Source organism: Tenrec ecaudatus, chromosome 14 (assembly GCF_050624435.1).
Source record: "Tenrec ecaudatus isolate mTenEca1 chromosome 14, mTenEca1.hap1, whole genome shotgun sequence".
NCBI classification, from domain to species: Eukaryota; Metazoa; Chordata; class Mammalia; order Afrosoricida; family Tenrecidae; genus Tenrec; species Tenrec ecaudatus.
The window spans coordinates 89,215,243-89,503,600 of NC_134543.1; the positions used below are offsets into that span (position 1 = coordinate 89,215,243).

The 288,358-nt window shown below is 42.4% G+C and overlaps 8 protein-coding genes, 2 non-coding genes and 2 pseudogenes across 13 annotated transcripts; 9 read left to right on the forward strand and 3 right to left on the reverse strand.

Annotated features, from left to right (window-relative positions):
• Positions 1–19,498: 19,498 nt before the first annotated feature.
• On the forward strand, positions 19,499–27,300 carry LPCAT4 (lysophosphatidylcholine acyltransferase 4). 2 transcript variants are annotated; one of them, XM_075531156.1, is made up of 14 exons: positions 19,502–19,692; positions 21,102–21,244; positions 21,552–21,772; positions 21,958–22,070; positions 22,186–22,246; positions 22,712–22,770; positions 22,956–22,990; positions 23,523–23,577; positions 23,668–23,750; positions 24,024–24,149; positions 24,503–24,635; positions 25,858–25,956; positions 26,486–26,642; positions 26,904–27,300. In XM_075531156.1, exons 1-14 carry the CDS (start codon positions 19,588–19,590, stop codon positions 27,077–27,079), a joined length of 1,566 nt encoding a protein of 521 aa, XP_075387271.1. In that variant the 5' UTR covers positions 19,502–19,587; the 3' UTR covers positions 27,080–27,300. The 2 variants fall into 2 exon arrangements, with proteins under 2 accessions (XP_075387272.1, XP_075387271.1); XM_075531157.1 differs by lacking the exon at positions 26,486–26,642 and having other exon boundaries at positions 19,499–19,692.
• A 2,030-nt stretch (positions 27,301–29,330) lies between these two features.
• NUTM1 (NUT midline carcinoma family member 1) lies at positions 29,331–40,017 on the reverse strand. Its single transcript, XM_075532280.1, has 7 exons — positions 40,002–40,017; positions 36,808–37,516; positions 34,770–34,898; positions 32,663–32,823; positions 31,902–32,185; positions 31,488–31,604; positions 29,331–31,187 (listed from the first exon to the last, which is right to left on the reverse strand). The coding sequence occupies exons 1-7, from the start codon at positions 40,015–40,017 to the stop codon at positions 29,331–29,333; spliced, it is 3,273 nt and encodes a 1,090-aa protein (XP_075388395.1).
• A 1,727-nt stretch (positions 40,018–41,744) lies between these two features.
• NOP10 (NOP10 ribonucleoprotein) lies at positions 41,745–42,483 on the forward strand. The gene is made up of 2 exons (XM_075530819.1): positions 41,745–41,885; positions 42,136–42,483. The coding sequence occupies exons 1-2, from the start codon at positions 41,832–41,834 to the stop codon at positions 42,274–42,276; spliced, it is 195 nt and encodes a 64-aa protein (XP_075386934.1). The 5' UTR covers positions 41,745–41,831; the 3' UTR covers positions 42,277–42,483.
• Positions 42,484–46,640: 4,157 nt separating this feature from the next.
• SLC12A6 (solute carrier family 12 member 6) lies at positions 46,641–137,038 on the forward strand. Of its 3 annotated transcripts, none has more exons than XM_075531648.1 (25): positions 46,641–48,244; positions 94,525–94,569; positions 102,880–102,974; positions 104,718–104,849; positions 105,827–105,973; positions 107,458–107,512; positions 107,969–108,099; positions 108,795–109,036; positions 112,386–112,600; positions 115,959–116,117; positions 116,294–116,392; positions 116,673–116,730; positions 119,611–119,785; positions 120,019–120,137; positions 121,865–121,963; positions 123,186–123,305; positions 124,343–124,447; positions 124,819–124,987; positions 126,343–126,538; positions 127,868–128,037; positions 129,988–130,119; positions 130,677–130,784; positions 130,996–131,180; positions 135,179–135,312; positions 136,092–137,038. In XM_075531648.1, the coding sequence occupies exons 1-25, from the start codon at positions 47,974–47,976 to the stop codon at positions 136,181–136,183; spliced, it is 3,453 nt and encodes a 1,150-aa protein (XP_075387763.1). In that variant the 5' UTR covers positions 46,641–47,973; the 3' UTR covers positions 136,184–137,038. The 3 variants fall into 3 exon arrangements, with proteins under 3 accessions (XP_075387763.1, XP_075387764.1, XP_075387765.1); XM_075531650.1 differs by lacking the exon at positions 46,641–48,244 and adding an exon at positions 66,965–67,202; XM_075531649.1 differs by lacking the exon at positions 94,525–94,569.
• Positions 52,908–53,080, forward strand: LOC142427042 (small nucleolar RNA SNORA73 family; annotated as a pseudogene).
• Positions 76,390–76,496, reverse strand: LOC142426979 (U6 spliceosomal RNA). The gene has a single exon (XR_012779828.1). It is a non-coding gene; the product is annotated as a U6 spliceosomal RNA (small nuclear RNA).
• Positions 137,039–139,007: 1,969 nt separating the features above from the next.
• On the reverse strand, positions 139,008–146,919 carry EMC4 (ER membrane protein complex subunit 4). The gene is made up of 5 exons (XM_075531651.1): positions 146,723–146,919; positions 146,298–146,412; positions 140,165–140,318; positions 139,540–139,700; positions 139,008–139,331 (listed from the first exon to the last, which is right to left on the reverse strand). Exons 1-5 carry the CDS (start codon positions 146,806–146,808, stop codon positions 139,296–139,298), a joined length of 552 nt encoding a protein of 183 aa, XP_075387766.1. The 5' UTR covers positions 146,809–146,919; the 3' UTR covers positions 139,008–139,295.
• A 4,797-nt stretch (positions 146,920–151,716) lies between these two features.
• Positions 151,717–152,844, forward strand: LOC142425424 (large ribosomal subunit protein uL30-like). The gene is made up of 3 exons (XM_075530657.1): positions 151,717–152,106; positions 152,282–152,328; positions 152,456–152,844. Exons 1-3 carry the CDS (start codon positions 151,726–151,728, stop codon positions 152,772–152,774), a joined length of 747 nt encoding a protein of 248 aa, XP_075386772.1. The 5' UTR covers positions 151,717–151,725; the 3' UTR covers positions 152,775–152,844.
• Positions 152,845–169,300: 16,456 nt separating this feature from the next.
• KATNBL1 (katanin regulatory subunit B1 like 1) lies at positions 169,301–225,229 on the forward strand. Its single transcript, XM_075531235.1, has 10 exons — positions 169,301–169,434; positions 204,915–205,045; positions 205,536–205,576; positions 210,047–210,326; positions 214,195–214,313; positions 216,978–217,028; positions 217,119–217,208; positions 217,536–217,625; positions 218,372–218,465; positions 223,811–225,229. The coding sequence occupies exons 2-10, from the start codon at positions 204,929–204,931 to the stop codon at positions 223,841–223,843; spliced, it is 915 nt and encodes a 304-aa protein (XP_075387350.1). The 5' UTR covers positions 169,301–169,434; positions 204,915–204,928; the 3' UTR covers positions 223,844–225,229.
• Positions 182,849–184,189, forward strand: LOC142425943 (26S proteasome non-ATPase regulatory subunit 14 pseudogene; annotated as a pseudogene).
• A 4,845-nt stretch (positions 225,230–230,074) lies between the features above and the next one.
• On the forward strand, positions 230,075–230,239 carry LOC142426888 (U1 spliceosomal RNA). The gene has a single exon (XR_012779773.1). It is a non-coding gene; the product is annotated as a U1 spliceosomal RNA (small nuclear RNA).
• Positions 230,240–266,012: 35,773 nt separating this feature from the next.
• Positions 266,013–282,945, forward strand: EMC7 (ER membrane protein complex subunit 7). Its single transcript, XM_075531386.1, has 5 exons — positions 266,013–266,297; positions 271,124–271,243; positions 273,044–273,182; positions 276,125–276,205; positions 282,513–282,945. Exons 1-5 carry the CDS (start codon positions 266,065–266,067, stop codon positions 282,663–282,665), a joined length of 726 nt encoding a protein of 241 aa, XP_075387501.1. The 5' UTR covers positions 266,013–266,064; the 3' UTR covers positions 282,666–282,945.
• Positions 282,946–288,358: the final 5,413 nt, after the last annotated feature.

Below are 288,358 nucleotides of genomic sequence, written 5' to 3' on the forward strand. Positions count from 1 at the left end.
GTTCATCACAGCACTGTTCACAATCGCAAGAAGCTGGAAAGCGCCCAAAACCCATCAGTAAAGAGTGGACGAAGAAACTGTGGTACATACACACAATGGAATACTATGCCTCACTAAAAAGCAATGATGAAACCACGAAGCTCCTCATGACATGGTCAGACCTACGGTATGAGAGCACTGCTCTAAGGATTAAAACTCAAGGCAAAGACTTGCCTATCAAAAGGAACAGACTCCGGGGAGGCCAAGGGAGAGGAGATGAAACAGTGAACTAGAGGGTTGGCTGCTGTTGACTTTGGTGAAAGGGTTGATGTAGGTCTAGGGGAGAGAAAAGAGCTATGCGGGAAGGGTGGAATGCAGAGTAGGCTGATGAGTGTTTTCAACTGTTGAATACAAAGGTGACATCGGAAATGCAGCCCCCACCCCTAATTCACAATTTTAAAATGGTTACAAATTGGGCTGTTAGCAGCCAGGTCAGCAGTTCAAACTCACCATCTGCTCCTCTTGGAGGAAAGAGGAAGCTGTCTGCGCCCTTAAAGATTTACAGAGCTTGGGACCCATGTGAATCAGAATCAACTGGATGGCAGAGAGTTTGCGGGGTTATTGAAAGTTGCTATCCTACTCCTAGTGCATGCTGCCAATCTAGTGGGAGTAGACACAACTGCATAAATCTGAAGAAAGCTCCATTCTTCCAGCCCAGGACCAGAGACCCCTTCACAGCATACATGTCCCACTAATTGTGTCAAAATAAATATTACCTAAAAAAATCAAAAGCAGTGAATTATACATGTAGAAGTTGTTGATTTGAAGACTTTTGTTGTGTATATTTTTCCCAGAATTTTAAAAATCATTTTATTAGGGGCTCATACAACTCATCACAATCGATGCATATATCAATTGTGTAAAGCACATTTGCACATTCATTGCCCTTATCATTCTCAAACCATTTACTCTCCATTTAAGCCCTTGGCATCAGGTCCTCATTTTTCCCCTCCCTCCCTGCTCCCCCGTCCCTCATGAGCCCTTGATAATTTATAAATTATTATTTTGTCATATTTTGCCTTGTCTGACGTCTCCCTACACCCACTTTTCTGTTGTCCATCCTCCAGGGAGGAGGTCACATGTAGATCCTTGTCATCGGTTCCCCCTTTCCATCCCACACACCCTCCACCCTCCCAGTATCCCCACTCACACCACTGGTCCTGAAGGGATCATTCGCCCTGGATTCCCTGTGTTTCCAGTTCCTTTCCATACCAGTGTACATCCTCTGGTCTAGCCAGATTTCTAAGGTATAATTGGGATCATGATAGTGGGGGAGGAGGAAGTATTTAGGAACTAGATGAAAGTTATATTTTTCATCGTTGCTACATCACACTATGTGACTGGCTCGTCTCCTCCCAAAAACCCCTCTTCCAGGGGGATCTCCAGCGGCCTACAAATGGGTTTTGGGTATCCACTCCGCACTCCCCCCCTCATTCACTATGGTAAGACTTTTTTGTTCTGATGATGTCTTATACCTGATCCCTTCGACACCTCGTGATTGCACAGGCTGGTGTGTTTCTTCCACGTGGGCTTTTTTGCTTCTGAGCTAGATGGCCGCTTGTTTACCTTCAAGCCTTTAAGACCCCAGACGCTATATTTTTTTATAGCTGGGCACCATCAGCTTTCTTCACCACATTTGCTTATTCACCCGCTTTGTCTTCAGCGGTTGTGGCCACAATTTTTTTAATTACACTAATAACAATGAGTACAAGGGATATAAAAATGTTCTAAAATTGATTGTGGTAATGATTGTACAACTCTGCTTGATATGATTGAACTCTTGAATTGTATGCTGTGTGGATCAAGTGCCGATAACACTTTTTTTTAATCAAAAGGAAATAATGTTCCTTTGATTCAAAGCACTTTCCATTACGAAAAACATATGGTTTTTGTTTTTTTTAAGTGTCCTATGTGGCAGAGTAGAACATAAGGTTTTCAATGGCTGAGGGTGGGGGTAGTTGGAAGTAGAACACCAGGCCTTTCTTCTGGCGCACATGTGGGTTAAAGACTGATCTTATTAACCATTTGTGCCACCCAGGGACTCCAAAGATAATGAGAGGGAACACTTTATCTCAGATCTCTAAGGATCACATTAAACCTGAAACCTGCCAGAGATTATCTGGCCCCTGTATCTGATAATAAAGACATACACTGACTAGAGAGAGGCAAAGTCCTAATGAGATTGTTTAAACCATTAAAACAAAACCGAACAAAAAAAGAGATGTTCTAAACCTTTGAACTCAGCTGTACCTGAAATCAACTCCATCTCTTGACTTCCGTTACTGGAACCAATACGGTTCCATTCTCACTCAAGTGGTATTTCTGACCTTTCATCTAAAAAAGTCCTAGCTGCCAAATTAGTAATACTATCCAGTGAAATTTCATTATGTCCCAGGGAGATGATTGATAATAGTCTCTAAAAATGACAATGATGAATCTAATGTGAACCAGAGACATATACAAGCCATAGATATATGAATTGATTTGGGACTCCCACTTAAGTCCAGCCCTAATCTAAGAACAATTGGTTCTTATGACATGACCCTGCACAATACTTGTCCTCATGAAGAGATCACTGAAGATGGGTGCTACAGCAAAGGGTGGTGAAGAATATAGATGGTGCCCTGTTATCAAAAAGAATAGCTCTGGGGCCTTAAAAGGCGTGCCTTCAAACAAGCAGCCAAACAAGTGAGGAGTCAACTAAGTCCGCGTGGAAGAGGCACACCAGCCTCAATGATCTAAGGATCATAAATAAATGTAACCCAGATCCAAAGGAGGGAATGGTATCAAAGCTTACATTGTGAACACTGGTTTGTAGAAGGCTACAGATGACGGTGGAAGCCCCAAATCCATTTGCAGGGCCCACAGAGAATAAGCCTCCAGTGAATACCCTTTGACCCCAGTTGAGGGGTATGGCTAGCCTTGTTATCAGACAGAGAGCATTGTACAGTTGATATGGCAGATGTAGTTACCTTAAAATGTAATATCTTATCACTTGATCTCCCTTTTGACCCATCTAAAAGTTATCTCAGTTTAAAAGGAAAGGGGAAATACACATGATTTAAGCCTCTAGTAAATCCGTTCTGATCATAGATCAGGGGTGTGAATAGTCTTGCTATCAAGCAGAGTGCATTGGAAAGTGGATTATTGAAGATGAAATTAGGTTAAAATTTAACACCTTATCATTTGACCTCCCTTTTGACCTATGTAAAATTTATTCTGGTTTTTAATATTTTACATTTTCTTTATAACTGAGGTTTTTTTCTCTTTTACTTTGTTATTTTTGTTAGGTTTTGTTGTTGTTTGAGCTTGGGGAGGAGGGGTTGTATAGTTTTCTGTATATGAAATCCAGGATAGAGACAATAACTGGATTGATGGTTTCTTGGGAGCATGGCAGGGAGTGTTGGAGGAAAATGGGTAGCTAATAAGAGTAAGTACAAAAAAGAAGAAAATGTTCTAAAATTGATGTGGTAATGATTGTGCAACTCTTTTGATATGAATGAACTTCTGAATAGAATGATGTGTGGATTATGTGCCAATAAAATTGGTTTAAAATTTTTTTTAATTTTAAAAATAATTTTTTAAACATTTTATTAGGGACTCATACAACGTTTATCACACTCCATACATACATCAATTGTGTAAAGCACTTCTGTACATTCTTTGCCCTCATCATTTTCATTAAAAATAAATTTAAAGTCCTAACTAAAATTCTTACTTAAAAAAATTTTAATAAAAACTAAAATAAATAAAATTCTTACTTAGATTTCTGTAACAATAATCCACATACTTTCTAGAATAGAACAAGAAACCTATGTTAATAAAGCCTGTTTTTTGTTTGTTCATAGTGGGGTTTATCTCAGATGTGTTATGTCAGTGGGGTCGCCCTCTTGAAGTTGTGTTATATGTTTTTGTTTTCCAGCCCTGTAGGGACAGTCAGTTTTATAAGGGTTTCTGGGAGGGTGCAGTGTGTGTGTGTGTGTGTGTGTGTGTGTGTGTGTGTGTGTGTGGAGTTGGGGAAGGGCGGGGTAAAAGGGAACCAATGTCAAGGAGTCCAGGAAGGTAAAGAATGTTGGGAAACTGATTGTGGTAGCAATTGAACAATACTTGAGGTGATTGAACTGTGGAATGATATGATATAGATATTCACCACACCTCATCTCAATCAAAAGTCAGACCTGAAACTGAGGTGGGGCTCAGACAGAAAGTTTTTGAGAGCTCTCCAGTGATTCTAAAGCACTGGCAAATTTAGGTGATCATCGCCCCACAATGGCCTTCAAGGCCTTATATGATCTGGCCCTTATTCACTTTCATAGCTCTCTACTCTCCCTGTGATGAGTGAAATTGCTGAATCTGGCTCTGCGTTAGGCTGGCTTGTCTAGAGAACAAAACTAGGAATAGTCGTCTATGTACAAGAATGACCTTTATTGTAGACCACTGAACATCCCCTTACAGAAGGGTCTCGGGGAGGAGATGAGTCAGTCAGCGTGCGATGTAGCAATGATGAAAAATACAACTTTCCTCTAGTTCCTAAATGCCCCCCCTCCCCCCGACTATCATAATCCCAATTCTACCTTGCAAGTCTGGCTAGACCAGAGGATGTATACACTGGTACAGATAGGAACTGGAAACACAGGGAATCCAGGACAGATGATCCCTTCAGGACCAGTGGTATGAGTGGCGATACTGGGAAGGCAGAGGGAGGGTGGGTTGGAAAGGGGGAACTGATTACAAGAATCTACATGTGACCTCAAGGGTTATGGTGACTGGTTTTCTGTTGTTTTTTTAACCCCTTTGGGGCAATCTTGATAGATTTTAAGGACGAGATAATTGAGGGTGTGGGGATTTATTAGGAAAAGAATGGAAGCAGACAGAACATTCCATTTGTGAGAAAAAAATCTAGAAAAGTTGTGATGAGGAATTTTTTCCCCCATCATAACAAGCATTTTTTTCATTCTTTGAGGGTACCAAAGTCTGTCCTATAGGAATTTTGCTGGGGATCCTTATTCTCTTTCGCTCCATAGTTCTGATCTGGCCCCATTAGTCTACTCTGTGCTCCAGCCCCCACCCCAAACTTAAAGAACACTTACAAGGATTAAAATGATTTGAATCCCGTGAGTACAGCCAAACTGCCCTTTGGAGATGGCATACACTGAGGAGCACATAATTCTTCAAGGAAGGGCTGGAAGGATGAAAACACCACCTTCAGAAGGATATGGTCCTTGATGGAGGCTATAAGGAGAAATAATAGCCTCACAGCTTGATGCTTTAGTTGGAAGTTCCTAAGATTTTGTCACGATACTTTTCAACTCACCCTTATATATGCGCTTCTTTATTAATGTATTAAATGGTCAAAGGTGGTGGTGATCCTAAAAACTACTTGTGGTAAGTACCAAGGATATTTGAAGACTTCAACAACAACTGGCACGTACCTGAAAATGATCTGTACTTTCGATTATTGATGAAATTATCACTAACTCACTGCCATCCAGTCCAGCCGGACTCATAGAGAACAGAGTAGAACTGTCCTCTGAGTCTCCGAGGTTGTAACTCTTTTCTGGAGCAAAAGCCTCATCTTTCTTCTGCAAAGCGCCTGGTAGGTTCAAACTACCAACCTTGTGGTTAGTAGCCCAACGTGTAAACCATTCCAACACCAGGGATCCTTTGACAAAATCATGGATACTGCTTATACTGTTGTAGTTTGTTGCCTATGTCCATAAAATGTTAAATTGTGCTTAATCATTAGTAAAAATAAGTATGGAATTTTAACATCTCATTTGATGAAGTCCTGACGTAAGTCCTGAACCCACTGATATTAAGAACGTCTTCCCTAAAAGAGTAGTTATTTAGGATTTCTATTTGGGATTGAGATTCTATAGATGTCTACCTGATACCTACTTTCTTCTTCTAGCAATAGGTATTTTTGTTTGTTTGTTTTTCAGTAATAGCTGCTCACCTAAACACAGTATCCAGCTGCTGTCCCCAAGTAGCACATTGTGGCGTGGCTTGTATGAAGTTACACTGTACAACATCTGGTTTGTGGAAAGGAGTCCTGGCAGTGCAGTGGCTAAGTGTGTGGCTGCCGACCTGTGGTTTGAACTGGGGGTGCCGGCCCCTAACCACTAATCACAGGTTCTATTAGGTAGCTTAGCCTAGGGAATTGGGAAGTCCATTTACGCATATCCAGGAGAGCCAGCATTGGACAAAGCTGTCGGATGGGCGTTACACCTGGAGCAGCCCACCTGGGCCAGGTGACTGCAATTCAGCCAATGGGATCAACCTGGGGTCGTTCACCACGCCTCCCCTGGGAACCCTTGAAAAGGCAGGGACCTGAAGGGAGAGGGGCTTGTCTTGCTTGTGCGGTCTGGTAGTCTTTGTGGGAGGCGGGAGAGAGAGATCCTTGCATGTCCCGGAGCAGTCTCTGCCAGGCCGCACGGTCAGAGGAATCCTATGGGTGCCGCGTAAAACCTGATGCTTCTTTGAACTTTCCTTAAATTCACTTGGGTCACGAGCCCGGCTTCGGCGTGAAATCTTTCTCGTGCGGAGCCAAGGACTGAGGTTGGAATCTAGCCCGGAGAGAGAGACCTTACAGTTCAGTAAGCACAATTGTATGGTTGAGGTTATATATTATATTATATTATATTTAGTCATCGAGAGCGTGAGAGGTAGAAGAGAGATTGCAATAATGGAGTCACACATTTTATGGTAGCATGCTCACCTCAGCCCTGCTTGGTGGTCCACGTGGAGAGAGGGGAGAGGGAAGCAGGACAAGGGGAGAGGGAACCAGGAAGGGGAGAGGAGCCTAGCGAACGCGAGAGGTCTCTATTGCTAACCCAGGCCTATAGCCCTTTTGGGGCGTGCAAGCCCACTGATTACAGGCAAAGACATACATCACAGGAAGGGGTTGCACTGTAGCAATGAGAGCGGGTGATCTAGGGACAAACACTCAAAAGGAAGAGGAGGGATTGGGGGTATATATGTGACAAGATGGGCGGATCCTAGATTTAGGATGGCAGCTTAACTTTGACCTGTTCTCTGGATCTCCATAGGAACCATTATCAGTAGGGTGTGAACTCCACCCACAGGAACCAAATAGATGCCTGCAGGCCTGTCCATTGTCCTTAACAGCAGGGCGTGGGGCCCACTGCAGTCTGGCAACTGACCGCCCTCAGGGAGGAGGCCTGTTAGCATCTGACCTCCCCCCACACCAACCGAGAGGCTGGTGGTGTGTTTGGAAATACATGACAACTCTCAGAGAAGCTTTGGTGGAGTAGTGGGCTATGCATTGGCCTTTTACCAAAAGGTCAGCCATTCAAACCCACTCTGGGGCTCCACAGGAGTAAGAGGAGGCTCTGTTTGGGCTAAAGCCTAAAAGGTGGAGAGACCAAAAAGTGAATGCAGCCAAGTGTCTTAGTTTTTTCACATTTCAGAGCTCACTGACTGGAAAATCAGCACCATGTCAGTGGCTGCAGAGGGCATACCTGTGGGGGCCTCTTTTTACACCACTGTTTATTTTGAGCCAGGTGGGTTACTAAAACTGTTTGCACTGACGTCAGGCGCCTGAAACTCATTGTTAGGTTACTGCCATTGTATGCACCAGGCCATGCCTTTGTGATAAATGGGAAGGAGGAAACTTCTGAGAGACTTTTGTCTGTGGCTCTGTCTGGCCACATGTGGGGGAGGTGTCCAGGGAGTTTCCTTTGGTGAGTTTTGAGTCAGCTCAGGGAGGGGCAGGCTTGCACCAGGCAGGTGCTTAATGGAAGTTGGATGTCAGGGCTTCATGGTTGTGAATCCCACCCATAACCACCGAGCAGCCAGATGGTCCGAGGAACCTAGAGCTGATCTTGTAAGGCTTTCTAGTTTTCAGTGGAGTGCATGATGTCCCATGCCCCCACTCTCCTTTCCCTAGACCCTCTGGCAAAAGTACTGAATTGATCTGCTGTGAGGCGATTTCCTTTGTTTTCTATAATCTATAATTAGCCACCTGACTGAGAATCCTTTGGATGCCATTATGGCCTCATACTGACATTCTCCTGCATCCAGGTGGTCTGACCTCCCCTTTTTAAGACTTAATGAAGGGTTCTCTATAAAAGGAGTTTCAATTTGGGGTCTTCCCAGCCCCGCTCAAACAGGTTATGGGATAGGTTTTGGATGAGGGCTATTGCTAATCCCAATAATGCAGGAGTCTTTGTGTGAGTTAGTGCACCTTTGTAGGAGCGCGTGCACCTGTCTCTGGGCAGCTGCAGCTCTGTGCCCGTGTAAATCATTTAGCAGCAGTAAACGAGCTAGTTCCCAACCCTTCCTCTTGCCTTCTGCCAGCTGTCTTCGCAGGCACGGTTGGTACCATTGTGGTGAGTAGCTCTCTTCTGGTGGATGGCTTTCACTCTTGAAAGGAAAAGCATGCTCTTACCGCTCTTACTTCTGGCTGAAAAGAGGCTCGGGTGGTGAGCCATCCTGGAGGGCAGAGCATCAAGATGGAAGGAATCCGTATCCCCGAGCCACTGTGCAAGCCTTAAACGGCCCCTCAGACTGTTAGCATGGACAAACAAGCTCCATTTTTGTGGGTGAAGCTCAAGGACTGCAGCTTTCAGCATGGATTACAACCCAGGGTAAAGAAAATCCAAAGCCCCATAACTGGACTAATAGACAACATCGTGATAAATGGAGGAGAGACGGAAGGTGTCAAGGAGCTCCCTTCCCTTGGATCCATACTCAGTGTGCATGGAAGCGGCAGTCAAGAGTACGCTGGGCACATGTGCCGCACAAGACCCCCTTTAACGTGCTGAAGGGCAATGTATTAGGCTGGGATGTTTGGAGAAACAAACCAGTGACTCATCTATTTCCAAGAAAGAACTTTATATGAAGAACTATCAAGAAGACACCCCAGCTCGGTCCAGCTCAAGTCCATAGGTCCAATATTAGCCAGGGCCTTTCTCAGACTCACATAGTGACAGGCAATGACAGCAAATGGTACATTGGGTACAGGGAGATCACAGGTCTGTGAGAGCCGTCATGTGGACCCAGGATCGGTGGAAGCATGGCAGGGCAGACAGCTCTCAGCACTGGGTGGTCCACATGGTGCCATACCTGGCAGCAGACCGAGTCCTAGGGAAGTGCCAGCCAGGAGGAAGGGAAAGGGGCAGAGAGAGAGGTAAGTTCCCAGTTACTCTTTTGGGAGAAGAATAAAGGAAAATGCTGTTGGGGACACTAAGGGGGAGTGTCCCTGGTGGAATGAACTGAATGGGCCACATTGACCTGGGCTTCTGGGTGGGTGCCTTGGAATGCTGAGACACTGAATCCTGGATCATCAAGGTGCACAGCGTGCTCCATAGGCTGCATAGGTGCGATCCATGGCAGAAACTCTACTGGGTGAACTGGACACTACCTCAGACACACTTGTAACCGGAGGACTTAAGACAGAAAATGCATGGTGTCTGAGGAAGGGCAAGACAGCTGTACCAACACACTGTCGAACTGTTAGTAGGCGTAAAATCATGGTTTTGCTACATCAATGCCCAATATGCTGTGTTTATTTAGGTATTATTCTGGCAAACCCGTGATTGACAGTCTTAGTGATTATTTATTTATTTGAGTTTTTTTCTTTTAAAAAAGGATCCTTTTATTGGGGGCTCTTGCAGGTCTTATTATTGTAAATTTTCCCTAACAAGTAACCGTAACCCCCATTTTTTGTGTAAATAGCATCCAGCCATGAAAGGATTGATTTTGTATAAGTGATTGATTCAGGTACTGTGATATGGAGTTAGCCTACATTGACCCCATCAATATACCTCCCTCAACAGGGCTTTAAAACATTATTATTATCAGGGACTAGTCAAAGACAACATCAACTAAAGATCATTATGCCCCGGGGGATATCGATGACTCTCGACCATAAATTAACAAGGAGGTTTTGATAGGGAGTCAAAGGCAGAATAAACAAACAAAACAAACAAACAAAAACCATAGATCCAGGAATGGGTTTTGGGCTCCCACTAAATCCAAGCTCCAATTTAAGAACAATTGGTTCTTACATCATGGCCCTGCTCCATACTCACCCTTAGGAAGAAAACACAGAAGATATAGATGCTATAGCAAAATGTGGTAAAGAAATTAGATGGTGCACGGCTATCAGATAAAATTGCATCTGGGGTCTTAAAGGCTTGTCTCCAAACAAGCAGCCAGCTAAGTGAGATGTCAACCAAGTCCACATGGAAGAAGCCCACATCGTCAGTCATTGAAGGATTGGAAACCATATGATCCGAAGTTAAAGGAGGGAGCCATACCAGACCCTGAATTGTGAGAACTTGGTGTACAGAGGCTTTGGTTGACAGTGGGAACTCATGATACATTTGTGGGATCTACATAGGACATAAGCCTCCAGTGATTTCCCTCTAGCCATGATAGAGGGATTAGAGGAACGGGGTTACTAGACAGAGTGCACTAGAGAGAGGACTATGGATGATGAAAATGATAAAACTGACTTGAGTGGTTAAAACCTTGTCAGTTGATCCTCTCCTATGATGCACGCTGCACTTCCCGCATTTTTTTGTTTGTTCAAATTGAAGTTTATCTCAGATGTGTTATGTCAGTGGGGGCTCACCCTCTTGAAGTTGTGTAATATGTTTTTCTGTTTTTCATTATATGAAGCCCTGGATTGATGAACCTGTAGGGACAGTCAGTAGAATAAGGGTTTCTGGGAGGGCACTGTGTGTGTGTGTGTGTGTGTGTGTGTGTGTGTATGTGTGTGTGTGTTTGGGGGGAGGGGTAAAAGGGAGCCAATGTCAAGGAGTCCAAGAAGGAAAAGAATGTTTGGAAACTGATTGTGGTAGCAATTGTACAATACTGCTTGATGCAATTGAACTATGGAATTTATATATATATATATATATATATATATACATAATTTCCAATTAAAATAAGAAGGCCATATACCCAAGGATGTATTATCAAGCTACCACTTAATTGAAAAGTTGAACTCTGCCCCTAACTACGAGTGTCTAATTGACACAATATCTTAACTACCACCATCAAGGATGTCATTTTGAGGATCAAAATGCCCTTGATTCAAGCCAGGACATTTTCAATTGCCTTAGGTGCATGTGAAAGTTGGACAATAAATAAGGAAGACAGCAGACTATTTGGTGCATTTCATTTATGTTCTTAGAGAAGAATATTAGAATTATTGTGGACTTCCAGAAGAACAAACAAATTTGTCTTGGAGGAAGTACATCCAGAATTCTCCGTAGAAGTGAGGATGGCAAAATGTTGCCTGGGGTACTTTGAACATTGTGTTAGTGAGGATAAACTAGGGAAACAAATCCACAGAAACTCATATGTATAAGATAGAGTTTTATATAAAGGGTAAGTGTGTTAGACAGGGTTCTCTAGAGAAACAAAACCAGAATGCTAATAATTTTATAAATATTTACATAGATAGATGTATAACATAAGAAATAAATAGTTAAGTAAATTATAAAGCAATACAAATGGTTCAGTGCACCTCACTCCCGTGAGAGAGGTGTGAGACACTGGCAGTCCTTCAAGTCTTGAGGGCCGCCGGGTAGTCCTCTGTAGAGCAATTCAGGCTACCTGGGCACAGGCAGCAAACAGCAGGGCAGGTCTCCAACAATCAGCCAGATGACAGGGTCTGACAGTCCCCAGCTCAAGAGATGTAAATTCCAATGGTGTGGTGAAGTAGGTCTTGAAGGAACCTCAAATTGCAGCAACACAGTCCACAGGTTAGGTGTCCCACAGGTAGTGTAGCTTGCAAATTGAGGCAAAGAACACGCAAGGCAGCCACGCCCTGGTCTGATGATCAAAGAGCAAAAGACAAAAAAGATGAGACTTGCCGAGCCAGTTATCGCTCTGCCCTTCACTTAATCCCACATGTGTTTATCGGTCAGGTTGGCACAGTAAACAAACTACCTCAGTAAGTGTACATTCAGAAAGCATACCAACCCAGTGCTGCCAAAGCCCATAAGTACAACATTAGTCTAACACCAATCTACAAAGTCCTTCTCCATTTCACAGAACAGACGCCATAATGCCGACTGCAGGAGGAAAGCAGAATTAGTGAACATGTAAGCATCTCAGCGCTGGCAGGGGTCTCCATATGGCTGCTCCAGCACCCAGGGCTGCAATGAGGTAGGTCCATGTGGCTTCTCCGCAGGGATGTCTTGCAGGAAGTGAGCCTTGCCAGCTGAAGCAGGAAACTGGCTAAGGCAGCTACACCCTCATCTGACCATCAGAAAGTAAGAGACCCAAGAACTACAAAGGTGAGGCTCACCGAGCCATTTATTTGCCAGCTTTTCTTTTTTTTTTATTTTTATTTGCCAGCTTTTCAATTAATCCCACGTGTGTTTAGCCCTCAGGTTGGCAAAATAAACCTTAACTATCTCAAACATGTTATCAGGAGAGACCAGTATCTGGAAAAGGACATCATTTCTGATACAGTGGAAAGTGAGTAAGAAAGAGGAAAATCCTTGATGAGATGGACTAATACAGCGGCTACAGCAACAGGCTCTGACATACCAACTGTGACACTGGGGCGGACACAGCAGTGTTTCCTTCTGTTGTACATTGCGATGCTATGAGTTGGAAGGGACTCGACATCTAGCAATGACATCTTTTTGAAAAACACTGCATTTTGGTACTTGTGGTGATTAGAATTTATCCCCACTTGAGTAAACACACCCACCAGATTCCCGTGGAAGCCACTGCTGTGTTTGAAATCCAAGGCAGGTGTGTCACTGAGAGAAACTGTCTTCAGCAATTTCACCCAAGTGTCCCAGTTATCCTGGTCAAAAGGGTCTTCGATATACACCACCTTGCTGAGGACTTGTACTACTCTGACAGCTGGTCCGGTGAGATGTACCTGCTGGAGTCAACAGGTAGACTTCTTGTCCAGCTCTCGACTTCAGGAGACTTGAAGTTCATGTGGTCCTTCCCAGACTAGAACGTTTGGATAGTCACATCCACGTTGATCACTAACTCGTCTGTGTAACCAGCTTTCCCAGTCACATCTTTAGGGAGCTCCACACTTCTGCATTCTCCAGGATGTTCAGGGTCAGGGCAAGGCTACCTTCATCCCACCCCCACCCCCGACCACCACCGTCATTGCTGGCATCCTCTCTGTACTTGTGGAAAACCTTGGCTCCGATGCACATAGCTTCCTTGAAGTTGGCTGCATCACTGGGGAGGATCTTGAACTCCTGGCTGGCCACGTTTTGCTGGCATGAGAGCCACTGTTGATCCTACACTTGATCTTAGCCAAAAGGCCGACAAGCGATAGAGCCACTGTTGATCATTTTGAAAGCTTGACCTGTCAGGAGGACTTCAAAATTGCCAGCCAAACCATCAAACCGCTAAAACACAGGGATTCCCTTCTCAACAGCTCCAGCCTTGCCCATGCCGAGGGACATGCCCGGAAGGGTAGCTACACCAAATGCCTAATTATTCTCAATTTCATCCATCTCGATGATCAGTTTGGTCCATATTATCCTGTTTGACAACATTCCGTTTCTTGCTAAGTAGGGCAGGTACTAGTGTTTTACTGATGTGCTCAACAATCTTTGAGGCAAAACAAAACAAAAACAATCTTTGAGGCATTTTTCCACGGGAATGGTGGAATGTAGTCGATTACGTAATACCGGGCGGTCATCCATTTTGTGATGTGTTGTAGCGTCTAGCCTCCGTGCATGTGGTTGGGATCCCATTTTGGAGGGACTTCTCTGTTACAGGATTGGGGTGGGATGTGTCTTTAGATTCGACTTCCCTGCTGGGTGTGACTCGGTCGCCATCTTTTGTATTCCCTGGCGGAAAGATAGAAATCACACTCATCAAAGCCTTCCTTCTGGTGACCTCGGTGTCCTGACTGACCTTGGGGAGATGTCAGATCTGCTTTGGGTTTCTAACATCTGAAGCCTGCATTTGGCTTGCTTCTGCCTGACCTTCAGATTTGGGACTTAACAGTGTCCACAACCATGTGAGACAGTTCCTTAAAGTTTGGTGAGTTTATTAAGTCTTAAACAGAAGAAAGACAAGACAATTTTTCAGTACAAGGTCAAAATGGTATCCTAGGTTTTCTGGGAGTCAGCAGATTAAATAGAACACAAGAGGGCAAAGACAACTGTCACAAATATGTAGGTGGTAGATCAATACCTCACAGTTACAGATGTGACTACAGAAGCAGGAATGAGACCACGAGTGGGACATGCATATTACGCTGCTAGACCAAAAGTCTTACAAGATGGGCTCAGGACCCTCCAACCAAGGCAGTCATGCCTTGGAACCCTAGTACAAAGGCCCATCAAGAGCACACCCAAGTGAGACCCTAGAGCAACAGTTCTCAACCTGTGGGTCTCGACCTCTTTGGGAGTCAAATGACCCTTTCACAGGGGTCACCTAAGACCACCGGAAAACTCATATTTTTGATGGTCTTAGGAGCCAAAACACTGCTCCTCTATCCGTCTCCAGGTGGGTCTGCCTACATGCCAATATGCTCACATATGAGTGCCCGGTGTGAAGACTGTTACCCATACTACACCATGCTTCAAGGCAAAATTTCATTCATTTGTAATTAGAAATAAATATGTCACAATATATAATTACATATTGTTTTGTGATTAATCACTATGCTTTAATTATGTTCAATTTGTAACAATGAAAATACACTTTGCATATCAGGTATTTACATTATGATTCATAACTGTAGCACAATTACCGTTATGAAGTAGCAACAAAAATCATGTTATGGTTGGGGGTCACCACCACATGAGGAACTGTATTAAAGGGCCGCAGCCTTAGGAAGGTTGAGAACCACTTCCCCAGAGGCTCAGCCTCTTCTCCCTGGAATGTGGACAGGAGTGGCAATAATTCTCTTTCAAACACACACTACCTGGGACCAAGACTATTAAACTTGCCAGTGAAAAGGTAAGAAAGAAATTCAATGGAGGCTGAATCCACCTGGAGGACCAATCAAAATGGATTTGTGGCTTTCACTGTAAACTGTAACCTTCAGCAAAACTTACTGCTCAGAACTGGAATAAAAACCTGAGCTGTATCTGGTGATGTTTAGTTTAATAGCAATTTGTGTATATAATTATCATTACTACTCTATGAGTTATATATAGTCTTAAATTCAATAACTATAACCTAATATGGTCAGAGATCATTTAAGTTAAAATATTACAAAGGCATAGAAAATGTGTGTAACACAGGGAATCTAGGACGGATGAACACTCAGGACCAGCGGTGGGAGTGGCAACACCGGGAGGAAAGGGGGTGTAGAAAGGGAGAACCGATCTTGAGGATCTATGTGTAACCTCCTCTCTGGGAGGAGATGGGCAATGGGAAGGTGGGCGAGGGAAGACGCTGGGCAGTGTAAGATAAAATAATTATTTATAAATAATTAAGGGTGCAGGGGAAGGGGGGCGCAGGGAGGGAGGGGGAGGGAAAAAAGAGGAAAAGGAGCTGATTCCAGGAACCCAAGTGGAAGGCGAATTTTGAGAATGATGAGGGCAACGAATGTATAAGGGTGCTTTACTCAATTGATGTATGTATGGATTGTGATATGAATTGTATGAGCCCCAATAAAAAGATTTATTAAATTAAAAAAAAGAAAACGTGTGTAACAATTTAATGAATTGCTTTCATTTTTTAAAATGAATGAAATTACAAAATATTATTGGAACTACCTTGGGAAACCCTGGATACGTAGATACCTGCACGCCCTTAAAGGAGCCCTGACGATGCATTTTCGTAGTGATTACCCATTGGGCTGCAGTCTGAAAGGTCAGCAGTTTGAAATCACCAGTCACTTCCCAGAAGAAAGAGGAGACTGTCTACTCCCATAAAGAATTACGGTCTTGGAAACTCACAGGGAGAGTTCTGCCCTTTTCTATAGAGCCAACATCCAATGGAAGTGCATTTGGTTGTTGTTTTTTTTATGATGATGATGATTCTGTTTGCTTTGGTAATGCCGTGGTTAAATGCTTGTCTGTTCGCTGAAAGGTTAGTGGTTCAAATCCACCAGCTTCCCTGGGAAGAAAAGACCTGGTGATCTGTTCCCATAAGGGACACAGCAAGCCCTACTTCAGCTAGTGAAGTAAAAGGGAGCGGAGAGAGCCTTCATAGTACCAAAACGACTCTGCTAGGTCCACCTTCCAGTAGGACGAATAGTATACAAAGATCCAGCAGCACACTAACTTGCCATTGTCCCCATTACCCCCAGGAAAGGGTGGTTGGCAGGAAGGCAAATAGTGAAGCAGGAATCTGCATCGATTAGCAAAGATTTTTGAGAAGTGAACCATTTCTCAATTTTTTTTAACTTGTCCCTTCTCAGATTGCCACCATGATACTTTAATGTGGGGATAAAGACAAAAAAAGAAACCTGGCCTTTTGTTAGAAATAGACTTTCTACTTCATGCTGGGTGGATGACACTAGGAAGTTCTTAATTATCACAGCATTGGCCCTAAAAGTTAGGGGAGAGATGTCTTTCTATTCCTATAAAGAGTGACAGTCTGAGAAACCCACAGGATCAGTTCTAGTCTGTCCTATAGGGTCATGATGAGTTGGAATAGACCTAATGGTGGTGAGTTGAGTTGGCCCTAAAATGGGTATTTACGGTGTGTATTGAATATTCGCCTATCTCCCTGTCTCCCACTCTGAAGGTATTATCTTTTTCCTTAAGATTTTTTATGCCCCAAATGTTCTAGGGGAATAAAGACCGCCAATTCAATTATGTTTTATCAAGGCTCTTAACTAGGGCTGTTGGATATTTTACAGTATACAGAGGTAATAATGGCTATAAAAGTTCAATAAACTAAGGAAGCAGGCAACCCAGGTGGCAGAAACAATACCTTGAGGGCAGCATGAGGGACACTAACAAGGGCAGGCAAGACAATGTGACCCCTTAAAGTGATTTGTGAAACCTGTAAGATCTATGCCTTAGCTGTCTTTCGAATCACAAGCTTCCTCCTCCTAAAAGACAGGGGTCAACCGGTTTCAGGAGCATGCACACCAGAGGATGCACACTGGTTCAGGTAGGAACTGGAAACACAGGGAATCCAGGACAGATGAACCCTTCAGGACCAGTGCTGAGAGTGGTGATACTGGGAGGGTGAAGGGAAAGTGAGGGAGAAAGGGGAAACCAATTACAAGGATCTACATATAACCCCCTCCCTGGGGGACAAACAGTGGAGACGTGAGTGAAGGGAGATGTCAGACGGTGTAAGATATAACAAAATAATAATCATTCATAAATTATCAAGGGTTCATGGAGGAGGGAGAAGCAGGGAGGGAGGAGTTGATACCAAGGGCTCAAGTAGAAAGCAAGTGTTTTGAGAATGATGAGGAAAACAAATGTACAAAAGTGCTTGACACCCCCAATAAAATAATAAATAAAGTTTAAAAGGTTAAAAATAATAATAAATGTGAACAATCTTTGCAGACCAAAAAAAGTGCTTGACACAATGAATGTATGTGTGGATTGTGATAAGAGTTGTACAAGCCCCCAATAAAATGATTTCATTATTATTTAAAAAAATAAAGAGGCATGCACAGCAAAGACACTTGAGACCACTAAGTAACCTAAAATGACGGATCCAGCATTAACCAGGGATTTGAACGACGAATAAAGGAAGTGTGTGTGTGCGTGTGTGTGTGTGTGTGCCTATGTGTGTCCAACTGGTTATATTAAGTATCCCACATGCCCTTGCTACTGATTCTGTTTTGAGTATTCAGACTCCAGCTTGACCCAACCTTGGCAATGCACCACACTGAAAAAAATGGAGTTGGGAAGGAGCTCATAAAACGCTGACTGTCTAAACTGCCCAAACCAGAAACCTTGCTCCGCCTCCCCGCAAACACATACTGATTATTGAATAAGCTAATAGCCCTATAAAAGCCTTTTACTTTGTAAGCTCAGAGAGACTGGGCCGCCTATGAAGTCTCCCCTTTAGACCTCATTGTCGGCAGGTTTCTAATACTAAATGCCTTAACGCAATTAAACCTTCTTGGTCTTTTTCTCCACACCTGTCTCTGAGAACAGTACATTGAAGGGATTGCAATGGAGGCGTTGAAGCCACCTGTGTATGAATTGAATATGAAAATGATGAAACGCATTATGAACATTCACCTGATTCACAAAGAAAAAGTTTTACTGTGTGTAGATTTAAATGTTGGCACTTCCCTGATACATAGGCAAATAACTCGCTGCTGCTCCGTACTGGGTGATCCACACTCCTCTCAGGCAGGTTTCCATTTCCTCAAGATTCATTTTGAGATTGAAGCCAATGGAGTTGGAAATTCATACATAGGTAAATGGGTCCAACTGAAATACCCGTAAATTCTGCACTATACTCCAAGGAGAAAGCTCTTTCACTTGGGGAAGAGAGAAAAACAAACTAGATGAACTGACGGAACTTTCCTTCCACAAGGAGTGAGGCTTTTATTCCCTGGCATTTTGTCATACGTGTTATCATGTCTGTTTGTGGAACTGGGTGTGGATCTCAGAGTCCAATCAATTTCCGGCTCCTTGATCCCATCATCACCTGACAAGCAAGAAGCCGACTGACATAAGTGGGTTTCTATTTTGTTTTGAAGAATCCTTTGGAGCTTTGGGGAGGGGGGGGATGACTTTGTTGTTTCACTCGGTGTGCCCCACTCTCCCGAAAAAGAGACTGCGAAAGAAGTGAGGTTAGCAAGGGCAGAGGGGTCCTACCACCCTACGTCTTCCCCAGGTCCCCACTGCCTCTCCCAGGTATGGTTTGCAGGTGTCAGGAAAAGCGCAGGACTGTGGGTGAAACCTGCGCCGCGCGGGTTCAAGGAGTCCTCCGACTGCAAAGGTGAGAAGCAAAGACCTGTGCGGAGCCCCGTGGGCACCAGAGGGCGCGAGCGCCTCCGGGCATCGCCTCCCCGGTGGCGCAGCCCGACTGGGAAGGCCAGGTGTCTGCGGGGAGGTGCGCCGCTGCGAACGGGCGCCCGCGGGCAGAGAAGGGCCCCCGGCGAAGCGGCTCCCCGGACATCTGGCCCCCGGCCCTCCGATCCCACCAGGGGTAGGGCCGCACCCCAACCTGGGCTCAGGGGGTGATTTGGGAGCCCAGGCGGGTGGGAGGGAAGTGTCAGCTCCGCGCCCGCTTGGCGACTCCACAGCCGCCCAAGGCCTGCGGGGAGGCGGCGGCCAGACCTTCCGGGCGGAGCGCGAGGGCGGCCAAGCCTGAGAGCAGCCTGCCCGCCGCGGGCGAGCCGCGCTCCGGCCTCGGGCCGCGGCCCAACAATGGCCCGCGGGGCAGCGGGCACCGGGAAGTCGGGGCGCGCGGGAAGCCCCGCCCCTCGGCCGGCGCCCTGACAACGCGGGCCGGCGGCGCCGCGCGCTCCCCGCCCCTCGGCGCCCCGCACCGGGCGGGGCCGCGGCCAGAGCGCCGCCGCTACCGCAGCCGCCGCCGCCGCCGCAGCAGCAGCAGCACCCGCTGCTCTGCCGAGCGGGGCCCGGGGCCGGGGCCGGGGCCGGGGCCGGGGCGCCCTGCCTCCCGCCTCCTTCCGCCGCTATGAGCCAGAGAAGTCCGGGGGACTGGGCTCCCCTCGACCCCGCCGTCGGACCCCCCAACCCCTTCGTGCATGACTTACATCTCTCCCGCTTCCAGAGGGTTAAGGTAAAGCGGGGGCCAGGGGGTGCGGGAGAACTCGGGGGGATGAGGGGCCATGGGGGAAATGGGGCCACGTAGGGCCCTGGCAGGGATGGGCGGAGGGCAGAGGAAGTGGGTGGAAGGCTTGCGGAGCTGGAGTCCCCCGGGTGCGCACGTGGGGGCAGGTAGGAGGTGGGGGGATGTCCTGGAGAGGATGCTTGGACCATAGCCAAGCTGAGAGGTGTGGAAGCATTGAGGCAGGCAGGGAGGGATGCAGAGGACCCAGGGGTAGGAGAGATGGAGGACGCGGGCGAATGCGGCTTACATCCTGCGGAGGCTGGTGAGCGAGGATGGAGTTGGAGGCTACGGGAAGCCGCGGGTGGGGGCGGGGGCCTGGGGAGTGCTGGCTGGGGTTCCGATCTAAAAAGAAAAGGTGCCTGGGCCCAGGAGCCTGTGTCCCCGTGCCCTTCCATCAGCCCCTGCCTCGTTCCCTTCCCCCGCCCTGCACTGCAGCACCTCCCGGGTGGGGGGAGGGGGGCTGGGAAGGGGGCTGACCACAGGAAGTGGAGGGCCGCACCGGTGTAGGGGAACTAGGAGCTGCTCCTAGGGAAGGGAATGTCCAAGGTTCCCGTTGTCATCACCTCCCCGAAGACTGGCTCCCGGGCCTCGGCTTGTTTACCTGCACGCTCCCCAGGGCAGTCGATGGAGTCACCCCGGCCCTGGCAACCCCTACCCTGCGGAGTCGGTTTGAGCCGCGCTCTAGGAGGATTTCCGGCTACCCTATTGGACTTGAGCGAACTGCCCCCCATAGCGTTTCCTAGGCTGTGGACGGCCATAGCTGCACCCCCAAAGGCTGATTGGTTTAAACGGCTTACCTTTTGGGTTGGCAGCTAAGCTCTTTTAGCCCGGTCCCTTCTCCTGCCCCCATTACCTGAAATTGCTGTTGGACATCACTAGAGACTAGACCTTCCGTGGACTGGGGGCCAGCTTTGTGCCTCCCAAGCTCCCAGTGGAGAGAACTATGCACCTGGTTTCTGTTGGACGCTTGAGCTATTTATGGCATGGGGTGTGGGGGAGGAGGAACTATCTAGTCTACATGACATCCATCGCTGAGCTGGTTTCACATGTGTTGTCTCATTAAATCCTCTTCCAAGTGCTAGATGGGTTTTGTGACATTCGGTTGGTGTTTTTTTTTTCTTCAGGGTTTTCTTGGTTTTTTGAGGTGGGGTGGGGACCAATGAGAGCCAAAAAAATGAGGTTCCTGGTTCCTGTTTCAGTTTTATCTCCATGTCCTTATTAGTGTCTGCCCCACATTGAATCCCCATTGGGTGACCAGATCCACACGGGGTGCTAGCAGCTCTCGGTTCCTGGGAGTGGAAGGAGCTGCGGAGGAGCATCTCAGCCCTGAAAAATGGCATGTTTTCTCCACTCCGCAGTTCTGCCTCCTGGGGGCACTGCTGGCCCCCATCCGAGTGCTCCTGGCCTTTATCATTCTCTTTCTCCTCTGGCCCTTTGCCTGGCTGCAAGTAGTGGGTCTAACGGAGGAGCAGCTTCAGGAGCCAATTACAGGATGGAGGAAGTAAGTGGGAGATCAGCCCCCTGGAGATGCTACACCTCACTTCTTTTCCCTGCTATCTATTTGCTTCCTATGAGAAGAAGTAGGGGGTGGGAGTGGGGTGTTTCCTGACATAGTCCAGCCTGGGTCAGTGAGCTGTTAGTCAAATTGAGGCCTGGCACAGAGGAACTGACCTGTGTCCCAAAGTAACTTTAACCCGTTGGCTAGAGTGCTTGAGGGCAGGACACTCGCCTTCCCCAGTTGCCTGAACCTAGTGGGTGGTGAGGGTCGGCATTGCTGCCACCACTGATACCCAGCCTTGCACCGGCAGGACGGTGTGCCACAATGGGGTGCTGGGCCTGAGCCGTCTACTCTTCTTCCTACTGGGCTTCCTCCGGATTCGAGTTCGAGGTCAGCGGGCCTCTCGCCTTCAAGCTCCAGTTCTTGTTGCTGCGCCCCACTCCACTTTCTTTGACCCCATTGTCCTGCTGCCCTGTGACCTGCCCAAGGTTGTATCCCGAGCCGAGAACCTTTCTGTGCCTGTCATTGGAGGTGAGAGAGCTCCACTGTGGTGAGGGGGGCTAGGGGATCACTGGGCAGAAAGCTGAAAGGTACTGCGTACAGGAATGGTGGCCCAGGGCAGAGAGATGACTGAGAAGTGTCTCTGACGGGTGGAGGAAGTGTAGTGCAGGGTGCTATCCCAAGGGATTCTTCCATGTATTGTCTCCCAATCCCAGCCCTTCTTCGCTTCAACCAAGCCATCCTAGTATCCCGGCATGACCCAGCTTCTCGCCGTAAAGTAGTAGAGGAGGTTCGCAGACGGGCAACCTCAGGAGGCAAGTGGCCCCAGGTGGGTAAGAGTCTTCAGACCCTCCCCATGACTTTTATGGGCTCCTACTTCGCTCCTCATTTCCCTCTTCCCCGTCAGCCTAGCCACCCCAGCCTGGTATCTTTCTCCTTCTCAGGTGCTGTTCTTTCCTGAGGGTACTTGTTCCAATAAGAAGGCCCTGCTTAAGTTCAAACCAGGTGAATAAATTGATGGTGGGTGAGATGGCTGTGTAGGAAAGAGCGTCAGATTTCAGGAGGGACCCTGGAATAGCCCACGCACGGGGGAGGGAGACAGGGAGCTTGGCCACTACTACAAGACACTCAAAACCAAGCTCACTGTCATCCAGCCAGTTCTGACTCATCGTGGCCCCCATGAGACCGGGTAGAGCTGCCCCTGTGGGTTTCCGAGACTGTAACTCTTGACAGGAATAGAAAGCCTACCTTTCTCGCTCGGAGCAGCTCATGGCTTTTGAACTGCTGGCCAACACGTAACTATCGTTGCCACCAGGGCGCCATACTAAAAAGTCAAGGGGTCAGAAAATTAGAAATGACATGGAGCAAGACCAGAGTAGGATGTTCACAGGGTATTGCCCCAGACTCCTTCTAACTATTACTGTGCACTAACCTCTGCCTGGGGGTGGGTGGGGTGGAAATGGGGTTTAGGAGCCTTCATCGCTGGGGTGCCTGTACAGCCTGTCCTCATCCGCTACCCCAACAGCCTGGTGAGTCCTAGTCCAACAAAGGGTAGAAGCAGAAACTGGAATCTGCCCTAAATGAGAACCGATGTGCATGTCGGGGTGGGATCAGGAGAGGGTCCGGGGCTCAAAGGAGATTGGCCAGATCCAAGGAGGAAAGGTAATATTTCTCTCTCTCTTTCTCTCACTCTCTCTCTCTCTCTCTCTCTCAGGACACCACCAGCTGGGCATGGAGGGGCCCTGGAGTGTGAGTTGTGGTGTCCCTGGGTTGAGGGTGGGGAGCAGGGTTCATGAGAGAATTCCTGCCCCGCCTTCTAATCTCCAGACAAGGTTGAATGGCCCTTCTTCCTTCTAGAAAGTGAGAGAACTCTGGAGAAGGGGCGCCTCTTTCCATCTGTTTTGTTCTGGTCTGGAAGTGCTTTCCTCTGCCCCACCTCGATTAGTTCTCCACAGTTGACGTTTATTTCGGCTGGCTTCCCAAGTCATTTTCTCACGGAGGGGTTGTCCTCTCGTCATTGACCTACCCACCACCAGGCACGCCTCTTGCTGTTCCCTCCATGGCCCAAACCTCTTGCCTGCAGCTCTTCTCTCGTTCCCCACTGCCTTTATGGTTCCTCCCTCTTGTCACCCACCTGCACATTGACCCCACTGACTGTAGGGCTAGGAGTCCACTTTTATATCGATGGACAGAACATTCCCACTTTCCTCCCGCCAAGTCGGGGAGCCCATCGTGGGGCAGTCTGGGATTGGTGGGCATCCCAGGTCTCTCTTCTCTTTAGACTCAAAGTCCTCTGGCTCACCGCCTCTCAGCCCTGCAGCATCGTGGATGTGGAGGTATGGTAGAGCGCCCGAAAAGGGGGTGGCGGGGGTAGGGGGGTGTCAGCCTCGCCTGGAATTACTCAGAATTGTGTGTGTCCGTTTCAGTTCCTCCCTGTGTATCACCCCAGCCCCGAGGAGAGCAGAGACCCTACACTCTATGCCAACAATGTCCAGCGAGTCATGGCCCAGTGAGTGTCCCATGCACAGGGTCTTTTCCGGAGCCAAGGGACACAGGTCAAAGGGACCGACCGTCAGGAGTGGGTGGAGGGCCAAGGCAAAACAGATGGCAGGTGGGCGGCCGAGTGGGTAGGTATGGCCTTGGGGCAGCTAAAACACAGGCGAGGAAAGTTAAAGGAGGCCTCAACATGGAGATGTCCCAACCAGAGTGGCCAGAGTCGGTGAGCCTTCAGAAGAGTCTTCTGCCTCCTGCCCCATCCATTCCATCCCCCTTCATCCTCCAGGGCCCTGGGCATTCCAGCCACCGAATGTGAGTTTGTGGGAAACATGCCTGTGATAGTGATGGGCCGGCTGAAAGTGGCGTTGGAGCCGCAGCTCTGGGAACTGGGAAAAGTGCTGCAGAAGGCGGGGTAAGTGGTCTTGAAGATGAAGTCGTGTCATTGAAGAAGAAGAAGACAGGAGTCGATGGAGGAAAAGCAAGGGGAGGAGTAGAAAGGAAGGAGGAGTATGAATATAAAGGAAGATGAAGGATTTTTTTATGGGATCATGTAAAGATGATGGACTAAAAGGGAGAGGGGAGTGGGTAATAATTCAAGTGAGGGAAATGGGGAGGGATCTCCACTGAACTTGAGTCAGAGTGCATCTTAGTACATCAAGAGCTGAACCCGCACTGGGGAGACTTTCGGGGCTGGAGTCACGATTGCTGGATGCTGTGCCCAGAAAGCATCGGACTCTGCCCTGCCTCCAACAATCCCCTTTACAGGCTGTCCCCCAGCTGCGTGGACGCTGGGGCAGAGCCAGGACGGAGTCGAATGATCAACCAGGACGAGTTTGCCAGGCAGCTACAGCTCTCCGATCCTCAGACAATGGCTGGTGCCTTTAGCTACTTCCATCAGGTGAGGGGGCGGGAACAGAGAGGGGCGAACCCAAGGTCCTGCCCTCTGGGCTGACAGACTCGGGATTTTCGAGGGACAACACCCGAGTGGCTATTATCAGCCACCTTGAATGGCCAATTTGGAATCTGCTATGGGTGTTGTAATAGCCACTGGCAGGGGGCCATCTTCTGAGTTCCACTGGGAGAAATTCATATCTCCTAAAGTCAGTATATGGAAGAGCCGCGTCTTAATCACTGCCAGAAAGGGCCAGGAGAGCAGAATTACTCTGGAGGTACATTTATTTCAGAACCTTTTTAGACCAATGGTTCTCAACCTTCCTAAAGCCACAACCCTTTCATACAGTTCCTTGTGTTGTGGTGACCCCCCAACCATAAAATTATTTCCATTGCTACTTCATAACTAATTTCGCTACTGTTATGATTCAGGAGACCCCTGTGAAAGGGTTGTTTGACCCCCCCCCAAGGGGTCACGACCCACAGGTTGAGAACCGCTGTTTTAGGTAAGCGATGATATGCCCTGGTAGGGTACCAGGTGAGGGTCTTTGAAGTTTAAGGTTAGATAAGACGGTGGCATGGGGAGGGAATGATCTGGGTCTATTGTATGGCTCTGAGTTTCAGGCCTGGAAGGATCCGCACTAATTGGGCAGTTATTACATGTCCCGTTGGCTTCCCTGAGATTCTTTGCCATTTCTCTTAAATCTTGGCATGCCGCTTCTGTCCAGGAATTGTAAGTGTCCACGTGAAATTTCAGTAATCCAGGAGGAACTGTGTGTTCAGAGCTCATCTTGCTCTCAGATGCAGGCCGGGCTCTCTGGCCAGTGCGGCAGTCGGTCCTCCATGGCACAGACGGTGGCATCCTTCACGTTTCCTAAGACATGATGCCAGGAGCCCACTCTGTGTGGGGGACCAAGTCTCCCACACAAGCTGAGCCTGAACAAGAAGAGAACCAGTCTGTCTAACGTAGGGGCCAGAGATGCCCTCTGAGGGCAGGTCAGACCCTTGGTACCACATCCCTTTAGGAGAAAGCTTTGTCAGCCGATGGCATGTAGCTTGAGCAAGCATTCGACCTGAAAGGAAGCATCAGAGGACAACAGCCATCACAGGGGACACACCCCACCCCACCCCCCGGCCTGTAGAGACAAGGAAAGAGCCAAAATGCACAGAGGAGGAGGGAAGATGCAAGGCTGGTCTCCCAGTACCCTGGTTTCTCTCACACCCTCCAGGACGCCAGGGGTTTGGTGGACTTCCGCGATGTGGCCCTCGCACTGGCTGCTCTGGATGGGGCCAGGAGTCTGGAGGAGCTGACACGCCTGGCCTTTGAGGTACCAGGGTTGGAGGGATGGAGGGCGGTGAAAACGCATAGTGGGTGTGCTCACGCTAGGGAACTCAGAGGCTGTACACATGACCACTGTGGTTACACATTGGACCACGGTTTGACCACAAGGTCTGCGGTTCAAAGCCATCAGCTGCTGCTCGGGAGAAAGACGAGGTGCTCTTGTAAATAGTTAGTGTCTTAGAAACCCACCAAGGCAGTTCTAACCTGTCCTATAGGGTCAGGTCGCTGTGAGCCGGAACTGACTGGATGGCAGTGAATTTGGTCTTCGGTGTGGTGCTGCCCAACCTGGAGGGCTGTGTGACATGCTGTTTCCGGTGACCTACTGTCTAAGACTGCAGAGTCCCCAGGTCTGCAGGTTGAGCCCTGCCTGGGAAATGGGCCGAGTGTTCTCCATCACATGTAAAACCCTCCTACACAAAGGACAGGGAAGGGCAGTCTTGGAAGAGGGGCGGTTGGGACCTGTCCGGCAGATCACACAAGGAAAGGGTGTGACTTGCAGACTTCTCCCTCCTCAGCTCTTTGCTGAAGAGCAAGCTGAGGGGCCCGGCCGCCTGCTGTACCAGGATGGCTTCAGCACCATCCTGCACCTGCTGCTGGGGTCGCCCCGCCCTGCCGCCGCCACTCTGCATGCTGAGCTGTGCCAGGCGAGCCCCAGCCAAGGTCTCTCCCTCTGTGAGTCACTGCCCTCCAGGGCGCCAGGGCGGAATTGGCACTCAAAGAAGGAAGCGCTGGCTGGGAGGGAGCCAGGGTTAGTGGCTGTGCTGGGGGTTGGTGAGAGATAGGGCCAGCAAGGCAGGGAGGGCCATCGTCTAGGTTGGAGAAGTAAAGGCAGAATGACCGGGAGGAAGACATTTCTGAGAGCAGCAGGGGGCTCCCTCCCTTCGTGTTCGTGAATCTTTGGTATTCTCCCCTGCCTCACTCTCCTTTTCCCAGGTCAGTTCCAGAACTTCTCCCTCCACGACCCCTTCTACGGGAAGCTCTTCAGCACCTACCTGCGTCCCCCACATACCCCAAGAGGCACCTCACAGATAGCAGATGCCTTGTCCCCAGGTGGTCCCACTGCTCTGGCTAACGGGACTGTGCAGACACCCAAACAGAAGGGCGACTGAGTACCTGGGCCCTCCTCGCCTCATCCTCCCCGGCTCCCCACCGCGCCCCGCCCCGCCGACTCAGGGCAGTGCCAGGGGCCTACCCTGTGCCTCAACCCCACTTCTGCCCCTGTTGGATTTGTTTTTGTTTAAGTTGGTTTTAATTTTTTTTTGTAAGAAAGTATTTTATATAAATATAAATCTATATCTATTAAAAAAAAAAAAGATGCAGCTCAGTCACACTACTGGTCTCATGCGTCCGGGAAAGAAAGGAGTGACGTGGCGCAGGCTGCCCACAGGAAGAGCTCAAAGGCCTGTGGGGTCAGTCTCGCAGCTCTGGCTGGAGGAAAGCTCCAGGCTTCCAGCTGGGCAGGGCTCTTTCCTGCACCGCAACCATGCGAGATTTCCTCGCCTCCCCTCCCACCCGCCGACGTGATCTCATGTACCCACATTCTAACAGACTTCCTCATGGACCGCCTTTCAGCCCATTCCCTCTTGTTCTGTCCTCATTAGAGATTAAACAATAACTTGCTACCATTCCGTACTTAACAAGGCTCCTGAGACTTGATACCGTCTCCCGTAGTGGGAACAGAGCGAGCCATGTCAACAAGAAGCAACGCTGCTTCCCTCTCAGGTCAGCCCAGCAGCACAGGAAGGCTTCTTTGCCGCTGGCCTCGCCGAGGACTATGTATGTCCCTCTGTCCTCTTTTCAAGGAACCCTGGTGGCGCCGACAGGTAAGTATTAGCACTGCTAACCGCAAGGTTGGGGGTTCAAACTGACCAGCTGATCCTTGGGAAGAAACGTGAGGCTGGCAGCATCTGTAAAGATTTCCACAAAGTCTTGGAGACACCGGGCTTGCTATGAGTTGGAATCTACTCATCGCCAGTGGGTTTGGGGACCACCTTTCAAGGAAGAAGAAAACAAGCCCCACCCCCACCTCCATCTAGTTATCATTAGGGAAAATAAGTTCCTTGTAGATCATTTGTGTAAAAATAAGTGCGGCCTGGCAGGCATATAGGACCTCAGGCTGTGCCCTCTCTACCCCCTCCATTTTCACATATTCTGACACAAACAGTTCTTCCCACCACATTCTACTTCTCTGGGTCCCATAATCCTTTAGAGTGGTCACACACAACTCACAGACAGTTTACTTGATTCAGGGAGCTTGTTGGGGAAGGTCACAGGTTACCACAAGTCAGGATTCATGCACAGGAGACGGGCACGAGTCCGCAGCATCCCCTTTCCTCAGCCCACAGCCAGGTCTCCTCAGTCCTCATCCATGTGGTTACTGGCTCCCCGGGCCAGGAAACCGGCCCGTTGTTCTGCCTCAGTCCTGAGAGACTGCTGCTCTCTCTTCTGTCTCACGGCCATTTTGCCTCTGCTCTTGGCCTGGCTCCCATGGTCCCTGCAAGCTCCATTGCCTCTGCTCTCGGCCTCTGCCACTTCAGACAGATCTGATGACCCTGGGCCTATATGTTCCTACTTCTGAGAGGACACCTTCTTATATGGAGGTGTAGCTTTTGTCTTTCAACAGACCAAGGATACAAAAGGTGGCATGAGTCGTCCTTGCTACTCAGGTGGAGGCTCAGAATACATCCTCTCTTAATCCCGGGAGGGAGAAGGCCCTCCAAAATGGGATCTTAACTGCATACGACAGGCCTGGAGGCCAGGATGGGTCATGTCACAAAAGGGATGGTGGCTAGAAAGGCCTGATTAAATAATTGACATTTCAGGTTGGTACCCCAGAAAGATGACAGGCAGAAAAGCATCTCTAGACTTTGAGAATGATGGACTGTCCGGGGAAGGTCTCAAATTCGAGTCTGGGTGTGGGAATAAATGAACCATGTCCCCAGGGACTCAGCATGCAGCTCATCAAAGCCTGGAAGCTCCTTTGTTCCCAAGGGGAGACTGCAGGGAATGGAGACGATGCTGGGCATCCAGGTGAGTTACCTGGGGTCCACAAACTGGCCCCACAACCTTCCTTTGTAACATCTTCCTGCCAAGCAACAAAAACGAGTACAGAAGATCATTTTTTCCAACATCTTTATTCATTCTTTTCCTCCTCATACAAACCCTTCCAGAATTCCCATGCAATTCCTCACCGAGAAGACCCACCTCCGCCCTCGGGAATCTGACCTCCACACTCTCACTCCCGTGGAACAACTGTTTGTCTGAAAATGAAGCGGTTACCGGACAGCAAGGGCGAATCCTATTCGGGAGGGGCCCCCATGGGCTGGGCAGGTGGGAGAGGCCGGCCGTCCCTGCTGCTCCTTATTGGCTACGGCGTCTCTTTTTTCTTTTCCCAGCGACAAAGCTCTCCTGTCGCCTTTTACGAGGCTGTGACAGGCTATCAACTCCTGGAGCCAAAGGTTTCTCCTCAGGGCCAGGTCCCTGGTGGGGCTTCTTTCTAGTGGGTGCTGGGCCTCCGACTAGAGCTCTCTTGCCAGATTTTGCAACAGGGCAAGGACTGAGGGGAATCCCGGTGGGTGACAGGCTAAGTTTGGAAGCCAAGAGGTAGGCAAAATTAGAGAGCTCCTCATCTTCCTGTTCCTTTTTGCTGGCCCTGTCTGCCGAGTGGCATGTTGCCATTGCAGACATTTGCCTCAGCACAGAGGCATCCCTAGTCTCACGTACGGGGGGAGCCCTTCCCCGGCCCTGGTGAGATTTCGATTTGGAAGGCCCCGGTAAGGGAGCAAGGTCTTTGGGCTTGTAGAGATTAGTGTCCTCTTTGCCCTGTCCTTGAGAAACATAAGAATTTAGATTCGATGGGCAAGGGCGTTCACTGACCTCTGTTAGTCTGAGGCCACGGTCGCCTCCACCGTCTACTCTGCTGGGGGTTTCCAGCAGAGGAGAGAGGGAATTGCCTCTGCTCCCCGACTCTCTGCTGACCTTGGGGAAGGAGGAGGCATCCGGGGCCCTCAAGAAAGGGTTATTGCCCTCACATGCTGCCAAGAGGGTTTCTTTGGAAGACCCCAGTGTGGGAGCATCAATCCCACTTTCCAGCAATGGAGAGAAACCTTCAGCCCACAGGTCACTGGGGTCTCGGGTGATCTCAGAGCTATTTTCTTTAGGTAACTCAGGGCTGCTGGCTCTCGGAGGCCCCCGCAAGCTGCGACACCTTCTCTTTTCTGAGGTTGCTGTGGTCTCGGTGCCTCCATAGGGAAGGGCACAGATCCCCGTGTCCCCAAGTGATAAGCTTTCCCCGAGGCACAGAGAGATGTTACTCCCAGAGCGAAGTGCCTCGCAGCCTCCCTGGGGCTCGGCTCCACTGTCGCCATCTTCTAAGTTCTCTATGACTTCCTCAATCTGAAAGGGCAACTCCAAGCCTACTACATTCATCTCACTGCCCAGCCAGAGTCCTGGACTGAGAGGGGCCCCATCCCCGTCTCCAGCTGCCCCTGGCGAAGGGTCCTGATCATAACTCTGCAGCATCAGCATCGGAGGGCCGCCGTCATCTCCCCATATGGCTCCCGCAGAGTCTCCTCCTCTTGCCAGACACTCCTTCTCTTGTGAAAGTACTCCACGGGTCCCCATCTGTTCTGTCTGTAGCCCCAGTGCCTGCTGTTCTAAGCCCGGACTCTGCAGTGGCCCAGGCTCTGTGAGTCCAATATCCAAACAGGGCACTCCAGTTCCCTCCAGCTGTGGGTCTTCCTGCCAGCCAATGGGTAAACCCTCTGAAAGCCTATCAACCACTGAGGAGTGCCCACAGGGTCCTGCCCCTTCCAGGTAGCCATCCTGAGGTGGGGCTGTCTGGTTTGCAACATTGCCACAGCCTCTGTACTCTGTGCCTGAGGGGGCCCCAAAACCTTGTGGAGCTGTGACTTCTTGCTTCAGGTCCCCGCTGCCAGTAGGTGTCAGAATGCTCCCATCCCTGCGTATCCCCCTTGAACTCTTAAGGGCTTGCTTCTGTCCACCATGCCCTAATCTTGCTCGCTTTCCTAAAGAAGCAGCCTTTCTGGGGCAAACAGAGCCCTCAAGCACCCGAGGCCCCGGTGAGGGCCGAAGGCGCCCACTCCCCGCTTCATCCTCATCAGAAGCACTGGAGTCCGACTGAGCTCCAGCGCAGCTTGTGGGTGCCGGTGCCTCTGCCTCCTCCTCTTCTAAGGCCACGAGCCGCTTCTGGACCAGCTGGAAGGAAACGCACACAGGTCCATTCTACACACCATGGTGAGAAGAGGTGGAGGGGCAGGGCAGGAAAGACCAGCCAGCAGCCCAGAGTTACATTATCACAGATGGGCACTGACCTTTTCTTTCCTGCCCTTCCTCATGGGATTTACCCCGCGCTTCGAGGCCTTGCACCCCCGTTCCCTGCCTTTCCATGGTCCCCTATCCTCCTCGATCAACACCTGAACCCCACTGCTGAGGCAGCGTATGGTTAGAGAAAATCACGTAGGCTGCTGGCTCGATATCCCCGCCTCCCAAGTTTACCTGAACCAGAGTGAGCTCCTCTTCTTGCTGCAGTTCCTCCGTTAAGGCCAAGGGGTCCCTCTGCAGGTCTGGGGACAGCAGATCTGCTAGAAACTGAGGGTGAATGATGGCCTCCACCTGGGGGATCAGAGGAAAGTGAGTCTTTGCTAGGAGGTAACCTGTAAGCCCAGAGGCTCCAGAAGAGAAGCCATAGGTGCCCCCCAACTCCTTACCCTACCCCACCCACGTCGAGGCTTTTATAAACCGCCACCAGCTACAGCTACACACATTCATGTGTGTCCATGCGCGCGCACACACACACACGCACAGAACACTGCCTCATCCCTAACTGCTTGGGGAAAGACTGCGGGTCTTTGGTTCCCAAGAAAGCCCACCCGTGATCTGCGAGGCACCAGACTTCCAGGGACAGCCCACCTTGGTCATAAAGACTTCCTCACAACATAGTTCTTCGATGTAGCTCACGAGTCCTGGATCCGGGTACATGCCTTCCTCCTGCTGCTGTTCCTCCTCTTCCCGCTTCCCATCCAACTCTCTAAGAGCCGGGTGGCTTCCCAAGAGCCCTTCCATGATGCTGGTGTACTCTTTCACGGCTTCTGCTGGGATCTCCTTGGGTGCCTCAGGAACCTGTGCCTTCTGGGATTTGCGCTGCCGCCGGCGGGGGGCCCGGGTCTTGGCTGCTGCCTTCTTTGGGATGTACACTTAGGGGAAAGGTGAAAAGGAGAAAGGACCAAGTGGCACAGAAGCTACAGCTTCTGTCTCCCAACCCTTTTTGGAAAGGCCATATGGGGCCCAGCCAGGTCAAGCCAGCCTGCAGACCAGCCCTGGGAGAGGTCTAGGGACTGGAGAGTCTCGGAGGCAAGCATCAGGCAGCTGGGATCTCTCCAAAGGCCAAGAAACCCCCTCACCCGGACCCCATGGCTTAGATCAGGTGCTTTGGGCCCCAGGTGACGATCAAGTGGAAGAGCAGCTAGCGTTCTTGGCCAATATCAGTTGGGGAAGAAAGGAACCTAAGAACCCGAGCTCCTACGGAATGTCCCGTTTGAAATATGGAATACCACTCCCCAGGGGAAACATGGCAGAAGAGAAGGCAATGTCTTGGCGGAATCCGACTGGTGTCGGCAAGCCTCCCTCTGAGCCCCTGGCCTACAGCTGCTCCTGGAACCCGGTAGCCATACCTGACTGCTGGCCAACATCTGGAGCTGGAGGAGCCGGAGGAACTAGAGGCACTGGAGGGTCAGGGTGCAGAGGGGCGGCTGCGGGAGGCAGGCATTGGGACCCATTTAACAGCTGTGCATTTTGAATCTGCATCTCTTCCTCGGCCTCAAACTCCATGAATCTGCAGAGGGCGAGGACGGCATGCTCAGTGCTGAAACGGTGGCCTGTCCCATCAGGAACCCCGGCAACAGGCTGCCACCACACACAGCCACCAAAGGAAGTGTCCTTCTCAGGACAAAGTCCCACCAAGTTCAGTCACTCAGCAGGGGAGCTGCTCACAGCCTTTCACCAGCCATCATCACTTGGGATGCTTGTTCAGACTATGAGATCTCTCTCCAGCGCACAGTGTAGCTTTCGTGTTGGTTTTTCTGGGCCCTATCCTGTTTGACCAAAGGAACAGAGGGCAACATGGCAAGACCCCTCTTAAGGTATCATCTCCCTTAGTCAGCAAGCACAGACAAGAAATCAGGAAGCAGGGTCCAAGGCTGCAATTCCAGACAGGAGGTGGGGAGAGCTAAAGCAAGCGTCAAGAGGCTGGGACTAGAGCTGTGGAGGGTAAAACTGGGAGGTTCATTAGTCATTGAAGAATCCTGGAGAGAAAGTGGAAGCTATGCTTGGAGGAAAGGGTTCATTTTCCTCCTGTGTTTTATTTTTAACCAAGTAGATAATAGGGAAGAAGAGCCAGGACACTATGTAGGGCTTCAAAGGGCCCTAGTTTCCCTTAGACCAGCCCCTCCCTGGGTGGATAGGGTACTGTTTCAGTAGATATATGAATGGATTGGGGGCTCACACTTAATTCTAGCCCCAATCTAAGAATAACGAGTTCCTATAACATAGCCCTGCACAGTACGCACCTCATGAAGAGGTCACAGAAGATATGGGTGCTATAGCAATCCATGCAGAGCCCAGATAGCGCCAGGGTCTGAAAAGCATCGTATCTGGGGTCTTAAAGGCTTGTCTTCAAACCAGCAGTCATCAAAGGGCGGCATAAACTAAGATGCACACCAGCCTGTATGACCCAAGGACTGTAATAATAAAATCCAAATCTAAAGGAGGAAATGGTATCAGAGCTTAACTTGTGAGCACCCAGTTTGCAGAAGGCTATGGACAACAGTAGAAGCCCCAAATCCATCCGCACGGTCCCCACATGGATGAAGGGCCCAGTGACTATCCTCTGACACTATTCTCGGGGTGTGACTAGTCTTGCTATCAGAGAGCACGGCAGAGTTGACTATGGCAGATGTCGTCAGGTTAAAACGTAATACCTTATCATTTGATTTCCCTCTTGACTCATTTTACAGTCATTTCAGTTTGTGTTATTTTCTGCTTTGCTTTCGATTGAGGTTTTTCTCTGTTTTGTCTAGTCATTATTGTTGGGTTTTGGTTTATTTGCTTCCTGTTTGTGTCTTGTATGATTTTCTGGAGATGAGATCCCGGTTAGGTAACTCTACAGAGACAGTAACTGGATGAATACTTAGCCAGGGGCATGGCAGGGGAGTTTGGGGGGAAATGGGAGCTAACAACAAGGAGAAGAATATGTTCTAAAATTGACTGTGGTGATGATCATACAATTCTTCTTAATATATGACTGGATAAATTATATGATATGTGAAGTATATGCCAATAGAACTACTGGTATTTAAAAAAAAGGAGGAGGAGGAGTCTACCTGGACAGACAGGAAGGAGTCTACCTGGACAGACAGACAGGTAGGAAGGAAGCTGCGAGGTAAAACTCATGCCATTGCTTTGCTAGTTCTCTCCTACAGCATGGGATTTTCACATCTATGAGGCTCCCCCACCCTTGTTAAAAGGGCTTTAGTATCATGTAGACCCAGAAAAACCAAGCTTCCACGTGAGGACAAGATATAAAACCCTAGAGCTGAAGGGGACGGGAGCAGCAGTGTGGAGAGAGGGTCAAATCTTCCACAATCCAGGCAACTCTATTCTCTAAGCAACCCTCCCTTCCTTTAACATCTCTTTAAATGGTCACCCGCATACCTAGACACAAGCGTCTCATAACTGCCTCCATCCCTCTCGCCCCCCCCCCCCGCCCTTAGGAGAACTCACTTTTCTGCCATCTCATAGAAGATCATCCGGTCAAAGTTGCTGGTTCGCTCCCACTCCTGCACAGCCCTCGGCAGTCCCTCCTCCAGAGTCATGGTGGGCTTCAGCCGGGCCAGGGAACGAAGAACGGGGCTGAAACCCCCATTAAGTCAGTCACAGCCTCCACCAAGCTCGACGTGCATCCTCAGCCTCCCATCAGATCTACCCTGCCCCCTGTTCCTGTCACGCCCCCCTCCCGACAAGACCGTCAGACATCCCAACTTCATTTCACCAGACTCCCCGTCTTCCAGCTGCAACTAGCTCACCCAAAATCAAACAGGTGATTCTCCACCCACCTTCAGGATTCACTTAGCGCCACTCCTCTGCCCCACAGCCTCACAGCGCCACCCTCAACCACTGACAAGAAGCCCACTCTACCCAAAGAAGGAGACTCAATACAAAGGAAGCTTAATCTTGCCCCAAAGGGCTTGCTTTTTTGTTTTGTTTTTTTAAATAAAGGAACTTCCTAACTTTAAATGAATCTCTGATAAAAGGTTGCTGGGTGTTTTCAGTTAATGGGTTTATAAGTGTCTCGGCCTCCAGGCTACCCCTCACCAAGTGTCCAATACTGATACTAGACCTCCTGCTTTTGGAAGTCGGGCGGAGCCCTTTCTGACCCAGAAAGACTCAGAAGGCCAGCCCATAGCACAGGCTTCATTTCTGCTCAATGTCCTATGCAGAACTCAAACATGACAGTGCAGCAGAACCACGTGGAGAAGTGTATCACAAAAATGGATCTTAGAAGCCCACTCCCACGATCCCCAAACTGAGCCTCCCAGATGCCTCTTTTGGGGGATCTGGACTGCACTTCTTTGGTGGAACCCCTGCCCAGGGACCCCGTGGGTGGGGAGCAAAGAGGTCAGCACCAAAACTGACAGGGTCCCTTGCAAATCGTGAAGGCCTGTGCTGCCTCAGCCCCGCACCCCCACCCCCCAACACACACACCCCATCAGTGGATGTGTGCATGCTGCTGCGGTGCTAAACGGATTTCAGTGGAGCCACAAGAGAGACCAGGAAGAAAAGCCTGGCAATCTCCTGAAAAAATTAACCCATGACGATCTTATGGATCACCACGGCCTAGTGCTACTGTGTGCACAGCGTCACCATGAGTCAGAGACAAGACAGTGGCTAACAAAAGCAACCTAGCCTAACATGTGGTCCTTGAGGCGATTCAAAATCAGAGAGATCCCTGGTGCTAAGAGGAGAACCCCCCAAAAATTTTATTAGAAAAGAGTAGAAGCTCATCCTAGGGCTCTCTTGGTTATTAAATGAAAACAACAACAGTGCCACGAAGCGGATTCTGACCCAGTTAAAGATGGTCGGTGTCCTGCTCGTGATGACGAATGTAGTGAGTGCTGGAGCCCCCGACCACTAAGCATGCTCTCTAAAAGCAAAATATCCTGCTTCCGTCATTTCAATGCAACCCCACATGTGCCTTGAGTGACACTGTGCCCCATGGGAGTTTCTAGGCAGATGGCCAGGCCTTTCTTCCGAGGCACCTCTGCAGCGAGCCCCGCTGCTAGCCACTGCCCCACCCAGACACACAAGTGTTCTTCGCCTGGTCCTGCATTGTGCTTTCCTCCCACAGGAATCAGTCAGGGCCCGGCAGTCCCTGTCCTGGCTGGCTCAGATCCCACACTAGCCAGGTAGGGAAACAGGGCAGGATGGTGGTGATTATGGTCAGAGACCTAAATTCAAACAATAGTTGTTTGCTTAATGGCTCTAAACCTCTGGGAGCGTATGTGAGGATGACCAGAAGAGTGGCCGCCTGCACTCACAGGACAGAAGGCCCCTTGCCAGAAGACACCTGAGATCACATGACAAACTGGGAATCGGGCAAAGAGGCTCATCATCGTGACTGCTGATTATTGCACTTTTATCTCATAGAACCTCCAGCACCACGCTCAGCATCTACTTTTACGTATTCTTAAACAGCCTAAGGTCACAAATCCTCCTTATGTGCAATCCCTAGGGATAATTAATCCAGGGTCTCTCCACTTACATCAGAAAGCAGGAAAGCGCTTCTGCATCGGGGCTTTGGGCTACGTGTCTCCTGGCCAAGGCTTTGTACCGCTGCCAACGTCGGAAGTTCTCATAAACGCCCTTGGAGGTGTGGGCGAGGTCACCAAGGGAGGACTTGGGCCGAGCAGCCAGCGGGCCTCCTTCCCCGGGAGTCCCATGTGTTGCTGGCCAAGCCTTTTCTGGGGGAGTGAGGGGGGTCAGTTGGGCAACTGATGGAAGAGCTTGAGGAGGAAGGCCTGGGGACCTTTCCTGGCTCACCCCAACAGCCTTAGCAGGCAGAATGTTGGTCACATTAGAGGCTGCCACCAGTTGAGGAGGACCACTCTCGGGGTCCCCTCGGGAAGCACTGGAGGCCATCCAGTTGAGGGCAGTCTGAGAAAGGATATAGTTCTGAGTTGGAGGGGGCTCAGCTGGCCCTGCTTCCGTCTTGAGTTTGAAAATGACCTTGGCAGCCCCAGCCCCACTGGCGCCCCCATCCCCTGTCATTAACAGTGAGCTAGGAAAAGCAGACAGCACCAGAGAGCTGCCTGAAGGGAAGGTTGAAGGCACAGGCACAGAGGGCTGTGGGGGTGGCTCCCAGGGAAGTGGGTCTGGTGGGCCTGGCGTAGGAGGGGGAAAGGAAAGAGCCGTGAAAGAAGACATGGTGGAGCCCGTCTTCGTGGTCCTATCCGGTCCTGACAATGACGATGCTGTTGAGACAAAAAAAAAAGGGGGGGGGGCGAGGAAGGATGGAGTTCACAGAAAAGGAGACCTGCCTGAGACCACCCGGGTCTCCTAGAATCACTAAAAAATCAGAGCACAGATTCTCAACAGGAAGGGTGGGAGGGGAATGGATGGGGGAAGGCAGTGGCTGTCAAAGGGTGGTGTATTGGGTTTGAGCTGGGCTGCTACCCATAAGGTTAGCATTTCGAACCCATCAGCTGCTCCTCTAGGCTTTCTAGTCCCATATGGAATTAGTCTCAGAAGCCCACAGACAGGGACAGACCAATGGAATTGACGCCGTGGCCGCGAGGGTTGGTTTATACCCAGCGAAGATGACTGCCCTGGAGAAATCGTTCCCTTCTTGGCAAGACATGGACCCCTCTGCCTGCCAAGAAGAGACTAGACAGACAACCCAAGCCATCACTGTCTCAGCCCCCTTGGCAGCCCTCGAGGCCGTTTGCCAAGACACCGATCAGGATTGACCTGCTCTGCACGGGTCAGGGACGCAGCCGAACATAGGCTGACAAGCAGGGAAGGATAGTCCAGGAGTTCTGGCTTTTCCATCAGCAGCCACGGGCCCTTAAGAAAGAGGTGGGTTCCGAAAGATTATTCACACCATCTCCTCAGTCTTCCTTTAACTTGTCTCTTTCTCTTTTCTCTTTCTTTTACCATGAGGGAAACACTCAAAAAAAAAAAAAAAACCCAAAACATCTGGGAGTGGATTCTGACTGATAGTGACCCTCTACGACAGAGTAGAACTATCCTGTTAGGTTCCGGAGCCTTTAAATGTTTACAGGAGCAGACAGCCTCACCTGTCTCCCACGGAGAGCCACTGGCCTTGCAGTTCAGAGCTCAATGTGCAGCCCACCACACCACCAGGGACCCCAGGAGCCACGAAGCTCACCCCCATAGCACATCCCACTCAGCATACACGTCCATATGCTATTCCCGCCTGAACCCTGCTTCCAACTGTTCTGTGGTCCCTGCCGCCACACAGAGAAGTGTTGTTCCCAGGAGAGTAGGTGGGGATCAGATATTTGGTTCCCAGAAATGTGACCTTACAATCAGGAGTGATGAGAGAGCAGATGGGAGAGGGGTGAGTGCATCGGAAGAAGTGTGAAGTAACTTGGGGTTGGGGCACTGTCTCTGCTCAATCTGCTTTGAGCCCCTAATCTCTGAAATCGGGGTCCATTAAGAACGGGACTCTGGGCTGGGTGCTCAGGGAAGGACAAGGCAGTCTAGAAGAAAGATTCTGCTCACGGAAGCTCCTGTGGGGTCTAGTGAGCCCTGGTGTATTTAATGACTCAGGATGTGAGTCTCCGAGGACTTTTAATCATAACAATAGCAGATAATCTGCCTAATGTCATGCATCTGTCCTCCCCCCTGGTGTCCTATCAAAGAACATTCCATGGCAACGGTTGGCAAATCAACAATGCTCAGAATCTGCTTAGTGACCAAGGAGCAAAGGCGTGTCTAGGGAGATTAGCACCTATAGCAATCAGTGTTCCATAGCCCAAGGGTCTCTTCCCGCTGGCCACGGAAACGGAAACAGAGGTGATGAACACAAAGGAGTCACTGACTCCCAGGGCTGATGTCATCCCTGCCAGACTCCAGCTCTGCCTCTGCAAAGAGACTTGGAAGATGAGACACCCCGCCATCTCAACAGTAGAGCAGGTGGCCAGGGCTATGCTGCCACGTGCTGGACAGTGGGTCTGAAGGCCTGCATTCCTGAGGTTGCGAAACGCGGAACACCTCCAGGAAGGGAAGCTCCTTGGTGCTTCCCAAGCTCTCATCCAGGTTGGCGTTAGCTCACTCCAGCTGTGAGGACATTAAGGAAAAGGGTTCCCTGAATTCCAGGAGAGACCCTCTCTGGGTCTGGAAGGAGCCCTTAGGGTATTGAACAGGGGCAGGTAGAGCACCTTCTGCCCATTGGGGGGGGGGGCGGGGAGAGGGGACATTTCTCTGTCAAGCTGGCAACAGGCAACCCCACTGCCCAGTTTTCAGACAAAGGCCACCTATCCCTGCCCACTCCCCTTCCCCAGCCACCTCATAAAATCAAGGGTGTTCAAGGTTAATTCTCTCAGGGCAAAATCCTAGGTAGGCTCTAGTTACCTAAAGGAAAAGGCACAGAAGCTTAGGCCTTCCCCTAAACCCTCTTGGTGGCATCCCCATTAGACGTACAAACCTCTGTCCTCGAGACTGGTTGCTGACTGCCATCCTTTCTCTATATCCAGCATACTTCCTCTGAGACCCTTGACTGACCTTCAAGAACTTCCTTTCCTTCCCCAACCCCGTCTCAAGCATCCAATCTCCTTCCCCAGCCAAGTATGGTGCCTTTGGTGGGATCAGGTATTCTCTCCTTCCTCTACCTGGGCCCACGGAATTTGTGCCAAAGTGTCAAGTTTGAATTCCCAAAGATCTCAGCTGGGAGCAGCCCTTCCCCCACTTCCCTCCTACCTCCTGTAGACTTACCACCATCCGAAGCCATCCTTTCTGGTTGGAGCACTTAACCGTGGCTGTCTGGAAGCTTCCAGTAAGAGACAGTCAAATCTAGGACCCAGAGAGTAACCTGGCTCTGGTAAATGCACAAGGATCCAAGGAGGGAAATGTAAAGATCAGATCACACAGACTAGAATCCAGGACTCAAAGCATTCTGCAGTGGGGGAGGGGAAAAGAGACTACGAGGTACGGGGGGGGGGGGGGGGGGGGGGGGGAGGTAATAGCCCATAAAGCTGCAGTTTGACAGCATCATTGTTAGCTACCTCTTTAAGGCAATTGTGATTTTTTTTTTCCTCAAACTCCCAACACTGACTGCATATTTCCAGCTCTGTTCCCTTTTCAGTTCTTCAACATTTCTATTTGTGTGTCCTTGAGCCCCACCCAATTCTGTAGCTGACTTCTTAGCACATTGGTTAGCCCTGACTTAATTTAATAAAGGCTATATTTTCTAAGCCAGTTTCGGAGCACACCGCTTTTGTATTTATAGATCAAGGGGACAGAATGTTTGACATTAGAATCATCTCGAGGATCCTATGCATAGCATTTCCTTGGAAAATTCCTGAGCAGCACAAACCACCCACTTCGGGAAGACCTAACAGTCCTCAGCAGGCCCAGCTTTAAGGACGCTGCCCTGTGCTGAGGAGCACCACTACATCACAAACTTGCCATGCAACCTATAGATTCAAGACCTCCAGAAAGTCTTCGTTTTTATTTGTTGAATTATTTTGTGGTTAAATATTTAATTTTTCTTTTAAAATATAACTTAGATTTAATTTTAAAATCGATAATACAATAAATAGCTTTTAAAAGTCAAAACGTGCAAAATAAGTCTTCCTCCCACCGGATTCCCTTGCAATAGTTCTCCATCCCCGAGGAAGCCAGCATTATTTGTTTCTTGTTAATCCTTGCAGAGATAGTTCATGGAACTACAGATGCAAGCTGGATTTTGCAGAAGGAAAAAAGGCCGGCAGGGTTTTGTTAGCTATAAACTAAATATCTGTCCCAATGTCTTTGCCGTTATAAGTAATGCCGCCATGCTCGCCATTGTAATATCTTGGTTGTAGTTGCGTTGCTTTACGCTCGTCTTACAACTATTTCTCCGCTCTTTTAAAATTTGAAATGCTCCTATGGCGTGCATCCCATTGTGTTTCTTGTTAGTTACTCACCATTTAACAAGGAACGCTGAATCTGCGGCACCGAGACCTGAGTTAGAATCTTGTCTCGATCGCACACTTCACCAGTTTCATAAAATAGCTGTATGCTCTCTTTGCTGTACAGAATATGGAATACCCATCATGCACTCTTTACCGCCAATATTTTGAAAAGGGACGGGGGGAACCGGATGTAAAAGAGGGGAGGGAATTAAACCATCTTTTTTCTTCCCTAAGGTAAAGGGGCGCTGAATCCTAGAATACTTGTTTTCCCACATTTTCGAAACCCACTGCCTCTGAAATAGGTCTGGGTCGACCACTAAAACAGGATATATTCACAAAAGCACGGCTCACATCTATGCTACCCCCCTAAATATTGCCTCACAGTGGTTGGCACGCAAGTGGGCACACTCCACGTGTTTCAGAATCCTTGCAAGGTCCCAACTATAGCCCCGGCCAAGTCCACGCTAGGGCGCCCCCTCTTGGTTAGCTCGAGAGGCGGCCAAGCACGGACTACATTTCCCAGGATGCCTCGAGACGAGCTTCCGGCTCGGCGGAGAGGAAATTGACAGACACGTGGGACGGTCGCGTCTCACGGAGCTGCGGCTCGAACTGCATAGGCATTTGGGATATTGCCTGGAAAAGTGTGGTCATGTTTCTCCAGTATTACCTTACCGAGGAGGGAGACCGAGTGTACACGCTGAAGGTAAGGAGGGAAAGCAGGGTGTGAGCAGGAAGGCACTGGTGAGACTCGCCGCCGACTTCCGTAGGAGAGGGGACCCCGAAAGCCCAGCCCGTGGCGTGGTGGGCGCGCATCTTGTTGGTCCGCGCCCCGCGTGTCCCGATCCCGTTTTGTCTTTTTCGCGCTTCCAGTGGTGGAGGTTTTTGGGGGCGGCGGGGGGAGAGTTTTTACAGCACTGGTGTGCTGAGGTGGTTCGCCCTTTTCTTCCCAACAGAAGCTTGACCCCTTGGGGCAGCAGACCTGTTCAGCCCATCCTGCTCGGTTCTCCCCAGACGACAAATACTCGCGGCACCGAATCACCATCAAGAAACGCTTCAGGGTGCTCATGACCCAGCAGCCTCGCCCTGTCCTCTGATTGCCCGCCTCGTGGGTCTGTCTGCGCCCTCCTGCCGACCGTCGGAGACGTCGGAAGCCTCGTTGACCACATATGCCCTTTGGAACTCTGCCTTCAATCATGATTTTGTGTGGGAAATCGTGGTAGCGTCGCTTGTAAAGGGAAGGAATGCATTTGAAGCTTCAGATTATGAATTAAGGTCCCGTGATTAAAGAGGAAATGTTTTTATTTTCAAGAGCTTTTATTTCGGGCGGGGGTGGGGGTGGGAAGAATGGGGTAGAAACAAAAGCATTGGCCGGTAAAGAGTGCATGATGGTATTCCATATCCCAGAGGGCTTGAGGGCTTCAACCAGGTCACTGGCCAGTAAAGCTTTAGATGTTGCAATAGCTTCACTAGTGATGGGCTGTTACTGGGGGGAGGGTATTGGGAAGGGGAAGAAGGGCTGAGAAAGACTTTACAACTGTCAATATTCACCAAGAAATGTCACTTAATACTTGAAGTGATGGCATCTGACTCAAAATGGATAATCAACGAACAACCGCTTTCTGGGATTCCGACTCAGCTACCCTCAAAATGGAAGAATGGCTTGAAAAAGTGCTAGTAACTGTAGAGAAGACCACCGAATTTCAAGTTAGAAGTTCGTTCCCAACTTAATGATTCTTAATTTAGCCCCGGTTTTTCTACAACTTCTTAAAAATGTACGTGCTTTCTTATATACTTGTGCCTCTGGAAATATCCCCAGACTTTTAGTTTTATCTCTATCAAGGAATTGGCTTTCATGTGCACCCAACATATGTTCTCTCTCGGAGCTATTCTGTGGAATTCTCCATGGGTTTTAGTTTAGAAGGTGAGATACAAGTAGGGATTTTTATTCTTTTTTCCATTTTTGCTGAGAGTTAGTTTAGAAATTCAAAACTGGGAGAAATGTTATAGGACTTGATCTTCTGTCATGAGCACCCACAAGTGGGTTTCAGTGCAGCTACTTACAAAATACTGCATCCAGCCCCTCAAGGAATGTTATCTTCTTCCCCTTTGACAAGTTAGTCAACTTATTTCCCAATTTCACTCAGCTTTTGATACTGAATTGGATGGAATGTTTGTTCACTGATTTAAAGCTTGCTTTGTGGAAAATGTAGTATTCTAATTCTGCAATCGGTTTCTGTACTTCATCAGAATTCCATGCTCCCAAAGTAGAGGTAACTTGTGTTGGTGCAAACGTGGCTTATGAAGACCGGTTCTAAAAAGGAATAGGAAGATTTCTTTTAAACTACATCCACAGAAAAGTTCAGTACTGCTGAGAACAGGAACAGCGCTCTCCCCACCCACCCCTTAATAATAGACTTTGGTCATAGGAAACAGAAGATAAATGGTAAAATTTAGACATTCCTTTTCTACAGGCAATTGTGATTTCTTAGCCTATTCACTTGCTGAGTTCTTAGCACTGAGGGAATCCTAGGGATTTTAAAGAGTTACTTTATCCTAAGAAATGTAGGAAATCTGCATATCACTAGAAATCTATTGGTCTAGATCAGTAAGCAAATCCTGCAAACATTTCCATTTCTTTATAAACGTTCATTGATTTCTTGTTTTGTTTTACCATATCAAAGGCCAGGGGAGTTGATTTCTTTCTATCTGCTTTTGTTAGACTCTAGAGGCAGCCCCATAGCAACCCTGTGTACAACTGAACAAAGCACTACCCGGCCCTGTACCATCCTCACAATTATTTATTTGAAACTATTGCAGCTACTATGTGGATCCATCCAGGAGCACCTTCCTCTTGCTGCTCCTCTACATTACCAAGCATAATGTCCTCCAGGGACTGGTGTCTCCTGCTAACATGTCCAAAGCACATGAAGGGAAGTCTGTCATCTTTACCTTTAAAGAGTATTCTGGCTCTAGTTTTTCCAAGACAAGACCTATTTGTTCATTTGGCAATCCGCGGTACATCCATTATTCTAAACCAGCACTATGATTCAAATGTATCAATTCAGTGTCCAACTTCACATGCCTATGAGGAATTGAAAATACCCTGACTTGAGTCAGACACACCCTAGTCCTTTGTACAGCAGATGTCTCTATTGCAATGTGTTTGATCTCTTGGCTGCTGCTTCCATAAGCATTGGTTGTGGATCCAAAGCCAGATGAAAACCTTCATAACTGCAATTCTTTTTTGTTTAGCATGTTATTGGTGCAGTTGTGAAGATAATTGTTTTCTTGACATTGACTTGTAATCCATATGATGGCTGCAATCCTGGATCTTTGCCAAGTGCTTCAAGTCCTCACTTTCAGCAAGCAAAGTGTGTCATCTGCATACTACAGGTTAAGAGTTCTTCCAATCATACTACCACGTTCTAAGTATAATCCAGCCTCTTTGATTATTTGTTCATGCTAATCTGCTATAAAAACTGAAATGGAACTTTGGCCTAGAAATATTCCTAAACTAAAGGAGAAAAGGGAAACCGATGCATAGACTGAGGACTTTTTACTAAGAAGATCCCATAGTTATTAACATCTGGAAAGTAGCATGGACAATAGAGCTTGATTAGCACTCAATGACAGGGAAAGAAATATGTCGGTTATGTAGTATATATAGTTAAATGCAAATATACTGGCAATTTTTAAAACTAGGTGCTTAAAAAACTCAGCCTTTTATTTATTTTTTCTCCCCATTTTCTCAGGTGCAACATTTAAAAATAAAGTTTTAAATAGCAAGCCTGCCTGGGGAAACAACTGAAATCTCAGGGATGGATATCTTGTCTCTACATTGAAGCTGAGGACTTGGAAAGGAAAAGAGAATCTCACTTTATAAAGGATCAAGCTTGAGATGATTCACATTTAAAAGGAAATATATTTCTGATTTTATTAACTATCTTTTAAAGTAGACCTTGGGTTTTGTGTGCTACTTGTTAAAAGGAATTTATTGTCAGATAAGTGTTGGATTGTTAAACAAGATCAGTTTTTTAAACCCATGAGGCTATCTGCCTTTTTACTGATTTATAGCCTTGGACACCTAGAGGGTTATGATGAGTCAGAATTGATTCGATGGCAGTGGTGGTATGTGATCCAATGCTAATAATGCTGCCTAAAAATTACACTGTGGCTGGTGTGGACTCAAATTGTGTAATTTCTTGATCAAAACTATAGCAAATAACCTTCAGAAAAAATATTGATGAATCAACACATCCTGAATACCTTGTGCATTAATAAGCACGAGGGAAAATGTAATAAATGTATAGGGGAAAACAATAGTAATGAAGGCAACAAAGATTCTCAATGTATTAAGTCTATTTTTTTTCCTTTTTAAATCATTTTATTGGAGGCTCGTACAACTCTGATCACAATCCATACACACATCCATTGTGTCAAGCACATTTGTACATTTGTTTCCATCATCATTCTCAAAACATCTTTCTACTTGAGCCTTTATTTTCCCCTCCCTCCCGAACCTCCTCCCTCATGAACCCTTGATAAATTATAAATTATTGTTTTGTCATGTCTTGCACTGTCCGATGTTTCCCTTCATAAAGTGGCCCGGCCACCTTTCTGTTGTCCATCCCCCAGGGAGGGGGTTATATATAGATCCTTATGATGGGTTCCCCCTTTTCCTTCCCCTTCCCCTCCTGGTATCGCTACTCTCATGATTGGTCCTGAAGTCTACTGTTCTTTAATGGAAGTACAGTCCCACTAGAATAAATGGACATGGTGTTCAAAAACTAACAAAGAATATATGTTAGCATAAATCTCAGGATACTATGATGTGCTAGGCCAGACTGACCGCAAGGTGACATTCCATGAGGGTCATACCTAGGTTTATGGGATGGGTGGGAGGCGCTCTGGCGGTGTAGTGGGTTACTCACTGGGCTGCTGACTGCGAGGTGCACAGTTCAAAATCACCAGCTGCTCTGCCGAGAGAGGCTCTCAATTCCTGCAAAAAAGTTAGTATTGGAATCGGGGCAGTTCTATCCCGGCAATAGGATTGCTGGGAGTCAGAATTAACTCCATGGCAGTAGTGAGTTGCAATTTTTAAAGAAATCATGAGCTTTAGATACACTTTTAATGAGAGTTAGATCTTGAGGTTCTGAGCCTCAAGGGTATCATCATGGGGTAATTTCGGAGTGCCTTACTGGAAAACCGCCAAACAAAAAACCAAAAAATTGTGCGGGTTTTTGTTTTTTTTTTGCTTCCCCTCCCGTTTCCCCGCGGCTGTGGACTACAATTCCCGCCATGCCCCGGGGCCCGCACGCTTGGCCCCGCGCTCCGCGCCCTCTGCCCGCCGGGCCGTTGCGGCCCCAGGCTAACGCATGCGCCTAGCCCTTCGTTCCCTCAAGGGCTGCAGGGGCGGGGCAGGGCGGGGCTCCCCGAATCGCGAGGGAAGCTGCCGCCCTCTGGCCACTCTGCTAGTGTCCTCGGACGGTTAACCTCGAATGAGGAACGAGTGGGGAGGGGCTGCGGAGGCGCGGGGCCTGCCCGCTCGGCCCCGGGCCGTGGGTGGCGAAGTCACGTAACGGCTCCTCGGGCGTCTAGTCGGCGAGGGGGCGCCCTTCCCGGCCGCCCGCGTCTTCCCTGGCTGCGCGCGCCGCCGCTCCGAAACAGTTACCGGCTAGTAAACAACAGCTGCGCGCGCAGCCGCATCAGCTGGCGCCGGGATCTCGCACCTGCGACCTCCTCCTCCCGGTCTCCCCGCCGCCGCCGCCTCTCCATCCCCGAGCAGCCTACGTGGCCCGCTCCTCTTCGGCTAGGACTCGGCGGAAGGACAGCGAGGGGCTGCCCTGCACCGGGGCGCTGGTAGGGAAGGAAGCGTCTTGTGGCAAAAAGGGGGTGCCCCTTCCCATGTCACGCAGGAGCAGCTCAGTGAGCAGACTGGGGTTCGATGGACTAGCGACGACTTGCCACGACCCGGAGCTGCAGTTCGAGGTGTCTTGAGCGGCTAGCGGTTTCCTCCCAGAGCTCAGGGACCGGGAGCGCGGGCCAGCCACCCCGAGACCTCTGAGCGCCGGCATCCCTCCGCCCCTGCCTCGTCCTTGGCTCCCCTTCCACCCCTCGTTCTCCTCCAGCCGGTAGTGTGGAATCTTTTTCCCGTTATGCATGCGCACCTTTCCCACCAGACCCAAGTGGATCGTCGGCCTCAGAAACATCGAGTGGCTCTGCACACACCTCCTCCCAGCCAGACCCGCGAGGTGTTCACCTGATACAACAGGTGGCCGGCGTACACCTTTTTGCGATCTCATCTATGCTATGTTCGCCCGATAAGGGCGGGCCTGCATGCACTTTGCTCGGCTGGAACCCTGCAACATTTCGCCAGATCAGAACTACCTACCTCTGCCTGAACCTGCGGGCCGCGGGGAGACTTCTTCACCTGCTGCGCTGAGACCATGGCCCTGAGTCCTGAGCCCTGGACCAGGGCAGATAACTAGGTCGCTTGTTCATTGGGAACGACATTGCCGAGAGTGACATCCTTTTGTCCTCGTTTCACCCTCTCTCCCTTCCTCAAAACATCCCCCCTTCTCCTCGCACCTCCTTATTGGTGGTGAACTTTCTAGGATGGTTTGCTTGAATTCTGACTAGGAGTCTTTGGAGTTTTTGTCTTATAAATCAAGGTAATTGAGGGTTTTTTTTGTTTTCAACTTCCGCAATCAAAATTGATATAGGAGAAAAGATTTGGAGGGAGTGTCCTGGTTGGTTTTTTTTTTGGTCCTCAAAAAGGAATTTTTAAAAAAATGCATCCTCCCGAAACCACCACCAAGATGTCTTCAGTTCGGTTCATGGTGACCCCCACCAAGATCGATGACATTCCAGGTCTGTCAGACACCAGCCCGGACCTCAGCTCGAGATCTAGTTCCCGAGTGAGATTCAGCTCCCGGGAAAGTGTGCCTGAAACCAGCCGCAGCGAGCCCATGAGTGACATGTCAGGGGTCACCACTTCGCTCGCCACGGTTGCCCTGGATCCAGCCAGCGACCGGACTTCCAACCCCCAGGATGTTACTGAGGGTAAGTGGAGATACAGGACAGGACACTGCCCTAACTGGCCCAGTTAACCTCCACCATCACCTATTTAAGGCATCATTTTCCCATTGCACAATCATTGGCTCTCCCTTTCAAAGCACCTTTTCTTGAGATGCTTACGAACCCCGTGGAATGGAATATTGGTAGCTCAGTTCATCTCCACAGTAGTCATTGAAGGAAGGAGTGTGGCAAGCAGAAAAGTAGATTTATAGGGTTCCATACTCATTTTTGCCTGTCTGGAATTGAAAACGGATAAGGATTTTGGTTAAAAGAGTGTGAATTGTTCTCAGCACATGAATTAAATTGTAACATTTAGAGGCCTGGAGGTCGTGCTGTCATAACAAGTTTTGGGGTTTTCCACGATTAAGTTCTGTTTTAAAGGGGAGTTAAGAATAGTTTTGATCAAAAAAAAAAGAATAGTTTTGATCATATCTTAGTGACATTCCTCCAAGGACTTCTGCCATTGAATCCTCACAAAAAAAATTGTTTTTTCTTTAATGTTTTATAGAGAACTTCTAGTAGCTAAACCTACCCAAGGTGTGCTACCATTTGAATGGGTTTATAAAGAGATTTGGGGACCTGATGCTCACATAATTTCCGTTCTTTGCACTGTAAATGAAATATACTTACTGAGTAACAAAAAAAATAAAATATACTTACTGAGTCTTAGTGAAGGAGCCCGAATGACTTACTGAATGGGTTACCTGTTGAGCTGCTTAGGGCAAGGTCACAGTTCTACACCACCACGCTGCTCAGAGAGAGAACGATGAGACTTTCTCCTATCCTATCCCAGGGTCGCTGTGAGTCAGAATTGAGTCTCAGTACGTAGTCACAGCCACACACAAGCCACTTCTGATTCGATATTGACCACTGGAGCCCCTTAGCTGCCTAAACCAATTGGTTGCAGCTGGCTTGGCACTTTTCATTCGATGTAGTGGGAATGAACTTGGTGGCAGCTCAGCGTGGTTTAGTAAAGGGAAAGGTTTCAGAAAAGGATGACAAAATGTGGACCATTTGGGGACCTAAAATGGAAAAGTGAAAACTGGTATATTGTTCCACACAGTTTAATGTATTCCAGCTAACTTACCGGTAGATCTTTCGGAGAGACTCTTAAAAAGGGTATTCGACCCCAACTTTGAAAACCATTCTATCAGCCAAGTTGTGAAAGCAAGACTCACCCATTTCCGGTGTCAGGAAATACTGGTCCTCCTAACAAAGAGTGCAGAAAACAAGAATGATTTTAGTTCCTTAATTCTGTTTGTGCTTTTTAAGGTCTGGCCACCACCTGGAACTGATAAAATTTAGTTATAGAATGCACTCGTTCCTGACCATTTCACCTCTGAGGGGAATATTACAGGTTCGCCTCTGATAATATGGTCAGTTCCTGGATTTGGCCAATTTTAAGTTCTTGACGGATTTCCAAGGTGGTCCTTGAAACCGCCGTGGGGAAATAGAATGACACGATGATGAAGTTTTCCATGAACCTTTTGAAACCTCGTACGTATCACTGTGCCAGAATTACCCGATGAAGTTAAAAAATATTTTCTCCTTTCCTCATCTCCCAAATTCTAGATTGTAGTTTTTATTTTAATCTATCACAGTCTTTTTAGGTGGTTTACCAAAAAGACAAAACAACAGGTAAAAACTGAGTGTTCATTTCTTTATGTTGTCATCCCTAGGTGATTTATACTTGATTGTTGTTGGACTTTGACTCGGATGGTATTAAATGGGTCTTTACAAAGTGGACTTATTCTAGTACTGTGTTGCCGTGACAGAACAGGATCCTTGTCCAGGCCGCTGTTCCTATATTTAAGCATTCCTTGCAGTCCTAGACTGGTGTAGTCTTACAATACAGGCTAAAAATAGAGGCATACTTAGGTGAAGACTGTTGTGTAGCTGGGTTTGGAAGGTAAAGCTTGACTCTAAGAGAGTCCTAACAATGTGTACATCCCCTCTGGCACCAGAATGAATGGGAAGCACTTTCCCCATTTTTAAAAACTTTGCTTCTTCACTTTACCCATGGAACTGTATGTTTTTTCTTTTATTATTATTGTTTTTTAATCATTGGGAGCTCATACCACTCATCACAATCCATACATACATCAATTATGTAAAGCACATTTCTACATTCATTGCCCTCATCATTCTCAAAACATTTGCTCTCCACTTAAGCTCCTGGCATCAGCTCCTCACTTTTACCCCTCCCTCTCCGCTCCCCCCTCCCTGAAGGACCCTTGATAATTTATAAATTATTATTTTGTCATATCTTACACTGTCCGATGTCTCCCTTCACCCACTTTTTTGTGGTCCGTCTGGCGGGGGGTGGGGGGTGTTGTATGTAGATCCTTGTAATCAGTTCCCCCTTTCCACTCCACCCTCCCAGTATTGCCACTCTCACCACTGGTCCTGAAGGGATCATCCGTCCTGGATTCCCTGTGTTTCCAGTTCCTATCTCTACCAGTGTACATTCTCTGGTCTAGAAATATTTGTAAGGTAGAATTGGCATCATGATAGTGGGGGGAGGGGGAGGACTCATATAGGACTAGAGGAAAGTTGTATGTTTCATCGTTGCTACACTCACCCTGACTGGCTTGTCTCCTCCCCTAGACCCTTCTGTAAGGATCCAGTTGCCTACAGATGGGCTTTGAGTCTCCACTCCATTCTCCCCCTCATTCACAATGATATGATTTTTTATTCTTTGATGCCTGATACCTGATCCTATTGGCACCACGTGTTCACACAGGCTGGTGTGCTTGTTCCGTGTGGGCTTTGTTGCTTCTGAGCTAGATGGCTGCTTGTTTACCTTCAAGTCTTTAAGACCCCAAATGCTATACCTTTTGATAGCCGGGCTCCCTCAGCTTTCTTCACCACATTTGCTTATGGACCCACTTTGTCTTCAGTGGTTGTGTCCGAAAGGTGAGAATCATGGAATGCCAGTTTAATAGAACAAAGTATTCTTGCATTGAGGGAGTACTTGAGTGGAGGCCCAATGTCCATCTACCTTAATACTAAATCTATAAATATATGCACATAAATCTATTTCCCTAGCCACATATAAACATATTTACATGCCTTTATTTAGACCCTTATAAATGCCCTTTGCCTCCTAGCTCTTTCCTCTATTTCCTTTTACTTTCCTAGACCTTTATAAATGCCCTTTGCCTCCCAGCTCTTTCCTTTATTTCCTTTTATTTTCCTCTTGTCCCACTATCATGCTCAGCCTTCATTTGGGTTTCAGTAATTCTTCTTGGTTACATTACCCTTGACCACGCCCTACCAGGCCTCCTCACCACTGATTTGGATCACTTGTTGTTCCCTTGTTAATACCACTTCTTCCCCCCCCCCCCCATCTCCCCCAATCCCATGTCTACCCGGAACTGTTGGTCCCATTTTTTTCTCCTCCAGATTGTTCATCTTATTTAGACAGACCTGCGGAGATAATAACATGCACACAAACAAGACAGAGCAAAACCAAGCAACAAAAGAAAACAAAACAACAAAAAGCCAATGACAAAAAATCCAAGAAACAACACAACAACAACAACAAAGAAAAGCTCGTAGTTAAAGAACTGTGTTGACCTTTAGGAGTGTTTTCCGGTTTAATCTGATGGGGTGTCAAGCCCTGGCCCCAAAGTCTATTTTTGGTATTCCCTGGGGACTTCGTTGCTCTGTTCCCCTTGCTGTTCTGTTGTACACCCCTAGTGTTTTGCCTCAGTGTGGTGGGATCAGATCAGGTGGAATTCCCACATTTTGTCTCCAGTGTTGTCCCCTGTAGGGCTATGGGTCATTGAGGGATGTCGTGTCTCATAAGGGGGCCAGCCATATGGTCTTCTCTGGGGATTGGCTGCTCTGAGACTTGAAATCGTGCTCAGGGCTTGGTGAGCCAGGATGTGCTCCAATCTCTCTTCCTTCCCCTTCATTTGCTCTCCTGTGCTTTGACCAGCTATGTCCCTCTCCCAGAGCTGCAGCTTCAGTGCTGTCCTGTGAAATAAATTCTTCTGGGGGGAGCGGCAGCTTTCCATGTAGTTGGGATTGGGACCCGCCCCTCAGACCTCTCCACTGGTTCCCTACTCCATGCCCGTGTGTTGCATTCACATCTTAGAGCACTGGGTGGAAGTCTGGTACCTCTTTCCCTCCGGAGAGATAAACAATACCCGTCCCTTGGGTTGGTTAGTGTATATTTTTTCTTAAGATGACATTTACCCTCTGATATATTTTCCCTGCTGTTAGAACCGTTTAGAAATATAATTATGACAGATTTTGTCTCATGTTAGGGCTTAGATGTAGGTCTTGAAAGGGGCCTGTTAAGAAAATCAAGGACATAATGTCAGTCTTTACCTTTTAGGAGAAAGGACTAGATTTAGTGCAGGAAAACAGTCACTGCTCTGCATTAGACTCCTTAAGCTCATGTTATTTCAGAATTATTTTTGTTATTTTAATGTTTACAAGTCTGATTTTTTTTCCTTGGCTCTTTTCATATGCTTATTTGGTGGTACCATCAGTGTGATTCCCTGTTTCCCCACCCCTGTGCCCTCTGCATTTCTTCCTGTACAGAGACTTCCTACCTGAAGCGTGTTTTGTCATGCAGCTTTAATACCATACGTTTTTAACTGATAGCAGCTCAGCAAATACGTACTCCCCGCCATACCCCGCGTGGATATCCCCAGAGATCACCCTCCTCGGCCTCTGTCCAGGTGGCGTGGAGTCCTTGTCCTCGACTTGGGAAATCAAGCCGGGCCTCCGTCTGCGCCTGCATTTTCCTACAGCTTCTCGGAGCCCTGTGGACAGTGACTGAGAAGACAAAGCACTCAGGAAACAGCCCTCTAAAACCCCCTCCTGGATCTAGGTTCTTTGCTGTTAATTAAGTTAGACTTATTTTCTACTTTGTTGCAGAATGCTCAGAATTTCAAATATTATTAAGAGCAATTTCAACTCTACATCTATAACCACAGTGAGGAAAAGAAAGGGCCTCTCTTCCAGTTTGGCCTTTGTTTTTTAATCCTTCCGTTTTTGGTCTGGTGAGTTGAATGCTTAAAAGACATTACAAATACGTACTTCTTGAGGGATCCTGGTAGAAACTGATAATAGGCTCTCTGTGTTTTGGAGCTCATGGTATAGTGGTGAAAATGACATGTATGCTGCCCAGTCCTTCCCCCAACATTAACTGGGCATTTCCTATGCATCAGGCCCTATCCTGAATGTTACAGATGTAGAACGAAGAAAAGGATCCAGTATCTGTACTCGGGAATTTTATGATAATATAGAGAAAGCAAACAAACGTTCATGTAAATTATCACGTGGTAAGTGTAGCAATAGAAATATGTAAGAATACAGGCAAGGCATAGGATGAACTGTGGTAAAATGGAGAACTTGTGGTTAGGCTGTTGCATGCTGGAGTTAATAGTCTCAGGTGGGACAGCTCCCGTGTTACCGTGGTTCAGGGTGTTTCTGTGAGAGAGGGTTTCTGAAGTGAAAAGCCCGCTGACTCAAGGAGATCTAATACCGCTTTTGAGAATGGCGATAGGGTTTGAACCAATCTTTGGCTTAGCAGTTCAATGCTTAACCCACAGTGACACTAGGGCTCCTTTAATTATCAGTAGGTCGTAGAAAACATGTGTTTGCACTTGGAGCCACATAGAAATTTTGCCTACACAAATCAGCTAATCTTATACCGCCTTCAGGGTAGGTAGCTCTCATCCTCCCATGCTAGGATTAAATCAAAGTAATACTTGACACGAAAACTTGGAAAGCTATGTTTTGCTCTTTTTTGGAATGCATTTCTAAATACCAAACACGTATTTTTCAAAGAAACTTAATATGTTTTGCCTAAAATATGTGAATTATATTAGAAGGCCCTGGATAGGGCTGAGGGAATTGTAGAACAAAACTCAATTCATAAAAATAAAACAAATCCGGCTTACTGGTCAGATCAAGACTGGTAGAGCCCCTGAGGCTATGGTCCCTTTCACCCTTTAGGTCTGGAAATAAATTCACCCCCATGATGCAGTTTTCACAGTAGATGGTCCTATCGGGGGAACAGTAACAGTGGGAAAGTATACATACTTTACAATAATTAACCACATGAGATCAACTAAGTTCAGAAGCATTAGAAAAGAAGAATGTCAACGTGGGGAAGGAGTGGGACAAGTGATGCTCCATTGTGGTCATTGCAATCAATGACATGAAACCAAATATGTATTAATTTGTGCAGTGGTAAACTCATCTGTGTTTAAGCCTTCTTTCAATTCACAATTTAAAATTTTGAAAGAGAAAAAAAAGACTTAACATGTGAACTACATTTTACTGCATGTCTCAGGTGACTATGATCCTTCTTTTTAATGTAAACCCAGTTCTTTTCATCGTTCTGGCTCATGGTGGCCCTGTGTGTTGTGGAGTAGAACTGCACTCCACAAGATTCTTAACTACTGATTGTTCCTAAGTGGGTAAACAGACCTTTCTCCCACAGGACCTCTGCGTGGATTCAAACCTTCAACTTCGTAGTTGACAACCAACCATGTTAACTATTTGTACCACTAGGTTAAATATACTTTCTGAATTACACGGTTATTGAATGCTATCTATGTTTCACTCTTGACACTAATCATAAGCAAGCTATAATGTTGTAAAAGGCAGAGAGTCGTTTTATACAAATACATTGATTTAGGATCTTCCTAGGTTGCCTAATAGCCTTCTCTGATTATATGTTTATAAACGCTTTCTCAATATCACTTGTCCAAAACATTGTGGTTATAGACCACACTGTTTTTCTCTCATCCTTTCTATACAGCTAATGATTAAAGTTTAATAATATACTACTTTTCACCACAAGACAGTCAGACAAATGCAGACTGTGGGAGTTGTATCGATGGTGCCCAACAACAGCAGTAGAATAACTTTATTCTTGTTGCAAATAAAGGATACGTGGTGGTAGAAGTGGTAGCGGGAAGCAAAAGGAGCCAAATGAAATATGTGACTGTGAATGACGACCTGATTAAAACTACTGGACAAAGACACTTTTGAGATAATTGAGGAAATTTTAGCATATACTTGGTATTAAATGATATTAAGGAATTATTTTCTTAGCTATATTTGTGTCACTGATGTAATCACTGTTATCTGTAGAGATACATACTTCAGTTTTTGTAGGTGAATCGAATATTTTCAGGGTTTATTTCAAAATTCTTCTGCCAATCCCCCAAATAGAGTTGGAGAGAGACAAACTTCATTGGCAAATTTGACAGTTTGCTGCTGCAGAGTTAAAGTTATGGGAGAGCTCATTTTACTGTTCTCTCCATTTTGCAACTTAGAGTAGTGTTTTGATGGAAAGTATTTCCTAAATATAGAGGCCCTTGAATAGCTTTGGGGCTATTTAGTCATGAGGAATTTTAGATTTTGAGCAAGAGAGACAGACACGTGTGTTTTGGAATATTAATGTGCTATTGAATGTGTATGTTTGGAAGTGTTTCAAAAGACTGTTTTAAATGTTAAAAAGCAATTAAGAATGGTGCTTTAATAGAAAGCTTTCTTTTTCATCCTGTCCTACCTATTTGAGTAAATATCAGTGACTGCTACTCTGGTTGTGCCCAACTTAGTTTTTTTTTTTTTTGTCTTTGGTTGGTTTTTGGGTTTTTTTTCCCCATCTCCTCACTAATTCTTTCCACCTTGAGCCCACTTGTTGTTTTTTTTCTTTTCAGTGCCTCTTTCTTCATCTAAGAGCCTCATAAACTTTCCTTTTGCTGTCCCCTTTACTGGCATGGAAGGAAGCAAATGAAGGAGGTCAACAGTTTGGGGGACTTGGAGCTGCAACAGTTCTGTTTTCTTGCTTTAAGACAGAATAAGGGGAATTGTTTCGAATGCTAATATTCAAGGCAACACGCAGTAACCTATCTGTGCTGACTGAGTTCATGTTCCACAATTTATCCCCAGGTTCTGATGTCCATTGCAATGGCTACACGGAACTCATAGACACATTTCTTGATTAAAAGGTTTATTAAGGGAGTTAACAAGTGGCAATGCCAGTGAGAAAGGCTCAGGGTTGAGTTGTATCAGGACATGTGACAAAGTTCTGTCACTTCTGCTAACCAATGCCCCAAAAGACGTGCCACTTTGCTATAAACAACCCTGCAAGCATTTTGCAGGAAATTCTGTGGGTCTGTAAGGTCAAGTTCCTGAAGGACGTGCCCAGAGGCACCCTACTCCAGGAGCCAGCCTCTTGCCCAGAAGCACTCCGCCTCCTTGCTCCTAGAGTTGAGAAGTCGGTCCCTCTGTGCCATGCTCTGACTCCTGCTTCTGCTGCTGCTCCTCTGAAGTTGTGCTTTTCTTCTGGATCCAGGAGGTTCCCTACACAGAAATCGCAGGTTCAGAGGACGAGCCCCGCTCCTGGCTCTTGTGGTAATCAGCCGATAGCCCTCCTGGGAGTAGTGTGTGCAGTTACTCACAGGTGAATCTTATGAGTATCTTCCCCCGCCTTTTAAGCAGACCCTTAAAGGGAACAGTTGTTTAGTGGGAGTTCCAGACTTTGCCTAGAAAAACCACATTAAATAATTCACTGCCCCTGCACTCTCAGGATGCTTTTGGATCGTGATTACCTCTCCTTTTGCTTTCTCTGCATAATAAATGCGTTTGGACCAACATGACCTTTGTGCACTGTAAAGGAAAATAGTATCCTTTCCTCTATACCTAGAGCCATTATGGTTCTGAATGGATGATTTGCCAAGGGAAGTACAGGCTGGGGTTGAGGGCCTTTCCCTGCCTCTCTAGCCTGGTGCCCTATGTACATTCAGTGCATACATACCTGCTGGGACTGGTACCACGGAATAATGTGTGTTTGAGTTCATGATGTGTGCTTCTTAGCAGTAGGCACCAAAGTTTGGAGAGTTAACATTGTGGAAACTCTGAAAGTATTTTATTATGTGACTGTTCAGAGCAAATATTATGTTAATGAAGCTTTAGAAATCTTAGCATTAAAAAGGAAAAGTCCAACAAGAGATTACATATTAACATCCTGTATTTCAGTGCACTTTTTATAATTGTAGTAATTATTTTTGAAGGTACAAGCTCACGTTTGCAGAATATACATTATGCACACATACTTCGACACACATTTAGAGCACCTTGTCCAAAATTCACAAGTTCAATAATTGATTAATAGGAAATGGTGTTACCATAGATGCAAAATTCCAAAAGATTGTGCCTCATTTTAACATCTGATAATGAAGTGTCTTTTAAAATATACTTTATTGGGATTTTGGTGAAACTTATACTAAGTTAGGTTCGTACTTGACAATTTCTAATCAATAACATTAATGTTGCATATTTCAACATTCTTTTTCATTCCATTTTCTTTGTTCGTTTATGATACTTTAACTTCCCCACCAACTTATTTTCTCACCTTGCTGCCCTATGGTCTCATACAAATTTTGTTGCTGTGCTGCTGTGTTACTTCACACAAAAACGTGTTTTCAGGTATTCAAGGTTCTGGTCCTTTTTTATCCCCCTCCATCCTACCAGCCTGCCTCACACTTTTGAAGAATTTCTAAGCTACTGTTAGATAACCTGTGGAACTTACAGTTACGATTTCACAAATCAAGGCAATAAAATAAATCACCCTGAAAGACTATATCAATCTGAAGGTACTTTTGGATAACTGGGGAAAATGCAAGGGCTGAAGCTGTATCAAGAAAATGTTTTAAAAATCATTTTATGGGGAGCTCTTCCAAATATTGTAACAATGCATAATTGATTTAGATCAACTGTAATTGTACAATTACTGTCACTATCATTTTCAAAAAATTTTCTTTCTTCTTGAACTCTTCGATAACTGCTCCCCGCAAATTTTTTTTTTAAACTGACGTGTAGTTGTAAAATGCAGGAGTAGGAAACAGAAACAGGGACTTGCAGGTATGTTGGATCTTAATCATAACTTCAGTTTTCTGTTTTTGTTGTTTCTTTTTGTAATTTCCAGGGTTGTGAGCCACCCCCTACTTTCCTCATTAATCAGAGGCAGCTTCTGATTTGCATTTTATTACCTATTGTTAATATTCAGTTGACAACATAATGTTTGTAGTCAGAATCATTTGGCAGATAACTTTTTAAAAAGTAAAATGACACTTGAAGTTCCCACATTTTACCAGAGAAGTTTCCTTTTAAATTTGGAATAAGGATATTCATCTTTGTTGTGTACGTTTTTTGTTTGGGGGAAGCTGTGAGAAATAGAACTCAACTGAAGTTTGCCGCCTGTCTATTATGCAGGGATACAGAAGAGGCTTTCCACTGCTGTGGTGATGTGCAGTCTGGAGACCCACAGGGCCAGTTACATGCTGCCTCAGGTCGCTATGAGTCAGAATTGACTCAGTGGCTGTGAGTTTTGGTTTATTGTGAGAGCATTTGCCTTTGTGACATGTAAACATTCTCTACAGCCAGAAAGAATACGTGTTTTCACAAATGACTAGATTTACATCCTAAGCTGTGTGTAAAAGCATATGGTATGTTGATTTCCCCCCTCCTAGTTAGCAATATGTAATATTCCAAACAAAATTTAAGAACTCATAGGAAGTAGAAAGCATTCTTCCCCAATCCACAGAAAATAGAACTCGCTGGCCATTGAATCTAATTCATGAGGGTAAATCTTTCCTAGAAAATTCATCAATTTTGATTTAAAAAAAAAAAATTTTTGAAAGTATGCTTTTCATACTTTCGTTGTTTTTTCCATTGTCACCAAATTACTTTCCACTCCCAGTGACCCTGCAAGACAGAAATCTTCCCGGAAGCAGACAGGCGCATCTTTCTCCTGGGAGCAGCTGGGTGGACTCCTAACTGCTGACGCTGACCTTTCCTCCAGAAGCCCAGCGATTGCTGTGGGACACCAGGGCTCTTTCCTGTCATGAACCTGGGATTTTTCTCATCTAGGAGAATTGGGTCAGCAGCCCAAAAGGCTGAAGCAGCTATCAAATTACTCTCCCATCAGCTGTCCTACTTCCTGTCCCCCAACCCCCACTAGTGAAGACTTTTGAAAGTTTAGGTTCCTGGAGTAGTAGGAAAATGTGGTGGTTTTCTCAGGGTTCTTTCTGAGCTTAACTGCATTGTACTTACTGTCTTTGTTTATACTCTTGGTGGCATAGCAGGTTATGGGTTAGTTTGCTAATTATAGGGTCAGCAGTTTGAAACTACTAGCCACTACGAGGGAGAAAGATGAAGCTTTCTTTTCTGAAGAGTTAGTGTCAGAAATCCACCAGGGCAGTTCTGCTCTGCCCTGGAGTTGCTGTGCATCAGAACTGACTTGATGGCAGTGAAAGCTTATTTATTATATCATTAATTTGAGTAATAGTTCTATTAATTGATCTTGCTTGAAGGTATGTATATAGGTATTATCTGATGGCACACACCATTGTACTTTACGATAAATATTGAGTACTTTTAAAATAACGTATTTTTAAAACAACATATTTTAATGGTTTTTATAACATGGTTTTATTTCCAGTTTCATTGTGAACATTTTCCTTTGTCTTATATTACATAGTACTGCATAATATGGAGGAAACGTAAATTAACCAGCCTAGTTGGGAAAATTTAAATACAATTTTTTCCCAAGGAGACTTCATTCTTATACCTTGAGATAAAATGAGCAGATGGATCTTGACTCAAAGCAGAGAACACCAAAAAGATGTTTACTGAATGTACTTTTAACTATGCCAAGGCATTCAACTATGGATTACAACAAACTGGACCACCTTGAGAAGAAAGGGAATTCCTGTAAGCCTAATTGTACTCATTCAGAGCATGTACAGAGATCAAGAGGTTGTTGTGTGACAAAACAAGGCAATTCTGCCTCGTTTAAAATCAGAAAAGCTATGTCAGGGTTGTATCACTATACTTAAACAACCTATATGCTGAGCAAATAATCAGAGAAGCTGGGTTATATGAAGAAGAATGTGGCGTCAGAACTGGAAGAAGTTTTATTAACAACCTGCGAAACACAAAGGACACAGTTTGCTATGCTGAAAATGAGGAGGACTTAAAGCATTTGCTGATGAAGATCAAAGATTGCAGCCTTTGATATGTATTATAACTCAATGTGCAGAAGACCAACATCCTTACAACTGGACCAAGAGGTAACATAGTGATAGATGGTGAGAAGGTTGAAGTTGTCAATGATTTTGTGTTGTTTGGATCCAAAATCAGTACTATTGGAATCAGCATTCTAGAAATCAAGAGATGTATTGCATTTGGTAAATCTGCTGACTTTAGAGAATTGAAAGCAAGGATGTTGTTACTTTGAGGATTATAAAGTTTGCCTAACACAAACCATGGTATTTTCACTTGCCTTGTATGCATGTGAAAGTTGGGCATTGAATAAGAAAGACCAAAGATGAATCAATGCATTTGAATTGTGCTGGAGAAGAACTTTGAAAGTACTATGGACTGCTAAAAAGACCAACCTATCTGTCTTGGAAGAAGTCCAGCTAGAATGTTCCTTAGAAGCAAAGATGGCGAGGCTTCATCTCAAACACTTTGGACATGTTGTAGGGGAGAGCAGTCTCTGGAGAAGGACATCATGTGTGGCAAAGTACAGAGGCAACAAAAAAGAGAAAGGCTCTTAAGGAAAGGAGTGCACCAAGGGGTCAAGCATAGGAACAATAGTGAAGATGGCACAGACCTGGGCTGCTTTTTGTTCCGTTTTGCGTGGGGTCACTCGGAGTCAAAACCACTCCTCAAGTGAAAGGGCGAGGCTTTCTACTCCCACAAAGAGTTAGAGCCTCAGCTACTTAGAGGGGCACTTTTACTCAGTTCTGTAGAGTCGCTATTGGTTGGCACTGACTCAGTGGCAGTGACTTTGGTTTTGGTGTGGCTATGGTCTGCTGAACGATAAGAGCCATACCCCAAAGCCATTCTTTTCTGAATAAGCGTCATCTCTGGAGCAGAACAAGCCCAGAACCATTGGCAGTAGAGCACTTTCGAGATTTCTGTCTGAAATGGTGATAGCTGAAAACAGAAGCATCCGTGGCTGCAGCATGGAGACCATGGGACAAACCAACGGAGCCAAACTAAGACCAGAGACGATGGTAAGATGTGGGATACAAAAAGGTTTCCCCCAGGTTCCCCAAATATATGCCAAACCTAAGAAGCTGCTTGTATCACATGGCAAACGACTGTACACTACGAGGTCAACACAAACTGCTTAGAGGCTATGTCCCTCAGGGCATCAGCCATCTAGAGCAATCAGATTCTAGTCTGTCCCACCCTAAGTAGGACCCACTCCCTGCTGATAAGGACAGTGGATTGTCTCCCTGAAGGAGAGCCCAGAGACAAGATCAAGCCAACTGGAGGATCTGGGTTAGGCTGCCATCTTGAATCTAGGATCCACCCATCTTATCACATGTGTACCCCTAGTTCATCCCCTTCCTATTGCACATATGCCTATTGGCCAGCCCCTTCCTATTACATATGTGGTTACCTGTAACCACATGAGGGACTTACACGCCCCCATGTATATATAAGCCTTGGTTAGAAATAGACTCTCCTCTCCCTGCTTGGACCTGGCTGCTGAGATCACAGCCACCCTGGAGGTGAGCATGATACCATAAAGTGTGTCTGACCTCCTTTATTCTCCTTTCCTATCGCTCCTATCTTCTATGACTTTATTAAAGTCTTTATATATTATCGTCGTACAATTGCGCCCGTGGACCCTGCAGTTGTTAGAGTCTGGTTTACTCTGACAGAAAGAGACCATGAGAGAACAGGAGCAACACTGAGTGAGACTATGGAGCTGTGAGACAGAGCCGTGTGGGCAGAAACCAAGGGAACAGTTGACTGAGAGGCCGAGACTAGCGAGAGGTTTTTCTGTAGACCAATGACTATATGTTTACTATTTACTGACCCTGACTTGTAATAACATTTCAACTGCCTTAATAACCCCCCTTAATCATGAGTGCGTTCCGTGTGACCATTGCAGTGAATTACTGAACCAAGCATAGAAGTAAGTAGAGTGTCATGAGAGGAACGGTTGGTGGCAGAATAGGGTACAGAAAGATGCATAGTGAAGATGTATCTGACCTTTACCTCTGGCAATTAGAAGCCAGAGAAGGTCAGCTATGGGCCTGGCCACTTTCTCACCAAACAATTTTATTAGTAGCACGTTTTAAAAAATTATTTTTAATAGTTTTATTAGGGGCTCATACAACCCTTATCAAAAGCCATACATATATCAGTTGTGTAAAGCACATTTGTACATTCATTGCCCTCATCATTCTCAAAACATTTGCTTTCCACTTTAGCCCCTGGCATCAACTCCTCATTTTTCCCTCCCCTCTCCCTCCTTCCTCATGAACCCTTGATAATTTATAAATTATTATTTTGCCATATCTTATTCTGTCCGACGTCTCCCTTTACCCACTTTTTTGTTGTCCGTCCCCCAGAGGGGATGTCACATGTAGATCCTTGTAATCGGTTCCCCCTTTCCAGCCCACCCTCCCTCTACACTCCCAGCATCGCCACTCACACCACTGGTCTTGAAGGGAACATCCATCCGCCTTGGATTCCCTGTGTTTCCAGTTCCTATCTGTACCAGTGTACGTCCTCTGTTCTAGCCAGACTTGCAAGGGAGAATTGGGATCATGATAGTGGGGGGAAAGGGGGGAGGAAGCATTTAGGAACTAGAGGAAAGTTGTATTTTTCATTGTTGCTACATCGCACCTTGACTGGCTCGTCTCCTCCCTGAGACCCCTCTCCCAGGGGATCTCCAGTGGCCTACAAATGGGCTTTGGGTCTTCACTCCGCACTCCCTCCCTCATTCACTATGGTATAATTTTTTTGTTCTGATGATGCCTGATACCTGATCCCTTTGACACCTCGTGATCGCCCAGGATGGTGTGCTTCTTCCATGTGGGCTTTGTTGCTTCTGAGTTAGATGGCCACTTGTTTACCTTCAAGCCCTTAAGACCCCAGATGCTATAGCCGGGCACCATCAGCTTTCTTCACCACATTTGCTTATGTACCCATTTGTCTTCAGCGATTGTATCATGGAGGTGAGCACACAATGATATGATTTTTCTTTCTTTGATGCCTGATAACTGATCCCTTTGGCACCTCGTGATCACTCAGGCTGCTGTGCTTCTTCCATGTGGGCTTTGTTGCTTCTGAGCTAGATGGCTGTAGTACCACTTTTATGTGAATTTATTCCAGTTTTCAATCATTCACCTGTGGGTGGTAGTGCTTTATTTGAATGTATTGGTTTATCTATTCTCCTGTATCTGTATACCTGTGATATTTTCAGTTTGGGGATATTATCAATAAACTTACGTGAACATTTTGGTACAAGACCCATTGTGGGTATGTTTGCCTTTTGGCGGGTAAATCCCTAAGTGTGTAATTGCTGAATTGTAGGGGAAACTACCAGGCTTCTTTCTAAAGTGGTTGTACCAATTTACACTTTGTGACAATAAAGGAGAGTTCCTGTTTCACATCTTCATCAAATTTGGTGCTGCCAGTCTTTATTTTAGCCATCTTGGTGGTTATGTAGAGCTATCACATTGTGATTGTTCATTGTACTTAAGCTATTTCTTACATCGCACTATCAACCACTCCGCCACCCCACCCCCCAACCCACAAACACACTTCAACTTTACTAGCCTTCCTTGACTTTTTCTATAATACTTCAACTTTGCTTTCAGTTGTTCCTGCCCCTTTACTTTTATCTATGGTTCCTGCTGAGAGAAAACTTATAAAATTGATACGAGTTTGTAGTAACAGAGTATCACATTGGTAATTATAAGAAGGCTTCAAAAAATTCATGGAAACTTTTTGTTTCATTTCATTTGAAGTCTCTTTATAAGTTAGATAACTTAGAGGCAGGCAGACCTGGTTGTAAAGTCTGCCTTTACCTTTTTGGTTTTCTATATAGGGAAATTGATTGGGAGGGAATGGCAACATTAATACTTAGACTTGTGCACCAGTTTGACACAGGTCAATGCGATTGGCCATTGATTATAGAAGGTCAGCTACAGTTCAACTTCTTATATAAGTATAAAAGGCAAGATCCAACGAAAAACATCCAGCGGTACTAAAATCGAATGAATGTGGAACCCAGACTATACCACTGAAATAGCTTATAGTTTGTTTTAAGTTCCTTTCAGTAAACTTGTAGAGTAGCTACCTGAGGTATTAATGTATGGTCCTGACTTAGTTTCTTTCAAAGATAAAAATCATTAACAATTCTCACATGATGAACCACGCTTTCTTATTTAAAAAGTAAACCACACTGTCATTGAGTCAATACTAACTCATAGCGACCTTGTAGGACAGGATAGAACTGTCTCTGAGTTCCTGAGGTTTTAACTGCTTATGAGAATAGGAAGTCCTGCCTTTCTGCTGTGGAGCTGCTTGCTGGTGGCTTTAAACTGCCAACCTTGCAGTTCACAGCCCAACTCAAAAGCACTACTACAAGAATACTGTAGAGTGAGTGATACCATGGTTGTGGAACAGCAAAGTTCGAGAAAAAAAAATAGGCAAGGTGGTTGCAACTTTGCTTAATAGTCCAACCAAAACTCTAACTTGGCTGGGCCTAGAATGAGTCACGAGTGGATTGTGCCGCGGACACAAAGGGATGATGCTTCAGTCTAAGCTTGGCTCACATTCAAATAACATGCAGTGCTTGTGTTAGTGCGTTAAAACATTTGTCATTGTGATTTTCTTTTTGCACTTTATTAAGTGTAAAATTTCGTAACCGTGGCTCCAAAGAAAGTTAATGATACCAGCAATAAAGCTTAGAGGAAAACTGAGAGCCACGATTGAGTTAAAGAAAGAAATCGTTAGATTTGAACCGGGTCACTACTTGTCTGATTTTGGGGTGAGTCGTGGCTAAGTTGGCATTATCAACATTTTTGATGGGGAAAAAATGTGATTAAAGTGCCAGTGTAGCAAAAGGTGTGAAATCATTAATCATAAAACAAATGGAAGCCAAACCATCGAAAGAGGTTCAAAAGTTATTGTTCATTTGGCTAAATCAGAAGCACCTCGATGGCAGAAGCCTATCCAAGACAGTGATATTTGATATTTTTATTTATTTGTTTTAATTTGTTAAGTGGGTTAATTTTATTTTCATAGTGTGTTTATAAGTAATATTTGGGTCTCAGAACCAATTACTTGATTTTCCATTATTATGGGGAAAATATGTTTAGTTTTTTACCTTTCCTGTGTTTGAACACAAATTTGGAAGGAATTTAATTCAATGGCCAAGGTATAACTAGTTTGTAGTAATTCTCAATGTTAACTGCACATTGTAGCTATCTAGGCAGCTTTTTCTAGTTATGTTGCCCGGCCTCTACTAGAGAGCAGTGAAATCAGAATATTTGGGTTGGGCCCCAGGCTTGAGTTGTCTTTAAAGTTCCACAGGTGGCTCCGGTGTGCACCCAAAGTTGCAAACCAGTGCTATCTAGAAACCCCTGAAGTGAAACCTAGTCATTGTGTGTGAGTTTTCTTTCCATAAAGCTGCATCATTTGTGCTGTCTACCTTACGGGCTTTAGAGGCAGACCTGGTTTTACAGTTTGGCTTTACCATTTACAAGCTCTGTGACGAAGCAGTTGTTAGCCTGATGCTTTTGTTTCTGTGGAGATTAAAATAAGAGCATGATGTGAAGTTTCTAGCGCATTGCAGAGCACAAAGTAGGTTATTAACAATTACTGGTTTCCTTCTCTTTTACTCCAATCTGCATAGAAGTTATACACATTTGATTGATTTAAGGTGTTCCCCAAAAAACAAACATTGCCATCACATCTATTCTGACTCATAGCAACAGCCTAGTTATCAGGTGAAATCCATTCCTAATAAGAAAACCAGTCTCTTACATCACCAACAGGTAAATTAACAGAGGGCTCAATTTACTGAGCTCCCTTGTCTGAGCATCGAGATAAAGTGCTATACTTCCAGGGGAAAGTAATCAGCTGAGAACTTGCTATAGTTGCCTGATAGCTGATAAAGTATACCAGCTACTATGAGTTAGTTATTTGTGAGTGTGTGCTGAAGGAGCTATTCACCTCTTGGGATTTTTTGTGACTGGTTTTCGTTAAACCTTGATTCTTATGCTCTGTGAATAATTTTTAAAAATCAGGGTTTTAAAAAAAATCCTATTCTTTGTTAAGCAAACATGTTCTTTTGGATGTCTTAGTCTAACAGCGTCTAGATCTATGCCTCACATCCAATATATGTGTTTATTAAGTATTTGCTCAATGAGTTTTTCTACCTGAAGGATTAAAAACAACTTTTATTATTGATATGACACCCCATCCCATGCTTTAAAATGAAATAACGAAAGCTTGAAAATTGTCTGCTTCATTTTCTAAGTCGATGGGGTGACCTAGGGCAGTTTGTAAAATGAACCGCTCCCCAGTCCTCTTGCTCCTGTGAAACAGGAGGGCAGAGGTTGAGATCTTGAAGTGCCCACAGGGATGGCAGTGTTTAGGTAAAGGAAACGCGTGTGAACGTTCAGTGAATGACAGTCCATGAATTAATTGTGCATAGTCTCCAGCATTCAGAAGCCCTGGGGGGCCAGCCCAAACAGTCCTTGGAATTCTTAAGCTTAATAACAATAAGCAGAGGGTGGAGTGCCTCATCTTCCGAGTGAATGATAAACATTGCGGAAGGCGGGTCCTCAAGCATTCCACTCCCTTTGGGCTGTAGGTCACGTGAGCTAAAAGTACTTCCCGATTCCCAGCAACTGTCTCCTGGAAGCTGTGATCAGAGTCTGAAGGGAGGACTGCAAGCAAGAGGCAGGCAGGAGGAGGGCTGGGAAGAAGTTTGGATGCAGAAAGAACAAAGTAATTGTAATAATGCCACACTTTACCGTGACTAAAGTAGAGGACAGAGAGGAGGGAAGCCTAACTTCAGTTCTTGAGGAGGATCCCACCTCAGCAGAAGTAAAAGCCCGGATTCAGGACTCAGACCAGCCAGGTGAGCACTCAAGTTGGGAGCTTTTGGAAAAATAGAGATTTTCGGAAGAAATGTAGTAACTCAACTATCAAAGCTTCATAGTGATTCCTTAAAGAAAAAAGTATACTTAGTGTGTTTTCAGTCAACTGTTTCATTCCTTTATATTCTCTGATAACTTTTTTTCTTTTTTCACACTCTTGTTTGCTTTCCCCCTACAATGAGTTCTGTGTTTCATTATCTGCAGGTGAAATTGAATCAGTGGCTTGTGTGAAAGGGTTTGCAAACAAAAAGAAAAGCACAACAAAAGCTACTTGATGCAGATTTTAAAATTCCCTTTGAGCTCATAGTTCAAATTACGTCTAGAAAAGACGCTAAAGCCCACTAATGGGCAACACTGAAATGTAGTTTTTTGCAAAACATTACGTAAAGAAGGAGCACAGCCCAGTAGTTTTGTACAGTGGACTTTGACTGTACTTGTGACTTCTCAAGTTATTCAGTATTTTGCCTCAGTTTACCAGCTAAACAGTAATCTTTTAGTGACTCTCTAAAAGTTGTTTAACGAAAGTTACTGTCATCATGGTGACTAGCAATAACGTTACCTTTAATAAAGGTGTTTGACGTTGTTTGATGGATGTGATTATCTTTTATTTTCTCTAAATGGTAACAATTAACACTTGCTAGAGGAATTGTGGTTTTGAATTTTTAAACATGCAATTAAAATCTTAGTTGATGTTAGGATATTTAAGTACAGTAGTTTGAAACACCTTATTTTTGAAGTTTGTAAATTTCACAAATTATCACTGACCTCTTTAGTGAGTGACTGCAGGTTATGGGATAACATTTCTCAAAGTTCCTTTGAATTCTATGAGTTTTTCTGATAGCGGTAACATATAGTAGCAGTTCCTTGCTGGAAATTCAGTTAATTCACTCCATTTCTTAACAGGCGTTCATGAATTTTTAATATTTAGAAAATAATTTTGAATAATCTCTAACTTAAAGATAGGAGCTTTTTTCTCCATAGTCTCATTTTTTTAAAAAAATTTGTCTAGTGACAATTTGTTAGGGAAAGATAAAGAAAAATCATTTTATGTAAACTATTGGTCAGCTAGGCTATTTTAATTTTGCTGAATTTTAATTCAGACCATTTCTTAAGCGTTCATGAATTTTTAATATTTTAAAAATAATTTTTAATCTCTAACTTAAAGATAGGAGCTTTTTTCCCCATAATCTCATTTTTTATAAAAATTTTTGTCTAGTGAGAATTTGTTAGGGAAAGATAAAGAAAAAATCTTTTATGTAAACTCTTGGTCGGCTAGGTTATTTTAATTTTGCTGAGCTGTCAGGGTGATAAGGACGTGAAAGTAAATGTAGCCGAAACTTGGAACTTGAACCTAATGGTCAGAGATGTTAGCTCTAAGTAAGTAAGTAGCTTTGTTCTCTCCCCAGCTTGTGTTTGTTTGCTTCATTACTTGTGCTTACGTAATAATCTTGTTGGGCTATTGTCTTTGCTATTGTCTTCATTAATTCACAAATTTCAAACAAATGAAGTTTACCTCTACTTCATTTCACTTCATTGTTTTGTTCAGTTTTGTAATTTATTTTCTGTGGTGTAGAGAATACACCGTACAAAGCAGAACATACCCCATTTCCACAATTTCAGTTCAGTAATTGATTACATTTGTCAATTACCCAATGCTTTTTACCCTCTTTTCTGAGTCATACCTCCCTCCTAGATAAAATCATTGCCCTTTAATTTTTGGGGTTATTGTTGATTTGATCCCATAAAGATAATTCTTAAAAGATGAGAGTGCTCAGGGCAGTTACTAAATTGAGCTGGTTTTTAGTTTGTTTGTTTTTTTTTTGTTTTTAGTTTTAAGGAGATATCAGGAAATGTTTTTGGTTTAAGGCTTAAGATTAATCTTAGACAGCTTTCTTGGCTTCAGAAAGCCATGGAACTTTAAAATTATGTTTTACATCCCATCTCCTCTTTTGATCAGGATTTTTCTATAGAATCTTTGGTTAGAATGCTTAATCGTTGTCCAGCGCCATCCCATTACTTTAGTCTCGTAAACTTCATAGAGGCAGTTAGCCACACATTCGATTTCCCAACTCTCCTTTCTCTCTTGCTCCAAGGGCAATAACAAAAAAAAAACAACAATTTTACTACTATTGAGCGCATGCTGACTCATAGCAACCATATAGGACAGGGTAGAACTGCCTGCTGTGGGTTTCCAAGACTGTAGCTCTTTATAAGAGTAGAAAACCCCATCTTTCTCCCTTGGGGCCACTGGTGGTTTCAAACTGCTGACCTTGCAGATCTCACCCACCCAGTAACCACTGAAGGTAAAAGGGCTTCTCCAAAGTGAATAGAAGCCAATTGGGTACCTTGGGTAGTTGCTTGTAAGGTTTTAAGGCCCCAGGCACTAAGCAACAAACTAGGAGGCAAAACAAAGTACTAATGTTACTTATAACTGGGTTGTCCCATGAAACCATGACACTAAACCTCAAACCAAAGAAGCAAATTCCATGAGGTGTTTGGTTGTATATCAGCTGCCTCAGAGTGTGTGTGTGTGTGTAAATATACAGCTATTAACAAGTCTGCAATTTTTAGAGGTATACAACTTACAGCAATTAGAATAATTGGTTGTGTAACTGTATCCTTAATTGGTGTGATTTTTTTTTTCCACCCATCATTCAGAAATTGAAACTCCCTGTTGCAGTTGAGTAGAACTGTTCCATAGGGCTTCCAAGACTGAGTCTTCATGGAAGCAGAAGGCCACATCTTCTGCCACAAACTGAAACTTTGCACTTCATAAGTAGTTACTCTCTCTCACCCCGTAACCACCTAGAAGCTTTGGTCTGTAGACATTTCCCTATTCTTGTCTTTCTATAAAAGTGAAGTCATATAATATTTTTCCTTTTGTGGCATTTACTTGATAGAAGTGGGTTTGGTAGAAAAATCTATAGAAGTTATGTCTGTTTCACTCAGCGTGTCTTCAATTGCCATCCATATTGCAGCATGTGTCAAGACTTGAGCATTTTCTTTTTGGCCGAATCTCATTGTTTTTTATTTTCTTTCTCCACTATTTCGTTTTTACCAGTTCTTTCTGTATTTGGGAAAATCTGCTTTCTTCAGATTAGAATAGTAGTTAAAAATCATATGATCTATTAGCAGCCACCTAGAAACGATTTTAGGAGCCCTGGTGGCTGACACAGTGAACAGAGCATTGGGGTGCTAAACACAAGGTCAATGGTTCAAACCTACCAGTTGCACTGAGGAAGAAAAATGAGGCTATTTGCTTAAATCAATATTTAAAGTCTTAGAAAGCCCATGGAGTGGTTCTGCTCTGCCCTATAAGGTTGTTATGAGTCAGAATTAACTTGATGGCAGTGAGTTTGGTAGGAAAGTTGTAAAATTACTGCTAATGACTGTACTACAAGCTGCCATCAAGTCAATCGCCATTCCTGGTCGCCCCATGTGTGTCAGAGTAAACGTACGTGCACAGCGTAAGGTCTGGCTGATTGGGGAAGTAGATTGCTAGGGCTTTCTCCCAGAATGCATCTGCATTTATTTGAATCACCAGCCTGTCACTTAACAGTCAAGCAGAGTAACTATTTTTTACTACTCTGGGACTTTAGTAATAGTACTAGACTTGGTTTATTTTCCTGTAAATTCTTTGAATATTGCTTGAATTAATAAGGCTTTACAAAAATTTTTTGGCATTTCCCATGCCAGCCCAGAAAGTATCTCCTTGAATGAACTACTGTTCGAAGAACAAAAGTAATAAGAATATATATCTAAATTGTATTTATCTTATATGTGAAATCAAAGTGTAAAAAAGACCGAGAAAAAGAGGAAAATGTATATGAGAAAGTCTAAAAGGTTATTTTTGTTTTGCTTGTTTGTTTTGTTTACTTTTTAACCTAGGAGTAAAATGTTCTTTATGGAGAAGTTGCTTGAAATTCAGTAAGTTTTAGCTCCATGTTCTCTTGAATTTTAAAAAAAAGCAACCTGCATTGGTTGCAAAGACTTCTAACACTGACCATTTATACAGTGTAGTCATTTTTCTCCTGCATGGGTTTCTTTCTAAATCTGTGAGAAGAGGAAGATACATATTATCATTTAAATTGAACATATGTAGAAACAAGATTGTTCTTTAAAAAAATATGGTTTAAAGGGGGGTTTAAATAGAAGAGTAATTCAAGATCAAATAAAATTGTGTGTATAGACATAGTCCTAAGTCATCTAAAGGAGACCGAGCGTGGTGAGTTGGAGGGACAGCGACAGAATGGCTGCAACAGTCGTCTCGGACAGTCGAGGTTGTGAAGATGGCCCAGGACTAGGCAGCATTTTACTCTGTTGTGCCTAAGGCCAGCATGAATGAGAACCTCCTCAGCTGTTCTGACATCAGGAACAACAAACTAATATAAGAATGAAGCACACTAATTCTTGCTGGAATGCCAGTGTAGTAGAACCCCCCACTTCAGTGTGGTTTTGAAAGGAAAAGCAGAAACTCAAGACTTTCCTGACATCTTGCTGCTCCCAGTTCTATTTCGGTGCAACCTGTTTCTCAGCAACTTGTCCATACTCTGCCCACAAAATAGCACTTACAACACTGTGCAATAAATTGTTTACTTAACTCTCTAATCTGATGGAATGACTCGAGGCTTTTTGAGAGCAGACACCTGGGATCATTTTTGTATTCCCCCAAGCAAATGAGCACAATGCTTGACATTCCTGAACAAAGAAGGGGTGTTCTCTGTTAGCCTCCTTTATTCACCATGCACACCGTCAGTGCAAATATCATGCAGGGGTTGAACTTTTCCTTAGATCTTATACTTCAGGGACTTAACAAAATGTAAGTTCCCTAGCAAAGTCAGCAGAACAGCCTTGGAACCAGGAAGCTGTGTTTGAATCTCAGTCCACCTAGTTTTGACTAATTAGTATTGTTGGCAATTACTTAAAATTATTACTTAAGCGACATTTGGAAAGTCACTTCTCTCAGTCTTAATGTGCTCACTTACTGGGTAGTTGAGGATTTAATCGGGTTCTATATACTTAATCTGTATGACATAGCACTCAAGTAACAGCTGCCTTTTATTTACTTCATCATTATTAGTGCATTAATGAAGATGAAAGATCGTTTTAGAAAGCAGATGATAAAGAGAACATAGCATTTGCTAGAGGAAAGCCTGGACAGACAGATGTGTTAGAGGAGGAGAGGGGACAAAACTGATTTCTTACGAGGGCATATCAAACAGGAAGAGCAATCTGAAGATTTGAGAAGGGGTGCCCTGTGTGGGAAGGAGCTCTGGTGGAACAGTAGATCAAGCAATTGACTGCTACACAGATAGTTGGCAGTTAGAACCCACCAGCTGTCGCTTGGAAGAACGATGTGACCGTCTACTTCCAGAAATAGTTACAGCTTTGGAAGCTCTAGAAGGGCAGATCTACCCTGACCTATGGGGTCTCTGAGTCAGAACCACCCCCAAAGTAGTGGGTTGGGTTGGGATTGGCTTGGGTAGCATGTGTGGCAAACAGTGAGGGTGGTTGGTGGAGAGATAGAGAGATGGTCAAGCAAAGAGGTAGATAGAGCCTCTTGAAGAAGTGTTATCACTTCATCCTCCATTGTGTGAAGTAAAGCAAACCCTCTGTGATGTACTTGATTTGGACAAAGTGCAACTGCGCCAGAGGGTTTCCGAGACTAAAGAAATTCTGTTATGGGGAAGGGTACCGTGGCCCCCTGGAACTGTAGGCCCCTTGTTTTCTCCTCTAGATTGTTTATCCCAACTATCTTATCTGGATAGACATGCAGAGACAACAGTAAGCACAAAAACAAGACAGAGCAAAACAAAAGAAAAACAAAAAACAACAACAAAAACTAATGACAAAAAAAGAAAAGTCTGTAAATAGTTCCAGGTTGCATGTTGACCCAGAACATAAGTTTTCATGGGTAACAAGCAAAACTAAAGTTGTTAACGAACCCACCCACTGCCATCAAGTCCATCCTGACTCATTGAAACTGTGTTTCATACGGTTTCTGAGACTACATCTTTAGGGAACTGGCTGATGGGCTTGAACTGCCGACCTTTTGGTTATCACTTTAGTTAACACTTAACTCACAGCACCACCATGGCTCCTCGCTAACTAGCAGTGGGTTCTTTAATAAAATTTAGAACTCCATGATAACATCATAGTATGTTCCGATCACTTATGAGTAATTGCTAAGAAATACTGTTCATTGCCAGTGCAGGTTCCCGCTGTTTTGGCCACCGATCCCTTTCTGTATATTTTCTTAAATCTTTATTTCAATGAGAGGGGAAGTCTTTCGGTTAGCTACCTGTATTAATTAAAAGCTAGACCAGCAGTCCAAATATGCCTAATCCATTGATGTTATAAGGAGATTTGAAAAGTTGTGTGTGTGTGGGGGGGGGGGAGAAGGTGATTTGCAACAACTGTCAGTAAAGTGCTCTGCTAATCACTTACCGTATATACTCAAGTATAAGCCAACCCAAATATCCACCAAGGCACCTAATTTTACCACAAAAACTGCATTAAAAGTGTGCTGAAAAACTCGACTTAACCTCGAGTATATACAGTACTTCTAATCTCAGTTTATGTCTGAAAGGGCAATAAGACCCACTATTCCACAGAGTGATGCATCAGTGCCTAGTGTACAATGTGTTAGCATTAGGCTGTTATCTGTAAGGTCAGTGGTGCACGCCCACTAACTACCCTGGGAGAGAAAGACGAAACTGCAAATGATTTGCAGATTTTGCAAATGATATATTTTTATATTGTTAGAAGGTTCAAACCTATGTAAAAGTTATTAGAACTTTCTATTTCTCTTATATATTGGTACTTTCTATTTAACTTTTCTATTGGTGGGGATAGATTCAAGATTTCTTTTTTAAATCATTTTATTAGGGGCTCATACAACTCTTATCACAATCCATACATACATCAGCTTTGTAAAGCACATCTGTACATTCATTGCCTTCATCATTCTCATAACATTTGCTCTCCACGTAAGCCCCTGACATCAACTCCTCATTTTCTCCCTCCCTCCCTGCTCCCACATGAACCCTTGATAATTTATAAATTATTATTTTGCCGTATCTTACACTGTCCAACGTCTCCCTTCACCCACTTTTCTGTTATCCATCCCCAAGGGAGGAGGTCACGTATAGCTCCATGTCATCGGTTCCCCCTTTCCACCCCACCCTCCCTCTACCCTCCCAGTATTGCCACTCTCGGCACTGGTCCTGAAGGGATCATCTGTCCTGGATTCCCTGTGTTTCTGGTTCCTAGCTGTATCAGAGTACATCCTCTGGTCTAGTCAGATTTGTAAGGTAGAATTGGGATCATGATGGGGCGGGGGAGGAAGTATTTAGGAACTAGAGGAAAGTTGTGTGTTTCATTGTTGCTACACTGCACTCTGACTGGCTCATCTCCTCCCCGCGACCATTCTGTAAGGGGATGTCCAATTGCCTACAGATGGTTTTGGGTCTCCACTCCGCATCCCTGTTATTCATAATGATATGATCTTTTGTTCTTTGATGCCTGATACCTGATCCCTTCGACACCTCCTGATCACACAGCTGGTGTGCTTCCATGTGGACTTTGTTGCTTCTGAGCTAGATGGCTGCTTGTTTACCTTCAAGCTTTTAAGACCCCAGATGCTATATCTTTAGATAGCTGGGCACCATCGGCTTTCTTCACCACATTTGCATATGTACCCGCTTTGTCTTAAGCGATTTTTTCAGGGAGGTGAGCATCATGAGATGTCAGTTTAATAGAACAAAGTATTCTTGCATTGAGGGAGTGCTTGAGTGGAGGCCCAATATCCATCTGCTACCTTAATACTAAACCTATAAATATATGCACATAGATCTATTTCCCCATCCTCATATATAAACATATTTACATATGTACATGCCTTTATTTAGACCTTTATAAATGCCCTTTGCCTCCTAACTCTTTCCTTTATACCCTTTTACTTTCCAAGATTTATTTTCTTTATATATTGGGGCTGCCAACTTTCTGTTTGTGCTGTTAGCTACAGATGTTTATTCCAGGGGTAGTTTTATTAAGGTATAATTGACATGATAAAAGTACACATGTATTTAAAGTATACAATTTGAGTGCTGACTTACATGTGCACCTGTGGAACCATTATTTATAATCAAGACAATGGGTATTCCTGTCACCCCCCAAATCCTTCATTGTGCGTTTACGTAACCCGTCCCCTAATGAAGGCCTCCTTGAGTTGCAGCGGACTTGATCACAACTGACATCTACTGCTAACCCTGGCCCGTGGCCCTCGCGAAACCCCTGGAACGCTCTGTTACTGTATGAGTGCATTTGGTAGTATTTTCTAAAAGTGGACTCAAATGATAGATGCTCTACTTGGTTACTTTGCACATCACAAATTTAATCGGTTTTATTGACATAATTCACGTATCCTATAATGCAATAGTTCAATCATATTTTTAAAACAATTTTAATATCATTTAGATTAATTTCTTTTTCTTGTGCTCATTGTTATTCGCTCCCCATTTCCCCCAAGCTTCTCTGCCATATCTTCAAGAAACCTTTAATCCAGTTACTGTCTCTGAAGATTTACCTATCCTGGATTTCACATACCAATAGCAACAATAACAAAATGAGAAAACTCTCAATAAAAAATATTTAAAAACTAGAACAACTTTAAAATGGATCAAAAGGGAGCTCAATTGATAAAGGTATTACATTTCAGCATGTCGATATCTGCTATGATCAACTTATCTCCTTTATAATGCAGTGTCTGATAACAAGGCAATTTGCATCTGTGGCTTAGAGGGGATTTGCTGAGGCCTAATCTAAAATTGACTTTGAACTTCCGTTGCCATCCAGTCAGTTTCTTCTGCAAACCAGGTGTTCACAATTTAAGCTCTGATAACAACCCTTTCTTCTGATTTAGATTTTATTTTTTGAAAAAGATTTTATTTTTTATAGTCCTTAGACCACACAGACTGGTGTGTTTCTTCCATGTGAACTTTGTTTATGACTTCCATGGCTGCCTGTTGTTGTTTTTGAGTTCTTCATTTTATTGGGAGCGCTTACAGATATAACAGTCCATAATTCAAGTAGATCAAGCATAATTGCTGCCACCATTAGTTTCAAAACATTTTCTTCTTGAACTCTTTGGTATCAGCTCCCCTTTATAAAAATATGGAAGGCTTCGCGAATTTGCGTGTCATCCTTGCACAGGGGCCATGCTAATCTTCTCTGTATCGTTCCAATTTTAGTATATGTGCTGCCGAAGTGAGCACATCATAATTATTTTTAAATTAACTCTCTTAGTCATTATCTTTTCATTCTGATAGCAATTAAAATTTTCCTTATTTCTGAATTTAGTTGCTAATTTTTCTAGCGCTGCACTTGAATACAACTTATAGATGTTTGGATTTCTGAGAAGTCCAAATTTTTACTTATTAGCCAAGATTTGAAGGTTTTTAGGATTTATTTATAAAGAGGACGTTTACTTTCCACAGAGGATTCTCCAAAGATGACTGCTTAGATCTCCCTCCCTGCATTCCTAATTCTAGCCTGTGTCTGCCTCTCTTGAGTCAAGTGACCCACAGGAGCAGTGAAGAGCTGAGTGCAAGAGTGTAAGTGAGGTCTTGGGCTCTGTGGGCGCTCAGTCAGGAGAACCAGCCCGCTGAGTTCCTCAGACGCTGTGCATGAGCTTGTAGAGAGAGCCTCGAGGTAAAGGTCTCAAAGGCAGATCCAGGAAAGAGCTCTCGCTGGTAGAGATCCATGAACCCCTGGGGCAGGGGCTAGATAGGAGAGAGGCAAAGAGTTTGGGGACTAAGATCTCCCCATACCTGAGAGCTGGGAGGCTTCCTCCTGGGTCTTAACAAGGTCTGGCGACCTGCCTGCTGCCGTGCTGCCAGCCCACAGCAGTGGAGCCGGTTTGTCTTTCTGTTCTCTTAAGACTACCACCACATGTGGTCCTCCACCAGCTAAACCTGTATCCCAGTGAGATGACAAAGAAAAACAACTTGTTTGGCCGAGCCAGGCAACCAGAAAGAGAAAAAGCTCATAGAGTAAATAATATACTTGGCCAGCTAAATTGAAATGCTAACGGAGGTAGGTGGTTTTTGAACATGAAAAAAATAATAATCGCTTTTAAGGTATTTCAAATCAGTAAAAGAAAAAGATTCACCAGATTCAGAAACTTGATTTTCTAGCTAATTCTTTGGGTTTTTTTCTATGCAGTGAAACAATCTGATAAAAACAGTTTTAGGATTATTAATCTGAAGTAAAATTGGTAACAGAGAATAGACTTGAACTCTCATTAATGGTCTAAACTATGAAGAAAGTGTCTAAAAGGTGAGGTTTATTAGTTGCTGTTGATTACATCTCGGTAATCACATGTACAGAGTAGAACTATTCTATAGGGTTTTCAAAGTTTTCACCTTTCAGAGGCAGATCATCACAGTTTACTTCTGAGGTGCCCTTGGTTGGGTTTGAACTGCCAACTTTCTGGTAAGTAGTCTAGTATGCAGTAGAAACAAATTGGTATGGAAGCAGAGTGAAACCACGTTGTCTGAATTTGATGATTAGATGTGGAGAATGAGAAAAGGAAAGAAGGCTGTTTCTCAACTTACCCATTTATGTTGTCAGTGGTCACAGTTTTTTTTTATTAATCAAGTATATTAAATCTTGTGATTTTTTACCCTAGAAATATCTGTCAGCTATGTAGCAGTTGTCATTTTTCTGTGATGACCGTCTCCCCTTCTGCATTTCTATCACCCCTTCTTGTACGTTATTTTAAAATTGTGTTAGCTTTCATTTTAAGCCTAATTTACTCCTAAACCTAGTTTTTTGCTTCTTCGTTTTTTTTCTGGGATATATTTTTCGTCAGTGCAACCACTTCCTTTAACCAGAAGAAGAAACAACTTGTTTCTTTTTAGTAAGGATCGTTTCAACATGGCAGGGGGATCTGACCACGAGCTGGCAACTCATCTTGGGGGGTGCTTTGGTCAATTGGAATCCACAAATAATCCCTTAAATTCCGCATTACTCCCTGCACTCTTTGTGGACCACTGACCCTGGATATAACCCCACAAGCTTAGTAGTTTTGGCCTTGGCACACCTAGTAGCTCTACCGTTCTAATGTCAGAATGGCACACAGTGCTTTTGCATGCGATGTCCTTCAAAGACTTGTTGGCTTTCTAAATATACATCACCTTGATGGCCTGGGCAGTTTTCCACGCGTTCTTAAAATGGGCCTGAAGATTTGACCCTTTTGGTTTGCAGGGTTTTGGGGTCTAGTGAGTAATAAACTATTTTGGCAGATCACCTCAGGCCACTTTGGGAAGAGGGAAGAGCAATGGGGTCGCCCGATTCATAACAGTTGCAAAATTGCAGTTATGAAGTAGCAACGAAAATAATTTTGTGGTTGGTGTCATTACATGAGGAACTGTATGAAAGGGCTGCAGCATTGGGAAGGTTGAGAACCACTGCTCTAGATGAACTATTATTCATCCTTCAAAATTTACTCAGGAACCCCCTTGACTCCTCTGCTGACTCTTCCTTTATTGTGTTTTCTTCTAAAGTCTCACAGTATTCATGCTTACTTTATAATAGTTATCTTGCTGTTTCATAATGGTTTGCCTATTTTTTCCCTTCCAAACTTACTGAAAGCAAACATTCTTTTACTGGTATCCATAATGTCTTGCAAAGAACCAGTTATATATAGTAGGTGCTCACAATATTAGTTGAGTTAATAACTTTCTATTCCAAAATAAACAAGAACTTGTTGATACTTGGGAAAATTAGTTTTCTGATAATGAGTGTGCCTTTCTGTATCTAATAGATCTGGCATTCAATTAACTTTTCATGTTACACTCTTGCTTCCTTTTCTAAAATACTGTATTTACCTGTTAAACTTAGACATAGAGATTTCAGTGTTTTTATCTCCTTTGCAATTTTCTGTTTGACTTTCAAGAAATTCCTGATAGCCAAATTTTCCACTGTCACAAAGATATGTCATGTTTTATTATTTCTTACTGTTTGAAATTAATTTAAAACTGTTAACATGATAAAAGACACATTTGAAAAACTAAACTGCTAACATCAGGCCTGTGATGAAAGACTTAAAGCGTTTCCCCTAAGATGTAGAACAAGATAAAGATATGGTTTTTACCTCTGCTATTCATTATTATGTTAGAAGTTTTACCAGAGCAATTAGGCCAGAAAATAAATAAAAGGAATTCAAGTATGAAAGGAAGAACTAAAACTTTATTCATAGATGGCATGATAATATACCAGACTCACTCTACAAGCAAGCTACTAGAGGTAACTCATGAATTCAACAAAGTAATAAGAGTACAAGATCAGCACAAAATCAGCTGTGCGATTATACATCAGCCAATAACAATCTTAGAAATAAACGAAGACAACAGCCCAATTTACAGTAATATTTTAAAAAGTGAAATACCTAGGAATAAATTTAACCAGAGAAGGGAAAAACATACTGAAAATATAAAACATGGCTGAAAGAAACTAAAGAAAACCTAAATAAATGAAAGATATACCATGTTCATGGATGTGCAAGATAATGTTGTGTAAGACATCCATTCAACCCAAAAGGATCTGCATATTCAACCCAACTCTTGGCAAAATTCCAACAGCTTTCCTCCCTTACCTCACCCCTGAAATTAAAAAAATGCCCCTCAAAATACATCTAGAATTAAAAGGGTTCCTAAGTAGCTAAAATAATCTTTAAAAAGAAGATCAAAGTGAGAGGACTCATGCTTCCCAATTGCGTAACATACTTCAAACTAGCTCCAATAGTAGTACTCATAAAAGTTAAACATAAAAAACAGTAGAATAGAAGAGAACCTAGAAAGAAGTTCATATGTATGTCTGTAAGCAGTTGTTTTCAGCAGCAGTGCTAAGTCATTCAGTGTGGGGGGTGGGGTGGGAATTCTCGTTAAGAAAAAAAAGGTGCTGGGACAGCTAGATTTCTACTTGCAAAAAATTAAGTTGGAACCATCTCATATGTGAAAACTAACACAAAAAATGGATTAAAGAACTAAATGTTGCTGTACATGAAACTCTTAGAAGAAAAAAAGTACATGAAACTCTTAGCATAAAGCTTCAATCTTATTCTTGACCATGGACTCTTAGTAGATGATATGACGTCAAAAGCTCTAGCAACAAAAAGAAAAAATAAACTTTATCAAAATTAAAAAATTTTGGATATCAATGGACTTTAGTAAAAAAGGGAACTTAAGAGAGGTAGAAAATAATTGGTAACCATATTTTTATAAAGGTTTAATATTCTATTCAGAGTATGTAAAGAATTCCTACAAGTCAAATACAAAAAACCCGCAGACCAAGTTTTAAAAAGTTAAAGCAATTAAAAAGACATGTAAAAAGGGAGCTGAGTTTTCTAGTGCTACTATAACAGTGAATGACTTTACAGAGAGACATTTACTTTCTCAGTTGGTGCTAAAAGTCCACTATCGGGCACAGCTCTAGGGCAGGGTTTGTTCCTCTGTTGGCTTTGAGCGAAAGTCTTTGTCTCTGCTCACCTTCTCTACCTGGTAGATCATGGGGCTGTTCTTGTGGTAGGACATCTATTTCCCCCATCCTTGCTTGCCTTGCTCAATCTGTTCTTTTTATATCTCTAAAGATTGATTTAAGACACAACCTACACTAACACTGCTTCATTAAGATAACAAACTCATTCTCAAATGTAACCACAAGTATAGGGGTCAAGTTTAACAGCACATATTTTGGGGGCGGATAGAGTTCAATCCATAGCAGCAACTTTGTCACTAACAACACTGTCAGGATCACTCTCCATAAATAGAATATACACTAAAAATAAATACATTACAAACACGATTAATCTTCCTAGATCTTGTTGCCAAGCAGAGATTCTGAGCCTGTTAAAAAGGGAGCTTAGCTAATTTTGAAGAGATGTTAAAAATATCTAGGACACAGGCAACAACAAAAAAAGTTTTTTGGTAAAGTGCTTTAACTCTCAATTAACTCTGAGTAAAATACCACTTATTAGGAGTCCTGAATCAGTTAATTTGTTCTGCAAGTATTTATTGAAGGTCTATTTATTATGTGCCAGGCTCTGTGCCCTTTAGTTTGGCTGCGTTAAAAATAAAACAAAAGCCAAACAATATTTAGCTTACTGACCATTTTTCCCCAAAAAATCATTTTATTGGGGGTTCTTACAACTCTTATAACATTCCATACATCAGTTGTATCAAGAATATTTGTATATATGTTGCCATTATCATTTTCTAAACATTTACTTTCTATTTGAGCCCTTGGTATCAGCTGCTCTTTTTGCCCTGCCCCTTCCTCCCACCCCCATGACCCCTTCATAAATTAGAAATTATTATTGTGTTCATATCTTACACCGGCTGCTGTCTCCCTTCACCCACATTTCTGTGTTCATCCACCTGGAGAGGGGATTATGTGTTGGACATTGCAATCAGTTCTCCCTTCCTCCCCTCCTCCCAACCATGTTCCGCCTACCCTCCTGGTCTCACTCCTGTTTCTGTTCTTGAGGGGGTTATCTGACCTGGTTTCCATGTGTCCTGAGCTCTTATCTGTACCAGTGTACATGCTCCAGGATAGCCAGAACTGAAAGGCGAGACTGGCTTCGATAGTTGGGGGTGAGGAAACCTCAATGAACCAGAGGACTATTGTGTGTTTCATTGGTGCTATAACTGCACCCTGGTTGACTCATTCCTTCTTTGTGACTCCTCTGTGCAGGGATGTCCTATTGTCTACAAATGGGTTTGGGGTCTCTGCTTCGACACCACCACCCCCTTCTCAACAATATGGGTTTTTTGTTGTTTTGTTTTGGACCTTCTGTTGCCTGTTACCTGATTCTGTTGACACCTCATGATCTCACAAGCTGGTGTGCTTCTTCACTTGGACTTGTGGCTTCTCTGCTTGATGGCTAATTGTTTAAATTCAAGCCTTTAAGACCCCAGATGCTATCTCTTTTGATTACCGGGCACTATCCGCTCTCTTCACCACATTTGCTTATGCACCCATTTTGTCTTCAGCGATCGTGCTGGGAGGGTGAGCATCACAGAATGCTAGGTTATTAGGATAAAATGTTCTTGTGTTGAGGGAAGGCTTGAGCAGAGGTCCAAAGTCCATCCACTTCCTCAATGTATTGCCATATAAATATACATACATAAGCCAGTATTGACCTTGTTAAAGAACTATCAATTTGACAAGAGCAACTTGAAAGATTAGATAGGAACCTCAGGGATAGTAAATTTATGACAACGAGGGAGGCATGACTCAGAAGAGGTGAGAATGGTTGCACAATGTGATGAATGTAATCATTGTCACTTGAACTATACATCTAGATGCTTGATGTATGTTCTTGGTATACTTCCTCAACATCAACCAAAAATAAATTTAAAAGATTATTTTGAAAGCTAAATACAATCTTGGGGGCAGGGGCAGCCCCTCTTAATTAACTAAGTTGATGGCACACGTAGAATTAAATGCTGATAACCTAAAATTGCAGTAAAAATATATGAAGACATACAGTATATCATTAATATTTATGAATATTTGTAGTCTTAAACCCACTGCCATTGAGTAGATTCTGACTCATAGCCACTGTATGTCTAGTGGCCAAGATTATAAATCTTTATTGGAACGGTCAGCCTCATCTTTCTCCCTTGAAGTGGCTGGTGGGTTTGCACTGCTAAACCCATGGTTAGCAGCACAATGTTTAACCCCAGTGCCACTGGTGTACCTTTGTATTCTTAAAGAAGTCATTTTAAAAAGTATAAAATTAATTCAAGTAAAATAGTTTGGTTACTACATTTTTTGTGGAAAATATTAAAACAGGACCCTTTGGCTGCATAGTATTTACCATCTCTAATCGATTTGAGTCTGACTCATCAGCAACCCAATGCAGAGTTTTGAGCTCTCTTTACGGAAGCAGACAGTTTCATCTTTCTCCCCACGAGTTGGTTGGTGGCTTTAAACTGCTGACCTTGAGGTTAGCAGTCCAATGCTTAACTGACAGTGCCATTCAAATATGACACAGAGAGGTGAACTGAGCACATAGCATCAATGGGTTTATCTAATCCAAACTTAATTTGTTTTAAAGACACAAAATAGACTAAAACCTTCCCCCCACACACAATATCTGTAAAGCATGATAAAGTGAGATATGCCTGAATTTTCATATTTTTCTTTAGTTCTGTTGGACGATAAAATGTTAAAGATTAGAACTCAAAGAAGTACTTAACTAGCTAGATTTGGTTCTCAAGAACATTGTTGGTGGTGTCATTTTTACTATTCCCCTTGACCATTCAATGGTTCAACTCAATTTCCTTAATAGTTAGCATTTACTGAGTGTCTACCATCTCTAATTATATTATTTTTCTGTAATATAGTCTTGTACTGTCAGTAAATCAAAGTTTAAAAATTATAAATAAAATTTAGATTAGCATATGGCAGAGCTTAGATCTCAGCTGAACTTAATCTGCATCCATATCCTGTGTTCTTTTTTCTTTTTAATCATTTTATTGGGGCCCCTTACAGCTCTTATAACATTCCATACATCAGTTGTATCAAACATATTTGTACATATGTTGCCATCATTTCCAAAGCATTTTCTACTTCAACCTTTGGTGTAAGCTCCTCTTTTGTGCCGCACCCCCACCCCCCCGAATCCTTCATCAATTATATTTTGTTACTGCATCCTAAATTGTCCACTGTCTCCTTTCACTTACAGTTCTGTTATTCATTCTCTTGGGGGGAGAGGGGTTGGTTATATATCCAATTTATCCCCCTTCCCTCTCCCTGACCATGCTCCTACCCTCATGATATTGGTCCTCCCACTACTGTTCCTGGGGGGTTTATCTTTCCTGAATTCCATATATCGACAGCTCTTACCTGTACCAATGTGTGTTCTCTTGTCTAGCCAGATTTGTAAGGTAGTTTAGAGTCATGGTACTTGGCAAAGGTAGTATTCAGGAACTAGAGGAATGATGTGTCCTTCGTTGGTGCTATATCCCTTACTTTTGAACCTTCCGTGGGGAGATATCCAAATGTCTACAGATGGGCTTTGGATTTCCACTCTAACCCCCCTCGTTCACTTCAATATCGTTTGTTTGGAATCTTTTGATACCTGATAACGGAACCCATTGACACCTCATGATCCCACAGGCTGGTGTGCTTCTTCCATGTGTGCTTATTTGCTTCCCTGCTAGATGGCCGCTTGTTCACCTTCAAGCCTTTAAGACCCAGATACTATATAGCAGGGCACCATCGTTCTCTTCACCACGTTTGCCTAGCACCGATTGTGTCTTCAGAGGTCATGTCAGGAAGGTGAGTATGACAGAGAGTGCCAGGTTATCAGAGCAGTGTTCGCTGCACGGCTTTCACGGTGAGTTAGCTTAGTTCTCTCTTCGCCATCATCTTGGAGATTTCATTTGCTTCTCTGTCGATTGGTGATACTGTGTCATGGGACTGCTGTAAATGATACATGTCAAGCACATAAGTGCCTACCACAGAATAAAGTGTTAACTTTTGCTTACTCTTGCTGTTATGTATTTCAAGAGATTTTTTAAATAACAGAAAATTGAACTCTCACTTAAGACCCATGAATGCGGCAAATGAAGAGTACAATATATTTGTCCTCCCCATCCCCCCAATAATAAAGACGATGATGATGAACCAAGTGGATTCTTACTTAGTGCTGGCTGATAAATAGCTGGGACTCGCAACGTATTCCCTGCTATTGTTTCCCTTTGCACAGAATTCCTAGGTGTCACGGAGAGTCTCACTGTAAACATTGCACCTTTGAGTTAGATTACCTGTTCTTTCCGTAGTATTCCCCAATCAGTAGAGCATCTCTGCTCTTCTGATTCCTCTGGTTTAAAGTTTGGAAGTATCTTAGAGTCCTGTCTTTCTCTTTCACTGTATGTCTAGTTCTTGGGTATATCTTGTGATTCCATTGTATGAAAACAATACCCAGCCAATGTACCCGGCTTCGGGCCACTTCTGAGCACCTCCACTGATCTGCTTGATACAAACTACAATGATCATTTTTTAGACTCGTGTAGTAGCTCTTGCCTGTCTCATGAAAGCTATTATGCAGTTAATAACTAGAGTGATAATGGTTAAAACACAATTCAGAACCCTTCAAAGGCTTCCTGTCTCATTTATAGTAAAATCAAAAAGCCCATATGGTGTACCCTAGAAGGCTCCACATGATCTGTACACCACTGCCACCACCACCTACATAGATCTCTTACTTAAACCATATTCTGTCACTGTCGCCCTAATTAATTCTGCCTGGTGATCTGGCCTCTTTGCTCTTCATCAAGCATGTTAACCCTTACTTGCTTCAGGATCTTTGCATTGACTATTCCTGTTCCTGGACTAAGGTGTGTGTGCCTGACTAAGCTGTCACTCATTGCCATCCAGTCTGTGCCGACTCATAGTGACCCTAAAGGACTGGGTAGAACTTCGGTAAGCTTCGGAGTCTGTAACTCTTTGCAGCAGTAAGAAGCCCAGTCTTTTCCCCTCAGAACCACTGGTGATTAGATTTATTTATTTATTTATTTAAATCATTTTATTGGGGGCTCAGACAGCTCTTATCACAATCCATCCATCCTTCCATTGTGTCAAGCACATTTGTACATTTGTTGTCATTATTTTCAAAATATTTTCTTTCTACTTGAGCCCTGGATAGCAGCTCCTCATTTTTTCCTCCCTTCCCACCCTTACCCCCTCATAAACCCTTGATAAATTATAAATTATTATTTTCATATCTTACACTATCCATTATCTCCCTTCACCTATTTTTCTGTTGTTTGTCCCCCTGGAAGGGGATTTTATGTCAATCATTGTGATTGGTTCTCCCTTTCTTCTCCAACCTTCCCTTTACCCTCCTGGTAACGCAACTCTCATTATTTGTCCTGAGGGTGTTCTCTGTCCTGGGGTCCCTATGTTTCCAGCTCTTATGTGTACCCATGCACATGCTCTGGTCTAGCTGGATTTGTAAGGTAGAATTTGGATCATGATAGTGGTGGGGAAGAAGCGTTAAATAACTAGAGGAAAGTTGTATGTTTCATCGGCACCATACTGCCTCCTGACTGGCTCATCTCTTCCTTGTGACAACTGGTGGCTTTAAAAAAAAAAAAACAAACTCTGATCTTAGTGGTTAAGAGTTGGGCTTCGATTCCTATTGCCACCAGGACTTCTTGACCCAAGTCAGGGTTTCTTCAGTCGCCTCACCTGCCTGTGAAAATTGGGCATTGACTAAGGAAGATGAAGTAGAACGGATGCACTTGAATTATGGTGCTGGTGAAGATTATTGACAGTTCCACGGGACTAAAAAGAACACACAAATATGTCTTAGAAGAAGTGCAGCCAGAATGCTCCCTCTAGATAAGGATGGCAAGATATCATTTCACACTCTTTGGACATTGTATCAGGAGAGATCAATCCCAATCATGCTTGGTAAAGCGGAGGGGCAGCAAAAAGAGAAAGGGCTTTAAGGAGCTGCGTCGACACGGTGGCTACAACAATGGGCTCAAGTCAAACCTAGCATCAACTGTGAAGATAACACAGGACCAGGTGGTGTTTCATTCTGTTATACATAGGGTGCACATGAAGTGGAACCAACTCAAAGGGACCGAACAACAACAAGAACAACAACATTCCTGGAATGTTCTTCCTGTGTGACTGATGTCTCAGTCTTCCAGTTTCTGCCCAAATGTCATCCTATCTGCAACAGCCTTCTCAACTCCATCATCTGAATTACCATACCCAACACTCCTCCACCGAGTCTCTTACTCTGCCTTATTTTTGTCTTATACCGCCTGCCCTTTTAGTCATACATGTTGTTTAAGGAGCTCTGATGGTGCTGTGGGTTAAGTGTTGGGACTGCTAACCTCTGAGTTGGACATTCAAACCCATTAGCTGATCCTCCGGAGAAAGATGAGACATGCAGGTTGTTTGCTTATTGTTAGTGGGTTAAGTCCACCAGCAGCTCTGTGGGAGAAAGATGAGGCTATCTGCTCCCGTAATGCTTTACAACCTCGGGAACCTTATGGAGCAAATCTACTTTGTTCTGTAGGGTTGCTATGAGTTGTAATGGACTTAGGGGCCTTGGGTGCTTCCTCACTAAAATCCTAGTTCCTTAAGGGGAGGAGTTTTGTTAGTATGTGTGTTAGGCCAGATTTACTGGAGAATCAAATCCAAGCACATTTAACATGTGTATAGGAGAGAGCTTTATATCAAAGAGCAATTGTTTTTTTTTCTTTTAAAAGTATTATTTTAAAAATAATTTTTAGTCATTTTCTTGGTAACTTTTACAGATATCATAGCAATTCATAGTTAATCACATCAAGCAGTATTGTACCATTACTACCACAATCAGTTTCAATACATCATCTTTCCTTTACCATTTTATCGGGGCTCATACAACTCTTATCACAATCCACACGTACATCAGTTGTGTAAAGCACACTTATACATTCGTTGCCCTCATCAGTGTCAAAATTCTCGCTTTCCGCTTGGGCTCCTAGAATCAGCTCCTCATTTTCCTCCCCCCACCCCTCCCAAGAGTAATTATGTATTGGAAAGCATCCCAGGTCAGGCTAGATCAAGTTCATAAGTCTGATATTAGCCCATATTTCCAAATATTAGCCTATATTTCCTCTGAGACTCACCCAGCACATTACAATGATGCTGAATGCAGGAAGATCACAGGCTAGTGGGTGAAAAGCCTTACGGATCCAATGACAGTAGAAGCATCTCAGTGCAGGCTCCAGCTTCTGGTCTCCATGTGGCTCTTCAACAGGAAGGCGAAGCTCTTCCAGGTCTCAGTAAGTCTCAGCCTGACTGGTTAACAGGACGACAAGGCAGAGAGAGAGGGGAGGAAGTTCCCAGAATCCTTATGAGAAGCTCATGCCCACATGGAGGCAGCATCACTCTGTGACCTGATTGACAGGCTAGACCCCACCCCTATACTTATTGATCAAGTTGACATGAAATTACGTAACTACCTCAGAATGTGAGAATAAAGTATCTGTGTATCTACACATATACAAAACCCTTATAAACAAAAATATTAAAATGTGAAGCTATTGTTTCTTTACAGCCCCTCCATTTAAAGGTGATGGTTCCATCTCTCTAACCGTTCTTTGAAGACTTCTGCCCTCTGATTTACACCACATCAAAATGACACTTTAAATATCCTCAAGGGACTCAGGTTGTGTTTTTATTTCAATATTCTCTGAGTTTTAAGGACAAAAAAGTCTGAAGGGGCAAGATCAGACTGTAGGCTGGATAGGGTAAGATTGTCTAACAAAATTCTCATAGGATATCTCCTGCTACCTTCAAAGAATGAGCAAGTACATTGTTGTGATGGGAAAAAAATTGCTCAGTGCAACCGTCATTTTTTGTCTTTGAATAAGTCTCTGTGATAATCATGCATCTTCCAAGTTCCCCAAAGTAATTACTATAACCTTTTGAGTTGACCTCTCTGTCTTGAATTTAACTGGTCCAACAGATCCCCCTGTTTGTGTTTGGTTTTGTTTGGCGGGTGGGTGTGGGTGGAGGCAACACTCATTACCATGCAAGAGGCTGAGGAAGAAGCCAGTGAACAACATCTTGACCACTAGATAAACCCTCTGGAAGTCCTGGTTTTGATTGGACACGTTTTTGAGGGTACCCGACTGAAAATAAGACAAGTGTATTACTGAGAGAACTTGTCTGCAGCCATCCAATGATTGCAGAGGCTTGTCTAAATGCATTTTGTTTAGAACCAATTCATACATGTATGAACTAGAACGCTAGCAATACTTTTTTTTACTTATCCTCAAATTTCTAGCAATTAGGAAAGTTCCTCACATATAGTAAATGCTCAAAAATATGTATTGAAAAGCTAGTGAATGTCGTTCTGAGATTTTTGTAGAAGCTATGATTGCTTTCCCTGCCTACAGCCTGTACCTCTTCAAAGGTCAATCAGCACCTCATATTAGCTTAAAAGCTTCCAATTATTTCGCATTGTATTTAAAGGTCTTACTGTTATCTGCATGACAATAAGATACTGCTGTTGCATAATTTCCTGATGTCACTTCTCATCATGCTCAGCCACACTGAACTCATTCCCATTTAGAGCCATTGCACACATTGCACTCATCCCCCTGGATGAGTCTTTAAGATTCTCATTTGATAGGCTCATTTCTGGCAGGTCTCAGAAAAGACTCTTCTGCCCTCTCCTTGGGAAATAGCCTTTCCAGTAGCTCACTTTATTTTCTTCATTACACTTAACATAAGCGGAAATTGTGAGCGTGAATTTTGTCTTATCTTTGTATATAAGTATTTTATCCGTTTCAGAACAGGAACTTGGTCTTTCTTATTTACTGTTCTATCCACATAGAATATTCCTTGGAACTTTAAAGTTACTCAGATCTTTAAGTAGATGGAGGTTTAAAGAAATGTATGAATCAGTGAAGTTTTATAATAATCACTTGAGACATTAATTAAGACGACCCCACCCCTAATGCTGACCATGAGACTGATTAATTCAGGCTAAACTTAAGAGTTTTGAATACATGTTCAGGTGATTCTTTGACTTAGCAGATTTGGAAAATACCAGTTTAATGGGAATAATGTTGTTATTGTATGGGAGTTGCAGGGTGTGCCATAAAATATTAATCGTGTAAGCTACTTCTCTATTCGATTACATTTAGGATATGCAGCATTTTTTGTTCTCCTTTGAAGATTAATGAGGCAGCCCATTAACATATTGAATAGTTTGAGGAACTAGTATAGAAATATACTAAGCATGTAAATAAGTTTGCTGTATTTATTTATCATCCCTACCCCAAACCCTTTATCACCAAATCTCTCCTAATGTGCATTTTGGGGGATACTGTGTTGACTGACCAGATGAACACTTTCATTCTTACCTTGGAAGGAATGAGGTGCTAGCTACAAAGGTCGCAAGGTCTGATTTGGTAGCGGTGGCTAAAAGATCTCAATGTGTCCTGCAAGATAAAAGAAATGTCACGAGCTCCTGCTAGGCAGCTAGGGCAGCGATATAATGGAGCTTACAACTCCAGAAGGGACTAGGATTTTGTAAAGATTGTACCCCCAAAAGCATATGGGTTCCCAGGTTGGAGAAGAAGGTTAATGATTTGCTTTTTCTTTCATTTCCATCTGTTACAGCTCTTCATAGGCCATTTTCCTGGGGACATGCAGACCTAATGTGTAAGGGGACTGTGCAGTTTGTGAAAACATAGCATGCATTTGTGTGTAAAAATACGGCAGATACTTCCATTTCTAACCTGCTCTTACCAGACTTAGCACACTGGCGCTTAGTATTCATCCGTGCAGATGCAGTCAGTGGTTCAGTGCTGTTAACATCAGTCACTCTATCTATGATCAGCTGCCTACACTGATCACTCACCAGGCAGATAGTATCAACGCCAGCAGAAATGATCTTTTTATGCCTGAAGTAGACTAAATGTTTTTTAACTGTATTTTTGTTGTATTTATCAAAAATTCAAATAACAATGGTTTGACTCTTGTTTATAGGATAGCCTAGAAAACATTAAAGAACTAACGATATATTCAAGTTTATGTTAATAGTGCTGGGATGATTTGGCGACGACAAGAAATGAGTATGCAATTACAGTAATATAATAAATATCACTGAATTGTGCAGAGATTATTGAGATGGGTTTGTGTTTTGTTATGTATATATTAACCACAATAAACAATAATTAATGATTTACTTATTTTCTGTATGCGTTAGGTTACCTTTTTTCCCATCATTTTCATGGTTTATTTGGCTTAAAAATGACAGCTGGTTTTCACTTATTTTAACAGTATTAGTGATTTGTATATTTCTTCCAGGTTCAGAATTTCAACAAATAACTTAATCTGTTCCGATTTCATGCTGTTTCAAATTTTTTGTCTATTCAGGTTTCCCACCAAGGTGAGAACCTAATCTGCCTTTGTTAGTCCGGGTAGACAAGAGGAACAAATTCATAAACACGCATATGTGTATAAGAAAGAGCTTTATATAAAGAGTAATTGTGTATTAAGAAAACATCCCAGTGCAGTCCAGATTAAGTCCAGAAGTTCGATATTAGCCCATATGTTTGATACCAATCTATAAAGTCCTCTTCAGACTCATGAAACCTATGCCATGATGCTGAATGCAGAAAGATCACAGGCCAGTGGGCACAAAGTCTTGTGGATCCGGCGACGGTAGAAGCGTCTCAGCGCTAGCAGGGGTCTCCACGTGGCTCTTCCAGTTCCCAGGGCACGGAGTCTGTCAGAGTAGTACCATGTGCCTTGTCAGTAGAACACGTGCCTCAGGAAGTGAGAAGAGACAGAGTGTCTCCCACTTCCAGGGATGAAAAACAGGAGTCACGAGAATTCTCAGGAGAAGGCCCTGCCCCCACACAGGCCTCATTGGCTGTGACCCAATTGACAGACTATAGACTCCAGCCCTTCACCCTTAATCCTCTCAAGTCCCAGATTGACACCAGATTAAGTAACTACCACACTGCCCATATAAAGAGACAGCATATAATAAATGCATGTGAATGTTAAGGTTCTTCCTTTAATCACCTTGCCTAATTGTGAGTCAGAATAATTTCTTAGGATGGTACTGCTGCTTTGGGTTTGTTTGTTTGTTTGTTTTAAGTCAGCATCTAGAAAATTAGAAATTTACTAGGTTAAGACTACAGCTATTTGGTAACTTTTGAAGTATGTTTAGATAATATAGCCGCTAGCATAATAGGCCAAGTATCTTGTTATATATAATTATTTTATAGTGTACTTGGTCATGCATACTTCTAGATTTTAAAAATTAGGCAACAGATCCTGTTATTGTGCTATTTAATAAAATTGTTCATTCTAACTATAATCAAAAGTTAAAACATTGTGCACTGAGTTGCCAGAAAAAGATTAGGCTTTGTATGAAATAATAATAATAATAAATAGTTGATCAAGGATTCACGAGGGTGGGAGGTGAGAAAGGAGGAGCTGATATCAAGGGCTGAAGTAGAAAGAAATTGTTTTGGAAATGTTGATGACAACATTTGTACAAGTGTGCTTAATACTATTGAATGATGAGTGTTTATAAGATTTGTAAGAGTCCCCCCAATAAAATTAATTTTTGAAAAAAATTGCTCTTTATGTGCTCTAAATTCTTTACCCAGATGCGATTTCCAAAGAAATACAGGACAGGACTGTTGTAGTAGGCAGATGAAGGCAAAGAAGCTCTTCAGAAGAAGAAACCATTTTTAGAGATAGTTTTATAAATGGGCACCGCCCACAGTCGTTTCATCTCTCTCCGTTCTCCTAAGCACAGGGTTAGAGGCTAAATAAAATCCTGTTTTTTTTCGCCTTTCACCCAGGGTGAATGAAATAAATTGAGCAAATGCCTATATGCAAAACTTCTACAACATGCTTACCGCTTCAAGGAAATATTTTCAGCTTGCTGATCCCCAGCTGCATGTTGTGAAAAGGCATCCATTTTGTTTCTGTTTTTTATTCGAACCATTGCACTAGTAACATGTCTCAGGTTTTTGAATGTAGCCCTGTTATTTCATAAGCCAGGAGTAGTTTGGTAAAAGGCCATCCAAGCTCTCACTGGCAAGTGGGTCCTATGCCAGGGAGAAGTTTGGTTGAAATAAATGTCACTTTGAATAAGGTGTGGCCACCTTTCAGTCCTAGGCAAACCTGGGCGTGCCGTCAACAGTGACACAGACAGGAAAAATGTTGAGAGAGTTCAGATAAAGGACAATAGAAAGGTGTCCAGGCTAATCTCAGAGCATGACTATTATATTGATTACACAAATTGGCATACATGCCTAGAAACACCCTTTAAATAAAGATCGTCCTGCATTCCTTTAATAAAATCAAATGGAAACAACCCCCCCCCCAAAAAAAAAAATTCTACACGAGCTTGTAGAGAACTCCACAGAAGACTGATTTCTCCTTATCTCAGAAATAGGAAGGCACCCACAGGAAGAGCCCTGACTTGACCAGGGGAACGCACAGAAACCATAAAAAACTCACGTCCGGGCGGTGTTCTGTGCAGTGGAATCAACTTGATAGCAGTTTTATTTCTCTGGACATCTCAGAAGGCAAGGAGTTAATGGATTTTAAAGGAAAAATAATATTTTCTCCTTAAAACCATACCTATTATTCTGTTATCTGAGATGTTTTCTACTTATAGAAAATATAGAAATTATTTATAGAAACTATGTAACGAGTTCCCTCACAATTGGAGATGGCATGTAAGTGTGGATCGAAATCTTGAGGAATATTGGAGGAGGCTTCAAAAAGTTCATTGAAAAATGGAATTAAGAACAAGAAAAGAAGAGTGGAATTAAGAGATCAGAGAAAAATTTCCACAAACTTTTTCAAGCCCCCTCATACAATATATTATAAAAATACGTGATTTTTGTTGTTGATAAAAATCACATGTACTTTCACATGGTTTGTTACCTGCATCTTATGTAAAGATAATGCTGCACTTCATTGAACTGCCCCATCAGGTTTTTTAGGCGGTGCTCTTCATGGAACTTGACTGCCAAATCTTTCTCCCAAGAGCGAGTGACTGGTGGGTTCAAACCACCGACCTTTTGTGCTGTACCACTGTGCCACCTGCACTCCTATGCTTCAATTAGAGGTTACCAAAAATAAGGATATGAAATTTCTCCTCTTCTGAAGAGCCCAGTGTCATCCTCGCTGTCGCAGAGATTTAATCTCTGAGGAAAGTGGAGCTCAGGGCCTTTTCAATGTGTACCCTTAATGTTTTTCAAGCCTATGAAGCAAGCAAGTGGTTGTTTGTTAAATGGTGATTGTCAATATCTCTCATATTAAGAACTTTGCTTATTGCTACACATTTATTATATATTACTAAAGAACTACCTATCCACAAAGGCCAATTTAGTCATGTTGTCTTACAGCCAAATCAGAACACACATAATAGTTGCAAGGAATGCTTTTGTCTTGCTGCTTCCCTGGTGAGGCCTTGCATTCTTTGTTATTAAGAGAAAATGTAACTTATTTCTAAGCACTGAATCATCCTTTTACTTTATGGAATTAGCATTGCATTGATTATTTTTTTAATTGGGTTATTCTATGTTTTATTATCTTTTCATTGATGTCTGCAGGAATTTATTTCAATTTTTTAACTTATGTCCCTGGTTGATGTTTGTTGCTGACTTTAAATATATAATCTATATTTATTTTGGTCATTCATTTTTGTTCTTTTCTTTTCGGTTGTTTGTTTTTCAGACCCGAGTCAGAACTCCATCACAGGCGAGCACAGGCACCTGTTAGGTATGGCATCACGGGGGCTCGGCGCTCTCTGGGTCTGCCTTGTCCTGCTCATGCTGCAGACGTTCGCCCTCTCTAACTGGACTCTGCCTCTCCCCTTTTTGTCTACCTCTCCACTCAACTTTTTTCCTCCTCTTTCTATTCCTAACTTGGTACAAATTTGGGGGAACAACCTCTGTAATTGATTGCTAAAATTTTTGACCAAATGTTGAATAGTCTTAAGAGTTAAAAAAACAGCTTTGTAAATTAGGGTTCCCCCCCCCCCCATGTAATTTTGGAAAGAAGATAGGATAATACTCAAGATCTTGGACTTTGCAACTTGCCCTATGACCACCTCCATTTTAATTACTATGTGAACTTCATATGCAGCATGACCGTAAGCAAGCTGTAGAAATTGAGGTACTTACCAGTGAAACAAGTTAAGCACATAAATTAAGTTCCCTTAGGTTATCACCTTTTAAAATTGCAGTAAGCTTGTAAATTGATAATATTTTGCAACTCATGGACTATAAAAATAAAACATTCTTGGGTGAGAATTTTAGATAATAACACAGCGTATATTAGAAAATAAAAGTCCTCTAAAGAGAATACCTTCACCTCCCACCACCCAGCCTGCACTCCCCCAAGTACGAAACATCATTTCCAGCTTCTTGGGAATTCATCTAGCTCATCCTCTGACCAGGAATAAGTGTCTGGCGGTTATGGACGGGAGCAGTTGGTATAGTCCTCGCATTACAGAGCTGGACTTGATTCCGCATTACTTACCAGGTATCGTTCGTCAAAAGCAGTAGTCTACGACTGTTACAGGAGACTGCTCTTTTCTTAATAGCCAGAAAACCCCTAATACTCTTTGCAGTGATGTTGCTCCAGACATTAATCTGATATGGCAGCCTACAATTACATAAAACTTTTAACAAAATATAATTCATCCAGTGTCTTCTTGCCAGATTCTCATGTAAGTTCATCCTGTTATCCTAAATTATTCTCCTAGATTCATTGGGTCAGATTGTATTTTCCTCTTGGCGAACTCTCTGAAGTTCCCATCCTAAAATCATTGTTTTAGTTATAGACTCAAATCCTTTAAATGACTGGTTTATAAAACGTTCTCTGAGGGTATAGAAAAGTAAAAGGTGATTTTGACCTATTTTCTAACTTTCATTAAAAACAAAACCCAAGCCACTGTCGTTGAGTCCATTCTGACACGTAGCAAACATTTAGGAGAGAGTAGAACTGTCCCATAAGGTTTCAGAGACTGCACATCTGTATGGGCGCAGAGAGCCTGGTCTTTTTCCTGTAGAGCAGCTGATGGGTTTGACCTGTCAATCTTGCAGGTAGCTGTGGAACACTTAGCCCACCGCACCACCAGGCCCTCGATAACTTGGATTAAAATCTTGCCAGCTCCCTTTAAAAAAAGCCTTTAGGACAATTTGACCAGGTAGGTAAAAAATTGGTACATATAGTCACATGGTTCAAATCCAAACCGATGCTAAGAGAAATTTCCTATGTTTACTGTATTCCCTTTAGTGCAGACCAGCAGAGTTCATTGACAGAATCAGGAGGTAGAGGAGTAATCTGATGTTGTACTTAGGTCCAAACTAGAGTAAGTAGTAATTAACAAAACCGACACTTTAGAACCACAACAGTAAACTTTTCATAAGGTATAAGAGATTTCATATAACTTTGTTTTGATTATGAAATGTACAAACCACAAAACCAGGAATTTGAATTATTTAATAGAACAACTGGCACTTCTCTGTTTATTGTTTGAATTGTGCAATGGGACACGAGTAAATTTCCCAGTAATATTAGCAGTATTTGGATAGTAAAAGGAGAAAAAGGAAACATAACAGTGATCTGCTGGGCTGTTTAATTCAGAGCATTTCTGAGGCCAGTCTCAGTAGGTATACCGCAAAGGAATCTTCTTAGGATTCTGGATAAGCTTTAAAAAGTCTTAGGATGTGAATTTGGATACGAGTTCCTACAGAGTAAAGATTATTTTTGCTAGTCACAAACTAGAAGTGCCTGTCCGTTTGGGATTTCCTGAGGTCACAGTAGACCCCAGGAGGCCTTCTGAAGGCTGTACTGTCTAAGGCAGCGTGGGGCTCATTCCCCCTGCCCCAGAGCTTCAGATGGAGAATAACCCTAGCCTTGTAATCCAGTTGCTTCATCTTTCCTGGGAAACCTTGACCCAAGATTGTATTCGTGTGAATGCAAAGAACTTGACGAAATATCATCGAGCCAAACATTAAGATGAGTTGCATTTGACTTTAGTTGCTAGAGATTCTTACCTGGCATTTGAAGATTGAGGTTCAAAAGTCACAGGAATCTTTGGGAAAGAGAATTGGCCCATGTGGGGCCTGCAAATGTAGCACTTGATAAGTAGTAGAATGAATTACTAAGCATTTGCAAGTACACGCTTCTCAAAATCCATTTCTAAATCCTACAATTTTATATATTTGAGAACCTTTTAAAGAGAGGGCTTGGCATTGAGTAGGAGCTTTGGGGCCGATTTTCTTTGGACTTGGTGAGCATGGTACATGGGTGGAACTTAGGACCACCGTATATAATTATGGAACTCAAAAGTTTGATGTTAAAGGTTAACATTGAATAAGTGAGTACAGTTAGCTTCTTACAGATAATTTTTGCTTTCATTTTGAACATGACAATTTTAGTAGTTTAAGAAATAAAGGTAAATATAAGAAAGAAAACTGTCATTTTGGTTGCTAATTGTCGTTTGGTTGCAAATCAGCCCCTGATTAATGGCAATAGCAGGCACGATTGAGATTGGACCATTGTGATAGAGTATTCATTGGCTGATTTTTGGAAATAGATTTCCAAGCCTTTCTTCCTAGTTTGTCTTACTCCAGAAGCTCTGCTGAAACCTGTTCAGCATCCTGGCAACATACAAGCCTCTACTGACAGATGCATTGCCTCTGCTTAAGGTACATTGACTGGAAATGGAACCCAAGTGTTTGCCCATATTCTTTCTTAGAAGGTGATAATTGTCCTGTAGAAGCACCACTGACCCCAAAGAAAAGATGTTATTTATAGTCCTGCCTTTGTGATACTTGTTCTTTGTAATTTGTTGAGTTGTTAAGATGTAGTACATGATACATTTTAATAAATTTTCCATGTAAAATGTGTAGTCTCTAATCTTGGGTACGGACTTTCCATTAGATCACATTTTTTTACTTGTGCGGTTGAGATCTCTTTACCCTTGCTTATTTTATTTTGTTTGCTTCAGTAATTGAGAGAACTATGCTAAAAATCTCCCTCTGTAATGTGAGATTGGCACATTTGCCCCATAGTTCCATCCATTTCTCCTCAAATGTTTAGAGACTTGGCAGGATGGTGTAGGCAGACTCTGTCATTGGATTCCAGAGATATTTTTTTCATACTATTCATGCCTTTATTTAATGCCTACCCATTGAGTGTGAACTGAACTTTATGACTCCTGCTGTTGAATAGGATAAGTCACGCTTGATGGGCTGTTACTTCCGGATGAGATTAGAAAAATTCTGTGGTATCTGTCTTTGCCTTTCTGTCTCTCTCGATGATTCACTTTGAGGAAGGCCAGCAGCCATATTCTAAGTTGCTTTATGGAGAGGCCCACATAACAAGGATCATCGCTTGCAGGAAACTGACTCCTACGTACAGCCATAAAATTAGCCTGGAAGTGGACTCTGCAGTCCTGACAGCTTGATTATTGTCTGATGAGACTCCACGTAGCAGTCGATCCAGCAAAGCCATTCCCATTTTCCAAGATAATAAATGTGTGTGTTGTTTAAGCCACAAAGTTAGGGTAATTTGTTAAGCCGTCTTGATGAATTAAGTGTTTGTGTGTTTAAGCACACACACATACGCACACTGTATTTTTCGCCGACTCAAGCACAACAAAACAAGTTCCTGTCCAACAACATCTATGCTACATGTTTATTTCAATCCTAATTGCTCCATTCCCATTAATTTAGTCTTACTGCTCCCCACCTTCTCATCCATGCTTAAACGTAATTTTTGAAGAAGAAAGGAAATGTTTGAAACGGATTGTGGTAGCAATTGTACACGACTGCTTGATGTGATTGAACTATGGAATATTATATCTGTAAGAGCTCCCAATAAAATATTAAGAAAAGGAAAACAAAGATCTTCACAACTGGACCAATAAACAATAACAGGATAAACAAAAAAGGTTGAAGTTGCCAAGGACGTCATTTTACTTGGACCTCAAGCAATATTTATGGAAGCAGCAATCAAGAAATCTGCCATGGAAGACCTTTTTAAAGTATGAAAAAGCAAAGTTGCCCTCTTTAAGACCAAGTATACCATTAAGACATGGTATTTTCAATCTCCTCTTAGATGTGTGAAAGCTAGGCAACGAGGAAGAACCACAGAAGAATTTATATATATCTCTGAATTATGGTATTGGTGACGAATATTGAATGTATCAAAGATTGCCAAAAAACGTACAAATCATCTTGGGATAAATACATTCAGAATGCTTTTTGTTTTATTTTTTTAAATTTCATTTTATTTTAATAAATCCTTTTTGAGAGGGGGAGGCTCTTACAGCCCTTGTAACAATCCATGCATCAGTTGTGTCAAGCACATTTGTATATGTTGCCATCATCATTTCCAAAACATTTTCGTTTTACTTGAGCCCTTGGTATCAGCTCCTCTTTTTTTCTCCACCCTTCCACTCTTGTGAACCCCGGATAATTTATAAATTATTTTTATTTTCACATCATACACCATCCTCTGCCTCTCTTCCTTTGCCCACGTTTCTGTTGTCCACCCCACCCCCCCGGGGGGGGGGCAGGGGGTAGGGAGTGTTGTACGTCAATCATTGCGATCGGTTCCAATTTTTCCCCTTCACCCCCCACCTTCCCCTTCCTTCATGGTATTGCTGCTTCCATGACTGTTCCTGAGAGGGGGTTTTCTGTCCTGGATTCCATGTCTCGAGAGGTCTTACATGTACTAGTGTACATGCTCTGGTTTAGCCAGATTTGTAAGGTAGAATTGGGGTCATGATAGTGGGGGTGGGGTGGGGGGTACATTAAGGAACTAGAGGAATGTTGTATGTTTGTTGGTGTTATACTGCACCCTGGCTGGCTCATCCCTTCCTGTGACCCTTCTGTGAGGGGATCAGAACGCTTCTTCAAAGCAAGAATGGCAAGACTTTATCTCTCATACTTTAGACATGTTATCGGGAGGGTGCAGTCCCTAAAGAAGAACATCATACTTGATGAGTGAAACAAAGGGAGACGCTTAAAGGAATAGATTGACAGAGTAGCTGCAACAATGGGCTTAAAAGTAAAAATTGTGAGAATATCTCAGGATGGGACCTTGTTTTGCTTTGTTGCACTGTGTTAAATGGACTTAACGGCCTCTAACAACAATCTCATGTCATCTTACTACCTTTCTAAGCGCTCTCTCCTTTGCTCTGCATTGCAGTCAGGTTAGGTTAGCTCTTTTGTGAGCTCACCAAGTTCCTTTCCCTGTTTCATGATCTTATAAAATTGCTATTCCTTGTGCCTTAAAGTCAGGTCTCTCCTGAGTATTCTATGCCAGGGGTGTTGTGGAGCCAGCTCACAAAGAGCCACTGTGGGCATTGCTTCCCACTGCTGGGACCAGTGGCTTCACACTAGTTTGAAATGGGCCACAGTTTGAGTGTTCACACCACAGAACCGGCAAGTACTGTAATCCAGGCCTTTTTTCTTTCATCTCCGAGAACCAATGTACTAACACGTCAGTGTTTCTACCTGAAACGGGTCCTCCTTTTACTGGTCACAGTCTGCATATCTATTTCATAGTCTTCATTTAACTTACTACTTCTTGAAATGTTATATTTAAAATTTTATGTATAAGGATTTGTCTCCTGTGACCTTATTATAATTGCAGTTTTAAAAGCAGGGATGTTAAGCCCTTTACTGCCTGATCCACTGCTATGTTGCCAGGAACTAGCCTATAGTAGGAACTTAATATTTATTTAAGTAATTGAATTATGCATTATTTAGAAGTGATAGCAATTTTTAAAATTGTGTCATTTTCTTAAGAATTTTCTGTGGAACCACTAGGGAATCAGGAAAGATTTTTGTGTTTAACTTTTGGTGGAACATTTAAAGGGTATAGTAAAGTACATAGATAGCATAATAAACCCACCAGCAAATTTGCAGCTCTTTTTTCAAATTCCCTGCTTTTACTTTTTTGAAGTATCTTAAAGGAAATTTCAGATATCATATGATTTTACTTACTTTAAAAGAAAACCAAAAAGAAAAAAAAACAAGCAAGAAACTAGTCCATATCTAGAGTTCTTTGATGGCTAAAACTATATATATTTTTTAATTACTCTAATGAGATTAACATCTTGCAATTGATTAATTCACCTTATTTCTTTTAGACTATAAGTTTTGGACTCTTAGTTTATGCCATCTTTCTGGTTGTTACGTAGACTTTTCCACAGTCTGGATTGGATAATTATATCCTTGTGATGATGTTTAACATGTTCCTCCTATATATTTTGGGTTGTGTGTGTGTGTGTGTGTGTGTTGGATATTAAGTTTAGAGGTTTGATTAAGTTCAACTTCAGTACTTTTGGAAAGAATACCTCGTAGTCGGCACAATGTACTTTTCATTCTATAGGAGATCTGCTAGTGATATTAAGAACTGTTGTTTCTGAATCAGATAGAATGCATCCTTTATCAAGTGTTGCCTCAGCCTTTTACCTAGTGATGTCATCAGTCACTGATGACCATTGCCCAGATGCGTTCTTTTATCATGTGTGCTGTGGAGTTGCTGCTGCCTCCTAGAGACCCCGTAGGGCAGAGTAGAACTGAAACTGCCTCGTAGAAGAAGCTGTGGGTGAGCAGCCGTCCTTTCGGTGAGCAGATGTTAATCTCATTAACCATTGCACCACTTGTTATTGGAAATTGCAAAATGGTTTATTTTATTTCTGAAGTCTATTTCATGTCTGTAATAAGGAACTTTACCACTTGTTCAGCTACCCTGAATTATAGCTTATATAAGAGAGGCAATAACTGCTTTGTTCTTTTTCATTTATTATATTTCAGAGTTAAGCAGTTACCTTAGTGCTTCCAAAGGTGGCTAATTTTTTCAATGTCATTAGAGATATTTTGTGAATTTGCCTTTCAAGCCATTGCATATCTTTCAAATGCTCATTACATGATTGTTATCCGTTGAGAACCTTTGCAGTTGGCGCTTGTGTCTTTGACAGTACTTTGATAATTTGTTCGCTTGCTGGTGCAACAACACTTCCTAAGCTCATCTTTTGCATTCAAGGTTATAGAATTTTTACCTTAACTTTATGATTTTTTAAAATATTGGCATTCATTTCCTGAATATGAAATTAGTTCTTAGTGACATTTATGTATTTTTTCCTTCACTCTTTGTACTACATTTTTCTTTATTGTGATTTGCAAATGTTTTTTCCATGATTTATTTTTCAATTCGAAGGCAAGTCTACCAGCACCATTCTTGCACCAGCAGGTATTCGCTTGCTTTGTGTCTCTGTCACCGTTTGGTAATTGCCATAAGAGTTTGTACTCTTTCAGGATGCCGTTGCACACTGACAGGCTGCAGTGTAGCGTGCACTTACCTTTTATCTGGACTGAGAAACCGAAAGAATTGTGACTCATGCTTGATGGCAACATTCTGTGTTACAGTGCTGCTCTGGAATTGTACCCAGTGTATCTTTGAGGTATCCGTGTACGTGAGAAAGAACCAAGATTGAGGTGCTGAAATAACACAACTAGCTGTTGTCTTGGGCACCTAATCCTTCTATTATTCTTTCTTCTTGGCTGGTTCACCATATTCATATAGTGTGCCTCTTTTAAAAAATGGTGACAAGAGTTTTTCCAAAATTAATACTCAGTTCATTGGCTTGATGTTATTTAAGAAGGCTCAGAGGCATTTATTTCTGAAGGGTCAAAGTTAGGGAACTCTGGAGGCAGAGGTCATACTGCTGTTGTCAACCAGCACAGAGTGGACTATTGACCAGAGTGTCTTGAGTCATCGATGGCTTCCATCGTAGGCTCCTGCCGGACCAGCGTCCTAGGAGAGCAGAGACCCCACAGGGCTGTGAATTGTTAAGAAAGGAGGGACCTGTGTGTGGTTGTTAGACGTTTGTTTTTACATCTGCAAGAGAGGAAGTCACTTCTCCATGAAATGCTGACTGAGCTTTTGCACGCTTCATACGAAACTTGGAGATAGAGCCGTGCATCCTGTTCTACAGACAGCATCGTTATTTGGTCTTGATGCCTATAAGACACTAACTTGGCTTCATTTTTCCCCCACCAGATGATGGACATAAGAAAGCTCGAAATGCTTACCTCAATAATGCCAATTATGAAGAAGGAGATGAATATTTTGACAAAAATTTGGCACTATTTGAGGTAATGTTTGGGACAAGGATTTCAGGAATAGAGATCACGATCTCTATTGCCTACATCTTTCATTTAAAAACCCTATAAGCTGGAAACTTAGTAACTAATATTAAAATGAAATGTCATTTTTTATAACGTGTCGTTGTGGTTCATTTTATCTGGACAAGCCAACTGTAATGAGTCAGTCAGTATATATCAAACTGGTCCGGAATGAAAAAGAATGCTCACCTCTCAGGTGCACGGACCACTTTGCAGCCTAATTCAGTGAGGAACTAAATGCTTACGATGAAATGATCTTCTAAGCTTAAAGCAATGTATATCTTAACGCTGTGGTTGAGAAGACTATTACTTAAATTAAAATTACAAAACAAATCACTGTAGGAAGCAGGCTATTAGATCAAGAGGATCTATAGTTTATCTGATTCAAACAGCAAGGACTCTGATGGGGGTCTGTGGCCAGAATATTGGAAGGAGCCTGGTTTAGTGCAGTGCTACTTTGGCTGGCTTTAGAAAATGATCCAGATATCTTTCTTCCAGTGTGCCTTTTCTCTGAGCTTCTTCCAAGTAAAGTTCTGAGGTATGAGTTCCCTCACAGTTTTTCCTAGACTTGCCCTTACTTGGTGATATAAATGTCTATAAGTATTAGTGGAATATGAGTGGCCTGAAAAATAAAAAGGAGTATTATGGTTAAGGGAGTTAGTTACATTACCAGTGTTCCTTGCTAGGTTACAACCTTTTGTAACAATACAAAATTATTGTGTGTGGCAATAATTTCTTTTGTAAGAATTAATACCAGACTAGTTCCAAGGTGCTGGAGATTGAAGATGTCCCAAATGTCCAACTCTTCCGAGATGCTGTTCTCCGTTTTTCCCCTTCTCTTTTTGAGTGTATGCCCTCCTGCAAATCCCACAGAAACTCACAAAATTGAGGAATGTCTTCTGGTGGAGGGTGCTGTTTAGTCCAAAATCCGAGGGCCAGTCAGGGGCAAGACAAATGCAGGGTCCAGAGCCAGAAGCCAGGAAAAGCCCCTCCAAACCACATCTTACCGTTTTTCTTCAACCAGAGCTCAGTCAGGAAATAGAGATTTGGCTTTCTAGATAGGCGATGTGTGTTAGACCTAGGAATCAGTCTCACAAAAGATGGTATCTTAAGTCACACACACCCTCCTCCAAAGTAAAGTCAAGGATGCCCCCAAGAAAACCAAGGGTGTGCCGTGGTTCACCCCTCTACCAAAATTGGGTCTATTCTTAAGGAAACAGCCCACAACTTCCACCAAGGTCAGGTTTCAATCCCACCCCACTTTTGTCCGTCAGCATAGTAGAAACTAGAAAGTGCAGGAGCACAATATATCGTAGCAGGAACCACGGCTAGAAAGGCCATAGTAACGGACAGTAGGAATTCAGTGTGAAAGCAACAGTTGTTCTGAGGCAGAAACACGGGATTTTTGACGCTGTGGGGCGAGTTTCTCTGCCCCATGGAGTCACTGTGAGTCAGATTCAACCCAGCTGTTAAGGAAGTTGCATACCTATTAGAAAGAATAATGAAACGTGTCATCTAAGAATTTTATAAGGACTCACTGCCCTCATTGTGACAGTTTTGCAGGGTGAATAAAGTCCCACTGATAAATTTTCTTAATATTTAGCTGAGATGCATATTCTCTTTTACGTTGCAGTTTTTGGATAATGAGATTATTTTGACGATTACCTTCACAGTTCTTCCTCACTCATTTCTTCCATATTGTCGGCTTCACAGGAAGAAATGGACACCAGACCAAAGGTGTCTTCTCTTCTCAACCGCATGGCCAATTACACAAATCTGACCCAAGGAGCAAAGGAACATGAAGAGGCAGAGAACATTGCCGAAGGGAAAAAGAAGCCTACTAAGGTGATGCCGCAGGATAACAAGGATAAATAAAAAGAACCTCTGTCTAAGAGAGAGAGAGATATCCAGAGTATCATCGTTTTGTGCTCAGTAGTTATTTGTCAATGCTTAGCACACGGCAGGTGCTGTTCTAGGCATTAGAATCGTAGCCTAAACAGAACATAAGAAATCTCGGCTGTCATACAGTATACATTCTGGTGTGGGGAGATAGTCGTTAAGCAAACTACAGAGCGTGTTGCAGGTGGTGCCTGCAAGCAGGGTGCAAGACTGAGACTGGGCAGCAAGGGATGGAGGGGGTAGGGGGGAGCGGTGGAAGGAATTCTCATTCAAGATAGGCTCCCGAGGGAAGGTCCTCCTGATAAGGTGGTATTTGAGGGGTGAGCTGTGTAACAACTGGGAGACGAGCATCCCAGGGAAAGGGGACAGCACTTCAAGAGTCCCCGTCCGTCTACCTCACGAGCAGATGCCGTCTGTCTGTCAACCAAAGTGTTGGCATTTTTAAAAGATCACCTGCCAGTGTTGCTCAAAATGAAAATACGGAACAAGATACAGTGTAGCCTTCTGGTTGTTCAACTCTGAGAAGGGATGAAGCAACCTATCTTCATTTTACCAGTTACTGTTAAGAATTTATGCCAAATTCTGAATGATTCCATTAAATTACTAGCCCATTTTAAAATTAATTACGTGTCTGAAGGGAAAGCTAACAGTTTGAAAGGCAAATTTGGTTGAAGGCCCACTGTGACTAAATGTGTTTAGATAAAGATGCAAAGATAACTTTATTAAAGTAAAAATGTGTGGCTCTGGGAATAAGTAAAGATACAGTGATAGTAATTTATAAGGTCGGGATTGTAACTGTGCTTCTTTTCAGAGGACACTGCTTAAACTGTCTGTGATTTGAGATTAATATGTAGTTAGGGAGAGAAAACCATCTCTTCTAGATAACTGTATAACTTTTCTCCTGTCGACATCTCTCTCTACAGAGCCCCCAGATGGGTACCTTCATGGGTGTCTACCTCCCATGTCTACAGAATATTTTTGGAGTGATCCTATTTCTGCGCCTTACGTGGGTGGTGGGCACAGCTGGCATTCTTCAGGCCTTTGCAATTGTTCTCATCTGCTGCTGTTGTGTAAGTCCAGCTTTGGCTCCTGGAGATCATCTAGAATGTTGGGAACTCTGAAGAATACATGCAGAACCCACCACTGGACCTGGACCTCGCTGGGAATTAAAAGTAGAATACTGAGGGACACACTTAAGATCTCAATCAGAGAGATTAATATCAAAATCTAAAGGGTTTTCCAGTGTGGATTTTTGTTTCTTTGTTAGTTGGTATCTGTTGTTCACTGCTTGTTGTTTATGATAGGATGGTCTAGAAACTGCAAAGGAAGACATAACACAGAAAGTATAAAATAATGTCTTTCTTCAAAGAATTTAGAATCTAGACCATTTGAACTTTGGTAAGTTCAAAGTTGTGACAGGAAATGAAGTAAAAGTTTAGTTGTATTCAGTGTAAAATTGAGAAGCAAAACTCTCTGAAGTTGTTTTCTAGGGTTGAGGAGTATTTTGTTTTGAAGTTCTTTTTGTTAAGCCTTTTCTAGAAATGTAGGTAGAAATCCAGATCTTCCCCCCACTATACTGAGACTATATTGACCTTTCTTTAACTTAAACCTCTCTACACATCCTGGCCACATCTATCCAGATGATTCCACATTTCATTGTCCCCTGACCTCTTATTATTGTCACCACTGTGCCCTCACTGTGCTCATCATGGATAACTTCAGTGGTGCCCCCATGGAACCCCGTTTCTCAAGCTTGAGACCTTTCACATCTAATCAGCCACAGGGCCAATCCGGTCTTCCTCTGAAACCCCCTAAACTTCTCACTACCACCACTGTCGTTCTCACTCACACGAAACTACTACAGTAGTCTGCTAACCAGCCATTTTGCCTCCAGCTGCTTCCTGTCTGTAGTCCATCCTGTACTCTGCTACCTGGTAATGTTTTAAAAATGTATACATTTTTTGTGGTTACCTTTCTTATGAAGTATTGCTTTAGGTTTTGTAGCCAGTATTTTTTTTAATAATTGTATTGGGGACTTGTACAACTCTTAACACCATACACCCATCTATCATGTCAAGCACATTGTACATTTGTTGCCATCATCATTTTCAAAACATTTTCTTTCTACTTGAAAGCTTCTCTTTTTTCCCTCCCTGCCCCACCGTCCTTCCCTTGTAACCAGTCTTTAGTCAGGCTTCGATCTACTTTATAAGGTGGTTTTGCTTGTCTTTTGCCTCGTTCTTCCCTTTAAGCATGTTATGTTTTATTTCCTGTTCAAGTAGGAGATCTAGGGTTAGACCTGTGGTTCTTAAAGCACCTAAGCCACTAATTTAGATGTAGGGGCTTTTGGACATACTACATAGTAGTGGTGTCTAGTGCGGTGAGTTAGATCATGTCATATCATTCCCAAGCTGTTAGGTTGACAGACAGCTCCCCTATAAGAGGTAGTAGGTTTAGCTGTGTGCTGTGTGCTCTGAGGTGCACAGAGGAGAAAGTAGGGTAGCAGTGCCATATTTGCGTGGTAACCCTCGTGTTCCTTTCCATTTCTCTGCAGACAGTATTGACTGCCATCTCCATGAGTGCCATTGCTACTAATGGAGTGGTGCCAGGTCAGTAGGCTACTGCTGAACGGTAGGGGTCATCAGTGATTACTGCGCATGCATGCTCTAAAGTCAGATATGTCACTATAGAATAATTAACTGAAGGCAGTAGACATCAATACTTTTTGACTTTAGAATACCTTTTTTTAAATCTCTTACTAGAATGGTTTAATTTCAAGTCATATAACATTTTATTGGCACATGTTTTGTTGGATTCTCATGTATAATAAATTAATAGTTTTCTAAGTAGTACTAGAACAGTGTGGATACTATCTATGCAGTATATCCCACTGAAAAGACTTTTTGTTTATTTCCCACCAACAAATTTATCCCCTTTAAAAGAAAATCATGTTGACTATTTTCAAAACACTGAAATGTATTTATCCATCATGCATATTTTTACTCTTACTTAATACTTGTTCACACTCTTTTTTATCCCATTCACCTGTCTCTTTTGTCTTTCAGCTGGGGGCTCATACTTTATGATATCCCGGGCACTGGGCCCAGAGTTTGGCGGGGCTGTTGGCCTCTGCTTTTATCTTGGTACCACATTTGCAGCAGCCATGTATATTCTTGGTGCCATTGAAATTTTTCTTGTAAGTAATGACTTGATTATGGTCTGTCTATTCAATGAGAAGGAAGAGATTTGAGTTTAATATGTTATTTGATAGTAAAGCTTCTGAGATCAGCTCTAGGAATAAATTGAGTAATTGACTATTACTGATCTCCTGTGTGTCAATTTTGTAAAAAAGCATAAATCTTGAGCGCGTACTTTGCTTCCTGCCTATTCCCCTGCACCCAATCACCACCTCTCGACCACTGTAACCAAGAAGTTAAAGACTGAGAGGCAAGATTTGCCTTGGTGGCAAACAAGTACAATAAATTAGTATTTGTTTTCTTGTATATTTTTCCCCACGGAAGTGAATTTTTTATATATTTACTCACTGTATTTTTTTCTTTTACTCTTTCAAGTAATGATGACAGAACAACAGAGTTGCTCGGGACAACCGTCAGCATTGTTTTGTGTAGTCTTTGGAATAGAAATTATTTGTGCATTCATTTCTTTTGTTTCTTTTGTATGTTGTATTTGGAAATGTTGATGTTCGTAACAGCATGGAGACAAACAGAACATAAATTCTTTATTAAGCGTCTGACGGCATTCCAGATCTTCCCAAATATGAATTGGGTTAAGAAAGTCTCCACTTAACTTTCCTTTGTGAAAGAACATGAAAATGACAATACCCTGTGACTTGATTACTTTGAAATGACCTCTTTCCTTCTACCCTAACAGGTGTACATTGTCCCCCGGGCTGCCATCTTCCGCAGTGATGATGCCCTCAAGGAATCAGCTGCCATGCTAAATAACATGCGTGTCTATGGCACAGCCTTCTTGGTCCTCATGGTACTGGTGGTGTTCATCGGCGTGCGCTATGTGAACAAGTTTGCCTCACTCTTCCTGGCCTGTGTCATCGTGTCCATCCTGGCCATCTATGCTGGAGCCATCAAGTCTTCTTTCGCCCCTCCGCAATTCCCGTACGTCTGATAGCTGGCGATACTAGGTGGTCATTAGCAATAGCTGCGGAGCTCATCATGTCAAGTCAAGATTTTAGTCACTCTGAGATGTCCCTCTTGGCTAAGCTCATTCAGTGTCTACACAGGAAGCCTGTTAGGCAAATTACAGCATATCAATCCTTTTCCTTATATCCCAAGCCTAGAACTAGCAGCTTTAACCACCTTTTGTATATTTACTTTCTCTCCCCACTTATCAACTGTTTCATTCACTGGCCTTTCTCATTTCCAGCAGTAGTATTCTTAGCCTTAACGAATCACCGGTGTGCTTATATGTGAGAGCTAGGCTATGATGGTTAAGGTTTTATACGTATCTGCTTGGCTGGGCCATGAGTCTCAGTGTTTCAACAGTTATATAATGATGTAATTTAGCAGTTATGTAATGGTGTAGTCATCCTTTATTTTTTAATCTAATGTGGCTATCCTCCATAAGTGGAGGTTTTCACATAAGTGGGTGTTTAGAACCTCGCTATCTCAACACGTTAGCATGTGGGTATAGGTATTAGTTCGTTTTTGTTTTCTAGTATTTCCCCATGTGATAACCAGCCTTGGTATTTGAACTATTTACAAAGTGCTTTTCAAACAGCATAATTGTTGCCAATGGTGTTTTTAAGATTGATACATGTTGGACTCCTTTTAAAAGATAGGATTTATTTTATTTTTGTTGTTGCTGGGGGTAGACCCAGCAGAACAGAGCCCAGTTCTGCGGTTTCTGTGTATCCATAGACGTTTCTAATTCAGTGACAGCAGCCGTCTTCCTCGAGTCCTGCAGCCACCCTCACCCTCCTCTTCCACCTTCCTCCCCTGTCAGCGTAATCATGGCTCCCTGAGTTCCTGTCTGATCCTTGAAGTTGCTGTTTGCAATCTGATTGCATGTACATGGATTGTAAAAGATTTAAGTATAGTGTTCAAGGTGGGCCGTCTTTACTAGTTAAGCTAAATTATTGTTTTCATTTATGAAGACAGTGGGGCATATTTTTGGTTCAAAATTTCAAGATGATCTCAGGGGATTTCCCCGTTTTTAGCCCAGCACCATTTAGTTCTGGTCTCAAGGCAAAGGAGGCAATTCAGACATAAACACTTTATCTTCCTGTTCCAGACTCTCCTCTAGCTTTGTTGCTACAGGTGAATAAAGAATCCTTATTGTGCCTTAGATGGCCATGTGTAAGCTTTTAAGACCCCAGGCACTACTAAATGAAAAAGGAAATAGACAGAAGCACTAAACAAGTTATTTGTCCTGTTAACTGGGATGTCTCATGGAACAGTGACCCTAATCTTCTAAACCAAGTAACTAGATCCCATACAGCTTGGTTGTGTTTCAGTCGCTTCAGCGGCTAGTTTTTTAATGTTGAACTCCTTTTATTAATGAAAATTCCAATGAAATTATAGTGGTGATTGCAAAAATTTAATATGATCAAACAATTAAATTATATGATGTAAAAAAACAAGACTCAAAGGAGTCCTAAACTACTACCTCCCACTGCTATTGAGTCAATTCTGATGCACAGTGATCCTGTCTAGGGTTTCCAAGGCTTCGTGACTCTTTTGTGAGCAGAAAACCTCATCTTTCTCCTCAGCTTGACTGGGGTGTTTGAACCCTCAGTTGGCCTTAGCGGTCCGACACTTAGCCGACAGCACTACGACTCTATTTATTCTGTGATTAGAGCATCAGGTTCACATTTAAGAGTACTTACACATTTTGTGTCAACCCGTTGATTGCAATCCCTTCAATGTAGCATCACTTAAACCACTTCCTCCCTGTGTTTTCTGTTTCCTTTCCTCCCGCCCTAACCCGCTGATGGTTGTCCTACTGCTCTTTGACAGTGGTTTGTTCTCCTATAGAGGTGGGTTCAATTCCAGGCAGGAGGGTAAGAGCCATAGTCTCAGGAGTCCCAGCAATCTCTGTCTTTTTTTAAAAAAATGTATTTTTATTCATTGTTTTAGAGATGAAACAGTAGGTCCTCCTTTTAAAATGATTTGCCGCAAATTTTATTAATGGCAGAGTAAGAACATGAATCGTGTGATTCCCTAGTTCCTCCAGTGTTTCTCTGTGCCCTGCTGTGTGATCCCATCATAAATGTTTAGTGTGCTTGCCTACTTGGAAGCCATTAACTGGCTAAAGATCATTTTTAAAGTCAGTGAAAGTATGACTTTAAAGGGCACATTCTGGCCCTAGCTCAACTTGGGGAGTTTCATCCTGCCTCAGATTCTCCATTGAGGCTTCCCCTCCTGTTGCTATCAGTGTGTGAGTGTATAACGGATATGATGCACGGTATTTTCTTTAAAATACTCCAGCAAAATAAGACAGGAAAATCTAGGGAATGCCTGAGACAAGACTAGAGAATGTTGAGGATAGTTGAAGCTGATTATGAAACCACTGTTCTTTAGTCAGTATATGTTTGAAAGTTTCCACAATTGCTGCTATCAATTTGCAGGATTCAAAATGTTGCTTTGTTGGCCCTACAAGGGATTTAACTGTGTGTATATTACCCACTTGTATGTATATATATATATATATATATATATATCTGTGTTAAGGAAAAAAATCAAATAGCTGTATTATCCTTAAACACCTTCACTCCTACTGTTCAAAAACCATTTAAGTTTAAACCCAGATTTCTCTAGGTCCATAGAGGGATGTGCTTTTTCATCTTAGCTAAGCTATCATTCTTGAAATGGCATCCAGAAAGGTTTTCATCTTAATCTCTTTTAAGGCTTATAAATATAAAAGAGCCTCTGAGTGGCTCATTTAGTTAAGCTTTCAGCTACCACCTGAAAGACTGCTGGCTTGAACCCACCCAGAGGCACTTGAGAAAAAGACCTGCTTCCAGAAGGCCACAGCCCTGGAAACGCTCTGCAGCACGGAGGTTGCATGCATCAGAATGCCTCAATGACTACTAGCGCGTATAAATATACACTTTTTCTAGGCCAATAAAAAGGAGTATATTTTTCTTTCTTTCTTTTTTTTTTTCCAACTGTAAGAAGAGGAGAAACCAACATTTGGTTAGGAGTCTAGACATTTGGGGAAATAAGTCAGCATAGTGTTTTCATAGTCTTTGTATTTGAAGTCTGTTATTGCCCCACCTGTGTGGTATTGGAGAAATTACTTTATCATCCCAAGACTATTTCCCCATCTACAAATTTTAACATTAATAAAATGTAAATTATTATTCACCATTATGGGCAATCAGTGTTAGCTCCTTCTTACCCATGACACAGCTCTTAGAGTAATTTTTGTTTTCCTTTATTAATCTCCTTCTTTAATATCTTTTAAAATCGTCCTTTTCCTGTTTGCTATTGCTCCCTGTTTTAGGGTCTGTATGCTGGGTAACCGCACCCTTTCATCAAGACACCTGGACGTTTGCGCTAAGACTAAGGAAATGAACAACATGACAGTTCCGTCAAAGTTGTGGGGCTTCTTCTGTAATTCAAGCCAGTTTTTCAATGCCACCTGTGATGAATATTTTGTTCACAATAATGTCACTTCAATTCAGGGCATTCCTGGATTGGCTAGTGGTATCATTACAGGTAAGTTACGGGCTGATTTGTGAGGTTTTCCATATTCTCTGTGAACTCTTCTATTGTCCGTATCGATTCTTCTGTTACCCAGGGAGACTCCCTGCCATCGCATGTCACTTCCCTGTGTAAGCTCAGCATGCGGCTCTGATGTCAACGTAGTTTTACTTTCATCTGCGTTACACTCTGTAAAGGCAGGGTAGAACTGCTGACTCTCCTGATCGCAGCCCAGTGCCTTTAACCACCACCCCACCAGGGTCCCCAGGAGTCAGAATTGAATGGATGGCAGTGAGTTTCTTTTAGTTTTGTTTTTCATAAAGTGCAGACGTGAGCAAATTGCTTTTTAACCTAAGATAAAATGATGAAATAGTCTGTGTATGAGGAGGTACCCCCGCCAACGGATTTTTTTTTCAAAGCCACGTATTAAAATTTTTTTGCAAGACAACCTTATCACCTTCAAAGTACTCGCCATCACACAATGCATTTGTGAAATATGCAACTCCATTCTTGGAAACGTGTTTCAAAATCATCCGTTTGGATGGCTGACAGCGCCTCCCTCATTTATTTCTTCACCTCTTCTACATCATCACATCGCTGTCCTTCCATGTCCCTCTTCATTGGTGGACTAAAAGAAGTCGCGGGGAAGAGTCCTGTTGTGTGTTTGTATTTTGGGTTTGTTTGCCAAAAACGGGTGCACCAAGATGGCTGGGTGAGCAGTACATTTTTGTGGTGGCAAAACCAGTCCCCCCATCTGCCACAAATCGTGCCTTGTTTGTCACACACTGTTATATAATCTTTTCACAACTTCTAAATATAAAACTTGATGAACAGTCTGACTTGGTGAAACAAATTTCAAATGCACTACCCACCTCTCGACAACAACAAAAAACAAATGAGCATCGTCTTGATCTCTGATTTCACTTGACGAGCTTCTTTTGGGCAAGGTGACCATGGAGTCCTCCACTGACTTGATTGATGTTTGCTGTCGAGGTTGTAAGAATAAATAGCACCATGTCTCGTCAGCAGTAATGACCTTGGGGGGAAAGTCTGGGTAGCTTCACAACTGTTCTTTCAAAGCACGACGTGTTTCCACTCGATGCTCCTCTTGCCGGTCAGTCAGAACACGAGGCACAAATTGCTCAGCGACCCTTCTCATTCCCAAAAATTCTGTTAAAATTCTCTGAGCTGGGGACCAAGAGAGTCCAGATAACTTCCCCATCTCTTCAATGGTCTGTCGTCATCGGGCTTCGAGCACAAGTGCACAAATTTTGTTGACATTTTTGTTCGTTTAGGAAGTTGACAGACGGCCAGAACGAGGTTTGTCATCAGTTGACATTTCACCTTTTTTGAAAGGAGAAAAATACTCGTATACCTGATTCTTTCCCATAGCGCTGTCCTTGTAAGCTGTGTTCAACATCACAGTAGTTTCTGTGGCATTTTTCCTGACCAGGAAACAAAATTTCACAGCTGCATGCTGTTCTCTTAAGTCAGCCATCACAAAAGATGAGGTTTGCGTGAAACTGAATTTTTAAGAAAAAATGCACTGTCAATAGAGATGCCACAGGGAGCACTAACTCAGTGAGTTGCTTGATGCTTGCCTAGCAGGAAAAATGTGTGCTGCCAAAGCCCTGCCGAGGGGAGCTTTAAATCCATTGATTTTGGGTACCCCCTCTCATTCTTACAGTACAGTGTTTCTGCAGTGACGTGTGGAATGGAACTATCTTATTGACATCTTTTTTTCACTGTTGGTGAATACACTGTAGCGCATACAGCAGTTGGACAGTTTCTGCATGTACAATTCAGTGACATTGATTATATTCTTCATGGTGTATAACCATCCACCTCTGCTTTTCCAAGTTGCCTCCTCACAATTTCTTTTAGCAGTTTTATTGGTGTTTAATCCACAGACCATATAAGTGAGCACTTTAAGTATTTTACCAAGACTTGTGTAATCACCACAGTTAATTTTAGAGCATTTTGTTGGTTACCATGGCCCTAAAGAACTATTAATCTAGTTATTCCCTCTCTGGATTACCATGCCAAAAAAAAACCCAACAATGACAACAAAATAAAACACAGAAAAACCTCAATCCAAAAGTAAGCAAAAGATAGTAGAAACTAGAAAAAACTTAAAATGGGTCAAATGGGGAAACCAGACTTTTACCAAATTTTGCCTGCAGCAGTCCCCTTTCCAGTCTAGTCCTGTCTGAGGGTGCAAGTCTGTTCACACCTTGTCAGTGGTCTCAGGGAGTTCAGGGAGCCTTCATCCGAGTGGGGACTCTGCAGTTGGATGTTGGGTTCTCACGGTCATCCATAAATAGCTTTTAGTAAACCTGAGTGCTCAGAATTTAAACTCTAATACAAGTCCCCCTTCTGATCTTGGATTTTATTACTGTATGGAACAGTTTTAATGTCAATACATCCCCACTTGTGTTTTCTGGACTCAGCTAAATTTCGCAACCTTTTTTTCTCCCCCTAATCATTTTATTGGGGCCTCGTACAACTCTTATCACAATCCATCCATACGTCCTTGTGTCGAGCACATTTGTACACTTGTTGCCATCATCATTCCCAAGACATTTGCTTTCTACTTGAGCCCTTTGTAGCAGCTCCTCATTTTTTCCCTCCCTCCCCGCTCCCCCTTCTGCAACTCTTTTCTTATGAGACTTCTGTCTGAAATGTTTGGTTCACAAATGCCTTTGTCCATATACAAGTGTATACAGTTGTTGCTGGGTCCTGTTCATTGTCCTTGTTTCATAGGTGTTTTCTACGTATAGGGAAGCCAGGGTTTATGAAGACTGTAACTGAAATAATAATTGCCTGGGGGTATGGGAGGAGGGGGCGGGGGGTGGGGGTGGGGAATGAGAAGTCAACACCAGTAGGTACAAGGAGGAAGAAAAACTCCCAAGTTGATTGTGGTGGTGATTGCACAACCCTTTTTAATAAGATTGAGCTATTCAGTGGTATGATATGTTCATTACAGCTCAATAAAATGAAATGAAAATAGCAATAATTATTATTATAGACTTTCCTGAGGATTTGGCTTTAGTCTGCATAACTTATTACTAATTTATTTGGCAGCTTAATTTGGTTGCTTCTGTATTTACCAGATCCTATTATCAAATTCTAGCTAGGACCAGATAAAAGAGAGCATTAGATTTTTATTTGTGCTTTCTTGTGAGGTAACTTTGTACCTGTAGAAGCAAACATCATTTTTACAACTCTGTTGATGAGAACTCTGAAGTTACCTAATTGTTTTATTTCCACTGCTATTGCTAACAACCTCAGCCAGCCCCATACCCTCTGTCCTTGAGTGTCAGCTTTCTGTCTCATCTTGAGGATGAATGCCCTGCTCTCTTTTTTACTGCAGAGAATCTTTGGAGTAGTTACCTACTAAAAGGAGAGGTCATTGAAAAACCCTCAGCCAAGTCTTCTGACGTCTTAGGCAGCTTGAATCATGAATATGTTCTTGTTGACATCACCACCTCCTTCACGCTTTTGGTGGGGATCTTCTTTCCCTCGGTCACAGGTAAGCATCTGAGCTGCGGTTATTTCAGGAGCTATCAAACTCTGGCAGCAGTTTCTCTCAGGAGACAGGTTATTTTCTAGGGCTCCTAGATGCACTCTTAGTGTTTGGTATCAGTAGGCATATAAACGTGTCCATGAACTTAGAAAGTTAACTTGTTTTTTTTTCCTTCTCTAAAGGTATCATGGCTGGATCGAACCGGTCTGGAGATCTGAAAGATGCTCAGAAGTCTATTCCCATTGGCACTATCCTTGCCATCTTGACCACCTCCTTTGTCTGTATCCTTTTACCAATGCCATTTGAGGCTTAGTCATGGGAACCTCTGGTAGAACTAGGGTAACCAGTATTTTTGTCCTGATAATTGGTATAACTGCAATAGTCCACCTCCCCTTCACCAAATAATCTACCCTCCTCCTCCCCAAATAGAGAATTCAAGAACTAATTTATTAGATAAATCCATTTAGGAACTCACATGTTCATGATAGAAAGGCTATCTTGAGTGTAAATTTTCTGTCTCATCTTAAGGATGAATGCCAATTTCCTTGACTTTTGGTGTAGATTTAAGCAATGTTGTCCTTTTTGGAGCATGTATTGAAGGAGTTGTTCTTAGAGACAAGTAAGTAGTTTTCCATGTAAAAATCATGTAAATGTCTTCATGATGTCTGATTATCCCAGTCCCAAGACAGTTAATTCAAAAACCCAACGGGAGATCTATCATGAGTTGCAAGCTCGGGGAGAAAGCAACGGTCCCAGAGAGACTTAGGGAAGGAGGAGGTGGGGGAAGGGAGCAGTGAGCAAAGGACCCTGTAAGCAGGGGAACAACTAGGGAATTAAAATCATCAAGGAGGATGTAGAGCTCCTGGAGGTGTTGGAGCAACAGTAATCTAGCTGACAGGAATTATTAAGAGGCAAAAGTAGAGCGAGCTTGATGTGGGGCAGGAAGAAGGTAAAAGGAAACAGGAAAGCTCTAGGAAGCAAAGCTATGGATAGAGGTATAAGCATAGGTGTGTACCTATGTAAATATATTAGTTCATAAAAATAGAAGTATTGGCCTATCTGCATATATTTATATGGCAGCACACTGAGCTAGTGGACCGATGCCGGGCCTCTGCTCTTGGCCTGCCTTGATGCAAGAACACTTAGTTCTAACAAACTGGCATTCTTTGATGCTCACCCTCCTGGCACATCACCGAAGACAAAATGGGTGTATCAACATATGTGATGAAAGTGCATGGTGCCCGGCTATCAAAAGTTAGAGGGTCTGGAGTCTTAAAGTCTTGAAGTTAAACAAGCAGCCATCTAGCAGAGAAGCAAGCCCACATGGATGAAGCACACCAGCCTGTGTGATCATGAGGTGTAGTTGGGGCTGGGTAACAGGCATCTGAAGACCCATAAACAAACAAACAAATCATATGGTTGAGAACGAGGGGGTTCGGAGCAGAGACCCAAAGCCCATCTTTCGACAATGGGACATCCTCTCACAAAGGGGTAACGGTAGGGATGAGTCATTCAGTGTGCAGTAAAGCACTAATGAAACACATACCATTCCTCTGGTTCATTGAGGCTTCTTTAACCCCCCACTGTCATGACCCCAGTCCTGCCTTTCCCTGTGAGTTAGACTGGAGCAAGTGCACAGATACAGATAAGAGATAAGCACTTATAATGCACAGCATCCAGGAAAAGGAATGGGAGGAGCGGTATCAAATGGTAGGGGCAAAGTGGGGAGAGGAGGGGAAGAAGGAGGAACAAATCATCATTATCGACATATAACCACACACACCCTTTAAGGGGGACGAATGAAAGAAACCACGGGGGCAGAGTGACAGAGGTAGGTGTAAGATATGAAAATAATAATTAGTAGTTTATCAAGGGGTCACAAGGGTGGGGTGGGGTAGGGAAAGAGGAACTGATAGCAAGCGCTCAATAGAAAGTTAATGTCTAGAAAAGAATGATGGCAATATATGTACTAATATGTTTGATACAACTGATGTATGTAAGAGCCCCCCAGTAAAATGTTTTAAAAACTTTTTGATTGATAGATAAATACTGATTGCTATTGGTAGGTACCTCATCTCGGTTCCAGCTTATAACAGCCCTGTGTGCAACAGAATGCACTGCCCAGGGTCCCGCACCGCCCTCACAACTGTTGTTTGAGCCCATTGTTGTTGCTTTGCTGGTTTGTTTTGAACCAATTGTTGCAGGCACTGTGTCAGTGCGTCTTGTGGAGGAGGGTCTTCCTGTTTGTCGCTGACCCACCTCTACCAGGCACGAAGTCCATGTCTATGCTCTCTCCTGATGCCGTGCCCAAAGTACCATCCTGAATATAATCAAAACGGTAATGGATAATAAGAACCAGTCATTTGCTATAAATATGATGGAGCTTCAGAAAGTTCATGGAATAATGGAATTTTTCCACAAACTGAGAGGCTCCTCTCATATGTGAGAGGCAATAAATAGGGGTAATGGGGTCTTTAATAAAGCAGTGAATTTTCCTGAATATTTAGAACTTCACTCTACATTAAGAGTTATTTGTAAAAATATGAAGTGCCCCCCTTTCCGCCCCCACCTTCCCCTTCCCCTCCTGGTATTGCTACTCTAAATATGGGTCCTGAGGGGTTTATCGGTCCTGGATTCCATCTGTGTTTCCATCTCTGAACTGTACTCTTAGACATGCTCTGATCTAGCTGGTTTTTTCCCTCCCAGGGGGACTGACAACAGAAAAGTGGGTGAAGGGAGACATTGGTCAGTATAAGACATGAAATACTAATAATTTATAAATTATCAAGGCTTCATGAATGAGGGAGGGAAAATGAGCTGATAGCAAGGGCTCAAGTAGATAGCAAATGCTTTGAGGAATGATGATGGCAACAAATGTACAGATGTGCTTGACACCCTGGATGGATTTCTGGGTTGTGATAAGGGTTATACGAGCCCCCAGTAAATGATTTAAATATATATATGAAGTTCCTAGATGAACATGTGTATTTGCAAGAAACTATTACATTCAACATTTTGTGTAATAGAAAACCAAGATTATAATAATGGATGCTATAAATCAAGATGCAATATTCAGGCCACTCGAGTTTTTATGTTATAACAGGAAATATTTTAATATGTAAAACAATATGGAATTATATATTATCTCAACTATATTTTTAACATATAGTAAACAAATGAAAAAGAAAACATGCAGAATCTTAATAGCTGTGTTAAATTTATAGATTCTGCTTTTTTGGTATTATTCTGGACTTTTCCACTTTTGTCAAAGAGAAAATCTGAGGAAAAAGCTGTGAATGAAGCCACTTACCTTAGGAAGACATCTGGCTTGACAGACTGTTTTCTTATAAGGATAATTGTGGGCTTGTTTGTTTTTTATCATATCTAAATTTTTATCATCTGCACATTGTAAATGGTTGAAATTAAGTGAACGTATAACTAGTCTTTAAATTCAGAGTTATTTGTAGATCCAATTGCTTCACTCTTATTTTTCTCGTAGATTTGGGGATGCCGTGAAAGGTAATCTGGTGGTGGGCACCTTGTCTTGGCCCTCGCCATGGGTGATTGTCATTGGCTCCTTCTTTTCAACATGCGGAGCTGGACTTCAGAGCCTCACCGGGGCGCCGAGGCTGCTACAGGCGATCGCCAAGGATAACATCATCCCTTTTCTTAGGGTAAGTGACTCTTTGTAGGCCCTCTTCCCGCCTCCCTAGCCTTTGGGAAATACTGGGTTACATAATGTGGAGCCCATGGGCTTTAGGCCAGAGTTCTTTAAATCCTGGTCTGAGGTCACGTAAGAGTGCGGTAAAGACATCAGAGAGAAAACACTATTATCTGTAGAGTAGAGGATTGGGGATACTGATGGGGTATTTCTCACACTTCTGTGCTTGATATTTCCCCTCTGTAGGTTTTTGGTCACAGCAAAGCCAATGGGGAGCCTACCTGGGCTTTACTTCTGACTGCTGTCATTGCAGAGCTGGGGATCCTTATTGCCTCCCTGGATCTTGTGGCTCCCATCCTCTCCATGTAAGCGCCAACCTTTTTCCCCCAGCTATTCTAGCAAAATGACGTATTACATATATGTGTGTGTTTCAGCAGGCATGTAGTAGTAGTGATGACGAGTGGGTCATAAATAAAGTGTCCTTTAAGTAGTAAATACCGGAGACACTTCACATACACCTAACTCTCACAAATTATCACAGTTTCTTCCTGCCTGCAAAACCTTAGATGACTTTTGTCTTCGTTTCTACTTTAGTGTCACTTGGTTATAGCTTTCACTGCTACTGTTTGCGTTGAACCATTCAGTTGTTCTTGCTGGATGACTTACCTACTTCCCTGGCACTGCAATAGGCTGTGAATACAAAGTTGAATAAGAAACAATCTGGGGAACTGATAGTAATAAGGAAACCAGTGACCCCCACGTAGTGTGGGGAGTCTGTGATGAAGGTGAACAGTGGGTGCTACATGGAAACTAACGTCAGGCAACTAAACCGACTTGCAATCAAGAAAGGTTTTACGGAGGAAGTTACCCTGTGTCTTCAAGGATGACTGCTGATTTGCTAAGTGAAGAAGGTGTGAAGGGTGTTCCATACAGAGGGCACACGATCAGGAACTGATGAGTAGAATAATGTAGCACAGTCAGAGAAAGGAAAGTTGTTTGCCTTGGCGAGAGTGGAGGCACAGCTTGGTGAGTAGCAGGCTAGGTATGTTAGAGCCAGATCACATAGGACCTGGAACTTCACCCTAGAAATGGTGGGTAGTCCTTTATGGGAGAGAGCAAGATGATCAAATAGGTGTGTTAGAATGATCAGTTTGGGTTACAACATGGGTTAGAGAGATGCAAAAATTGAGCTGGGAGTGCCCCTTGAAAGCTTATTTGACTAATCCAAGAAAGAAGAAATGAGAGCTTGATGGCAGGAGACACCACAGTAGAAATTGAAAGGAAAAAAAACATTGAGAGATTTTAATTAAGTCAGTGAAATTTGCAGAAGGGTGAGTAAGAAACAGCAAACTAGGATTAGCCAAGGACTGGTGGAGAGAGTGCAAGGGGAGCTCATCTGGAAAGACTTCTACTCCCTGCTGTCAGGTGCCGTGAGGTCAGCTCTGATCCATAACGACCTGGTGTACAAGGAGCTAATTGTGCCTGTGTCTGAGCCCATGGTGGTAGCCACTGTGTCCATCTCTTCCGCTGCCCCTCCGCTTTCCCATGCACGGTGTCCTCTTCAGGCACTGTTTTCTCCTGATAGTATGGCCAAAGTATGTAGGCGGAAGACTTGCCGTCCTTGCCTCTAAGGAGCACTTTGTCCTTTTAGTATCGATGGCAATTTCAGTGTTCTTCTCCAGCACCACCGTTCAAATGCATCGATTCATCCAGGGTCTTCTTTATTCAATGTCCAACTCTCACATGCATAGGAGGCAATGGACAATACCGTGTTTCGACTTCCTAGACTGCATCGAGTGGTGTTTTTAGTTGCTGTTAATTCCAACTCGTGGTGACCCAGTTTTTGCAGAGTAGAACTCTTCCTTAGAATTTTTGAGGCTGTGACCTCTTGGACACAGATCACCAGACGTTTTTCCCAAGCCTTCTCGGGGTTGGAGCAAACTACCCTGTCGGCTAGTAATTGCGTGCCAGCCAGTCAAAGATTAGTGGTCTAGAAACAAAGACTTAGAGCAAAGAGATCTAGTTATTTTAAATAACTCTAGAAGGTGCATTGTACAGTAAAAATTGTGTCTCTGGCTCTCGGTTCTTCTAGGTTTTTTCTCATGTGCTACCTCTTTGTGAACCTGGCATGTGCCTTGCAGACATTGCTTCGAACACCCAACTGGAGACCCCGATTCCGGTACTACCACTGGTGAGTTTGCCGTTTCCTTCTCAACGTTTAGAGAGAGTGCATCAATGTTCTAGAAAACTAGGAGGTCTGGGTTCTCAGTAATTTGTTTTTGATCAGCCATTCTATGATGATGCTTTATAATGACTTTTAACAGGTCATTAGAATAAAGATAACTATAGCATAAATCTTGCCAGCTTGGTGCCTTCTTCAGCTTAAAACCACCCATCTTGCAGTTAGAAGCTGAGTCGAAATCGACTTGATGGCAGTGAGATTGGGTTTTTTAATGTGTACCTGTAGGCACGTGCCTCTTAGCTAACTTCCTTCTCAACTCAACTTCAGTTTCACTTGTTGATAGTGGGCAGTGACTGAAAATGAAAGTCTCCAGCTGATTTTTAGCTCTCTGATCCTCTTTCTAGCCTGTTGAGTTCAAAGTCATGAGCATTTTATAGTTGCTATCTTATTTTGTGTTCTGTCTTTTCGTGTGTGTGTGTGTGTTTTCTGTCTTTTCATTTGACCCTACTTGTCTCTAGATTATCGATTTTCCTGCTCATCCTTTGGAAATCATAGAAGTAGGGAGTCCATTCTTTACACAGGAGAACTTTAGTAAATGTTGTCTACCTGGCTTTTCTTTTGTCACAAAACAAGCACTTAATTATCACCTGTCAAGTTTCCTTTATGTAAAATATGAATTCGACTGACAAGTTTTTCTTACTGATTTCTGCAGTTATGTTAATAGAGGTTCACAACAATTTGAGGAATATGGAACCGTTTTTTTGAGACTGGGGAATGGTCAGCATTTCTGACTCCATTCCTGCCCTCTCTCTATTTTGCCAAGCAAGTGTGAATCGTCCTCTTAACCACAGGTGCCTTTGTCGCCTCCCCATGCACGTGTGCATTTCCAGGCAGTGAGGAAGGAACATGGGCAGCAAAGCTGGGTCTGTGAGTTAGTGTAGTTCTGCTTATTGTTTGCTGCCAGACCACGATAGAACAAGCACAGAAATTGAGAATGAATAATTAGAAACTTCTTTCACAATTTTACCTCATAACAGTATCCAAGCACGTGGTTAATTTACTTATAAATCGTTGTATTGAATTTTACAAAAGCATCTCTTTGTAATATCTTGGGGGGGGTGATTGAATGGTCTCTAACTACAGATAGTTTGAGAAGCACTCCTCTAGCATGCTTTGTTCCAAGTGCTTAAAAAGACCTTTGTTGATTGTTTGCTTGTCTTTACTTTTCTAGGACTCTCTCTTTTATGGGAATGAGCATCTGTCTGGCCCTGATGTTCATTTCTTCCTGGTATTATGCCATTGTAGCCATGGTGATAGCTGGCATGATCTATAAGTACATCGAGTACCAAGGGTGAGTCTAGAGTACAGAAGAACTGTGGCTTTGTCATTAGTCACTCTACATTTATCTAGCTTGGTCAGAGCCAAAAACAAAAATGCAAGCCCACTGCGGTCGAATCCGTTCTAACTCATAGAACCAGTCTAATGAAAATTGTATGATAGGCTCATGTAATTTCATCCTTCCCTAACTAAATGTTAGCAACTCAGTGGGGATGTGCTTAGCAGCTAACCAAAAGGTTGGTAGTTTGAATCCACCGGCCACTCTGTCAGAAAAAAGAGCTGGTGATCTGGCCCCATGAAGACGATAGGCAGGAAACCCTCTGGAGCAATTCTACTCGGTCTTCTATGGTTGCTGTGGACAGGAAGCAACTCGTGAGCAGAGTACCAGCAAATCCTCTTCATAGTACACATGCAAGCTTTTCATTACACGGGGAACTATCCCATTCAGAAAGTATGAAATAACTATCCCAATTACAATGAATCCATACTTCCAAAATGTAACACAAACATAATTATTTTTATCCTTTCAGTCTTCCTGTTTAGTTCTAAAATGAAACTAAATTAGTCCTGAAAAGCTTTGTAACAGCTCAGACTTTACTAACGATATCCAAAAATGAGAGAGAACATTGTTGTGAAGATTGCATGAGTTTTGCTTTCTCCCAGGATTTTTAAATTAATTTAATCCTGGGTCTCTGTTAATTTCTTAATCTAAATTACGGTTTTACATTTTTTATAATTTTTGCTTTTAAAAGGACCAGATGAATGATCCTTTCTGCCTTTTTCCTGACCTACTTGTTCAGTGTAGGCTGTTGGTAAAAGGTCATGTTAATCTACTTCTAGTTGATGCCTTATCTTACTGAAGACCTCTAAATACATCATTAATATGAGTTATAATCCAGTGGGTGCCTTCTATTACTGAGAATTGTTACACACTTCATTAATACACTTGGGCATGTGTTACTTTTACAGTTGGGGAAATGAGCATGACTTTTTTTGAAGTTGTACTTGCTGTAGTGTAAGTCTCTGCTCTTTTTCTCCTTTTCCTGCCAGAGCTGAGAAAGAATGGGGTGATGGCATCCGAGGGCTGTCCCTTAGCGCAGCCCGATTTGCTTTGCTTCGGCTGGAGGAAGGACCACCACACACTAAAAACTGGAGGTAGAGAACTCAGCAGAGCTCAGTGGTGTGTGGCCCAAGTTAACACATAAAACTGTGCCCATCCTTGCTTTATAGGATAGAGATTGTATGCTCAAGGAATTGTGTAATGGACCATTTTAAGCCATCCCAAATCTTTGATGCCTTGATTCTCTATTCTTCATATCATTTATGATCTATGTGTCTCCCATTTTTTATTCTTACTTGACCATGGATCAATATGAGATAATACTGGGAGTGTTTACAATAAGTCTCAGTTCTCATCTTCTTAAATCCTATAACATCTTAGAGTTGTCCTGAATTAAAGGGAAGAATTGTCACTCCACCACAGTGTATTCTCGCTCACCTCTCCTCTCCCACCAACCTCTTTACAGGCCTCAGCTGCTTGTGTTGCTGAAACTGGACGAAGACTTACATGTCAAGCATCCTCGCCTCCTCACGTTTGCCTCTCAGCTCAAGGCAGGCAAGGGTCTCACAATTGTGGGCTCTGTCCTTGTGGGGAACTTCCTAGAGAGCTATGGCGAGGCTTTGGCTGCTGAGCAGGTGAGAGACCAGGCTCATTGTTGTAGTGGGGAAAGTCAAGTCAGCTTACAGGTTTCTCACTTCTTCCCGAGTGATAGGAGGTTTCTCTTTGTAGGTCGTGCAGACTTTTGAGTGGCCATAACCTCCCAAATAAAGAACATGGGTCACAGGATAGTAACTTACTTTTTCTTCCCATTTAACACATTGCCATGTTGTTAAAATGTGTCAACAATAAGCCTCAAAGCCAACTAGACTTAAGATGTTGACTCTGAACACTGAGAAAGTGCTAGAAAAAAAGTTGTGAGGAGAGAGGGCTCGTCTTAATCTTATGAAGGATAGTGAGCACCATCTTTCTTCTTGTTAACAACATACGTGGTATTATAAATTAGCTCCTTTGCTGCTCGCAGCTTGTGGTGACTATTAGGAGCCGGGTGGTTGTAAGTGTTGCGCAAGCACAGCCACCCCACGAGGGGCCGTCCAGGAGAACACTGAGAGTCGGGAGCAACTGGATGCAGTGGCTCTACTGAGTCTTAAAGTTCTGCTGGCGTAAGAAGTTGTCTCACTCTCATACTCACTAGAAATGACAGCGTTAGCCCTTTGGTTTGAAGAAAATTTCAAACTATTTTTTAAAATTCCAAACATTTTTATGGATATTATTTTAGAATGTTTTGAAACTGGAGTACTGAATAAAGATTCATCCGGAATGATGGCGGAAATTAAGAAACAAATCTTACCCTGGATGCACTGTGGACTTACTCTTTGCCCTTGGGAAAATCGTCCCTCCCCTTTGACGAGGAGGGCGGAGTCGGGTAAATGAGAATGCATCTGCAAGTGGGTTAAACTTGATGCCGTAAAAGCATTTACAGGCATCATCATTAATCACCATTCAAATGTCAGACAGGAGATGGATAAGGAGGAAAGTAAAAAGAAAACATACCTGGGAAAATGGATCATCAGATTCCATTTTTTATCACATCTGCATAAGGGCATAACTGGGACAGAGGAAGGAAGAGGCAGTCATGTTCACATTAGTGAACTTAAATTAACTTGGCCAGCACACACTGACTGTTGACTCTTCACTTTGATGAGATCTGTGTCCTCGAGCTTGAGGTGTGTTCCAAGGAAGGAAAACAATGCACCCCCAAAAAGGAAGAGAAACAAAATGTAGACAACCCTTTTATGGCTCTCCAGTATTTGATGGCTATCCAGTATTTGAAAAATGAAAAGAACAAAAGAAAGCGGATTACATTGGAATAACTAGCTTTTTGAATTGTCGCATAGATGTGATCTTCTAAAAGAAGGAAATGTGTGTAGAAAAGGAATTAGTTAAAGACTGGGAAGCAATTCTGTGTTGAGATTCTGTATCTATTTTTCAGACCATCAAGCACCTCATGGAAGCAGAGAAAGTGAAAGGATTCTGCCAGCTGGTTGTGGCAGCCAAGTTGAAAGAGGGCATTTCCCACCTCATCCAATCATGTGGCCTTGGGGGCATGAAGCACAACACAGTGGTGATGGGTTGGCCTAATGGCTGGCGCCAGAGTGAAGACGCTCGAGCTTGGAAGACTTTTATTGGTACAGAGCATTTCTCACTTCTATTCTCAGGACCTAAATAAAGGAAACCGTTAAAGCACCATCACCTTGACCCTGCTCCCAGCCTCCTAAAGCAGAGACCGTGCTATTGCTGTTGGGTTATTGTTAGATGCTTTGAGCCTGTCCCAGCTCATAGCGACCCTGTGCACAACAGAATGAAACACTTCTTGGGCCTGCACCTCCTCACAACTGTTATGTTTGAGCTACTTTGTCACTCCAGCTCAGTGCGGGTCTTCCTCTTTTTTTCACTGGCCACCTACTTTCCCGAGGACTGACCCCTCCAGATAACCATGTCCAAAGTATGTGAGACCAAGTCTCACCATCCTTGCTTCTAAAGAACACTCATTCCTCTGGAGGTCCACGGTATGGTCAGTACTCGCCAACACCATCATTTAAATGCAACAGTTTGATGCTGGATCTTCCTGGCTCATTGTCCAGCTTTCACTGGTATATAAAGTAATCGGCCCCTGGGCTGCTCGCATGGTTAACATGCTTGAGTGCTAACTGGAAGGCTGGCAGGTTGAGCCCACACAGAGGCAAGCATTGTGATCCTCCTGAAAAATCAGCCACTGAAAAGGCTACAGAGCACAGCTCTGGTCCAACAAGCATGGAGTCACCCTAGGTTGGAATCATGTCAGTGACACTGGTGGGGTTTGGGATATTTTCATATAACTATGAGCAGTACTAACCTGGTCCTACCCACTCCCACCAGCTTTACGTTATGATCGTGAATTACGTCTCTCTGCCAAGTCTTGCGCTAAGACTTCTCCCCTAAGATTGCCATGTTTTGGTTTATTATTTCCCATATTGATATGCTCACATTGACAAGTTTGCCTTCAGAACTCTCCTAAACTCACATATCCTCCATAAGATTCCTTAGAAATTAACATAAACCATGACTGTCAAAGTCTCTTAGCTATTTAGGATTTTCTCAAAATCATACATTCATGTGGAATAACCCACTATGTAGGATTTCTTATGCTGGAAGAAATATGAAAAGGGTTATCTTTTTTGCCTGACATGGTGGGAGGTTATCAGGAGCAACCAGAATAGAAGGGTCCTGGTGGCACAGCGGGTTAAGCATCTGTCTGCTCACTGGAAAGTCGGTAGTTTGAACTCAGCAGCCACTGCACAGGAGGAAGATGAGGCAGACTGTCTCCCTGAGGAAGCACAGCCTGGGAACCTTATGGAATAGCTGTATGCTGCCCTGGGCTGGAATAGCCTGGATAGTAGTGGGCTCCGTTATCAGAAGCAAGCCAAGCGTGGGAATTTCCCCCCACTTATCCTGCTTCTCCCCTTTCCCTCTCCCAGGCACAGTTCGAGTGACGACAGCTGCCCATCTTGCCCTGCTAGTGGCCAAGAACATCTCCTTCTTTCCCAGCAACGTGGAGCAATTTTCTGAGGGCAACATTGATGTGTGGTGGATTGTGCATGATGGGGGCATGCTCATGCTGTTGCCATTCCTACTCAAACAGCACAAGGTATTTTTAAGCAACTTTTAAAAAAACGTGTTTCTTCCTTACCCCCTTTCCTGGTTCACCAAACAAACTGGAAGAGTTGAGACTTATTCTTGGCTTTCTGTGGTCCCAGTTTCAAACTTAACAGTTTTCTTTGTATTTGATGCCTACCTATCTCCAAAAGAAAGCAAACTTACACAGTTGCCCAATGAGCCATTGGGAAAAACAATAAACAGTGTACACATCCTTGAAAAAAGTTCAAAAGACGGTAAGAGTCCCAAATACTGGAAGTTTAAGAATGTGTGTTTGAATGACACACACCCACAGTGTGTACTTTTATCACACATACACATATGCTCATCCTTTAGTAAGACTGATTAAACTGAGGTGCTAAATGTTGTAATGCATGGTGTCTGGATAAAAATCCAAAGCCATCAGGTTCTAGCCCAACTCCCAGTGACCCCACAGGACACAGTAGAACTGCTCTGACCTTAGGGTTTCTAAGATGGCAAATCTTTACAGGAACAAGTAGCCTCACCTGTCTCCTGCAGAGCATTGGGTGGATTTGAACCACCAACTAGCAGCCTGGTGCCTAATCCCCAGTACCACCAGGACTCCTCATCTGGATAAGCTGCACACTTGGAGAAAGATGCGGCAGGCTGCTGCTGCTGCTGCTGTAACGATCTATATTCTTTGAAACTATGGGGCAGTTCTACTTTGCCCTATAGGGCAGCTATGAGTCAAAATTAACTCATTAGGCGTAAAGCAGTGGCTCTCAACCTTCCTAAGCCGCAACCCTTTAATACAGTTCCTCATGTTGTGGTGACTCCAACCATAAAATTATTTTCATTGCAACTTCATAACTGTCATTTTGCTCTTGTTAGGAATTGGGCGACCCCTGTGAAAGGGTCGTTTGATACCCCCCACCAAAGGGGTCTCAATCCATAAGTTGAGAACCACTGGCTTAAAGTATCCCATACCGTATTTTCTTTTGACCAGTTGTTGTGAAATTAAGGAACTCCTTAAAACCCTACTTCAGTGGTTCTCAACCTTCCTACTGCTGCAGCCCTTTCGTACAGTTCCTCATGTGTGGTGAACCCCCACCAACCATAAAACTATTTTTATTGCTACTTCATCACTGTAATTTTGCTACTGTTATTAATTATAATGTAAATATCTGATATGAAGGATGTATTTTTATTGTTACAAGTTGAACATAATTAAAGCATAGTGATTATCACAAAACAATATGTAATTGTGAAATATTTATGTGTTTTCCAATGGTCTTAGGCGACCCCTGTGAAAGGGTCATTCAACCCCAAAAGGGTCGTGACACATAGATTGAGATCCGCGGCTCAACTTAATGTGTTGCATATTCAGGCGTGTATTGTCTTCACCCCGCTGTGTATAATAAGTACAAAGCAGGAGTAAGTAGCATGGTACTATAGCAAGGGTGCTCTCAGCATGCTTCACACCGGTTTGAACTGATCCAGTCATGATGACGCTCTGAAATCAGAACAAACCCTCCTGATGAAATACGGATGTAGAAGGATGGTAACTGAAACAGGAGCATTAGAACGGGGGCTTTGCAGAGGTAGGATGAGCATTTACAAGAGCCTGGCTGCAGATTTGTATCCTTGCCAGGATAATGGAAAATGACACACAGGGGGCCCCATCTCTGAGCCAGGCACCATGGTTTCCAGCCCTGCCGATGGAGAGGTTTGGTTCCTGTGCAACATACATGTTGCCGTTGCGTCCTGAGAGAGAGATGACGTTTCTAGCAGGCATCCACCTAGCCCTTTCCCAGTCTGGTTCTCATCCCAGGTCTGTTCTAGTGTCTCCTCCCAGTCTGTAACGGAACTGGGAGGCACCCACCCAAAGCCCAGGTTCTAAGCTAGAATGCCTCATGCTTTAGAAAATCGTTCTTTTGCCTTCTTGTACTTAACCTTCCATGTCTGTGTGGCACTCCCTCAGGTCTGGCGGAAGTGTAATATACGAATATTCACAGTCGCCCAATTGGAAGACAACAGTATCCAGATGAAGAAGGACCTGGCCACCTTCCTCTACCACTTGCGTATTGAGGCTGAAGTGGAAGTGGTGGAGATGGTGAGAAACCCGGTTTGCAATCAGAGATCACGGCTGCCCTTTTGCCTGACTTCATATGCCTGGCATCTTTTGGGTTTGAGGAATATAGATTAGTCTCCTAGTGCCAACAAAGCCATAGTATGCTGACCTAGATGAGTAGAATGTGTATCTGATGTGATGTATTTTTGTTTTGCTTTTTAAAAAATAGTCTTTATATTTCTTTTAAAGATTTTAAACAGTTTTGTTAATTTATCCGTCCATGTGTAAAATCACCCCCTGAACTCTTTTTTTTATAACCTGGTAGTATCAAAAACAAAATACAAGCAGACCAGAGTTTCCAAGGAAACATATACTATGGAATGCAAAGATAAAGACTGAAGACTTTTGTAGCCTCTAGACGTTAGCTACAGTTCACACCAATGTATTGACGTGGGTCAATACTTGAATAAAATTAGGGGCGAAACTTACTCAGTATTGTGTTCCTGTCTCTGGTTTAACTTAGTAGTGAGTTGACATGAAATGAATGGTGCATCTTTCTTCTTTGTGCTTGTTGCCTGCTCTGTGCGGTGTCTCGGCAGCATGACAGTGACATATCAGCGTACACTTACGAGCGCACTCTGATGATGGAGCAGAGGTCTCAGATGCTGCGGCACATGCGGCTCTCCAAAACAGAGCGGGACAGAGAGGTGAGGCTTGGCTGCATTCCTCTATTCCTGGCCCTGTGACCTCTGAATGTTGTGATAGGTCTTTTTTAGCAAATGTTTTCCTTCTCATTTCATCAGCTATTTTATGATGACCACCACCCATCTCCCCTTCCCCCTGCATGATTTCAAACGTGAAGCTGAAGCCTGAGAGAAAATGTGATACAGGGTGTTAATTGTATTGGACCTTCCCCAGGCACAACTGGTGAAAGACCGGAACTCGATGCTGCGATTGACCAGCATTGGCTCTGATGAGGATGAAGAGACAGAGACCTATCAGGAGAAGGTGCACATGACGTGGACAAAAGACAAGTACATGGCATCCCGGGGCCAAAAGGCCAAGTCAATGGAAGGATTCCAAGACCTGCTTAACATGCGCCCGTGAGTTTTTCACATGATAAAACATCCTACTTGGTGTCAGAGTGTGACTTTACAGGATATGCAGGGTAGAATGTGTTCTTCCTTTTACTCTCATGCAGACACATCTCTTTCATTTATCTAATATGCCTATTAGCACCCAGGCTAGTCACGGGTCTTCCTCACCATAGAGTTCCCCCGCATAGTCCCGGATAAGAAATAGGAAATAGAGGTAGAATGAGAAAACATAGGATATTGATAATCATAAGGAAATACAGTTACAAATGAAGTATCTGGACAAGCAAGTCAAAAGAGTAATATATACAAAAGGTAGACAAGCAGAAGTTAGAAGTAAAACATTTCTAAGTAATTTATAAGCTAGATACTTGGGGAATTAACAAAATTTTATTTTGCCTAAAGATATTTTTGATTCCTGCTACATATCAGAAGGGATCTAGCAGCTTTGGAGAAAAAGGCACACTCCTAAAGTGTCTCATGGCTGCACACAATTAGAATGCAAGGGGTGGGTGCTGTGATGCTGCAGGAAGGCTGCAAGCGTTGTCTGCCTAAAGGGACGCAAAACTCTGCTTCTGAAAATGGAAACGTTGCAGAAGATGATGCGTTAGCCACTGTGATAGGATAGAAGGGGAATTTTCAGCGAACGATTTGGGTGATAGTTTTATGGGCATAAGTGACATCTACATATAAATAGTAGCAGTTTCTAACATTTATTAGTGCTTAATTTGAACCAAGCTCCATGTTAAGTATAGGACACATTTCATGTGATACCAAAAATTGTATGAGGTATTGACTCTATCATTGTTATTTTGCAATTAAAAACTGAGAAGTTGTATCATTTTCCCAGTGATGCACAAGGCAGGAATCCTGCGGCAGGACCAGCGTTTTATTTGGGTGTACCTGAAGGCCAGGTGTCCCCCTTCAAGCTAGTGCACTTATGAAAAGGCATGGGATGTGAGGAGAACCCGGTGTTGTTTCGCCCAACAACTTACATTGTTTCACAGCTGAAATAAAAGGAGACCAAAGATTAGGCTAGAAGAGAGATAGGGACAGAATGAGAGTTTAGATTTGTTTTATTCTTTAAGTAATATGTTCTTTAATGCGTTTTACTCAAAGGGTCAGATTTTCCTAGCATGAACTAAAATGTAAACGAAAACACAGTTTCCTTCATGGAGGAAGGCCAATTATATTTAAAACAATGACTAAACCTAGTCATCTGAGTTAAACTGCATTAGTTCTTATCTCTGGGAAAACACTAATAAGCAGTTCACCGACAGGCTGACAGTTTGCAGGCTAGACTTTAAGTAGCATCGGGTAAGGTAGCATTGAGAGAAGGGATTCCTTCCTTACAGTTCTGGGCAACTAAGCAGTGGGTAGTACAGAAGCAGGAGTGGATCCGTGAGGGGCCGAGGACATGTCCTATTTCACTGCACACCACATCCCACTACCATAATTTCAACAAACTTCTTAACAGTCACTTACATTAGTCAGCTGATTGCTCATATGCAAAGTCAAAATTGCTTAGTTTTGGAGAGTAGAGTTTTAGGTGTTTGTGGAGGTGTTCATAATGTAGTTAGATATATATGTCCGAAGTTGAAGAGGAAAGTTAACCCTAGACTTGGAGGTCATCACTGGATGCATGATAATTGATCATATGGTAGCAAGTGAGATTACTCAAATAGAACTAAAGTTCAAGAACAAAACTCAGGAAAACACCAGCATTTAAGGGGGATAGGAAAAGGAAGTTGCTGAGGAAGTGGCGGAAATCTAGATCGAATAGTTCAATTAAACATTCTTTTAGATTGATTAGCATTCAGTTGAGCAAGTCACACCGACTACCTGAAAGAGCAAATGCATCTAAACGAAAGGGAATGGTGCTGCAGAAGGGCTTTGTTAGAGGTGCGTGTGTAGGTGACATGGAAACCAGAAGCTAAGGGAGTGATGGTTTCTTTTTGGAAACAAAGAACCAAGGAAACCTCTTGTTGTTTGTTTGTTTGTTTTAGGTATCGGTGAGTTTTGTGGGGTTTTTTATCATTTTACTGGGGGCTCTTACAACTCTCAATATCACAATCCATATACACAACCATTGTGTCAGGCACATTTGTACATTTATTGCCTCATTATTCTCAAAACATTTGCTTTCTACTTGAGCCCTTGGTATCAGCTCCTCATTTTTCCCCAAGGAAATCTCTTGTACAGAAATTAGGGTTGAGGATCAAATGCAGTATCATAGAACTGCTCATCTCCTGTGGCACTCAGAAGAACGGTGAAAATGCACAGTAGTGAACGAGAATGAGGGAACTGACCAGAAATAAACACAAGATTGTAAAGCTGTTTGAAAGGGCTAGCCAAAATCAGCTATCCACATAATCCTACTCAGCACCACATTGTAGATATTTCCCCCCAGGACACTCTCAGAAAATTGTAAGTGGGAGTAAAAAGTGTTGATGTTTCGGTTGCAGCAGAGCAAGACAAGGAAACAGAGGAATAGCTGGAGTGATGCATCATGGTCTCGACTGGACAGAACAGTATGAACTTAGAAGGGAAGAGTCCCAGGGCTGGATGACGATGTTCGGTGTCATTGAGTCGGTTCTGAGCGCTAACAACCCTGTGTGTAGAACTGCTGTTTGGGTTTAAAGCACCAACCTTGTGGTTAGCAGTCAGTCACAAGCCACTTGTGCCAACCAGGCATGCTTCCTACTGCCACTCCATGTATGCAGTGTATTTAAATTACAGTACTGCCCATTGCTATCTTTTTTAATCTTCACAACTGCCCTGTGGTCATGAGATTGTCTTATGCCTGTTTGGGAATGTAACTGTTGTGAATCTTAGATTTTTTTACTACTTAATCTCTTAAATGAATTCTTGTTTAATATGTTTTCTGTGAAAATGAAATCACATTAAGCATTTGAGACAGTAACTGGTGCACAGAAAATCCGTGGAGTTGCTTGTTGGAATGATGATGAAACTGTAAGTGACATCCCTTGAGGGCTACTCAGCCAGCAAGCGACAGAGCTCAAGTGTACATCCAACTCTCTAGGCACCACAGCTAGGTTTCTTTCCATTCTAGTCAATAACTTCATTTTCCCTTCCACTTCCTCCTCCGAGAAAGAAAGCACTCTTGAGCTTGGAGTCGAGTGCATGGTTTTGCTGATATAAAAGAGGGACCCTTTAGTATTGGCCCATCCCTTGTCCATTCTTGCTTACCACTTAGAGGAAGAAAAAAGGGGGGAAACGGGCCATTAAATAGCAGTCACTATAACTCCAGGTATCCTCTAGAAATGTCAGAGGCTTGGAAGCCTAGTTTTTGTGGTTTGGCCCCATCTCTTCATGGTGATGCATTGCATTTGGTTAAATCTGCTGGACAAGACCCCTTTAAAGTGTTGGAAAGCAAGACTGTTACATGGAGAACTAAGGTGTGTCTAAGCCAACCTATGGTATGTTTAATCATGTTGCACTGCATGTAAAAGTTGAACATTAAATAAGGAAGACCGAAGACGAATCGGTGCATTTGAATTACGGCACTGTGAAGAATAATGAATACCGTGGACTACCAGATGTTCCTTAGAGGCCAGGATGGCGAGACTTCATCTTGCATGCATTGGATAGGTTTTCAGGAGCGACCAGTTTCTAGAGAATCTTTGATAAAGTAGAAGGGCATGGCGCAGGACCAGGCGGCCTTTCTTTCCATCGTGCACAGGCCACTGACTCAGAACTGAGTTGACAGCGCCTCGCAACATTCATGCTGAAAAGCCTACGTACGTTTAATGTTGAAATCCATAATTCAATACCTCAGACTCGCTTTTCCTGATTTCAGTGGGGTCAAATAATGTAAATAAGGACAATTCTAGTTTATCTTCAAAATGTTCTTTTAAGAAAGGAGTTTGAAAAAAAAATCATTCTGTATGTACATTAGTTAATCAAAGAAGTAACAGGTTTTTTTTGGTGGAATGTATGACTGGTCTATCTCTGGTTTAATACCACTTTTGTTTCTTTCCCACCAGGGACCAGTCCAATGTGAGGCGGATGCATACAGCAGTCAAGCTTAATGAGGTTATAGTGAACAAGTCACACGACGCCAAACTGGTTTTGTTGAATATGCCTGGACCACCCAGAAACCCTGAGGGTGATGAAAACTGTATCCTTTCTAAGAATGGAGTTGCCAGCAGGGAAGTTCCCTCAGCTTGTTTTGCCTGTTTTGAGGATGAGACACCCAGGCGACCATAAAAGCTGTTGATTTCAAGTCCCTTGGTTTGAGGAGGGCAAACTGTTTGAAGTCTCAGGCAAGAATTCTTAGAAGGTAGTGAAATTTATCTATTCTTGGGGAGTTTAGGGTAAATATATTTTCTGCCAACCCTGAAGAGACTTTGTAGGTGATTTATTTGCAAGGCAACATCGAGTAGTCAATGGACAGACCCTTTTCTGACAGTCCTAGAGAGAGATGCCCACTTCTTCTCTCCAGACCCGGCTCCACCCTCTTAGCAAAGCTTCTTTTGTACAGGACAAGGGACAGTGCCATGCTACCCTGTAGGCTCACTAGGAATTGGAAGTGACTCAGTGCCAGTGAGGAATCCTGTAAGCTGGCTTATTGAGGCTTTATATGTATACACACATAATCGTGTCTTGCCCTGTTATGTAAAATAACACACTACTTGGGTATCCCCATTTTAAAAATAACATTTCGGCTAACAAATGGAAAACGGTGTCTTGTATGATAAATGTAGAGGGTCTGGATACCTGGATTATTCTCCAGGGCTAGATTGAATTCAAAGGTAAGGCTGTTTTACTTCTGAATATAGAAAAATCAAGACAGGTATGTCAGTTTTGCAGCTCAGATCAGATCAATTCAGGTTTTCACAATAACAGATTATAAAAAAGACTCTTACTCTGCCTTTGTCTCCTTGACAAGTTGTGAAGACATGGAGTTCCTAGAAGTGCTCACCGAGGGACTTGAACGAGTCCTGCTGGTCCGGGGTGGTGGCAGTGAAGTGATCACCATTTACTCATAATGTGCTTCGGAATGATTCTGCTTGGCCTCCACCGTACACCAAGACTTCACTCCGCCCTGGGAGCACCAGCCCTTTATTACCACTCCCGTTCAACTAGAGGCGTATGCTCCATATACATCACACCGAACCATGAATGAGCTGGGCCTTTTACTTGTTCAGAATGGTACAAATAGATCAGCTCTTTGTTCTTGGATCATATAATACTGTCTTTATAGAAAACAATGTCCCGTCAACATCAGAGCAGATGGTTAAATCTTAGAAGCCTTGCTGTGTACCAGTGACCATAAAGCTGAAATTAGCAAGCTAAGCCAGTAAACCGAATTGGCCAAAGTCATGCTAGATATTCACCTGCAGACAGAAAGGAAACATTTATCCAACATTAAAATGCGTCTCAGAAGTCCTGGTTGAACAATAACCCCCTTGGGCTAGCAGTCAGACACAGGCTCATCTTACTTAAGCATGCACGGCCAAGTAGATGGGAGCCATATGCCCTTGTGGGGCACAACCTTTGGCAAGTCAAATGGAAATCTTTATTGGCTCATGTGCTTTTCATGTATCCACTGCTCTCTAGGAATCCAGTTTCGCTTAGGGTCCTAATGTATAAAAACTGAAGCATGGCTACAGCCTCTGCTTCCTCCAGCACGAGTCCTCCGTCATGCCAGATTCCAGGATACATACTGCGTTAACGTGCATTTCAGTTCTCTGTTTCTCCAACTCAGAACACCTATTTCTATAGTTGTAACATGGGGACTATTTTACTGCAAATTTGCTTTTGAAAAAAGTAAATAGTTTTCCAGAGCCTTCAGATGGTTGAGGTAAAGGAACCCCAAAGTAGCTATTTAACATTTATTAAAATACAGCCTGTGGGTATGGATGTGACAGGGATAAAACAAAGGCTGTTCTCTAAGAAATACAACTCCCGATGAACATTGACCAGTAGGTTCCCCTCTCATCTCTCATGTCCTCTAGGTCAGTAATGAGCATAGGTCAGAAAAATCAGAGGGACACACACACACACCAGGAAGACTGGCCCAGATCTTTCCCTAAAAGGTCTGGACTGTCTTGTCGAGGGGAGTCCAGCAGCAGAAGTTCAGTTCTGGAGCCGTACTCATGTACCTGCAGTGCCAAAGTCCCCACGCCGCTGCTCTCTCTAGTTCTGTTGCTAAAGAGGACTACGAATTGGCATTGGCCTAGCTGAAGACTCTTTTCACTAAAAGCCTGGGTGTCGTCTCCAAAGCTAGTGAAAAGTGGAGGGGTTCAGCGATGTGCCTAGGGCATGAGCATTTTCCCTCTTTCATTCTGACTGCAGCAACTTGGCTCGGAGCTAAGGTTATCCAAACCTGCTATTTCCATTGTGTTCCAGAAAGCTCTAAATGTGCCAAGGAATTACTTATGCAAGCTTATCTGCCCCTCAGCCACCCCTAGCTAATAAAACAGTCATTAAAAGTCCTGGCTCCCAAGCACAGGGCACTTTTACCTGTCTGGCTGAGCAATAATTTCAGATGTGTACTGAAATCTTTATTTCAAATGATAGGTATTTAAGGAAAATGTATTCTCGCCACACTTGTGGCTGTGTTTTAGGTTCGCTTTGTTGTTGTTACCGCCACTCGTGATTAGCCAGCAGGCTATGGAGCAAGTTACCTAGGTGCCAGCAGATCGTTCACTTGACCTTTAGGAACAGGAAAATCCTTCAACAAACCTGAAGAAATTGGGTCGTTCTCATTTGTTCCCTTTGTTCTCCCAACACCCAAGCTCACTTCAGAACTTTTTTTCTTTTTTCATCCTGCAGAGGGTAGTAGTACTGTTTAGAAGTCCACTGCAACACTCCGTTGTTGCGTACAACCAAATCCAGCAGTGGACACTAGGTCTTGAAGGTCGGTCTGCCAGGAATTTCCCTATATTCATATACACACCTGGCCAAAGTGCTATGCTTATTCGCCCCCCCAAACACACACACAAAAATGGCAATAGGTGACTTTTAGAGGAACTCATGATGAAAGCTCTGTAAGAATCTTTTAAAAAGGGATAAGCAATAAGGCATTGGGTTATGGATGTCCAACTTAGATTTGCCCGTTGATATTATGTAAATGGGCCTAGTTTGGAGATGATTAAAAGGCCCTGTTCACCACCAGTCATCACAGTTACCTTCACCTGCAGCTTTTCAAATCATTGACAAGGCCAAACACCTCTGCCTGTTTCCACTTGCCTACAAATTTGACTTAGACACAGGTAGGAACTTACCATGTTTGTAACCAGGGAACTGCCTGTACTCTACTTCAGTCCCTAAAAGCAATCATTGTTACATGAAAGAATGGTTATCAGGCCAGGCTTCTATTCATATCTTGTCTACAGCATTTCATGGCTTTGTGTTGCTTGTTTGTCTGCAAAGTGTCTGTCTGAATCACTGCAAATAAAGCAATACTGGAAACTTGGTAAGAAAATGCACCTTAGGGGAAAGGGGCTTTGTATTTCAAGAGGGACGAGAAAGACCTGCCTATCAAAGAAGACCAGACAGCTTTTCCAGCTGTGATCTCACCAGGCCAGACCTCTAAATGCCCGAGATTCCTGTGGCCCCACGAACCCCACCAATCCTCATTACCCCAAACATAATTAAAAACTCACTGTATTGTGGGTACTAAATGTAGTAACTGCATGGAGTTTGTGTTCCTTTGTCCAGTTTTTCCTTTCATCATGTATATATAGTCTGAATCCAGCATCAGTTTCTCACATCTTCCACTTGTGTCTCCAGCAGAAATGTTATGTCCCATCTTGTGTTAAATTTAAGTGATATATTAAGGAAAATAGATTTAAGGGAAACATGTGCAACTTTTTTTGTTCAGATAATTTATTGAGAGGAAATGCTGCTGTGATTCTTGATGTAGCAGCACCTGCTCTTTTCTTTACAGAGTTATAGTTTTATTTGTTGTTTTGCTCCGTACTGGAAACATAAATAAAGTTTTCTACATTATTTTCAGTCAGGAGTTATGGTGTAGTTTCTGTGCGTTTGTATAGATATTGTCCTTTTACTTTTCAGCATGTAATTTTTAAGGTAAGAGAAGCAACAAAAATGAAATCCCAGTCCTTAAGGTGTGCCAAGTGCTGCTTTCTCGGTTCACAAGAGCAGTCCTCCACCACTGAACTCCATTCTCTGAAACAAGAAAAGGAGGGGTCAGTAGTGCAAGAGTATTGAAATACATAACTCCCAGAATCCATCATGTAATATTACTCCTAAAATAAGACAACTTCCAAATTCCTAACAGCTTGTACTTCTTATGACCCGATCTCTAATACCAACTCTAAATATCCCCCACCATCAAATAGGCAGCTGACCCAAAGTGAACTTTCTTTTGCCTTACCTCAGGGGGCTCAATGAAGGCTAGCCAATCTGACGCATGCGTAGGCAACAGTCCCATGGACTGGCACTTGTAAACAGCCAACGCCAAGCCCATGAGGTTCCCAATAAGATAAACCAAACCCTGAAGAAACTTCTGGCTTGAACTTTCCAGCATCTTGAAAGCTGTTGAGATAAGAGGTGTCAAAACTTTTGGTCCCAATAGGAATCAAGCTCACCATTAGGAGTCCTGGTGGCAAAGTGGTTACGTGCACTTGGCTAGCAACTGGAGGGTCCGAAATTCAAACCCACAGCCACTCAGGGAGAGAAAGCTGGAGCGATCGGTTTCTGGAGAGATTTACACCCTTGGAAACCTGCTCTGTCCTACAGGTTCACTGTGAGAGTGACTGAATGGTGGGGTCTTTTAGGTAACCATCTATAACAAACTAAAGAGCAAATGGGGCAGTAGAAGCAAATAAAGCCATGTTGAGCGCGTTTCCCTCTCCTTGACACCACTCTTTCCACAGCCGTACACTCTCTCTCCTGCAAACTAGCCGAGAGCTATGTCAGGTAGCTCTAAATGGATTTGCCTGAGAATCTGCCTTTCATTCTTGAAACTTGGGAAGGATTCTTATTTCAAGAATACTTACTCGCTGAAATGGCCATAAGTGCCTGAATAGGTCGCCAGGCCATCATACACACCATCATAGTAGGAAAGATTGAGATCGTATTGCCAGCCATGTACATGATGAAAAGGTTCATGGGAATCTGTTTGAGGGGACCCAGGGCAATATCCCAGCAGCGCTGAAATAAAAAAAACCCCAAAATTTTTTATTTTATTGGGAGTTCTGACATCCACAATTCAATTAGATCAACCATAATTGTATAATTGCTACCACAATTGGTTTCCAAAACACTTTCTTCTTGAACTCTATATCAGCTCCCTCTTATCCCTTTATTATTTTAGGTCGTACCTTTCCCCACCAATATATCCATTCACCTACAGTTCTGTTATTCACTCCCCTCGAGGGGGGTTATACAGTCGTCCTTGCCATCAGCTCCCCTCCTCCAGCCCTTTCCCATATCCTCAGGGAATCCTTATTCCTGTTACTGTTTCTGAACGGTAAGCTATCTTGGATTTCATACATCAAACAATCTTAGTTACACAAATAAACATATGCAGGTATAAGAAGAAGAATAAAGTAAAACAAAGACCTTAATAGCAAGGGGAGGAAATACAGTTATACTGCACAATGGATGTATCATCCCTCGCATGTGGCCCTTCTGTGAGAGCCTGTCCAATTATCTTACAGGTGGATCCTGGGTCTCCGCTTTGTTCACGATCTTTCCCATCGATTTGATTCCTTGTTTTTGAGTTTCTGATAGCTATTCATCCTGTCGACACCTCATGATCACATAGGTTGGTGTACTTCTTCCATGTGGGCTTTGTTGCTTCCCTGCTATATAGCTGCCGCTTATTTAACTCCAAGCCATTAAGACCCCAGATGCTGTATCTGGCTCCTCCAGCTTTCTTCACATTTGCTTATGCACCCATTTTGTCTTCGGCAGATCGGGAAGGTGAGTTTCATAGAGTGCCACATTAGTAGAACACACTGTTTTTGTACTGAGGTCAGATTTAGGTAGAGGCCCAGAGTCATCTGCTTCCCTGTTGTATTTACATAGATAGATGATAGATGGATAGAATGATAGGTAGATATACCTAGTTATATATTTACATATATACATATTTTATAGTTTTTACTTTTACTTTCCTCCTGCCTCACCAGCATGTTTATGCATTGTTCACCTCTCAGTAATTCCTCTTAGATACATTTTGACTGATCAAGCACCACCAGGAACACTACACCCTCCTCACTGTCAATTTTAAAACTCTTGCTCTCCCCCTCCCTGCTCCTCTCCCATGCCCACCCCATCTGTCTTGCTTGTCACTGTCTCCTTAGGATTGCTTATACTGCCTATCTTAACTAGACATCAAAATTTTTTAAAAAACAAAGACCATACAAATAGTTCCAAGTCTAACTAATATCCTGACAGAGTAAATGAATCTCTCTCTGTTAAGTAGCAAGCAGGATCTGTTATAATCCATAGGCCCAATCCCCTTTTCTTTCAGTTTTTTTTTGGGGGGGAACAAAACTTTTCATATCTGGTCACCACCCTCAGGTCCATACTCATTATACCAATAATGATAACACTTAAAACAATCCAAATTCCCTCCACCTCTTTCTTCCATGTCGCTGCAAGAAACTCTCCTACCAATCATGTGACACCTTCTGTTGGGGTGAAGGGTTCCAGATGCTGTTCCCTCACGCCATGATTCTCACTAAAGGAACTATTGCCTGCTACTTTTGTATCTACAACGAAAAAGTAATCCACAATCGTAGCAGGAGTTAAGAAACCACAATCAATAGAACAAGTAAACAAATGACACATCTGGAACACTGCACCCAACAACTCCGAATTCTTATTCACATAAACATGCCCAGAAACGTAACCATTTGCTGAACCATGCAAAAGGGGTTAATAGAACTAAGATTACACGAATTCAAATTATACAAAGCAGGTGCTTTGCTTAATACAGTTAAGCTAGACGTTTTATATTTGAAAAAATTATACATTAAAACTTATGAGACACGGAGTTACGCTGAGAAATTTAAAACCTTAAGTTTGTAGTAAAAATCCAAACCCACGGGCATCAAATTAATTCTGACTCAGCAACCCTCACTTGGTTTCCATGTTCAAATATGTTTGGGAGATGCTAAATATTTGTGATTCTTATTGAATACTCTGAGAACTTCTGTTGTAAAGAAATCGTATGGCAATCCATCATTCAACTGTATTAAGCACACTTGCATATATGTTGCCATCAACATTTCCAAAACATTTTCTTTCCACTTGAGCCCTTGGTATCAGCTCCTCTTTTTTTCCCCTCCATTTGCATCAATTGTTAACACTGCATCCACTCCTGTGCTCCATAAACTGTTAAACCCAATGGAAACAATGGAGAACAAAACCGAAATGAAGGGGTAAGGACAAAACAATAGCAATATAAAGATAAAAGTACAATGAGCAGGAAAGAAAAGACCTCCATCAATATCCAAATATCAAGCAAGAGATCCTTACACCTAGAACAAATTCAGGTTGGGTCTAGAGGGAGGTCAACTGGTCAAGTATCCAGCCTAATCAGGCTTACAGGGATCTAAGTCTCACAGTTAGGCTGTTCTGGACCTTTGCATATGGATCTGCCAGCAGCTCATCCTGACTAGATAGATACTCTGCAGATGTATTTTGGGTTCCCACTTGTCTCTGGGAGTTTAAATTTCAAACCAACTGAACAATTCTTCAAAAAGATATTTTACGATGATCATGTAATTTCAATAATTTCCCACCATACACTACAGCTTAATATACCAAGATGAAAAATCACAGGATAACACTATGAAAATGACCTTCACTTGCATGTAAAAAATCCCATGGATTCTATGAAAGGAAGCTTTACTAACAGCAATAAAAAGAGCAAGATGGAAAGAAGGTAGCAGGCACTTTTCCAGGCACTTGGGATACACCAGTGAACAAAAAAGACCAAAGACCGGCCCTTGTGGAGCTTACAAGAGTGAGAAGGCAGGCAAAGTATGTCGTAAAGACTGCATGCTGTGGAGACATCAGGTGAGCCCAGTCCCTAAAGGAAGGCACAATGTTTGGTAAAGTGGAGGAGGCAGCAAAGAGGACTGCCCTAGATGAGCTGGATGACACAAGGGCCCCAACAGTGGGCTCAAACATAAGAACAATTGTGAGGAAGACACAGGACAGGGCAGGGCGGTATTCCGTCCGTTCCGTTGTCTATAGGGTTGCTGAGTTGGAACCGACTGGGCGGCACCTAACAACAATGTGGAGGCATGTAAGTAGAGGATCAGGATAGGGGGTGCCATGAGGAACGGCACAACAAGAAGGTAACATAGGAGAATCCTAGAGGAACGAAGGGAGCAAGTCATACAAGGTACCTGTTCTTTCAAAAACCAGGGAGGACAAGTACAAAACCCCGAGATGGAAGGTGGTTTGGCATCTGAAGGAGCAGCAAGGGGGCTGTTGTTTAGAAAGGCTAAAAGAAAGTGAAAAATAGTAGGAGATGAAATACAAGAAAATACAAGGAGCTTAATCATGCACTTGTGTGGAATACTGTAGATGCTCAGTGAAATGTCTTACAAGGATCACTCTAGCTTTTGCGCTGGGAAAATGAAGGAGAAGGAATGAGATCACCTAAATCTACACACCATCGCACGAATAGAATTGATGGATTGAACACCAGTAACTGAAGATTAGACAAATTCTGGGATGATATCAAGGTCATCAGAAAGAAGAAAAGCAAAATCACTTAAAGGAAAGAAGGGACCACTACAGCTATCAGAAGAGACTCTGAAAGTTGCTCTCGAGTACAGAATAACAACAGAAGAAATGCTAAGTAAAGAACTGAAAGGAAGATTTTACAGGGTGGCCCAAGAAGACAAAGTATAATAATGAAATGTGTACAGATCTAGAATTAGAAAGCCAAAAGGAAGAAAGCACTCATTTCTGTAACTGAAAGAACTGAACAATTTCAAGTCTTGAGCTGTAACATCGAAGGATATGACCCCTGGTAGCACAGTGGATTAAGTACGGGGCTGCTAACTGCAAGGTCAGTGGTTCAAACCCACAGGATGCTCCATAGGAGAAAGATGGAGGCTTTCTGTTTCCATAAAGGTTTAGTCTCAGAAACCCAGTGGGTAGCTTTGAGTCAGATTCAACTGCAGCAGTGGGTTTGGGTTATGGGCAAAATGTTGAACAAAGAAGGTAGAATTATGCGAAGATAGAAGGGACACAAATAAGAACTGGACCCATCTAAGGGAGGAATCAATTAAGCCCACATGGAAGAAGCACACCAGCTTCTGTGATCCAAAGACAATAACAAAATTCAATTATGACAAAGGGAAAACTATCAGAGCGTAAATTACAGACATCCAATTTATAGAAGGCTATGGAGGGCAGTAGGAGCCCTAAACCCAAATTCAGAGTATCTAGTCAGATTAAGCTGCTGGCAGATCCCCTCGAGCCACTGGCAAGGGACTTGAACAGCTTTCCTGTCAAAAAGAAATCATAATAATCATGATTATACTGTATCGAACTTGATACTTGGTCAGTTGACCTCCCTCTTGACCCAACCTGAAAGTCTTCTAGGTGCAAGTATTTCATGGTTCTTCCATGACAAAAATTTCTTCCCTGGCCTTTTAAATATCAACGGTGATCTTTCTTTTTTATCTTTTCTTTCTTAATCACTATTTTTAATGTTATGTTTGTATTATTATTATTTTATCCTTACAACTTTTCCCCCCGTTTTTTATTGTTTCTGTTTGGTTTTGCAGTTTGTGAAGTACAGGGGTGGATACAGAGATAAGAACTGATGCAAGGGTTTATAAGGGAGGTAAGAGAGGTGGGTGGGATATAGGGAGGGTGAGAGCTTTGGGGGAGCAAACAATTTATAAGGGAGAGGGAGGGAACACTAGAACTCATGGTGATTACATTGGTAAATCACTTTAAAAGTGATTTAACCAGGGAGGGAAATAAAAGAAAGTGTTATAAAATTGATTGTGGTACTGATTGAACAACTAACTCTTCATAATATGATTGAACTACTGAATTGTGTGCTATGTGGATTAAGTGCCATTAAAATTTTTTTAAACAGGCAAAAAAGGAAATTTAGCTGTGTTTTATTGCCTATACAAAAGCATTCCATTGTGTGACTCACACCATTTACATATAACATTGCAAAAAATGTAAATTCCCGAACACTTAATGCACTCATCTGGGACCTGTATATAAACCACGAGGCAGCCATGCAAGCAAAACAAGTGACACTGCATGGTTTAAAACTAGGAAAGGTGTGCACCGGGGTTGTATCCTTTCACTATACTCCTTCAATCTGAATCTGCAAAACAGTACTAGATGATGAATAACACAACCTCACCAACGGCAGAAATCTCATTAATAACCTGTGATATGGAAATGATGCAACTGTCATTGCTGAAAGAGGACGTGAAACACTACGGATGAAGGTTTCAGTATAAATTACAACTCAATGTAAAGAAAACAATGTCTCCCATGACTGGCCTAATAAGCAGCATCATGATAAATGGAGAAAACTTTGAAAGTGGCAAGGATTTCATTTTACTTGGATCCACAATCAATTCATGCAAACAGCAGTCAAGAAAACAAACAGCATATTGCATTGGGCAAAACTGCATAAGACCTCTTTACAGTTTTAAAAAGCAAAGACACCACTTTGAGGACAGAGCATACCTGACCCACGCCGGAATATTTTCAATGACCTCATATGCTGGGCAATGAATAACGGAGAGTGAAGAATCGATGTCTTTAGATTACAGTGCTGGTGAAGCAATAATGACTATACCGTGGACTGCCTGCCATAAGAGCAAATAAATCTGTCTTGGGAAGAAGTACTGCCAGCCTTATCCTTAAAAAAGAGGCTGGCAAGACATCTCCTCACATACTTTGGACAAGTTTTCAGCAGGGACTGGCCTCTGGAGAAGGTATCAAGTGGAGGGCCAGTGAAAAGGCGGGCGATGAACTGACACTGGCTACAATGGACTCGGCCATAGACATGACTGAGTTGGAACTAACCTGAGACCATCTAACAACTCAGTAAGGCGTCCCTGTGCTGCGTGGAAGAGGGTGGGTTTCTAGGTCGGGGCTGGCTCATCTAGACGTCTGTACCTTCTCTACCAGGATCCGGTCTGTCTCTTGCACGCTGGTATCGGGTACTTGCTTGTCCAAGTAACCAACTGGGTACAGGGAGTCTCCCTGGCCACTGCCACGGTCACTGCGGCCCCTACGAAACCAAACCAAGAAACAAGGCTGAAGCCTTCCACGGTTCATTTCCCACATTTCTTGCTCTACCAATAAGGTACAGGGAGCCTCAGATGCACCCACTCAAATTAGACCAAGCACTGCAGTGAGTTCAACAGTCCATCGCCTATTGAGAGAGCGCGAACCAGCGTCTCTGGGGCATAGAAACAAGCACAGCTGCTACCTCCCGGGGGATGGACGCGTCCCACCCATCCTTTCACAGCGCTGGGCGTGAGGACCCATTGCTAAGGAGTGAGGACGCTGATGTCAGCAGCGCTGACCGGGCCCCTCACCTGCTGCTTCCTCCAGGCCCGCTTAGCTCGATGGCCCACTTGAAGCGCCGGCCTCTGTTGGCCACCAGCCCACCCTGGGCCGTCATGACAACCCCTCCTCCCAAAGCCGCCGAGCCGCTTCAAAGGCACGCGCGGACCGCAAAGCTCACTCCAGCCCGCAACTTCTCCGCCTCACTTTAGCAGCGCACTTCCGGCGCACGATTACACGCGTCACTTCCGGTCCGGAAATTGCGTGAGTCCGATCCGACACGCGGGTGTTTTTTTTTTTTTTAATGATTTGTAGTTTTAGAAACAGGAAGGTGATACTGACAGTCTGTAGAGATTCCGCAAGTGACTCCTGCGCGCTACCTCTACCTTATGCGTCGTCTTAGCGACTCTTGAGGCGCTGATTTACTGACCGGAAGTCCCCGTCGCCGGAGTTGGAACGGAAATTGAGAAAAGCTTCCGGATCGCTCACCTGTTCCCGGGAACTCAAAATTCGAATCCTGTGTTTCCATCCAGGCTTCGCCACTGATTGTGTAACTTTGAGCGAATGTGTTTTATCGTCCGAGGATCGAATGTCTACCGTGTTCTTGGAGATTTACGTTTCATTCCTTTAATTCTGACCGTAGCCCGTGAAGTACGGACTACGGTGCCCATCCCGCGTAAATGCCAAAGCGGTTTAGTGCGGTAGAAAGGCGCGCAGGCTTTCTTTTGAATCTTGGCTTCACTGTGGAATTATGTGACCTGGGTCATGGTTAGGACTTTATGCTTCCATATCCTCATGGAAAAGGATAATCTGCTTATCTCCAAAGGCTCGTGAGGAGTGCCGGGCACAGTATCCATGAGCTCTCGTAATGTCATTAAATCTACACCATTATTTGTAATGGTTACGTTTGAATTCAATTGTATACTTATTGACATAACTTATCGAACATCTAATTATCTCCTGGTGTTTGACACACATACATTTAACTTATTTTAAGAATCCCTTTGTTGTTGTCAATTCCAACCTTTGGTGAACCATACAAATTGAAATGTTCTAAAGGTTTTCATGACTGGTTTTCAGAACACTCACCAGGTCTTTTTTTCTCAGGTGGTGTTGAGTAGATTCAAACCACCAAACTTGTGGTTCGTCTCAGAGCACTTAATCATTGAACCATCAGGTCACTTAAAATTAAATTTGCAAAATGAAATCGGTGTCTCAAGGAATATGAATTTTTTAAAAACAAGCCCCCAATACAATGATTTAAAAAACACATATTTATTGACATATATTTCATAAACCATACAGTTCAATAATTAAGAGTTGTAGAATCATCTCCACAATTTTAAAACATTTGCTTCTTATATTCACTGTATGACCATTTTTAAACGTTTTATTAGGAGCTCATACAACTCTTATCACCATACATATATCAATTGTGTAAAGCACATCTATACATTCATTGCCTTCATTTTCAAAGCATTTGCTCTCCACTTAAGCCCTTTGCATCAGGTCCTCTTTTTTTCCCCCTCCCTCCCACTCCCCCTCCCTTATGAGCCCTTGATAATTTATAAATTATTATTTTGTCATACCTTTCCCTATCTGGTGTCTCCCTTCACCCCCTTTTCTGTTGTCCATCCCCCAGGGAGGAAGTCACATGTAGATCCTTCTAATCGGTTCCCTCTTTCCAACCCACTCTCCCTCTACCCTCCCAGTATTGCCACTCAAACCCCTGGTCCTGAAGGTATCTTCCACCCTGGATTCCCTGTGCCTCCAGCTCCTATCTGCACCAGTGTACAACTTCTGTTCTATCCAGACTTGCAAGTTAGAATCCGGATCGAGATAGGAGGGAGAGGGGGAGGAAGCATTTAGGAACTAGAAGAAAGCTGTATTCTTCATCATTGCTGCATCGCACCCTGACTGACTCATCTCCTCCCCTAGACCCCTCTGCAAGGGGATATCCAGTGGCCGACAAATGGGCTTTGGGTCGCCACTCTGCACTTCCCCCTTCATTCAATATGGTAAGATTTTTTTTTTGTTCTGATGATGCCTTATACCTGATCCCTTCCCTTGTGATCGCACAGGATGGTGTGCTTCTTCCATGTGGGCTTTATTGCTTCTGAGCTAGATGGCTGCTTGTTTACCTTCAAGCCTTTAAGACCCCAGACGCTATCTCTTTTGATAGCCGGGCACCATCAGCTTCGCCACATTTGCTTATGCACCCGTTTGTCCTCAACAATTGTATCATGGAGGTGTGCACCCAGTGATATGCTTTTTTTGTTCTTTGATGCCTGATAACTGATCCCTTCGGAACCACGTGATCACATAGGCTGGTGTGTTCTTCCATGTGGGCTTTGTTGCTTCTCAGCTAGATGGCCGCTTGTTTATCTTCAAGCCTTTAAGACCCCAAGACACTATCTCTTTTGATAGCCGGGCACCATCAGCTTTCTTCACCATATTTGCTTATTTACCCGCTTTGTCTTCAGCAGTTGTGTCGGGAGGATGAGCATCATAGAATGCCAATTTAATAGAAGAAAGTATTCTTGCATTGAGGAAGTACTTGAGTAGAGGTTCAATGTCCTTCCGCCACCTTAATACTAAACCTGTAAATATAGGCACATAGATCTATTTCCCCATTCTCATATATATATTTGCATATGTGCATGTCTTTGTCTAGACCTCTATAAATGCCCTTTGCCTCCCAGCTCTTTCCTCCTGTCTCACTATCATACTCCGTCCCCACCTGGGTTTCAACAATACCTCTTGGTTACATTACCCTTGATCATGCCCTACCAGGCCTGCCATACCCACCTCACCACCAATTTGGATCACTTGTTGTTCCCTTGTCCCTGGGTTTGTTAACACCACTTCCTTACCCCCCACCTCCCCCTCTCCCGTTACCCCCCGCCCCCCCCCGCAACTGTTGGTCCCGTTGTTTTTCCTCCAGCTTGTTCATCTAGCCTATCTTATTTAGACAGACCCGTGGAGATAATAACATACACAAAAACAAACAACAATATACAACAAAACAACAACAACAACAAACCCCTGCAAAGAAAAAACAAAACACAAGAAAGAAAAGCTTGTAGTTAGTTCAAGGATCATTTGTTGGCCTTTAGGAGTGTTTTCCAGTCCAGTCTGTTGGGGCACCATCCCCTGGCCCCAAAGTCCACCTTCAGCATTCCCTGGGGACCTTGCTGCTCTATTCCTTTGCTATTCCACTGCACTCCCCCAGTGCTTTGCCTCGGTGTGTGGTGGGATGAGGTCGGGCGCAATTCCCACACTGTGTCTCTGGTGCTGTCCCCGCAGGGCCAAGGGTCAGTGAGGAATGTCATGTCTCATAGTGGGGCTGGCCATGTGGTCCTCTCTGTGGACTGGCTGCTCTAATTTGGGTCATCATCCTCAGGGCTTGGTGGGCCAGGATAAGCTCCACTCTCACCTTCATCTGTTCCTGTGTAGATGCCTGCCCCTCCCCCCAGAAGAATTTATTTCAAAGGAAGGGATTGAATCTGCAGCTCCAGGAGAGGGACATATCTGTATGACCATGTTTAAGGACTCTTCATTAAACATTCATGCTCTATGCAAAACTCTTTTAAATAATGGGTAAATAATTGAATATTTGTTAAGAATGATATAGCAATAAAATTATTAATTTTTTTAAATAAAATTTTAAAGTACAAATGAATAAATTAATGTATTGAAAAATGCATGTTAGAAATTGGCAACATTTGTATTCCACCAGTTTGTGATTTTAAAAATTGCCAGTGTGAAGACTTTGTTATTTTTTAATTTGCATTTCTTTGCCTCGAAGTTGTTTTGAAGTGACTATAGTTGGGGCAAGGTGTCCGGGAAGAGTGTCCTTGAGAGGTAAGGTTGGAAAAGACCTTGTAAGCCAAACCAAACCTTGGGACTCTTGAAGTTAGTGATAATCTGAATACACTAAATATTTCCACCTCTATTTTGTTTTCTAATTTAAAGAATAATGTATGTTCATACAGAGTGTTTGAGCAAAGCAGAAATGGAAGTTTCTACTAATCTATTCTAAAATGTATCTAACTGATCATACAAAGACCCAACTTGTAGATTGTTTTCTTGCTTTTTACTTTTCTGTCTTTTCCGAGTTGTCTGACTAACCTTTGAAATTTACCCGGAGCTTCCCAAGGCACTAGGCCTTATTTCACGGTCTTCTTTGGTCTCAATATATTTGGCATGATAGCGTGTAACACGCTGTATTTGTGTGTTGACTTCTTCCATGAGCATTTTCCTCCCATTCCCCCAACCCCAGCCCAACTCCTTCCTAAATTTCTAGAGGACAAAGAAAGCTATATGTTAATCAGCTTTGATTCCATAATGCTCAAGCTATTATTGAATAATGAGCAACTGTTTAGTAAACAAAATTGAAATGAAATATAATACAAAGGTCTGACTAATTAAAATTATGTAAAATAAAGCAAAATAAGATAATGTTATATTCAGGTAATGGTTTTTATGCAGTTTTGTCTGATTTTCACATTAAATGAACACTTGAAAGCATTATATTGGTCATTGAAATCATGTTCCTTCTCTTTCAAAGTTCTCTCCTTAGAATTAAGATGTTCTAACTCTAATCAAATCAAAGTACCTTTGACCTCAGTGATGAACTCCAGACCCTTTATTCCTTTATCATAGCAAGCCGCCTGGTGCTATATGCTAGCCATCACTTAATGGCTTATGTGGTGGAATGCTAACCGCAAGATCAGCAGTTGGAAACCACAATCTGCTCCATGGGTGAACGAAGAGGCTTTTTGCTCCCATAAAGATTGCCAGTCTCGGAAAGCCACTGGGCAGTTCTACCCTGTCCTCTAGGCTCTCTGTTAACAGAATCAACTCCACAGCAGTGAGTGTAGGCACTTTGGCTAGTAAAGCCGTAGTAAGTAATTCACGGTACCACGCTCACTCCACAAAGATAAAATGAATCCCTTTGTGTCAGGGACTTCTGGCCTTAACTTCTTCATCTATTAAATAAGAGCATTAGCTTTTTTTTTAACCGGCAGGAACCATGGAGGCTGTCGCGGAGAAGAAGAAGAAGGCGCCTGCTGTTCCAGAGACCCTTAAGAAAAAGCGAAAGAATTTCGCAGAACTAAAGATCAAACGCCTAAGAAAGAAGTTTGCCCAAAAGATGCTTCAAAAGGCAAGGAGGAAGCTGATCTACGAGAAAGTTAAGCACTATCACAAGGAGTACAGGCAGATGTACAGAACCGAAATCCGAATGGCTCGCATGGCAAGGAAAGCTGGCAACTTCTGTGTGCCTGGAGAGCCCAAGCTGGCGTTTGTTATCAGGATCAGAGGTATCAATGGTGTGAGCCCGAAGGTTCGAAAAGTGTTGCTGCTTCTTCGCCTTCGCCAGATTTTCAATGGCACCTTCGTTAAGCTTAACAAGGCTTCAGAGAAAAAAATGATTAGGGCAAAGACTGTACAGATGTGCTTTATACAATTGATGTATGTATATGTATGAACTGTGAAAAGAATTGTATCAGCCCCAATAAATTGTTAAAATAAAAAAATTTAATTAAAAAAAAAAAGAAAGAAAGAGCAAAAAAAAAACAAAAACCAAGGCTTCAATTAACATGCTGAGGATTGTGGAACCATACATTGCATGGGGGTGAGTCTTATCCTTTGCTTTGATAATGTACCAAACTCAGTTGACTAAAAGATGATGGATTGTAGCCGTTTAAGCAGTGCTCATCTAACTTCATGATCATTTGTGTCTGCTGATTTATCTACTTCAGGTACCCAAACCTGAAGTCAGTGAATGAACTCATCTACAAGTGTGGCTATGGCAAAATCAATAAGAAGCGTATTGCCCTGACAGATAACACGCTGATTGCACGGTGTCTTGGTAAATATGTCATCATCTGCATGGAGGATCTGATTCATGAGATCTATACTGTTGGGAAACGTTTCAAAGAAGCAAATAACTTCCTGTGGCCCTTCAAACTATCTTCTCCACGAGGTGGGATGAAGAAAAAGACCACCCATTTCGTAGAAGGTGGAGATGCAGGCAACAGGGAAGACCAGATCAACAGGCTTATTAGAAGGATGAACTAAGGTATCTGCCTGCCATGATTATTTTTGTAATCTGGTCTCTTAATAAAACAGTGACTGCTTTCAAATGGAAAAAAAAGAACATTATTAGTAGATGATTTTAAAAGACAACTTAAAGCTCTGAAATCTGTCATACTCTTTCTTATTGTGAATATATACTATTTGGCCTATTTTCATGCACATAAATACATAAAAAAGATACAAATGATATAAAATATAGCAAAAGAATTCTAGATTATCCTTTTAAATTGTGTCTTATACTTTTCCTAGTTTTCTGCATTGTGTAGGTACTACATTTGAAGTTAGAAAAAGTAGAAATGTTACTAAATAAAACATGACCTGATTGTAAACCTAGAAGAGTGGTGATCACATGTGCTGGGTGCACATGAGAATCTTCTAAGAAGTTCTTTAAAAATATTGATGTCTGGGGCACACCTCCCAAGAGTCTGATAAACTTATTTGGAGTGAGGCTGGGCCACCAGTATTGTTTAGGACTCGGTAGGTGATTCTAGGAGCCTTGATGGTATAGTGGTTACATGTTGGGCTGTGATCCACATGGTGAGCACTTCAAAACTACCAGCAGCTCCTTGTGAAAGACTGGGCTTTCTACTCCCATCGCAGTCTCAGAAACCCATGGAAGAGTCACTGTGAGTCAGCACTGACTCAACGGCAGTGAGTTTGTTTTTTGACAGGCTATTCTACTATGCAGATTGAATTGAAAATCAAAATCATCAGCCTATAGAGTATCCTATTGCTCTGGAGCAGGGATGGGGAAGCTATTTTTCCACCAAGGACCATTTGGATATTTATAGCATTGTTTTTGGACCATACAAAGTTATCCATTTAAAAAGTAGCCTGCTATATTTGGTCAAACATTTAATTAAGTTGACGCTAATGTGATAGCTGGAACTGCTTCTCTTTGATGAGGAGTATGACATTAGCTGGCATTGATCTTTCGAGGGCCTTTTATGGACCCACCCCCTGCTCTGAAGTAACAAGATTCTAATCTGCAAAAGGCACTTTCAACAAGCAATCACTGTACCTACTCCTCACTATCTTGTTATTTGACATTTATGAGTGTCATAAAAGATTGATCTGATGTTTGTGCATTATGTACAGCTCTCTAGTAGTAATGAATGGATGGTAGGCTAGTATTTCTGGCTGGAAGTTAACTATTCTATGTTACCCTATCCCAAATTGATTGCGTCATGAAACTCAGTGGTGTGGCAGTAACATAACGATGTAATTTGGCAGTGCAGTATATGTCCTTTTAATTGCTACCCAATGATTGGATAGAACTGTGCAATGTGAGGTGTTTGTGGCCCATTAAGAGGGTTGGCTAGCTTGCTAATAATGTTACTGAGACACATGCACCCTTGTGGAATAGGATGATGCATCTGATGTGTGTCTATAATGTGTTTGGAGCCCTAACAAGAGGATTGGTCAGCCTTGCCATCCTGCTAGATTTTAAATAAGCCATCCAGAGACAGAAAAGAGGGATCTTATTGACCGGTCTTAGCACAACAGACTCCATTTTGAGTCCTGCACCTCCATCTTAGCTCTCAAGACTGACCCCTAACCGACCTCCCCTCCCCTGCTCAACCCCAAAATCTGGGAACCAGCTCGTCCCAAAGCCAGAACGTTTTCTGAAGATATGGTCACTCTACCCGTCCCTGACATATAGATAAGATTAACAACTTTCTCCCTTCTGAAGCACCTGTGTGTGCAGATCCTCCCCAGCTTTGATCCTCCCCAGCTGTGCCTGCCAGCAGTGGGCATAAAAACGCTGCCAGGATTTTTTCCCGGGCACGGCTTCAATAGCTCAATACCCTGAGTTGCTGAACCCGCCCACAAGCTTCTCAATAAAGCCTGCTTCTAAAACTCCGTTAATTGGGTCTTTGATTCTGTTTTCACGTCCAAATAAACCTTATACTTATTACCATCAATAAAAAAGATCCAGGAGTGGAATGTGACTTCTTAATTCTGGGACAGAGAACAGGAGACCAGGAGGAGATGGCCAAGTGGGCTTCCCTCCCATAGAGCGCCTGTGGGCAGTAGGCTTGCTGGTAGAATTCAGAAGAGTGCAGTTTGCTGACCCAGCAACTAAAGCTGATGCCTTTAGGTCATGGCTTTCTGACTAAGTAGATACTTAATTGCTGAGCTAAAAGAGCTTTGTACTGGTTGATCCAGCAGGTTTTCGGCCAGGGCAGCCTGGAGCAAAACTGAGAAGAGACAGTTCTGAATGGAGAACTCCATCCCAGGCATTTCTTATCCTGAATTCTAACATGTTTAAAGTCCCAAATAAACGCCATAATAGTGAGTATCATCTGTGATCCCATGTGACCATTCCAATGAATTCTCAAACCCAGGACAGAGTGCTCTGGGAGGGAAAGTTGCTGTCCGATTTGGTAAAAAGACATACCTGACCTTTACGTCAGGAATTACCTGTGGGTTGTTGGTTTATTTGTTTGGTTTTTAAATCATTTTATTAGGAGCTCATACAAGTCTTATCACAATCCATACATGCATCAATTGTGTTAAGCACATTTGAACATTCATTGCCCTCATCGTTCGCAAAACATTTGCTCTCCACTTACGCCCCTGGCATCAGCTCCTCATTTTTCCCCTCCCTTCCGCTCTCCTCTCCTTCATGAACCCTTGCTAATTTATAAATTATTATTTTGTCATATCTTGCCATGTCCGACGTCTCCCCTCACCCACTTTTCTGTTGTCCGTCCCCCAGGGAGGAGGTCACATGTAATCGGTTCCCCCTTTCCAACCCACCCTCAAGGGGCTGTTGGTTTTTAGTCTTTCTCCTGTTCATAAAGTTAGAGGAGGCCAGACACTGCTTCACACCATCTTTATAGGAAATTGTGGAACGATGTAATTTGACAGTTACAGAATGATGTAGTCTAGTCATGCTCCATTTGGTGATCTGATGTGGTCATCATCTATTTTTACAAGACTGCTTTTCACATAACAGCCTGGCCTTTGGATTCTAACCAAGTGGGTAAGTGAGCAGTTTGGAAACTTCCGTGTATATCTCCCCCTGGACTAAACTCAAATAGGAAAATAATGGAAATTTTATTGTGCCTTTGAACAAATATGAAAGGGTTCCATGAAAAAATGGAACTAAAAGTAATAGAAATTTTATACTAAATTTTGATGCCCCATTCTATAGTTTTTTTAATTTTTTCCTTCTTTAGTTTTTAAAAAAAACTTCTTATAGTTCTTAGTAAAGAAACTATAAGAAGCCATAAGGTATATTTCAAACCAAACACACTGCCACTGAGTTAGATCCAACTCACAGCAACCCAATAGCAGAGTAGAACTGCCTCCCGTGGGTTTCTGAGACTGTAATTCTTTACAGGAATAGAAAGTCTCACCTTTCTCCCAAGAAGCAGCTGGAAGTTTCAAACTGCTGACCCTGCAGTTAGCACCCCAACACATAACAACTATACCACCAGGGCTCCTAGAAATCACACGAGTTGGCTTCTTTGTCTTTTAGGTCTCTTGCTGGCACAAATAGTTTGAACTTGACCACTAAACTAAGGGTTAGAAGTTTAAATCCCATCCCATACCCCAGCAGCACTATGGAAGAAAGGCCTAAAAATTTGCTTGTATCGATAAAGACTGTATCCAAAAAGTTCCTGTAGAGCAGTTCCACTCTCTTAACACACAGGGTCACCGTAGTTCGGAATCGACTCAAGAGCAACGGGTTTGTTTTTTATGCTTTATATAACTATCACAGTTTCTCTTTTTTTCTAATTTTAGTTAATCGTTTTATTGGGGCTCTTACAGTTCTTATACCAATCCATACACCAATTGTATCAAGTACATTTGTAAATATGTTGCCATCATCATTTCTGAAAAACATTTTCTTTCTATTTCAGCTTCACTTTTTCCCCCTCCCTCCCTCATGAACCCTTGATAATTTATAAATTATTTTTATTTTCCTATTTTATACCATCTACTGTCTCCCTTCACCCACGTTTCTGTTGTTCATCCCCTTAGGGTGGTGTAGACGGGCGGTTGTACATTAATCATTGTGATCCCCCACCATCTCCCTACTCTCATGGTATCCCTATTCTCATTGTTCTGAGGGGTTTATCTGTCTTGGATTCTGTGTGTTGAGACCGCTTATCTGTAGCAGTGTACATGTTCTGTTCTATTCAGATTTGTAAGATAGAACTGGGGTCATGATAGTGGGGGGGGGGGGAAAGCATCAAAGAACTAGAGAAATGCTGTGTGTTTTGTCAGTGTTATACTATACTACACCCTAGCTGGCTTGTCCCTTCCTTGTGACCCATCTTGAGAGGATGTCCAATTGTCTACAGATGGGTTTGGGTCTCCATTCAGACGCCCCTTCGTTCGCATCAAAATGGTTGTTTGCTTTGGGTCTTCTGATACCTGATTCCATGGACACATCGTGATCACATGGGTTGGGGTGCTTCTACCATGTGGGCTTTGTTGCTTCCCTATTAGATGGCTACTTGTTTAACTTCAAGCCTTTAAGACCCCAGACACTATATCTTGTAATAGCCGAACACCATCAGTTTTCTTCACATTTGCTTCTGCACCCATTTTGTCTTCAGCTATCGTGTGGAAAAGGTGAGCATCACAGAATGCCAGGTTATTAGAATAATGTGTTCTTGTGTTGAGGGAGTACTTGAGTGGAGGCCCAATGTCAGTCTCCTGCCTTAATACTTAAATATATGTACATAAACCTATATCCCTATGGTTATATATTAATATATTTACATCTGTACATGACTATGTTTATACTTCTATAAATGCCTTTCCTCGCTTTCCTTTTACTTTCCTCCTGTCCCACTAATGTTCGACCTTCATTCTTGTTCCCGTCTCTCTGGGTCTGTTGGCTCCCCACTCCTTTCCCCCACCTCCTCCACTCCCCTGTCCCCAGGAACTGTTAGTCGAGTTTTCTCCTCTGGAATTATTAATCCTACCTATCTTATATAGATAGATATTGGGGGGGGAAAGCGGGGTGGGGGGAAGCCTATGAATAATTCCAGGTCTGTCTGCTGACCCTAATGGCTAATGAATGTTTTCTAATCGGGTCTGATACAGTGCCAAGACCGAACACCCACCCCACACCCACAACCACATACTACCAGTTCGAAGTCTATATTCAGAATTCCTCCCTGGGACTTTGTTGCTTTGCTCCTCTCTTGCACTCCCTTCATGTTATGCCCTGGTGGGGAGGTGGGGGGTGGACGGGGCACAATTCTCAAACTGTGTCTCCAGTGCTGCCCCAACTCTCACCCTGTTGCACTGTAGGTCAGTAAGGGGACATCATGTCTTGTGGTGGGGCCAACAGCACAGTTTTTCATCTGTTTTTGTATCTTACAACACTCCCTCCATCCCGTCTAAGGAACCTAAGAAACTATTTATAGTACTTCATATCTTTCTCCTCTGAGCAGTTCAATTTGGATTGGACCTTGAGCAAGAAATGTTTTATTTAACCAGATTTGTAAAATTGGACCCTTAGAAAGAAAACAAAATTGAAGTTTGGGGTCTGTGCTATTTAACAATTTCTCTGCAATAAGTCTACCCGGCTAGGTCTCTGGTCCAACCAGTTTCTCCAGGGTGCTCTAAAAGCTCTGAGCCTTTTCCCGCGTCAGTAAATAGAGTGTCATTGCAACCCCACCTACTCAAGCTGCTTTCCCTCCACTACCATGACTGCCTTCTAAATGGAACCCCTTTATGCTCTTTTATTAACATCACAACTTAGACTGTTTGGTACTAAGTCTTATAAGGAAGAAACTTTTTCTCCTTTTCATCTGTGTTTGCATTTCCAAATCCCCTATGTGGAAAAAATGTTTTGGTAAGCTCTTACCATGAGTTATTATTGAATTACTCCATAATTCTCCCTAAATTTACCCCCGCCCCCAGCCTACCTCCAATCTGGCCCATGATGATGCAGTGCGAGGTAATGGGAAGAAGATGTTAGTAATGGCATTCTTCCGTAGCAATTACATTTTTTTCATCTCAGAAGGGCTGTTGGGTAACTCACCGTTTCCCAAGTTCCTATTATAGCGCTTCCCGCCAGCACTTGCTCAGGAAGCTGGGAGGATTGCCATTCCCACAGATCTCATTAGAGGATAAGAGTGGCCATCAAAGCATGAATCATAATGATATGTTACCGAAGGCTGCACAGGTCTCTCCGAGCTTAGTTACTCGGCGTTCATTTTGGTGATTAATGGTACTCCTCTTGGAGTGGGCTGAACGGCCTCGACATCAGTGATCCAAATGACCAAACCGGATCCTCTGGGCCATTCTTTCAACCCTTCAAATTGTGAATCGGGTGATGGTTTATGAGCACACCAGTTTTCCATTCAACAATTGGTACACATTTATTTCATCTCATTGACTGCAGTCCCTACAATGTAACATCACTTTTCCCACTTTCTCCTTGTGTTTCCCATTTTGACTCCTTCTTTCCTAATCCTTCTAAACTTGATCTTTGGATAAGTACTGTCCTTCTGATCTCAAAAGGATGGTTGCTCTAATGAGTGTGTATTTTCCTAGTGTTTTGTTCCCCAATGTATATGTGCCTGCTTTTCAGCTAAAAACAGAGCTGTGGAGCAAGTTCAATTCCAGACCAGAGGATGACTAAGGACCATTGTCTCAAGGGTTCCAGCAGTCTCCATCAGACCAGTAAGCCTGAACTTTTGTAAGATTTTGAGTTTCGTTGTACATTTTTCTTTTGTCACTCTATTTTAGGCCTTTTACTGTGATCCATTTCCAGGTAGTTGCCTGGTACTAAAACTGTAGTCTTCCTGGTCTCCAGGTCACGTCTCGGAGGCTGAGGTTTACATGACCCATGAGCACTAAGTGTTTCCATGTCTGCTATTATCTTCATCCTTTTATTCTCTGCAGGAAAAGAGGCCAGAAGTTGCACATTAGATGGCCACTCAGGAGTTATTTTTGTTGTTGTTTTCACTCATGAGCTTTTTAAGACCTCATTTGCTATTCACCAAAGTAGCATATAGATATTATCTTTGTGGTATATGTTTTGTTCAGTGGCTTTAGTGTCCCCGAGACGGTGGTCCTGAGCCCCCAGGCTCAGTGCCTAATTTTCTCAGGGTGTTTGGTTATGTTTATCAGTTTCATAACTTTAAAGCCTTATCTCCTTAGATTTAAAGCACTATTTCATAACTGGAAGTTTATTGGAAGGAGGATTAAGTTGGACAAGGACACCTGGCCCCACCCCCACCCACCATCCTAGTTATCTAGTGGCGTGGCAGCAGAAATACCACCATGGGTTTCTTGAACAAACAGGAACTGGCTTTCCTCACCGTTTCAAAGACTAAAACTCATTCAGGGTGCCGGCTCTCGGGAAGTTTTTCTATGTGGACTTTGGAGGAAGATCCTTGTTTCTTCAGCTGCTTCCTGGCATCAATATTCCCCCAATCTTTTGTTATTTTTCTTTGTTTTTCATATTTTTCTTGTTTAGTTTTTCTCCTGTCTCAAATGATAACAAATACAACCTGTTTCCAAGTGGGGTTACATCCCCCAGCATAGCAGTTACTATTTCTGGGGACACAATTCAATTCCCAACACCCCCTATTTGCTTTTCTTCTCTATGTTTTTAATGTAGCAACATCTTGAAGAACTCATTTGGGAAAATAATTGCAGCCAATTAAGGTTCAGACTCAATTTTGTTACTGTAAGAGTGATTCTGGCTTTGTGTTCAGTTATGAGAAGTGGACTTGAATAATCTGTTGGTTTTTTCCCCCTTTTTAATCAGTTTTATCAGCATACAATTCCCATATTCTTCCAGTTTCTGGAGGCTGGGCACCTGTTTTGCCCTTTCCAGTCCCTATCCCAAAGACAGTATCTTGCTTCTGATTTTCCTCGCCCTGCTCCCTGCTACCCGCTTCACTTCCTGCTTATCTGCCTGGGACTCCACTGCATAATGCCTATTTGTTATGACGCCCCATGTGTAATGAATCCCTACTCAACTGAATGACCGGATTTATGTTGAGTATTATAATACTTTAACCCTGCTGTGATTGCCGGTACATTAACAGCACATGAATCTGTCTTTCTCTCTTTCCTCTTTCATTACGCAGTATTGCTCCTTCTCAGGGAGCTGATCTAATTCCAGGATTCTGACTTAGAAGGCAGCACTCAACACATTGTGTTCTCTATCTTTAAGAGAGAGGAAAAATAGAACTGACCAGGTAAAGTTAAAAGTGGGTGACATTTTTCAGAGAGAGAGATACAGTACGCTGTATGCTGCTCTATTGTAGGTGTTCCATGTTGCTATCTCACTTTACAACATTGCCTGAGAATTGAATGGCAGAATTTCCATTGTATAGATAATGTAAAAAAAAGTGTTGGGAAAATGATGCCTCTATGAGCAACTTGCCTCCTTTTTTTTTTTAATTTTAACAATTTATTGGGGCTCATACAATTCTTTTCACAGTTCATATATATACATACATCAATTGTATAAAGCACATCTGTACAGTCTTTGCCCTAATCATTTTTCTCTCTTTTCTTCTTTTACATTTTATTAGGGACTCATACAACTCGTACCACAATCCATACATATACATACATCAATTGTATAAAGCACATCCATACATTCCCTGCCCCAATCATTCTCAAGGCATTTGCTCTCCACTTAAGCCCCTTGCATCAGGTCCTCTTTTTTTTCCCCTCCTCCCTTCCCATTCCCCCCTCCCTCATATGCCCTTGGTAATTTATACATCGTTGTTTTGTCATATCTTGCCCTATCCGGAGTCTCCCTTCCCCCCTTCTCTGCTGTCCCTCTCCCAGGGAAGAGGTCACATGTGGATCCTTGTAATCAGTTCCCCCTTTCCAACCCACTCACCCTCCACTCTCCCAGCATCATCCCTCACACCCTTGGTCCTGAAGGTATCATCCACCCTGGATTCCCTGTACCTCCAACCCTCATATGCACCAGTGTACAGCCTCTGTCCTATCCAGCCCTGCAAGGTAGAATTCGGATCATGGTAGCTGGGGGGAGGAAGCATCCAGGATCCGGGGGAAAGCTGTGTTCTTCATCGATACTACCTCACACCCTAATTAACCCATCTCCTCTCCTAAACCCCTCTATGAGGGGATCTCCATTGGTCGACACTTGGGCCTTGGGTCTCCACTCTGCACTTCCCCCTTCATTTAATATGATATATATACATATATATACATACATATATACATATACACATATATACACATACATACACACACTTATATCTTTTTTTTTTTTGCATGATGCCTTATACCTGGTCCCTTGGGCACCTCGTGATCGCACTGGCCGGTGTGCTTCTTCCATGTGGGCTTATTTGCTTCTGAGCTAGATGGCCGCTTGTTCACCTTCAAGCCTTTAAGACCCCAGACACTATCTCTTTTGATAGCCAGGCACCATCAGCTTTCTTCACCACATTTGCTTATGCACCCATTTGTCTTCAGCGATCCTATCATGGAGGTGTGCAGTCAATGATATGATTTTTTGTTCTTTGATGCCTGGTAACTGATCCCTTTGGGACCACTCGCTCACTCAGGCTGGTGTGTTCTTCCATGTGGACTTTGTTGCTTCTGAGCTAGATGGCTGCTTGTTTATCTTCAAGCCTTTAAGACCCCAGTCACTATCTCTTTTGATAGCCGGGCACCATCAGCTTTCTTCACCACATTTACTTGTTCACACACTTTGGCTCCAGCTGTTGTGTCGGGAGAGTGAGCATCATAGAGTTCCAATTTAATAAAAGAAGGTATTCATGCATTGAGGGAGTGTTTGAGTAGAGGCCCAAGGTCCAACTTGCCTCCTTTCTCCTAAGACTAGAAGACCTGAATAGTGGCCGGCTACCATGACTGGACATTTTGAAAAGAGGGCCTGTAGAAGAATCCTGATCAAAAGAAGGGGGATGCAGGAAGAATTTCAAATTTTCATAGACTATAGAATTTCTGGAATCATGGAAGGGAGACAAGCCCCTAAAATTATTCCTTGAAGTAACCTTTAAACCTTACACTAAAATAATCCTCTGAAGTCATTTTTCCACCATAAATTGTATTTCTTTATTTTTGGTGTTGTTGAGAAACAGGTTGATGATATTGGGCGTGTCGTAGGCAATTCAGCCAGGAACTAATGGCCTTGGGAGCAGCCCCTGTGCACCAGGAGGGACTTGAGGTGTGGTAGGGCGGGCTCAGCCTGTTTGGGTCCAAGCCTGAGGGTGAGGAGTGTTTGGATGCAGGAAGTGAACTGGCTGCACTGGGTGCAGAACGGATACGTTTTTCAAGGTGTCTGGTAACCTGTTTTAAGGGGGAAGGGCGGTGTCCCTGTATGCGGAGGGACCCTGGAGTTGCAGACGGAGGAAGCAATGGTAACTCCAGGGCAAAGGAGCACAGGATGTAAGGAACAAGGACGCAGAAGAGCTCTGTAAACTGAGAAGAGTTGGAAGCCATGATTTGACGGTAGGTTGTGAATTCCAGGACCCCCAGAGTATCATTGAGCTATGTCTGGAGAGAGGCTGCTAAAGGTGGCAGGTAAAGGAGCTAGGTAATTTGTGTAGAATGTCCATTTTTACATAAGGACCCATGTTGCATAATGACTATCATAACCATACCATAAGTCAGGAGTGAGTGTATAGGATCTTATCATATACAAATAGATATAATTGTACTTCTTATTTTCCAATCTGGATTTTTAAATTTTGTTTTTATCTTGCTGCTCTAGTTAAGACTTCTAGTACAATATTGATTAGAAGTAGTGAGTGCAGGCACCCTTGTCTTGTTCTTAATTTCAAAGGGAAAATTCTCATTCGTTCTCTGTTAACTGTATTGCTGGCTGTTGGGTTTTCTTTTTTTTGTGTGTGGGAAACTTCCTTTATTTTCTATTTTATTTGCAGTCATCACTGGGACTATTTCTTGCTGCTGATTTGTTTGCTGGCCTGCTTTTGCACCTGCATGGCCAGGAGCAGGAATGAGACGTAATTGGGAAGCATGCCTATGCCTATGTCTTCTTTGCTCTCAATTTTCTCCAGGTCATAGTCCGGCTGCTTGGTCATCTTGGGAGAGCTTGCTTTGAGCTGAAGAGGTGCAAGAAGTCTCGGGGAGGAGGCACCGCTGGGCGCGCTGACTACACACTGCTCAGGCTGTGATGCTTCTCTAGCACCATGCCCCGTACACAGCAAGTAGGATCCGCGCTATAACCCTCAATTCTGGCTAGGACCAGCTGTTGGGTTTTCATTGGATCATATTGACTGCTTTCCCTTCTAACTCTCTTCTTTAGATTTTTCATGTGTTTCCCCCCTTTATTCTATTGATGTGGTATGTGCTTGTGGCAGTTGCATAATCTTCTGTCGACTTGCGAAAGGGTGAAGTCTAGCCTGTCAATCAGGTTGCAACTTGATGACCTCATTTGGAGGCACAAAAAAGATAAGTAGCTCACTGGAGGCCAGACACACACTTGCTGCTTCATATTCCTGTTGACAAGCCACAAGGAGTCATGCTGATGGCAGCCAGAGTCTTGGAGCTGGAGGAGCCATGTGGAGCCCCACACCAGCGCTAATGCTTCCACCACCACTTGATCCACAAGACTTTCTACCCACTGGCCTGTGACCTTCCTGCACTCAGCGTCCTTGCATGTGTGGCATGAGTCTGAGGAGGAATTTATAGACTGGTATTGGACAGATGAGCTCATATTGGATTTATAGACTTGATCTGAACTGGGCTAGGGTGTTTTCTCAACATACAATTGCTCTTTGGTATAAAGTTCTCTATTACACACATATGAGTCTCCCTGGACTTGTTTCTCTAGTCTACCCAGACGAACAATTTTCTTGTGGCATGTTTTTCTGTTTTGAGTATCAGGGTTACGTTTGCTTCATAGAAGGATTCCTCCCTTTTCTTTTGAAAAAGTTTGAGCAGTATTGGTGTCAATTCTTCTTTAAATTTTGAACAGAATTCCCCAGTAAACCTATCTGGCCCAGGACATTTTTTGTTGCGGTGTTTTTGATCACTGATTTGATCTCTTCACTTGTTATGGGTCTGTTGAAACGTTTTATTTCATGTTCAGTCAGTTTGAGCAGGTTGTATGCTACTAAGAACTTGTTGATTTCTTTCTAGGTTATTCAATTTGCTGCCATACAGTTGCTGGCCATATTCTGTCATAATTCTCTTTGTTTCTAGCAGATCAAGTATAATGTCCCTTCTTAATTATCCCTGAACCCTTCATAAAATAAAATAATAATTTAGCTAAGCTAGTAAAAAGGTCTGCCTTGAGTATTATGTTCTTTTAAAAACCATCTAGATAAAATCAAAATGACAACAAATATTATAAAGATTAGACAGGAACTGTAAGGGGAAAAGAGTGGATTTAATGGAAGAGATAATTTGGGAAAGGGGGGAATCATTCCAGAGCTCAAAGATACAGTCAGTGTCATGGAATTGTACAATAGAAATGGTTGAGTTTTACTGTGTATATTTTCCACAACAATAAAAGAATTTTAAATGGTACAGAAAAGGCTGTAAGATGGTATTCCAGGTTTCCAAGAGAGGTGAGCCTCCCTTCTAAGCTAGCATTCTTGTCCCTGTCACAGTGTACCCGGATTGCAGAACATGACCGCGAGGAGAGAGGGAAATGTGCTCTTGGGATTCAAATGTGTAAGTCTATAAATATCAAGTATTCTCATGCGTATAAGTGTTTGTGGTTCACTTGCCTGCCAACTGTAGAGGAATAACAGCTGTGCATGTATGAAAAACGGTCTTAAGAGACTGCCCTTATCCCTCAGCTCTCCCCTACCACTCCCACCTGTCACTCCCCTCAAAAAACCACCTAACAATCAACAGAGCCGCTGCTTCTGCCCCCAAGGAGCAGTGTGGTGGTGGGGTTGAAGTAACCGCGCATCTTGCAAACTAGGACCGAGATTTGTACATTTCTGTTGCTACTACATTATCAACTGCCGTTACTTCCCTTCACGCTCTAGGCAGGAAGCTTGGGAAGGGAGGAGCAAATAAAAAGGGACCGACAGCTCACTTTGATTGCCAAAGTCAACTGCCTAGAATTTCCCAAAGGTCCTGGGGCCCAATAGTGGATTCCGTTACATATGAACAAGCTATCACTGTCTTTATATTTGAGCCAATGACCTTGATGTTTTACTGTCAAGGGGCTATGAGCTTTCAGAAGTAGATCACCAGCTCTGTCTTTCAAAGCACCCCTCGGGTAGTTGAATGCCAACCTTTTGGCTAGCAGTCAAGTGTTTAACTATTTGTGCCACCAAGAACTCCTAACAATGACACATAATATAGTCATTTCTATTGTGCCCGAGACCTCCAGCCTGAACGCCTGCAGCATTTTCATATTGAAGGTCCTATTGTCACTCATCCCTCTCCTAACCGTTCTGCATCTTGTTGACTTCTTAAGTGCTGACTTAGCCCTGTGACTCCCTTGCCTCATTGCATTTAAGGTTCTCTTGCTGCTTACAGGATAAGCTTTGCTTGATCTTCCCAACCGTCCAGTGCCTACTTTCAGCCTTTGCTCCTGCTACTTTCCAAAGCTCTCCTGTCCACTCAAGGCAGGTTGGACAGTGAGCCTGGGACCACTTTGCACTTCTCCCTCTTGGTCTGGGTTTTCCTGTCCACCAAAATCCTGTTGCGCTATTCAGGTCCAGCTCAAAACTCATTCCACAGTATGTTCCTTGACTCTCCACTCAGAACGGTACATATGACTTTGCTTGAGAGTCCTCTGCACACCATGTCAGACCAAAGGTATGCCTTCACAGGGAGACGTGAGGAGAAAGCGTACCTGAGTAAATATTCTTTCCTCATAAAGAAGGAATATTTAAGGCAATCAGCGGAAGGACTGAGGGGATGGCAACTGAGCAGACCCCACACAAACTGCCCTCTGGGAAGGCTGGTGGTGAATCACCTTTTTGTGCATAAGAACCCAAACCCAATAAAACCAAATTCACCGCCATCGTGCCCATCCTGATTCCTAGAGACCCTATAGGACAGAGTAGACCTGCCACTGTGGGTTTCCAAGACTACGCGTCTTTCAGGAGTACAAAAGTGCATCTTTCCCTGGAGCAGCCAGTGAGTTGGAACTGCCGCACTGGGTTAGCAGCCCCACACGTAACCTGTTATGCTGCCAGGGCTCCTGCACAGGGAGTGGGACTAATAAAAATATAAGCATGCTTGTACTTTTATTTTTATCCATTAAAAGCAACAACGCTTAACCTCAAGGAAAAGATTTAAGTTTATGGATTAGAAAAGTATCATAGGGGAGTGGAGGGGCGGGAGGGGGGTGGGGAAGAAAACTATCATAGGATTACCTGCCCTTTCATCACTAAAATGGTCATAATCTTTGTATACATTTCAGAAGTAGTGATACAAAGGCAGCTTTCTACGTTTTTCCACTTAAATATTGTGGATCTTTGACAGTCACCTGGCATATGCTGGCTTGATGTGATGGGCTCACTGCTTGGGTAAATCTGTAGGAGATCCTGTGTCCCAAGAACCTCTGCAAAATCAAACACTGGCATTCTCCCACTGGCCTTCAGGCAGCCCGTGGCCTTATTTTAGCTGAAATTCTTCTACGTTAGCACAACGGATTCCCCGAGTCCCAGCTGTCCATTTCTTCTCTCTTCATCAGCGTCTTACACTCTTCCACCCTCTTCTCTCCATGGAGACCCAGCACAAAGACTTTTGCATAGTGGAGCATCAAGAAATTCTTGTTTACATCAGAAGGGGTAAAGAAATGGCTTGAGAGAAAGTGACTTTCCCCCAGGTGTGTTGTGTTTTTATTTTCTTTAAAACAACACACCTACTTCATAGAAATCATTGAACTACATTCAGGAAAGGTCTTACCTTGAATCGCTCAAGAACTCAGGGCTCCTGCTTTCTTTGCTCCCTCGCCCTCGCCCAGCAATCCCACCCATAAGTGAGGTATACACAGACCGTGTTTATAAGTAAACCATGTGGATAGCCTGTCCCCTTCAGGAATTGTACATTTGAAAAGAGGCTTTGATTTTCCAGGAAGGTGCTGGGGGGACTGGGAGAGAGACACATGTCAGCCATAACTGGAAGCAGTTTCTTTGATGTAGTGGAAAAGGTGAGATGGTTCACTGCAGAGTAGTAAATAGGTAAAGCAAACCCTTGCTTTCCATACCAATGGGTAACCTGACACCGAGTACCACCTATTAACCAGGTGTGGCCCCACACGTAGGCATGTGCCTGCTTGTGCCTGGCTTAATCTGAGAGATTCTAAAAGGCTTGTTTATGAAAAATATAACCTAACATATTTCTCCCTTTGGCCAAAATTGCTGTTCCAAATTTCCAGCATGATGTAATTTTAGGAATGAGCGAATCAGGATCCTTACTGGAAAAAACATTGATCTAAGGACATGTTAGCTTGGATTAGTTTATTGGACAGGCCTCCCATGGCTCTGCAGTCCTTTTTATCATTGCACTCACCAGGATGTACTGGAGTGCTGTCTTTCCAAGTGTCTGCCTAAGCCAGCGTGTCATCCTCAGGCTCTCTTTAAAGGCTGGCACACTGTCTACCTGGTAGATATTGGAGCCCCAATATATTGTTGAACCAAAGTTGAGCAGCCTGTTCCTTAGAATAGCCCTTTGAAGACAGAGACTGCATTTTATACATCTCTTAAGTTCCTAGAAGCCTGTCTGGAACATATTAACAGCCCCCCAAATTAGTAATAGCTAACAATTGTCTAGTGCTCTGAAATACACAGGGTCACTATGAGTTGGAACCAATTCCATAGCAACTGTTGTTTTTTTTGCTTTTAACTATGAGCCACATACTCTTCTAAGCATTTTACATGTATTCAGTCACTAAAGCGGCAAGACCTGGTGGTGCAATGGTTAAAATGCTCAACGATTAAGCAAAAGATTGGCAGTTGGAACCTACTAGCCATTCTACAGGGAAGGTGTGGCAGTTTGCCTCTGTAAAGATTTACAACCTTGGAAACCCAATGGGGCAATATTACAATGTCTTACAGTGTTACTAGGGGTTGGACAACCGTGGGTTTAGTCTTTTCGGCTTAACTCATTTAACCCCCACAATAACTCTATGAAGGGGAAGTTTTTATTGTCCCATTTAATACATGGAGAAATCGAAGGACACAGGAATTTGTGTGACATGCCCAGTCATACAAGGTCACTTAACCCCGGAGTCCATGCCTTTAGCTATAAAGCTTTACTGCATTTACATTTGAATAAATGAATAAACCACTGCACTCTATTTTTATAGTGGATTGTTTGTACGTTCAGGTACAGTCTCAGACTGTCCCTAGCGCAGGGTCACTGACTTTCATACATAACCCCCTCAGTTCCTAGTGCAGTATTACTTGCAGTGCAGTTACCACGCATGCCATTAGGGGGCACTATAGACACACGTCCTCTCTCCCCCACCCCCCACGGTCGGTCCGCCCCCTCCGCGTCCACTGGGTCCTGGGAAGGGGCGGGGCTAGCGTGGGGCGGGGCTCACGCGGCGCTCGCGCTGGGAGCTATCCCGGCGGGCCGCGCGCGCGGCCGTGTTTGAATGGCTGGGAGTGAGGCTCGGCCGGGAGCCCAGGAACACTCTGGTCTGGGCGGACGCGAGCGGTTTCTCGAGCCGTAGGGCTGGACTGAAGCGCCGCGGCACCATGAGGCGCCGGTGAGTGACGGCCGGGCTTGGGCGAGCCCCGCGGCCCCCTGCTGCCCTCCCGCCCCTCCCCGGGTGGGGTCCGGTCCCCCGAGCCCGGCCACTCCCCGGGCCCCCTGCAGGCTCCGCGCGGCCTCTGCGGGGACGGGCCGCGGCGGGGCGGCCGGGTCGCGGGTTTCTCGGGCTGAGGGGCCGCGACGCCGACGTCCCCCGGTCTCCGCAGAGCCCGCTCCCCGGGAGCGGGCGGGGGTCGCCGGCGGGCGCGGAGGTCTCCCCGGGGGTCGGGCCCGGGCGCTGCGGGAACGGAACTCGCTGTCACTGTTTATTATGTCGGGTGGAGCCGACATCTGCGCCCCGGGGAGGGCGAGGACCCAAGGCGTCTGAGGCGAGCTGTTGGAGGACAGGTTTTCCCGAGAGCGCCTAGGCCCGGCCGGGCATTTCCTTATTTTATGACGGGTCCCTGCCTGGGATCCCTGACAGATGAGCTTTTGTCTCGCAGGACCAAACCTTGGCATAACTGTATAGGCATTGCTGATCGCAGCTGTTAAAACCTCATTGTGTTTTCTGAAAAGTTGCTCTGTAGCAGTACCTAGGCGTTTACTTGGCTCTTAAAGGTCTTTAACTGTGGAGATAACAAAGAGTTGATTTATTTTCTTATGGCCTATAAAAGTTCCTTGAAAACAGAGGCGTCGATGTGAGTGTGCTTTGCATTTAAAAAAAATGAAGATAATTTAATTCTGTTGTCATCGCTATTTTAGCATTCCCCCCAATAAACTAGTCAGTCTATACCTCTAACGAGTGTAAAAAAATTGTTTTTTTACATTTCAGTTGAATCAGAGCTTTGTACATCGAGGCTATTACTTGGTGAATAATTAGCAGGGCCATGATACTGCTGGCTAATATTTACTGTGTGCTTCCATGTATTAAGCGCTACTTTGAGAGCTTTGAGGCAGATTGTTTAAATTTTTAGAAGAAATGGAGGCACAGAAAAGTTTAAGTAACTTGTCCAAAGTTCCACAATTAATACAATCAGGACCCAAGCAGTCTGGGTCCATGATTTTAATCAAGCGCTACTGTCGTCATTTTATGTGGCTTCTTGATGACTTACACCTGGTTTTCATTCCATGTACTTTTCTCAACCCCGAAGGTGTAATGTGCACATATGTGTGCGTGTGAGTGGGGTAAATTTACTGTGACCATGTTGAGATAAATGGAGTCCACAAGGCTCAGGCTCCTGTTGCATTTTATAGTTGTAATTCATATGTATTCTCTGAAAGTATAGAGAGCGGCTACTAATATATGTATTCTTTCAAATACATCTTTGTATACTGTGTTTGCTCTAAAAACCTTCTGAATAATCGGGAAAAGCTAGTTGACGTAATACCGTAAATGTGTATAAAACAAACATTTAAAAAAATTTTTTTAGATTAAACCAGTTTTTTTTCCATTGGAAAATTATTTATTTAAATGCTTTTATTGGGGCCTCTTGTCACAATCCATACATTCATCCATTGTGTCAAGCACATTTGCACATGCTGCCATCATCATTTTCTTTCTTTTTGAAAAATCATTTTATTGGGGGCTCGTACAATCCTTATCACAGTCCATTTATCCATTCATTGTATGTGAAGCATATTTGTATGTTTGTTGCCATCATCATTCCCAAGACATTTGCTTTCTGCTTTTTATTCTTTTATTTTAATCTTTTTATTGGGGGCTCATACATCAATTGTGCAAAGCACATTTGTACATTTGTTGTCCTCATCATTCTTAAAACATTTGCTCTCCATTTAAGCCCTTGGCATCACCTGCTCATTTCCCCCCTCCTTCCTCGCTCTGCCCCCTTCATGAACCCTTGATAATTTATAAATTATTATTTTGTCATATCTTACACTGTCCAACATCTCCCTTCACCCACTTTTCTGTTACCTGTCCCCGAGGGAGGAAGTTAATGTAGATCCCACCCTCCGAGTATCACCACTCTCACTAATGGTCCTGAAGGGATCATCTGTCCTGGATTCCCTGTTTCCAGTATATATCTGTACCAGTGTACATCCTCTGGTCTAGCCAGATTTGTAAGGTAGAATTGGAATCATGATAGTGAGGGTGGAGGCAGAGGAGGGGAAGAAGCATTTAGGAACTAGAGGAAAGTTGTATGCTTCATCGTTCATTGCTCCACTGCACCCAGACTAGCTGATCTCCCCGCCACTGTTCTGTAAGGGGATGTCCAGTTGTCCCCAATCTGCATTCCCCCTCATTCACAATGATATGATTTTTTGTTCTTTGATGTCTGATACCTGATCCCTTCATCACCTCCTGATCACACAGGCTGGTGTGCTTCTTGTGTGGGCTTTGTTGCTTCTCAGCTAGATGGCCGCTTATTTATTTACCTTCAAGTCTTTAAGACCCCAGATATTATATCTTTTGATAGCCAGGCACCATCAGCTTTCTTTACCACATTTGCTTACTCACCCATTTGTCTTCAGCGATTGGATCAGGGAGGTGAGCACACAAAGACATGATTTTTTGTTCTTTGATGCCTGAGAACTGATCCCCTTCGGCACCTCGTGATCACACAGGCTGGTGTGCTTCTTCAGTGTGGACTTTGTTGCTTCTGAGCTAGATGGCAGCTTGCTTACCCTCAAGTCTTTATAAGGCCCTAGATGCTATATCTTTTGATAGCTGGGCTCCATCAGCTATGTTCATCACATTTGCCTATGCACCGGCTTTGTCTTCAGTGATTATGTCCGGAAGGTGAGCATCATGGAATGCCAGTTTAATAGAACAAAGTATCCTTGCATTGAGGGTATACTTGAGTAGAGGTCCATCTGCTACCTTAATACTAAACCTATAAATATATGCACATAAATCTATTTCCCCATCCTCATATATAAATATACTTACACATGTACATGCCTTTATTGAGGCCTCTGTAAATGACTTTTACCTCCAAGCTCTTTTTGCCTCTATTTCCTTTTACTTTCCTCTTGTCCCACTATCATGTTTAGCCTTCATTTGTATTTCAGTAATTTCTCTCAGTTACATTACCCTTGATCACGCCCTAGTAGGCCTCCTAAACCCTCCTCACCACCGATTTGGATCACTTGTTGTTCCCTTGACCCTGGGTTTGTTAACACCACTTCCTCTTCCCCCATCTCCCTCTCTCCCACTCTCCCCAAAACTGTTGGTCCATTGTTTTCTCCTCCAGATTGTTCATCCAGCTGATCTTATTTAGACAGACCCGTGGAGATAATAACATGCACAAAATCAAGACAGCAAAGCCAAGCAACAAAAGAAAACAAAACAAAAACAAAAAGCCAATGACAAAATGAAACAAAACAACACAACAACAAAAAATAAAAGGCTGTTGTTTATTCAAGGACTGTTTGTTTGCCTTTAGCAGTGTTTTCCAGTCGAGTCTGATGGGGTGCCAAGCCCTGGCCCCAAAGTCTATTTTTGGTATTCCCTGGGGACTTCATTGCTCTGTTCCCGTTGCTCTTCTGTTGCACGCCCTTAGTGTTTTGCCTTGGTGTGGTGGGATCAGATGGGGTGGAATTCCCACACAGTGTTTCCAGTGTTGACCCTGTAGGACTATGGGTCAGTGAGTGATGTGGTGTTTCATAATGGGGCTGGCCATATGGTCTCTGTGGATTGGTTGCTCTGAATGGGAATATCGTCCTCAAGGCTTGGTAGGGCCATCATCATTTTGAAAGTATTCTCTTTCCATTTGAGCCCCTGATATTAGCTCTCCATTTTATCCATCTCCCTCCCCCGCCTGCCTTCCCTCACAAACCCTTGATAAGTTATAAATTATTATTTTCATATCTTTTAAAAAAATTCCTCCCCCCCCACCGCTGTGCCCCACCCCCCACCCAACTGCCTATTTTCACACCTTACATCTTTCTCTGTTGCCCCTCACCCACTTTTCTGTTGTTCATCCTCCTAGGAGGGGGTTGTAGTTGATCCTTGTGATCAATTCTCCCTTTCTCCCCCCACCCTCCTCTAATCCTCCTGGTATCTCTACTCTCATTGTTGGCCCTGAGTGGGTTATCTATCCTGGATTCCCTGTGTTGTGGGCTCTTATCTGTAGCAGTGTGCATGTTGTGGTCTAATCTGATATGTAAAGTAGAATTGAGCTCATGATAGTGGGGGTGGGGAGGAAGCACCAAAGAACTAGAGGAAAGTGTTTGCATCAGTGCTATACTGCACCCTGACTGGCTCATCTCTTCACTGTAACCCCTCTGTGAGGGGATGTCCAATTGTCTACAGATGAGCATTGGGTCACCACTCCATGCCCGCCCACCCCCATTCACATTGGGTATGATTTTGTTCTGGGTCTTAGATGCCTGATATTTGATCCCAGTGACACCTCGTGATCACACAGGCTGGTGTGCTTCTTCCACGTGGGCTTTGTTGCTTCTGAGCTAGATGGCTGCTTGTTTATTTTCAAGCCTTTAGTGACCCCAGATGCTATATCTTATGATAGCTGGGAACCATCAGCTTTCTTCACCACATTCCCTTATGCACCTGTTTTGTCTTCAGTGATCATGTCGGGAAGGTGAGCATCATGGAATGCCAGATTATTAGAACAAAGTGTTCTTGTATTGAGGGGGTAATTGAGCCAATGTCCATCTGCAACCTTAATTCTTAACATATAAATATGAGTACATAGTTCTATTTCCCTACCATTATATATAAATCTGTGTACATATGTGCATGCCTATGTTTAGACCTCATCAGTGTCCTTTGCCTTCTGGTTCTTTGCTTTATTTCCTTTTAATTTCCTCTTGTCTTATCATCATGTTTGGCTTCCATTCGGGTTTACTATTTCCTCACTGCTACATTGCCTTTGATTAAGCCCCTCTAGATTTCCTCCGCCCTTCTCTCCATTGATTTTTAGTTCACTTGTTCCCTTGTGCCTGGGTTGGTCCTCTCTCCTTCCTTTCTCCCACCTCCCCTTCTCCTGTAACACCCCCCACCCCTGCCCAACCATTGGTCCTGTTCTTTTCCTCTCTGAGTTATTTATCCCACCTATCTTATCTAGACAGACATGCAGATACATTAATAAGACCAAAAACCAGGCAAATCCATACAAAACAACAAAGGAAATCAAGACCAACAAAAAAAATAACAACAAAAAGAAAGCCACTGACAAAATGGAAAAGCATATCAATAGTTAAAGGTCTGTTGGTCCGAATCAGTTTCATAGGTGGAGGCTTTCACTTCGTGAAAGTGCTATCTCACTAGTTAAGCACTGTCATGAAAGTGATGGCTACTTGTTAGGGTTACAATCAACTAATAGCTTCATGATAAGAACTAGGATTCAAAATTAGTTCATTAGTTCATCAGAGATCAGAAGTTTATACTTCATTGCAGCAGTGCTTAGGTTTCATTACTTAGTTAGCAAGCTTTGGTTATAGCTGTGCTGAGCACTGGAGTCCTGGGTGACGCAACTGCTAAGCACTTGACTAATCAAACCCACTGAAAGCACCTAAGAAGAAAGTCTTGGCAGTCTCTTTTGGAAAGATCGTAAGACTTTGGAACACAGTTCTTCTCAGCAAATCCTGAGGCCACCAGGAGTGGAATGGACTAGATGGCAACTATGTTTTGTTTTGTCTTTTTGATTTTGCTCGGCACAGTATTGAGTCAGTTGGCCATACAAAAGAATTTTGCCAGGGCATCAAACTGTGGGAGTATTTTGTGATATAAGATTAACCAACAATATGTATATATGGTGCTCTTCATTGCCGTTCAGCTTGCTGTACTGTGTACTCTGGTGGCTTGCATACTGTGATGTTGGAAGCTGCGTAACCAATATTGAAAGTATCAGCAGGGTCACCCATTATGGACAGGTTTCAGTGACTCTTCCAGACTAAGACAGGTGAAGAAGAGAGGCCTAGTGATTTACTTCTGAAAATTAGCCAATGAAATCTCTGTGGATCGCAGCAGAACCTTGTGCAATTCAATTGTGTTGGACATGTCATCAGGAGGGATCCAGCTCTCTGCAGGAAGGCCATGCTTGGTGAAGTAGAGGGCCAGTGAGGACAAGGAAGAGCCTCAGTGAGATAGATAGGCACAGTAACCACAATGATGGACTTGAACAGGCCAGTGGTTATGAGGATGACACAGACCAGGCTGTATTTTCTTCTGTTGTACGCTATGCTGTGTAGCCTACTTGACAGAAGCTATTATCAGTTAAAAAGTGGCTTTATGTTGCACTCACCAAACTGAAGGAATAAAGCTTTAGCCAGGAATTGAGTAATTGAAGGATGTATATAGTATATTGGCTATGATTAGAAGGGTGGGTGGGGTATTCGAATGAGGGATAAGTATGTTCTAAGATGTACAATTGGGCATGAAAATGATTTTTCTAGAAAAGAGTAGTTTGGTCTACTTGGAAAATTTCTTTTCTAAAAAATAAGATAGTTTGGAACCTGGGACAGGGGACAAGACTATGAGGAGTGTTGTAGAAGAGATATGTATTCATCAGGTTTAGGTTTGATATATATGAGGAGGCTTCAAAAACTCACTGGAGAAAATGAAACTAAAGTGTAATGGTATTTTTCCACGAGCTTTTTGAATTCCCTCTCCTATGTGTAAAGGAGCAGAGAGAATGTGTGGATTTTAGAACTTGTAAAACTTTTTGGTTAGTTGCTTTCACTTTTGCAATGTCTGAAGACATGTTTTTAATTTCAACTTCAGCTTGGTTGGGGCTGGGGAATGTGAGTGCTGGGGGTGGAAGAAGTCCTGGAAGCCAGGAATGCTGCTAACCGTATTACAGCAGAACAGGCCCTCTGGAGAAAGGATCAACCCTTGTCAGGGGGGACAAGGTTGAGAAATCCTGTTTTAGGTTGATCTGGCCAGCTTCTGAGCACAGGCACTGTTTTAGGAAGATAAGTATGTGCTTCACTCCTACTTATCTCATTAAGTATTTATCTTCATTCATCTTTATCTTCCCAAATAAGCAGAAGCTTGAGACCAAGCAAAATTAAAGTTAGGCATAAGCTGGCCCAGTGACCTTAAGAAGGAGGGTAGTGTTGGAATCCCAGGGTAGAAGAGGAGTTGTCAAGAAATACGATGGAAACAAATGGGCAAATGAGAACATAAAATGTCTATTTCAGTAGCATTATTCTTCTAAATTAAAGAGTAATATGTTCATTGAAGGATTCCTGGTGGCATAGTGTGGTAAGCACTGGGTCAGCTGCTCTGTAGATGAAAATGAGCTAGTCTACGCCTGTAAAGATTTGCAGTCCCGAAAACCCAGAGGAGCAGTTTTGGTTTGTCCTATGTGGTCACCATGAGTCTTAATGACAGTGGATTACTTTTTTTTAAAATTGTTCAGTGTTGGAAATTTCAATGACAGAATGTATGAAGAAAATAAAAATTATAAGACAACTTCAAAAAGTTCACTGAAATTAACAGGTAGTAGAAATTTTCCATTACCTTTGTTTTTCAAAACCATGTTATTGGGACCTAATATAGATTTGATGTCATTCCAAAGGTCCGTCCCATCAAGCAGTATTGTACAATTGGTGCCACAGCCTCAAGATATCCTCATCCTCCTTGAACTCTTTGGTTTAGAGCTCCCTTTACACCGTCTCCACCACTGTACCCCGCCAGGAACCCTTATTTACTTGCTGTGTCTCTAGGTCCATCAGTCCTGAGTTTCATATACCAAAAACCAGAAAAACGTATGACAAGAATTCAACCTTTGAAACTCCCTTATATATAATTCCCCAAACAGATGGAACCACCTTCGACTATTTCATATGACTGTTTCCTTTCACCCCCCCCACATATATAACTATTTTCTTTTTTATTAAATGGGTTTTTTTTTGTAACAGATCTCATTAGTATTTTCTATTTTCTGCAAAATGTTCTTAAAGAGTCACACTGTGTGCGTTCTTTTGAAATTGGAAATGGTTTATGCTTTATACTCCAAAAGACATGGTAAGGGAAGAAATATTAGAATAAGATAACTGAAAGAATGTTGGAAGCACTGCAATAGTTTGTGGTTTTCATGATGTTTTATCAATGAGATTTTGATGTGAGCCTTGATATCTATTCTTGTTAAGTGCCCTGGATTTGATTTCCTTATTTCCTTTCATGGACGCCCATGTGACAGAGTAAAACCGGCCAGAGGGTTCCTTGGCTGTCATTTTACAGAAGCACACTCAGGTCTTTCTCCTGCAGAAGGGCTGGGTGGTTCAAACTACCAACCCATGCACCCCAGGGCAGTCTGTCTAAAAAACACCCAATCTTCCTGTGTTGTTTACTGTATTTTTTGTATTAACTGTATTTCATGGTGTAAGTTTAGTAAGCTTCCACCTGTTTCTTCCTTTTTGGGGGGACTATCTTGAGAAATGTGTTTCTTAAAAAAACCAAATAATATTTGGCTCACAGTTGTTGATAATATTCTGGATGCAGAGAGATTACAGGATTAGTTTTAGTTTTTTTAGATTGCTAAAATTTTGTAAGCAAGAAGTGAGTATAATTGTTTTGGAAGGAGGAGTGTTTTGGTTTTTTTTAATGTTTGCCCTGTGATAGGATTCCTCACCATAATACCATACCATTCAATATTACACTGATATTTCATCAGTTATTATACTGACCTGTTTCACATTAATTTGGTGCTTTCTGAAAAAAAAATGGCAGAAGATTTGAAAACAAACCATCCTTAAATATAATGCAAATGATATTTTTATTGGTGCTATACACTTCCTTAAAAGCAAAATTGTATTTTTGGTGAAAGTATGCACAGCAAAGAGTTTCCCTGCAACAATTTGTACACAGTGTTCAGTGACACTGGTTACATTCTTCCCATGTGTCAACATTCTCATTGGTTCCATTCTAAGTGCTCCCCTCTCATTACCTTAACCTCACTGTTACTTCTCATTCTATGTTAGAGTAACTGTGTTCCTTTAAAGAATACTGTTCTCAAAGGTGACGTTTTCTTTAAATCTAACCTGCTATTAGTTAAAAAGGTGATTTCAGGGGATTGTTTTTTACATGGTTTAAAGATAATCTCAGGGATTCTTCTGGTCCCAATGGGTCCAGTAAGTCTGAATTCTTTTGAGAATCTCAAGTTCTGTTCTCTCTCTCTCTTTCTCAAGTTCTGTGTTCTCGTTCTCTCTCTCTCTCTCTCTCTCTCTCTCTCTCTCTCTCTCTCTCTCTCTCTCCTTCCTACTTTCTATCAGAATTCATGGTTTATAACCCTGATCAGATTGTTTAGCAGTGGTAGCCAGCCCCCATCTGGTTCTGGACTCAGGGTACAGGAAGGAGGCTATGGTTCATGAAGACAATTGAACGGACCATACATATTTCAAATGATATAGGCTATAATTTGATTTTTCTTTGAGCCTAAATACCAAACTGTTTTTTACTACTTACCTCTGAATATCTTCTCACTTATATTTTATAGCCAACAACTCTGGAGAACTTTTGTATCAAATTTCCCGTCTTTGTTCTTGGGGCATGATAAAGATAAAGATAAAAATAGGAGAAAGAGTGTTCTGAAAAGTACTCCCACTTTGCCATCCTCTCCTTCCGTTTTGCACATTGCCTGAAACTATGTATACATTGAACAAGTAACTCAGGAACCTACTTTCGCCCCATTATAGCATCTCTTTTCTCTTTTTTCTTTTTTCACTGGTAAAGTGAAACTTGAGAAAGCCAGAACCTGTAACTAAGGCAGAAAGAAACCTGTGTGAAAAGGAAAACTCAAATAACACTATCAGAGGTGAAAAAGGTTGTGAGACCTAGAAAAATAAGGCAATCGCAGCGAGTTCTGGGATAACCTTACCATAGGCAGCTTGGTGTTATATTGCAAAGTGCACTGAACCTGGCTGTCTAAATCTGGCTCTCCTATTAGTAGCAGAGTGTTTCTCTCTCTTAGTTGAAAGGATCTCCAAAGTCTTTCCCAACTCTGAGTCTGTGAATCTGTGAATTATTTTCAGAAATCTTGCAGTGTGAGAGTATGACTCAGGTGGATTTCTAAAAGGCTTTTGCTAACTCTCCTTTCATGTGGTAGGTTGGTGGGTGGGATTTGAATACCTCTAGAATGTAAACTTCAGGAGCGCAGGGAACTTTGTTCCTTGATGTTTTCTCAGTACCTACAACACTTAGGAGCTCATTTATTGTTGAGTAGGGGCAGCAATGAAAGTTGTCGCTGTTGGGCAAGAAAAGCTTGTTGGAATTCTACATAGGTGCTCTGACACCTTTAAAGAACGCACAAAATTAACTAGATTATAATCCAATCACTTTTGTAATATACAGATACCTCATAAATGTCCCTTGGTTTCTTGGTTGTCTTTCAGTGACCAAGTGTCCCTCAGACTCACAAAGTACAGTCTGTCCATCACCAGATTTTTTTTGCAATCTCACCTTACAATTTTAGTATGTGTTTTATTTGCAAAAACACAAGTCCACTCTTCCTTAAACTACCGTATAGACCCATGTATAAGCCGTTTTCCAGCGCAAAAAATGTACTGAAAAACTGGAGTTTGGCTTATATACATCTCACTGGGGCCCCCTGAGGTAATGGACCAGCGCCTGTTAGCTCGGGGGTGATTGCTGTTTCTCCGCTGTTCATTCAAAGCCCCGCTGACACTGCAGGGCTTTGAATGTTTGTTTACTCACATCTAACCAATCAGAGCCGTCCTATGACGGGTATCTTTGAAAAAGCCTTTTAAAGACCGTGTGTGCGAAGGATGTGGCATGAATGGATGTCCTCTGGTCAAGCCTGACTAACAAAAGGAGGAAATCTCATGAAGCCTGACATGGAGTTAATAGCAAAGTGGGTTCGAGAGGCATGGGAAGACATTCCAGAAGACATGGTGCGACGTGCCTTCCAGAAATGTAGTATTAGTAAAGCTATGGATGGCAGTGAAGACTGCACTTTGTATGGAAATGACAGCAGTGATGGTGATGACGGCAATCTCAGTGAGGACAGCGTCTATGATGACCTCACACCAGCTGAACATTGGGATACGGATGATGATGAGGAATCCAGTTTTGAAGGATTTTTAACTCTTTACATTTTAGCTTGGTTGCTGATTGAGCTCAGGGAATAGTATTAAGGTATCATTGTTGATACCTTATTGTTTTTGTTGAACCTATTTTCCACTTACTGTGCTGGTTTACTAATGTTAAATGACTTGTCCTTTTATTTGTGTTTTTTTGTTTAAAATAAATATTTAAATACATTACCCCACTGATGTCTCAATTTTTAGTAATTTTATTTTCATTTGTTTTGATTATTGAAACTCACCAATAGCTTTTGCATTTTCCACCCTAGGCTTATACTTGAGTCAGTCAGTTTTTCTGGTTTCCCAGGTAATAATTAGGTATCTCGGCATATACTTTGGTCGGCTTATATTCGAGTATATACGGTAGCTAATATCATCAACAATGTCTGCTTTAATAGAAAAAAATTATATATATTGATTAAACTGGAGCCCCAGTAGTATAGTGGTTACGCATTGGACTTTAATCCACATGGTCTGCTGTTCAAAACCACCAGCAGCTCCTTGGGAGAGAGACTGGGTTTTCTAGTCCCATAAACAATTACAGTCTTAGAAACCTACAGGGGGTCTTTGGAGACAGTGCTGACTTGATGGCCTTTGTCTCTGGAGAATCTATAGCAGCAGTTGAAAACTAGCACTGCTGGCTCTCATGTTCCAGCGCTCCTAATCCCATAATGGGATGTTGTTGTAAACTGCCATCGAGCTGGTTCTTACTCATAGTGATCCTCTGTATGGCAGAATAAAACACTGCATGCTCCTGCACCCTCCTCACAATTGTTTTGTTTGGGCCCATTGTTGCAGCCACTGTGTCAATCCATCTTGTCTAGGCTCTCCCACTTTTTTGCTGCCCCTCCACATGATGATCATCTCCAGGAACTGATCTCTCCTGATAATATGTCCAAAGTACGTGACCTGAGCTCTTGCCATCCTTGCCTCAAAGTAGCATTCTGGCTTTACTTCTTCCACGACAGATGTTTGTTCTTTGGGCATTCCATGATACTGTCAATATTCTTTGCCAGCACCACAATTCACATGCTTTGAATCTTCTTCGGTCTTCCTTATTTAATGTCCAACCTTCACAGGCATATGAAGAGATGGGAAATGTGGCTTGGATCAGTCGTACCTTAGTCCTCAAAGTAACATCCTTGCTTTTCTTTTTTTTTTTTTTATCCTTGCTTTTCAACAACACTTTAGAGAAGTTCTGTGCAGCAGATTTACTCAATGCAACGTGTTGTTTGAGCTCTTGACTGCTACTTCCGTGAGCGTTGATTGTGGATCCAAGCAAGATGAAATTTTTGACAACTTCAGTCTTTTCTCCAATGATCATGATTTCTGTTGTGCTGTGGTGGCTGGTGTGTTGCTGTGATGCGGAAAGCTATGTCACTGGTGTTTCAAATGCTGGCAGGGTCACAATTGCTAGATACATCATCTTTAAGGACAATTTTAAATCATATTCTTATACAGAGCTTCTCAATAATGTTTGCCTGCAAAATTCAAGCCCAATTAGCTGACCCAGAATTTATGGACTAATGTGAGCCCTGAGGGCATCGTGCACTACAGGTTGTTGGGCTGCTAACTGCAAGGTTAGCAGTTAAAAACCACCAGCCACTCTGCGGGAGAAAGATGAGTCTTTTTAAAGAAAATGCTGTTTTGTTCACGTGTCAATTTGACCTGTTTCAGTAAAGATAAGTAAGTATATAAGAAAACTAGTGTTAAAGACTAGTTTTCAAACAAGCAGCTATATAAGTGAGGTCTCAGCAAAGTCTACAAGGAAGAAGCACACCAGCTTGTATGACCCAAGGATTGTAAATAATATAATCAAAATCTAAAGGAAGGAATAGCATCAGGCTATGGATGACAGTGGAAGTCCAAAACCCATTTATAGGATCCATACATGTATTGAGCCACAAACATTTCAGAGTCGATTATGGCAAACATAGGTCAAAATGCATTATCTTATCACTTGATCTCCTTTTGGACCCATTTTAAAGCTCTTTCCATTAAAAAAGTTACAAAAGGGGAACATTAGTTTATATTAGCACTGATATTTTAGAAAGTTGAGTGTTAAAGTTAATAAAATTAGATGTCTGGGACCAACTTCTCAATTTATGCACAAAGATCAAATTTATCTCTTGTGCTCCTTGTAGTTTGTAAAAGCTGTGTGGTAAAGAGACTAAAACCAAATGTTAATTACTGTTTCTGTTAATGGTTTTGAAGTCAAACTAGATATGAACTGGTTTAAGAAGACTATTAGAAAGGATTAGACTGGCTTCGCGGCAGCGGCCCAGGCGACTCTTTTGAATGGAATCGGGCTGATTCATCGCCGGTTCACAGGACCAGAACCGGGCCAAGTGTGAGCCACCGTTGCCGCGCTTCGTCACGGCAGCTTCAAGCCAAGGGTTTAGACCGCGTCCTCCCGTCTTTCGCTCGCTTTCAGGTGAGAGGGAACAAAACCTTGGAAAAAATACGTCTGCCAGAATTAGCAAGAACTTAAGCTAAGCAGAAATTTATAAAATTCAGCAAATTAACACCTCAAGAGTTGTATTTACTGACCAGAAATATGGACAGACTTCTTAGACTTGGAGGAGGTATGCCTGGACTGGGCCAGGGACCACCTACTGATGCTCCTGCCGTGGACACAGCGGAACAAGTCTATATTTCTTCTCTGGCGCTATTAAAAATGCTAAAACATGGTCGTGCTGGAGTGCCAATGGAAGTTATGGGTCTGATGCTTGGAGAGTTTGTAGACGATTACACCGTCAGAGTGATTGATGTGTTTGCAATGCCACAGTCAGGAACAGGGGTAAGTGTGGAGGCCGTTGATCCAGTGTTCCAAGCCAAAATGTTGGATATGTTGAAGCAGACAGGAAGGCCTGAGATGGTTGTTGGTTGGTGTCACAGTCACCCTGGCTTTGGTTGTTGGCTTTCTGGTGTGGATATCAACACTCAGCAGAGCTTTGAAGCCTTGTCGGAGAGAGCTGTGGCAGTGGTTGTGGATCCTATTCAGAGTGTAAAAGGAAAGGTTGTTATTGATGCCTTCAGATTGATCAATGCTAATATGATGGTCTTAGGACATGAACCAAGACAAACAACTTCAAATCTGGGTCACTTAAACAAGCCATCTATTCAGGCATTAATTCATGGACTAAACAGACATTACTACTCCATAACTATTAACTATCGGAAAAATGAACTGGAACAAAAGATGTTGCTAAATTTGCATAAGAAGAGTTGGATGGAAGGCTTGACACTTCAGGACTACAGTGAACATTGTAAACACAATGAATCAGTGGTAAAAGAGATGTTGGAATTAGCCAAGAATTACAATAAGGCTGTAGAGGAAGAGGATAAGATGACACCTGAACAGCTGGCAATAAAGAATGTTGGCAAGCAGGATCCCAAACGCCATTTGGAAGAACATGTGGATGTGCTCATGACTTCAAATATTGTCCAGTGTTTAGCCGCTCTGTTGGATACTGTGGTACTTAAATAAAGCCGTGTACAAAGCGAACCGTGATACTGGCAGTGTCTGTTCCTCTATTGTTCCTACTGCTCAAAATCAAGGGACCTCTGAAGGTGTATTTGGTTAAATGTAAGACATCTGGCATCATTTGCAGCACTGTAACACCTTCGGTCTCAGTTGTGCAATTACTTCCGTTTCTTTAGTCAGGGTCTTTGCAGATTCCAAAGTTGTACAAGAATACATCAAAATGGACAAATTTTGTTAAGTTCCCATTTAATATTGGAATAAATCAGTAACACATATATTTTGATTGTTGCTTACACAATAAAATACATTTGCAATCTTAAAAAAAAAGAAAGGATTAGACTATTTTTCCTTCTTGTGAATGTTTCCAGGAAAATACTGGAATATTTTAATTGGGTTGTTATATGTCATTGAGTTGGTTCTCAACCTATATGATAGTCCGACTTTGTTGCCATTGTGGCCATTTCATTGATAGTGTTGTCATTGGGTTTCCTAAGGTGTAATTTAAACAAAATGTTTTCTTATGAATTGGGTGGAGATCTAAAGAATAGACCATTATTTTTACATTCAACAGTTCATACACACTTTGCTTCATCCTAGTCATTGCACTGCCACGTACCCCCTTCCTGTCTGTGCTTTCCTTTTCTGCTCCCCATTCTAACCCTTCTGAACTTTTTTCTTGGGAAAATGCTGTCCCTTTGATCTCAAATAAATGGGTGATTATTCTAAGTTGTTCATACCTCATAATGTTCTTGTACCCCTTATAGACCTGCTTAGTGTTTGACTGAAAATTGAACCAGGGGGTTGAATTCAGCTCCAGACATGAAGAGTGACTAAGGGTCATAGTCTAGGGGGTTTCAGCAGTCTTTGTGAGACCAGTAAGCCTGGTCTTTTTTATGATTGTGGGTTTTGTTCCACCTTTTCTTGCCACTCTACTCAAGGTGTGATCTTATTCATAACAGTTGTAGTAATAGCTGGACGACATCATATAGTTCTACTGGTCTTGGTTGTGAAGACTGATGTTCTCATGGCCAATTAGTCCACTGGTTTAATTGCCTAAGCTGTAATTAATTTTTATCAGGGCAAATTGCTGGGTCAGAGCCCTTGGCCAGGTTTGAATCCCTGGCCATTCAGTTAGCAGTTTAGTGCTTAACCATTGTACCACCAAGAGCCTTCTTCTGATTGGAGAGAGGAGCTCACATAAACTTGCTAGGATAATCATCTGTTTGGTTTACCTTAAGTCTTCCCAAAGATTCAACTGTGTATGTAGCCATTTAAGTAAAGATGTTATTTTAGTAATATGCTTTAATTTCGTTAAAACATCATACTTGTACTTGGTACAAAATTGAAAGCCCCAAAAAAACTAGTTTCCCTTTCAGTCCATCCCCACCATGTATGCCTCTCTTCAGAAGTTAGTATCTTGTGCATCCTTCCAAAGATAGAGAATATACAAGCAGAGACACACAAAAAGATGCACACACATACAATCTTGAGTGGTAGCATATGGTTCTGTACTTCTACACTTTCACCCCCCTACTTTCCAGTATGAGGCATAAACTGACTTTTAAAAGTCCTGATGTCCAATATTACTGATGATAGTGATGATAAATAACCACCTGGTTAACAGAATTTAGCTAATTTTATTTTCTTAATGTAGTATGCTCAGTGGAGCTGACTGTTAAAACTGAGGAAGAGGTATGGAAAAGTTTATTTCTACTTGGTATATAATGGTATTTTGTCATTTTAATTTTAGGGTGACACCATAGACAATTTAAATTCAATTTGTTTACAAATGACCTTAATTTATCATCATTGTACCCACTGAATTTCAGAAACTTATTTTTATTTTAATACTTGACTTCTTGAAATTGACATTATTTCTCCAACAAACATTCCACAGGAAACTGAATTAAGAGACAATCATATGGTGAAGTTTTATGTAGCCAACATCAAAGCCCTGAGGGTTTATTTCAGGTACTAGGGATTTTTTTTTGTACTAGAGATTTTGAGTTGTTCTGCATATAGAATTAGAATAACGGGGCTTAGTTTTTTTCATTTGACTTTGAATGCTATCAGGCTCTGATAACTTGGTAAATAATTTTCTCAATTGTAATATACTTAACAAGTATACTAGACAAAGTAGCCTGATGGGGAAACTGCTTCTGTCTCTCGACTTTACTTTTTATTTTCTCCTTAGGCTGTAATTTTATAAAATTATACATATATATATATTTCCATAGTACAATCATGTCAAACAGAATTGTACAGTTGCTTTACTTTTTATTCTTCTGTTGTTATTGTCTCCTCCCCCCAGCCCATGCTCCATCTGTTAACATTAATCAGATTAGATTTTGGAAGGGATTAAAATGGAACATGCCAACAGAATTTATCTTTGCTACTGTCATCAGTAGTTTCTCATGTACTTTATAAAAATACAGTTAGCACCCATTCACTCTGCCACTTTTTGAGTATGTGTTTGTTGTCATGAGTTTCCCATCATTTGCCCAAATATATGTGAAAAAGGAACTCAGAGAATCTTGTAAAATGTCTTTGAATTTGGTTTAACAGTAAGTGTGATGGTTAGAGTTTATGTCAACTTAATACACCTGTGTGAAGGTGTTGGTGGAATTCAACCTCTCAATCAGAACACAGCTTAATGATGTTTCCTGGAGATGTATGACCTACTTATAAGAGACACTGATCCCTCTCTTCTCCTCACCTTTCTTCTTGCTTGCATTCTGCATCTGGCTCTGGAACCTGCATTCAGTAGGCTCTGGGAGCTGTCAGCTCCTGCCATGTTCCTTTTGACCTTGGATCCACATGACTCAGCACCCAGGAGCCTGTGATCTTCCTTCTTCCTCCTTCACCTTCCTGCTTCATAGACAGTCAACTTCGTGAGTCTGGAGGGGCCTCTAGGTAGCGTCTCACTCGGGGACTTGAGTTGAAGTGGGCTGTGCCACTTCCTTGATCTAAATGGCTTTGTTGATATAAAGTTCGTGTGTGTGTGTGTGTGTGTCCTAGTTTTGTTTTTAAGCCTTTTTATTTGCTTTTAAGCTCTTACTTGTGATAAATTGTAACTACTTCTCCCGTGGTCACAAGATCTGTTCTGTTCCACATTTACTTTGAATGCCTTTGTTATAATACTTATTAAATTAAAATTCCACATTAAAATTCAGTGAAAGACTCTTAAGAATAATTCTTAGAATCTCTGGACAAGTCCTGTTGTACTAGCAGTTTGTACTAAACTGATTTTTCTAAAGTCCTTTCAGCCTCCCCCAAAGTAAAACAACAAAAACACTACCATTGAGTTGATTCTTACAATTCCACTATCTTTTTATTTCCTAGTTTAACTGAAAGAGCATGTTAAATCCTCAGGTGTAATGCCATGTTTCACAAGTTGTATGATAATTGCCTTTTTCCTCCCTTTTAAAAATCTTGGATTGTGGTGAAAATTTTATAGAACAAAACTTAGCAAGTATAAGGAAAAAGATACGAACAGGAATGAAACTAGTAGTAGCCATGATGGAGCTATAACATATAACACCAGAATTCTCCTGCCTTGGAACTCTTCTGTCACAGAATAGTGAAATTTGCTGACACTGTGAATCAAAGTGTTATTTACACCAAAGGCAATTTGCTTCATTTGTGATGTTTGTGTGCAAATAACATATGCGAGTGTTACATGTAGTAAGTGGATTGTTTTATCTAATCTCCATAACATTACTCTGAAAATAGTAATTAGGTAACTTGACCAAGATCCCATAACTAGTAAATGGTTAAAGCAGGACTGATTACATCATACTGCTTAGTCCTTTCAGTTTAATATATAAATCTTTTAAAAACAAACTAAAACTTAATATTGTTCATTGTCTGTGGGGAAGGTCAAATGTTTAGACATCCTCCCTGAAGGCAGGTGCTGCCAGACTGCTGTCTGATCCCACCACAGGGGTGGACCTGCTCCCTGCTGCTGGGGACAAGTTTGCTTCTCCCTGAAGCTTTCAACCATTAGCTTGCTTTCTGTAGGTGAGGTTTACACCCTCCTGCTAATAGTTCTTATGGAGATCCAGCTGCCATCCTGACTCTAGGATCTGCCCATCTGGCCACATGTGTACCCCCGATCCCTCCTCTTCCTATTGCGTGTATGTCCCCAGATCACCCCCTTCCATTATTGTATTACCTATAGCACAACCCCTTCCTGTGACATATGTCTTCACCTGTAATTAGGAGGCTTGCATGTTCCCGTAGAATATAAAAGCCTTGCTTAGCATTAAAGATTCTCTCTGTCCATGTGGACCACCAAGCGGGGCTGAGGTGAGCATGCTACTATGAAATGTGTCTGACTCCATTTATTTCAATATTTCTCTTCTATCTCTCATGCTCTCTATAACTTTACTATAATCTTTACTTATTGCTGTACAATAGCGCCTACCGTACCCGTAATGATGTGTGAGGGGCTGGCTTCCCCTAGCAATTGTCTGTCAAATTTAAAGGTTAAAAAATTGATAATACAGAAATCTTGCCAAGGATGCTGATATAGTGGTAATCCTCCAGCTTGGCTGGCATTAGGTTAGATGAGATTTTTTTAAACCCATGTAGAGGGTAGTTCTTCTATGACACATTTGTCACTTAGCTACCCAGTTAAAGTGTAACTATTTAAAACAGGAGCTTTTAACTATTGTTTCTCTGAAAATTAATTGACATGCTCTGGAAATACTAAATGAAGGCAACCCAAAAACCCCCTGCCATAGAATCAACTGAGACCATTAGCCTAAAGGGGTTCCAAGAATGCAAATCTTTACAGAAGCAGGCTGCCTTAGTTTTCTCCTGCAGAGCAGCTGATGAGTTTAAGCTACTGATCTTTCTTTAGCAGCTTGAGTACTTAATCACTGTGCCACCTGGTCTCCTTAGAGGAGGGTGACTGAGTCAGAAACTTTGTATCAATTTAGGTATAGGTTAGAAAGTGGAAAACAGATGAAGTGAAATTGTAACAATTTAAGATTCTGCATTGATATTGCTTTGTGTGAATATCATTAACTTTGTGAACCACTTTAATGCATGGAAATCATACATGCATTATGATACATTTTACTTTTTTAAGATCTTTGATAAAAAAATCGTAAATCATTTTACTGGTGGCTCATATAGCTCTTATTAAAATCCATTGTGTCAAGCACATTTGTACATATGTTGCAATTCATCGTTTTAAAAACATTTTCTTTCTACTTGAGCCCTTGATATTAGCTCATTTCCCCTACCCCCACCTTCCCTCAGGAACCCTTGATAATTTTTAAATTATTTTTATTTTTTTCATGCCTTACACTGACCGATGTCTCCCTTCACCCAATTTTCTGTTGTGCATCCCCCTGGAGGAGGGGATTATATGTAGATCATTGTGATCAGTTCCCCATTTCTCCACCCACCTTACCCTTTCCCTCCTGGTATTGCTACTCTCATTATTGGTCTTGAGGGGTTTATATGTTCTGGATTCCCTGTGCTGCAAGCTCTTATCGATCAAAATATTTTAACATGTGTAACATCTTTCTTATTTGAAATCTCTTATTTGTATTGACTTGTAAACCAACAATTATTTCTGGTAACTTTGTTTGGAAGAGCTTTATTATTTCAAAATCTTTACAATCATAATATATTACAATCATAATATATGGCCCAGTTATATTTTTTACTCAGGGAAATAATCAGATATGTTCAGATACTTTAAAAAATGTTCACACTGTTTTCAGTAATAACAAAGAAAAATAAACTTGCTTCCATCCAGTCAATGCTGAACATATCGACTCTTGTGGGTTTCCGAGACTGTTACCTGTTGACAGGAGTAGAAAGCCCAGTCTTTGTCCTGTGGAGCTGCTGGTGGTTTTGAACTGCCGATCATGGTGATTGCAAATAGCATGTAACAAATTTGTCATGCGTGTTGCGCTGCTGTTTGAAGCTGTGCCACTGGTATTTAAAATAGGGCCACCCGTCGTGGGCAGCGTTCAGTAGAACTTTTAGATTAAAACAGACCAAGAAGAAGGAAGAAATGAGCCGTGTGTAAACTTGTGAAAAGCAGAACGTACACAATGAGATAGAGCGCTGGAGGATAAGCACCCCTCGGGTTGGAAGTGACTTAAAGTATGACAGGTAAAGAACTGCTTCCCTAAAAGAGTCGACCTAACGTTGTGGATGGAGCAAAGATTTTGGTACCTTCATTTACTCACTTTGGCACAACTTACAAATGAGAAACAGCTGAAAACATCCATTGATAATTAAAACATTGAATGCATGCAGTATGGATATAGGAAAATTGGAAGTTGTTCCAAATGAAATGGGACTCATACTGGCTGATATTCTAGGCATTCATGAGCTGACAGGTTTGTGTGGGCCATTTTGAATCTCACAATCATATAGTTCACTGTGCTGGAAATGACATGCTGAAGAGAAATGGTGTTGCATTTATCATCAGAAAGATCACTTCGAGATCCATATGAAGTACAATGTCAGTGGACCAACAAGAAAGACCAGTTAATAAAACTATTATTTAAAATTTCATACCAAACAACCACTAAAGCCTAAGATGAGGAAAACGAAGAATTCTATGAGCCTTTGCATTCCAGTATTGATCAGACATACAATCAAGATGAGTTGAGGTTTACTGGTGATTGAATTGAAATAGTTGGAAACAAAAGAGAAAAAATTGGTAGTTGGAAATAGGGCCTTGGTGACAAAGGCCTTGGTGACAGAAATCATATAGGAGATTACATAATAGAATTTTGCGAGACCAACAACTTTTTCATTGCAAGTACTTTTTAAAACAACACAAATGGCAATAATATACATGGACCTTGCCAGGTGGATTACATAGGAGTAAAATTGACAATCTGTAGACAGAGGCGAAAGATTCATTATTAAAGACCAAAACAAGGCCAGGGTTCAGTTGTGGAACAGATCAACTGCTCCTATAGAATGGACTGTTAGCTACTCCTATGTAAATTTGCGTGATGCTGAAGAAAATTAAAACAAGTTAACAATAGCCAAAATATGAACATCAGTGCAACATACTTGAATTTAGAGACCATCTGGAATAAATTTGACTCTGAACATGAATGACTAAAGCCCAGACAAATCATGGGAGAACATTGAGAGGATCATACATGAAGAAAGAAAAGGACACTAAAAAGACCAAAATAGATGTGTGAAGAAACTCTGAAATTTGCAGAATTTGTGGAGTAAAAGAGCTGAGCAAAAAATTTCAAAGGGCAGCTAAAGAAGACAAAGTAGAACATTACAGTGAAATATTTGTAGCCCTGGAGTTAAAAGTCTGAAAGGGAAGAACACATCCAGCCCTTCCCAAACTGAACTGAAGAAAAAATTCAAGCCTTGAGTTGAAATATTGAGCAGTTATATGATGCAGGAAGCATTAAGAGAAGATGAAAGAACTGCAGAGCATTTGTACCAATTCTCATTGGTTGGCATGCAGCCATTTCAAGAGGTTCATACAGCATAGGTTCACCCTCGTGATGATTTCGTGGGTTAATATGTATGGGTAGGTTCAGATGCACACTTTAAGTATATTTGGTCGGCTATATTTTAGAGCAGTAAGCAAATACTTGCCTACTGTCCTCACATAGCCAGTCAATATTCAAATTTTCCTTGATTCTTAATATTTTTTTACAATTTTCATTGTAAATTAGGGTCTAAGCAATATTCACATGTTGTATTTAGTTGACAGACTTAAGACTCTTTTAGTGCATAGATTCTTCCTGTTATTTATTCTTGCAAGTTATTTGTTAAGGAAATTAAGTCATGCATCTCAAAAATAGCCATTCTCTCCATTTTTTTTGTCTCCCCATGGTGGTATTTAATGGATTACCCTGTCTTCTACACTTGGTTTAAACTCATAATTAGTAACTAGCAGTTGAAGTTTGATAACATTTATGTTACTGGCATATAAAGTCTGGGTATCTTCTTTGTTATCTTAAAATTGTTCAGTGGGTTTGGATTTTATCAGTATGCGGTCTGTCCATTATAAATTTCTTCATCAACTTCTCAGTTTTTGCCCACATTACAGATTCATCTTGTGTCAGGCAGGTTGACTAGAGAAGCAAATTCATAGACACTCATGTGTGTAAGAGAGAACTTAATATTGAAGAGCAACTGTTACACTAAGAAAACATCCCAGCCCAATCCAGATAAAATACATAAGTCTGATATTACCCCATATATTGATGTGAGTCCATAAATTCCTCTCTAACACATGCAATGATACCAAATGCAGGAAGATCACAGGCCAATGGGTGAAAAATCTTATAGATCCAGTGGTGGTGGGAGCACCTCAGCACTGGTGTGGGTCACCATGTGGCTCTTCCAGCTCCAGGGCTGTGGCTCTATCACCGTAACTCCATGTGGCTTGTCAACAGGAATGCCTCGAAAGGAGACAATCAGAGCAAAAGTGTGTCTCCAGCCTCCAGGGAGGAAGATAGAAGCTCCTAGAATCCTCAGGAGAAGGCCATACCCACACAGATGCCTCATTGGCTGTGACCTGATTGACAGGCTAGACACCACCCCTTCGTAAGTTGACAGATTATTTAACTGCCACAAATCTCTTACCCCACATCTGTGCTGAGAGCCCATCCAACCCACACAGCTGAGCAGAGCAAGAAGAAAACCAGCAGGGCTTAGTCATCAATACTTGAACAAATATATATTCTAGATACTTTGGGGAACATTTAAGGTACTTCTAGGCTAATAGGTGGACTGGTTTCCTGAAGACAATTGATTGAATGTGGGCCTAGTGCAGCATTATTTTTCACCTCTAGCAAGTGGGTATGAAAGGTTCAAGGAGGTTAGTGAGAAGCCCTCAATGACATGTGTTCTGCACCACAATTTTTAAAAGCCAGATATTGAAGTATCATTTACATGAGTTTTGACATGCACATAGTCATGTAACTACTATCAAGGCTCAGAAAGTTGCTTCTTGCCCCTTGGCAATCAGGCCCTGTTTTCCTTGAGACACTAGTAATCTTGTTTTTTCCTGCCCCCATTTTATCTTTAGACTCCTATATAAATGGAATTTTTAGTATGTAACTTTTTAAGTCTGTCTTTTTTCACTTAGCATATTGTATTTGATTTGTGCATTTTGTGTGATCCATTTATATTTTTAATTGTTGAGTAGTTGGTAATTTTTATGGAAAAATAGTGGGAAATTAATATAGGAAAGTAAATAAGTAGGAATTATACATCCCATTTTTCATGCAATAAACCTAGCTTATGCTTATTTTTTCAGGATAATTTTCAGTAGTGTCTCTTTGTAGGTGATACTTTATGATCTCTAAATTGAAGACATCTTAAAATGAGTTCATACTCCACCTGTTTGTCAAATTTTTCTTCTAAAAAGTACCAGAATTATACATATATTTTATGTAACATAGAGTAATAATAGCAGTAATAGCTCACATGTCTTTTTATTTTGACCTTCACAGCAAAATTTCCACTTTACATTTATGAAAACAGATTTAGAATAAGTTAAATAAGCTGCCAAAAATAGAGAACTAAAAAGTAATAATATCTTTCTTACCCACTTAATCTTTAATTCCTCATATTAGTTGGCAGACATTATATTATGTTAAGAGTATTGGCAATGGAGATAGAATGCCTCGGCTCCATGCTTTGAACAGAATTGACTTGATGGCAGCGGGTATGGTTTTTTGAAGATCTGCATAAACAGCATGCAGGAAGGCCTTATCTGATCTGCTCTGACTTTCCTATCACCGCAAGGCAGAGACCAGACATACGTCCATTTTCCATCATTCTTTACCTATTCTAACACTAGTCGTTCCTTCTACAGTACTCTACTTCTAAGCTGGGTTCAATAATTCATTGCAATGGCCACCTAGAACGAAACAAAACATAATTGGGGTTTTATAATGAAGTTAACAAGTGATCACAAGTTAGGATCAGTAAACAGTAAGGACGCTGTCACTGGTTTCTTCCGTCCTCTGTCTCTTAGCCTCATAGTCTCTTGGCTTAGGCCTCTGTAGCCGGGAAGCCAGTGCATGCTCTCTATAGCACTGCCCCATCGTCTTGGTGGTGTTCTTTTGTTGTATCCCGAGGTCTCCTTCTTAAACCTGTGGTCTCTACCTGCCTCCTTTGGTCTGATCTCCATGCCTCATCCTCTAGTCTCAGCCTCCCTGACAAAATCTCTCTGACTTGAGATTTTGAATCTGCTCCACATCCAGTGGTTGTAGGATTTTCTCTTCCTGCTGAGAGGGCTTGTGGTAATTACATAATCTGGTGTCAATTTGGGACTTGAGAGGATTACTAGTGAAGGGGTGGAGTCTGGCCTGTCAATCAAGTTATAACCTATAAGGCCTCTGTGTGGGCATGGCTTTCTCTGGAGAATTCTGGGAAATCTGAATTTTTTTCCTCCTTTGAGGTAGTAGACACTCTCTCTGCTGACTCCCTGAGACATGTTCTACTGACAAGACACATGGCACTACACTGATAGATTCTGTGCCCTGGGAAATGGAGAAGCCACGTGGAGACCCCTGCCAGCACTGAGATGCTTACACCCTCACTGGATCCAAAGACTTTCTATCCACTGGCCTGTGATTGTCCTGCCCTTGGCATCATTGCATATGTTTCGTGAGTCTGAGAAGGACTTTATAGATTAGTATTGGACATATGGATAATATCGGACTTATGGGCTTGGACTGTACTGGGTTGGGATGCTTTCTTAATGTAAAATTGCCCTTTATATAAAATTCTGTCGTACACACATGAGTGTCTCTTTGAATTTGTTTCTCTGGTCTACCCAGACTAACACAGGGTTCAACCTCGTAGTTGGGAGAATGCTGCAACCAAAAATAAGCAATCTACTCTATTTGTGTTATACATGGCCTCATTGCATGATCCAATGAATCATTTGGTGAAAGTTACAGAGACATGGATAAAAGAGCCATATTAAGAAATTTCACTTCACTGCAAGGTCACAGTGTGTGTGTGTGTGTGTGTGTGTGTGTGTGTGTCCACCTTGAGGATTAAGTGACCTTGAGGGAGTTGATTCATTGTGGTCTACCAAGGGAGTTGATGTAAGGGCCAGTTCCTCAGAGGTGTAGGCAAGCTAACTACCATAAGGAACCTGGAGCAGAACAAGTCCTTTGAGCCTGAGGTCCCTGTGTTGAACCTCCTGGGCACAGAGAGAGCTGTAAAACTGAAGATGGAAAGAAATGGCAGAAGTAGTATGTATGTGGCAGGAGCCAAAAGACTGGCACGAGGCAGCTGCAGTGGGTTTGCTGACCCACCAAGCAAGAGCACCGGGTACCTTTGGATAAGTCTTGCTGGTGGACACTTGTCAGTGGAGCTAGAGTTGTAACTAACCATTTCCAAGCAGGGCAGAGGCTCAGAGAAAGTCCTGTCAGCTGGCATTGCCGAGAGAACCATCTGCTTTCAGGCACAGCCAAGAGCTGTCTTACCAGGAAGCTGTCACAGATTGAAGGACTGTAGATATCCTGTCTCAAGTTGTAGTCTGGAACTTCCCTAGTAAACCATAATTGTGAAAACCAGCAGTCCCTAGATTCTGAATAGCCAATTTACAGACAACTCCTACCTTGCCCTTTAATATTAGGTGAAATTACCCTCACTTTAAAACAGTTGAATCACCTTCTCTCCCAGTAGATTCTTCATCACAATCACCTTTACCTGTGCACATGCAGCTTTTAAATCATTGAAAAGCCTTCAAGCTTTTTCGTGTACTAACCAAACAAAGTCCACTGCTGTTGAATGGATTCTGAATCATTGCAACTATTGGACAGAGTAGATCTGCCCCGTGGGATTTCCTTGACAGTCGTCTTCATGGGAACTTATCACCACCAGGTCTTCCTCCTATGGAGCTGCTGAGGGGTTCTAACTGGCGGCCATTCTGCTGAGTACTGAACTGTTGCACCATGTTCCTAGTGTATCTTCTTAGTAGCTTAAGACTCAGGAAAATCATTCCCTCAAAAAAAATTAGGTTATCAAATAAAGGAAATCGTATAGGGAAGTAAAGCTGCAAAGAAAACCTGTATTTCAAAGAGTAGAAATAACTATTCAAATATCTTTGAACAGCAGAAGGAAATCTAAGCATTACTGTACTGCAGAGCTTTCAATGGCTGAATTTTTGGAAGTTGGAAAATTCCAATTTCAATAGCAATGCTAAACCCCATTTGTTGCCATCAAATCAGTTCTGACTCTTGAAGACTCCATAAGACAAAGTAGAACTGCTCCATAGGCTTCCCAAGGTTGGAATCTCTGGAAGCTGTGGAGCAGGTTATGGGTTCAGGCTGACAATTTCTGGGTAAGTAGCCGAGTGCTTTACTACTAAGCCACTAAGGCTGCTTTTCTAAGGTCTAGTTCTTCATTTCTTGGGAAGTTCAGAAATTATCTGCAGCCTTCCTACTTAAATTGTGGTTCATGGACCAGCTGCTGTTCGAGCACTATAGTCCCTAGGTTATGAATTCAGGGATGAAGCCTAATTGAACCCAAACTTCACAAATTCTTCATAGCAATCAACTTCATGTGTTGCATGTGCACCTTTTAAATCATTGAAAAAGCTTCCAGTTGGTTCACAGTCCAACACATAACCACTACTCCACCAGAACGCCACCAATTTTGACCTAGCAATGGCATATTAGTAAGGAAAATATATACAAGGTAGGGGAGAGGCTGGGTAGTATTTTCTTCTCAGTATAGAGAGAAATGAATTGCTAAAGAGAAAGGAACAAAAAGAATGGTAAGGGAATAAAATAAGTCAGGATAGGGTATGATTTATGAACCCTGAGGTTCAGAGACAGCCCCATACAGTGATGAAAGTTGAGAAGAGACAGTTGGCCTGTCTGACTCTGATGAACATCATCATACTATAAAGGCTCCCTTATAGTTGCTAGTGACCTTGAAGATATACAACCCCCCCCCCAAATGAGGGCAGAATAAAAATAAGAATGCAAAGGGTTAACGAGAAAGATGAAGCTAAAAAGCACTCATTGTAGAAATTTGGCAGGAAAGGGAAACAGAAAGAATATAGGAGTTGATAGGGGAAACATGAGTATGTTTGAAAGCAGGAGAGGAATCAGTTCAAAGGTAGAAATTGAAGATACGAAAGTATGTGTGGGAGTAAAGTTCCAATGGAAGACAAGCACAAGCACTGAAAATAATTAGATGGAGTTGTCCTAATTTTGGAAAAGTTAAATAGATTCTTCTATGAAATGTTTCCTCTCAATGTGGGTATTTATACTTTTTCACCCATTTACTGCAAAAGAGTTATACATTAAGCCACTTTTTATAAGATAATGATTTATTATATTAAAGTATTGCTTTCATATTATAAAAATAATTCATGTTTATTGTAAAATATACAAAAACCATATAAATGAAAAATGTTATGCTCCTATCAGCAATAAATATCCCTGTTTTTTGGGTTTTTTAAAAAAATTTTTAAAATATCCCTGTTTTATCTTGAATATAGCCATTAGAATGGCTAGATCTTATGATATATTTTATTATATACATATAATAAAATAAGAGTTATACATTAAGTTGTCCTTTTTAAAAATATATTTTTGAGCTTTCATTTCATGCAAATTTTTTTAACCTTAGCATGTATAAATTTATTCTCTCAAGTTTGAATTCAAGGTTCTAGCTCTCAGGAACAGCGTTCTCAGCTGTGTGAGAAGCTTTCCCTTTCTTCTCAGTGTCTGTGTGCTCAGTGTTCCTTGAAGATTGCCATGTATTTTGGCATCAACCTTCTCTTGGGTCAAGGAGGTTCTCATCTTGGGGACAGGGAATTCCAAGTCCAAAGGATACACTCTTTCCAGCTTTTCTGTCCTGGTGGTATTGAGACTTCTCTTCTGCTGTTTCTCTCTCTCTTTCTCTTTCTTTTTTACCGCTTTTAAGATAAAAGGTGATGTATGGCACACTCCAGGTAAATTTTCCTTAGATCAGGTCTATGCCCAGAATAAGTGTATTTTATGCAGCATTTTTGAAAACAGTATATATATATCTATGTGTGTGTGTGTGTATATATATATATATTTTTTTTAAGGCTCGTACAACTCTTATCACTATCCATACATACATCCATTGTGTCAAGCACATTTGTATCTATGTTGCCATCATCATTTTCAAAACATTTTCTTTCTACTTGAGCCCTTGGTATCAGCTTCTCATTTTTCCCCTCCCTTCCCCACCCTCCGTCCCTCCATGAACCCTTGATAATTTATAAATTATTATTTTTCATGTCTTACACTGTCCATGTCTCCCTTCACCCACTTTTTTGTTGCCCATCCCCCTGGGAGGGAGTTATATGTAGATCATTGTGATCAGTTCCCCCTTTCTCTGCCCACTTCCCCCTTACCCTCCTCGTATGGCTACTCTCAATATTGGTCCTGAAGGGTTTATCTGTCCTGGATTCCCCGTGTTTCCAGCTTTGATGTGTACCCATGTACAAACTCTGGTCTAGCCTGAATTTTAAGGTAGAATTGGGGTCATGATAGTGGCGGAGAGGAAGCATTAAAGAACTAGAGAAAAGTTGTATGTTTCATCGGTGCAGTACTGCACCCTGACTGGCTCGTCTTCTCTCTGTGACTCTTCTGTAAGGGGGTGTCCAATTGCCTACAGATGGGCTTTGGGTCTCCACTCCTTACTTCCCCTCATTCACAATGATACGATTTTTTTGTTCTGGGTCTTTGATGCCTGGTACTTGATTCTATTGACACCTCATAATCACACATAATCACACAGGCTGGTATGCTTTCATTTGGGTTTTGTTGCCACATGTTTATCTTCAAGCCTTTAAGACATCAGATACTATATATTTTGATAGCCGGCCACCATCAGCTTTCTTCACCACATTTGCTTATGCACCCACTTTGTCTTCAGCCATCATGTTGGGAAGGTGAGCATCATGGAATTCCAGGTTAATAGAACAAAGTGTTCTTGCATTCAGGGAGTACTTGAGTAGAGGCCCAATGGAAAACATTGTTTTTTGCATTCCATTTTAAGTATTGAGTTCCTTTATTTGGATTAACCTTGGCTTTCTAAAAAAAATGCTCCTTGTCCTTTATTGGTGTAAATTTCACATACAGATTGACAATATTTAAAATTTTTCATTAGATTAGAAAATAAATACCATGGATACTTACAAGTTATTTCATTATTGTTATAAAGCTACCCCAACTCCCCAAATCTTTCATAGTTGCAGATATTCAAAATAGAATGTTAGGCCATCCAACTGGTGGTGGTCACTTCCTGAGGGTCGCCTGTTTCCTATCCAACTACTCAATTCCCTTTTTATCACTTTGGTTTTGTTTTGGAGTTTTTTTCCTAACCTGATCCAAATTCCATTATTAAACATAAGTATTGCCGTAGTCAGGTTCTCTAGGCCCTATAGGCTGAAAATTTCCTCATTACTCTTATTTTTACCCCCCTCTGTCCCTCTTTTATTTTCTTCCCCCTCTGAAATTCTTACTTGAAGTAACACATTCAAATTTACCCATCCCTTTCACTTTTGAGGTACCACATAGAGAAAACAGATTTGCCATCAAAATTTACGAATCCCATGGTGAGCCTTAGGAAACAAGAGGTTACTTGTATGTGTTAAGGAGGGTTAGGAAATAGGGCTCCCTTAACGTTTGTTTGTCTGTGTAGCTATTTGTTATCTCTTCAGAAAAATTAGTACTCATCTTATTTGGCTTAAATGGCATTATGAAGTTTGGTTATTTTAGGTTGAAAATGTCTGCTTTAGTAGGGACTGCACTGGCTTCTATTAATAAAAACATACGATAGAAAATAATGGATTCTGTATTCTGCCATTACCTATCTAAGTGACTTTGTTCTGGTTACTTGATCTCTCTGGATTAAAAGGAGAGAAGAGGATGAAACTATAAATCCTAAAATTTGTTTTTTATTATATTTTATTATAATAAGACAGTGATTATAAACTGTTTCTAGCCTGAAGACCCCTGGGGATACCATACGTGTCCCTTGTAATCGTGGCAGTGGCCGTATGGTTGTGATTGGAGGAGGGTCTCTGATACAATGAATATTAATCAGCAAGATTTTTGTTATGCAGTTATGCTCCCCCCCCCCACCCTGCCGCCCACCCTGCCCCTTTTTCCAAGGAGGAGAATGAAATTGTGAGATTTTGATGATTATTATTTAAATAGTCAATGTACAATAGTATAATAAAATAAAAAAGAAAGCTTAACTAAATTTTATCCGGAACTGTACCTGTCTCATGAGTATTTTTCATGTAGCAGAGAGGGAGTATCTGAACATTTAGAGCTATTTAATCTGTCAAATTGCCAGAAATTGTGATAGATCTTATAGCTACTCTGTAAAGATTCATCCTTCCATCTTCTATATATTGTATTTCCACCTTTCTGCCCCCCAAAATACCTGAAGCAATCATTGTATGTTATTTAAGAAAATAGTGCTCTCTGTTCTATCTCCTAGTTTGTTGCATGGTTGGGACTGTGAAGGGAATCTTAAAATTTTGCAGGTGCCATTCAAGATCTACTTGATCTCTCTTTGCCTGGAGTCGCGGAGGAAGGGAGTCAGGGATAGGAGGAGATGGCTAATTGCCTCTATGAATAATTGCCTCCTTTGCCATAGACCTTCAAAATCCATGCTCATGGAAGCAGCAGTCATGAAATCAAAAGACACACTGCGTTTTATAAATCTGCTGCAAAGACTCTGTAACATTAAAGAGCAAGGATATCATTTTGAGGACTATGGTGTGCCTGACCCAAGCCATGATATTTTCAATTGCCTCATATGCATGTGAAAGTTAGACACTGAATAAGGAAGACGAAAGAATAATTGGTGCATTTAAATTGAAGTGCTGGCAAAGAATATTGAAAGTACCACCAAACAACCAAATCTGTCTTGAAAGAAATATGGCCAGAATGTTCCTTAGGAAGTGTGCATGGTGAGACTTTGTCTTACATACTTTGGAGAGATCATATTAGGAGAGATCAGTCTCTGGGAAAAGACATCATGCTTTGTAAAGTAGAAGGGCTACGAAAAAGAGGAAGACCTTGATGATCTGGATGGACACAGAGGCTGCAACACTGGGTTCAAATATAGCAACAATCGGGAGAATGGCTCAGGTCTGGGCAGTGCTTCATTCTGTTGTCTGTAGGGTCACTGTGCAACAGAACCAGTTCTCTGGCACCTAACACCACCACACCGGATCCAACTGACAGCAGCAACTTGAACAATTAGATAGGACACTTAGGGAGCCCTGAGTTTGTTACTGGGGCGGGAACAACTTGGAAAGGAAGGTAAGAATGGTTGTGCGACTCAAAGTATGTCATCTGTGTCACTGAATTGAACTCGTAGAAACTGGAATTGGTATATGTTCTGTTATGTATGTTCTCAAGAGTAATAAATATGTTTTAAAAATTGCACTGTAGCCAGTATTTAGGATACCATGTTCAGGTTAACAAAATGTCCAAATAAATAAGAGGCTAGTGTTTTGGACTCTTGCTATCCTTAGCCTTTGCTTTTATTCTCTTAAGATCTTGCTTCTTTTATTTTTTCTCATGAAAAGATTATCTTTTCTCTTTTATATAATCACCGTCTCCAACCCTTCTTAATCCCATTTCAGATTCCTACTCTTTTTGTGTATGCCTTCATAGATACAGCACTACAATCATTATATTAAACTAATTTCAGTAGTACTATCAAATACTCTTGAGCAAAAGGGCGATCCTATATTATTGCTGGAGAGAGGTGTTAAGAAATAAGTGAGACACAAAGCAAAATAGAATGTGTAGTATGTAAACATTTCTATGTGAGAATTTATCACTACAATTTTGAACATTTCCTTCTCTTTTAAAACCTTTTTTTTATGACAAATGCATTTATTGAATTGATTTTTTTTGTTTTAAACGTTTTATTAGGGGCTTTAAAACCTTTTTTAAAAAAAGAATATGAATTAAATTTCCCTAAGTGAAGGAATAAAATATAAATATTATGTGTGTTTAAACAAAATTCTTATAATGAATAAATATACTATATCATTATTAAAATTTTTTTAAAACTTTTTTTCCCCCTTTAAGGGTCATCCCTAGATGGAAGGAAAAGCCTCATCCTTGTTTTATATGCTAACTCTTGAAATGGACAAAAGTCTAGTTCTTTTTAGTACGATGACTCTGCGGTCTTCTTTTTTTTAATCATTTTATTGGGAGTTCTTAACAAGCTCTTATAACAATCCATATTATCAATTGTATTAAACACATTTGTATCTATATTGCCATCATTTCCAAACATTTTCTTTCTACTTGAGCTCTTGATATCAGCTCCCCTTTTTTCCCTCCCACCCTTGTGGACCCTTGATAAATTATAAATTATTTTTGTTTTCATATTTTACGCTGTCTGCTCTCTCCTTTCACCCACGTCAGTTACATATCATAGCATTCACTTATTGTGAGTGTACAATTTACTAATTATACATAATTGTAAGTAAGTATCACCATAATCTAATTGTAGAACATTTACATCATCAAAAAAAAAATCTTATGTTCCCATTTGTAGTTACTCTCTGCTCCCAATCCAGCCCTAGTGAACCACTAATCTGTCTGTATAGATTTTTCTTTTGTGGGTTTTAATATAAATAGAATCAGATATTATGGCTTTTTGTTTTGTTTCTGTTTCTTAGTCCATACCTGTAATAAATATATATATATTTTTTATTGCCCAATAGTATTTCATTGTGTGGATATACCATACTTTTGTTCATCTGTTTACCAGTTGACAGACATTTGAGTTATTTCTGAATTTTGGCTATTCTGATTTATGCTGTTTTGAATTTATGCGTATACGCCTTTGTATAAACATATATATTTCATTTCTCCTGGGTAAATAAATACCTATGACTGAAATTGCTGGACCTTATTGTAAATTTATATTTAACATTTTAAGAAATTGCCAAACTATTATTCTTAGAGATTTATATGACCTATTACCCACTAGCTATGTATGATGGTTTCAAGTTCAATCCTTCTCAAAGCTTTTAGTGTTCATCTTTTTTACCTTCATTATTAAATTGCTTGTGTGTATATATATATATATATATATATATATATATATATATATATATATATATAATCACAATCAGTTCTAGTATTCCCTCTCCTTTCCCCTCTCCTGCATTCATTGTTTGTTCCCAAATCCCCTTCACCCTCCCTGTCTTCCACTCCCCACCCCCACATCCCTCATAAACCATTACATCAGTTATTATCTTGATGTATCTACTCCTTTTATGCTTCACAAACTGGGAAACCCAACAGAAACAATAAAAAACAAGGTGGTAAGGATAAAACAATAAAAATATATAGTTAAAAATACAAATAATGAGTAAGAAAGAAAAAAACCACCATCAATATTTAAAAAGCCAGGGAGGGCATTTTTGTCCTGGAACAGCAAGAAGTACTTGAGCCTAGAATAAATTCAGCTGTGTCAAGTGGGAGGTCAGCTGACTAAGTATCAAGTTTGATCCAGCACAATCAAGTTTACAATGTTCTCTGTCTGATAGTAAAGTTGTTCAAGACCCTTGCCTGTGACTAGAGCGGATCTGCCAGGAGCTTAATCTGACTAGACACTCTGCAGATAGATTTTGGGCTCCCACTGTCCTCCAGAGCCTTCTGCAAATTGGATGTTCATAATTTAAGCTCTGATACTTTTCCCTTCATTATTTTTGGATTTTGTTAGTGTCATCTTTGGATCGCACAAACTGGTGTGCTTCTTCCATGGGGACTTTGTTGACATCTCACTTAGATGGCTGCTTGTTTGAATACAGCTTTTTAAGACCGCAGGCACTATTCCGGTTGATAGCTGGGCACCATCTGATTTCTTCACCATACTTTGCTGTAGCACCCTTATCTTCAGTGATCATTTCATGATGATGAGTATCGACCAAGGCCATGTTACAAGGACTAATTGTTCTTGCCTTGGGGCTGGAGCTAAGTGGGAGTCCAGAATCCATCTGCTTATCCATCTGCACAACTCTGGTTTACTTTGGCAGTTGTATTATGACAAATCAAAACCCCGTAAGACCAACTACAACAACAGCACCAAACCAACCAGCAAAAAAACAAACATGGAAGAAAAGCAAACAAATGGCAGAAAAACAAAGAAACAAGAAAAACTGTCATTCATCCCCCTGGGGTATAAGGCAATTGCATTGATAACATCAATAATTTTTCCAAGGCTAAAAAACTTTTTAGAAGCACATTGTCTCACCTTTCTTCCACAGAGTTGCTTATGGTTTTTAACCTTGAATTTAGCTGTCAAACCCTCAACAGTACCACCAATTTAATGCCTTAATGTAACATTTAATATATGGTTATTGATAATGAAAGTGGGGAAATCAATATCTTGTTTTGAAAAAATATATAAAATATTTTTATAACTGGTTGAAACTAAAGAAAGAGGACATAAGGTCTGCAATTTCTTAGAATGCCATGCTTTTTGTTTCTGTTGTATTTAAGATTTAAAAAAAATTTATATATTAGAATTTTGTTCTCGGAGAAGAAAAAATGAGCTGATACCACGGGCTCAAGTAGAAAGAAAATGTTTTGAAAGTGATGATGGCAACATAGATACAAATGTGCTTGACACAATGGATGTATGTGTGTATTGTGATAATTGAGTTGTACAAACCCCCAATAAAATGATTTTTTAAATTAATTATGTTCTCTCCCTCATTGATGTGTTTTTTTGCTTAGAAGGGACATGCTGTATATTTGTATGTTAAATACCATATATACTTGAGTATATAAGCTGACAAATATCAGCTAGGTACTTAATTTTACCACAAAAACTGCATTAAAAATGTGCTGAAAAACTTGGCTTGTACACAAGTGTATATGGTAAATGATGGACCTCTTTTTTTTTCTCCTCTTTTACATTTTGTATTTTCTATTTATTATTTTTCTTTTGTTGTCTAGGTATTTAAGAGATTATGGCATCTGAAACCCACAATGTTAAAAAACGGAACTTTTGTAATAATACTGAGGATCATTCCATTGATCTTCCCAGAAAAAGGAACTCTAATTTCACTAATAAGAACATGAAGGAGGTAAGTTCGTGGTTTCTAGGTAACAACTGAGAAATTTAAACTGTAAAGGCTGTACATAATTATGATTAAATTATTTAAACAATGGAAGAGTAATAATGGATTAAAGAATGGATAGAATCAATGAAATGTTGAAAATAATTTCTGTTCCCAAAGTTCAAGCTTATTGACCACACTATTTTGATAGGACATTATTTGGATATTTAATAGTTAAAGAGGGATCTCTGAGATATGTTCAGCTTTTCAAGGCTAATTAGTATAGATATAACTTCTTTTAACTCATTGAAATTAGCTCATTCATTAAGCAAGCACCTAGTGAGTATATGTGGCATATCATAAGTGTAATATATGACTAGGAGTGAAAATGAAGAGTTATACCCACAGTATTGCAACATAGAAAGCTTTGATATGAAATTTTTAGCTGTTGATATCAACCACAAAGTTTATATAACTCCATTAAAAATGTAAATATGTATAATTATTTCATTTTCAGGTTAAGAAATCTCCAAAACAGTTGGCTGCTTACATAAATAGGTAAGGGTAACTTTAAACTTTGTGGGAAACAAAAAATACTGGAAACTGGGGAAGAGTGAAGACAGGGAAAAAAGCTATTCTTTTTCTATCATAATAATGGTTGCCTTCTTATCATACCATTCCTGTGTGCCAGGGACCATGGCTAAACAGACAAGGGGGATTCAGAAACTCATGGAAATTCTCCGTTATCTTTTCATTTCATTTCTAAATGAACTTTTTGAAGTCTTCTCATGCCTCAAGAAAAGGACTTCATTGATGAAACTGTTGAATTGTGTGATGCATGGATTATGGCCCAATAAAACTGCTTATTAAAAGAAGAAAAGCAAAGGCCATCATAGTTGACAAACGAGATCAGTGGGGATGAGGGAAACTCAATGATGGGTACAATAACCAAAGCACTGGACTCAAACAGCAGTGATCCTGACGATGGCACAGGACTGGGCAGTTCTTCGTCCTTTTATACATACGGTATCAGAGTTGGTAAAAATAGAGCCCGCTGAGATCTATTGACATAGTTGAAACAATAGGCACAAACATTCCAATGATCACGAAGTGGCAAAGCACCAAGTAGCCCTTAGCTTGATATACTTAAGGTCACCTGAGCCCCAGCCAACTAACAATAAGAACATACACTGAAAAAGTGGCAAAAATGGTTTTCCTTCTCAAATTGACATTAGGATGTTGGGATCCCTGAAGCCCTTTCAAGGAGTTTGTGTTGTTAAAACTATTTTTCCTAATAATAGCAAGCCATTATTTACTTTCTTCATTTCCATTCTCTTGGAAGTAACTGCAGTGTTTTTTCTAAGTTTGCATTACATCTATTGTCACAATAGATTGAATGCAAAAGCAGATAGAAGAATTAGGTTATCTTCTGTGAAGCCAGGTATTAGAGATTTGCATAAAACAGAAAATAATGCCTTTTTTCTGATATGGGGGGGGGGGGCACGGTATACTTAAAGGGTCCTGAGACCAAAAGTTTGCTATTGGCAAGTTAAGTTCTGACTTTTAACAGTTGTATGTACAAACACATGAAACACTGCCTGAACCTGTACCATCCTCAAAATGCTTACTGTGTTGGACCCCAGTGGTGGGTCCGTTCATCTCACTGAGGGTCTTTATCTTTTTCGCTGACCTGCTATGAAACATAACAGCCTTCTCTAGTGATTGAGCCTGATAATATATGCCCAAAGCATGTGAGACCAAGTCTCTCATCTTTGCTTCTCTGGAGCATTTCTGGCTCCTGCTTCCAAGATAGATTTGTTCATTCTTTTGGCAGTCCATGGTGTATCAATATTCTTTGCCAGCACCACAATTCGATGCATTAATTCTTCCTCCGTCATCTTCAACTTGCATTTATATCTGAAGCAATTGAAAATACCCTGGCTTAGATCAGGCGTACCTTAGTCCTCAAAGTGACATCTTTGCTTTTTAACACTATAAAGGCATCTTTTTGTCGATGTGCACAATGCAATATATCATCTGATTGCTTGCCTGCTGCTTCCATGGGTGTTGATTAAGAAGCATAAATAAAATGAAATCCTTGACAATTTCTTTCTTTTTCATTTATCATGATATTTTTCCTTGTTTCAGTTGTGAGGAATTTTGGTGCTTTTTACACTGAGTTAAAATTCTTACTGAAGGCTGTAGTCTTTGACATTCATCAGTAACTGCTTCAGATTCGCTTCATATTGTGCTGCAAGGTGTATTGTCTGCCACCAAGGCTTCAAAAAGTCCAGCATTGTTTGCTCAGCATATAGCTTCCATGAGGATGGTGAAAGGATATAACCCAGTGTACACCTTACCTGATTTTAACCCACAGGGTATTTATTTCCTTGTTGTTTTCAAATAGTTACCTTGTGGTACAGGTTCTGCAAAAGCACAATGAATTGCTCTGGAATCCCCATAATTAGCTGTGACACACACCGTTGAATACCTTTGCATACTCAGTAAAACAGATAAACATCTTTGTGGGATGCTCTGCTTTCAGTCAAGGTCTGTGTGCGGTGAGCCGTGGTATTGCTCATTCCATTCCACATCTTCTTCTGAGTCCAACTTGAATTTCTAGCAGTTCCCTGTCGGTGTACTGCTGCAACTGTTCTAGAACTCTCTCTAGCATGGTTTTATTTTGTGTGCATTAATGATGTTGCTTGATAATTTTTGCATCCTGCTGGATCACCTTTCTTTGCATTAAACATAAATAAGGATTTCTCCCTGTCCATTGACCAGGTACCCATTTTCTGAATGTCTTGGTATATATGAATGAGCATTTGATGTTCATTCACTTATTGAAACCTCTCGGGGAATACTGTTAGTTCACGGAACTTTGGTTTTTGCCACTGCAAAACCAGGGCAGCTTGCACTTCGTCCTTCAGGGCCATGGGTTCTTAATCATGTGCTACCTCTTGCAATGGCTGCATGCCAACCAATTATTTTGGGTCCAGAAACTCTGTGTTGTCCTTCCATCTTCTGTTCATGATTCCTACATCCTTCAATATTTGCCCATAAAATACTTCAGTATTGCAACTCAGGCATGAATTTTTTTCTTCGGTTCCTTCAGATTGAGAAATGCCAAGCATCTCCCTTCCCTTTTGGTTTTCTAATTCCAGGTCTTTGCATTTTTCATTACTTACGTATTTTTTCTTCTTGAACTGTCCTTTAAGATGTGCTGTTCTGCTCTTTTACCATGACTGTTTCTTCTATTCACTTAGCTAATCTACATTCAGGTTTCAGATTTTCCTCAGTCTTTTAAGTAACTTTTTGCTTTCTTCATATACGGTGTCTTTGACATCCCACATCTTGGCTGTTATGTTTTGTTTTGTTTGTTGTGTTGTGTTTTGGTCATGCACTGTTCTAGAGATGGTCTCTAAACTCAAATAGGACATTCTCAAGGTTATTGGTATTGTTTTAGTTTTCTTCAGCTTCAAGTTAAACCAGTTCATTTTAGTAACTGACGGTCTGTTTCACAGTTGCTTCTTGGCCTTGTTCTGATGATAGTGAGCCTCTCCAACCAACGAGATCCAGTGTATAGCCGTCATTGGTGTTATTTTTAAAAGATGTTTTCAACGAATAGATCATTGTTCTTGCAAAATTATGTCATCGCTTTCCAGCATTATTTCTATAATCAAGGACATACTTTTAAATCACTGACCCTTCTTTGTTTCCGGTTTTCACAATCCATTCACCAATAATTGCATCTTGATTGCATGTTTGATTAATTCCATACTGCAGAAGTTGGTAAAACTCTTTTTGTTCATCATCGGCATTAATAGTTTGAATGCAAATTTTACTAGTGGCCGTATTAACTGCACTTCTTTGTAGATTTATGGATATTATTCTGTCACTTACGCAATTGTACTTGAGTATACGTCCTGATTTTTTTTTTTTTTTTTTTTGCCAATGGATGCAACGTCTTTCCTATTCAGTTTATGATTTCTGGCATGGTAGATTATGATTGTTCAATTCATCATGGCCAATACCAATCCATTTCAGCTCACTGATGCCTAGGATATGTGATAATTATGCATTCCATTTCATTGTTTTTACCAACTTCAGTTTTCTTACGTTCATATTCGTACATGATTGTTGTTGTATTCTGATTATTAATGAATGTTTGCTCCTTCTCATTTTGTGTTGTGCCACATCAAGTGAAGGTCTCCAAAGCGTTACGCCATCCACGTCATTGTTGATGCTTGTTTCAGGCAGCAGATCTTTCCCCGTCATAATTTGAGTGCTTCCAATCAGAGGGACTAGTCTCTTACCACTACATCTCTCAGTGTTCTGCAGTGAAAAGGTTTTCCCTGGTCAATTTTTTCTGAAATCGACCACCAGATCCTCCTCCTTGTCTATCTTAATCTGGATGCTTCGTTGAAACCTGTTCACCAGGGTGACCTTGCTGATACGTAAAATAATGGCGACATAGCTTCCAGCATCCTGAAACACGTGAGACACCACACAGGACCCTAAATTGGCAGATGAGAATTACTATATCACTTTATGTTACTCAAACAAAATTACATATATTTTAATATCTCTAAATTTTATATAAAATATCGAAACTAACAGCTTGTGTATTAGTTTAGGAAAAGATTAGCTTAATCCCAGGAGATCCTTTAGTATTTCATTTTAAAATTCACTGCCATGAAGTTGATTCCTACTCGTAGTCAACCTTCAGGACAGAGTAGAGCTACGTAGATGTTAGGCTTCTCCTCATTTTCATCTGGTATAAAGTATCAGCCTTTTCATTGCATTCTGAGTAATTAGTGATTTTCTTTTTGTTCCCTGTCATTGATCTGAGTGTTTTTCTTTATTCTGGTTTTAGTGGATTATAACCACAAAATAAGGCCTATGAAATATGTGTTTTGTTTTTGTTTACCAGATAATGTATTCATTTTAAGAAATATTTGCATTTTAAAAACGTGTGAAGGTTTTCATGTGGTTCTCCTTCATTAAGAAAATCATTTCTTCTTACAGAACAGTTGGACTAGCTGTGAAGAGCCCAGATAAACTACGTAAGGCGATCTATTACAGAAAGAAAGTTCACCGTCCTCTCCGCAGTCCTTGTTACAGAAAGAAACAGGCCCCTAGAAGTGGGGGCTGTGTCATGGCAAATAAAGAAAATGAACTGGCTTGTGCAGGCCACCTACCTGACAAATTACGCCATGATGGTCGAACATACTTGATTAACTCCAGTGATTCTGGTTCTTCACAGACAGAAGGCCCATCATCAAAATATAGTGGCTTTTTTTCTGAGGTAAGTCATTTTTCTAAGTGTAACTTCTTATTAAGGCTGTTATTTATTTAGTTTCTTTGCTATGTTCTACCAGCAGACTAGTTTTCCATCCATTAAGTACAGACTTAATTGAGCTATTGTCACTACCTAGACAACTTTCCAGATTAGCCAGTGTGAATCTATAATTTATTTCATTACCATCAATATTCAGATTGGCAAGTTGACCAGAAAAGATTTAAAAGAAGGAAAATTTTTGCCTAAAAAGTGAACCATTTCTCACCATCACAGAAGCCACGTGTTGTTCAGGCCCATTTTATTCAACTCTGAAACTTAACTGCTTACTAACTTGGCAGAGAAACTGAATCAGGTTTCTCTCTGTGCACAGAGCAAATGGGTCATTCACATGGCATGCAGGAATTTTCTTGTATGATCTGAATATTTTAAAATTGTATTGTGATTATGGTTTTTAAAATTTTATAAATTTACTAAAAATAATTGAGTTACATAATTTAATGGGCAAATTTTTAGTTATGTAAACTGTATCTTAAAAACAAAAATATTTTGAAAGAATGGTTTGATAAAATATTTAAATATACACATAACTTTATAATAATAATTATCTATATTACATATGTTTTGAAGAGAAATCTATCCATAACTCAACATTTACAAAGAAACTATCTGAAATTTTTTTGCATATTTCATACTATATATTTTGATAATTTGATTTTCATGGTTCATAAGTTGTGGATTCTTTTCATGTGACCAAATAATTTTAAAAATGGAACTGCATTATATTTAACATTTAAAAAAAATTTTTAAATATGACTTAGTAACCTCAGTATTTATTTTTTGGCATGAGAACTTGAAAAACCTTTTCTATAGCCTATAAACAATTAAAATTTAAAAATGAGAACAATCATAGTGGGTGTAGGTGAATGAAGAAAACCATATGTAGGATAATAATTGAAAGTAAGAGAAGGAAATGTAGGTAAAATGTCGTTAACGGCAATCATGAAACGATGAATACATTCTATTTGTCAGTGACAGCAGCCTCAGATATCTACATAAGATCCTAGAGTAACAGAAAGCAGGGGTTTTGAAGGAAAGTGGCATCGATGAGAAAGAGGAAAGAGGAAACAGTTTTCAACAGTGAAGTATGGGCTCTGGAGAATAGGATGGAAACGGAATTGTAGTAGTAATCAGGTCATACAACGCTGTCATTACGAGTGCAAGAGTCTATTGTGTGCCCCTGTGTGTCATGCGTCCTGCAAGACTCTAGGAAGACAGCTTGACTAGTAGGTGAAATAAAAACACCATCCCAACGCCATGTAGCTAGAGAAGTGGTTAGGCCAACACTATTCAGTCATAAAATTCTGTATTCTGAAGGAAAAGAGCTTGTGACAATATAACCTAGCAATCTGACCAAAATTGAGGTCTGGGTATTCAGCTGAATTGAGGAAGTAAATCTCCTGATAGCAAATGCCGTGAGAAGAAAGTTTCACTTCAGTCAGTGCCACAGTGTGACATTTCCTCAAATCCCTCCTCTGTGCCCTCTCATTTCATCAGGTCTCAAAAATCTTCCTTAGCTTCATGTTTAACTAAGCTTATTGATTACCCTTTTGTTGCTTCATGCTTTTTTCTTGGTTGACAAGAACGTGTTAGAAAACCTTAATCTTTTCTAAAAGTGATGTCATAGTAATTTGTCCGAGATCAAATGCATTCAATTTGATTGACAAGTTCCATTTCTATAAATCTCTGGCATCATTTGTACAAGTGAATACATCTTTCATTGATATATAATTTTAATAATAAAACAAATCAATCTAAATACATTATTATATATAAAGATTGGAGAATATGCAATGAGCTTGACCAATGTTTGTATGAAAAATGCTTATAAACATCCAAGCTTTAAATAAGGTAATTTCATTTTTAAGAGTTTTTATATGTAACATATACCGTATATCCTCGTGTGTAAGCCGAGTTTTTCAGCACAAAAAATGTGCTGAAAAACTGGGGTTCGGCTTATACACGGGTCAAGGGTACCCCAGCAAAGTGTAACATCTCACAGGTGATTGTTGTTCCTCCGCTGTTCATTCAAAGCCCTGCTGACACTGCAGGGCTTTGAATGTTTGTTTACTCACATCAAACCAATCAGAGCCGTCCTATGACGTGGACGGCTCCAATCCACAGAAGCACCTGTAGTGATTCACTTACGCGGGCAGCTGAACTGTTAAGGATGTGTCTGTGGCTGCGCTCTGTCTCTCCCCTCTGGTCTCTGTGTTAATTCACATCCTGCATTTCCCACCCTAGGCTCATACTTGAGTCAATCAGTTTTTCTGGTTTCCCAGGTAATAATTAGGTACCTCGGCTTATACTCGGGTCGGCTTATATTCGAGTATAAACAGTACTTTTATATGTAAACATATTTCATTGTCTAGAAAGTGATTTGCAAAGATGCACATTAACCTGTAGTGACTGAGAAATAGGATTGGGTGTTTTCGTGGACAGGTAGAAAGTATTCTTTGCTTTTCATTTTGTGTATTTTTTTGTTATTATATTCTTTTTTTAATTAAAAGATCATTTTATTGGGGGCTCATGCAGCTCTTATAACAATCCATACATCAATTATATCAAGCATATTTGTACATATGTTGCCATCATTTTCTAAACATTTTGCTTTTCATTTTGTGTAGCTCAGTTTTATTTAAACATTATTCAGTAGAAGGATATTCCCTATAATCTATAAAAATACTAAATGATTAAGTGTACAAGATTTCATAACATCATGAGACTGTGATTTTGAATTCCCTTTTCTTGCACTTCAGTCGATGATGAATGCTTAACAAAGATGAGTCAAAAGTGCTGCTTCGAGGGTTCCAGTTCAGTGCAGACGGGTTTTTCCCAGACAGTGTTTGAACAGAACCTCTCAGTACTACCCTGTCTCATTAGGGTGCCTTCGAAAGGGTCCACTCAAAACAGAGGCTTCCCTGACGACCTGCTGGTCCAGTTATTTCAAGGAAGAGAGGTCAGCTCAGAAGCTGATGGCAACCTTCTTTGGGATTCCCAAGGGGGTACTCATGATAGATTTTTCTCAGAGGGTACAGGATGATTACAGGGGCTTATTATGACCAAGTACTAAGAGTGCAGAAAAGTGCATTGGTGAGAAAAAAAATTCAGGGAAGTTGTGCAAAGGAATATTCTCACAATACAACAAGACATTTGTCAAGGGTGGTACGGGTTGTTCGGAGAATTTCGTTGGGGGAACCTTACCCCATCCATCCTGCTGCCCTGAACTCCTACCCCTTCACTTTTTGTTCCTTAAACTCAAAGAACATGTAAAGGAACACGATGCTAAAACTGCAGTTTTGTTATGGTGTACATCAAAGAATCCGAACTCCTCAGGGAGGGATTCGCGCTCTGGAAACACTACCTTCAGAAGGGTATAGATCTGACTGTGGACTTTGTTGAGAAATTTAGTAGAAATAATTCTCAACAAAGTGTTGGTTGAAAACTAAATCGATCTTATATTTATTCAGGCAGACTTGGTGGCACAGTGGTATTGGGTTATGCCTTGGGGTCAGCAAGCTGAAACCACCAGCTTCTTCGCAGGAGAAAGTGGGGAGGCGTTCAACTCCGTACAGAGTGAGCACTCCCGGAAACGCACAGGGGCAGTCCCACTCAGTTCATTATGAGTCAGAACTCACTTGATGGCAGTGAGTGAGTTCAGTTTTTGAAACCATTTATGTTCAATTGAAATATTTTTTGTAAGACAGTAAAGGGGGTCACCTATTCATTATTTTTTAATTTGCTTAATGAAATGACTGAATTAGTTTCATACTGTCTTTCAATGTGCTCTATAAGAAATTAGATTATTGCCTTTCAGGTTTCTCAGGACCATGAAACAATGGCGCAAGTTTTGTTCAGCAGAAATTTGAGGTTAAATGTAGCTTTGACCTTCTGGAGGAAGAGAAGTATAAGTGAACTTGTAGCCTATTTGGTGAGGTAGGTGTGACCACTTAAAGATTTTGTTCCATATAATTAATGTTCAATGTAATCCCTGGAAGTTCCTCTTCTTTTTTATGTTATTACTGGACAAATTTAAAGCTTTCTATGCTATTCATTAATATCGCATGTAAGTAAAATTTTGCTGAAGATAACTTAACAGTGGTTTATTGAGCTTTGGGAGTTGAGGCAACTTCCAGAAATTAAAGCTGGATTCAGAAGAGGACATGGCACAAGGGATATTGTTGTTGTTGTCAGATAGATCGTGGCTGAATGCGGAAAATTCCAGAAAGCTGTTTACTTGTATTTTCTGACTATGCAAAGGTATTTGACTGTGTGGATCATAATGAACTATGGATAACTACAAAAATTGGAATTTTAGAACACTTCATTGTGTTTATATGGAACTTGTACAAGGACCAAAAGTCAGCTGAACAAGCAGAACAAGGGAATACTTCCTAGTTTAAAATCAGGAAGGGGAGGTGTCAGAGATCTTTTCACTGTACTTAGTTCAGCGTGTGAGCTGAGCAAAGAATCTGAGAAGCTGGACTATATAAAGAAGAGCATGGCGTCATGATTGGAAGAAGGCTATTAACTTTCCATAAGCAGATGACTCGGCCCAGCTTGCTTAAAGGGAGAAGTACGTGAAGAACTTGCTGATGAAGAGCAAGGTTGTAGCCCTCAGTGTGGACTACAAGTCCTCCCTCAACGCATTAACACTTTGTTCTAAGAACCTGACGTTCTGCCGTGCTCACCTTCTAGACATGAACTCTGAAGACAAAATGGGTGCATAAGCTATGAAGAGAGCTGATGGTGCCCGGCTATTACAAGACATAGCATCTGGGGTCTTAAGGGCTTGAAGTTAAATAAGCAGCGGGGTGTTAGTAAATAACAGGAGTTAATAAATAGCAAGGTGGCAACAAAGCCCACATGGAAGAAGCACACTAACCCGTGTGATCATGAAGTGTCGACGAGATCAGGTTCAGGCATCAGAAGATCCGAAGCAAACAAAATATACCGACGCAAATGATGGAGACCCAAAACCCAGCTGTAGACAGTTGGACATTCCTGCACAGAAGGGTCACAAGAAAGAATGAGACAGCCAGGGTGTGGCAAAGCACCGAGGGAACTCACAGTATTCCTCTAGTTCTTGAATACTTCCTCCCCCCACTATCATGACCGCAGTTCTATCTTACAAATCTGACTAGACCAGAGCTTGTACACTGGTACAGATAAGAGCTCTGGGCACACATAATCCAGGACATATAACCCCCTCAGGACCCATAATGAGAGCAGCAATACCGTTAGGGTAGGGGGGAGTTGGGAGGAGAAAGGGAGAACCGATTGCAGTGATTGATGTATCCCCCACCCCCACCCCAGGGGAACAAACAACAGAACGTGAGTGAAGGGAGACAGTGGATGGTATAAAATATGAAGATAAAAATAATTTATAAATTATCAAGGGTTAACAAGGGTGGAAGGGAGGGGAAAAAGAACTAATACCAAAGGCTCCAGTAGAAAGAAAATGTTTTGGAAATGATGATGGCAACATACGTACAAATGAGCTTGACACAGTTGTATGTATGGGCTATTACAAGAGCTGTAAGAACTCCCAATGAAACTATTTATTAAAATTTAAAAAAGAAAACCAAAATACAACTCGGCTAATAGTAGGTACCATTATGATAAACAGAGAAAAGATTAGATTAGGCAAGGATTTTATTTTCCTTGGCTCCACCATCGGTCAGTGCTCCTATAAACAGTAGTCCAGTATTACGTCGGACAAATCTGCTGCCTTAGACCTCTTTAAAGTGTTGAAGAGCAAGGGTGTGAATTTGAGGACTAAAGTGTTCCTGACCCGCGCCTTAGTCTTTTTCATCACCTCATTATGTGCGTGAAATTGGATTGAGAATCGGTACATTTGAATTACGATGTTTACGAAGAATACTGAAAGCACCGAAGACTGCCTGAAGAGCAAACATGCGTGTCTTTGAAGAAGCACAGTACAAATGCTCCTTAGAAATGAGCATGGCGAGACTGCTTCTCATATACTGCCCACATGTTACCAGCAAAAGCCAATCACTAGAACAGGACATTGTGCTTAATAAAACTAGGAGGGGAGAAGAGGATCCTCGAGATGGTTTGGCACCGGGGCTGCAGCAGTGGTTCAGACATAACAAGTGCGGCATGCTGTGGGACCCACACGTGTTTCCTCCTGTTGCGTAGGAGCGCTGTGCGTTGGAATGCACCTAGCAGCGTCAGGAACAACTTGTTTAGCTTCGTATAGATACGATTTAAAGTATGTGTGAGAGCGACAAAAGCACAGAATGCTACTACTTCCTCACACGTTTAAAATTGTGTTAGTTAAGCAACCACTGCATTTGAAAACATTTATATCTGCACTCCCTATAGCCCCTTTTTACTCTTTTTCTTTTCATAGTACTTCCTACCATCAGCATACAGGTAGCTTATTTATTTTCTATCTGCCAACTCTCAAACTCACCTGCCTGCATGAGACATAGATTTTCACTCTCTATTCGCTGCTGTGCACCCAGTGCCTACTTCATCGTGGACACGTAAATTGGTTGTGGAATGAACGCATTTCTTAAAATTACTGAGAAGGGAGTAATAAAGAGAGAGCAACTCTCTTTTTTGTTCCCACAGGATAGAAGATCTTGGGGTTGTCGTGGACTGTCTTCCTGTGCTCACCAATAGGTAAAAAGAAAATTTTAAGAAAAGAAAAAAGAAAGTTTCAAGAAGGACAGTTTGATCTGTTCATATTTCTAAAACATTTCTTTGTTTTAGTTTGCAGGCAGAAAAGCAATACATCTCACTTGGCTGCTGTGTAGACTTGTTACCTCTAGTAAAGTCACTACTTAAGAGCAGATTTGAAGAGTAAGTACTAATCTGAATTTCCATTTATGCTTCACTTTCAACCTCTTTGATTTTATGTGTTGTAAGTCTGTACAATTAGATTGGACACTACTAGATGTCATGGTTTCTGTTTTTAAGAAACTTAACACGCTACCGAGGAAACCCATAGAAAATGACTAACGAGCAATTACAAAAACATCTCGAAACGAGTTGTATAGCAGAGTTTTGTAAAAGTGGTGAAATTTTTTTAAAAGGAAAAGTGTGTGTGTGTTTCGTGAGGGAGTTCTTAGTTTATGAGGTCTTCATAGAGGAAAACACTTGACTTTTTTGTAACAAATGTCATTTCAGGTATGTCATAGTTGGTTTAAACTGGCTTCAAGCAGTTATAAAGAGGTGGTGGTCAGAATTGTCATCCAAAACAGAAATTAAAAATGATGGGTGAGTATGCCTTTAAATACCTTTCAGGAAAGAAATTGGATTAAAGTAGGCGCAGTGAAGTATCGCTATCCTCCTCGTTTTCAGAGAAATATTAAACTGCTATTCTGCTTTTGTATGAAAATCACACGTGGGAGTTGCATTCCAGAGCCCAGTGACCCCTTTTGTCTCTTCATATCTCTCAGGCAGCATCGTGCCCTTCATTTTAGAAGGAAAAGCATGGCTGCGCATCATAACTCCTGAGGGAGGGGCAGGGATGGCCTGTGGGGAAGACGTGATGGGGCACAAGAACAGCAGCACCTCTTGGCCCACACACTGACCTGAGAGATCAGTGTGGGTTGTTGCAGTTCTGAAAGCTACATTATGAGCTCTATGATTTGAGTATTGGCAGTATAAAAACATGGACACTATCAAATAAGATTATCACGAAACTACATGCAAACACACACGCACAAATATACCAGTATTGTCCTTCAGGTTCGTAATTTCTTTTTAAGGTTTTCTAAAATTCCTGTTACATGCCCCAGAGCAGTCGTGGAAACACCGAGTTATTTTCATATACAAACTTTGACAAGTAAATAACCTTTAATTTCTGTGAGTGACTTGGCCTATCTTAACCAGTTGCTTAACATTAGTGTATTTTCTTCCTGATAAATATTGGAAAGTTTAAAAACTTTGTATTAAGTTTATTTACTACTAAAGTCCATAGCCTAATGCATTTATTTTTCTCCTTTTCTCTTTTTTCCTAGAAATATTCAGATTTTAAAACAACAGTTAAGTCGGTTGTGGGAACAGGAAAACCATCTGACTTTGGTTCCAGGATACACTGGTAATATTGCTAAGGTAATCTATATCTAAGTTTAAAAATTAGAAACATATTAGTGTTATATGTGCAATTATATGTGTAATTGAACTCTTAAATATCTGGACAGAAGAACTCGGTACTATTTGGATTTCATAAGTGAGATTTAAAGTTTCATATTTGTAAATGCTTCACATCCTCTGGGTATGACCTTGACAGAAGGGCAAGGGAATTAATTCCTATCTCTTTTTAGCCCTACAAATGCTGTGCAAAAGTATTTAATGACCTATTTCCAATTAGAGAAAAGTTTATTTTGTTTTTTTTAAGTTGAAACTTGTAAAGAAGATATCAGGAAAGGTAATGATACTCAAGAATCAAGAAATGAGGGACACAATCAAATGATTTTGGATTATTTTGCTTTTGCTAATGACCTTGTTTTTGTTTCGAGGGTGTAAATTGTTCAAAATAGTTTGAACTTGACACAGGTCTGTATTGGTTTGTGGCTTAAAAGGAAAGGTACATTACTATTTTGGATTTTAATATTTATGCTCCAGGAAACACTGGTAGTTAAAATGTAATTGCAGAGGTGAAAATCATTGCTAAAATATATGCACGCTCTTACTGGGTATACTTTTATTATAAATGGTCTGTGGCTAGGGATATGAAAACGTTCTTTGGTTTAAAACATTAATAGTAATATTTAAATAGGATTTATGTTGTGGACTTTTAAAAATTTTTATAGTTTTCTTTCTTTTTTTTAATCATTTTATTGGGGCTTCGTACAACTCTTATCACAATCCATACATACATCCATTGTGCCAAGCACATTTATACATTTGTTGCTATCGTCATTCTCAAAACATTTGCTTTCAGCTTGAGCCCTTGGTATCAGCTACTCTTGTTTCCCCTCCCTTCCTGCTTACCCATCCCTCATGAACCCTTGATAATTTATAAATTTTTTATTATTTTGTCATATCTTACACTGGTGGACTTACTTTTAAAAGTCTTATTAAATACCTTCAAGAGAAGAAGGAAAATACTGTGTTTGATTTCACTGTGTTGATTTTTTAATGATAAAAAAGCTTATAAATAGGAATCAATTTCCTGGAAGTTTTTTAAATTACTACTCTTGCTAATTAAAAAGTAAAGTAGAAGTTGATAGAAAATGAAATACTTTGAGAGCATGTATTAGATATCACCTTGCTCTGAAGGGATTTTGTGTTCTAGGTAGTAGAAATGAAAAATTATTTCCTTAGAAATCTGTTTACAACTGAAGTATTAGATATATATTTTAAAATCTTTATTAAGGAATAATTTACATACAATGTCATTAACCAATACTAGTGGGTACTGTGATGATTACAGTTACCCCCGTAACTCTCTCTTCCCAACATTCTTCTTTTGCCTTGATGAATGTACCAATCCATATAGTTCATGTAAGTGGAATGATGGAATACTTGATTTTTTTTATCTGGCTTTGTATATTTATTTAGCCAAGTCCATGTATATGCTGGTGTCATTAGTTGCCATCCAGTTATTCTGACTTGTAGTGACCCTATGCGAAACAGGACAAAACACTGCCCAGGCCCGAGCCATCCTCACAATTGTTACTCTGCTTGAACCCATTGTTGCAGCCGCTGGATCATACCCTTTCTTTCCCTACCCTTCCACTTCACCATGCATGATGTTTTCCTCCAGGGACTGGTTGCTCTCCTGGCAGTATCTCCACAGAGTGTTAGATGAAGTCTCACCATCACTGCCCCTAAGAAGCACTCAGGCCGGACTTCTTTCAAGACAGATTTGTTTGTCCTTGCAGCAGTCATGGCATTTTTTAACATTCTTGGCCAGCACCACAATTCACATGCAATGGTGAATGTATGGCGGTGTATATTAAATTGTCATTTTTCTTAACTTTGTAATATTCTATTGTGTATATATAAGGGCCTTCAAAATTCATGAAGAATTGTAGTTAAATATAATTAAGAGATAATATAAAAACCAAGATAGACGTTGGAAGCTTCCTTGGGGTGGGAGGTAGGGAGAGTGAAACCATGGACTAGAAAGTTGCCAGAGGAAGAGCGGCTGAAAGAGAGGCTAAAGGTCCGTAAAAGGAGTAGAGAAGTCGAGGGATGGCAGGTAGGATTGAATATGAGGGTGGGGTGGATGCGGGGCTTGAACTGTAGCATAATTTGATTAGCCATTTATCTGTTTTTAAAAATATTTTATTGGGAACTCTTACAAATATAACATTCCATACTTCAGTCACATCAAGCATTATGGTACAGTTGCAGCCACGGTCAGTTGTAAGCATTTTCTTCTAGAACTGCCTGATATCAGCTCCCCTGGCCATGTATCTGTGGGTGCCACCTGTAGCTCTTGACTCATGCTGCCAGGAGCATTGCTATGCATGTCTTTTTAAGTCAATATTTTTTATTCTTTTGGGTTTAACAGAGAGTCGGATTGTTCAGTCTATGGTATATCAATGTTTGGTGTAGAAACCACCAGCCTTTTTCATAGCTGCTTCACCATTTTACATTCCTACCATGTGAAAATGTTCTGATTTCTTCATATCTTGTTGCTTTTTTTCCTCCTAATGGTAGCAGTCCTATGGGATGTGAAGTGGTATCTCTGGTGATTTTGATCTGCACTTCCCTAGTGGCTAATGATATTGAGCATCTTTTAATGTACTCTTTGACTGCTTATATATTGTCTTTAGGAAAATGCTATTCAGGTGTTTTACCTATTTTTAATTGAGCTGTTAATCATTTTGTTGCTAAATTTTGAGAGTTCTTCATACATTCTGGATATTAAACCCTTATCTGATACATGGCTTCCAAGTATTTCCTCTCATTCTGTTGGTTGTCTCTCCACTTTCTTGATAAGACCCCTTTTATGTACAGTAGATTTTAGTTATGATGAAGTCTAGTTTATTTGGGGTGTTTTTTGTTGTTGTTGCTCATGTTTTTGGCATCTAAATATCTAAAATTCCATTGCCTAAAAGAGTAGTTTCAAGCTTGCCCCTTTGGTTTTGTTCTAAAATTTTCCGTGTTTGAATATATATTTAGGTAATTGATCCTTTTAGACTTAATTGGTGTAGGGTATGATTCTAGCATCATTCCTTTGTGTGTGGAAATTCAATGATCTCATTACCTTTTGTTTGAGAGACTGTTCTTTCCCTGTGTGTTAGACTGGGCTCTCTGACTATCTGTGTGCCTACCTATCTATAGAGCATTTTTATATCAAGGAAATGGCTCACACGATTGTAGAAGCATGTAAGTCCCATGCATGGGTCAAATATTAACTTGGAGCCCTCTCTTGACTCATATAGCTTTGGCAGCTAAAAGCCCAAGTCTGGTAGGAAGACTTGGGCTGGTGGCTGCAGAGGCAGATGAATCCAAAGCCATCAGGTCAGGCTTGTGACCGAAGAGACAAATACATGCAAGGGTTGGCAGGCAATGTGGTAGGGATTGGCTCAAGTCCAAAGAACTGGAAGTCAGTAAGTCAGATGCAGGATCCAGACCCAGCGAAAAGGAAACGAGTGTTCCCACAGGGCCCTTATATAAGAAGTAGGCTACAACCCTGAAGAAATTCCTTTCAGTTACACCAGGCCTGTGAACTTAGTAAGAGGGCTACACTTTACCTTCATCTTCTTACAACTGTGTGGCTTTTCACAGAAGACCCCCTTATGGAGTCGATTATGTTAAGTTAGGTCACATTGTGGCCTCAGTTGCCAAACCACTGAGAACCCTGGCCCAGGCAAGTTGATAAAAAACCTAACTACCATACCCCATTAAATAGATAAAGCACCTTTATAAAAATTCATGTGGCCATAAGTGTAAGGGCTGTTTCTGGATTTCAATGATATCTTATTGGTATATATGCCCAACCTTATATTACCACATAGCTTGTAGTATGTCTTAAAATTGAGAAGTGTGATTTCCTACTTTTCTTTCTTTATACTGCCCAGCAAGACTATTTGGGACCCTTGCAATTTCATATGAATTCAGGGATCGATTTTTCCATTTTTGTAAAATAACTGTTGGAATTTTTATAGGAATTGTATTGTATCTGTAAATCACTTTAGGTAGAATCAACATCTTAATATTGCATCTTCAAGTGAATGAACATGACTGTTTTTCCATTTATCTATAGCTATTTAATTTGAGTAATGTTTTATAATTTTCTTAACATTTATTCCAAGGTATGAATTTTATTTATTATTGTTACAAAAGCAGGGCGTTCATTGCTACTGTATAAAAGGACAACTGATTTTTATGTATTACTTTTGCATCCTGCAACTTGCTAAATTTGTTTTCTCTAATACCTTTCTAAAGGATTTTAAAATATATTCTGTATGTCATCTCTGAATATAGATAGATAGTTTTCTTCCTCCATTTCATATTTGGGTGCCTTTTATTTCTTCTTGTCTAATTGCTCTGGCTTAGATGTCCAGTCCAGTGTCGAATAGCACCGGTGGAAGCAAGCATCTTTATTTTATGTTCCTTACCTTTGAAGCAGCAGTTCTCAACCTGTGTGTGGGTCATGACCCCCTTGGGAGGGGTGTCGAACGACCCTTTGCCAGGGGTCATCTGATTCATCACAGTAGCAAAATGACAGTGATGAGGTAGCAATGAGAATCATTGTATGCGTGGGGGGCCACCACACGTGAGGACCTGTTAAAGGGTCGCCGCATTAGGAAGATTGAGAACCACTGTCTTAAAGGAAAAGCTTTCTGTCTTTCACCATTGAGTCATTTTTGCTTGGATTTGTCTGAAGTATCCTTTATCATGTTGAGGAATCTCCCTTCTGTTTCCTAGTTTGCTGAGTGTTGGATTTTGTCAAATGCACTGATTGATGATCTTGTGGACCTCTTCCTTTATTATGTTGACATAGTGTACTCCATTGATTGATTTTCTTACATTGAACCATCCCTGTGGTCCACTATATTTATTATTGAAGAAAATATTGAGTGATTAATGTCATACACTTCATTGGGCTATGATAACATCCGTATTATAAAAATAAATCTAATTACTACATAATTTTTTGAGAGAATTCTGAAAGAGAATCTTGTCAAGCTGGTATGGATTTTATACAGGTGCTAAAGGAAAAGTCATGACTGACTTAACATTGCTTAGTTCTGAGACAAAAGTTATTTAAGCACCGGAGCAAAAATCGTCACTCAGCACTTAGCTAGCATTCATTAAGTACCTACTGTGTACTAGACCATGTGAGAGTAAATGTTGATTAAAATGCATCTATTATCTTCAAAGGGGTCACAAAACTAAGCCAAGGCAAGTGGCAAAAAAGTAAAGAGGAAAATTGTGTGCATTTGTGTGTGTAATTGCTGTATTAATTAATGATATGTTTCTGTTTATTCTCTAAGGATGTAGATGCTTATTTATTACAATTGCATTGAGAAGTTTCCTCTACTAAAGAATGCGTGGTGGTCCAGAACATCCCAGGACTGTATGATTTCCCGGAAAAAAAAAATGTCTCTTCTGAAAACTTTGAACTATGGAAGAAATAAAAAGCATTTTTTCTTTTAAAAAGTCACACAATGAAACCACTAATGAAATCCTAACAATCTACTTCACATTGAAGTGGGGAAATATCCCAAAGGAGCAGCTTCAACTTCAATGAGGTGAAAGTGCACCATGAAGATTGTTGGCCATTGCTGCGTTTGGAATTTATATGTTTAAGAACTACTGGATCTTAATGCACTCCTGCATATTGCATAAGATAACTTATACTATGTGGAAAAGTAACAGAGGACTTAATACTAGGAACCACAAAGACCAATCATCATGAATTTTCTTAAGATTGTGTTTTATAAGAATACACTTAAATGTGTGCAGCTATTTTCTTATGTTGAAAAGACTGAAAGTTTGAAACATCATAGCAAATAATCAATATTAAATTGTTTTCCTTCACACTGAGATACTACTGTGTATGCAAAATGCCTTAATTATTAATAAGCCAATGTGTTAAAATACCAAGATCTGTTTTTTAAAAAAGAATACGAACCATGCTTCTGACGTGTTAAAATCATGGAATTAAATCACAGGTTTACATTCATGTAGAATGTTGTGGAAACCTATTTCACATCATTTTTAAAACTTGAGAATATTTTTAGTATCTCTGATTTTCTTTTTGTCAGAATCATCATGGCATATATGTATGTGTTATACCTATACTAAAAACAGAAAATGGATATGTATTTGTATGGATGCTTAACTGGAAATGTTGGAGTTAGCTAATTTATGTTCACTTTTTATTGTATATGGATTTCTAATATTTTCAGTTCTGTATCATTTAAGTGTCTTTCATTGGAGTAAATTCACTAAATATTTCTATTTGTTCTTTTTTAATTCTAGTTTTTTATGAATCCTAATTCTTTTTCACTACATATATTTTGAAGAGTTACATATGTTTTACAAATGTTTAAACTTAGTACTGCCCATGTATTTTAAATTCCAATACTTTCCATTACTACCTCCTCAATAGTTGGCATAAAATGCCAGAAAACTGTTGATGCCCCTCTTTAAAATGTAATTTTCAGTGTCAATGAACCCAATTCTAGAATGTCTTAACAGTTATATATATCTTACCTATCTTAAAAGTGATAGGAGTTTAACACAAGTAATGAATGGTTTATATAAGCATCTTATCTTTAGTAAACCAGACAGGCATCTGAGCAAAGATTCTTGTTAATTGAATTTCTCTGCAGTATTTTTCCAAGCTCTTGAATGTAAGTTTCTAGCATTTACCCAATTAGTGGCTACTGATAGGAATTCCAAGCAAGCATCTTTCTTGTAAAATGATTTTTTTTAAGATAAACAGTACCATTTGCTGAGAGTTATGTATATTTATGTAGCTATGTTTTATATAGCTATGTATTCCCAACCATAAGAATCATTGTAGTAATTGGTTTTTAGATTACCGTATATATTCGAGTATAAGCTGACCTGAATGTCAGCCGAGGTACCTAATTTTACCTTAAAAACTACATTTAAAATGTGCTGAAAACTCAGCTTATACACAAGTATATATGGTAATTGTTAGAATCATTTCAGATTACTGCACTTAAGTTATCTGAGAGGCGAGTTATTTAAGACGTCTTTCAGAAGATGGGAATTTGAAACGTAAGCCTGCGTCACCTCTGTGGGACCTAAGATGATGGATACAGCCGTTCTTGTTTCTGTTCTTTTAGTTACCCTGGTTTTGTCTAGCTGACAGTCTGCACCAGTTACCTTGGTGAGAACACGGTGCTAAAGAGACTAAGGACAGGAGTTTAATCTTTTTAGAGGTTTATTAATTTTATATACACACACCAATTTCATGCCTGAAGCTTGCACCCTCCCTCAGTCTAGCTCACATATTCAACTCTTGGTCACAGGAAGATCTTGAGTATAATTTAGCAGAGCCTCAAGTGGGAAAGTAATTCTATTAGTTGATCTATGTGATAGGATGTGATTGCAGAGAAGAGCCCTGGTTGGCCTACCAACTGCAGGGTCAGCGGTTTGAAACCACCACCCACTCTGCCAGCGAAAGATGAGGTTTTCGACTCCTGTGAAAATTGACGGTTTCAGAAAACACATGGGCAGTTCTATGCCCCACAGGGTCAGTATCTGACTCGATGGCAGTGAGTGAGATAGACTTTTAATAAGATATTTACCATACCGTATTTTAAGTAGTTATTATTTTCTCTGGGTCAGATAATTTACTTCCCAATACAAGCAAACTTCAATGACTTGGACTTGTTAAAATTAATGCTACAAAAAAGGATAGGCCTGTTTGTGTATATACCTTGAACGTTGCAAGGCAGAAGTCTTCAGCGCACACGATTATGTGGTAGCACCCAGTCCACATTTCTCTTCTAGGCAGTTGTTTGCTTTAGTACCTGCCTCTCAGTTTTTGAGTTAGTACTAGGTAGGTTTAAGATTCTTGAATGAAAGATGAAAGTTTTTTGAACAATTCTATTGCTGTTAAGCTCTTCTCATTTTAATGAGAACAGTGTTGATCTCCAGAAAGAGTCCCCAAAAAGTGTTTCCAAAGCGTACTGGCAGTTGTATTGACCTAGATAGCACAAACGCTGCTTGTCATTGCTCATTTGTTACAGTATACCCCACTGCGAGACTACCCAAGGTCTCTGTGCCCTGCTAGGTCTCGCCCGCCCGCACTCAGACTTTCTACACATGACGTCGTTTACTTTGCAAGTCTTAGGAACAGGTAGTTATTAAAGTGATGGGGATAATAACTCATTTCTATTAGAGCTGAATCAAGTGAATGGCTTTTGTGCCGTGAATGTGATTAGAATAAGGGTTAAATGTGAAGCACTACAATCTCGTGCCTTTTCAAGACGAATCTTTTGGCAATAACATCAAAGGTAATGGGCACAGATGATGTACGTGGAACCTGAGGTGTGAGAATTTGTCTGATGTAGCTGAATCGCTTTGGGGGAGTCGTATGCACTGAACTCTTAACTGCTTGAGACATGAAGTCTTACTACCCTCAACATACTTGATATATGTGATGACCTAACCTTCCGAATGGCTGGGTGGATTCAAAGTATAGTTCTGGCTTTGAAAAAATATTGTTTCCAGCCATAGGACATCTTTATGTTTGCTAAATTACATGTTGACATAATAAGCATTAATGGATAACTAATGTAAATAATGATTATGACCATTAATAGAATATAATAGAATCATGTTTCATTGTTTATGGTAGTTACTTAACTTAGTTAAGTTAAAAATAAGCAAGATTTAAGCAAGTATTTCACAGGGCATTATTAAATGAAATGAGTCCAGTTATCTTTCTTCCTATTTAAGGACAAGATGATAATATCAGCTACCATTGTTGAAAACTACAGGAAAAAAACTAATTGGAATCAGAATCAAGCACATTTATACATCTATTGCCATTATCATTTTCAAAATACTTTCTGTTTGAGCCCTTTCATATCAGCTCTTATCCCCCACTCTCATAGACCTGATAAATTATAAATTATTTTCATATCTTACACTGCCCACTCTCTCCCTTCACCCACATTACTGTTGTTCGTCCTCCTGGGGAAGCGGGGGGTTTCTGGATCATTTTTAAAGGAAAAAATTTTTCCAGGATATTGCTTGGTAGGTATTTTCTCCTATGCTATTTCTTTCTCCCTTAATTCTTATGATAAATATTGTCATAAAACTTTTTGATACTCTATATTCTTTTTTTTACTTCTGTATCAGGCTTAGAACAAAAAAATTGCCCCCTAATCCTATATGCTTCTAATTTGTAACATAGTTTGATTGGTTCACCAACTATAGCAATGAAAATAAATACTTTATGTCATATGCCCTATCTAGACACTTGAGTATATTTTCTACAGGTGTATTTAAAATAATATTTAAAACATGGGCTTTTATAATTTTTGTCAGTTTACTGACTAATCTTCTGAAATTAAACTTTAGTAAAAATTAAGGGCAACAAATGTTTTCTGTATTGTTTTGTAGAGAACAATGGATCCAAAAGACATAGCTACTAAATGCCATTAGTTACACGAAAAGGCAACTGCTTGGGTGTTAATGTACTTCTTTTGTTTGATCAGTTTATTGGGGGCTCTTAGAGCTCTTATCACAATACATACATACATCCATTGTGTCAAGCACATTTGTACATATGTTCCCATCATTTTCAAAACATTTTCTTTCTACTTGAACCCTTGGTATCAGCTCCTCTTTTTCCCTTCACTTCCTCCCCTTCCACTCCCGTGACCCCTTGACAAATTTTATACCTTACACTTCTGTCTTCCTTCACCCGCATTTTTGTTGTTCACCCCCCTGGGGGTGGGTTGGTTATACGTCAATCATTGTGCTCACTACCCTTTTCTCCCCCTTCTCCTTCACCTTACCCCTGCCCTCATGGTATCACTACGCCCATTATTGTCCCTGGGTTTATCTGTCCTGGATTCCGTGATTTGAGTACTCCAGTGTACATGCTCTGGTCCAGCTGAATTTGTAAAGTAGAACTGGGGTCATAATAGTGGAGGGGGGCAGTAAAGAACTAGAGGAATGTTGTACATTTTATCAGTGCTAAACTGCACCCTGGCTGCCTCATCCCTGGTGACCCTTCTGTGAGGGGATGTCATCCAATTGTCTACAGATGGGCTTTGGGTTTCCACTCTGACCCGCCTCATTCACATCTGTATAATTGTTGTTTTGGGTCTTCTGATGCCTGTTGATTTGTGATCACACAGGCTGTTGTGTACTTTTTTTTAACAAAGCATGTTATTGGTTTGATACGCAGAATTATCTGAACTGGCTAAGTGTCAACAGGTCAGCTCCAATTCATAGTGACTTTATGTATAATAGAACAAAACCTGTGCAATGCTCACACTCGTTGCTGTTTGTACACACTGTCACAGCCACTGTGTCCATCAGCCAAGCTTGCATTACAGAGCCTGAATTTGAATTAGGCCTCACCGTCTAGGAAGGAAATTAGCATCTATTGACTGTACAAGTATAACAAACAAACTACCTGATGTGTTGAGTTTTCAAAAATGTCTTACAATATTGACTCAGGACTATGTTATTATTGGCTTATTACAAAAAAATTATAATTAGAATCAGAAGCATCTGACTTAATTAGAATGATCCATCTGCTTTGTTAGGCTCCATGTGATATTTCCCATTTCTTTGATCAGTATAATGACAATATCTTTAAAATATGAACTTGCAAAAGGTCTTTATTGTTTCTGGTGATAACTTGTAAATCATACTTAGTAAAAATCTAACCTAATTATACATTTTATCAGTAATCTAAATCATGACATTAATTTATAATTAAATAATAAGAGCTGTAGTGATTATGTTTTTCATGTTTCAAAAGAGTAGTTAGCGTTTTCAAATAATACGATACCTATCATAGAGATCTTAGACAAATGATAGGCTTTTGTAATTATAACTAAGTAAAAATAGCATGACTTACTGTAGTAGCCAGTGACACTAGATAATTTCTTACGAGTATAAAGTTGGCATGGGAAATTCAGTCAAAAGTTTTGTCTTCAAATGGCATGGAGCTTGGCACTTTTTATTGTCAATGCAGCTGTTGACTAGAAATATTTAAATAACTGCATTACAACTTTGAAATTGAATTCTTTTAAAAATTAAATACTTTTATTGGGGGCTCTTACATCTCTTATCACAATCCATAAATTCATCCATTGTGTCAAGCACATTTATACATATGTTACCATCATCATTTTCAAAGCATTTTCTTTCTACTTGAGTCCTTGTTATCAGCTCCCCATTTTGCTCCCTCCCTCCCAAAATGGAATACTTAAACTATGTTTATAAAATATGCACAGCTTCTTTGAGCCCCTTGAAGCAGCTGCTACACCCCCATTTGCCCTTTTACATGTGGTGAAAGTGTTTCATATCTGCTACCTTAATCTCTAGGCCAATCTTTCTTCCCTCTTAACAAATAAGCAACAGCTGGTTTATAGAAGAAAAAATTTCTTGACATGATAGTAATGTTTATTAGCAGTGATCTGAGTAAATTACAACACTGGTAGTTTCGAAATAGTACATGCAACCATTTTAAGACAAAGGAATATTCAATATTAATCTATGTTAACAAGTGTTTATAAGTAAATATTGCTATACTTACCTGGTAGGGGAGATACCATGATCAGGAAGGTGGTTTTCCCAGGGCGAGGCTTCTCCATTTGAACTCCGGATGTGCTGACCCCTGCGATTTTCCCAAATGTGGGAAACTCGACTGCATAATTTATGGTAGTGGGGAGTGGAGTAAATATTGCTACTACGGTTTCGGTTCATGCATGTGTGTTTCATTCTAAACAAAATTCTTCAGTCAGGGTTGCTGCAGACAATATCATGGATACCCTTATTTTAAGAGTCAGAATTGACTTGATGGCAGTGAGTTTGTGCTGCAAGTGAGGCTTGTTAGGGTTTTTTCCAAAAATGACAAAATAATATCTATGCCATGAAATAAAATGATTTTGAGGTCAAGGTTGTCAAATTTTTAATACTCAAGTAGACAGCTGCCCATAATACTGAAGCTTTGCAGCAAGTTTATGGTAATGCTGTTCCACATAAACTAACAGTTTTTAAAGAGATCAAGCATTTTTTTAAAGGTGAAATTGTCATTTTAAGGTTTTATATCACATTTGTTCAAATGCATTTCTGTATATCTAACACATGTCAGTATGTCAAAATGTTTCTCCGGATATAGAAGTTGTTGTGAACTGGAGTCAACCTTTACAAAAGTAAGAGCAATACTGAAGTACAATACAAGAAGCTTTAGGCCTTCCATAGTCCTCAGCTCAGCTCCTGACAGAAACAAGGACAAACTGAATGAGATTCCAGTATTACAATATAGCAGAACTTTGAAAGAACGGGACTATATCATTCCTATATATACACCATATTGGCTCTGCTTATAATAGACGTCAGAAGAGTTTCATACTCATCCAAGTCTAAAAGTGGAGGAGCACACAAACTGCCTGGTAGTTGGCGAGAGCAGACTGAAAGCATGGGGTGGTTACACCAGTGCAGCGCCGAGGGAAGTCTCTGAGGAAGGCAGAGTAGAGGATGGCTGCTAAAGAAACCAGTGCTGTAAGGACAGTTCATGCAGTGGGTGGCCTCCTCTCCCCACCTGTATCTGCCGCCCTGACTTAAAATGTAGTTGATATTAAGGGGGGCTAATTGTGTTTGCTTTAAGGTATCGTTCAGTGCTGCTACATTTGTTCATAATTACATTATCTTGTGATTGCCATCCCCTGAGAATCCTGACCCCGGCCAAGTTGACGCTTAACCTCACACCTTACACCACGCCCTTGTTACTGCCCCTAGCACCTCAGAGTCCATCATTACCAGGCACACATTGTTAATGTGCAAAACAGTAATGGGTTTTCTTCCCCTATTGTACAATAAGTACAATAAGTTTTCTCCCTGTCGTAATAAAAGGGAAATGTCGGCTATCAAGATAGTCACTCACTAAGTGAGGGGTAGGTGTATAAAGAACAAAGCCTCAAAATTAAAATCAAATTTATGGCTGTGTTTGTTCTTCAAGTTGGAGTAATATAATTCTCATATCCCCTGTTATTCTGGATTTCACTAAAAGTCATAGAGTCAAAGTCATAGTGAGAGTCATAGAGAGTCAAAGTCACAGAAGTCCTGGAATCTTTCTTGATAAATTAATATGATTTTGCATCCTAATGATTGCCGACTGGTATCATCAAGGATATATCTAAATGTGCTCCCTGTTTGTTGTCTGTTACTGTTTTCAGGTGCTGATGAGCCACTACGCTGCTAAATGCCCAGTAACTAATATGTTATTAGTAGATATAGTGTTTATATCAGCAGATATAACATATAAACACTATCTCATCAACAGAGTACTTGCTGCTATTTTGTACTGGATGACTAACTGGGAAAGAGGAAAACTATTTGTCTTGGTTGATCGATTCCTGCGATCTTTATATTGACAGTTAGTAATTAACTTTGATGGAGAGTTTTGCATACCATGGCTAGTCCTGTTTACTCCTGAATAGTCTCTGTTCTCTCCTTGCTGAAGAGTGAGTTCCAGCTCAAATAGCTCCTAGAGGACCACTAGTCCTGTAAGCTTCATTGGGTCAGATCACCAGGCCTTTTCTCCACAAAACACCTAGGGGGTTTGAATTATTAACTTTTTGAGTAGCAACCAATGTTCCTTACTCAGATAGACGATAGGTTATCTCTCCCTTATCCACTCTGAGGGCTGGAGAAGAGTGGCAGTAGGAGGGTTTTATTGTGGGTTCTTCCCCCCTTTCAGACTGGAGAACGAGTCGCTGGGGTGTTTTCCTCAAGGCAGCCTGAATGACCCAGGAGGGTTCCAAGTACATCGGTTTCAGATGTCATCTCTTTTCCTGGTTTGGCCTAAGAATTTCAGAAGGAACCAGGCATTCTAGTTTTCTTTGCCATCCTACTGGTATTAATGACACTGAAATAATGACGACATTGTTTATCCATTTTTGTGTGTGCTGCTTTTGCTTAAAAATATATTTCCCCTTATACTTGTATGAAACATTCCAAGTATAGCTTTGCTCCTGTTTAATTTAGATTGTGAAGGGTAGAGTGACTGCCCTCCAGTGCTTTCTGCTGCATCATAGTGAGTGAATGGCTGCTTGGTAAATTCTGAGTACCTGTTTATCATTTTCTCCCCACATTTGTTGCAGGAACATTTTCCCCAAATTGCTGCTTTGGGCTCTTGCAAAAAGTCACATTTTAAATTATAATTATATTTAATGCAAAACTAAATCTCCTCTGGGATTTTGATATCATATGGGAAAAATACATATAAATTATTGTAAACTATCATCCTTCCAGCAACATAGTTCTAATCTCTTTTTCTCTGTAATATTGTCCTTCTGAATATAATTAACTGGTAAAATTGGCACGATACAATGGTGATGCAGCCACTGCAGACTGCATTCCTAATGCACAAAATCAACCTAGATGCCAAACGCCCCCTTGTAGGGGTGTGCTTATCTAAGAATAAATACATTCCCTGAACTGTCTCAAGTGAAATTACCGAACTTTCAACTCCACACAGGGTTGCTTAAAGTCCCGGAATATTTTTTGTTCTTTCTCATAAGGATTCAAAGGGAAACTAATCTTAGCACATGCAGAGTCACAAGTCCTGTAATAGCGAGGAAAGAACCCATACTTGGAATGGGAGGTTGAATTTTAAGTAGTTAATGGGTTCAGGAAGGTTATTAAGAAAACTAGGATTTGCTTACATGAACTGTGAGAAATGACCACATCAGCCAACACATTGAGGTCATTTTCAGCTCGTGCCCATGATGATATATCTTCAATATACTATATAGTGCTGCTTTGCGCTGCAGCAGAAGGCAGTCTTGATACTGTCACATTTGGCTTGGATTGGCAGATTTAGAAAATTAGGCCATCGAAATCCAATTTTGTCTTGTTGAAGTCTAGGCCAGAGCATAGTCACTGGGTTAAATTCTTAAGAGGCTTAATTCTTTCACCATAGCCTGACTTGCCCTTGTTTTGTATACTTAAGTTATTAAAAAATTTCAATAAATATACAAGTTAGTTGATAATAGGTTTTAAATTTCTGCCTTTATAGAAACATTGCAACACTTTGTTTGGAAGAGCGTTGCCCTCTAATAAGATTTGCTGAGTCACTTGATTGCCTGATTCTCATTACTTTCATTAGAACTTAAAACAATATTTGTATTAGATGCTGACAGAATTGTAATCATACCCCACACACACATTTGGACCTCTTATGCTCAAATTGATTTCCATGCATGTGTTGAGGTCTTCCAAAATTTTACTCCTATTACCCCAAAACATTACATACATAAATCAGAACTTTCCAATAGGTGGTTTAAAAAAAATTCTCTGTCTCTACATACTCTTTATTTTTTCCCAAGAATTGGTAGTATTTTACTATATATATTAATAAATATTTTTCTAATCATTTGACTTCTTTGCTGATTTCTCTCTCTCTGTGTGTGTGGTTGCAGCTCACATATAAAACTCTTTTTAGATGCTCTTGTTGTAGTTGGACACTCTCAGAAGAAAAGGTGTTGCTGGCGATAATGATTCGGGCTGTTAACTTCAGGATGACAGTTCAAACCCACCAGCTGCTCCATGCAAGGAAGATGAGGTTGCCTGTCCCTGTAAAGATGAACGGTCTCAGAAACCCTATATCACATGATGTACTGCATTGGACAAATCGGCTGCATAAGACCCTTTAACGTGTTAAAGAGCAAAGATGTTACTCTGAGGACTAAGGTGCACCCTTTCATTTGCCTCCTAAGTACGTCAGAGCTGGACATGATAAGGAAAAACAAAGAATTGATGCCTTTGAACTAGGGGATTGGTGACAAATGCTGAAAGTACTGCGGACTGCCAGAAAAACCAACAAATCTGTCTGAGAAGTCCAGCTGGAATGATCCTTACAAGCCAGGGTGGCAAGACTTTATCTCACATACTTTGGACACGTTGTCAGGAGAAAGCCATGCCTGGGAAAGGATGTCATCCTTGATAAAGTAACGTGTCAGGGAAAAAGATCCTCAGAGAGATAATTGACACAAATCACTTATGTACACACACACACACACACATCTATATCGCTCTTTTGCTATTATAGGGAGCCCTGGTGGTACAGTGATTTATGTTGGGCTGTAATCCGCATGGTGGGCAGTTTGAAACCACCAGTAGCTCTGCTACTCTGGGAAACAGTTACAGTCTTGGAAATCCACCAGGAGTCACTTATGAGTCAGCATTGATTCAATGGCAGTGAGTTTTGAGGGTTTTTTTTGTTGTTGTTATATATATGTAGATGTAGTTAACAGTAAAAAGACAAAATCATAAAATGGGCCCCATGTCATTTCCTAAAGGCATGAACTGTAAAAGAAAAAATAGATACATTAGACTCTAAAAATTAATTAAAAGAACACTTCAATAATAAAAAGACCAACAGTTCAGTTAAGAAATAGACAATTCACAAGGGTGGGAGGTAGATAGGGAGGGGAAAAAGGATGTGATAGCAAGGGCTCAAGTAGAAAGTAAATGTTTAGAAAATGATTGTGGCAACATATGTACAAATATGCTTGCTACAATTGATGTGTGCAATATTATATGAACTGTAAGAACCCTCAATAAAATTATTTCTTTTAATGGACAATGGGTTTATTGTACAATATTGGACAATAGGAAGGTTTATTGTGCCAACTTGGCCAATAGGAACTTGTGGGATTAATAAGGTCGCAGTTTGGTTGGAGGGTAAAGAGATAAATGACTTGACAAACCCCGCCTCTCTTGCTCTCTGGTGATCGGTCAAGTGTGTAGCTGCAGTTGGTGACCCACCCTGCTGTTTGCTGCCTGTGGCTTGACTGCCTGCATTGCCCTAGGGAAGACCCAGATAACTGTTTCCTTGACCTTGGACCCAGCAGCTCTCATGAGTTGAAGGACTTCCAGTATATTAATTGTTCCATGGAAGTGAGTTGAACTAGCCCTTTGTACTGCTGTGTGGATTAATTAGCTGCTATATTCCTTTGTGCTGTATCTATCTCTCTATATAAAATCATAGTGTCCTGCTTTTGTTTATCTAGAGAACCCTGTCTAACACAGGGTCTAAATCGACATCCATCCAAATGATATATATAAATAGCCAATAAGCACATCAAGACAATGCAAATCAAAATCATGGAGTGTTAAGACACATCTATTAAAAAAACGAGCTCACTGCCATCTAGTTACTTCCAATTCATAGCAACCCTGTGTGACAGGGTAGAACTGCCCTTGTGGGTTTCCAAAACTGTGGCTTTTTGTGGGAATGGAAAGCCTATCTTTCTCCTGCAAAGCAGCTGGTGGTTTTGAACTGCATAGCATGCAGTTAAAGCCCAAGGCATAACCACCATACCACCAGGGCTCTTTCACACCCACCAGGATGGCTATGATGTAAAGAAGATCCTAACAAGTACTGTCAAGGATGTAGGGAGATTGGAACCCTCAGCCACTGCTGGTGGAAACGTAAAATGACGCAGCTGGTTGAAGACTGAAGAGAACTCTGGCCGGCACTGGACTCATGGGCATGAGTTGGACTGGGTTAGGCATTGAGGTGGTTACTTTATTGCGCCAGCCTGGCCAATGAACACATGTGGGGTTAATTGAGGGTGGAGGGATAAATGGCTCGGTGAGCCTCACCTTTCTTGTCTCTTGCTCTTTGATCATTGGAGCAATGTGAGGCTGGCTTGCTTGTTCTTTTCCTCAATTTGTAAGCGACACTACCTGTGGGACACCTAGCCCATGGACTGTGTCGCTGTAATTTGACATTCCTTCAAGACCTGCTTCGCCACATCATTGGAATTTACATCTCTTGAGTTGGGGACTGTCAGAACCTGTCATCTGGCTGACTGTTGGTGACCTGCCCTGCTGTTTGCTGCCTGTGCCCGGATAGCCTGAATTGCTCTAAGAGGACTACCCAGCGGCCCTCAAGACTTGAAGGACTGCCAGTGTCTCACAACTGTCTCATGGGAGTGAGTTGCACTGAGCCATTTGTACTGCTTTATAATTTAATTAATTGTTTATTTCTTATATTATCTATCTATTTGTATAAATACATATAAAATTATTAGCATTCTGGCTTTGTTTCTCTAGAGAATCCTGTCTAACACAGGCATCTTTTTTGATATAAAGTCCTTTCTTACACATTCAAATTAAAATGGTGCAGCTGCTTTGGAAAACGGCTTTGCAGTTTGTGAAGGGGTTAAACCCTGAGTTAGCAGATTCCACTGTAATTCACTCCTGGCGGATGCCCAAGATAATGAGAGCCTATGTCTACACAAAAGCATGTACACAGATTTTAGTGGCAATATATATCTATTGTGGCCCCAAAGTCGCCCAAATGTCTAGCAACTGATCAATGGATTAATAAGATGCGGTAACTCCAAATTTAACCATTTGATGAATTTTGAAACTGTTTTACAAAGCAGCTGTCCATAAAATGCAATGTTATGCAGCAATTAAAATACAGTACTAATTCATGTTACAGCATGAATGGACGTTGTAAGCAGTGTACCAAATGAAAGAGTCTTTAGTGATGGCACCTGGAGGTCACAGCTAAGAGGACTGACTGTGGTGACAGATGCACAATTGGGAATAGGAGAAGTCTTCCTATAATTTTTTTTTAAGATAGTAGCCATTCCCGACTCAATACTTGCATTGTTACCCACTGCCCCGAGTCGATTCTGACTCATCGGGACCCTATAGGACAGAGTAGAACTTCCAAGGCTGTAAATCTTTATGGAAGTGGAAAACCTCATATTTTCCCCCAAGGAGCAGGTGGTGGTTTCAAACAGCTCCCCTTGTGGCTAGCAGCCTAATGCATAATCCTCCAGACCACCAGGGTCCGTACTTGCTATAAAATTTACAGGAAGATGGAATTAAATAATCATGGAATTTCCCAGAAACTTTTTGGAGCTCATTCATATTAATTGTATTGAATTGAGGAAAACAATTAACCCCCAAAGGAAGTGGGAAAAAAAACCTGAAAAGAAGTTTCACTAGGGAGGAGACCCGAATGGCCAATACATATATGAGAAAATACTCTCGTTCATTAGCTATCCAAGAAATTAAAATTCAATCAACCATAAGATACCACCTAACATCTTGAGGATAGCCCAAATCAGAAAATCAGAGAGCAACAAATGTTGGAGGGGAAGTGGTGAAATAGGAAATCTCCTCCACTGCTGGTGGCTGTGCAGAGATTTAGAGCCTCGGTGGAAAGCGATCTGGCGATATGGAAAACATATGGAAGGAAACTGAGCTACCTGATGACCCAGCTGTCCCTCTACTGGGCACAGACCCAGAAGAGGTCAGAAACAAACCACAACCACTTGTCTGTGCTCCAATGTTTATTGCGGTGCAATTCACTATTGCAAAAAGTTGGAAACCACCTAAATGCCCATCGATAGATGAGCAGATTAGTACACTCTGGCACATACACACAATGGAGTACTATGCATCACGAAAAAGCACCGAAGATTGCATGAAGCACATTGTCTCATGGGAAGAGTTGGAGGAAATCATGCTGAGCGAAGTCAGCCAATCACAAAAGGACAAGTACAACATGAGTCCCTTGAGGAAAGTATAACCAGCACAGTCGATATAGAAGAAAAGTCACTGATCTCACACTCTGTGGGTTGAGGTCCAGGCAGTTGGGTGGGGGACAAACCAAACCCAAAGAGGTACATGTTATTCCAACACAAAGGAGGGGAATGGAGGGAAGCGGGAGGGATGAAAGGGGGATGGGGAGGGAGATGAAGTCACAGGGGGAGGAGAGCATTAACTTACTCAGGGGGAGAGCATTGGTTTTGTCTCCACAGAATTGGGAGTGTGCATGCAGACCCCACCACGGTGCACCAAACCTTGAGGGCAACTTAACCATGTGGAGTAATGCATGAAAATATTGGGCTACAGGGCCGGCCGCAACCAGAGCCAAACTGACCCCTTCCCTAGAAGTACATGCTACAGAGAACAACACTAAAGCTACAGGTTGGGAAAAGGGGATGGCATGCCACACCCACACGGAAGCAAACCAAGAAGGAAAAAGAGAGAGAGAGAGGGTCTAGACCCCATATCGGCACACCCAGCCTGGAAGACAACGTCCCTACATGGAGCTGCTAAGGCAGAGAGGACTGTAGGGCTGACAACAGCTCAAAACATGTCCCCTCACGACAGAGGACAATCCTGGGACACACGGCGGGGAGTGAGTCTGCTCTGAACATCCCACAGGGGGGCGAACCAAGAAGGGAACCTAACAGATCAACAATGGAGCAAAGCAAAGCCACAAAGCCCCTGAGGAACTCCCAAAATAGACTTCAGGCTAGGTGGGGCAGTGCCCAAGACCAGTGGGGATATAGCCATAAAGGTCAGTGGACAATCCTGCAATTATGTATGCTTTTTCTTTACTCTCCCTTTTTATTCAATCTTGTTTTATTTTTGTTTTCTCTATGTTACTATTGGTTTTCCTACTTATATAAGATAGGCATGGGAAGCAAGCTTGAGGAGAAAGCAACGGGACTGATGGTTCTGGAAGGACTTGGTGGGAGGAGGCAGGGGAAGGGAGCAGTGAGCAGACACCATAGACAAGGGAACAACCAGGGAATTAAAAGTAACAACAAGAAGGACGTAGAGATCCTGGTGGTGTCGGAGCAACAGAAATCTAGCTGAGAGGAATTACTAAGAGGCAGAAGGGTGAGTGTGATGGTGGGGCAGGAGGAAGGTAAAAGGAAACAGAGGAAAGATCTAGGAAGCAAATCTATGGAAATAGATATAAGCATAATAAATTAATTCATAAAAATAGAGGTATTCACAGCCTGGCCCACCAGGCCGTGATGATGATGTTCCTGAGTAGAGCAGCCAGTCCACAGAGAGAACAACATGGCTGGCCCCACTAAGAAATGATGCCAGTCAGTGACTAAGGGCGATACAGGGGACTGCACCGGAGACACAGTGTGGGAATTGCACCTGACCTGATCCCACCACACCGAGGCAAATCACTGGGGGAGTGCAGTGGAACAGCAAGGGAATGGAGTGGCAAGGTCCCCAGGGAATGCTGAAAGTGGACTTTGGGGCCAGGGCGTGGTGTTCCAACAGACTGGACTGGAAAACGCTCCTAAGGGCCAGCAAACGATCCCTGAACTAACTACAAGCTTTTCTCTTGTGAAAAAAAAAATAGAGGTATTGGCCTATGTACATATATTTACATGGCAATACACTGAGGTAGTGGATCGGCATTGGGTCTCTGTTCAAGCCCTTTCTCAATACAAGAACACTTTGTTCTAACAACCTGACATTCTGTGGTGCTCACCTTCCCTGCATGATTGCTGGGTACTTAAGCAAATATGTTGAAGAAGGCAGATGGTGCCTGGGTATCAAAAGATATAGCATCTGGGGTCTTAAAGGCTTGAGGTTAAACAAGCCACCAGCTAACAGAGAAGCAACAAGCCCATATGGAATAAGCGCAACCTGTGTGATCATGAAGTGTTGGCGGGCTTGGGTAACAGCCATCAGAAGACCCAAAACAAACAAACAGACAAAACCATATTGTTGAGAACAAGGGGGGGTCAGAGCAGAGACTCAAAACCCATCTGTAGACAATGGGACACCCCCTCACAGAAGGGTCACAGGAAGGGATGAGTCAGCCAGGGCACAGTAAAGCACTGATGAAACACACAATATTCCTCTGGTTCCTTGAGGCTTCCTTACTTTCTACTATCAGGACCACAGTCCTGCCTTTCACTGAGGGCTAGACTGGAGCATGTGCACAGGGACAGATAAGAGATAAGCGCTCACAACACATGGAATCCAGGAACAGGAACATTGATACCAGGAGGGGAGGGTGCAGGTGGGGAGCAGTAGGGAGAAAGGGGGAACCGATAGCCGTGATGGAGACATAGGCACACATGCACCTCCAGGGGGATGAACAACAGAAACTGTAGGCAAAGAGAGACAGTGGCTGGTGTAAGCTATAGAAATATTAATGATTTATAATTTATCAAGGGTTCGTGAGGGGGGAGGGGGAAAAAGAGGAGCTGATACCAAGGGCTCAATAGAAAGTAAAAGTTCAGAAAAGAACGATGGCAGGATATGTACAAATATTATTGATACAATTGATGTATGGACTGTTGACGGTCTAAGAGCCCCCAAGAAAATGATCTTTTAGTTTTTAAAAAATTGTCTTGAATTATATATCTGGGTGAATTGTATGGCATATGAATTATATCTCAAGAAAACTGTGTGTAGGGAGGAATAGTGGCATAAAACAATAGTTAACTGCTCAGAATTTAGCCAGGGCACTGCAAGGACAGTAGGGGTCTTCTCCTCGATGAGTGGGTCCTGGGCTGGGGGACTTCACTGACCAGAACTGGTTGGTGTGACTCATGGCCGTAGGCTGTGGGGTGCTGGAACCAGCTCTCACCAGTTTCTGAGTGCCGCGGGCACACATCTCTTCTCCGCTCACACTGCTGATTGAGAGGGGTCATGATGATAATCCCTACGCCGTTGAAAATCCTTTCATTCAAGCTTTCCTGGCTGATGCGGCAGACCAGTCAAGGGAGACAGACATAAATAGGACATGGCATCAGAACTTTCTCTCCGGGAACCCAGCAATTATTCTGCGGTTCGTTTTGTTTTTAACTGAGATTCTGACATAAGGATTAATTTAGCATGTGTCTCTCTACCAGACAGCCAAGTGGAAATTGAGACTAGCATTTCTCAAGCTGCAGTAAGGCGGCCACCCACCAGCCTGTTTCTTTGGGTCTCCCCTGGGCCCATCACCATGTGACCAGACCTGTCAGAAAGTGAGGATGGAAGCCTAGGACTGGAATACTGCTGACCATCAGGAAAACCCAGGGAGCGGCACTACCCTTCAAAGGCAGTAGGAGGACTTCAGATCTTTTGAAAGGTATGTTTTAGAATAGGAGGGAGCATATGAAATCATAATTAGGATTCCTCTTGCAATCATGCTTTTTTAAAACTTAGATTTTTATTGTAAATTAAGTTGGGGTTTACATTTCAGATCATCAATTTTGTATTCTTCCATGTAAACAACTTGTCAGCTCCCCCAACAGCTTATCATGCCCCCCTCTTTGATTTCTCTTCTCCCTCTCCTGGAATACCACCTTCCCCTTCTCCCAAGTTCACAAATGCCTGCTCACTAGCCTCGCTACACCTGCCCTCCCTTGCTCTCCCAGTCTGTTCCTTTTGCTGTGAAAACCTTTGTCGTGATTGTTTCTAACAGTAATCTCCGACACTACTCCTCTGTGAATGACTAATTCCACTCAGCATGATAGTCTACAGACCTATTCAAGCCAGGAAGTGCTTCACTGCTTCATCAGTGTTCTTCAGCAATGTGGAGTATTCCATTGTGTGTCTGTCCTAAAGTTTGGGTAGGTGGTTTCCATCTTCTTGCTAGTAGGAGCAGTGCTGCGCTGGACATGGGTCTGCATCTGTCTGTTCGGGCTATGGCTCCTTCTTGTAGTGGTTCTGTGTTGGGCTGCTACCAGCAAGGTCAGCAGTTCAAAACTGCCAGTCATGGGGGAACGTCAGAGTTACAGTCTTGGAAACCCACAGGGGCAACACCAGCCTGTCCTGCAGGTTGCCTATGACTCAGCATCGACTCGATGGCGGTGAGTTTGTTTGTTTGTGGAGTTCACACCCAGCAGGGGTCATATGGAATTTCTCCTCCCAGTTATTCGTGGTAGTGCCATCGCCCTTCCCACAGTGGATGCACATTCTAACAGTCCCCACGGCAGAGGACGAGCACTTGATCCTCGGTGCCCTCGCCAGCACGTGTTACTTTCTGCTTTTAGAATTGCTGCTGTCAGTGCTGGTGGAAGGTGGCGTCTCATCATTGTTGTGATCTGCACGCCTCAATGGCTAGTGCGTGCCAGCATGTCTTCATGGATTTGTCTTCTGTGCTGGGCTGTCTGTTCATGTCATTTCTGGCGACCATCTTTCGTTCATCTTGAGGACTGTCGCTGGAAACAAAACTCTTTGGGTTGATATGTTTAGAGACATTCCTGCTACTTAACTTTTCCTTTCTGCTCGAGCAAAAAGTTTGGGAAGGCATGAACTCTTGAATTAATCAAAACTTCAAATGTGCTCTTGCCAACAAAGTGTTATCCCGTTCACAGAGACAGAGATTCCAAAGCATACTTCCATTGAAAAGAGGGTGTGTGTGTCCAACTTTGTGGGGGGAAGCGAGACAATGGCATGAAGTTTATGGGGGTGTTCTTGCTTTTGTTATCTTCTTCCTTTGGGGCTAGTGCAGTTGGATGGGGCTACCGCTTCAGTTGAGAAGACTCCGGGAGACATGACCTCTGCCCTCAGACTAGCCTCCTGCGATAATCAACGCAGGGACTCTCAACGGTGTTCGGGCAATGACTTGACCAGGTGACTGTAGTAGAATTCTTCCATCTTTTTTGTCTTCTGAGCCAAAAAATATTATTGTGAATATCAACTCAAACTGCTGTGCTTCTTACAAGTTAGAGCTAATTGTAAGAAATAGCCCGGCTTGAGAAAGTCAAGAGTGACCCCGCAGCACTTTTACAGAGAAACGAAAGAGCTCCCTCCTCCACACGGCTAGGAACCTGCTCAGATGTAATGAAGTTCATTCACTGCTCGGATGACCTAATTGGATCCTCTAATTGGCACATGGTATGGTTGCAATACATTTAGGGAAGATGATAGGCTACTGTTTTAGATGAGTAAACTTAATGAACCTATATGACAGGTTGATTCTGGGCCAGGAGGTTCAAGAGTTCTTTTTTGTTAAAAGACAGCTAAAGGAGTCCCTGTGTAAGGGGCAAGGAGATGACATTTCCTGATTTAAACTTAGTTAGTCATTGCCTCGGGATAAAGTTCAGCTTACTGACCCCAGTTTACCAGGCCCTTCGGGTTGTTTGGCCTTGCTTCCACTGTACGGACACACAAACACACTGTTAGGGGCCCAGGTCACCTGGCACACCAAGCAATCGCAATTCCAAGCCTGCAAACTGACTAGTCCCTTTGCTGGGAACACGCCTCTCCCTCTCTGCCTTTTCTTTCCAACTACCCACCCTCTTCCTTGCATTGTTGAGACTGCATTTTCGGTTTTTCTTTGGGCCAGTTGCCCCTCCCTCAAGACCTGGGGGTAGCCTGTGCTTTGTCTATCATAGTTCCCAAGTGTCAGCGGTGGCTGTACCCTATTTTACCTATTTTGGGAGAAGGCAAGGCTTTCTACTCCCATAAAAAATTTACAGTCTGGGAAACCCCTAGGGCCAGTTCTAGCCTGACCTATGGATTAGAATGGAGTACCTTTTGTTTTGTTTTATTTTAGCCTCTTGGGAGGTTCAGTTTCAGTTTAATTCACCATTATATCCTCATCTCCTGCTCTGTGCCTCCTAAATAAGCATTCAATTCAAGTTTGTTGAATAAATGAATAAACAAAGGGACAAAGAGCTACTGGGTGCTTATGACTAAACCAGAATGTTCAGATCAGACACAGGCGCTTGTACCTATCAGTCCTCCATCTTTGACTCTGGCCACCAACTAGCACCTGTTTTTCTCCCAGGAGAAGATGCACTCAGGTATAGTCGCCTGTAACAGGAGCCTGCCATGCTGTCGACGAGCACGTCTGCAAACCCTCTGTTACTGCCATCGGGACTGCAGCCTTCCCATGGCTCATCCATTGTCAGACTGCATATTCTGTTGCAGAATTAATGCAAAGTGCTTGCTCTGAAAGGTACCCGTTACCCTACCCTTGGCAGCTTCGTTGTCGGAGAGAGGAGTGTTGGTAATTCTGATAATAACCCAGGGGGCCTCCAATAGTTTCTTACAATCGCCACCAGTGCATGGGGCATGAAGTCTGTTGCCTGGACCATATTCGCTACTCTTCTGCCCAGCCCCCAGAGAGGGAAGCTGAGCAGGTCTGAGCCTGCACACCTCGGTTGCAGACTTCGCTGTGACTTCCTGGGCCTTCTGTCCTCACTGCGCACTCCTCCCCTTGTGAACTCATAAGCACCGGGGAGTGAAAAGTTGTGCTTCTGACCTTGAGAACCAGAGTTGTGTCTGCCTCTAGTTGTTAGGTACCAGCGAGTCAGTTGCAATTCAGAGTGTTCCTAATACAAAGGTTTCTGCCCGAGATTTCTGAGGCTGTAAATCTTTACCCAAGTAGGCTGCCTCTTTTGCCTCCTGCTGCGTGAATGGATGGGAGGTTAGTGGTGCAACTCTGAATCCAGGGCGTTACCAGGGCTCACAGGACAGAGCACTGAACTCCTCTGTGGGACACCTTGTTGCTGAGGATTTATTAGCTGAACAACTGTTTGCTTCAATGAAGTGGACGGGAGCAGTGCGGTAAAGTAACTTTGACGAATGTGCTTTACTGGGTACCATTAATCCCTTTCGCCTGAGAACATACGCCTCTCCCCACTGTCAGACTGATGTAGCTTTCTTTTACTTTAGAAAAGCATTCTGACTTGGGAAAGAACTTTTGGCCTGGAGTCTAAAATCACCCTCCCACATCTTTGATTTCTTTTATTATTATTATTTAAAATTTTTTCCCAATCATCTTATTGGGGGCTTGTACAAATCTTATCACAATCCATACATACATCCGTTGTGTCAAGAACATATGTACATTTGTTGCCATCATCATTCTCAAAACATTTGCTTTCTACTTGAGCCCTTAATATCTGCTGCTCATTTTCCCCCTTCCTCCCCACTCCCCCATCTCATGAACCCTTCATCATTCATATATTATTATTATTATTTTGTCATATATTATACTGTCTGACTTCTCCCCCCGCCCTCATCTCTGCTGTCCCTCCCCCAGGGAGGAGGCTATATGTAGATTCCTGTAATCAGTTCCCCCTTTCTACCCCACATTCCCTCCACCCTCCAGGCATCGCCACTCTCACCACTGGTCCTGGAGGAGTCATCCGCCCTGGATTCTCTGTGTTTCCAGTTCCTGTCTGTACCTATGTACATCCTCTGGTCTAGCCAGATCTGCAAGGCAGAACTGGGATCATGATAGTGGGGGGGGGGGAGCGGGAGGAACATCTTTGATTTCTATAACTATGTTTGCGGTGTGGTCTAGAGTATGACACAGATGGGCCTTTGGATCAATTAACTTTGGGGGATAAAGGTATCTCCTTATGAGATGATAGGGAAGTTTGTTTCTGATTAAAAGAAAATGGAAGAGACTAGCTTACATTGCTTTAAAGTGATAAAGTCAGGACTTTGGAGGGGCCCATTTCAGTTCAATCTTCTGCTGCGAATTTGTATTTCCACTCCAGAAACACTGAATCAGAATCCACATTTTGCATATGATCTAGGGTGTAGATTCAGTATATCTGGAACCTTGTAAAACGTCGACTCAGCTTCCGCATATCTGAGATGGGAACAGAAAACCTCAGCCAGGGGTCCCCAGGGAACGAACCTGCTTGAAGCCCTTGGTGCTGGTGCGTCTGATGGAAACGCACGTTTTACAGTCTCTGAAATGAATATACTCACCGCACGGATGTTGAACTCCATTCCTTCCAAATTTGTGGTCAAACACCAAAAAGTTTGAGAACCGCACATATTTTTCCCATAAGAACTAATGACAAATCAAACAACAGGTTCTGAGCCCCCAGAAGGACAGTTAAAAATTCACTATGGAGGCTTTTAGCCTTCTCGACTAGCACTGGCTGGGATAGGCTATAGCTATGTGTGGTTTCTGATTTATCCAAATGAACAGTAATTGCCGAGCCTCAGCGATGGATGTCTGCGTCCTTTGTTTTGTGGCTCTCGCGATTTCACACCTTTGCTACATTCCCAAGCCCCTCGTCGCCCCAAATGTTTATGTTGTCGCTGAGCCCGGTGTAGTCAGTCAGCCACCAAATCAGGCCTGACTCAAATTTCTCAACGAGCTCTTTCCTGAACCCCATCGTGGTTCTCCGGACTGCTGCACTGTCTTTGGAGCGTGGTCATGACTTTGACACCCAACAAAGCAGTGATGAGCGTGTTCAGGCACCAACACAAGCCCAAGGGCGACGCGTGGGCTGCAGCGTCACCCCGTGAGCCTCCGCGTGAGCAGCTCCGAGGGAATGCTCACCCTCGGCCGGCCAGGCTTGTCCACTCAGATTTTCGGTTGGACTGTCAAGCAAAGGGACGAGCACCCAGCAGATTTTGGGGGGAAGTTTGCTACTCGAGTCGTGGAAAGTTCGAGCTGGCCCCGTTCGACAACGGAGGTCTCACTGGATGTGGTTCACAGAAAGTTCAATGCAAGGATCCTATTTCTAATCCTGCAATCATCACAGGTCGCACCATCTGCGGATTAGTCGCCAGGGTAACAGTAGCTTTCGTTTGTTGAGATCTGGGGCTCAGTGGGGACGCGCTGGTCAGCAGTTTGAAACCACCAGCGGCTCCGAGGGAGAAAGACGAGGCGCTCTGCTCCCACAGTCTAGGAAACTGGGCCCGTTCTGCCCTGTGCTGTGGGGTGTCTCCGAGTGGGAACTGATTGATGGCTGCGAGGCTTTTTGGTCATTGCTCCATTGATTGAACGCTTTCCACATGCCTGCTGCTCTGGGCGCTGCCGTTACCTGTGTCAGTGAATGCTCTCCACACCTCTGAGAGATGCCCCACTCCTGTCGGTTCACACAGGGAAACAAGGCTCAGCAAAGAAGCAACTCGCCCAAAGTCCCCCCGTCAGTGAAGGTCAGTAAATGGAGGTTCAACTATCAGTCTGACCGCCAAAGTGTGGGTTCGCTCTGCACCCCTGCACTGTGTTCACCGGTAAGTAGAGAGAAATGTGTTTGTATCTTGACATAGGGACATGAGCCTTTCTTCTTCTGCCAAGTTGCTAGCAGTCACCCAGGAAGCATACTTTGAATACAACTCAGCAGCTGCGTATGTTAACTTGGTTGTCTAAGAGCTGTAACGAGGCTGTGTTAGTGCAAATGCTTTTCCCGTGAGATAATTTAATAGCTCCAAACCTGGAGCACATCGGAGTCACCTGAGAGCTTCTAGGAGCGAGAATAAACAGGGCCCCACCTCTGACCCTCTGAGTCAGCCTCCCGTGCATCGGCATCTGAGGTGTAACGAGCTCCTCAGGTGATTCTGAGGCATCCAGGAGCTTTCCACCCACCGCTCTGCGGATGGCAGGAGTTTTATTTTAGCCATGCTAATTCTTAGGTATGTAGAGTGACTCGGGCCTCACAGGAAGTTTGGAAATGGTTAAGCTTGGAATTGTTTTCCTGTCTAAATTGATGAGCGTGACTGCAGACGGGTATCATCTGTGGCACAGTCTAGAATGGAATGATTGCCAGCTCACTTTCTTGTTGAAAGATTGTGTGTTAATGACAGTAGTGAGCCCTGTTTCGTGTGTGTGGTGTGTGGTTGCCGCCACTTGGCATCTGAGAAATGATGCTTATTTTTCCTTTAACTACTATTAATAGAGTCTCAAGTGGTTGAATCCAACAACTGCAGATTCTAAATAAAGCATCACAAAATCCCAAGATTAAAGCCAGATCGCCATATGCTACTTAAATTCTCTTTTCCAACATCTCCAGCCAATGGCTAAGGGGCAATTCCTGGGAACGCTCTATTCTGTCTGACTGGACATCTCTTCCTGAAATTCTAGTCTATTTCCTTCCAGCTTCCAGACATTGGCCATCCTAGCTCTAAGACCCTTGTTAGAACTTCTAATATAAGCCAGCCAAAACCTTTCCTCAGAAAAGGGACACCCTGGTTGCTGTTTTCTGGAAGTCCAGAGATGTGAGCGGTGCTTGTTCCATGGCCAGGCCGACTACCAGATGTTTTCTAGACAGATGAACACACAATATAGGACTTGGAGCAAATCCACAACTCATGGTGTTTCCCTATAAATGTTAGTAATGATAGTGACAGTTGTCACGGGGTGCTTAAATATAGAGATCTAAATGACAGAAAAAGAAATGTGATCTTGGGGGAAGTGGGGAGGGAGGGGAAAAATGAGGACCTGATGCCAGGAGCTTGGATTGAGAGCAAATGTTTTGAGAATGATGAGGGCCAAGAATATACAAATGCGCTTTATACAATTGATGTATGTATAGATTGTGATAGGAGTTGTATGCGCCCCTAATAAAATGATTAAAAAAAAGAAATGTGATCTGATCTTTATGTCCCAAAATTGTATCCTGTGTTTCTTTTATATTTAGAGTCTTGAGAACCCACGGAGGCAGTTCTGCCTTCTCCTATGGGGTCTTTCTGAGTTGTAATTGACGCTCTGACAGGGGGCTTGGTTGCAGTTTTGTATTTACATTATTCTGTGATAGACAGGAGTCCTAGTGGTGCCGTCAGGTGTACTTGGGACTGTTATCTGTTTCCACGGAGCTTCATCGCCTCGGGAACCTTAGACATGGCCACTGGGAATAGGAATTTGGTTTTGTCCTGGGGAGGGCCAAAGGGGCATCACGTGTGATCACACGGATGAAACCAACCATTGTGGAGCCGCTGCTCCACAATGTACAACAGCAACAGTTGGGTGGCACAAATGAGGAAGGGCTCAGCTCCTAAGAGAAAGGTTGGCCATCTGAACCCACCCAAAGGCACCTCAGAAGTAAGGCGAGGTGACCTGCTTTCAAAAGGTCACAGCACTGAAATGCTTGGGGGGTGACAGTTGCGTTCTGACACACGTGGGCTTGCCATCAATCAGGAGTCAATGGCAACTGGTTGGTTGGTTGGTTGGTTGGTTGGTTGGTTGGTTGGCGGGAGACATGTGACCTGTTAACTGTGGTAAGCAGATTTAACGTGTAAAGGGTCAATTGCTTTCTCTTTGAGTTGTCGAGAACATTCTGAACACCAGGTGGTTGTTGACAAAGGATGCCTAGTCCCTACAACAGGTCCCTGTGACTTATTTGCTCCTTTGACGCTGACCAGGAGAGAAGAGCACGTGCAGCCTCAACACTTCATCAGAGGCCCTCTGATCCTGCGGGCATGTGGGTCTTCCCATTCCTGCAGACTTGCTCCCAATCCAGAGAGCGAGCAGACAATGCAAACACATCCCTCTCATAGTTCAGCTGTCACCCACGTGAAAGTCGAGGAAGGGGTTTGGGTGGCTGTGTGGCCTGTGCGAGCCTAGCCCTGAGATGAAAGAATCAGCCATCCAGAGCCTGAAAATAATGGACCAGTGGATACATGCGCATCTCAACTACACTGCTGGTCTGATAGACAGTAATAGGTAAAGGATTAGTAGTGATGAGATGAGGGGGTAAAGGACCTGTCTCTGTGTATTTTCCTATTATATAATGGCAAGGAAGTTTTCTTTGATACTTTCCAAATGAACATGGTATCCTAACTAGCCTAGGGCCTCGATGCAGTTTATACGGTCAGTTTTGGAGAAAATGGAACAATCCAGACTCACCTACACTCACTCTTAAAGAAATTAGAGAAACCAGGCAAAATGATAGCCCCCAAAACCTGCTAAAAACCATGTCCAAAATTTGGGGGAGTTTGAATGATAAGATGAAAGCTTTTAGAAAAGTTACTTTTAGAATAAGAGCAACAATACCGGGAATTATTTAGACTCGATAACTCCTAACACTCATACATTTCTTCCACAAACATTCGAGTGTCTGCTAGGTGCCAGGCACTAGCTCACCTCCGAAAATAGGTGTGGGCATCTAGCCCCTACCTCTGGGGAAGGGAGTCCGTGGGTGGCACACATGGTTAAGTTACTTGCCTACTACCGGTAAGCTTGGTGGGCCCTCTGGGGTGCAGCTCTACACTTCAGCACACGGTGTCACCATGGACTTGCAGGGATTGCTTTGCTGTTTGGGTTTTTGTTTATGTTTTCCTTTCCATGGATTTAACCCAAGTTGAGAATAGGGTTTTCTTTTTTTTAAAAAATCTCATTTATTTATTTATTTATTTATTTATTTATAACAATTTATTGGGGCTCATACAATTCTTATCACAGTTCATACATATACATACATCAATTGTATAAAGCACTTCTGTACAGTCTTTGCCCTAATCATTTTTTTTCTCTTTTCTTTTTTTACATTTTATTAGGGACTCATACAACTCTGATCACCATCCATACATATACATACATCAATTGTATAAAGCACATCCATACATTCCCTGCCCCAATCATTCTCAAGGCATTTGCTCTCCACTTAAGCCCCTCCCATCAGGTCCTCTTTTTTTTCCCCCTTCCTGCCCTCTCCCCACTCCCTCATGTGCCCTTGGTAATTTATACATCGTTATTTTGTCATATCTTGCTCTATCCGGAGTCTCCCCTCCCCCCCTTCTCTGCTGTCCCTCTCCCAGGGAGGAGGTCACATGTGGATCCTTGTAATCAGTTCCCCCTTTCCAACCCACTCACCCTCCACTCTCCCAGCATCATCCCTCACACCCTTGGTCCTGAAGGTATCATCCACCCTGGATTCCCTGTGCCTCCAGCCCTCATATGTACCAGTGTACAACCTCTGCCCTATCCAGGCCTGCAAGGTAGAATTCGGATCATGGTAGTTGCGGGGAGGAAGCATCCAGGATCTGGGGGAAAGCTGTGTTCTTCATCGGTACTACCTCGCACCCTAATTAACCCATCTCCTCTCCTAAACCCCTCTATGAGGGGATCTCCATTGGCCGACACTTGGGCCTTGGGTCTCCACTCTGCACTTCCCCCTTCATTTAATATGGTATATATATACATATACACATATATACAAACACTTATATCGGTTTTTTTTTTGCATGATGCCTTATACCTGGTCCCTTGGCACCTCGTGATCGCACTGGCCGGTGTGCTTCTTCCATGTGGGCTTTTTTTGCTTCTGAGCTAGATGGCCGCTTGTTCACCTTCAAGCCTTTAAGACCCCAGACACTATCTCTTTTGATAGCCGGGCACCATCAGCTTTCTTCACCACATTTGCTTATGCACCCATTTGTCTTCAGCGATCCTATCATGGAGGTGTGCAGTCAATGATATGATTTTTTGTTCTTTGATGCCTGGTAACTGATCCCTTTGGGACCACTCGATCACACAGGCTGGTGTGTTCTTCCATGTGGACTTTGTTGCTTCTGAGCTAGATGGCCGCTTGTTTATCTTCAAGCCTTTAAGACCCCAGTCACTATCTCTTTTGATAGCCGGGCACCATCAGCTTTCTTCACCACATTTACTTGTTCACCCACTTTGGCTCCAGCCGTTGTGTCGGGAGAGTGAGCATCATAGAGTTCCAATTTAATAAAAGAAGGTATTCATGCATTGAGGGAGTGTTTGAGTAGAGGCCCAAGGTCCTTCCGCCACCTTAATACTTGACCTATAAATATAGACACATAGGTCTATTTCCCCATCCTCCTATATATATTTGCATGTACATGTCTTTGTCTAGACCTCCATGAATGCCCTTTGACTCCTAGCTCTTTCCTCCATCTCCCTTGACTTTCCTCCTGCCCTACTACCATGCTTCGTCGCCACCTGGGCTAGAGTATACCTCTTCTCTAAGCAACCTTATCCTTGATCATTTCCCACCAGGCCTGCCACTCCCCCTTCTCTACCATTTGGGGTCCCATGTTTTTCCCTTGTCCCTGGGTTTGTTAACACCACTTCCTTACCTCCCCTACCCCCCCACCCCAAGTCCCCCCGGAACTGTCGGTCCCGTTGTTTTTCCTCCAGATAATTCATCCAGCCTGTCCTATTCAGACAGACCTGTGGAGACACTAACATGCACGAAAACAAGACAGAGGAAAACAAAGCAACAGTATACAACCAGACAACAAAACAACAAAAACAAACCACTGACAAAGAACAGAACAAAACAATTCACAAGAGAAAAGCTTGTAGTTAGTTCAGGGATCGTTTGCTGGCCCTTAGGAGCGTTTTCCAGTCCAGTCTGTTGGGGCACCACGCCCTGGCCCCAAAGTCCACTTTCAGCATTCCCTGGGGACCTTGCCACTCCATTCCCTTGCTGTTCCGCTGCACTCCCCCAGTGATTTGCCTCGGTGTGGTGGGATCAGGTCAGGTGCAATTCCCACACTGTGTCTTTGGTGCTGTCCCCTGTATCGCCCTTAGTCACTGAGGGGCATCATGTCTCATAGTGGGGCCAGCCATGTTGTTCTCTCTGTGGACTCGCTGCTCTACTCAGGAACATCATCATCATGGCCTGGTGGGCCAGGCTGTGCTCCACTCTCAGGGTTTTCTTTTTTATGTCACCAAAACTATGTTAGGGTTGGGTGTATCTTAAACCTAATCACTTCTGAGTTATAAAAGCCACCGGCATGTATTTGCTCTGACTCATGGTGGCCCTCTAGCGGGTTTGGAAGCTGTGAGTGTTTTGAATACAGCCCTGTGGTTAGGTTAGCTTACCTGTAGTGCCACCAAGGCTTCCTTTAAGGAGCAGCACAGACAAACCCGTAAACTCGGGGAAGGACAGATGCCATCACACCTGAAGATCACAGGAGAACCAACAAATGCTCGGAGAGTCATGGATCTTCCTCAGAGGTGACGGAGAGACAGGCTTCCCCTGGAGCTGATGCCCCAAATTCGGACTTCTAGCCTGAACTGTAATGGAAACTCCTTAAAGCTGCCCATCTATGATATTTTTGTTTTAGTAGTACTGAGAAACTGAAGTAAAGAGCATACAAAACAGGTGCCTTCCTGCCTTCATTTCATATAGCTTACACTTTAGAAGGGAAGACAGATAGTAAGTTATAGCTATTTAACATGTCCAATCTAGATATGTCTAGAACCATATAAAGTTGCCTCTAGGCAACTGGAGTATCCTGGCCCATATGTGGTTTATCATTTAGGAAGTACAAATACCCCCCAAAAATGAAAATGAGATCTAAAATTAATTTAGAATGTTATTACAGCTTCTTGAAAATGCATCGAATGGGAATTCATTCATAATGCACACAAAACTGCTTAGATATCTTTCTCCTCACAGAACCCTTAGTTTCCAGACTTCACACAGCATGGCACAGCTCTCCCTTTCTCATCTTTGCTCTCCTCAAGCCACCCCCAACGTCTCCCAGTTTGCTTCTTGGGTGACTAGCTCTTAGCCCTTCCCAATGGAGACCGTGAGGAAGAAGAACCAGGTGCCGCAACTGAGAATCCTGGCATACCCACATAACACTGGATGGTCAAAGATGACGGCTCCGAGTGGGTCTCACAGCCTGAGAAAGGACATATGAGAAGGAGTGAACCGTGCCATGAGCAGGGAGAGGATCACGTCAAGGGAAAGGGCAGTGCATTTGAAAGGCTGAAAGGATAAAGCAGGACTGGTATAATCAGCCCAATTTGAAGTTCAAAGTCCTTTTAAGATCCCCCTTCTTCAGGTAAACAAATGAGGTTGTGTTACGTCACACAGTATTTCAACGGTGAAGCCAGGATTCAGTCCTGGTGTGTCTAAAGTCAATGCCTGGGTTTCAACCCATTAATTCAGACTCACTGCCATTGAGTCGATGCTGACTCATAGTGACCCTTTACAACTGGGTAGAACTGCCCTGGTGGATTTCCCTGACTGTAACTTTTTCTCTTTTTTTGGAGAATGTAACTCTTTATGGGATTAGAAAGCCCCATCTTTCTGCCTCCAAACCATTTGCTTTTCTCAAGAACAAATCATAATTTTCCTTTTGTCTTTTTCAAGAGTTGATATTTTTTCTTCCTTTACTAGATTGTTTCAGTTCTATAATAGCTGATACTTCTACTTTATGGTTAATATTATTTAAAAATTGCAAGACGAGATGGTAACTATCCGCCTCCACACATTTGCTCCTGACGTTATAGCCTACAAATCTGCTTGTCTTCAATGCTGCTGTAACAGATAAGCTTCATTTTATTTTCTCACATTGTGGGAGGCCAGAAGTCTGAATTCTCTCACTCCTTCTGGGAGATCTTCATGCGGCTTGGCGTCTCTCTTCTCTCATCTCTGCTTGCTAGCTCTCTAGACTAATATCTGTTATATCTCAAAAGAGGTTGACTCAATGCTAGGTCTGGGAGCTCAGGACCATAATCTCGGAGGACATCAAGGTCAGTTGTCATAACATCGTCCATCTGTAGTGTGCATCCTACTTTTATGAGTAGCCATCTACATTGCAACCACTGATGTCTCCTTATCCCGAGGAAAGACGAGTGATGAAAATCAAAGACCTTGGGAACAATTCGTCTAGTGAACTAATGGATCACCGAAATCTTAATCTCTATGATCCTGAAACCAGAAGAACTAGATGGTACCCAGCTACTCTACCAACTGCTTGTAGAGGAATCACATTAGAAAGTCCTGGATAGAGTGGAAGAAAGATGTGGGATGAACCTCAAAATCACGAAGGAGACTGGGCTTGCCAGTTGGATAAAGACCTGCGGAACTCTCTGGCCTATGGTCCTTGGTCACCCTCTGGGTCTGGAACCGAGCCCACCCTTTGTGGCTCAGTTTTCAGTGCAACCATAGACAGGTCTATAAGGAGAACATTAACACTGCTGAGGTGCGCACAGTTTAGAATAATCCACCATATGGAATCAAGGGACAGCCTTTATCCAGGAGCGAAGTTCAGAAGGGATAGGAACAAAGGAGGACTGGAGACAAGCAACACAGAGGTGGGATGAGAGTTGCGACACTGAAGGGATTTTCAGGGAATGATTTGAAACGGAGTGCACATATGTAGTTGAATGTAAAATGAATGGTCTGCTCTGCGAACTTTCACCCAATTCACAATAAAAAGTATTTATTAAAAAAAGAGAAACCAAGTCAAATTCACTCTATGCTAATGTTGCCTCATTAAGATAACAAAGACAACCCATTTCCAAATGAGGTGATAACTACAGGTATAGCAACTAGTTCTATCCAGTCTCCTCTCATTGATTAAATCTTCAACATCCAAGTTGATTCTTCAAGAATGAAAATATTTTAAAAAGTAAGGAATATATGAGAGTCACCTGCACTTATTTCATGAGAAGAGTACAAATTTATAGACATGCTTTGACAACTAAAATGTATCTGCCTTGAGGGAAATTATGTGTATCTGCTTTAGCAATCAGGGGACAAATGGTTGATATTTGCACACAAAAAAATGGCGTTGAGACTGTCTGACCTTCTCTGACTTCACAAGAGGGAAGAACACGCAAACTCAGCAGCAGCCTAAGGCTGGTTCCTATGACGTGGTCAGAGGTGCACCCACCCTCCAACCTTCTTTACCCATCTGACACTGACCATCCCTCCCACGGCATTTCCCACTTCTGCTGTGTTCAGTAATACATTGGATGGCCATACAGAACTCAGACAACACTCTTCACAAGTTTATCATAAGAGGTTATATATAATTCAGGCTCAGAAATGCTCGACACACAGTTCTTCAGTCAGGACAGCCTCTTCACAACATGTCTACAGGCTGATCTCTTTGTTTGGTCCTTGGCATCTCAGTCACATGGCCCCTTGGCCTCTGCTGTGCTCCAGCAATGCTACAAAGCTCTTTTAGGGCTGCTGATGAATGCTCCAGGACCACACCACTCCCTAATCAGCCTTAGCCTGAAGGTACTCACCTCTAGCTCTGAAGGTCAGCAAATTTAGTTCCCTAAATTAAGTACCTGGAGGGACCGCATTCTGAGCCTCGCCCACATTTCCTGGTATCACAGATGTGTCTCCTAGATTGAGGAAGGTGAGTGCCCAAAGATCTAAGGCTCCAAAAAGGATCTTGTGGCCTGAAGGACAAGCCCCACTATTGACTCTTCTTTTTCCACAGCAGCTCTTACTGCTTCTGAGATGGCTCATGGCATGACCAGTAGGATGGCAAAACTGACTCATGTCCTTGTCAGATTTCTACTTTTTTTCTTTAATAATCATTTTATTGGGGGCTCATACAACTCTTTTCACAATCCATACATCCATCCATTGTGTCAAACACATTTGTACATTTGTTGCCATCATCATTCTCAAAACATTTGCTTTCTGCTTGAGCCCTTGGTATCAGCTCATTTTCCCCCTCTCTTCCTGTTCCTCCCTCCTTCGTGGACCCTTGATAATTTATAAATTATTATTATTTTGTCCTTACACTGTCCGATGTCTCCCTTCACCCACTTTTCTGTTGTTCATCCCCCAGGGAGGAGGTTATATGTAGATCCTTATAATCAGTTTCCCCTTTCCACTCCACTCACCCTCCACGCTCCCGGTATCGCCACTTTCGGCACTGTTCCTGAAGGGATCATCTGTCCTGGATTCCCTGTGTCTCCAGTTCCTATCTGTACCAGTGTACATCCTCTGGTCTAGCCAGATTTGTAAGGTAGAATTGAGATCATGATAGTGGGTGGTGGGTTGGGAAGCATTTAGGAACTAGAGGAAAGTTTTGTTGCTACACTGCACCCTGACTGGCTTGTCTCCTCCCCGCGGCCCTTCTGTAAGGGGATGTCCAGTTGCCTACAGATGGGTCTTGGGTCCCCAATCTGCACTCCTCCTCATTCACAATGATTTGATTTTTTGTTCTTTGATGCCTGATCCCTGATCCCTTCGGCACCTTGTGATCACACAAGCTGGTGTGCTTCTTCCATGTGAGTTTTGTTGCTTCTCAGCTAGATGACCGCTTGTTTACTTTCAGATTTCCACTTTTTTATAATCACAATTAGCCTGAAAATGATCACTAACAGCTGAAGCATGTAATCCTACCGGTATCTTCGCCTCCCTTCTCTTACTCAGACCCATCAGGAAAAGAGGAACTATACCTACTCTGTCTGGTCTCATCCAGGCATTTGGTGGGAGTAACAAGCTACAAAGGCTAGAAGAGTCACAACTAAATAACTCACTGCAATGCAATATTGAATGTAATAATACACGCTATAAAATCTAGTTTTTGGAAAATTATAGACAGAAGTATGCCAGTTTGTATCACTAGACTTTCTAGAGTTAAACCTATCCAAGCTAAACAAGAATGCACACAACAGGGATTTATGATTAAGGAGTGTGAGCGAGAGCATATGATCGACTAACTCACAATACGGTTGATGTGCAGTGTCTGACAAGACTCAGTCTGGCAATAGTAGGAATTCTAACTATGTGCCACTGCTCATTCATTGTGAGAGCTTGGCACCGTGCCAACTACTGTATGACTGCCAAGTTCTCTCAGGGAGCCCCAGGTTAGAGACCTCTATAAGTAGGAAGGTAGGCCCAGTGCTTAGGGGCCGCAATACTTTTAGGGGTCCCGACAATATTTTCTTTTAAAATAATAAGAAAAATCAATATGATAATGTTGAATTTACAATAATAAATCAGACTGAATTATATTAGGCTTTGTCCCAACCCAGCCAAAAAATAGAACTTTATATCTCTCTCACTGCCATCGAGCCAATGCTGACTCATAGTGACTCTATAGGACTGGGTAGACCTTCCCTGTGAGCTTCCAAGACTGTAACTGCTTATGGAAGTAGAAAACCCCACCTTTCTCCCAGAACTTCATCTGGACAATTCTAAAGAAGCCTAAGATTTCACATAAGATTCCACTAGAAGCAGAGGAATCTCCTAACAAATGTTAGAACTTTATGTGTGTGTGTGTGTGTGTGTCTATCTATCTATCTATATGAAGGAAGAGCTTACAATGGCAGATGTTCTCAAAACCCACAAAAAATCATAATGTGGCCTTACAACAGACTATAATACTGTGCTGCTAGCTCATGAATACCAAATTTTAATGATCTTAAATAACTTAAAATACAGCATTAAAACAAAATAGAGCATTTAGTTTTACATAAAAAGGAAATATTCTGGAGCCGCTTACCATGTGGTCATAATAAAGGACTTGTGTGTTTGAGCATCTGCACTGGAAGACTCTCAGACCAGGAACAAAGGACCACACTTTTACGAGCACAGCTCTCCTGACCCCTTCTCAAAGCGTAGACCTCGGACCAACAGTGTGAGGCATTTGTCAGAAATGCAGAATCTCAAGCTAAGCTCTAGATCTTTCTAATCAGAGTGGCATTTTTATAAAATCTCCGGCTGTTTCATACGCATGTGAAAGAGGCAGTGTCAGGTTTAGATGCCTAGAATCTATACCTAGAAAATGCTCTGTTTCCCGTGTAGTCAAGGCTGCAACAGAAGTTTTATAACTGCCCAACAACCCCCAAACTCTTGGCCTATAGGCCCATTAGATTCCACAAGCGGCACAGGAATCTTCCAACAAAAGTAAACAAGATGCCTATGAAAGGACAATTGGACCCAAATCAAGGGGGGAAGAAGAGTCCATTCTCCGTCTTATGCACTGATGTAAACGGACAGTGGTAACGCTTTGCAAGAGCTGGGTGGTCCTTCTCAGCAGACAGCACAGAAGCTGCCCGGAGGGAAGGCTGGGGAAGCATGTGAGGCTGGAGTTCAAGGACGGTACTACTCTAGTACTGTGACTTGTCTTGGAGCCAGTCCTCCAGCTTGCAGGGCACTGGACCTTCCTACACCCTTGGCTGCTAACCTGAAGTGGCACTGGTGTGGGAGAAAGACCCGCTGATCCTCTCCTGTGGAGATTAGTCTAGAGACATTTATTGGGCAGGCCTACAGTCACATGACGTCCTCGGAGTCGAAATGAACGCATTGGCACTTACAACAACATCTAGTCACTGGATAGCGAGAAGGGTGGGTCCACTTGTCCCAAGAGCCCTCCAGTCCAAAGGGTAGTGCAACAGAATTCCTCCATCCCAACGCTGTGGACTTCTTATTCACCACTGTCCAGATACAGGAACTGTTGCTATGTTAGCATTTACCACGCACTTTAGCCTGACTGACCTAGTGTGCCTCTTCAGGTCTTTAAGCTGTTGAGCACTCAGTCTGGTCACACGCCCTCAAACTGTTTGACCTTTGTGGTAGGAGAGATGAAACTGGTCTCTTGCCATTGTAACTTATTTTGGCACAACACTGAGGCAAGTTAGGGCCCCTTTTAGCTTCCCGCAGAGTACAGCGATGATGGGCCAAATGCCCGAGGCCCAAAGGGAATGTCAGAAACCCGAACTAGGGACTGACCAGATAGTCATTTTTAAATATTAAGGAAATTGGCTCCACTTTACTTGAGTGAGAAGATTATCTAACCTGCTTGAAGGAAAAGAGACTTGAAGACTTGCAGGGCAATACACTGGTTAAAGTGATTAGCAGGCTATTTGGGGACTAAGGAGTCCTGGTGGCACAGCAGTTAAGCATTTGTCTCCTAACGGAAAGGTCTGCGGTTGGAACCCAGCTGCCGCTCCATGGGAGAGATGGAGCAATCTGGTGGCATCAAGGCGATAGCCCAGAAACCCTATGGGACAGCTCTCTTGTCCTGTAAGGTTGCTATGAGTTGGAACTGACTCGCTGGCAATGGGTTTAGATTCCCAGGCCTTCTGCTGGTGCTCTTCTTCTTCTTTTTGAAGCAAAGCCACTGGCTTACATCTAAAAGAAGCTAATGGATGACTCTCATTTCTTTGTAGCCACATGTTATAACCTTTGAAAAAGGGTAACTGATGTGTGAAGAATCGTTTTGAAAAATACAGTGATCCTGATGGATGCTGACTGACTACTGAGATGGAAGGGAAAGCACACCCAAATGCCCCGATGCTTCCACTCAAACGATGAGGCAAAGATGGAAAGCATCTTTGGATGGTTCAAACTTTGACAACTCAATTTTAGCAATGTTAGTTTCCCTATTTTAAAAAATAGCTCTGCCCTGAACATAAAAATATGACAGAGAAAATTGTAAATGTAGAGACTTTTTAAAAAAGAAAATAAGTCTTGGATATAAATCTCAGAGTTAGCCTCTGTTGGTATAATCTTACACTTATAAAACCCCCCAAGTGTGGGTTTTGAGTGCTCTTTGTCCCTGTCCTGGTCCCCCCCTTGTGGTCACACCAGGAAGGAGCCAAGCGCAGGCTGTAAAAAGGGGCAGGAGGATGAGCGGAAGGCCTGTGAAGATCACTTCACGTTCTTCACCGCACTTAACTAGGTCAGCCTGGAACCTGTGCGGGGAAGGGCCCTGGCAGGAAGAGGCGAGTTACTGAAATACAGAACCGCTGAGAGCTCTCACTGGTCAAACACTGGACATCACCACTTATTGATTTCCAACTCACAGTGGCCCTTCCGGGCAGAATAGATCTGTTCCATAGGGTTTCTGAGGGTGTCCATCTACCTCCATTTCTCTAAGGGTTAGCAGCTCAATGCTTAGATTCTGCAGAGGTCCTGCCTTGCAGGGGGCAGGATACACACCAAAATTGATTTGGTTCCAGCTCACAATGACCCTTTGGGGTTTACAAGGCTGTAAATCTTTATAAAAGCAGAAAACCTCATCTTTCCCCTGCGGGCCGGCTGGTGTGTTTGAACTGCTGACTTGTAGGTTAACAGCCCAAACTGTGACCCGTAATGCCACCTAGGCTGCTCACATCATGAAACAACACTTGAAGACTTATGATGCTCTTTCTATGCTATTCTGTGCCTGGAAAGAAGCAGAGCGAACAGAATGGCACTCCCTGAAAACATGATCTAAGCTTTCCTTCTCTGTTTAATGTCTGTGGGGGTAAAAGCCCAGCTTTGAGGGGTTCGCGTCACTGGATCCTCTGGTGCCAGAGTGACACATGGAAAGGAAGAAAAGGGCAAAATGGAGATACAGAGATCAGCTGCTGTTTGCTGTGCTCCTCTCCCATCTTTTGCCCCCATAAAAGGTCAATTTCCAAGCTCCTTCTTGGGGTGTGAGCTGGCATGGATTACCTATACGTCAAACTGAACATTTGTCCATGATGTTGGCAAAGCAAAGTCACCAAGGACATATGAAATCAGAAAACCTGGAATGAAGCCATTTTTCATTTCAGCATATTCACATATTTTCCGTTGTTTTAGAAAATTACTATTTTATTTTATAGCCTAGCTGAGTTAGCAGGGAAATGGTGGCAGCAGCACAATGCTTTTACAATGCCTTCAACAATCCTTCAGCTTGCTCTGCATGAGGCTAAACAAGCACCTGTTCGAGGGATAAGCCCATTATTTTCTGGGGAGTGGACACCGAGGGCAAAGCCTTTTATTTGAAAATCAGCATTTTGAGACTTTGAACCTTCCTGATTTATTTATTCCAAACATTTTCAACAACATAAATGTCGACTTTGTACATGCATCTCATCAGATGGAATAGACAGGAATCACATAGACTACATCTGTGGAAAGAGACAATGGTGAAGCTCAATCTCATCAGTCAGAACAAGGTGAGGGGCTGACTATGAAACAGAACACCAATTACGCATCTATGTTTCTCCAGTCATTGAACTAGTAACTTGATGGTACAGATAGGAACTGGAAACAGGGAATCCAGGGTGGATGATCCCTTCAGGACCAGTGGTGTGAGTGGCGATACTGGGAACGTAGAGGGAGGGCGGGTTAGAAAGGAGGAACCAATTACAAGTATCTACATATGACCTCCTCCCTGGGGGGTGGAAAACAGAAAAGTGGGTGAAGGGAGACGCCAGACAGGGAAAGATATGACAAAATAATAATTTATAGGTTCATGAGGGAGGGGAGAGTGAGGAGGGAGGGGAAAAATGAGGACCTGATGCCAGGGGTTTAGGTGGAGAGCAAATGTTTTGAGAATGATGAGGGCAATGAATGTACTAATGTGCTTTACACAACTGATGTATGTATGGATTGTGATGAGTCGTATGAGCCCTTAATAAAATGATTAAAAAAAAGAACTAGTAACTTGAAATTTGTCCCAAGGTGCAAGAGGTCATAGAAAGGAGGCTGGCAATAGGAGTAGCATAGTTTTATGCAGGGGTTACTTAGAGGCACAGCTCTGGGCGGTAGCGGGGCAGATTGTGTCTCTATGCCACCCATCTGGCAGTACAGGCTTCTACGGTTCCAGTGAATAAAGGTGGCACAGCTTCCAGGCTACCTTAGCAAGTGTTACACAAAAGCGACTTAGTAAGTGGAAGTTAGCTAGCAACAAGCAAGAGCACGGCCATGTTCAGCTCCACTAACGCCCATTTCCTTAGCCGTTTGGTTCTGAGGAAAATGAAAGCAAGTTCATGAGTACTTCCCACCTGAATTTACAGACTGTCTCAGAACAGATCTGACACGGTGACCAAAGACCAGATGTATCATGGGATGACCTCAAGGTGATCATGCCTGAAGAAAGCAAAGGTCATTCAGAAGACAGGCAATAAAGAAAAGATAAAAATGGATGTCAGAAGAGACTCTGAGATTTGCTTTTGAGCAAATTTAGAGTAGCTCAAGTGAACAAAAGAAATGGTGAAGTAGAAGCTTGACAGGCTCAAGAAGACAAAGTATTAATGAAATGTGCGGAGCCCTGGAACTGTAAGCTAAAAAGGAAGACAGGGTCAACATTTTTCATGCTGGAAGAATTAAGGAGAAAACAATCAAGCCTTGATTTTCAAGACTGCAGGATTCTTTTTTTTTTAGTTCAAGGATCGTTTGTTGGCTTTTAGGAGTGTTTTCCAGTCCAGTCTGTTGGGACACCACACCCTGACCTCAAAGTCCACCTTCAGCATTCCCTGGGGACCTTGCCGCTCCATTCCCTTGCTCTTCTGTTGCACCCCCTTAGTGTTTTGCCTCGGTGTGGCGGGATTAGATTGGGTGCAATTCCCACACTGTGTCTCCGGTGTTGTCCTCTGTAGGGCTATGGGTCAGTGAGGGGTGTCATGTCTCATAGTGGGGCTGGCCAGGTGGTCCTCTTTGGACTGGCTGCTCTAATTGGGGTTATCATCCTCAAGGCCTGGTGGGCCAGGATGTGCGCCAGTCTCTCTTCCTCCCCCTTCATCAGCACCCGTGTGCTCTAATCAGATATGTCGCTCTCCAGGTGCTGCAGATTCAATGCCCTCTTTTGAAATAAATTCTTCTGAGGGGAGGGGCAGGTGTCCACTTAGTAGTTGGGATTGGGGCCAGCCCCGACTGCAGGATTCTATGGGCAAAATATTGAATGATGCAAGAAGCATTAAAAGATGGAAGGCATATAGTCATATATTTGTTGGCATATGTACATGAACTAATGGTACTGACATAAGTCTATGATGCGCTGAAGTATGGCTTAGCAAGAAGTAAGGCTTCAGGAATTAATGAACTCTGATTGAGATGTTTCAACAACCAGGTGCAGAGCCAGAAATGTTCATCCATTTATACCAAGAAAATTGGAATACAGCTTCCTTGTCAAGTGAGTGGAAGAGATGCATTATTTGGCGTGTTCCAACGAAAGACGGCCAGAATGTAGACAACCTCAAGTAGCAGCAATGAATGCCACAAACAAGTAAATTTTTGCTGAAAATAATCTTGAAAGGTTCTACATCAACCGGGAACTTCCAGAAACACAAGCTGGATTCAAAGTAGGGTGTGGCTGGTGCAGATAGGAGCTGGAGGCACAGGGAATCCAGGGTGGATGATACCTTCAGGACCAGGGGTGTGAGGGGTGATACTGGGAGGATAGAGGGTGAGTGGGTTGAAAGAGGGAACCGATTATAAGGATCTACATGTGACCTCCTCTTTGGGGGACGGACAACAGAAAAGGGTGAAGGGAGACGCCGGACAGGGCAAGATATGACAAAATAACAGTTTATAAATATCAAGGGCTCATGAAGGAGGGGGAATCAGAGAGGGAGGGGAAAAAAAGAGGACTTGATGCAAAGGGCTTAAGGGAGAGCAAATGCTTTGAAAATGATGAGGACAATGAATGTACAGATGTGCTTTATTGATGTATGTATGGATTGTGATGAGTTGTATGAGTCCCTAATAAAATGTTTAAAAAAATAATAAAAAACAAAGTAAGGTGTGGAACAAGGTATCTTTCATGGCTGACATCAGATGGCTCTTGGCTCAAAGCACAGGATACTAAAAAGATGCTTACTTGTGTTTTATTGACTATGCAAAAGCATTGAACTGTGTGGATCATAACAAATTAGATACATTGAAAGGGAAATCCATAACATTTCATTATGCACATGCAGAACCTATACATAAAAGATCTCATATTAAATATATTTTCATATCTACACGAATGTGAAGCATATAAGAGGCAAAGTTCAGAAAACTTCTTAGCTATAAACAAACACCTTGAGGGAATGAATCACTGGGCCTGGGGGACTCAGAGTCATTGATTTGGGGAACATAAAGGTCAAGTCAAATGATATTACATAGTTCAAAAAGATAACGTTCTACATCCTACTTCGGTGAGTAGTAACTGGGGTCTTCGAAGTTTGCACGCAGCCATGCAGGGTGCAGTTATTATTCTCTCACTGTCCCGAGGAAGTAAGAGTGACGAAAATCATCCACACATGGTAACAATTAGTTCAGTAGACTAATGGACTACAAACATAAAGATCAATCTCCACAATCCTGAGACCAGAACGAGATGGTTCCGCACTTATCATCAACGACTCTGAAAAGGATCACACTAGGAGGTCCTGGGCAAATGTGGAACAGAACTCAAATTCATACATTACTGGCAAATAGATACTGGTGGGATCCCCAAGATTATGACCCTTAGTCACCCTTTCTCTCTGGAACGGAACTAACTCACCCCCACCTTAGCATAATCACCTTGCTAGGATCAAAAAGGCAACATGTAGCTAAGGGCAGAGGGCTGGGACAGGAGGAGGAATGAAAACAAGAAACACTGAAGATGGTACAGTGAGGAGACTGCAGTGGATGAGTTGAAACAAAATATGTAGACTGTTGAGAGTAAAACGGATGATATGTTCACCAGACCTTCACCTAAATCGAACGCAAAACTGCATTAAAAATAGATCTATGAAGTATCTCACTGGTGAAATAGTTCTATAGTCCAGCGGTTCTCAACCCGTGGGTAGCGACCCCTTTGGAGGACGGGTGTCCAACAACCGTTTCACAGGGGTCGCCCGGTTCATAACAGTAGCAAACATACAGTTATGAAGCAGCAACGAAAATAATTTTGCGGTGGGAGGGGAGGGGTCACAACATGAGGAACTGTGTTAAAGGGTCGCGGCATTAGGAAGGTCTACACAGAGGGTTGACTGCTTAGCAACTCGTATATGAAATAAACCTGAATCAACTTATTTAAAAAAATCTCCCAGTTCCACCTCTCTCCTGCTCACCAGATCCCTAGTTGATAGTTTATTACTCCAGATACTTAGTGTGCAGGGGTGGGGGACCCTTTAAACTCATACTCGAAAACAAGGCGTTCTATAGATTCTGCGCCGTCGTGCGCCCTTTCATCTAATCATCCAGTACGTCGGGAGGAATCGAGGCGTTTTTACGACGCTCTCTCTGGACCTATTTCCCCTAAGCGGAGTCTTCGCGGGCCGACGTTACTTCAACATCCCCGCTCATCTCAGGCTTCTCAGTATACCTCCTCTGACGGCGGCGGCCTCCGTGGCGGCAACAAGCACGTCACCACTTTCCCGGTGCGGCGACTGGGTCCCGCAGCTCTGCACCGGCTCCTCTGACTGACCCACCGGGCGCGCTCAGGACACACTTCCGCCCCGCGAGCGGGCGGCGCTCGCCGTCGAGGCCCCAGTTCCGGCCGGAGGCGGGCGCGTCGTGATGACGCCATCAGGCCGGCGGCGGCGGCGGCGGCGGCGGCTCGGAGACGCGCAGGGCTTCCGGAGCTGCCGGCCGGACCGCTGAGAGCTGCTGTCATGGCGGCCGCTCTCTGGGGCTGCTTCTCCGTCTTGCTCCTCCTGTGCCCAGGGGGGGTCCGGAGTTCGGAGGGGCCCGGGACTCCTGCCGAGGGATTAGGAGGAAGCGGGGTCGGTGCAGGCGACCGCTTCAAGATTGAGGGGCGTGCGGTGGTTCCCGGGGTGAAGCCCCAGGACTGGATCTCGGCGGCCCGAGTCCTCGTAGATGGCGAAGAGCACGTCGGCTTCCTGAAGTGAGCCTTCTAGGGCGGCGGGAAGGCGGTTGGCATGGAGGCCGAGGGCGACCCCCGCCAGGAGAGCCAGGTGTCAGGAGCGGACGAGGTCACGGTCGCGGGGTGGCGGGGCGGGCGCCGCCGGCGGTTTCTGCCCGCTGACCTCGGGCCGGGACGCCGTCCCCTCCCGCCGCCTACCCGAGGATCGAGGGCGGCAGGTGCTCGCCCGGGGGCCAGCGGTGGGCTTATTTTAAACCACCTCGGGTCCTTCAGGGAGCGGCCGCCCCTGGGCGAGGGGACAGGTTGTCCGCCTCGTTGCATCTTTCCCTGTATGTTCCACCTCGTCTCCTAGGCTGACGAACTATTTTTACATTCATTCGACTCTTTGGGCAGCGTGTGTTGTGTAGAGAGATGCTACACAAGTGGGAATTCTCCAAACCCAAGGGGCTTCTAGTGATGACATCGACTGGGAAGCTCTTGCTGCTTCTAAAATTAATGGGCCCTGAAGTCCCTAATGAAAGCACCGTGCTTTTTTATTTTTTCGGCTTGGGGTGGGATTGTTCTTTTTCACGCCCGAATTCATCGAGGGATTTGCCACATCACACTTGGCGTGTCTGCGAGGCTGGGTTGCTGCTACCATGCGCACCGTGCGTGTCCTTTTTAGCCGTTATTAGAAATGAGGTGCTGGCTAGCTCAAAAGATAGGTTGCCTTGACTAGCATTCACGGTGTGCAGCGGTCTGCTTCTCAGACGTTGAGGCACAAGTTGGAAGCGTTCATTCCCTCCATTGCTGCTTGCACAGTGAAACTGAAAGCTGAAAGAATATTTAGAAGAAGGGAGTTTGGCTTGGCTGGGCCTGTCGGAAAACCAGGCAACTTAAATGTGGACATTTCCCTCTCGATTTGATCTGCAAATTTGTTGAGGGCAACCAGGGGCCCTTCATTGAGACTCTCAATTTTGATTAATAAATAATGACAAGTTTACAACCTTTATGTTAATTGTGTCTGTCATTAATGATCTAGCATGAGGGTATTTTTAGGTTTATCTCTAATTGATGGTTCTTTAATAATAATAAGCCCTTTTATGCTTTGGGAAATGAGCTTTAGTTGTCAGTTGGCCTCTTGTGCAATACACAATTCTCTTCAAAAATTGTTTTCAATTTAAAAGAATTATGGAATCGCATGTGCGACTTCAAAGAGTTTATGGAAACAAAGAAATGAAAATAGAGTGGAATTTTCTTGTGACTTTTGATGCCCCCTTGGTTGTTTCCTGTGAGTTCCTTAGTGGTGCAAATGGTTAATGTGCTTAAGTGATAACTGAAAGGTTGGAGGTGTGAGCTCACCCAGGGTGTCTCAGAAGAGAGGCCTGGTGATCTGTTCTGAAAAATCAGCCACTGAAAATCATATAATGCACAGTTCTCTGACACACGAATTGGAATTGACAGAAGCTAGTGGTAGTGGTAGAGTGTGTTCATTGAAGAAATGTGAACAAGAAAACAGATAACAATCTTTACTATCATACCTATTTTTGTCGTTTAAAATCGTATGCACATGAATTTTAGGCATTATAAATTACGTGTTATATAACTGCATTGTGTGCATTATCTTCTACTGTATACAATGTATAAAAACCAAGTTCACTGCAGTCGAGTTGATTCTGACTCTTGGTGACCATGAAGGCAGGGTAGAACTGTCCCTGTGGGTTTCTGAGACTGTAACTCTTTACCAGAGCAGAAAGTCCCGTCTTCCTCCCGTGGAGCTGCCAGTGGTTTTGAATGCGGACCTTGTGGATCACAGCCCACCACATAACCGCTACGCCACCAGCGCTCCTTCTGCATGATCTGTTACCACGAAGGGCATTAATTTGTATGTATTCTATAGGAGTATGCAACTTTGTCACTTAATATTTTGTAAACAGCTTCTGAGACCATCCCATGTTCTTTTTGTATGAAGAAAGATGGATTTAAAATCAGGTGTTTATGGTGGCAATCTTGTTGGGAAAGGCAGAGGTGGTTTTTTTTCTTCCTCCTCCTGCAGCTGGTTTGGAATAAATACCACAATTTTTACTTATGTTTATTGGAGGTGGCTTGGGAAATTGGCTAATGGATGAGTTTCATTTAAGGTCTTCCCATACCGTTTATTGTGATCGCCACTGTGTACATAAGGCATCAATGTCCTCACCGGCCTTTTGTTACTGGAAACATTGAGGCTGTTTTTGTTGTCGTGTGCTGTCCAGCTCTTCTGACTCATAGTGACTCTGTATGACTGATTGAACTGTCTAATAAGTAGTTTTCAGGCTTAAAAAAAACCAAACTAATGTAATGAACTAACTTTTTGGTGAGCTTTTTATTACAGAAAGTTTCAGAAACACACTAAACAGAATAGCCGCGAACCTTTAGGCACCAATGACAATATTTTATTTTGTTTCGTGTCTGAGCTTCCCCTCTTTGTGCGTGATATTTAAATATCACCCTAAACATCATATAATTTCACTGATGATACTGTGGGTAGGGACTGGGCTGCTAACCACAAAGCCACCATGAGAGGATGCGGAGGCTCTTTGCTCTTGTGAAGAAAGAGGCACAGACGAAGACGCCCTGCACAGGCTCACAAGTGGGAACTGACATGACAGCAGTGGATTGGGGTTTTGGTTTCTAACCGATAAGGGCTCCAAAAAATAACCACAGTACCATTATCGAGCCAGCAGAATAAATAAGACTATCATCTAACACCCAGTCTGTGGTCATGTTTCCACAATTTTTTCAAAGCTCTTATGTAATTTTGATCTTCATTATGAACTTCATGTGTCTTTCTATCGTAAAATATTTATCTTGGAATGAAAAACGCATATGGTTTTTAGGTATTTTTCTGCTGTTCTTGGTATTACATAGTCATCAGTGTGATGATTTTCCTTTCTGGGCCTGGAAACGTGTTTTGAAGTTGCTTCCGTCAGAGCCCTAGAACGCAGCAGATGGCATGCTTGAGCTGGAAGAATTCCGAGGAGTTTAATAAAAGGAGCACGCAGTATAGTCAGGGTGTGGGGCAGCCAGACTGTGTACAGGACATGAAGCTGCAACCTCAGGCTTATGATCACCTCTAAGCCTGGATAAACCCAGGAATAAGTGAGCCTGATGTTTATATTTCAGTCGCTTTTGTTAGAAGTTATCTAGAACACCTTTTCCTCTTTTCAGTAAATACTTTGGATGTAATTAGTAACAATTACACCTTTAACTGTGAAAGAACTTAATGATTTAAATAATATTTTAATATTATACTGAGAATTATTTAATAAAATTGACCCTTTAAAACAAACTTTTTATAAAAGCAACAAACTTCATTTTCCTGTAAAATATAGTAGTTTCTCAGTTTCAAAACAAATTAATTTGATCTGTTAATATTTTCCTTTTATTAATGTTTGTTGTAACATTTTATTTTGAATCTGTTAATACTTTAAATGAAGGGAGGAAATGAAAAACTTAGAATAAAATGAAATTACTAGCTCTCACTGGCTTAAAAGGTTTCGAAGAATTCAGAAAGGGAAATATGGACAGTTTAAAAATTATGTAAACATTTAAAACTTCTATGAGTATAAAAAGAAGTAACCAAGGTAGATGGGAATTATTTATAGCAAACAAAACAAGATATTCGGCAAAAATGAAACCCACCTGGTTTATTCCAATTCCTACACTGGGACTTCATAAAATTTGTGGAAAATTTACATTATATTTTAGTTCTGCTTTTCCATGAACTCTGGAAGCCCCCAGCTCGTAGTGACCCTGCAGGAAAAAGTAGAGCTATTTTTTTTTATTATTTTAACAATTTATTGGGGCTGATACAATTCTTTTCACAGTTCATACATATACATACATCAATTGTATAAAGCACATCTGTACATTCTTTGCCCTAATCATTTTTTTCTCTTTTCTTCTTTTACATTTTATTAGGGACTCAAACAACTCTTACCACAATCCATACATATACATACATCAATTGTATAAAGCACATCCATACATTCCCTGCCCCAATCATTCTCAAGGCATTTGCTCTCCACTTAAGCCCCTTGCATCAGGTCCTCTTTCCCCCCCCCCCTCCCCTTTCCCCCCTCCCTCATATGCCCTTGGTAATTTATACATCGTTATTTTGTCATATCTTGCCCTATCCGGAGTCTCCCTTCCCCCCTTCTCTGCTGTCCCTCTCCCAGGGAAGAGGTCACATGTGGATCCTTGTAATCAGTTCCCCAGAGCTATTTTTTTTTAGGATTTCTGTGACTGTAAATCTTCATGGGAGCAGATAGCTTCATCTCTCTCCTTTGGAGGAGCTGGTAGACTTGAACCACTGATCTCGTGGTTAGCACAGTGCTTGACCCACTGTGTCACTAGGGCTTCTTGTTCTATGGTTGCTGCAGGCCAAGCGCTCACTCACTAGGGCTTCTTAAAAGGTATTTTTGAATGATAAAAAATTGGGGGAACCAGTAAATTGGAAATGTACCCATTCATTGACTTAATAGAAAAGATTTTTAACGTAATAATAATGCATATCACTAGTTTGCCTTCTTAGGGAGTGAGGACATGTTTCAAAATACAAACCACACCCTTGTCACCTGCCTTCTCCTGCAGAAGGACCAGGAATGCTTTATGTGTCAGGGTTTTCTGCTGCTCTGGACCAAAGTATTTCCAGAACCCCTCAATGTTAATTATGGAAGATAAAGTGTGAGGCAGTTCTTGCTAGTTTCATTTACTGTTATTTTTTAATGGAGTTGAGTTGGGAATTGACAAAAGTATGATTTAAAACATAAGTAAAGAATCACCTATTGATCAGACGTGACTAAATAGGGTTTTCATTTTTCCAGGACAGATGGGAGTTTTGTGGTTCATGACATACCTTCTGGATCTTATGTCGTGGAAGTTATATCTCCAGCTTACAGGTTTGACCCCGTCAGAGTGGATATAACTTCAAAAGGAAAAATGAGGTGAGGGTGCTTGATTTAATTTTCACCAAAGGGTAGAAAAGTTTATCATTTAACTCTTACTTTCAGGTTTCAAGCTTCACAGAGTATCTCAGGACAGTAGTTGGGGAGTCCTATACTCTCAAGCAGTTCAGTAAATCTGGGTTTGTTTTTTTGTTTGCTTTTTTAAGAAATTTGGGATATGTTTCATATTTTTCTCCTATCCTGTGAGGGTCATGTATTGTGACCTTAATCAGAACTTTTGCTGGTGGTCTGATGTTGTGTTAGAAGAGACTCTGATTTGTGCAGATGGTTAATCCTGTTGATAGTTTCTTCTTTGAGTATTTGGCTTCTCCCTTTCTCTTGCTTTGGACTAGTAGCGACCAGTAGTTGTGTCTTGGGTACTGCTATACTCTTAGGACCCAGATATTATTCAACACACTAGGATGTAGAACAGGGGTTCTCAAACCTTTTAAACAGTGGGCCAGTTCACTGAGCCTCAGACCTGTTGGAAGCCAGACTATAGCTTAAAAAAAAACACAACTGAACAAATTCCAATGCACACTGCATATATCTTATTTTGAAGTAAAAAACAAATGGGGCACAAACACCTGGTGGGCTGGATAAATGTCCTCGGTGGGCCACAGTTTGAGGACGCCTGATTATAGAACATAAACTTTATGAACTGTCTTATGACATTTGGCTAAGGTGTCCAATGAGATTAGAATGTAGATATCTGGGGGGGGGGGGAAAGGATGTATGTCTACAATAAATATAGGCATTGTGATATTAAACTTTAATAATGTATGTTAACCAAGTGAAGAGAATTGACAAAGTGGAATCAGAGGATCAGAAAAATAACCACCTAGAATGCAGCACAGATAAAAAAATAGATGGTGAGAATCAGAATCTAAGAGGTGGAGAAAAGGATGAAAGGGTCTAGCCTGTGTCATATAATCCTATAGGAAATGACGGAGAAAATAGGGAAGACATTTTTTCGAAAAGTAATGTGTGAACATTGCTGAGTTTATAAAATTAGTTTCCTGTCTACAGGAACTATAGTGTTGTTGATGGCAGAATTGCAAGACTTTCTTGAGTCATACATTTTTTTCTGCAATATAGCATTGAAAACTAGGTGCATCCAATAATATGTTGAACCATTAAAGATCTAACATGTTTTATATGTTTATAATAAAGTGAATTGTTGTTAAATATAGTCGCAGTACTTTGCAGCTAAAAGGATTCTAAGAGAATTTTTAATATAACCAGAGAAGTTGAAGGAATTTGCCTAACCTCATAGACCTAGGTATGAATTACAGTTAAAAGACTAGCTCTCTTGGTTCCAAGGTAAGGATCTTTTTCTGCATCTTGCTGAATGCGGTAGACATGCAGATACAGTTAATTTGATTATCTAAATAGCTGAAGTGAAGGTAGTGTACCTAAGGCATCTTCAGAGCAGTCCACGCTGTGAGATCAGAAGGACAGCCAAAGGGAGGCAGGGCTAGGAAAGGAGGGTGAGGGGAAACAGGGAACACGGGAATGGGAGGAAGAGTGCTTTTACATTGTGGGGATTGCAATCAATGCCCCCGAATAGAATGTGTGTGATTATTGGATAGAAAACCAATTTGCTCTGTAAACTCTTATCTGAATATCTCTCTCTCTCTCTCTCTCTCTCTGACACAATTAAAAATTTTTCCATTTTAATTCCATTTTGCCATGAACTTTTCGAAGTCCTCTAGTATATGTGCGCGCGTGTGTATTTCACATCTCTAATACTTTAATAATTTTAAAGTAAAATTATACTTTTTCATGTTGCTTTACTAGAGCAAGATATGTGAATTACATCAAAACCTCGGAAGTGGTCAGACTGCCCTATCCTCTCCAAATGAAATCTTCAGGTCCACCTTCTTACTTTATTAAAAGAGAATCATGGGGCTGGACAGACTTCCTGATGAACCCAATGGTATGTATGAGTCTAAAATGAAACCTCTTTACTAATGCCTCGTTGTTTCTAGGCAACTGAAGATTCCTAATCCCTGTGAGATGAAACTGAGCTCCGGTTGTTGGTGACAGGTTATTTGTGAACCGTTTACAGAGAGCTAGAAAGTCGTCATGACTTTGGGTTTTATACTGGGAGTTGCACGTAGATTTGGCACTGAAATGTGTTGTATACAAGTTGTTGTATACCAATGTCGTATACTTACATTGGTGAGATGTTTTAACGTTTAAATGGACTGAGCTTGTGGCGAGCCACGCATGGAGCTGTCTCCTTTAAGCATATCAGTCTCTGAAGAAATCTGATGTCATTTATGTAACCAGCCCACATTGGTAACAAGGGAGGTTCTCCTTTTTCAGCATGTGGTAGTTTTAGTATAGTGAAACCTCAGTTGTCTAACTCATTCCAAATTTGGGTTTGAACTTCAAAAAGTTTGAGAGCTGAACATATTTTTCCCATATGAAATAATAGAAACCAAATAATTGGTTCTGAAGCCTAAAAAATACATTTATAAATTCATTTTTTCCAGGACTTTAAATCACGATGGAAGCTTTTAGCCTTCTCACATTTCACTGCCTCTACCCCGTGGAGTAGTTTCTAATTTATCAAAGTTAACAGTCACCTTTTACCCTCTCAGTGGCATGAGCTCTTTGTTTTGTCGGTTAACGATTTCACACCTTTTGCTACATTAGCTGCTTTAATCACATCTCCACCCCCACCCCCAAAAATGTTGATAATGCCTACTTAGCAATGTCGTATTCAGTCGCCCAGACAGACAAGTGGCCACCTGATTCAGAGTTTGCAACGATTTCTTTCTTTAACATGGTTCAACAATATTCCTCTTAGCCTTTCTGCTGGGATCCCTTGCTTTCTTTGGAACCATGGTTAAGACGTTTTATGCAAATAAAGCGCTCTCACGGAAGCACAGTGATGGACATTTCCAGGCACTGACATAAATCCTATATGTTGTCTGAGCGAGAGGGCGCTAGACTGAAGCGTCACCCCTTTGTGTCTGGCGAGTCGCAATACAGGTTTTTTCCAAGTCAGTTTTCCTTCGGACTATCGAGGAAAGTTATGAACATCGAGCAGATTTTTTTGAACTTTGCTGTTTGAGAAGTGGAAAGTTTGATCTCGGAGCCATTCCACAACAGAGGTATCACTGTGCTTGGCATTATCATTGAAACTGCTATATTAACCACTAACATGGAAATACGAAAAAACAAGACTTTTAGAAATAAATTGGCCTCCTTTTCTTTTTTGGGATGTGTGTGTTATTTTTGAAAGATAGCTTATTGTCTTACAGCAGTGGCAACAGTGGGCTCAGGCACAGGAACAATTGTGAGGACAGCACAGGACCAGGCAGTGTTTCGCTCTGTTCTGCATACAATCGCCAACAAGTTATTATTGTCTTGGGAATATCTAAGATTTTCTTATTCCTTGCCAGTAGTTACTTAGATCGGAATCAGGATTTTTTGTGTATCAGTTGACTATACATCTTCTACAGAGAAATAAATTAGAATCTGCTATAAAATAAAGAAGCAAGAGGGTAGATTTAACTGGAGAAATCAACAGCGACATGCTGAAACTTATTGGGGAATAGCTCTCATGCTCTTGCTTCTGAAATCCCACAGAAGTATTTCAGCATCAAGAGGATTCTAGGTCATCTCTGAAAACTGATGTGCTGAAGTTGTTGCCTGCTATTGTGTAGGCTCTGAGGATGTGCATCAACAAGAGCGAAGCCACCTCTGTACATACTTCTTAGAACATTTGGATAGGAATCCTACCTGTACCAGTTTCTCTGTAACTTGGGCACAGTCTCTTTGTTCCTATGTTTCCTCATCTATAAAGGTATATTATGTATCTCAGGATGGTTGAGGGTATTAAATGGGTTAATGCCTGGTGGACAGACAGGACTATGTAAATGTTCACTGTTATCATTAAGCATTTCCTAGCATAAACATGATAAAAGCATCTCACACATTTATGTCCCTACATAAACACCAGAAGAATGCCGAGGATTAAAAAATGGGCTTTAATATGAAAGCAGAAAGAAAACCAGCTATATGCTGCCCCAACGCTCCTGGAAGTTCCCACACAGTGTCAAGGATCTGAAACTGTTACTGTTGCGCAGCGCATCTTGCATGTTGAGATTGCTTATACTGTTTTCTCCAAGAACCACATACTCATCTGAAAAGAGCAGCCCAGCCAGCCATCGGGACCGCCAACCTGCAGATTGAAGACAGCATGCAGTTAGCTGTTTGCCAACCAAATACTCATGTTAAATATATCTGCTCAACCACCCGGACCCATTGCTATCAAGCACATCCCAACTCAGGACCCTCTGAAAGGAAGCAGAGTTGCCCGGAGGTTCCCCAGGCTGTCACAGACTCACAGCTTTCTCCTGTGGAGCACCATGAGTTGGAACACTGATTGATTGAGCAGCTGGATGCTCTAATACAGGCGTCCTCAAACCACGGCCACGCCGAGAGCATTTATCCGGCCCGCTGGGTGTTTTTGCCTTTTTGTTTGTTTTACTTCGAAATAAGATATGTGCTGTGTGCATAGGAATTTGTTCATAATTTTTTTTCAGAACTATAGCCCGGCCCTCCAACGGGTCTGAGGGGCAGTGAACTGGCCCCCTGTTTAAATTGAGGACCCCTGCTCTAATGTCACCAGGGCGCCTTGAATTAAAGCTGCAGACTGCATCGTGATCAGTGGTGCCAATATGAAGTAAGGTGTTTATCAGAGTCCAGACATAAATACAAAGGCTCTTAAACTCTTGGACAGGCAGATGTTGAGCACCTTGTTATCAACAGAGCTGATTTAGGAGAATTGACTTGGTTGCTGCTAGTTTTTATTCTGACTGTTAAGTGGGGGAAACATTTTCTGAATTGATTTTTCTTTCACAGGTTTTGATGATGGTTCTCCCATTATTGATATTTGTGCTTCTACCCAAAGTGGTCAACACAAGTGATCCTGAAATGAGACGGGTAAGGTGATTTTCTGCCAGTACAAGATTTGAACCATATCCGGATAGCTGGGCCTAGGTTGCCACTAGGTGACTTTCCAGTTTTATCCTAATTCCCAAGCCAAATTGACCTAGAGATTGTGTTACTACCTTACAGTGTTCTTGGCCTTTCCTTAATCTGTTTCCGTTGGACCAAGGAATTTAGCTGAGGCTACCTGAGTCTTTTCATATAGCTAAGACATTCAATCTAGTCCTAGTTTCTTTGTGGGTTACCTGTTAAATAGTTGAAATGCATAATAATCAACTCTTCAGAGAGCACATTCAGTTATATGTGGTCAGTCATATAGAAGAAATTCAGACTGATCAAAGGGAGAAAAAGAGAACACTGGTTTTATAAGAAGGAGAGAAGTTGCTAGGCACACACATGCTTCCAATTAGTGCCACCACTTTGTCTCTTGCAAATATGGCTTCCATGTAAGATCTCTGTAGGGTTTTAAGAAAACATTGTTCATTCTTCCACACAACACGCATCAACAATTATCTTCTGAGTCCCTTGCTCTTCCTTTGTATTTACTATGTTGATATGTTAACATCTTAGGCCCTCAGTAAGCATTTATCAATCAAGTTGTAGGGTCTGGAGTCTGGGGATACAAAATAAATTAAATGACATCTTTGTCATTAACAAGCCCTAATCCAGTTTCATGTAAGAAAAGAATAAATTTATAAAACACACTGTTTGCCACCAGGGGATTTTCTTTCTTTTTTTTAAGTTCAAGGATCGTTTGTTGGCCTGTAGGAGTATTTTCCAGTCCAGTCTGTTGGGGCACCATACCCTGGCCCCAAAGTCCACTTTCAGCATTCCCTGGGGACCTTGCCACTCCATTCCCTTGCTGTTCCGCTGCACTCCCCCAGTGCTTTGCCTTGGTGTGGTGGGATCAGGTCAGGTGCAATTCCCACACTGTGTCTCTGGTGCTGTCCCCTGCAGGGTCATGGGTCAGTGAGGGGCGTTATGTCTCATAGTGGGGCCAGCCATGTGGTCCTCTCTGTGGACTGGCTGCTCTATTCAGAAACATCGTCCTCACGGTCTGGTGGGCCAGGCTGTGCTCCACTCTCTCTTCTTCCCCCTTCATCTTCTCCCGTGTGCTCCGATCAGATATGTCCCTCTCCCGGAGCTGCAGTTTCAATGTCATCCTTTGGAACAAATTCTTCTGGGGGGGAGGGGCTGGCATCCACTTAATATTTGGTACTGGGGCCAGCCTCCCAGACCTCTCCACTGGTTCCTTACTCCACGCCAGGATGTTGCATTCACACCTTGAGGCACTGGGTTGAAGTCTGGTCCCTCTTTCCCTGTCCACCAGGGGATTTTCTTTCGTCTTTTTTTTTTTTAATGAGAAAATACACACCATTCACCACTATTATCCAGTGAGTTTTGATTCATAGTGATTCTGTATAGGACTTCCAAGGGTATAATTTTTTTAAGATGTACTCTAACCCAAATTTATGTGTAAACCAAACCGAATTCACTGGAAATGAGTTGCTTCCAACTCACAGTGACCCTTTGGGATAGGGCAGAACTGCTCATAAAGGTTTCTGAGACCGTAACTCTTTTAAAAAAATTTTTAGATCATTTTATGGGGGGGCTCTTAAAACTCTTGTTACAATCCGTACATCAATTGTATCCAACATATTGGTACATATAGTCCATCATTCTTTTCTAGACATTTACTTTCCATTGAACCCTTGGGATCAGCTCATCTTTTCTTTTTTACCTCTCTCCACCCCCATCCCCCACCACTACTTCCAACCCTTATGGCCCCTTGATTATAGATTGTTAATTATTTTCAAATCTCCCACCAACCTCTGTATCCCTTCCCCTCTGGTTTCTGTTGTTCTGTCCCCTGCATGGGGGTGTGTGGTTTTTGCCATTCACTGCGATCGGCAGTCATACACACCCCCTTCCCCCTATCCTTTAGGTATCACTAGTCCCATTCCTGTTCCTGGGTTCCATGTGTCCTGAGTTTCAACTCTTGCCTGTACCTATGTACGTGCTCCCGTCTAGTCCAGAGTGGGAAGCGGCACTGCGGTCATGATAGTCGGAGGGGGGTGGGGGCGGGGATTTGAAGAGGTCTCAAGGGATTGTGTAATCCATTGGTGCTCTGCTGCACCCTGATTGACTCGTCACTCCCCGCGATCCCTCTGTTGGGAGATGTTCCATTGGCTACAGATGGGCATTGGATCTCCGCTCCAATCCCCAGTCCCCCCCTCCCCGCCCCCATTCTCATCAATGCATTTTTGATTGTTTATTGTTTGTCGTGAATCTTCTGATGCCTGTTGTCCAGTCTTGATGACACCTCATGATCGCACCGGCTGGTGTGCTTCTTCATTGTGGGCTTGTTACTTCACTCTTGGATGGCCGCTTGTTTAACTTCAAGACCCCAGACACTGTATCTTTTAATAGCTGGCCACCATCCTCTGTCTTCACCACATCTGTTTATGTACCCATTTTGTCTTTAGCGATCATGGTGTGTGTGTGTGTGTGTGTGTGTGTGTGTGTGTGTGTGTGTTCACCACATCTGCTTATGTACCCATTTTGTCTTCAGCGATCATGGTGTGTGTGTGTGTGTGTGTGTGTGTTGAGCATCACAGCATGCCAGTTTGTTAGAACAAAGTGTTCTTATGTTGAGGGAAGGTAAGAGCCAAGGCCCAAGGCCCATCTGCAGCCTCAGTGTATTGCCTTATGTACATAGGTCAATACCTCTATTTTATGGATTAATGTATTTACATAAGTGCGCACCTCTGTTTATATCCCTAGCTATATCTTTGCTTCCTAGAGCTTGCCTCTGTTCCCTTTTGCCTCCTCCTGCCTGCCATCCCTTTCCCCCTTCTTCCACCTCTTAGTGCTTTCTCTCTGCTAGCTTGATGTTGCTCTAATAGTCACAGGATCTCTACCTTCTCCTAGCTGTTGGTTTCGACTCCCTTGTTGTTTCCCACACCCTTCTCCCTGCCCTCTCCTTCCCCCTAGACCTTCTGGGGCCATTGACCCCGTTGCCTTCTCCCCAAGTTTCCCTCCCATGTCTGTCCCATATAAGTAGGCAAACCAGCAATGTCCTATTCCAAACAATAAGAAAACATAATTTTGAAAAAAAGGAGAGAAGGAAAAAAAAAACCTCTACGTAGATCCAGGTCTGTTTGCTGACCCCCATGAGTCCCTCCCCCTTGGTCCTGGGTGAGATCTGGGGGCTGCCCCTCCTAGCCCGAAGTCCATTCTTGGGGCTCTTCAGGAGCTCTGTGGATTGACTCTACTCCAATTGCTGATCTTTTATGCTCCCTTCCCACACTGTTTCCCCGCTGTGTGTCCCATTGTTGTCCCCGTCTCCAGTGAGGGGACACCATGTCTTGAGTTGTTGGCAGTCCTACAGCCCTCTCTGCCTTAGTAGCTCCATGCAGGGACCTCATCCCCAAGGCTGGGTGTGCCTATATGGAGTGTAGGCTGACTGCCCCTTTCTCTTTTTCCTTCTTGGTTTGCTTCTGTGTGGGCATGGTAAGTAGGTTTCTTTCCCCCACCTGAAGGTCTAGTGTCGTTCTCTGCAGCACACACTTCCAGAGTGGGGGTCAGGGGGTCTTTTCCTCTATGGGTTACGTTGCCCTCCTGGTTTGATATGCCATGGTGGGAACTGTATGCATGCTCCAATTCTGTGGAGACACAACCAGTACTCTCCCCCTGGGTGGGTTAGTGCCCTGTTCGCTCCATGTCATCGCCTCAGTTTCTCCCCAACCCCGTTCTCCAGCCTCCTTCCCCCTTTCCCCTTCTTTATGTTGGATTCACATCTACCTCCCTGGGTTTAGTCTGACTTCCACCCGACTGCCTGTGACTCTACGGGTAGATATTTGTATGGAAGTAGATTGCTTAATTTCTCTCCCATGGAGTGGCTGGTGGGTTTGAACCATAGACCTTGTGGTTTGCAGTCCACTGCTTTCCTGACAGCTCCACCTAGGCTCTTTAATGGGAACGTAGATATATTTCGAAACCCAAACTCACCAATGCTGACTCATAAAGACCCCTCTGTGGGTTTCTGAGGCTCTTTAACTGTTTACAGGGCTAGAAAGCCCACTCTTTCTCCTACAGAGTTGCTGGTGTTTTTGAACCGTTTGTCCAACTTATAAGTACTACACCGTCAGGGCTCCTGGAGAGAGAGAGCGTGTGTGTGGGTGTAAATGCAGCAAACAGTAGATGTTTGATAAGGTAGTAGGTTGTTTAGTTCTATAGAAGGTAAAGTGTCTTTTCCAAGCTGGAATAATAAAGAAACCTTCATTCAGAGAAAATCTTTCTTTGCAGAGAAAACACTTTATGATGTTTCAAAATGTTTTATTGCTAAATGTTGGCATTTTTGTTCAGGATTGGTCAGAAAATATATATCTTATGTAATCAATATTACAGAGTGAAATCACTAATTTCCGATGACAGCAATAGAAGGAAACATAGAAGTTACACTGGATTAAACGTACATTCTTTATGAAATACGTTGACTTAGAAAAGACCAACCTGTTGTCATCATTTTCATTCTGCTTCATAACGATCCTATAGGACCGAGTAGAACTATCCCTTAGGTTTTCAAGACTGAATCTTTAGGGAAACAGAAAGCTTCAGCTTTGTCCCATGGACTGACTAGTGCATTTGAACAACCAGTCTGGGTAGCAGGTCAACACTTAACCCAGTGCACCACCGGGCTACTTTCGACATTTCAAACACTAGAAAAAGTTGTTGATTTAATGAACCATATTAAAATATATAGTAGTTGATACTTCTTAGCCATATAGATTTAACTCTCAACATATAAGGTATACTGACACATTTATGTTTAGAGTGCCCCTTTTTCCTGCCTTCTTTTATCAAGGAAACATTTGTGTAAATCTTGCCTATGCAGAGAAAACACAAGCCAATACCCTAATATTGTTCAATTAAAAATGACAGCTGGGGGAACCGATCGCAATGATCGACACAACCACACATGCTCCCCTTCTGGGGGATGAACAAGAGAAACCGTGAGAGAAGTGAGACAGTGGTTGGTGTAAGATACGAAAATAATGCGTTTAATTTATTAAGGGGTCACAAGGGTGAGAAGGGAGGGGAAAAAGAGGAGCTGATACTAAGGGCTCAATAGAAAATAAATGTCTAGAAAATAATTATGGCAACATATGTACAAATATGCTTGGTACAACTGATGTATGGATTGTTATAAGAGTTGTAAGAGCCCCTGATAAAAAGATCTTTTATTTATTTTTTAAAATAGCTAATATTATTTTCTGTTTTCTTTCATATCTGAACTACTATTAACTTTTAGTTCACTTTTGAAAGCATGACATTAATTTTAAGTGAAGCAGACACCACATTAATATAGTGGAAGCAGAACAACACTTTACATTTTGTTGGCTCAGTAAGGGGGAAGGTGCACAATCAAGAGTGCCAGACCTTTCTCCTCTCCTGCCAGTGACTTGCTTGTAACACGTACTGCTTGCCTTTGATTAGGTAGCTGAGGTCACCCGAGCATACTGTGTCCTTGAAGTTAGGGCACAACTCTCGGAACAACTGCTGTTACCGTCCAAACTTTTCTGATACCTTGGTATGATATGTACGACTGAGATTCTGGTGGTTGTATGTCGCTAAAGAAAACCTGACTTCAAACAAAGTCACTAGTTAAAGCAATGAAGGACTATAATAATAATAATAAAATAATAAGATGTTAGGACTATGCTCTTATCAAGAAAATGCTCTTTGTAAAATCATAAGCTGAATCAAAGCCCACACAACATTTACAGTGGACCAAAATGTTTAGTGACCCAAGGAAATGAGAAATAAGGTTACTACAGATTACAAGGATCTACATATGACCTCCTCCCTCGGGGACAGGCAGCAGAGAAGTGGGTGAAGGGGGACATCGGACGGTGTAAGATACGACAAAACAATAATTTATAAATTATTAAGGGTTCATGGGGGAGTGGGAAGGGGAGCGGAGAGGGAGGGGAAAAATGAGTGGACACCAGGGCTCAAGTGGAAAGCAAATGTTTTGTGAATGATGAGGGAAACAAATGTACAGGAGTGCTTGACACAGTGGATGCATGTGTGGATTGTGATAAGAGTTGTACGAGCCCCCAATAAAATGATTTAATTAAAAAAAGAAAGAAATGCGGTCACTAATGCTGTGCGGGTAAAATAGTATTTGGTTTGGCATTGCACCATTGCTCCTTCCTTCAATAGAGGGAGGGTTCGGGGTTAAAATGATTTGAGGACCCTGGTGCATTTCCTTTCCTTGTGTTTTGTTTCCCTGTAGGAGATGGAGCAGTCAATGAATATGCTGAATTCCAACCACGAATTGCCTGATGTTTCTGAATTCATGACAAGGCTCTTCTCTTCAAAGTCATCTGGCAAGTCCAGCAGTGGCAGCAGTAAAGCAGGCAAAAGTGGAGCTGGCAAAAGGAGGTAGTCGGGCCGTCCAGAGCTGGCATTTGCACAAACCCGGCAACTTTGGGTGGCGTCCAAGTGGAGGGAAAACCGTGTGAAGCAACTACTGTAAACTTGACTCAACCTGAAAGTTGATCTCCCAAGCACTGTTGTATGTGATGACTTTTGGAGCACACGTTTTGTACTTGACACACAAGAAAATCCAGCTTTCATCCCGTGTCTGTATGAGGTCAATATTGATGTCACTGAATTAATTACAGTGTCTATAGAAATGACATTAATAAATTATATGAAGTACTATACATTATGTATATTAAAATTAAGTCTTAATCCAGAGAAAAATGATCTTGTCCTTTTTTCCCCCTCTTAATGTTTTTGCGTCTTTTTCCTTCTTCCCCTAGTAGTCAGTTACCTTTAATCTTTCATTAACTGAAGTTTGAAATTGACCTTTCCTGGTTTTATGAACACAGTTGTTATTCATAGTGCAGTGTTCACCATAGATTTTTTTGGTCACCAGATTCTTTAAAATCCTTAGCTCTGCAATTCCATTTAACATTTCTACTATTTGAGGTAGAATCACATGTTCTTAATGTAGTTTTAATTTTTATTATTCCAATTAATTTGAGATAAATCACAATACATGCGGTCAATCTTTATCATTTTAGTTTTCATATATGGTACCCATTTTACAAATGATTGAGTATCATCTATGTCTTGAGTTCCAAGATGGGATATAAAGATGAATGCTATTCGGGACCTGCCCTCAGTGGAGCTTATCATCTAGGGAACAAAATAATAACCGGAAGTGGATGGCCGGAAAGAAGTGCAGAGTAGTGGGGCTGGAGATGGAAGGCAACCTCTCGTTGTAAGATTGGCAGGATAGTGCAAGTAGCTTTCAAATGCGCTCACTTTGCCATCATCGATTCCCAGTGTTGTAGGAATACAAATGACTACTTTTCAGTCAAGGGTATCTCAAAAGTTTTTACTTCAATAAGGAACAAAAAAACCTGTGTTTTTTTCTTTCGGGTTGTTATTTATTTATTTATTTTTGTGTGAGAGTGAGTGAGAGAGTGAGAATGAGTGGGAGAGAGAGTGAGTGAGAGAGATTGAGAGAGAGTGGGAGAGTGAGTGAGTAAGAGTGAGTGGGAGAGTGAGAATGAGTGGGAGAGAGAGTGAGTGAGTGAGAGATTGAGTGAGTGAGAGTGGGAGAGTGAGTGAGTGAGTGTGAGTGAGTGAGAGTGAGTGAGTGAGAGAGTGAGTGAGTGAGAGTCTCGGGTTGTTTTAACTAAAGAGTAATTCCAGCATGCCCTGAAAACAGGCCATTGAGTTACTGCTAGTCAGTAGATGTTGAAGGATTTCTCCATTACTTTCCTCAACACACACACAAGCTACCACCACCAACAAAAAAGTTGTTTCGAAACTTTGTTCTCCTGTTTGTATTAGATGAAATTATTTATTTTGAAATTAAGGCAAAACCCATGTTCTTTTAAAGAAACGGGGTCTGATGTAGGGTGATTTATTAACTATAACTATTACAGACACCAATGTTAGCAAACTGGTAAAGATGGGTAAGCTGACAGAAGTAGGATTTTTAAAATTGTTTTATTGGAGGCTCGTGCAACTCTTTCCACAATGTATGCATCCATCCACTGTGTCAAGCACATTTGTACATTTGTGGCCATCATTCTCAAAACATTTTTTTTCTACTTGGAGCCCTTGGTATCAGCTCATTTCCCCCTCCCTCCCTCCCTCACAAACCCTTGATAAATTTATAAATTATTATTTTTTAAAATAACTTACTGGGGGCTTGTACAACTCTTATCACAATCTATACATCCCTCCACTGTGTCAAGCACATTTGTGCATTTGTTTCCATCATTCTCAAAACATTTTCTTTGTACTTGAGCCCTTGGTATCAACTCCTCATTTTTTCTCCTCCCTCCCTTTCCTTCCCTTCTTCTTCCCTCATGAACCCTTGATAATTTATAAATTATTATTATTTGGTCATGTCTTAACACTATGCAATGTCTCCCTTCACCCACTTTTCTGTTGTTCGTCCCCCAGGGAGGGGGTTATATGTAAATCATTATGATCGGTTTCCCCTTTTTCCTTCCCCTTCCCCTTCTGCTGGTATCTCTGCTCTCTTTATTGGTCCAGGGGGGCTTATCTGTTCTGGATTTCCTGTGTTTCCAGCTTTGATCTGTACCAGCGTACATCCTCTGGACTAGCTGTATTTGTAAGGTAGAATTGGGGTTATGATAATGGGGGCGGGGGAGCATTAAAGAACTAGAATGTATGTTTCATTGGTGCTATACTGCACCCTAACTGGCCCATCTTTTCCCCGTGACCTTTCTGTAAGGGATGTCCATTTGCCTGGAGATGGGCTTTGGGTCCCCACTTGGTACTCCCTCCTCATTCACAATGATAGGATTTTTTGTTCTTTGACGCCTGATACCTGATCCTATAGACACCTCGTGATCCCAGAGGCTGGTGTGCTTCTTCCATCTGGGCTTTGTGGCTTCTGAGGTAGCTAGATGGCTGCTTGTTTCTCTTCAAGCCTTTAAGACCCAGATGCCCTCTATTTCCTTTTACTTTCCTCTTGTCTCATGTTCAGCCTTCATTTAGGTTTCAGTAATTCCATTTAGTTACATTGCCCTTGATAAAGCCCTATCAGGCCTCCTATTACCCTCCTTGCCATCGATTTTGGATCACTTGTTCCCTTGTCCTTGGGTTTGTTGACACCAAGAAGTAGGATTTTTAAAATGGTTTGTTAAGAACAACCAAAATCTTAGAGCATTAGTTGACTAATATTTGCAATTCAAAAGAGACAATATTGTAAGAGTCATAGTTCGATGTCTAAAAATCATTTTAGGTTTTTTATAATTTAGATGATTAAATTTTGAACATATAATACCTAATCAAGAAATTCAACTGTACTCTAGGAAATTACCATTTCACATGGTAATTAAGCATATATGGTTATTTTCTATGGATTCTAGCATTATCTGGATATAATATATACTACAGAAATGTTATATCAATTGTATCTGAACATCTGTATGTTCAATTGTATATGAACTTCACCAAGTGCCTAGGGTACTTACAAGTGCAGCAATAATACATTATTAGGCAACATGGGAGTCAGTAGAAAGGGCCCCCTTTAGCTAACTTGCTTTCTGACTTTGGGAAAGTCACTTTTCCTTGTATGTTATTGTATATCAGTATCAAGCACTTAGGCATGCAATAAATGTTTGTTGAATGAATAAGAGGGGTCCAGTTAATGCATCTGTAAATGGAAGGTTTGGGTTAGACCTGTAAATTCCTTTCCAGATGGAAAATTTCATTGTAATTTTAACCCAGTCCTGTTCTTTCCTACCCTGTCGTGATTAATGCCAAATTGCCCACTTGTACTTCTTTGTGTCCTTTGTTCCCCGGTAGGAGGAAAAGTAGCATTTCACTCTCCTTGAGGGCCTTTCTGAAATTCTTCTTTTATGTCTTTCCTTTCAAGTGTAAGCTTTTGTGTTTCATGATGTTCACATCCATGAAGTTAAGCCTGAGTACTGGCTGTAGGTGTTGGACTGCTAACAGCAAGGTCGGCAGTTCTAACACACCAGCAGCTCTGAGGAGAAAATACAACTCCCTCAAGATTCATAGTCTCGGGAACCCTATGTACGTCTCTGAGCCAGACTAGACTTGATGGCAGTGGGTTTGGTGCTTGGTTCACTGACTGCAAAATAGATCCTCACTGCCCTTTCTTGTCAAGAAGCCATGTTGACTTCCCCAGACTGGATCTCTAGCTCCAAAGTTGTTTTCTAGCACGTCTTTACGAGAGGAAACCTCAAGCGCTTCATCTGGGCCTGGCTAATCGTTTGAATAGATTCAGGATTTTTCCTAACCTGCGTGTGGGAAGGTTTGTAATGTTTTTCCCCTTTGTTTCCTCGGACAGGTAGAAAGCAGCAGCCAGACAGTGTGCACTGCCGACTTTTCCCTAGTGGGCAGGGCTTCAAGGCTGGGAGGACTGTCAGTAAGGTAACGAGAGAGCCTTTCATTTTAGACTTCCAAGACATGCTCAACTCAAGTTTCTTTTGCTTAAAACAAAATCTACTAAGACAACGACTTTCATTTCTGTTCATTGTCTTCCAGGTCACATAGCCATTTATGGGCATGGTTACATATCGTATGTGACATTTGTATATCAATAAGAAACTCTGCCAAGCACTAATCTTGGGGAATACAATAAAAACTAGTGGTGAACCCTTTAATTTAAGTGTGCTTGACACGATGGATGAATGTATGGGTTGTGATAAGAGCTGTAAGAGCCCCCAATAAAAGTATGTAATAAAAATAATAAACTCACTGTAAAAAAAGAAGAAATGGGAAAGGAAGCTTAAAAAAAAAACCACTAAGGAATAATTTGATACAGGACCTGATTGCACGGTGTTCTTTTTGCATTTTAGGTGTGATTGTAGATAGCAAGTTCGAGCTGTTCTTCATTAGTAATATTTAAGAATACCCACGTGGAAAAGATGTTTGTGTTGATCAGGAGGACTTGAAGGAGGCTTTGGCAAGAGACAGATGTTGCCTATCAGTCATGGGTATTGTTTCTAATATTAAAAAATATATGAAAAGAATCATTTTAGAAAAAAATATGTCTTACATCTTTTTCAGTACTTAACTTTTTAAATCATCTCCTACAGAGATCGTCCAGACGCTACCACGGTTCAGCTAAGAGTCTCCTTTGCCCCGCTCTGTGCCTGCGCTCATTCTAGAGCATTTCATCTGATCAGGTTGCTTATCGATTTCTCCGACTTCCCTCTGTGGACTCTAAGCGCCTTAGACTATAGACACTAGTAGTAAAAGGGGCTTGTCCTCAGAGAGGGCTTGGAGGAACCGTAGCTTCTCCTCCGCAACAGAGTGGGGTGGCTGCCACACACAGGTGGTTTCATCATGTGTTGTTAGGCTCCCAACTCTGAAGGCATGCGTTGACAGTGACCAGAGACCCTTGGTGAATGAAGCTTCTCCTTGAAGAACCACAAAGATGCTAAGCAAACTTGGGGATCAGGGTGGGAACACCACACGGAAATGGAGCCTTATCTTGTGCACATACTCATTTCGTAAAGAATGCACCGTGAAGCCGCTATGCTGCATGTTATGGATTGAATGTGTCCCTGTAAGATACATGTTGGAAACTTAACCCCGATACATGTGGATGCATCCTATTTGGCAATAAGGTTTTCTTTTTGTGTTGTTGAGGCCATTTTCCTTGTCAGGTGTGTTGTAAACCTAGCAACTTCTGAGTGATAAGGAGCAACATAGCCCTAGAGACAAGCAAGCACAAGTGGAAGAAGATGATGCCACGCCAGGTGTAGATCGTCTAGGAGCCTGGAACGTTGGCCCACCCCCCACCCCCACCCCAGAATGGCAGAATCTTCTACCATTCAGAAGAGTACGGGTACTCTTCATTTCATACTCTAGCCTTCTGAATGGTGAGGAAATTATGTGGGTTTTTTTTTAATTCACCACTTGTAGTATTTCCATTGCAGTGGCACTAGGGAGCTAAGATGCTATGAATGTGTCCAAAGCTATTAGGTGAGAGGACCCTATGATAAGCACCCTTGACGTGAACCCGCAGACATGGATCAGCATGATGAAAACCAGATATGCCAACAGGAAAAGCCCTGGGTGCTATGTAAAAGGCTCATAGTGGGAGATTGG

Excerpts from the sequence above, each read along its gene's own strand:
- LPCAT4 (XM_075531156.1), top strand. The coding sequence starts at position 19,588 with ATGAGCCAGAGAAGTCCGGGGGACTGGGCTCCCCTCGACCCCGCCGTC. Across the intron at positions 21,245-21,551 it reads CCAATTACAGGATGGAGGAA|GACGGTGTGCCACAATGGGG; the intron begins GTAAGTGGGAGA and ends TTGCACCGGCAG. Across the intron at positions 23,578-23,667 it reads GCAGCATCGTGGATGTGGAG|TTCCTCCCTGTGTATCACCC; the intron begins GTATGGTAGAGC and ends TGTCCGTTTCAG.
- NUTM1 (XM_075532280.1), bottom strand. Across the intron at positions 32,186-32,662 it reads AGATGTTGGCCAGCAGTCAG|TGTACATCCCAAAGAAGGCA; the intron begins GTATGGCTACCG and ends CTTTCCCCTAAG. Across the intron at positions 31,605-31,901 it reads AGGAAGTCTTTATGACCAAG|GTGGAGGCCATCATTCACCC; the intron begins GTGGGCTGTCCC and ends CTGATCCCCCAG.
- NOP10 (XM_075530819.1), top strand. The coding sequence starts at position 41,832 with ATGTTTCTCCAGTATTACCTTACCGAGGAGGGAGACCGAGTGTACACG. Across the intron at positions 41,886-42,135 it reads ACCGAGTGTACACGCTGAAG|AAGCTTGACCCCTTGGGGCA; the intron begins GTAAGGAGGGAA and ends TCTTCCCAACAG.
- SLC12A6 (XM_075531648.1), top strand. The coding sequence starts at position 47,974 with ATGCATCCTCCCGAAACCACCACCAAGATGTCTTCAGTTCGGTTCATG. Across the intron at positions 112,601-115,958 it reads GGCTAGTGGTATCATTACAG|AGAATCTTTGGAGTAGTTAC; the intron begins GTAAGTTACGGG and ends TTTTTACTGCAG. Across the intron at positions 116,118-116,293 it reads CTTCTTTCCCTCGGTCACAG|GTATCATGGCTGGATCGAAC; the intron begins GTAAGCATCTGA and ends CCTTCTCTAAAG.
- EMC4 (XM_075531651.1), bottom strand. The coding sequence starts at position 146,808 with ATGACGGCCCAGGGTGGGCTGGTGGCCAACAGAGGCCGGCGCTTCAAG. Across the intron at positions 146,413-146,722 it reads GGGCCTGGAGGAAGCAGCAG|GGGCCGCAGTGACCGTGGCA; the intron begins GTGAGGGGCCCG and ends TTGGTTTCGTAG. Across the intron at positions 139,332-139,539 it reads CCTTCATTGAGCCCCCTGAG|AGAATGGAGTTCAGTGGTGG; the intron begins GTAAGGCAAAAG and ends TTCTTGTTTCAG.
- LOC142425424 (XM_075530657.1), top strand. The coding sequence starts at position 151,726 with ATGGAGGCTGTCGCGGAGAAGAAGAAGAAGGCGCCTGCTGTTCCAGAG. Across the intron at positions 152,107-152,281 it reads CCTTCGTTAAGCTTAACAAG|GCTTCAATTAACATGCTGAG; the intron begins GCTTCAGAGAAA and ends ACAAAAACCAAG. Across the intron at positions 152,329-152,455 it reads GAACCATACATTGCATGGGG|GTACCCAAACCTGAAGTCAG; the intron begins GTGAGTCTTATC and ends TATCTACTTCAG.
- KATNBL1 (XM_075531235.1), top strand. The coding sequence starts at position 204,929 with ATGGCATCTGAAACCCACAATGTTAAAAAACGGAACTTTTGTAATAAT. Across the intron at positions 217,029-217,118 it reads CTTCCTGTGCTCACCAATAG|TTTGCAGGCAGAAAAGCAAT; the intron begins GTAAAAAGAAAA and ends TCTTTGTTTTAG. Across the intron at positions 218,466-223,810 it reads ACACTGGTAATATTGCTAAG|GATGTAGATGCTTATTTATT; the intron begins GTAATCTATATC and ends TTATTCTCTAAG.
- EMC7 (XM_075531386.1), top strand. The coding sequence starts at position 266,065 with ATGGCGGCCGCTCTCTGGGGCTGCTTCTCCGTCTTGCTCCTCCTGTGC. Across the intron at positions 271,244-273,043 it reads ACTTCAAAAGGAAAAATGAG|AGCAAGATATGTGAATTACA; the intron begins GTGAGGGTGCTT and ends TTGCTTTACTAG. Across the intron at positions 276,206-282,512 it reads GTGATCCTGAAATGAGACGG|GAGATGGAGCAGTCAATGAA; the intron begins GTAAGGTGATTT and ends GTTTCCCTGTAG.